General features: G+C 43.4%; 5 protein-coding genes across 10 annotated transcripts in view; 1 reads left to right on the forward strand and 4 right to left on the reverse strand.

Annotated features, from left to right (window-relative positions):
* Positions 1–57264, reverse strand: part of Dip2c (DIP2 acetate--CoA ligase C (putative)) — a 228832-nt gene extending 171568 nt beyond the window's left edge. For both annotated transcript variants that reach the window (XM_090318795.1, XM_090318794.1), the window contains exon 1: positions 57017–57264. In XM_090318795.1, coding sequence (XP_090174921.1) covers positions 57017–57101 — 85 coding nt within the window. In that variant the 5' untranslated portion in view covers positions 57102–57264. The remainder of the gene's footprint in view (positions 1–57016) is intronic.
* A 39019-nt stretch (positions 57265–96283) lies between these two features.
* On the reverse strand, positions 96284–216405 carry Larp4b (La ribonucleoprotein 4B). Of its 3 annotated transcripts, XM_090318797.1 has the most exons (20): positions 215630–216405; positions 215021–215232; positions 214507–214608; positions 135278–135397; positions 133639–133698; positions 120091–120238; positions 119809–119949; positions 115376–115457; positions 113521–113657; positions 111290–111393; positions 108730–108840; positions 107663–107716; positions 107365–107574; positions 105481–105587; positions 104869–105120; positions 102097–102142; positions 99468–99632; positions 98488–98618; positions 98289–98397; positions 96284–96987 (listed from the first exon to the last, which is right to left on the reverse strand). In XM_090318797.1, exons 3-20 carry the CDS (start codon positions 214537–214539, stop codon positions 96682–96684), a joined length of 2316 nt encoding a protein of 771 aa, XP_090174923.1. In that variant the 5' UTR covers positions 214540–214608; positions 215021–215232; positions 215630–216405; the 3' UTR covers positions 96284–96681. The 3 variants fall into 3 exon arrangements, with proteins under 3 accessions (XP_090174923.1, XP_090174924.1, XP_090174922.1); XM_090318798.1 differs by lacking the exons at positions 214507–214608; positions 215021–215232; positions 215630–216405 and adding an exon at positions 157407–157695; XM_090318796.1 differs by lacking the exons at positions 133639–133698; positions 135278–135397; positions 214507–214608; positions 215021–215232; positions 215630–216405 and adding an exon at positions 126706–129681.
* A 2953-nt stretch (positions 216406–219358) lies between these two features.
* On the forward strand, positions 219359–237935 carry Gtpbp4 (GTP binding protein 4). Of its 3 annotated transcripts, none has more exons than XM_090318799.1 (17): positions 219359–219454; positions 221577–221747; positions 222374–222477; positions 222562–222698; positions 223665–223765; positions 224194–224286; positions 224982–225173; positions 225571–225636; positions 228524–228613; positions 229895–230005; positions 230569–230643; positions 231270–231321; positions 232526–232626; positions 234551–234748; positions 235553–235618; positions 236072–236215; positions 237236–237935. In XM_090318799.1, the coding sequence occupies exons 1-17, from the start codon at positions 219407–219409 to the stop codon at positions 237386–237388; spliced, it is 1902 nt and encodes a 633-aa protein (XP_090174925.1). In that variant the 5' UTR covers positions 219359–219406; the 3' UTR covers positions 237389–237935. The 3 variants fall into 3 exon arrangements, with proteins under 3 accessions (XP_090174925.1, XP_090174926.1, XP_090174927.1); XM_090318800.1 differs by lacking the exon at positions 219359–219454 and adding an exon at positions 220017–220106; XM_090318801.1 differs by lacking the exons at positions 219359–219454; positions 221577–221747 and adding an exon at positions 221756–221773.
* Positions 237936–240765: 2830 nt separating this feature from the next.
* On the reverse strand, positions 240766–243445 carry LOC150045852 (isopentenyl-diphosphate delta-isomerase 2-like). The gene is made up of 4 exons (XM_090318699.1): positions 243304–243445; positions 242754–242846; positions 241754–241884; positions 240766–241080 (listed from the first exon to the last, which is right to left on the reverse strand). The coding sequence occupies exons 1-4, from the start codon at positions 243443–243445 to the stop codon at positions 240766–240768; spliced, it is 681 nt and encodes a 226-aa protein (XP_090174825.1).
* A 9227-nt stretch (positions 243446–252672) lies between these two features.
* On the reverse strand, positions 252673–255584 carry LOC150045853 (isopentenyl-diphosphate delta-isomerase 2-like). The gene is made up of 4 exons (XM_090318700.1): positions 255443–255584; positions 254516–254608; positions 253534–253664; positions 252673–252993 (listed from the first exon to the last, which is right to left on the reverse strand). Exons 1-4 carry the CDS (start codon positions 255582–255584, stop codon positions 252673–252675), a joined length of 687 nt encoding a protein of 228 aa, XP_090174826.1.
* Between the last annotated feature and the right edge of the window lie 22417 nt (positions 255585–278001).

Here is a 278001-nt window from a genome sequence, read left to right on the forward strand (position 1 = left end):
GAGGCATTAGCCCCCAAATAAATGCGGAACAAAAGAGGGAGCATGGCTCAAGTGGTGGAGACCAGCCTCACAGGCACGAGGTCATGGGTTCAATCTCAAGGACTGAGAAGGTATCATCATCATTATTATGCCATTGATAATTAAAATATATTCTAACGAAGTAGCCTCACCTCAATGCATAACCCTATGCACAATCAGACGACAGCAAGGCTGAGAACATAGCACAACTTAAATTTCCTGTTGCATTTTCTAAGGAAATATACAAGACATGTATGCATTAAAACCAGAAAGAAAGCAAGAGCTTTCTCTCCTGTAATCCTAGCTACTAAGGAGGCTGAGATCTGAGGATGGCAGTTCAAAACCCGCCCAGGCAGGAAAATCCATGAGACACTTATCTCCAATTAACCACCAAAAAACTGGAAGTGTTGGTATGGCTCAAAGTGGTAAAGTACTCACCTAGATCAAAAAAAAGCTCAGGAACAGTTCCCAAGGCCTGAGTTCAAACCCTACAACCCAGGGAGAAAGGAAGGAAGGAAGGAAGGAAGGAAAGGAGGGAGGGAGGGAGGGAGGGAGGGAGGGAGGGAGGGAGGGAGGGAGGGAGGGAGGGAGGGAGGGAAGGAAATATGTCATGCCTTAATAACTAATACTTTCCCCTGAACAAGAGTCCTTTCCTATCTGCCTAAGATCTACGATTTTTCTTGTGAACTGGGTGTCGGGGCTCACACCTGTGATCCCAGCCCTCAAGAGGAGGACTGTGAGTTCAAGGTCAGCCCAGGCTACGATGATACGTTTGAGGTGTATACGTGCGTGTGTGGGGGGGGGGGGTGGAGACAGGGATTCCACATGTACTGCACAACCCCAAGTGAAACTTTGCATTTTAGGCCATTCAAATGGTCTGCCATGAGCGGAGCGTGTATTTAAGGCATAAGGAGATACGCCACTTCACGCTACACCCCTGCACCACTCTCAGAAAACAGCCCACACTCTCCGCCATTCAGAGTGAAAGCTACTGCACATGGAGACTGCTTTATCTTCAAGTGAGCTCACAGTAGCCAGGACAGTTCATGCCTCCTGATATCCCAAACCTCTGTCCTCTCTGAGCCTCTGCTAGCTTGGGGCACACAGAAAGCCTTACAAGTTCTGAAGACTTTCCTCTGTAAACAGGACTAGTTCACCCAGGCCCCAGGCACTGGCCCCATGGGGCCTGTGGGCCCTGTCAGAGATAGAACACTGTAGCCACTTCTCGATTCCTATGGGCTGTAGTTTCCCTAGCAGAATACACAAGAATCAGCCTCCATCAGCTCTGTCTTCCAGAGGAAGAAATGAAAGAGAGGATCCAGGCCCGAGATACCCCAAGATTCACCAGAAAAGGAAATGGGAACCCCAGCGGCTGTGCAGGAAGCCCTGGAACTCCTCCATCTTTGGAGAAATCCAGCCATTGGACCAGTTTATAGGCAGCGGACTGACGCCTGTGTCATTTCACATGTTAATATTTGTAATTATCCATGCCAAGTGCCGGCATGTGTCTATGAAGAGTATGAACAGGCCTGTGGTTCTCGAAGGCTATTTCTGAAACGGCACAGCAGCCACACTGGAAAGCAGCAGAACGTGAGCTTGCAGCAGCCCCTGCTTCCAGACCACACAGCAAGTGGTTGGTGAAAACAGCCAGGTGCCTGGCTCCAAGAGCTCCCTGGCATAGCACACCTGTCCCGGGTCACGTCACAAAGGCCAACAGCCATCCTGGACCATCCTAGAAAAAGAACAGGACCCAGGCCAATGAGTGAGAGAGCCTCAACATGCTCTGCAAGTGAGGACGTGGAATGGGGAGCTCCGGGGTGAGGCCTGAAGGTTACCCCAGACCTCTGCTGCGGGGTTCCCCACAACCCTAGGTCCTCTTCCCCACTGCAAATTCATTCTTGATCTGGCCTCAAAGCTCCCTGGAACAAAGAAAGGTATCTTTGGCATCATTACTAGGAAATTCTAGAATAAAACCATTCACACTTTAATTGGTCCTCTCCTTAAATTAGTGGAACAGAGCCAGGGATTCTTTCTTTTTTTTTGGGGGGGGGAGTGGTAATCATTAAAATCTATCATATTGTGCAGGCTATTGAGTAATAACTGAGTTAATCTTCCCCCAAAGGGCAAAACAAAGTTTAACAGAAAAAATAAGACCTATAACCAGTGTCTTTAACTTCAACACAGTCACATTCTGTGGCAGGCACACGTAAATTACAGGTGCTCACAGTTGAGTCTTCAGTGGGCCTCCTAGAAATACTCATTGAGGATGGAGATTTGGGTGTGGCAAGCTGGGCACAAGAAAATCACTGGAAACAGCTCTCACCGCTGTAAAAATCCCAAAATCCAGAAAAGAGCTTGAGACAAGGCCTAAGTGTGTGCTGGCCTGGGCTACCGACTCCGAGTGGCATTAATGAAGCCTGGAGAGCTACGGACCTCAGGAGGGGCAGAGCAGAGCTTTGTGCACACATGGACTGGGGGGGGGGGGGGGGAGATGAACAATCTGCTTAGCCCACTGGGTCTCGGGCTGAGCTTGACTCAGTTGGGCTCCTTGGCTGGAAGGCTGTTTCCAGTGGAAGTCTAAGCACTCCGTGGATGAACTGAATTTGTTCAAGGCAAATCTGATACATGTTTTAATCATATCCATCAACAACGATCATAGTCATTAAGCTCTGGGCCTGCATCCACCAGCCAGGCATGAGCCACAGGAGCTTGCTGGGACTGTTTATAACGGTTAGTGGGTCCCCGGGGCCAGCTGGCCAGCTCTCTACTACTGCCTGGTTTCAAAGCTACCCAGTATTGATCACAATGTAAGACCGAGGAGCTGCCACTTCCACATTACATTATAGCTGGCTCAACCTCAGGGACCCTGTTGTTTGTTCCCTTATTTTCTAGGTGGAAGAGCAGAGGCTCAAAGTGTTTGTGAATAATTCTGAATCCACACTACAGGTAGCTAGGAAAGCCACAATAAAGCCCAGGACTTCTCTCAGTTCCCTTTGGAGCTGATCCAGCTGGTCTCCTGCGGATGACAGTTGAAGACCTACAGACGCCTGCCCCAGTTCCAGCTGCCTGTGGCTCGCTGCCTCACTGCTGAGCTGGGACTCCCACCTCTTAACCCGTAGGACCCCTGGCTCTCAGGCCTTCAGAGCCGGGCTGAAATCTATACCACAGGCTCTTGAATTCTCAGATCTTCAAAGGAACATGACCGATATCCTTCATGACTCCTTGCTGTCTTTATCTTACATTCTGTAAAAGCGCAAGCAAGTGGCCTATCTACTTTCCTATAGGAAAGGAGTAAAATGCTTCTCAAAGAAAATGTCACTTCAAGGGTCTCTTTTGAACTAGGACACTGTCCAGGTCTCCAGCCTGCTGGTGCCAAGTTATGGGACTTCCTGGCTTCTGAAATTGCTTGAGCCAATACCTTCTAATAATTCTCATTCTGGATTGCTTCTGTTTCTCTGAAGAACCTTGACCGCAGAAGTCTCCTTGGAAGAAGTTGCCTTTCCAAGTGGTCTTCAAGCTTCCAGACAGTCTCAGCACTGCTCTCCTGAACCCTAGTCCTCAGCACTGCACGGTCTCTGCCCCAAAGAGCCGATCTGATCCAATATGTGGAGTGCACAGCAAAGACACTGACCAGGCATTACTTAAGAGTACTGAATATTTCATTAAGCAGAGCAGCCCTGTTGCTTGCCATAAAGCTAAGAAGAGGGGAGGAGGGGAGAGGGCGAGGGTGGGAGAGATTGTGTATACTGGTCCTGGGGCTTGAGCTCAGGGCCTTGGCGCTGTGCCTGAGCTTTTGTGTTCAAGGCTAGCACATGACCACTTGAGCCCCAGCTCCACCTCCAGCATCTCAGTGGTTAGCTGGAGATAAGAATCTTATGGACTTTCCTGCCTGAGCTGACTTCCGTCTTCAATCCTCCGGTCTCAGCCTTCGGAGTAGCTTGGGTGACAGACGTGAGCTACCAATGCCCAGCTAGGAAGGTTTTTAAACATTTTTATTAACACATAGAAGGTGTTCAAGGAGATTTAACTGTGACCATTTCCATATATGCCTATAATGTTTCCTATCAAACTCACTCCCCTCATTAAACATTCCTTCCCTCTTTATTTCTTCAAGTAATTTCAAAGGGTTTCACTGATCTGTTTTCACACATGCACATGAAGTACTTGACTAGACTCTCCCTCATTCACCTTCTCCATGGGCCTTCCCTCTGCATACTGGTTTCTACTCTTACCCAAATCTGTTTTACTTGTCTGTTGTTCCTTTTTATGTACATTAATTAGACAAGAAAGTTTTGCCAAAGATCTTCTAAAACTATTTAAGTTTAAATTAGTTTCATTATTTGCTCAGAATAAACAAGCAATCATATAAATAGGCCTATTAATTATTATGTAAGTCTCTAAATGCCCTTGAACTATTTCTGTCCCTTCATATTTTCATAGCAAATAAGCCTGGGGATAGAAGAGTATAAATAATATTACTGACAACAGCTGGGACTGCATGAGCACAGAACTTATACCCATAAGGTACCAAATGACCCCAATTGTTTCTTGTCTATGTATAAAAAACATAGAAGATACTAGGAGTCTCAGCAAGAACTGTCCCCCAAAGGCCACCCCATCTTTCTGATGGGGTCACTCTGTTCTTACTCCAGTCCCATCATTACACAGGCACAGTTCAGTGACATCCCCCCATACCTTTTCTCCAGGACACACCTTAACATCTCACAGGGCTCACTCACTCAGCACAGTAAATAAATATCCAGCTCTGCTTTACCACTTGGAAAACTGCTAAAACACAGAGTCACGTCACGACTGTATAACACTCACCACCAGCATAGATTAGATCACAGAGCTGATCCAGGACCAAAGAGCCAAAGATGTCAAGAAGAATCAATTTCAAAGGTGTTATATTCATTTATTTAAAGGGGAAGGAGAAAGGGGAGATGTTATCAGAAGAGCATTATTTGGAGAGAAGTGCTAGAGCCAGCCTCTGTGCTTCCAGAAGTAGCCTGCTCATCTCTTGCGGGCATGCTTTCCTGCTTTGCAGGAGCCCTCAATAAAGCACAAGCCATTTCCTCAAGCTACAAATCAATAATCACAAAATAGACATTCCCTCAACCCAAGCCTGCAAGCATGACATACATTTCCTGTGGAACTCGGATCTTTTTAGAAATCGCACTCCAGCACCACGCAGACATAGTGTCTACAGAATACCTCCCTCTGCCCATCTCCTCCACAGCTCTGGCCATCTGAGGTTCCTTCTTCCCACACATCCTCCAGGATGAAGGCGCTCATTCCTGACGTCCAGAGCAATTACAAGCACGGAGTTTAACAGATAATTCACACTAGGGCCAGTTTTCCAAAAGAGAAGCTACTTGGAGAATAAAGCAGGAATCTTCATTAAGGGTCTAAACCATATGGTGTGAAATCTCTGAGGCTGGATGGGGAGTAGATTGTGAGGTTATCTTGAATTTCATTCGTACATGTGTGTGAATTATTCTCAACTCTCACTGGCAAAAATAAAAGCCAATGGATATGGGTCTTCCAAGAGAAGCAGGAAGAAAAAATTCACTCAAGTCTCCCTCACAGCCCATCTTGCCACTCTTTGGATGTTTCTGCGCCACAGGCTTTCCTCACACACACCAACACACCACACTCCTGGACCCGTGTGCACTCATGAAGGTCCATGCATTGCTTTGTAAACTAGGCTGTGACAACCATGCGAAACCAAAACCTCAGAACATGGGACAAAAGAGTCCCTCACACACCAAGCTGCACACACCATGGCTCGTAGTGTGTGAGCCAAGTCCAGAGAGCCAGAAACACGGCTCGGGTGGCACCAGGGCCATTTCCCTCTGTGCCCTCTGATCCTGGCAAGTGACACCTCACTGGAATGGCTAGCACTCATCAACTGCACACAGACGACGGGCTGAGGACTTCCCAGCTCAACACACGTCCTGGCAACAGCAAATGCTAAAGGCATGGGCGAAATGGCACTCACCCCAGTGCAGCGCTCCTCCAGTCACCTCTGAACTAGGTAACGTCCCTTTAACCACATATCAAATACAAACTTATTGAATTATTTTTTAAATTAGTAAAACTAAAGAGAATCCTTCACAGGACAAGATTGAAGTCTACCAGAGTCTAATCTTACCCCAAGCTTTACAATGAAAGGAAGAAATAATGACCTGCTAGCGCTCCTGCCCAGCCAGCTGGTAATTACGGGGTCAGAGACTGAAGGCAGTATAATTAATGATAATGGGCAGAGATCAGTCTGGAAGGGGCAAAAGCTTAAGACAGGATGGAAACTTTCTGATGCTGTAATTCAGATCATGGCTGGAGAGATGACAACCACAGGACTGCAGAGCACGAGTTCCACGTGAATAAAGCAAACCCACAACTACAGCCCTCTTCCGTGTCACGCGGTGCTAAGGGACACAGAAAAACACATTCACATTCACAGCGACACATTCACATTCCTCACAAGAAATTCAAACTAGAAATTAAAGGGAAGTTGTGAGAAACTTTGAAAAATGAACCTAAACATAGCTTACTGAATAGCCCAACTTAAAACTCATCTTGAAAAGGACACCAACTGAATTCCACCATTTATGTTTTTATTGTGGGCATACAGAACCACCTAGTCCTGCTTTTCCCCCTCTAAACCCATGAGTAATCTAACAAATAAATGGCTATTTTGTTTCACAGAAAAGACTACACTCTTCCTCGCCTCTGTGCTTTAGAATAAAATGGGAATTCCCCTCCAGCATTTGCCATGGTTTTTGTGAAATGGCATTTGCATGAAACAGGCAAAATGAGGTCAGAAAATACTTGGAATATGATTTAGAACCCACAGAAAACATGTTCTAATAGAAAATGGGACCGCAATGTGGACTGAGGGAATATACATGGTTTTCACCCAGGAAGAAGAAAGGGCCAAGTGAGCTTCTGGTCTCCCCCCAAATCCTCCCCAGATAGTCATTTTAACCTGTTCTCATCATTGCTTGACAGACTCTGCCTCACTGATTCAATGTGTGGCTCTCAAAATTAGGTCGAAGAGCTTACCAAACCTTGCCTTTCGAATCTTTCAAATGCGGAGTGCTCATAGAAATGGATGCCCGTTACTACTGAGTGCTCTGACCCCCAGGGTCACCCTCAGGAGATGAACTGATGACGCTCCTGTCAAGTCATATATCCTCAAGTTGTCAGTACAGGTTTTAAGTAGTGCAAAAAGGAGCGTGTAGAGGTACACGTACACATACACGCGCGCACACACACGCACACGCACACACTCAGCGGCAATGATTGTGCAGAGGTACCCACACAGGGATGATAAGTATAGGGAGGTGTGCAGACACTGCCGGAATCTTCTCTCCGAATCTCTTCTGTTTATAAAGCGGAATCAGAGACATGTCACATGAAAGTAGAAAATGAACTGGGACCGTGACCAGACCAAACCCAGACTGTCCCTGACAGAAGGGACTGAATGCTATCCATCCCATCAGGATCTACATTCACACCAAAAACCTGGGCAAATGATACCAACTTCATTCATAGCGGTGGTCACATCGGTCCCAAAAACCCCTCCCTGACGCTGGGGCTTCCGGTTGCTTTGGGCCATGTTTTCACACAGCCCGACGGAGTACAGCAGCGGAGCTGCAGACTTCCATGGCTGCCCCCTCATCACAGCAGCCCGTGTGATAATTCGTGCATGAACATTAGATGAGAAGAACATCATTCCTCCACAGCTAAGGGAAAAGTACTGCTAATGAGAGAATGGCCCGAAGTTTGGAAATGAGAAAGTAGAGGACAGTTACAATTGTATAAATGTTCTTCAAAGCTCCAGCTGCTCTTTCTACCTCCCAATGGCTTCCCCTACAACCTCTCGTGTGATCCTACAACCACCCTGTGAGGCAGGGATAGCATTATTGACTGGCGTGAAGTTGGAGCATTTGTTTCTGTTAAACGAAACTCGGCAGCAAAAGAACCCGTGTCTTTGGAGGCCAGATCAAAGCCTTGTCTAAAATACAGCTGGGTGATCAGACTGAACTAATGTGTTCAGGGCTCTGGGCCAGGTGTGCCTGTGCTGTGTGAGGTACTGCATATCAGTAGCCAGCCTCGTCAGAATTTATGGCACGTTACATATTAACATGAGAAAGTATGCACCTCTGGCAGGCCAACTCACTCTTCAAACATTCTGGTACACTGGAATAAATCTGTCACTTTAGACTACACTCTTTGCTTCCTTGTTTGGTTAAAAGAAAAGGAGACCAACAAGATGAGGGGTGAGGGTGGGGGGGAGGGAAATGGGGACCAAGACATGTGAAAGGGTATCAATGTATGTGAATTAATGCACCTTCTATCTGGCAAATATCATGTAACCCTTCTATTAATTACAATAAAAATATATGGAAAAAAAAGAAAAAGAAAAGGAGACCAGAAGACTGCTTTAGCCAGCTTACTCGGGATTTCTTTTGTTGTTGGTGGTGGTTGTGGTGGTGGTTGTGGGGTTTGAACTCTGAGCCTGGGTGCTGTCTATGAGCTCTTCAGCTCAAGACTAGTGCTCTGCCACTTGAGCCACTGCGCCACTTCTAGTTTTCTGGTGGTTAATCAGAGATAAGAGTCTCCGAACTTTTGTGCCTGGGCTGGCTTTGAACTGCGATCCTCAGCTCTCAGCCTCCAGAGTAGCTAGGATTGCAGACGTGAGCCACTGGCACCCAGCTTTACATAGGATTTCTATTACAGCACTTTACTTGCTTCATAGAAGTCATGCAAGTATGAACTACTATTATTACAACTCCAAAGACTCAGGAACTCTCTGGATAACCTGGCAAAAGCAAAATAAAGGTACAGTAAGGTTCATACTCAATAATTTCAAAATATACCCAGGCTTTAAAAACCACCATTCCCAATTCAAATGTTAAAAATGTATTTCAGAAAAATAGAAATGAGTGTTTTTCTCTTTGTAATCCTACACAGGAACTACCACTTTTAGAGCTGCCACCGTCTAGGACTCCAGATGGAAAACGTGGATAGGTTCCCTCCATTTCTATTTCGCCCCCTCCACCGCCCATGGCTTCAGGGATTTCCTCTATCGTCAATCACAGCCGAGGTGCACACGCAGTCTAGCTGTTCTCTACATGAAGCCATGTGTTAAGCAAGAGAGCAAATTGCAACTTGCTAAGGAGACTTTATAAGAAGGGATTATTATAAGGTTAGAGGGAAAGGATTGCTCTGACATAGCCCTGCAACATCTCAATGGTTTTTCTAGTATAGACAGGAAGAAATAAGCGAGTGACAAAGCGACCCACCAAATGGAGGATCAAGTGAGGTCTAGCTGACCAGCACTGTGTTCGGATGGTCTAGTGTGAGCAAGCAGTGCAGCTAATCATTTATAAGGCAGAGAGCTAGGACCACGAGCAGGCGCTGACTGGGGAAACCCATCTCCCCCAAGTCCTCTTGAAGCCATAGGGCAAAGATGCCGAAGAGTTGTGCTTTCTAGGAAGCACAGAAGGCAGAAGATAGGAGAGTTTTTTTCTTTGTGTCTTTTGTTTTGAGACCGCCTCTCCCATCAGCCAGGCTGACCTCAAACTCCATCCTCCACCCTCGACCTCCCTCGTTCTGGACTATAGGCCTACACCATCCTGCAGGGAATTCTTAGCCACCACCACCTTGCAGGATCGTGGAGCTAGAGAAAAGTTCAACTGTAGCTGATGCCAATGCCAAAACTATATAACACAAAGCTCAGAGTATCAAAGACCTTGCATACAGTTCTTGTTACAGAAATCTAACTGAGGAACTCGATCCCAACATAAAGCTGTCTACCAGAAGAATGAGTCACTTGCTCCCCTAAAAATCCTATTGCATCCCAATCAAAGCAGCACCTGAACCATGAGCACGAATTCTGTTGTCACTCCGGAGCCCTCCAGTCACCTAAAGTCGTACTGCATCACAAAAGCAAAAGTAAAAATTACATTAGGCCTCTGTGACTCAGTACTCTAAACTCAATGCAAAATTGCTTTAAAAAAATAAATAAAGGAAGTTAAGAGTGGCGGCTCACACCTGTAATCCTAGCTACTCAGGAGGCTGAGAACTGAGGCTAGAGGTTCAAAGCCAGCCTGGGCACTAAAGAATGAAGACTCTTATCTCCAATTAACCTCTAGAACATGGGAAGTGGAGCTGTGGTTCAAAGGGCAGGGTGGTAGCCTTGAGCTGAAGAACTCAGGGACAGCGCCCAGGCCCAGAGTTGAAGCCCCATGACTGACCAAAAAAAAAAAAAAAAAAGGAAACAGTGAGATGAATCTGGTAACAAAATAGGCAACCACCTCCAAATAAATGCAAGTCATAATCAAGCATTGTGTCCTTTGCTTATTGTAGGAGCTTTCTAGAATAAATAAGGCGACTTTTTTCTAGTGATGAAATCAGGAAGAAATTGGCTGAATATTGTTCCCTAGGTGCCAGGAGGTTGTTTTTTTTTGTTTGTTTGTTTGTTTGTTTGTTTGCCAGTCCTGGGCTTGAGCTCAGGGCCTGAGCACTGTCCTTGGGTTTTCTCAAGGCTAGAGCTCTACCACTTGAGCCTTAGCGCCACTTCCAGCTTTTTTTTTTTTCTATGTATGTGGTACCAAGGAATCGAACCCGGGTCTTCATGCATGCTAGGCAAGCACTTTAACCACTAGGCCAAACTCCCGGCCCGGTGCCAGGAGTTTTTCTTGTGCAAAATACCATCTATCTGGCAAATATCATGTAACCCTTCTATTAATTACAATAATAAATATATGAAAAAAAATACCATTGAGACGGAAGGAATCGATTGATCTGTACATTCATTACAATCTAGCAAACAATGCCAAAGCAGACTTTAAAATACCAACAATATATCATTACAAAAACATTCAGATCAAGCGCTGTTCTTCAAAAGAGGTATTGTCCTGAAGACTGAACTCAGGGCCTCAAGTTCTCACTGAGTATTTTCTACTCATGGCTGGTATTCTACCACTTGATCCATGCCTCCAGTTCCAGCTTTTTGTTGGTTAATTTGAGGATTTTTTAAAATCTGTCTGCCCAGGCTGGCTTCTAACTCCAATCTTCGAATCTCATCTCCATAGTATATAGGGATATAAGCATGAGCCACCAGCACCCAGCTCAAACCTATGTCTTCATAAGTAACTCCGAGAAAAGTAACTAGTCCTTTTATAGTTAAAAGAAGCAGCTATTTCCCCCCCCAAATTACTTCATTTTGTATTAAACCATTTAATCTATACTTAAAGCAGAATAACCTGCATTCACTTAACACTTAAACCTAAAAACACTGACTATGCCCCACCCCCACTGGGGAAACCCACAGAAAGAGAGATATGATCGAAGGGCAGCTCTGGGTCTAACAGGGACCAATGCTGTTTCCTGATTGCACTTTGGCCCCTTCCCCATGATCCTCAGACTGCACCGGCAGGACCCTGGTACTGTTTCCACCACAGCAGTGCCCGACCTGAGCTCCGTTTAAGTATCTAACCTTTCCCAACACACCGGCAGCGAGAAAATGGGTTGAGCCTCCCATGTGGGAGAGAAGCTCCGGGACTGCCAGAGCTTTCCTCTACCCAACCATCATCTCGCCAGAGGCTTCCGAAGCCAGTCCTCAGAGCAGAAGCTCTAAACTAGGCTCTCAGACGCGATTCCGGGGTTCTGGACTTTTCCCATCTCAGGCAAACCAGATCTATCCATCATAATCATCCTTCACAATCTTTCTCAAGGAAGCAATTTTTTTGTCCCTGTTTCCCTCCCCCACCCCCTCCTAATCGTCTTGCTCCCCACCCCCCTTTCAAGGAAGCAATTTCTAACATTTCCCCTCAAAGAAGCCTTTCGGGAACAAAGTTTTTGATAAGAAAGTTGGGCTTTCCTTTTGCTCTACTTACTCTAAACACATCTTATGCTGTGTTTCTTAAAGAGCCACTGTGGGGTTCTGGGTCCTCTCTTATGTCTCAACTGCCATCTCCCAGAATAAGCCACAGACCACTGGAAAACAAGTATCAGCTGGGTTAATATTATTATGTTCAGAGGTGAACATAAATATCTAACTTTGCACACCCTAGCACTCACAGGCCAGATGGCCCAGGCTAGCCAAAGCTTATGCTGGTATACAAACATCTATGCAAGGAGTTATATAATTTCAGAAGCTTGCAGAAACAAGTGACCTCTGCCTTCTAGACTGTGCCATTTTTATCAGTTACATACAAGCATGAACCAACTCGCCCAGCTGATTTTACAAATAGAATGACGAAGGTATCAGTTAAAAGATGAAAAATATGAAAAAGGTATGTTAGCTCAATACGTTGAGTTCAGCTGTACAAGTAAAGGAGGATGTGAGGAGAAGAAAAAATTCTCCAAGAATAGAGGTAGGGGATCTACTCATTCCTAGATACCTTTAAAAGCTTCCGGTGTGAGGTTAAAACTTCAACTTTTTATTTACAAAGAGCAGAAGTACCTGGAATATAAACTCTCCCATCTGTGTCTTCCTTTCTATATTCTCTGAAAAGACTTGAGGAAAAAAAAAACAAACAGGTTCCAAAATGTCCTCTTCATGGCTCACATGAGCACAGCGCCATTTAAAGTACATTTCTTCATCTCTATACCTCAGGAAGGGAATTCCACAGGTCCGCAGCAGAAAGCCCTATTATAATTTACATGCATAGGGCTGGGAGTGTGGCCTAGTGATAGAGTGCTTGCCTAACATGCATAAAGACCCAGGTTCAATTCTTTGGTACCACATACATAGAAAAAAAAAGCCAGAAATGGTGCTGAGGCTCAAGTGGTAGAGCTCTAGCCTTGAGAAAGCCCAAGGACAGTGCTTGGGCCCTGAGCTCAAGCCCAGGACTGGCAAAAAAAAAAAAAAAAAAAAATTACATGCATAGGCTGCCAATTGCTTTGAACACAGTCAAAACCTCCAGAAACAAAATGGATTACTCCTGTTCCACAGGGCTTAAGTAGTGTCAGTTTTTACACGAGACTCAAGACTTCGATTTTTTTTTAACAGTACTTGCTTACTTGGTTTGCTTTTTTTCTCTATTTTAAATTTTATCATTTATCTTTAGCCATCAAAAAAGGTTTCCATTTACCATGTCAGTTTACATGTACACCACATCCACCATTCTCCCCTTCCCATCCAACTGAGGCCTACCCATCCCCCTTCCAGTTTCCTAGCTCATATTGAGTATTCTAGCTGTCCACCGCTTCTCCCTCCATTCATCTGTCCTCCCTCCATTCACACCCTACCCCACTCGCACATGTTTCAGCTTTCTAGTATTCATTTTGTTTAACTAGCTGTTAAGCGTTCACAGGGTCTTACACCATGGAAATCCACCCTTCCTCTTCTTTGGTCCTCTCCAGTACACGTGGCCCTTTGTGTGTGCTTTACGTATGTTTATATTTTAGGTCTAACTTCTACACATGAAAGGAACCATGTGCCTTTTGTCTCTCTGAGCCTGACTTACATTATTCAACATAATGTTTTCCAGGCCCATCCACTTCCCTGCAAATGACATAATTTTATTCTTCCCCACAGATGAATAAAATTGCTTTTTATGTATATACATATCACATAACACATTTGCTTGATCCATTCATCTATTGTTCGTTATCTGGGTGGTTTTCCTTACTTGGTTACAGTGAACAGTGCAAAAATGAACATGGGTGTACAAGTATCTTTATTATAAACTTTCAAATAAATGCCCAAGAGTGGTATTGCTGGATCACATCGTACTTCTTATTTTTTGCATTTTTAAAATGTGTAATTGTTTTTATTGTTACCATTACGAAAGTAAGATGAAAGGTTATTTCTTTTGGACAGTGTCACCCTTCCCTCACTCTCTCCCAGGTTTCCCCTCCTGGCCCACCCATAAGATGTATAGTTCATTTTGAACAGTGTCTAGTGAGTATCACTGCTGCAATTGTTTGCCCTTTGTCCCACCATTTCTTTACCCCCCCCCCTTACCCTCCCAAAGATGTGAATGAACAAAGAAGACAAGAGCGAAAGAAAGAAAAATTAGTAACAAAGAAATTCATCTTTTGTTTCCATTTCCTGGAGTTCATTTTGAGAAACATTATTTTATATGATCAGATGCACATAACTACTCTGCCTTTGTGGATCACATGGTACTTCTATGTTTAGTCTTTCTTTGAAGAATGTCCAAACTATCTCCCATAGTGGAGATCTAAAAATACTTCTTAGCAATACAAATGGTCAGTAAATATAGGAAGGAATTCTCAATATCCCTGGCCATAAAGGAACTACAACTCAAAACACACTTCTGTTTGACTAGCCATGATCCAGAAACAACATTGAACACTGGCGAAGATGAGGGTGGGGCAGTGAATTTTTTAAGTCGGGTGAACCCTCCTTCGTGACTGCACTTGAAGTGCTCTGCTCTGTAGATGCAATGGCAATGCGGTCTGGCTGTGCAGTTTCCCCTGGTCCTGTTTTAAACAGAACATTCTACACCTGTGAAATGGCTTGCACAAGACAGGTGTATGGCCTGTAGTTTAAGATGACTCCAAGAAGTTATGTGCTGTCTCATCACTAACATTAGCTCTTGCTCTACAAGGGAAACCACTGTCAACAAGGCTAACAAGGTACGCTTAAGAGTTCACAAGCTGGGTGCCTGTGGCTCAGGACTATAATCCTAGCTATTTGCGAGGCTGGGATCAGGGAAATGTGTTTCCAGGCCAGCCTGGGCAAAAAAAAAAAATCCCCATGTCATAAGAAAAGCTAGGATTCGTGACACCCACCTGTCATCCCAGACATGGCAGAAAGTGGAAACATGAAGATCAAGGTGTAGACCAGTAGCTGAGAACATAAAATAAAGCAAAAGCAAGACTCTTTTTCAAAAATAACCAGAGAAGCCCACCACCAGGCGCAGACACCTGTAATCCTAGCTACTCAAGAGGCAGTGAGGTTTGCAGCCAGCTAGGGCAGGAAAGATGATGGGACTCTTATCTCCAATTAACTAACAAAAAGTCAGAAGTGGAGCTGTACTCAAATGGTAGAATGCTAGCCTTAAAACAAACAAACAAAACGCTCAGGGACAGCCTCCAGGCCCTGAGTTCAAGCCTCAGGACCGACACAAATAATAATCGTAATTATTAACCACAGCAAAAGGGGCTGAAAACAGCTTGAGCAGCAGAGTGCCTGCCTAGCAAGCACAAATCCCTGAGTTCCAACTCTGGCACTCTTCTCACAGCACCTCCCCCCCCAAAAAAAAATGAGATTTGTAACTTCATTCCAAAAGAATTTATAAAGACCAGGTGTGTGCCTTCTTCCCCGCTTAAAGTCGGAAGGAAGATGGTCTGAACAGATCTTCAAGTACATGCTCAAGTCTCCTCCAGTCAGAACTGGAGATAGGGACAGCCAGCACCCCAGAAACCTATCATGACACAGGCAAGTCTCAAACTCAAGAAAGTCTGATACTTTGGGAGTTATGCTCAAGATGTAACAGGGCAGGGCATTAAGCCCCCAAATAGCCTTATCTCTGGACAGGACAAGTCTTAATGAAAGTCCTAAGTACGCAACCAGTGAGAAGCCGCCTTCGCACTCAGCAAGTGAAATTCAGGATTCACTTATAGGATGCTATCTACTCTGGTGCCTAGGGAGAACAGGGAGGGGAGGGGGCTCACCTGGAAGATGCCAGTCCAAACATGATCTGAAGTTAAGGTGCAACCCCCCCCATTCCCCTCTCCCAGCACATAGAGCTCGCAATCATGGGATTCCTCCCTTCTATTGCCAGACAGGACCAGAGAAAGGACCTCTTCTCCACCTTCCCTGAGTGTCTGGACACACCTGTGCCACTCCAGTCCTGTTTACTCCTCACTCAAGAAAAGATGACCGGCCAATCAGAGGGCAGAACTTCCCTCGGCCCGCTTTCTACCCCTATCGAATGTCAATCCAGATGGATAATGTGGTGTTATTTTCTATAAATAATAAGCACATCCCGGGATGTGAGTTGAGAAGTAAATGGCTGGAATGTGTTGCCAGACAGGAGAGGAACTGCAGCAGCTGAGGGAATCTGAGACAGCTAAGGAATCCAATCTGGAGGAAATTCAAGGCACCTAAAATTGGTTGCACTGGTTTTACATTCTTGGCAAGGCTTGACCAGGCAAACAACTGCATTAGTTTCCACCCTGGATATCTCTGATTCCTTACCTCTTTTAATAATTATCACTGTTTCTAATTCATGATAATTGGGATGGGGATTTAGCAGCAGGTAATTAGAGCAATTGCACAATTTGCTACTGAATTACAATGGCACAGATTCCTAATAAGAATGGACTCCATACCAAGGAATTGTTGCTGGAAATGAAGGCCAACAGGCTTTCCCTACAGCCAGGGAACTATGTCTCCTTTCCACCACCACTCCAGCAGATTCTGGTCCGCCTTCCTGGGGGAAAGAGAGAAGATGGCACTGAATTCCTAAACACTGCTCAGTCCGGATAGCGTGGGGATCTCCAGCTTCCTGACTGTCACCCTTCCCGAATCATAACGTACCTCAGGGCCAGTCCCCACCCTCCACCTCCGGCTCAAAATGCTCACATTTCTTTACACGCGCTAAGATGACCCAGAAACGGGGTTTATCCACGACCAATGCCTGCATCTTGAGCACTACAGGAAAGCTAAGTCCCCAAACGTTCACGGAATCTGTTTCAAAACGCATCTGAATTCACCTTAGCAACAACCATGCGCTTTCTGACGTAAGAGTGATTCCGACAACCACGCTGGCACTTTCACGGGGATGGGAGTCCAAGCCGAGCCACACCTTATGCTCACAATTCACTGTCAGTAAAATGAAGGCCCTCCGTTTCCCTTCTCTGCAAAGCATGGGTGGCAGGAGCCTGAATTTCCCGGGTGACTCACTCAGATGGGAGCCTGGCCAAGGAAGAACAAATGGAGCTGTTCCATCCACGTGGCCTGGGCCCATCGCTGCACGACCAACACCACACACCCAAACTCTAACAATGCCGCCTCTGTGGCAGCAGGGACTCACCTTGTCCTGTACATGACCAAGACAAACAAGATAGAAAATGTGAGCCAAGGCCACCAAGCGCTGGGCTGAGCACCAGAGTCTATTCACAGCCAAGACCTAAGCAGCCCCTTGCAGGCTCTTCTGCCAAGGTACCCAGCCCTGGGTCAAAGCTGTCACTCAGATCTTCCTGGGTCGTAGAAAGCTCAGACAAACATAGATGCCATTAGCTACCGATGGGCACTGAGCACCTGAGATGTGGCTACTCTGACTGGAGGCTTTAAATGTTTAATTTATAAATATCTTTTCAAATGCATTTAACTATTAGAATTAAATTTAAAATAGGCTACTGGCTCCAGGGAGTTTAAGCTACCAAGAGCTTCTTCGGGTTCTTCAGATGAATTCGACATATCACAGCAAAGAAAATCACAAGAGTAGCATATGACAACTATGCAATAAGAGAAACTTGGTCTCTGGGTCAAACAGACCTGCCTTTGATCCCCAGCTCTCTCTAACAGGGTGAACTGCTTGTCATCTGATTGTGCTCTGCTCACAGATCAGTTTATGCTAATTCTGACCTAGACAGGTAGCAGGATAAAATAGGATACAACCACATCATGTGGCAACCACACCTAGCCCACAAACAAACACCTAGTCATTCATTCTCCGCAATATAAGTTTGCAACTACCTGTCCAAGGCCTCATTAAGGAGTCAATATCCATGACACCTCTTAGGCTCTTCAATGAACTGCAGACTGGAAACTGCACTGTGAACCAGGGCAGGATTGAGCCATGGATGGTCTCCATGCCAAGGCTTCTGCAAATACCCAGGTAACAAAAACAGAAAATCATGGTTCCATTTGCTTTTTGCATTCAGGAGAAATCATCTAAACAAAACACACATCATACTTCATTTCTTTCCTCTAATCACCAAGTGCCACGGGAACTACTTTTGCAAGGTCTGGAAACCGGCAGATAATCTTTTTGTGGCCAAGTTACATGAGATGAAAAAAAAAACATGTTGATGGGCCAAAGACTTAAAGAGAGTCTTCTCTGAAGAAGAAACAAAAATGGCCTATAGACACATGAAGAAATGCTCAACATCTCTGGTCATAAAAGAAATGCAAATCAAAACAACTCTAAGATTTCACCTCACTCCAGTTAGAATGGCCAGGATCAGGAAAACGAATAATAACAGATGCTGGAGGGGATGTGGCCAGGAGGGATCACTACTACACTGTTGGTGGGAGTGCAAACTTGTTCAACCGCTATGGAAAGCAGTATGGCAGTTCCTCAAAAGACTACACATAGAGCTGCCCTATGACCCAGCAATTTCACTACTTGGCATTTACCCAATCGTCCAGAAACAAGGACATACTAAATCCACTAGCACAATGATGTTCACTGCAGCACTATTTACCATAGCAAAGATATGGAACCAACCCGATGCCCCTCAGTTGAGCGGATCAACAAGATGTGGTATTTATACACAATGGAATTCTATGCTGCTGTTAATCCATGTAAATTTGCAATTCTATACAAATAAATGCAGTAAAATGTGTTTGTAGAAAAACAAAAGTATACAATTTTAAAAGATCAATTTTTTGAGAAGTAATGCACCCACTACCTGTTGAATGCAACTGTAACCCCTCTACATTACTCTGACAATAAAATACAATAAAAAATTAGAACGTTATAAACAAAAAAAACCAGGTTGATGTGCAGTTTCACATCTCAGATAAATTTAATTCAAACCTCCAGCATGGAGGAATTTTTCAAGGCATTTTTTCCATATAATTTTTATTGTAATTAATAGAAGCGTTACATTTGCCAGATGGAAGGTGCATTACTTCACATACGTTGATACCCTTTCTCATGTCTTGGTCCCCATTTCCCTCCCTTTTCAAGGCATTTCTAGTCATGTATCTGCAACTACAGAAGCCAGCAAACAATGTTTTATTATCAAACCTCAATTTTGTAGGACAAATATCCCATCAAATGTATGTGTGTTTGTGTGGGGTTAATTGGGATGTAAAACGATAGCTTTTCACAGGTTTTCTGTTGTTGTATTATTTTTTTAAGCTTTTGTTTTTTGGCACTGGGACTTGATTTATCCAATCCAACATCACCAACACAATCCTACTGAAGAGATGACGCATGCATGCTTCGTCCTCGCACAGCATACAAACCCACGTGGAAGAGAGCCATCGGAGACAAGTTCCCTGGCCTTGGTATGATCAATCTACATCTCCTGAGTCAGAGTCAACAGAAGCTGACTCATGTCAAATCACCCGAAGGGCTTTGAGGAAACGAAATGTAGCTCAGACACCCAGTGCTTCCGGTGATTTCTAAACGGATGATTTTTTGATTGCGAGTAGGGTGCACGGATTCAGCCTGGTCGTGCTTCATAACGAGGGGAAGTTTCAGGTACTGGGAAGGAAACTTCAGGTTGAATCCTTGCACATCTTAGCATCCTTTTCTTTCTGCTTTATCCTGAAGAGTGCTGAGAAACAGAGTAGCCATTCTACTTCAGCACTTGGGCTTCTCCCTCCAAACACCCCACCTCCTCAGCCACATGCTTTTGAGAAACAAGCCATTCTATTCTCTTTACTTGGGGTTCTAAAACATGTGCAATGTTTTAAACAATGTTATCAATTAAATTAGCAAGCAGCAGTTTGTAATTTGGACCACATTCTGATGCAAAATGTAAAGCTAATTTAGGCTGAAATAATAGCTCCAATTTACATTACAGACAAACCAATGAAAACTTCAACTAATCTGTAGATATTCTTGGTGGGGCCCATTTTATAAACAAACCAATTACCAAGCAATGTCTTCAGTCAAATGCAGATTCATTTGCTGTGCCAATAAAATATTGTTTCCAGTATAAATTTTTAACTCGTATGGCCTAAGGAAAAAAAGTGCTCATCAAGCCATACTTCTACCTATGTCCGTCTCGTTTCTCCCAGGTATGCACAGTGAGGGGCTTCCCAAAACTGTCCACAATCAAAACCACTGAGCAGGGTAAAGAAGAGGTATGCTGGACCCTGAACTCAGAATCATACAGCATCCTGATACCTCACAGAGCCATCCCTTCCCGGAAGCTTTACCTACCCACTTGCTCTTCCCAGACACGCTTGTTCCCCATTCACTAACACTGCTTTTTGAAGAAAGACTTGGCTCTGAGCAAACGCACACTGCAATCTAAGAAATGACTGGATCCTGTTGTGCACGCTCCCAGAGGCTATGAGATATCTGCCTCACATGCCAGGGCAGACTCAAAACACATCAATTCCAAGGCTTTCAGAGCCAATGCTTTGGTCCAAAACACTCACACTTGTTTTTGTACATAAAATGCCAAAAAAAAAAATCACAAATGAAACACACACCTTCAATGGCTCAACTGTTTATAATACATCAGATAAACTTTGCCAAACAGTACGCTTTAAGAGATGATATTCCTACATCTTCTAATAGATGACATTTCTCTTATGTGTATTGTAGGTGTTCAAATGGCTCGGTCATTACAATGTCTCTTTAAGAAGACAAAAAAGGTTTTCCTCTTGTTGTTTTGTCTTGTGTAACTAGGTAATGTAAGAAACTGAGTCCTGGGGGGGCCAGGAGTTTGGCCTAGTGGTAGAGTGCTTGTCTAGCATGCACGAAGACCCAGGTTCGATTCCTCGGTACCACATATATAGCAAAAAGCCAGAAGTGGTGCTGTGGCTCAAGTGATAGAGCCCTAGCCTTGAGAAAATCCAGAGATAGTGCTCAGGCCCTGAGCCCAAGCCCAGGACTGGCAAAAAAAAAAGAAAAAAGAAAGAAAGAAACTGAGTCCTGGTAGGCATGGAGGCTGGTAAAAGCAGAACATTGGCTGACCACCACCCAAGGACTCAAGACCGCCTCTGTGTGCCCTGCAGAGATTCAACTGCTAGAAGCCTCCACCGTTGCTGTAGCTTGAACCCAATCTCTTGACTCCCACAGGAGCACTCTGCATGGAAGGGTAACAGGGCAGCAGGAAGCCCAGAAGCAGCAGCAGGGACACAAGTGGGGCATGCAGCCACGCCTGGGAAACTCAAGGTCGGTGTACTTTTTAAGGCACATGAATGCAAAAGCCTTTCAATCCCTAGGACTGCTTCAAGTCTGAAACCTGGCTGCCTGTGCTGAGAGAAAGAGGCCACTCCATACAAGGGCAAATCTCTCATATGCTTTGTTGACATCATAATGGTTATCCCCAAAGAGTCGTGGAGCTACCTCCTGATAAGAAAATAGCTAAACGCTGATGCATTGCCTTCATTATTAAACCTTTAAAAATCCATCCATTAGGTTATTTGAGTCCAACTCTCTAGAACGGTGCCTGCTGCACAGTAGGCCGTAATTCAGTCTTGGATTGTTGGCTGGTGAGAACTGAACTCTCCAGGTGGTTGTCAGGCATCTCTATCATTTATAATCAGCTTCCTTCCTGGACCCTCAGCAACACAGCCACGAGCCCGGAGAAGCCAGGTGTCTCCTCACTGTCCTTTTAGCAAGATGCACCTGTGTGGATTCTGCATTTTTTTTTTTTTACCTCCAGTCAGCTAGCCCTATAGTCTTTAGCCTGCTCCAAAACCATTCAGAAGCCTTGACAAAACCCAATAGTTTTTTTTTTATTATATCACTGGCAAAAATAAAAATAAAAAGCCTCCAGTAAGTATTAAAGCAGTATTTCAGAATACAGAATACCAGTGTAGGTTTGGGAGAAAGATTAGATGAGTAGATGGATGCTGGGAGAAAAAAATTGCTTTTTAACTTGCTTGAAAATATGTTTAGAAATGTATGCTTTCTTAAAGTTTCCTGAAAATACTAGAGATTTTTTTTATTACGCTCATTTCCATTGACCCTGGAGTCTATGTTTTGCAATGAGAAAACAAAGCAGTACCTTAGCCCCCTCAAAGGAGGAAGGCCAGACCTGCTCTGTTTATACCCCAGCCCACAGGCCAGGGAGAGCAAAGGACACATGGATGTAAAAGGTTGGGCTGAGAACTTCAGAGCACTGACGGGGCCAAGCAAGGCCTGAGAGCTATTGATTGACTAATCAGCTCCATTTGGAAACTCAGCGTTTTTTCCACTTACCGTGAACCATGAACAAAAGTCACAATAAGCTGGTATATTAAATTTTAATATAATTGAATCCTTATGATGTACGTGTGCAGAAGAAGGCATCCCTGAGAGATGTGGAATTTGCTCCTGTTCAAACCAGGCCTTCCCTTTCTGCCAACCAGCAAGAATCCAAAAAGAGAGTGCCCGTCCCCCAGGGCGGCCTCTCACCACGTCCCTAACCGACACTGTCTCTGAAGTCAGCCATGAGTAAGGAGAATGGCCTACAGAATCACTGTGCCCCAACAGGGCCCATTTCTACACACCTTGAGTGCACAAGTACGTAGCTAAGGTAACCCCCCACCAAAAGGATTGCTGAACCATGAGCCAGTCAGACCCCTCACCCACAGTCCCCGGATGTGAGGGAGCGCTGATGAGAAAACCACAGTTTGCTAAGATGGAGATCCACCAAGGTTGCAGACGAGGAAACAACTGCATCGGGCAGGGAAGGGCCAGTTCCCAGCGGCAAACAAAGCTCTCAGCACACTCCAGCATCCTGGGACTCTCCTGGGCTGCAAGGCCTGGACAGTCGACCAGCCCACGAAACCTCAGGTCTCACACCATGGGAAGGAGGAACTCCACCACTGTCTCCCCAAGCACTTGAGATCCAGGTTCCTGATGTCAACTACAAACATAAAACTACACCGACTTCCCTCCCTCGGCTGATCTCTTGTGTGTGTGAACAATTACAAAACAGTTTGAATGCAACTGCAACAGGGGGAAAAAACAAACCCTGTTCTAGGCCCCTGGGGCTAGCCCCATGAACTGCTGGGCAAGGCAGGCCTCCCTCTGCCAGTTCCAGGCAAGTGAACATGAGGTCTCATGACAATGACTAAGAGCTAGTCACACCCTAGCCTGAGTGCAGAAGAAAACAAAAACAAACATGTAAAATTTTAAACACAACCTAAAAACGGGCAGTTGGTAGCAGCTGACTCCTAAATAAAACATTCAGAGGGCTCTCTCAGTTAGCTCCGCTCTAATAACGACGCATGCTTCTGGCTCCACCACGAAGGGCTCCACGACAAGGAGCTTTTCCAGGACTCTAGCTGCCAGCATCCAACAATATGCTCACTCTACCTGTCCTGGCAAATACCACTCAGCACAGCACCCCAGTGCTGGGTACAGAAAGTGCAGCAGAGAATAAAGATGAGGAATGGGACAAAATGACTGCCAAATCTGCAAAGGTTACTACACCGCTAAGGCCTTGTACACGTCGCTATTTTAAGAGATTTAAGTTTGTAATATTCCCAAATAAATATGGAAAGCAAATCTATTTGGTTCCTTACGAATGGAACTATTTCCTCAAATACGACACACAGACAGGGAACATAAAAGTAGACCCCCAAAAATGGCAACCCCAAATTTCAAAGAATTAGAAACTGAAGGATATTGCAAACCAATGACCTTCAGACAAGGGTCATCAAAATCTTATTTCCCAAACCGTTTGTCCAAAGAGGTTTCCACCCTGGAAAACAGAAAGGTTGCACCTGGTGACATAAATGACAGATCACTTGGTTATAATAAGTGATTCTAAAATTATTCTCCAAAAATAAAGCCAGCTCAGAAGCTATGAACAAATGGAGCAATGAATAAGAAACCGCGGTTTACAAACTGTCACCCGCATGCAACTGTCAGCCATGTCAGAATCAGGGCTACTAACTGCTCACACAGTGCAAACTGAGGGTGGCCTGGTAGAAATGCTGGGTGTGCCATCTTCCCATCGATGCAGATAAGATCCCACTTTGGGTGAAAAGAATGGGCACAGGGTCCTCACATGCAGAGACCCCCAGCATCACCAGAATGAAGGCTGAAGAGGGTCCTGTGTACCCCAAGTGCCACGTCCAGGGGTTCTGCTCGGCACGTTCCCTGCAGGATAAGACATTCCACTGGGGGAGAATACAAGATATTCTCTCTGTGTGAAGGACAAAGCTCATAGTCACATAGTGGAAAACAGGTCTACCGTTCACATGAAACTGGCTACCTAACTCAGGCCAGGCATGTTAGTAAACAAGCCGGAAGATCACCAAAATGTGACTTGGGGACTGTCTGGAAGTCAACAGGGCAGTTGGAACAGGAAAGAGTACGTGCAGGTACCTGAGGAAGCCACAGTCAAGATAGCTCGTGTGGGTCATGCAAAACTAGCACATCCACTGAAGTGCTTTTCCAGCCTCGTCTACTCCAACTAGATTTGAACTAAATCCTTGCCAATTTCTAGTGCACTAGATGGACCCTGGACAGTGAAGGAGAAGGAGTCTGGGTTTCTATCCAAGTGATTACTGAGGCTGCTGGTAAAGTGTCACCCCCAGGGGGTGGCACTCATGTCCATCGTGCCAGAAATCAAGTGCTTCCCAGCCACAAATAACAAGACTGGACCAAGCCATCTCTACACTCCCTTCCAATGCTCTCCCTCCCACTAGACCTCATCAGTAGTTCAAGAAGCAAAACATGCGGTCAGAAATGACATGTGGCTCACACCATCTTTAGAAAACTCCTGTGTTCTTGCCTGCCTTATTTTTCTCTTTTTGTTTAAATGATTAAACACGGGCAAGTTAATTGCAAGTAAAAATTTTACTGTGGCACATAATGGCTTTCTTTCTAGCATGAGATTGTTTAAATTCTTCATATACTTTTTTAAATAGTTGTAATTGCATCTCTGCTTAATCTTAAGTACTTTAACTAATGAAAGGTTAATTACATAGGCCCTCATAAATATAAAAAGTAAAATAACATATAAAATGTCATCATGAGTAATTAATTAGACCTCTCAGATCTGGTATAGACCAAGAGGCCATACTAGTGAGCACTGAACTCTCTTGTTTATGGAGGCAATCTTATTACACAGCCAAATGTATGACAGCTAACATTAGTTCCAAACAAGCATTCACACGTCTTAGAAGTCCAGGTAAAAATGCTCCGTGAGTTCCATACCTGAACATACACCCAAAAGCTGAAGCACGGTGACAAGCACACCGTGTGCGGCATCACATGTGGGCCACGTGCACCAGGTTTGATTAACATGGATGAAAATAAACATCATTAAAATGACATGCAAGACCTTTTCCCCCTGTTTTACACTGAAAGCCTTATGAACAAGGCCAGCAGGGCTTTGGGGAATACAAACGCTGTAGAAGGAAGGCCTCTTGCCCTCAAAGAACATTGAAAGGCTGTTAAAAGAAAAGAAAATGGCTGGGAGACCATGGCTCATGCCTATAATCCGGCCTATTCAGGAGGCTGAGATCTGAGGACTGCAGGCAGTTCAAAGCCAGCCCAGCAGGAAAGTGTGAGACTTTCTACAATGAAACCTCCAAAAAGCCGAAGTACAGCTATGGCTCAAGTGGTAGACCACTAACCTTAAGCAAGAAAACTCAGGGACAGGCCCTGAGTTCAAGCCTTCGGATGAGAGGGAGAGAGAAGGAGGAAGGATAGTAGTGATGGCTTAACCTCTAATCCTAGCTACTCAGGGGCTAAGATCTGAGGATCCTGATTTGAAGCCAGCCCATGAGACTCTGACCTACAATTAATGATCAAAAAGCCAAGAGTGGAGCTGTGGTTTAAGTGGTAGAGTAGCAGGCTGGAGGATATGCGGGGAAGGGAAGAAGAAGACCTGGAATCCAGGGTCCCTGGCTCTGAGAAAGATCTCTCAAAGCTAATGTCAATTCAGATCTACTGATTCAAACCAATCACAAAAATCATGGAAGTAGTACAAATAGCAATTCAGAGGCAATGAAATTAATTCAACTCACATAATGAAAGTTATTGACTTAAGTCAATAAAATTATTTAAATATCTTCTGGTTTGGTACTTCCTATGTCTTTATTTCTCGTCTTTTAGATAAAGTAACATTCTTCCTACCGAAGTACAGTCAGTATATCCTGGTGTCTTCTATTTTCCCAGGCTTTTATCAGTCCCTGGGGGCACGTACAGTTTTATAGTCATCTCTGATGTAATTAAATCTGCATAAGTCTTAAGTCACCTGCAGGGACTCAATTGTACAATGACACTGGTGGTCACATCTGACACACTGCTAACTATAAATACCAAGACTGCTTAACGGTGCCCCTTTGTGACAAGCAACAACACAGAGGAGGGCAGTTAGCATTTATCACCGCTAAGTGTCAAGGCCCTTCACACATTTTCACAAGAACGTTCTATAATGGGTGAGCACATAGAGGAAACAACGGAGACTTTTTTTTCTTTAACTATTTTCATACTGAGAGAAATCCTTACCAAGTGTTTATGCAATGAAAAACGTCTTCCCTTCCTCAAAACTCTTTAAAAACAGAAAAGGAGGGCTAGAGTTGGTGGCTCACAAATGTTACCCTCAGCCCTTTGGGATCCCAGTTCGAGACCAGTTTCAGCAAGACCGTACTGCCTGACCAAACTAGGCTTGGTGGTACAAGATTATGATACTAGCTACACAGAAAGCTAGATAGTAGGATCCAAGTCTTCCCTAGGCAAAAACAGAAGATGGTATCCAAAAACTAGAGCAAAAGAAAAATAAACACAAGGAAGCTGGTTGACAGCTTGCCTAGCAAGTGCAAAGTCCTAAGTTCACAGCCTTATTACTGTTAACAAGGAAAAAGGAAGAATACTTTCACAGACGGAGTCCAGTAATGCACTTTGACACAGTTACTATACAACTCAGCATGTTGACATTTCCAGATGATATACACATGATGTCCAGTGAAGGATCCCAACATTTCTCATGGATTCATTAATAAAATCAAAGCAGTTTTTCACTTTAGTACTTCTTTAAATGTAATTTTCCGTTAAGTAAACCACCAATGCTCAGTAACCAGTGTGCCCATAAACTTTTGAAAACAATTGAAAATATCAAATGTGATCAAAAATGATTTCTAGTTTCTGAACTAGGAGAAACTGAATGAAATCCATTTAATTAAAGAGTAATATAATAGCATTCATAAAACATCATGTAACTCTGTAAAGCAACAGAATTCACAGGCAGAAAAGGCAGGCATGGATCATAAACTACAAAGCATTGCCTTCTCTGTAATTTGCAGAGGACCAGGGTGAAATCGGATGTGGAAAGAGAGAATCTCAGCAGGGTAGGTGTGTGGCCGCTTCGTAACTAGAGGCCTTGTGGACTGCCTGGAGTGTGAATTCAGGTTCCTCTGTCAGCATCACCCTGAGCAGAGTCTCCTAGCAACTGACCTTGAAGACGGCTGGACGTGGAGGTAACTGAGGATGATAGCCATGGAATCTAATTTCAGTGAGGATCTGTTTTATAAACGACTTGTTTTTCTCTTTCCTTAGGAAACCTTTAATAAAATATTCTCAAGCACCTTGGATCTCAGTAACCTTTATGTCCTTCGCATTGCTTCCTAGTTTAGACAGACGACTCTCTCCTTGGCACCCCTTTGAAAATAAAACCTCATCCCGCTCCTCACTCAGGGGTCCAAACATGGAGCAAAAAGTGCAATGTTCAAGTAAAAGCAAATGGCTCCCCAAGAGATGTAAAAGGAAGGCGCAGAATAGCAGTGCTAAGTCTTTTCTTTCTCCTCCCTCTCTGCTGTGTGTATGCAAACACACACACACACACACACACACACACACAGCACAAAGCACAGCACACTGGACCTGGCAAGAGCAGTGACACGTAGAACTTCTTATGCAAACGAGCCCTCTCCCCCTGCACTAGCCAGGCCTCTCATGGCAGCTCATCTGCACTACCCCCTGCAGCCACCAGCCTGAGCCCCACCCTCTCACTACGATGAGCTACTGAGATCTGCACACTTGTTGGCTGACCAATTACTGCATGAGCTTTTCCAAAGCTGTCGCTTCAAAAACCAATAAGAGATCATTTGCCACATACCACCTGGTGAGAAGAGGAGCTGAGAGGAAACCGGCCATTTGGCAAATTGCTGGCAGCGCCATCTTTCACGCGGTGTCTTTGAAAGGCTGCGCATTCATCTATTAAAGGAATTTAATAGCCCCCAGGACAGAAGCCTGTGGAATAGGACAGAATTTACTCCCTCACAGCACCCAACACTGCCGTGTTTTCCCTCGCCACCCACCAATCAAGACACTTGGACATTCAGGCTTGGAAATGATGCAGGTGCATCTGGACACAGTCTAATAAAGACAGTAATCCACGGAGAGCACGCTGAGTTTTTACCAAAACACTTCAGTGCGTCTCTATACAGTTCCACTGCACCTGCAGCACGTGAGAAACCCAGCCTGAACCCGCCTTCCACTGACACGAGCTGACCCCAGGGGATTCTAACAGTCCATAGCAAGACTCAAGGGTCTTGTGCTCAGCTCTTTGATACCAGTTCCATCTGTGTTCCCATCCTGACAAGATGAACGAATTTCTGTATTTCTTTCCCACCTACATGGGACTCTGTACCAAGAACTGAATCTGTAGTAGGCAACAGAGAGAACACTGAGTTCAAGTCAACAAGATCTCCCTTGCCTGAATCTGTGCTCCAGGAGCTAGACTCCAAATGACATCTACTCTGCAGAGAGAACCCTGAGCTTGGCTCCAGAGCAGGCCCTAACATCTACACACAAATGACAGAATGTCTCATTCTGGACTCAGTCAAGACACAGGTGTGGTTGTCTCATGCCACCAGCTAGGCTGCACTTTCCCCACACACTCAAGTGAGCACACTGTATGAGCAGTTGGAAAGGATGAAAGAAACACCCCAGACTGCAACACATCACCCCTCAAGATTTGAAAAAGTAACACAATGGGCACTCTAATTTCTCCGTCTAACCTGAACAATTCTTAGCATTTAAACTTTCTTTCCCTTTCTCCAAAACCCATAGGTATATAAACATGTCCCCCCACACACACATATCTATCAAGTCTGTGGATCAGGTGAGCTGGCTTCACCTGAGTACCAACTCGAAAACATGAAACCCAAGTTGGCATAAAAACATCTCTTCCTTCTTAATCTCTGAGCTAAATCTTAAGTGCATTCTGACTTCAGAGTTAGATGGAAGTAACTCTTAAATACACACACACACACACACACACACACACACACACACACACAACCAACAGTGACTAGACATTCAAGTTTCTAAACTCACTATATGTTTGATGAATATATGAACGTTTTTAATGTATGAGAAGAGTATGCTCTACTTAGGACAATAAATTCAGCATTCCCTCTACACATGGCTTCTTCACATACAACAGAGCTGGCATCAGCGAACTCAAGAAAAGGTAATTAATTCTAATGGGCTTTAAGAAGAGCAAAATTAAAAAAAAAAAAACAACAACAACAACAAAGATCGAAAGTATACTGCCAATTCAATCACACGTGACAATTTCCCCTAAATACTTAAATTCCCCAATCATAGTACTCAAAAAACAATACAAAGAGGAATAAATATACCACTCAAAACAATATCACCTAGAATATGACACTATTTGATTGTAAATTATAAGAAAATTCCTTCCTCTGTCTCTTATGTTCCATTTTGGTAATAAATTTTACACAATAAAATCCCTGTTCCAGGTTTACAGGCATTTGAATGATTCTGCCATGTATTCTATTCACACAGGACACCAAAAGACCAGAAATCCCCAGAGTCTGCATGCTTAAAATCCCAGATGCATCTTGTCTGATAGAAAGTGGTATGTGCTGGGCCGGGAGTTTGGCCTAGTGGTTAAAGTGCTTGCCTAGCATGCACAAAGACCGGGGTTGGATTCCTTGGTACCACATACTTAGAAAAATCCGGAAGTGGTGCTGAGGCTCAAGTGGTAGAGTTCTAGCCTTGAGAAAGTCCAAGGACAGTGCTCAGGCTCTGAGCTCAAGCCCAGGACTGGAAAAAAAAAAAAGTGGTATGTGCCAACATAGCATCTCTTCATCTGCAGTCTGACTCCATCATCCCGAGACTTCTGCAAACTGGCCCGTACAGATCCAGGGAAACCAAAAGGATACAAACGTATCCCCAGTGCCTTCCTGGCTCTGGGAATGCAGCTGAAGCCCACCTGACATCATCTGGACTCCCTTCCTTGACTTCAGTTCACCATGTGTCTAGGCCACCAATTGCTTCCATGCTGAAGGTCCCAGGTCCCAGCTCATTTGCACTGTAAAAGCAAGTCCTCAAATGCAGCTAGGTGCAAGAGTCTAAAGTTCCTGAACTAGAAGTGTTTACTCCTAAGCTTGGCTCTGAGCGGGAGGAGCAGGAACTGCTTGTAAGGCAGGGTGCCCTGGGCAGCCAACACCCAGTCCACACACTGAGAGCTGTTGATTCAGGGTAGACGTTGTCTCTGCTTCAATACCAGATGCAGATGAATGGTTTTGAAAGCTACCCCATGAAGTCATCGGGGAGGAGGGAGAGGAGGCACAGCTCGGGGGCTAGAACCCTTGCCTGGCAAGCTCAGATCCCACAACTGCTGCCTGAAGAAGGAGGAGGAGGAGGATAATGTGGAGGAGGAGGAAGGGGGGAGTAAAGGGAGGAGGAGGACAGGGAGGAGGAGGGGGAACACAAGTTTATAAAACCATCTTAGATGTATAGCAAAGCCCCAATGTAAGCATGTGACTTTGTTACTAACAGTATCCCCACTGCCCTTGACAGGTCACCGCGGGCCTTCAGTCTCCTGTCTGCTTGGAATATGCACATGGGGCCTGTTTGACAGATCAATCCAGGCTATGGTAAATTTAGAGCTTGAGGAAGTCACATGTAAACGGCAGCATGGGTAGACTGTTGAGGACATCAGGGAGGAAGGCCCTGCCCACTGACACTGGACTTACACACACACACACACACACACACACACACACACACGTCCACGGCTGTCTCACGACAGGCATCCACACCTGCGCTGAGATCACACCGGGCCCTGACAGTCCTACTTGTCTAAGAAATAAGAACCATTCTGGCAGTTAGCTGCAAGCAGCGGCTGGTATTCAAGGGAGGCTAATTTAAGAAAGGAATGTCATGCAGCATATGTGACCTCCACTTCTGTGTCCACTACATGGTTCTCTGGGAGAGGAACGAGTTCTAAAACATTATTTTAAGTCAAATGTAGAAGCCCAGGGAATACCGCACCACGCCAGTCCACACTGGTTACACTGTGTCACAGCGTGAACTCAAGGGATCTTTAACCTCACTTTAAAAATCTACTTCACTACTTTAGCAAGAGAGCATCTTAGAAATGGGAAGGGGTTAGCCCTGGTCCGCTCTTAGTTAATAGATATACATTTGGCACAAGGGAAGCACAGGAAAACTGTTATAGCTTGCCAGTAAACTTCAAAAAGAAAAAGAAAGTGGGGGGGAAAGGGGCCAGGAGGTTGGTCTAGTGGTACAGTGCTTGCCTAGCATGCACGAACCCCCGGGTTCGATTCCTCGGTACCTCATAAATAGGAAAAAAAAAGAAAGCCGGAAGTGGTGCTGTGGCTCAAGTGGTAGAGCTCTAGCCTTGAGAAGACCCAAGGACAGTGCTCAAGACCCAAGTTCAAGCTTTAGAACTACCCCCAAAAAAGGGGGGGGACCACAGTGGGCATGGTGGATCAAACCTGTAATTCTAGCTACTCAGGAGGCTGAGATCTAAAGGCAGGGAAGTCTATCAGACCCTCAACTCCAATTACTTACCAAAAAAGCCACAAGTGGAACAGTGGGTCAAGTAGCCTTGAATATAAATGTTCATCCCAGTGCCAGGGCCTAAGCCTGAGAATGGGGTGAGGGGGGACGACTGGGGCTCATTGATATGTTTCATAGATCAATATGTCTCAGCTATTTTTCCCCAGGAGTTGTAAAATAACTTAAACATGACAGATTTGTTTTACTAAACCCTACTGAATGTGTTTAATTTGTGGGGGAAAATGTAAAAAGTAGAAGGAGGGAAAAGTGAGGCTCCAGAATTAGAAAGAAAGAAAGAATGGTATTAAAATGGAAGGGGTCGATGTGTGGGGGAAAGCACAAGGCAGAAGTGAGAAAACAAAGACAACCACCCTTGTCTTGATATTCTCAACATCAAATGGTTTCGGACTCTGCTTTTTCAGCAGAGGAGTAAATGATTCGTGTCCAGGCGGTGGAGGGCTTTAACGAAACGGCCTTATTTTTTTCCCATATTTTAAGGGCAAAACAATTTAAAGAAACTGGATTCTAAAGGCTTATTCGCTGTTTAAAAAGAGTAATAACAGAGAATTACACATCAATATGCCAAGCCTGCCTTGAAAAAGCCTAGAACACTTTGCCTCCCGAGTCAAAAATGGAAGCCTCGGGCACTGCTAGCAGAGTCAGCCAGTCAACTTCTAGAACAGAGAAATTAGGTTTGTAAAAGGAACTCACCATTACTGTTCTAGGAAATTAATTGTCGCCTGGTCTCTAAGAAGAATAAAACTTGCGGAAAAGCCTACAAGTCCCTAGACAATATCTATAGAAGGGACCAACTTTGAACCTTTCTAGAGGCTAGAGCCCTATGTATCTCCTATGCAGGAGCCTTTCTCCTGTGAACACCAGCACTACAGGAACCCTGAGAGGCAGCTCTCTATAAACTCCTATCATCTGGCAACCCTGATAAAAGTTCCCCCCACGTCTCCATAGTACTCACAGAAACCGAGAGAAACACTTAACCCCAATGTGATACAATAATGACCGCTATAAGACAGGATTGTACTGACAGGCTAATTAATTTTTGTTAATTAATTAATTACAGTAAAATTGAATGGAGACAAACACCAGAGGACTTCAGGCACACTAATGCAAGACTGCAGGACTGCATACATACTGGCTATAAGGCCCATCAGACCCTGTCCCACCCAAAAGTTTTTAAAAGACCAGATCATGACAAAGTTGAGTGTCACTGCTATTATGAAAATAAAGGGAGACAGAGCAACTTTAATGAAGAAAACATACTTGATTGAAAAAAAATGCTCCCTGCCCATGAAACAAAACTCATTATGGCCTCAGATTTCTCCACTACAACACTGGCTTTCAGAAGATGATGAAGCAGCACCCAAGTTATTTTGAAGGAAATGTCAGCACAGACTTAGCTGAGCTGTCTCTTTGAAAGTAGCAGAAAGACAGCCTCAGAGGCACCAAAGTTCCGTTCTTGAAAAAAAGAACAAACTCTAACCACCACAGAAATGGAAGCTAAAAAGTCAGCTGCAGAAGGCACGGAATTCAGTTGAGATCTAAAGTGTCCCCAAAGGGCCACAATAGTAAAGGCTCGATCCCAGACCCTAGCACCAGTGAGAAGGGGTAATCTTAAAGAGGCCAGACCTAGAAGGGGTCTTCAGTCCCTGTGGGCATTCCTTTCCAGGGCCAGGTGACCTCAGCCCCTCTGCTTCCTCTGAATCTGGAGCGATGGAGGGGGAAGTTACTTCACCAGGGGTGACGTAGCCATATGCGACAGGCCCCAAGAAACGGGCTCAACCAATGAGGACTGAAACAGCAAGAGTCCAGTCAATGCCACCCTCTTCTCTTTCAAGTGTGTGACAGAGACAGTGAACTGAGTGCCACTTCTGGTACCTCTTTCTTGCCCCAGTGCAGCCGTGCAGACTGTCAGAATCAGTGGACCCCACCAGGGACAGCACCAACCCTTCATGGCCACCTGTTGTCTGCTCCATTCCAACACCAGCAAGCTTTTATGTTATGCTATCTGCTATTTATAAAATTTGATAATTTAAGTACATGGAAAGACTAAGAAGTTTTACAAAAATATTAATGATCCAATGACAGGATAACTAATTTTTAAACAAAATGTGTTGCATAATGCACATACTACTTTTAACAATAAAAGTACTCTTACAGTCATCATAATGAATTAGGTATCTATCATATGGTAAGAATCTTACAATTAAAAAATGAAAAGCCAGGGCCAGAAATTTGGCCTAGTGGTAGAGTGCTTGCCTAGCATGCACAAAGACCCAAGTTCGATTACTCCATACCACATACATAGAAAAAAGCTGGAAGTGGTGCTGTGGCTCAAGTGGTAGAGCTCTAACCTTGAGAAAGCCCAAGGACAGTGCTCAGAGGTAACAGGATGGGACCTCAACAGAGAGGCTTCACAAAACTATCTGTAAGTAAAATTAAATGTTTTCAGGGAAAAAGAAATCCTTGTTATAAAAGAAACATATACCATTTTGTGGTTAGCACACAAATTAATTCTGATCACCATCAGTGAAACAACAACAAATAATGCATTAATTTATCAGAGGAAGACAGGCAACTGAAAAGCAAAATTAAGCTAAATATACAAGCAGAAGGTTACAGAACTGTGGCTTGTGTTAAACTGTCAAGCTATTTTAAATTCAAGATAAAGGTAATTATCTGTGATTGTCAAAGGCTAGGGATGACCTATACAGAAGAAAAAAGTGAGAACCCCCCCACCTTTTTTCTTTTAGCCTATTGTGGGGACTGTGTGTTGTCCCCAAGCTCTTCTGCTCAGCCTCCTGAGTAGCTAGGATTTCAGGCATGAGCCACCAGCAGCTGTCCTAGGGTTCAAACTCAGGGCCTGGGCACTGTCCTTCGGCTTTCTCAAAGCTAGTGCTCTACCAGTTGAGCCACAGTGCCACTTCCAGCTTTTTCTATGTGTGGGTTACCGAGGAATAGAACCCAGGTCTTCGTGCATGCTAGGCAAGCACTCTACCACTAGGTCAAACTTGCGGCCCCGAGAAATCGTTTAAGTTCACACTTCACATAGACCATTCAAGGCTAACATTTCCATAGCCAGACTTTTGCCTTATTCCTTAGGTTTGAAACAACACTAATGTTTCTGAAAAATGAGAGACAGATAGGTCTAGGGAAGGAAAGAGGAAACAACAGCAGAGACAACTTCTTATGGCAATTTAATACTGTCATTTAAACATGTGCACTTCAGAGTGTGCTGAATTTATTATTTGTTTTTGGATAAGTTCACATCTGACAAAAAAAAATTCTCACTGAAAAACAACACCAATTAAGTGTGTAAGACTGATTGAACTAACTTTTCTTACATTCATTTAATAGTTCTAAAAGCTTAAAGTTCTGTTATAGTATAGAAAATGGCCCCGGAAGGCCCTTTAAAGTCCTTTCCCAAAGCCATGAGCTCTGAGCCAGGAGAGTATAAGTGGGACACTTCACCTGGTCAGAGGAGGGGACGCCTGAGCAGAGGCAGTACTCAGACACAGAGCGCTGCCGTGGGAGACAGGCCAGCCCTCGGTGTGCTCAGAGCTAAGCCTCATCCGTCAACCGACTTCCCTGCATCATTTAGTTTGAATTGTTTTCTGCCATTTGTGACCAGAATCTTCGCCAGCTCACAAATGGATTCCAGATGTCCTCAGGACACACTGGCTGCAGACAGGACTCAGCTTCCACCCAGCTCAAGTGCAGTCTACCTTTACCCAGGAAAGACCATGTGTGTGCACACGCCTCTCAAATGAGATGGTGAGGTGAGCACCCCCAAGCCGACCCCAGATCCTCCCAACTCCCCTGTACCTTCCCTTCCCAAGTCCCATCCAAGGGGACCCCGAGAATGCAAAGCTGCCCACACCTGGGCCCGTGGGGATACAGCGATCTCATCTGCCCCACCCACAAACCACCCGACCCTACTGTGACCAAGAAACAAACTCCTGGGCCCAAGGCCATGGCACCTCTGCTTATGCCCGTGGCAGAGATAAGCCTATTGCCCTTGACTTCAACCACTTACTTCATGAATAAAATAGAACAAAAGTAGCACATAAGTACCCCAAGCCCTTCTCATCTCTAGCCCTGTTAAAATCTGCATCTTTCTAGATAGTTTCCACCTCAGCCCCTCACACATCCACAACTGTCCTGGTGGGGTTTTGTTGTTGTTAGTACAGTGACTCAGCCACTGCAGATGGTGCTTTTATGCCTCTCTCCTTACTTCCTTGGGCACTTTTCCAAACCAGAACAGACAGCACTGACCCTTCTTTCTTCAGTGGCTTACAGAACTACGAGCATTTCTCTAGATGAAGCAAAACCTTGATGACAAATGAGAAGGTTATTGTGCCCTGCCCTTTAGCAAAGAATGCTTTAATGCACAGCCACCAGAGCCTCGGAACTCTTGTCACCAAATCAGAGCATTCCCAGGGAACCTCTGGTCCCCAGAAGCTGAGCAGTAAACAGAAGTGGTGTGACGGGCTGGCTCCATCTTTATTACCTAGAAGAGGAAAAGGCCAGGGTGGGAAGATTCAGTAGTACATTCAAAATTATCACTGCAAAAAGAAAACCTCAAGGGAGCCAAACGTTCTGTCTGTGACTACCGGTCACTTTCCCTCACAAACGTCCTTCCCTGCTCACTGTAGCAGTTTTCATCGGTCACCCTGTCTCCACAGACAACAAAGTGAAGCCAAAAAGGAGAAAGGGTAACCTCCCCCTCGCTGATGGAGTGAACCCATCTCCCCTCCCAACCTCTGAGTCGTAAACCCGGTGGAGATGCATTTATAGACCAATAAAAACCCCAAGAGAAGCAAAGGCTTTTTCAGCTTTGCTCACAAACGTTTATGTTTTGTAGCTATGCGATGTTCTTTTTTTCCCCCTCTCTCTTCTAACACAAATTACATGCAAAAACTGCTGCCACGATCCTTTAAAACCACTCCCTTGGGAAATCATCCACTGGTGAACTGGTGTTGGCACCTCTATCCAATACTAAATATTTCCAGATTCAGTATGAGCTAGCATTCATGTCTCCTCACGTGGAAAAACCACTCATTTATGGTTAGAAGGCAACATCTGGATGTCTAGAGACCAAAATTTCCCAACCAAAATGTTCTTACTATTTGAAATGCCAACAACCACACCAGCTACTAAGCAATGTACACGACCCTGTCTTTTTAGAAAGAAATGAACAAATACATCTTTATACTTTCCTTGGTATGTGACTGCAGTTTCTCCCATTTTATGCCAGACAGCGTGGCCTGTACTGCGCTGGTCACTGGGTCAATCTGTTGACTGACAGGTCAGAGTGGGGAGCCAACAAGAAAAGGACGGAGAAGCCCACGCTGAGCATGCAGGAAGCAGGCCAATGCCAATCGGTTCCCTGCCAAATTCTGATCCACGCTGTGAACGCTGAACCCAAGGCTTCCCTGGACCTTAGTCATCTTAACAAAGGGGAAAAGCCTATCCAACGTCCTCAGGCCAGACTCTGCACGCTCCATGTTGTCTTGACAACCCAGGCTTACACAGGCCCCTCCTCCCCTTCCCCCAACATCCTAGAACTGGAGCACCTCTTCCTACAGACTAACAGACGTCATAAGGGCCAACGCCCTGGCAGAGGACTCCGAGGCTGAAATGCTCAGTAGGAAGAGAATGGGAGTCTTGGGCGTTCATGTGTGTGGAAACATAACACAATGGGCCATGTGACTGGGCGGCTGTCCACCAACCCTGATCAGAAGCCTGCCAAAAACGACGCCGATTGAGTAAACTCAGGAAACCACCAGTGTTCTAACAGCAATTAACGTCCTAAAACGCCTTAATGGTTAAAAAACTATCTGCCATGTCCCTGGCAACCAAATGATCCTCTAAAGGTTTATTAATAAACGCCATGCCATACCACATCACCGTTCCCCAGGGCTTGGTTCCCGGCCTCTGCGCGCACAGCCTGTATTTTCACAGCCTGTGAGGTGGTTCAGGGAGCACTGACTCCCTCAAAGGGACCGTTTTGGCTGCAGATCGTCCACTCTCTCGAATGTACCATTTGGGCTGCATCTACTCCAGCTTTGACAATTTGCTTTGAGAATCATACTCAGAACACCTTGAGACTTACACAAAGGCCTCTCTGCAAACCAGCTCTGCACTAGCAGAAAAACAATGGTAAAATACCTCAGTGCCATCTCGGTGAAGGTAAAGAAAACAAACTTCTGGAAGCAGAAACCATGCTCGTGATGCCAGGCTTCTCAGAAATTCCAGGCAGCCTCGCCACACCCTCTTCGGAATCCTTCCTCAGCCCAAGCCTCAGGCGCAGGCAGCGGACACCCCACACAGACAGCTGCAGAGGACAAGGAGAAAGGCATCCACAAAGTCCAGCGCACTTCCCCAAACCAAAAGGTCCATGTGTGCGTGCTGAGACCTGCTCCAGACACCACCCAGGACACAGCAGAAGAGCCACAGTTCCTGCTTGCCAGGGGTTCTAAGTCTTGCATCAAGATCTTAACCACGGAATGCAACCTCTAAACTGAAGACGCCATCACCTGCAGTGTCTCCGCACAAGGGGGCCTTTTCAGCATCAGGCAGAGCACAAGCACACCCCAGTCCTTTGGCAGCCAGCAGGCACGTCCAGTCAGCCAGAATCACTGCGGAAGGTACTCTACGGAACCAGTGTCGAGGCCAGCCAGGAGGCTGGTGGCATTTTTTTAGGTAAAGCAGATTGTAAAATCAACATGGCCAGTCTCATTTTTTCAACTTGCTAGTGTATCCATTTATTACAAATTAAAACAAGAGCCACCAGTCTCTCATTAAAACTTCCTGATTAAGCAATGTTAGGAGCATGTATGCCTTTTAGTGTGAAGAAGTCTTGCACCAGGCTGGCAGACAATGACCTGCAAAGCAAAGTGTGGTCTCCTAAGCCACCAGGACTCATAAACTGCGCACAGCAAGTCAGATAGCCCTAAAGGAACACGGAAGTGCTCTTTGACCAATTCCTGAGCTTTGAGAACTCAAAGATCTCTTCTAAAGGCCTTTCTTCTAAAAGGCCTAAAGAGAGGATGAAGCCAGAACAGGCTTAGAAGAGTCACTCTGACACTCTGAGCTGGGACACCTTTTGCTAAGCGTGTCTGGATTGCCAGACACCTACAACTCGACCTCTCCAACTGTCATGAGACCCAAGGGTGAAGGGAATCACCCCCCACCCCCACCCACCTACACACTCACTCCACCCCTCAGAAATGTCCAAGCAAGTCCAGTAAGAAGACTTCCAGCAGAGCTCAGGGAAGGGGGCGGTGGCTCTCCTGCCAGCACTCCCCTGGAGAGTCCCAGTGAGGCTGACATTTGTCTGGCGATGAGTGTGGGACTGGCAGAAGGAAGAGGATTGGGAAGAAAAGGGAGAAACACTGAGGTCCTTGCCACAGTAGGGATAGGTGGGTCACTCAGAGTACAGAATTCCCACAGGACACTGGAACCCTGAGCCCTAGCAATTTTCTGATCCTTGTTAAAAAGGAAACCTTCGCAAATGAAAGGGCTCTGACTTCACACAATTTACTGTATGCACGGCGTGCCTTTATTCAGTTCTGCAGAGAACTGATTCAAACATTAATAGGTACTGTAAAAAATATACGAAGTAACTGTTTACATAAAATACCTTACAGTATTCAATACAAAATACTACTTCACTACCAAGTCAACAGAAACCACCAAATGACCCCCAAGAAGTAAAGGGCCCTAAAAGAAATAAACCCTCCTATCTCTCTGTCCTGTCATAGTCAACAAAATAGGAAGAGCGAGTGATACTATGATACCCAGCATAAACCCTATACTACTCATAAACCCTATTCTACTCATTCTGTTCTGCATATGGCAGATACTATGATATCCAGCACAAATCCTATACCACTCATTCTATTCTGCATCTTGCACATGGCTTCAATGACTGTGGTACTACTTCAATTTCTTGACTCTACCGTGGAGCCCTGAGTAATACATTCAGTAGAATCCACGGTCTGAATGATGGGTTCTGATCCTTCCCTCAGCCTGCAGCAAGTAGCTGAGCAGTGAGCATCTGAGATGCTGCTCCTGGCCCACCAATGAGCAGTAGAGAAGACAGCGGATACGCTGCTCAACTGTGATGGCTGGTAAGCTAGCTAGATTACATGTACTTTCAGCCTAGGATGGGTTTATCAGAACATTGCCCTCTCATACAACAAGGAGCATCCGTGCAAAGCTACCTGTTCTAGTCTATATTATAATGCTCACTGTACTAGTATATAACTCTAAACTACACCATTGCATTGAGACCATTCTATATTGTGATTCTATTGCATACTGTAACTTATTCTATACTGTAAAGCACTCTGCTGTGCTAAGGCTCCACTTGACCATTCTGGCCTAGCAAATGATCAATACCACTTTCATATCTCTTTACTAAGCCCTTATCAAGCATAAACTCTGTGTTTCTTTTTTTTTTTTTTTGGTATTACTTCTTTTCATGCTGGTACCAGGGCTTGATTTCAGAGTCTCACATTCTCACTTGATGTCCTGGCTGGTGCATTACCATTTGAACCATGGTAGACGGTTACATGGTTACATGGAGACGGAGTCTTGCAGGCTTTTCTGCACAGGATGACTTTGAATCAACATGATTTTCTAGCAAAGGAAAGGAAAAGGTCTCCAGTGTGTCCCAGTACCTACAACTGACACACGCTAACCATGTGTGCTGTATGCACCGCTCAACCTCCTGAATTCAAGGAATGAGAGTAAGATCAACAGCAGTAAAGACAGAGTAGATTCCAGAACCACAGCTGACAGCAGAACACAAGTCCAACCTCACACACAAAGACACACAAAGACAGAGAGATGACACACCATAAATAGCATGGAACTTAAGATCCCATGGTAAAAATAGCAATAGGCTCTACTAATAACTACAGCTTTAAAAAGAAAAAAAAGCAGGGAGGGAGGTTTTCACATGAGCCACTTGGAAAGCAGCTGGGTCTCCCACTGGTCACTAATTGACTTTAATGCTGCAGACTTTTATGGAGAGAAAATGCATCTGAGAACAGCGGTCCCTGCCCTGGTAAAACCAACAGGAAAATGGAGGAAACAGAAATGGCGGTCTGCACTGGAAAGCAGCTTCCGTGTCAGCAAGCTACTCTGAGTCTGTGGAAATTGGAGCCAGATGTCAGTGAATACAACACTAATTATTACCCAGACCCCCTGGCAAGGATCACCATTTAACTGGGTGTGATTATGCACAGCATTTTCTCCTGTGCCTAGGGAATCCTTCCCAAAGCTCATATTTTTATGACAACATGTCTAATACTCCTGCACTCATTTAAAATACATTTAACCCCCACAATGACTACAGACACATATGTCGCTTAACTTCGGGGGTATTTAAGTAATGGCTGAAGGTTCACGACCCCTGTCCCTTCCTGAGAGGAAAAGCAGGAAGCGGGGATGCACTATCTAATAAGATATCCATCCCATGAGCACTCCACGAGCCAAACGAGCACACCCACGTGCAAATATGCTTACGCACACTGATATGCACACAGCACACACACGCGTGTGCACACATATTGCAGATATCCACATACGTATACACATGTAAACACAAATACACAAAACCATTGCACGCATACACGTGTGCGTGTGACAACGTGCAAACATTCACACATGCATGCACATTCCTGTTCAAGTGCACACAATACTCATGCCTGCACATGCATGAACACATGGATACAGTCACACTGCACACAGAAGATCACATACACAAAACGCACACACACCGGCGCACACAGGACACTCACATATATACAAACATCGTTCAAAGGAAGCCAATTATTCAATTCTACAAAAAGGAATACGTGCCGGGTGCAATGGCTCACACCTGTAAATCCTAGCTACCCAGGAGGCTGACCTCTGAGGATCAAGGTTCAAAGCCATCCTGGGAACTAAAGTCCCTTAGACTCTTATCTCCAATTAATCACCAGAAAGCCGGAAGTGATGCTGTGGCTCAAGGGGGAGGGAGGAAGCCTTGAGCTGAAGAGCTCAGGGACAGCACCCAGGCCCAGAGTTCAAGTCCCAAGACAGACAAAAAAAAAAAAAGGAATATGTACTTTGAATGTCCTTCTGGGAATTAGTGAGCCTACCCCAGCACTCCCCTCTCCCCTCTCTAGCTTAAATAAGGAAGCCTCACACATAAATACATAACCCATGAATATTTGTGTACAATCCATGCCCAAACACATGGAATATACAAAGGCCAATGTACGAAGAACCTCTGCTGTAACAGAGCTCTCCAAATTTGACCAACTCCTGCTAATTAGAGTCAGAGTCAGCAAAGACACACATTCAACCTCGGATGAATATCCTCTTTCTTCAAGTGACCACAGTGGCAACAGAACTGTAAGACAGCGCTGTTAATATGGCAGCACTCATTCACTCCAACTTCCTGGGATCTGACCCACTTCTAACATTTTTTTCTGTCTGAGTGATTTCCTTCTGACTAAAATCATGAGATAATTCCTTCCCTTCCTGCTTTTTCTTTCCATGCCCTTTTCTCGCTACCCTTTCATCATCTTGGAAACTAAATCATAGTTGTCAAAATGGAAGGCAAAGAAACAGCCTCGGGAGACAATACCACAGCAGAATGAAGCAGAGAAGAAAAAGGTTCTTTATGGAAATGTATTCTTTACAAAAGGTAAAGAAGGCTAGGCTCCCTCTCAGGGCAGAAGCTAATCAAGGGAAGAAATGGAAGGACCGAATCTTAGGAAGGAGAAGCGTAGATCTCAGGTCTCTGTGCATAAAACAAAGATTCAATGCTTTTGTTTCCCATCTCATAAAGCTGCAGGAAAGGAAAACAGAACAGAAAAAAGGAAAACAGAACAGAGTAGACTCAAGAGAAGCAGGATAACTTTTAAAATGTGGATCTGCGTTTCCAGGGTACCATGAGGACATGTTCAAGTACAAGGAAGCAAATTTGTAAGAGAGAGCTAGAAAGCTCCCATAAAGTTATTAGACTTCAGACTTGTAAGGAAAACAAATAACATCATTCTAGCAGCTTGGGTCAGGTGTTCTGACTTCAAATACTCAGAATACTAAGAATAGCCACCACGCTAGAATTCCACTACGAGGTGCTCAAAACATAACCCATGTAGTGTGACCAAGGATTCCTGTAACCTCATTTCTAGGAATCTAATTTTAAACATGTTCACAGTGAACGTATCACAAAAAACATAATGTGCCAAATGCTGTAATGCAAGTGCTAAAGAAAAAAAAAGAAAAAGAAAAGAAAAAAAAACACCTATCCAAAAATAAAAGTAACATTTCAGGCAGAAATCCCAGAATGTGAAGAACACAAGTTATACTCCTGAAGCTCTTTAAAAGCTTTATTTTTTTTTCATCTACCCTCACCACCATCTTAAAATAATGACAGGGGAACAGTCCATCCATCGATTGAATACTTCTATATTATCACCCTCGATGCCTCAGCACTCCAGCGTGGCCACTCGGGGCTTTGCCTGAGCACTCAACGAATGGACTTAGAGTCAAAGTACACAGGTCCTAGCAATTCCCTCCCTTCCAAACACTGACTGTTTTCCTTTTCTCTCCAATTTTCCATCTGAAGTATGGTGTGTGAGAATGTGGGGCTCCCCATTGGACCTCCGGGCCTCTGCACGGTACATGTAATTCGTAAGGGAGGTTGTAAGCCACCACATTCACACACGTGTGTGCGCACACACACACTTGTATTTTATATATGCAGAATGGAGTCATACCACTTAGGAAGTATACACGACACCCCGAAACCCAAAGTGTCAGTGAGTCAAGCTTACTTCCACAAGACTCATAGGGAAACACATCACACGATGATTGTTCCCAAGCTGGTGGAGGCTCCTCTGCAGCTCCAACCAACAACACGCTAAGGCTTAGTCATCCACAGAAAGCCGAAATCAAAGAACGCGATGTTCTGGAAAGCACCGAGCACACACTACTAGATTGGAGGGTGCTTCAGAACTTTCTGTGGGCTTCAGTAAGTGGATTGCTTTGTGAATCTAGAATAACAACTCATGAACAAAAACAGGAAAAATATCACATCCATTCCTGGCAACCTGGCCTGGTGATTTCTCCCTTTCCTTCAGCCTCCCTGCTCCCTGGCTTCTCTCTCCAGGCCCCTCCCCTACACCACATTGTCTTCATGTTGCTCGTCGTGAGAGAAGCAACACACTTCAATGCAGATGGATACCAGCTCCTGGCTCTGTCTCACCTCCCTTCGTGTCCAGGAGAGGACTGGCCTGAGTTAAATGTCAACAAGAAAACATGTGTTGGATACTAGTAACTAGCAAATCCCCAATCCAATCACCCGAACGTGGAACACTGGAGCTCACTTTGAAAAAGGAAAGACAAACTTGAAAGATGTAGATTTCCTTAATACAACAGAAAATAAGCACCTCGTCCTGTTCTCTGTTCTCTGAGTTCTCTCCATCGGCATTCCCTCCCTTTATGCGTTGACTTATAAAGCACACAAACACGCCTGAACTGCATGTTACTGTTATCAACTAGTGAACTTCACTCAACAACAAAACCCATCATTGGTTTTATACACTGTATAGGCGGTACTTACTGAACTGAGAAGAAGTTTTGGAAATGGGGAGTAAGTAACAAATAATTACATACTCTAACGTAAGTTTTAAGCCTGTGAATGCAGTAAGAACTTCACATAGCATGAGAAATGTTATTTTATTTTTTGGCCAGTCCTGGGCTTGGGCTCAGGGCCTGAGCACTGTCCTTGGACTTTCCCAAGGCTAGAGCTCTACCACTTGAGCCTCAGCACCACTTCTGGCTTTTTCCTATATATGTGGTACTGAGGAATCAAACTCCGGTCTTCGTGCATGCTAGGCAAGCACTCTACCACTAGGCCAAACTCCCGGCCCAAGAAATGTTATTTTAATAATTCCAAAAAACTTCATATAAAAATACTAAATAAACCACTTATGAGTTACAGATTTTCAAAAGAAAAATGATCTACATGGTTTTTCTGAAGCCTCTGGGTTTTCTACAAGCAGTTATGAAGCCAGAGTTGTCACCAGCACGTGACAAGGAGCTAAGTCTACAGACATGCCAACTTTGTCTGCCTCCCAGATGGCAAACCCTGCCTCTCAAACAACAGCCTGGGGTTCAAATATTGGGGAACCCTCAGTAGGGCTTCATATTACTCTCCTGTTTAGTAGCTTTCCAGATTAAAAAACAAAACTGAAGCAGATAAAATAAATGAAAGCAAAAGTTAATTTATTTATTTATTTGCCAGTCCCGGGGCTTAAGCTCAGGCCTGAGCACTGTCCTTGGGCTTTCTCTACCACGTGAGCCACAGCACCATTTCTGTCTTTTGCTATGTATGTGGTACTGCGGAATCTAACCTGAGTCTTCATGCATGCTAGGCAAGCACTCTACCACTAGGTCAAACTCTCAGCCCAAAAGCTTAAAAACATTTTTTTTAACTAAACAGACAGGCCTACCTGTAACGGTGTCTGATGCTCAGAAACACTCCACAAATCTGACACGGAATCATTTATCCCTGGACATAAGCTACTGTTACAAGGTAAATAATGCAGTGGGAACCATCAAACATGGACCTTCTCCTCCCTCCATGGACAAGTCTTCGCCTTAGGATCTACCCCACCACAAGTGCGGGATGCCGCCAGAGACCTGAGAAGTGGAATTGTTTCTGCCCTTCTTTCTTCCTCGTGGCTACCCTAGAGAAAGGAAGACCCAGTAGAGTACTTTATTCTGGGCAATCAGTGCAGACCAAAATCTGTATTACTTAAGTAATTCTGGAATTTAGTTTTTCTCAAACTGACCTTTACATACTCCCTTTTCTGCTGGAAATGCTAAAGAAAGAAAAAAAACTCAAAGTGCATATAATATTCATGCAAACAGAAGTCGGGATATCTGGTTCAAGGGGGCAGAGCTTTAACGTTACAGAAGAAAATACCAGCATTGTCTCGCCTTGTGCTTTTTCACTCAGATGCCCTGCTATGGAGAGTTGGTAAGACTCAGGGCTGCTAGCTACACGGAGATGCTGGGAGACTGACTCGGGGCAGGAGACTTGGCACCTGGGAGCGGGTTTTTCGGGTGATGGCAGGAAGTGGCCAAGTTTCTGTAAGACAGGTGAAAAGGTGTCCTGGAGACCTTGGCATCTCTCCAGTGGCGACGGCAGCAGAGGAAACCGCTCGCTGGGTGTGCCAGGAGAGCAGGGCGGGGTCTGTACCTGTTATCTCTAAAAGATGGCAACTAGTCCCACCTCCCAGATCCTCCCCTTGAGGGGTGGGGGCCGGGACAAGTGTACACTGTGTTCTGCTACAAGCCAGCTTCTCAGCAAGCCTGGTGGCTAATCAAGTCATGAGTCTGACAAAATTAGATACTTGGTTGTGTGCAGTAGGTGACTGGGAGGGCTTTAACCCCTCCTCACCGCAGTGAGAAGAGCCAAGCCCCATCAAGGAAACGACTAAGACCCCGGTGAGGGAGAGGTTTACAGCGGAGCTTGAAAGATGCGTCAGGGACATACCAAAGCAGCCATGCTCTGAGACAGGATGGGTCGCAGCTTACCTGCAACATCTGTACCAGAAACTCAGTGACCCCAGAGAAACACAGCGTGAGCCCGCAGGACTCTCCTCAGCTCACTCCAGGGCAGAAGCTAGAAGCTTCTCTTCTCCATGTACCACCCTCTAGTGTGCCATAGAGAGAGGGCTGCCCCTTCCACCCCTAATCTTCTAGTAACAGGAAATTAATAGCAACTTCAAGAAAAAGAGACCCTAACGTTCTGACCTGGAAAGCCAGAACTAAAATGTAAGACATGATGTGTTCTAGCTAAAAGGCAGATCCACACAAGGAAGTTTTTCTCTCATTAAAAAAAAGAAAAAAATAGCCAGTATTAGTTCCACAGGCCAGACACTTAAAGATTTAACCATTCATCAAAGCAACAGAATCTGGGCTCCAGTGGCTCACACCTATAATCCTAGTTACTCAGGAGACTGAGGTCTGAGAACTGACGTTGGAAGCTAGTCTAAGCAGAAAAGTCCCCGGGACTCCAATCTCCAATGAGCCAGCAAGAAGCTGGAAGTGGAGGTGTGGCTGAAGCAGTAGAGCGCCCGCAGAGTTCAAGCCCCTGTAGTGGTACACACACAGGACAGACAGCCCACAGACACCGTGGCTTCCGCTGCAAAACCTGGCCTTTGATCCCTCTGCAGACCTTAAAGTCCCACACCCTGCACCCCAGGATCCCAGAACCCTGCCCGCTCACCCCTCAGCCCAGCCTTGACCCAGCTGCTTCTCTGAACATCCTGCCAAGCCCATTCTTCTGACACTGAGCTCTACAGACTTACAGTAGGTCCTGCTGAATTACTTGTTATTGTTGTTGTTGTTTTCTGTCTCTCTCTGGCTCTCCTGAATTTCTCAAATGCTATGCCTCAGCTCTTTCTGGATTATAAAACAGGTTGCTCTCATGCCACGGTGTCTAATACTCAGCTTCACTCAAAAATCTACTAAGGAAATAAATGCTTCAGGAAAAGAGGTAATTTAAAAGCTCGCATATGGCAAAAGCAATCTCTAACGAAATCAATTACGATCAGACGTAATTGTACTAGGTGTAAGGTGAATGCATGCATGCATGCAAGCACACACACACACACAACTGCACCAAAGAACACATCAACATGCAAAAACATGTTCACCGAAGAGCCTACTGCATTTTATATTAAACAAATGGTAAACAACAACATAACAAATCTACCTAATCTAAATCTTTCGAGGCTATTTTTAGTGCCAAAGCAATTACCCTTCAAGCAAGTGTCTCCTGTAGGAAATGGCAGACACTGTAAGTATAAATCAGAGAATGATACAAACTGAATTTTCAGGGAATGACAAAAGTCTGAGGATAAAAACATGGGAGAAAATGACGCAACAAGGAATCTGGGGTGTGAAGTGAGGTGACAAGTGACATTGAATATGTAACTCTGGTTATCATCTCAGAAAAAACAAGCTTGGTCTCAGAGACCAGGAGCAAGAGTGTAGAACCACTTTAGGCTGTGAAAACAAACTGAAAAACAAAACTGATTCACAGTGCACTGTAATGATCAGATACAGATAATCAAATTAATATTATCCACTAAAGTCAAATTGCATCTTCCTTTAAGATTGGGTTATTATGCAAATAAGGAGAGGCTGTAGATTTAAAACACTTAAATGGGCCAATATCTTGTTTTCCTGAATTTCTGATTGCCATGGTACCAGCTGAGACAAGACCGAGTAGCTTTTTACAGCTTAGGGAACAGGTGCAGTCATAAATATGCAAAAACTATCCAGAGACAATTAATATTCCATGCTTTATGTTTAAGCTTGTCACGTGACTTACAGGATGTGGGACACATTCACACTACTTTTTACAAAGATGTCCAATGTAAACACATAGTACAAAAAAACTATCTACATTTTGCAATTTATTTGGCAAGGAAAGTCCTTAGGGGTTCCTGATATTAGACTACCCATCTTTTATTAATGATAAGCTACACATTTTCTGACTGAGGAATCAGGAAGTCACTATGGCCTAACGACTATACTCAGCCAACCCATGTGGAAGGAAAAATACACATGAACACACAGATATACACAGACAGATTCAGATAGATGAATTCCAAATTCTAATGCAAACAGAATAAGTGAGGATGAGGTAGGGTATGCGTCAGAATGAAGACGCGCATTCTAAAATCTCTCTTATGACAATCTCCCATGATGACACTCTGCCACCTCAAAGTCTTCCCCAGCCTCCACATAATCAGTTCTACCAATATTTACATGGTGCCAAGATTAAGGACTTTCATTTAGCCAGGTGTCCGTGGCTCACACTTGTAAAAATCCTCGCTACTCAGGAGGCTGAGAGCGAAGGATCACAGTTCAAAACTAGCCCAGGCAGAAAATCTGTGAGAGTCTTATCTCCAAAAAAAAATCACACAAAAGAATTAAAAAGCTAGAAGCAGAGCTGTAGCTCAAGTGGCAGAATACTGAAAAAGCTGAAAAAGCTCAGGGACAATGCCCAGGCCCTGAGTTCAAGATAAAGATTGGCAAAAATAAACTTTCATTTACATATCGTAAGTAAACAGGTTCTTTAATAATTAGATTATATTTCACAATTGCAGGTAATCACTAAATAGCTTCCTCTCAAATATCTAAAAGTAAACATCAGATAACAACGCAAGCCAGGATCCTGCCAACTTTATTAAGCAAATTATAGTTATAAAAATTAAGTATCTTTCTGACGCTACATTTTCCAAAAATATCCCTCATAGAGTACCAAAAATAGACTTGGACAATTATGCCGAGGTAGAAAAGATGTCATTTAGGATATATCAAAGTAAATATATAAAAACAAGAGAGAAAGAGAAAGAAAGAGAAACGGTTTGCTTCTTTCTTTGGATGAGCTTAATTTGTTTCACAGTGTTAGGCCTCAAGCAGGAGAAACTCAAAGCTGAGCTTGAACTTGAGGCAGCGGCAGCAGCAGGAAAAAATGAGGGCAAGCCATGCCGAGATTTCCACAGAACCCAGCCACGTGACCCTGGGCTAGACTCACTTCAGCTCTCAGAAGGTGCTATCCTGCTGTGAAACAGACCATACTCAGTTTCTAGGAGATGTGCAACGGATAAGAGGTGACAAGAAATAGTCTGGCAGGGTCCCAGATGTGGATGGGGATACCAGAGTTTGTTCACACCAATCAGAAACATCTGGTTTTAAAGGCCCAGTTAGCTAGACACATCCCCATATTCAGAGCTTCCAGGAAGCCAAAGCAGGAGAACTGACCCCAGGAATTCAAGGCCAGCTGGGACAATGAAGAGGGAACCCACCAAAGAATACTATGTCTATACAGGAAATTCTTTGTATATGTAGGAGTATTATCCAGATGTAGAAAAACAGCATCGTGAAGCCATTAAAAATGGTTTTTAAAGGGGAAGAAGTGGGCAAGGAGGCTAGGAAGAGTAACACAGATGGGTGAATTCTATCAAAGTACATGATAGGCACCCATGTAAATGTCACAATGAAACCACTTTGTATTATTAATGTATGCCAACGAAAACTTTTTTTCCTCAGAAAAGTCCTCCTTATCCATTCTCTGTTCCTTCCAGGACTCCATTCTGGGGGAGGGGAGCACTGTTCTGCCCATCAGGCATGGCCCCTATCCCTCCATGCACTGGACGTCGCTACTGGACTGAGAGGCACTTAATGCAGAGCAAAAGCACTCTGCACAAGACAACTACAAATTGATTGCCTCGGAAGTGATTGGTGGCCACTTAAAAATGATCACAATCGTTCTGGCGAGGCTGAGGGAAGCTTCAGGAGGTCATCCTTTTCCTGGAGGAACACTGAAGAGGCGATTCCTGGAACCTCATTTAAAATCGGGTTTCCCAGAAACAATAGAACCAAGAATTTACACTACCGTCTCTCCACCAAAAAGTAAGAATTGTGATCCAACTATATCACGCCCAGCCATTTGGTTCTAAAGGATGCTGTGGTACAGAAAAGTTAACCCCAATGGGTTACATTTCCCTCTATCTTCCATGAAAAACATTCAAAGGTTTCAAACACAAAAGGAAGCGTAAAGGGTACCCTATTATCTGCCCCCTGCATCACAGGCTAGATTTTAAAGGTAAACTTCTAGGGGTAGCTGGCTGAGAAAAGATATAGCACATGCTTCTCTGCATTACAGTCCCCTGGGACTGAAATGTGGGCTTTACTACACCCTGCCCCCACGACTTGGTGGTCAGTAAGAAATCCTCGCTTCTGTGATTCACCCTCTATCTAACACACAGAATGACCACAAGTCCAGACGCCCTCTTCAAGGTTAGAGCCCCTAGCTCAGTGAGGTGGTCTGTTATCTGAGTTGATGTTTCCAGAAACCAGATTACCTGTGTTTGCTTACCCCTAACCATCGCAAACCCTGCCTCTTCAGCGGCGCATCTCCTGGGAAAGTTGGTCTTTGTTTTACTCAGTGCCAGGGATTGGACTAAAAGCGATCACCATAAAAGCTGCTGAAAACCACAGACACCATGCCATCAGGTTTCTTCTCCATCTCCATCTCAAGAATGCTGTTCCTAATACACAGCAATCATCTGCTCTGTCCTTGCTGATCTACCGACCTTGAGCTTCCACGAAGGGTACCTTCTACAGCCCCACTGCTGATGCAATCAGCTCCTGGCTGAGCGCCTGCGGCCCTCAAGGACAGGGGTTCAAGTCTCCCCTGGACAACAGAAGCCGCCTGCCTGCTCCACCCAACGATACGCTCAGTGCCTGGGGCAGAGCAGAACTGCGGCTGGCTTCAGCTATATCTCCACGACATCAGTTGACGGGGTAGTCAGAACATTCTCAAAACTCAATCCAGCTTTCATGATGACAAAAGATCTTTTCAGAAAGCAGAGGATCATAAGCCTAAATAGGAAGCCTTCCGCTGTTTAAAATCAGGTTGAAACTACCTGTGTTCAGAGGAAAAGAAAAGAAGACAATGAACAAAAAGCTACCTCGAACAAACACTGATAAGGAACGACCAAGTAAACTGACTAAAAACCCATGCCAAAGTCACAGGAGGTTAAAGGACTGCAAAACATGTGTCCTGATTCAAACTAGGAGGGGTGACGTGTTCACATATAACATTCATATGTGTAGACATGTATATTCACATGTCACATGTTTATAATTTTAGAATTCTATTCCTTCTTAAACAGAGGAAGAGGTGTGATTAACTAACCATATAATTCGGTTATAAATAAAGAGCCACTGTGCCCACAGGTAAATATGAAAAAAATGCTTCTCCAAGATGTCGAGGGAATCCAGTTGGGACCTGGCCAGTGGTCTCCCATCTTTTAGGACACAGAACATTTGTTTTCCCAAGTTAATAAGAGAGGAAAGATGTTAAACCATCAGCCCATAAGAACATCAGTCCAGCGCACTACCAATCACAGAATGTCTCCAGTACCACCGGATCTTCAGGAATTCCTTTCTGAGTTTTCAGACCTACTATGCAAAGCTCTTGAGGAATGAAGTCTCTCTGTCCATAATTCCCTCAGCACAGTGTACTACCCACGATATCCGAAACAATGAAACAGAGGAAGAGGGACTTATTATCGTTTTCAGTCTTATCACGCTGCATCTTAGCATTTTTCCTCCTTCTTTAAAAAGGGTTTATTACAGCTAATTCCACAATTGGACAGTGAGGAAAAAAGAGGCTTTTGGAATGTGTGTGCAGTCAGAAGAGCTTAAGTAGTCATTCCTCTGCAGGCTGACTTGGACCGTCTTGAGCCACACCCCCTGGAATTGCTAGTTCAAGCCTCTTCTTGAAGAGTGCTACTTATTATCATCACAAACAAATGTGTGCAATTATTTCTTTGAGACAGGACAAGTTTTTGACCCTCAGCAGAAAAGGCAACAATAAAAGGTAACCTCTATGCGGGTCGTGAACACATGCACGCACACACACTCGGAAAATTAAGGCCAGCAACACTGAGTCAGAAAGGGTCAGAAAGGGAAAGTAGAACTGAGAAAAGTGAGCCAACAATAAACATCTGAAACCCTATCACACCTCCCAACAGCGCTGTCCACATTACAAAAAAATAATGAAATGTCTCATCTTCCCAGAATAAATGCCAACACGCAAGACTAAATAAAACAACTGTAACCAGGAGTTGTTGGGTTTTTTTAAATGTGCCTGAGGGATTTTGAGAACTCAAAATGATCTTAATAAAATGACTAGGATTTGAACTGGTGAGTCAGATGATATACATGACATCAAAACTAAGACTATTCAATACATTCTCTTTTCAATTCAGAAGAATGCTACACCTCATCTCATAAATCACTGCTTTAAAAAGACCAGTTCTAAAAAAAGAGACAACCCATTTGAAAAAAGCTAGGAGGAAGGAGGCAAAAAAGTGACTCATAACATCCAACAGCTTTGAGCCTCCAAACCATAACAAGAATTTAGAACTAGTGGGTCCTGTATGAAGCAAAACAGAGACATTGTCAAGCTTTAACCTCATAAAATTCAGGCCTACGTGGCATGGTTATAACACTGTAAATGTGTTACAATCATTCAGGGTGTGAGTGTGTGAGTGTGTGTGTGTGTATGTGCGTATGTGTTTAACAGACATATAGTTTCCTGGCTAAATTTGACATTTGCATTTATCAGGATTCAACCCCACTATTTCCATAACTCTGAAGAACTCTTAAATTTCAAGTCTACATATTTAAAATCCTACTTACAGCAGGCTGTCAATTCACAGATCTTTACTGTATATAGTATAGATGTCCTCTATACTTAAGTATAGACAGCAATGTTGTAAATTTATTGTGTGGAATCGTCCCTCTTCATCCACCACAATATTTATGGTTGCCCATGACAACCTGCAGATGGATTTAACAAAGTAAACAAGTGTTGACAAATGTGAGGGCCTGATTCTAATGGAGTAGCTTAATGAAGCATCCCATCGTGTTCCTGCATCTCTTAACCCTTTCCTTCCTCTTCTTCACAGTGCAATAAATGATCAGGACTGGGAGAAAAAAAAAAATCTGTCTATACACTTTTCTGGGAATGTTTCCAATGAAATAGCTTCAATTTGGGGGTGTCATGAGACACACCCGAGTCCTCGGCTGAGGCCATCAGTGGAGGACCTGAAGTGGGCACAGAGGTGCCCCACCCTGTGTGTAGCAATGGTATCTGCAAGGAAAGCCCAGGAGCTGGGAACATTGGGGACACATTGAAGTTCTAGAGCGACCCAGTGCCCAAAGACCCCGTATCTTCCAGACTCCTCAGACTTCACTCACTGGCATAGGTGTCTAAGCTGCAGGTAAGTCACTTGTCCACACAAGGGAAGAACTTTTCCTCACGCCATTTCTCCCCACTGAGAAAATGTCAAGCTGGGCTCTATGATGAAACCTAACTAAGAGCTGAAGTGACCTGGTGTGCTAACAAAGCAGTGTGGGAACCAAGCAACTCCCTTCAGAGGAAGTTAGGATGTTAGTAAGGATGTGACACACTGACAACTTAACATTCACAACAGTGACAGCAAAGGTGTGTGGATTTTAAGAGACTGCCCCCCTGCAGTTTTCATCGGCTACATCACAAGGCAGTTTCCTTGAGTTCAGTCCAACAGAATTCAACCTTACCCAGGCAGACATGGGAGCACATGGCCGCCCAGCCACTTGGAAGCTGAGGAAGAGAATTCCTTGAGTGCAGACATTTAGAAGGCAGGCTGAGCCACACATCCCTTCATCCCCGCTGAGCAGTGAAAGAGGCTCCTATGGCAGAACCTTAGAGGCCAAGGATATAAAGGCAAAGACCACAAAGCAACTGACTAGTGACAAATGCATCGTAGATTTCAACTGCTCAATTTGCTGTGTATCTTTTTTTTTAAATAAAAACTTGATTAGGCCATGCCATTTCCTCCCCAACGTGCACTGACAATATCCCCACGTAAAGTTTTTATTTTCTTTGAGACAAATCATGTTTATTCACATAGTAATAGAATTATTTTGGGCCTGTCAAAGCCAAATAAAAAGGGGGACAGGAGTGTGGCCTAGTGGCAGAGTGCTTGCCTAGCATGCATGAAGCCCTGGGGTTCGATTCCCCAGAACCACATACACAGAAAAAGCTGAAAGTAGTACTGTGGCTCAAATGGCAGAGTGCTAGCCTTGAGCAAAACGTGTCCAAGGACAGTGCCCAGGCCCTGAGTTCAAGCCCCAGGACTGACACACACACACAAAAAAAACAAAAACTTTGCACCCTTCTAAAAGTCAAGGAGGGAGGGAGGAGAAGAGGATGGTAAGCTAGGGAAGGAGGGAGAGGGAGGCCTTACCACCCAGCACCTAGCCATCCAGGCCCCCAGCTCTGGTATGACTTCCTCCCCAGCTCACATTCAGGCCCACAAATAGGGGCAGACCCACAATCCCTGGAGCCACATCAGAAAGAGTCTCCAGACATGTGCACCGTGAGGCTGTGCCATACCTGCCATGTCTCCACACAGGGCCCTCTCACATTTGGTGACATCGCTGCCCTATAATGTGGGCCAAGTCCTGCTTCCCCTGGTGCCAGGTGACTGCCAGGGGCAAGAATCAAGAAAGCAACAAATGAACAGAAAGCAAAACTCCAAGTTGTGCAGCCAGGAAGTCAATCTGTGACCCTGCAGCAAACAACCAACAACCCAACCACGTCCAGACACCACGGGCACACGGAACAGCCCGGCAGACAGCGCACACCAGGGCTGGACCAGTGTCTGGAAATCGAGGTGACCCACAGTCCGTTAAAGGTTGGCAGCCAGGTTGAGATTTGCGGAGAATAGTCCACTCTTTTTTTTTCTTTCCACCTATGCCACGTGCTCCGTATGGACTTCTTTTCTCCATCCTCTTCTGTGGAAATACCACCTCTGATTCTCTAATGTTCTCTGAGACAGTCCTAAGACAATGCTAACCAACCCATTAAACGACTCCCTCCACGTGAGTTCTGATTGAAGATAACACCTGAAGGCCGAATATCGGGAGGATTCGAATGGAAAGTCTCGCTTTCTTTGCCAGTGGGGATGTACTGGGGGAGAGGAAACGGTTTCAGTTTCTCCCCGTGGAGAGACGGTCGGGTCTCTCAGTCCCTTGAGCCTGAGGTTTCTGTTAAGCAGCACAGGACAGGATGGTTCACCTAGGCCAGCAGAGCAATTCCAGGTGGGGACAACACAGCACCATCACATCCACCCTTCCTGACGAAGCCACCACTGGTGGAGGGGGCAGAGACTGGAGAGCCACACCGCAGCCTTCCATCCGCTTCGCCCCAGCGTGGCTCCTGTGGACAGAAAGTCCTGCGTGCACACGCGGACGCGCGCGCGGACACGCGCAGGACACGGACATACGCACATACGCGGACACGCGCAGGACACGGACACGCGCGCAGGCCCGGACACCCGCAAGGACACGGACGCGCGCACAGATGCGGACACGCGCACAGATGCGGACACGCACGCCGTCGTGGGGCCACGCATTAAATCCTTAGAAATAGAAATATACGAAGTGGACGCCAGCCCCGGGGTCCGGCTGGGATTTCCCGAGCACCCGGGCCGGCCAGCGCTCCTCCCTCAGACCCGCACTCCCTGGGGCGCGCGGGGAAACTGAGGCAGGCCTGCGCTCACGCGTGCCCCCCCTCCCCCCGGGCTCGGGGTCAGCCAGGTCCCCTGCGTCCTCTTCCCCTAGGGCGGAACCCCAACTCTCCAAGTCCCATCCAGGGGCAGTCACACCATCCTTCAGCCACGGGGGTGGGGGGAGGACGGGGAGGGGGAGGAGGGTGAGGGGGCATGGAGGAGGGGGGGGGAGCCCACGTGAAGTCGCGGCAGCTCCTCTCGCTGCAAACCCTGACCGACACCTCGTCCAGCACCAGGAAAAGTTCACCGTGCTCCGGACGCCAACTCGGTCCGGGCAGCCTCGCCCCGCGCGCCCCGCGCCGGGGACTGGGGAGCCCGGCGTGCGGGCTGCGTCATCGTCATTACTATTAATTATTATTATTGTTATTGTTATTATTATCACCGGCGGCCTGGCGAGGCCCAGGTGAAAGTTATGACAGTGGAGCACATGGTGCAGGGACGCGCCGTGGCCGATCCGCCTGGGGGGGCGGGGTGGGGGGCGGGGAGGCGGGGTGCGAGGCCGGGGTCGTCCCCAGCTCGACCCCCCCCCCGCCGCGGATCCCCACGCCACGCGCGGACAATGGCGCTCGCGTGCCCACGGCGGCGCCCGGCTCCGGGCAGGTCCGATGGCAAAGAAGTCCGGTGACAAGTTCCGCGGGCAATCGGGGCGGCCGGGCAGAGCGGGGGCCGAGCTCGGGCCCCGCCGCAGCGCCGGGGCTCGCGGAGCCGGAGCCGCCGCTCGCCGGGGACAGGGATGGGGACGGGGCCGGGGCCGAGGATGGGGACGGGGACCGGGGATGGGGACGGAGCCGGGGACCGGGCATGGGGCAGGGGCCGGGGCCGGGGACCGGGGATGGGGACGGGGACGGAGACCGGGGCCGGGGACGGGGCCGGGGCCGGGGACGGGGACCGGGCCGCGCTCGCCCGCCCGGCCTCCCGCCCGGGCCCGGCCGCCACGCTCGGCCAGGCCGCCGCCCCGGGGCCGGGTCTCCGCGCCCCCGCCCACCCCGTCCCCGCCGGCCGGGCCCTCGGGTGACAGCGCGGCGCGGCGCGGGCCGGGCCCGGGGAGCGGCGCGGGGGGGCCGTTACCTTCCGACAGCTCCAGCTCCAGCTCGGCCAGGCGGGCCCTCACCTCCAGCGGCAGAGCCATGCCTTCCAGGCTGCGGTCCGCCATGCTCGCCGCGGACGCCCCCGCCCTGCCGGCCTCCTCTTTGTTCGCAGGCGGAGGTCTCGGCGGCCGCTCCCGAGCCCGGAGGACCCGCACCGAGGCGGCGGAGGCGGCGGCGGGCGCGCAGGGATTTCTCCTCCTCCTCCACCTTCTCTTCCTCCTCCTCCTCCTCCTCCACCGCCTCCTCCTCCTCCTCCTCCTCCGATCCTCCCCCTCCGCGCCTCCTCAGCGCGACCCTGCCGCGGCGGCCTCGCGCCCGCTCCGCGCGCCCCCACGCGGGCTCCGGCCGCTCTGCCGCGCTGGCCCGGCGCGGGGATCTGCGGCCGCCGCGGTCACGGCCACGGCCCCTGCTCGCTGCTCCGCGGCCGCCCTGCCCGGCGGGAGCGCCGCTGCGCGCGCACGCCACGGCCGGGGGCGCGCGGGCCGGGAAGGCGGGGGCGCGCGGGCCGGGGACGGCGGGAGCGCGCGGGCCGGGGACGGCGGGAGCGCGCGGGCCGGGGACGGCGAGGGCGCGCGAGCGGGGGCGCGCGGGGGGAGCGGCGGGGGCGCGCGGGACGGCGGGGACGCGCGGGCGGGGGCGGCGGGGCTCCAGGACCTCCTCGGCGGTGGTCAGCAGGCCGGAGAGTGCCGGGACGGGCGGGACCCCTCGCCCAGCCCCACGCCCCGGTGTCCCTCGGGTTTAGGGCCACACAAAGGGGGGAGAAAAGGGGCCAAAGATGATGACCATCATCATCGTCATCGTCTTCACCGTCCGTCCGGAGCCGGGGCTCGACCCCCGCTGACATCCCTCCCAGGGGCGGAGGCCGAGCCCGAGCTCGTCTGCGCGCGGTGATGCCCCGGAGGCCGGGCCTGGGGAGAGGGAGCCGGCGGGAGGGTCCCGGCTGCCCGAGCGCACGGCCGCCGGGGTCCCCGCCCCTCCGCCGGGACGACCGCAGATCCCCACCGCGCGCGCCCGCCGTGCCCGGCTGCGTCCCCGCAGGCCCCCGCCCGGACCAGAGCCGGCCTTGTCTGCCACTCCCCATGACCCTGGCCTGCCCGGGACCCGTCCTCCCCTCTGAGCGGGGGCCGCACCCGCGTCCACCCCCAGACCTCCCGACCCCGCGCCCGCCGACGCCTACGCCAGGCTCCAGCCCGGGATCGAACCCGGTCCCCGGCCCGGCCCCGCACCCCCGCCTTGCTGACCCCCACGGCCCGGTGAACAACTGTCCGCTGTCGCTACCGTCCCTGCCACAGGTGTCCCCGAGCCCAAAAGAACCACCCATCAGACCAGACACAGGCAAGCCGGCCTCAGGCACACCCGTCACCCGGCTAGACAGAAGGAAGGCCAGGCTTCACAGCACCCCGTCACCCACGCTGGACGGAGGGCCAGGCCTCACAGCACCCCGTCACCCACGCTGGACGGAGGGCCAGGCCTCACAGCACCCCGTCACCCACGCTGGACGGAGGGCCAGGCCTCACAGCACCCCATCATCCACACTAGACGGAGGGCCAGGCCTCACAGCACCCCGTCATCCACACTGGACGGAAGGCCCTTTGAGCCCAGAGTTTGAAGCCAGGCTGGACGATATAGGGAGACTCTGTCTCCTCATTACTCTGTGTTTCTTCGTTGACGCAGGCAGATCCCAGAACAAATGCCACTTCTCCAGTGGTCACCTCCTGATTAGAGAGACTCCCTCTCGGCTCTGGAATTACTCACTTCTCCATCTACCCGTTCTCCTGGGAGTCAGCAATTCTTCTGGAGCGTCTCACCTGGCGGCTGGTTTCCCTCACGTTCTTCCACGGGGCTGGGTGACATAATAAGCAGCATATTGTCTGTCACAGAGGTGGAGAGAAGGCCATGCCTCATCTTACCCAGGCCCACCAGTGACCAGCCTTGCAGAAGACTAGACCTGGTGAAAAACCAGGCCACACTTCCATGTGTTGCTAAGAACAGAAGCCCAGGCAGAATCTCCAGGATGGCAGGTACAAAGATGCCAAGACATGATTATTAGAATGAATGGAATGGATTCACCAGAGTTCCCGATTTCTAAAGCTCTTCCCAAAGCCCAAAAATTTCCATTAGGGTCAGAGTTAACTTTTTAAACGGTGGTCAACTGACTATAGCTATCTTTAGAAAACCATGGTGATTGTTTGGGGGGGAGGCCTACACAAATCCGGATTTACTAAAAACCAACAGTATGGTTTAATTTATCCAAGAACACAAGCTCTGCAAAATGAAGCCCAGGGGATAGCAAAGATAGATAGGAAAAAAGAAGATAGGAGAAAGAAAGGATTCCAACTACTGGAAACATACAGAAAGGGGCACTTCCATGAAGAGACACTAAAATGTACCACTGCAATGTACAAGTCCTCAAAACTATGTTTTTGAGTTCCGCAGAGAGACAGGGCCATGCACCTAATCAAAAAACAGCTAATCAACATTTTACATTTTTCTCAGCAGCACATGGAACACACTCCAAAATAGATCATATAAGAGTTCATACAGAAAAGCAGATACAAGAGGACTGATATAATCCCATGCATCCTATCAGACCACAGTGGAGTCAGACTAATTCTAAACAATGCAGTCAAAGTCAAAAAACATTCAATCACTTGGAAACTGAACAACACACTTCTGAATAATTCCTGGGTAACAGATCAGATCAGAAATGAAGTTAAAAACTTCCTTGAATGTAATGACAATCAAGAAACATCACAAAGGAACTTATGGGACACAGCAAAGGCAGTTCTAAGGGGCAAATTTAACACACTAGGAGTGCATATTAAAAAGACAGAAGAAGAGCATGTAAATAACCTAAAAAAAAAAAACTTAGAGGAGCAAGAAAAAGTTAATTCTAAAAACCAGCTAATCATAATGCCAGATACTATTCAAATGCTTGTTTCCATCCACTTGCTTTACATATCTTATTGTCTACTGATAGGCAAGTTGCCCAATTTTCTCACTTTTTTTTTCCCTGTTTCACTGAATTCCAATTCAATTCAAAGGAGTGAGAAATTGCTTACTTACTTGATTGAAACTGGGCCCTAGACTTCACAAATCTGGTTGGGGTAGAAGAGAGGAATGTGCTAAATCAGAGTGTGCTGAAGGTATCCGTGCCAGGCAGAAAGGGCTTATTTATTCATGAGATAACTAACAGGAAGGAAATCCGAAGCTCCTAGTAAATGCTCTCTCGCAGAAACGCAGCTCAGAGCTGCACGCTGACTCTGCCGTCCTGAGACTGCGTCGTTTCACTCTTACCGGGCTGAGTAGAAGTTGCTCGTGCTGGATAATTTTGTGAAGTTCTTTTGTTTCTTGTTTTCTTTTCATCTGTTTCCAACTCACCAGGAAGAGCGGTGGTAAACAACCTTCTCAGCTGCAATTTTCATACAGAAGTACACCTTGAGGGTACACTTAGGGTGTGCTCCTCTCTCTCTCTCTCTCCTTTCTTCTTTAAGCAATTGGTATGGTTTGGTTTGTAAGGCATCATGCATTGCCCAAAAGAGCTGGTCCACAGCAGTGTTGCTTCCCCTCTCTTCCTCGTGATGCGACTGCACAGTGCAGACTCGCACTGACCAGCTGCAGAATCACACTGCTCCGTCCTCCCTACCCCAGAGACTGCCCGGCTGTGCTTTCTCTCTTCTAGTTAGACCTGGAGTGTCAGCAGGGGCAGACCAGGGGCAGAAGAAAGAACTATTGGAGTTTTATGCTTGGAAAACTTCTGTAGGTTTCTGTGTATGGCTTTCGGTTCTCCCACATCACCCCACCTTGCTTCTTCTGGCGTGGGGAAGAGCCATGTCTTCGAGCTCCTGCTCTCTCTCAAGTCACAGAGCAGAAGCCCCGCCCCTTGGTCTTTCACACAAGACTGAACTCAAGAATCAGTGTCCGGGGGACCCTAACTTGTGTTACAATGTGGCCGAGTGCACAGGTGAAGTGTCTTCACCAAAAGGCCCATGTCTGGAAAAGCCCCACCGTGACGCAGGCCTGGAGGAGGCAGTGCCACAGCAGCCAGCTCCAGCCCTGCTGGGGAAGCCACCAGCTGCTGCCCACAGCCTTGTCCTCTGCCGCAGCCTGAGCTTTCTCACTGGTGACGGACACAGGACACGCACACCAATCACGGTAGAACAAAACAGAATGCAGTAAGTGCCATGTGAGCAACGTGCTCCTGAGGAGGATGGCGAGTGGGGAAGTTAATATAGAAAACCCGTTAACTCGGGAGTTCTGCTCTGATCTCTAATCAACAATTCTAACTGTGGAGAAGTTTTGTTTGACTGGAATCTAATCCTTTTCCCTCTGTGTTTTCCCTCTGATCACTGGCCTGTCACAAAACTTTACACCAAGGAGGGTAGGGGAATTAAGTATGAGGAAGAGACGGAAAGAAAGACAGAAAGATGGCTGGGGATGTGGCCTAATGGTAGAATGCTTGCATGCATGAAACCTTGTATTTGATTCCTCCGTACCGCACAAGCAGAAAAAGCCACAAGTAGCACTTTGGATCAAATGGTAGAGTGCTAGCCTTGGGGACCCTCTCTTAACTTGAATCTTAACTGTGCAAAGACTCTGTTTCCAAATAAAGTTGCTTTATGAAGTATGGCCATGGCTTCAATATAGTGTCTTCGGTGGACAGAATTAAATCCAGATGTTAGTATGGGAAAATCACAAATGTAGATAAATTCTTTGCATTCTGAACAATGAGAAATTCTGAAAGTCTAATTACTAAAGAGCAAATCAAACAGGCCAGTGCAAGCTGTGGAGAACAATAGAAGCAGTAGGAGAAATTGTTAAGATTGTATTATATTCAACCTTACAACCTTGTGACGAGCAGAAAGAAAAGAAACCAAAGCAAAAGCAACAAACAAAGGATTATGAAAGTGATTAGTTTTATTTCAAGAACCTGAGAAAGTGAGCTTGCATAAGTTAACGAATCCCCTCCTCTTCTATCATCTAACATGGTTTTATTTGAACATCCCATGGTTTAAGTCACATTAGCATATGGACATTGGCTATGCGAAATGGTACTTCTGGTTTTGCAATATTCTTGGAGATCAAAATGTTCGTTGTCAGTATAACATAACTTTTGTTGGTGAGTAGTCTTACAGTACCAGGAAAGTGGACTTTCTACTACAGGACTATAAATTGTCCTGGCCTTGGGCAGGCCTCTTCTTGAGAGTTTCTACCCCAAAAGCAGACAGAATACAAGAATCTATCTTTCTTTCTTTCTTTTTTCTTTCTTCTTTCTTCTTTCTTTCTTTCTTCCTTTTTTGCCAGTCTTGGGGCTTGAACTCGGCCTGAGTATTGTCCTTGGGCTTTCTCAAGGCTATAGCTTTACCACTTGAGCCACAGAACCACTTCTGAGGTTTTTTTTTTCTATATATGTGGTACTGAGGACTTGAACCTGGGTCTTTGTGCATGATAGGCAAGCACTCTACCACTAGGCCAAACTCCCGACCCCAGAAAACAAGAATTATTGAACACAGTCACCCAAAGAGGAAGAAAAGACATCACTTAAGTTTTGTCTTATCATTCCCTCTTTTCCTCTTTCCAGTGAAGATATTTTACTCTTTCTAGAAGAGAATGCGTGTGCATTCATGTGTGTGGATGGAGCACATACATGTTTGCATAGGAAGAAAGGCTAAAAATGTTGTGCTAACAGTGTCTCTGTGTGGTAGAGGACAAGAAGCTGGAGCTATGTCTTCTGTGAAAATGTAAGCTAATTAGAAAGTGCAATGGACATATTAACTGATGTGATTAACCTAGCAGAGAATTGTAATGGGAGCATATTGTAAGTTATAGGGGTAAATTTATTTGGTTATGAAGAAAACTAATCTAATAGGAAAAATAAGGCAATTCATTTTAGGATGAGCAAAATGAAAGAATGTACAATCCTATTATACTACTAAGCTCTGAGTATCTACTTATAATGGAATGTTGATATAGTTTGGTTTAGATCTATTACTTTATTTTTCTATTTGTTTGTTAGATTTTCCTCTCTCTTCCTCCTTTCTGGCTTCTTTTGGATTGGTTACTTCTTATGAGTATTCCAACTCAACCCACCTACTATTTCTTCTATCTGTCTTTGTGTCTTGTTGTTGCTGATGATGCATGACGAGACACTGTAAGTCACAAAGAAAAGTATTCGTGCTGGGCGCGGTAGCTCATGCCTGTAATCCTGCTCGGGAGGCTGAGAAGTGAGGATCGTGGTTTGAAGCCAGCCCTGGCAGGTAAGTCCGTAAGACTCTTATCTCCAGTGAACCTCCCGAAAATCGGAAGTGCCATTGTGGCTCCATGTGTTTGAGCACTAACCTTCAGCAAAAACGGACCCAGGCCCGGAGATCAAGCCCCACAAGTGGAAAAAGAGAAGTTAGTGAAAGGTATCAGGGCTGTGCTGGTAAATCCCCTCCTTTCCCTGAGAGTCTCAGAGCCAGATTATCCCATGACAAGGGACTGCTTGTACACAAATGAGTTGGTGCTGGTCCCTCTTTATAAAGCATGAGGATTCACTTATGGTATCTCCTCCCGATGGCTTAAAATCTCATAGAGACATTCATGCAATCATTTGGAATGTCTTCTGTCTTCATCGTTTTGATACCTTTAAGGTTATTTTGTTTTAAATATATCATATGATGTTTCCATTATCTTCAGCTGGAGGATTAATCTGACTAATCCAGTATGGTATTTGTGGGAAGCAGAAAAATACTCGTGAACATCCAACTATTTTTATGAAGATAAAGCTTTTATTAAGATAAAGCCTAAATTTAAAAAAAAAGACTTAAAGAAGCATTGAAAATGTGAAGACTGCAGATCAAGAATCATGCAGGAGATAGATGCATGCAGTGGAGAAAGTAACTACTTAGGGAAGGGTTCATGGAAGGGAGAAACTTCCAGCTGAGTCTTAAGTGATAAGAAATAGACACAATGTGGACGTTTCAAGAAGACTACTATGCAGGGGACGGGAGGGGATGGGAGGGGACGGGAGGGGACGGGAGGGACAATGGCATATTCAGGAAGGAGAGGCTGTGTGGGATGGTCACTGCACAGCTCACCAAAGCAGCTGCAGGCTCTCCAGCCATCTTACTTCACTCCCTTCCTGAGCTCTGTTCCAGTCATTTCCCTCAACCAGTCACCTGTCTAAGGCTATTGAATCTCCCTACCCCTGCTCACGAGATCCGATGCCAGGACATGGTTTTCCAGAACTCACCACAAACACTTTCAGTGAGTTTCACTCAAACTCTGGCTCCCTGGGATCTGATGCTCAAGCAAAGATGGACGCCTGGGGCCCAGCCAGTTGGCACCAATATGGTTCCGCTTCTGACAACTGATAGTGCTAACTTAAGCTCAGCTGGTGGGAGGGGAAGTTGAATCTGAAGAACAGAGACTTTGAAATGCCAAAGTCTCAGTAGGTCATTAGCGATATGGATGCATAACTCCGGACACAAGAAAATAGGAATTAAAAAAAACAAACAACTGAAGCTGGGCGTCAGTGGCTCGTGGCTGTAATCCTGACTACTTAGGAGCCTGAGAGCTGAGCTTCGAGGTTCAAAGCCAGCCTGGGAGAGACCCTTATCTCCAATGAACCACCCAAAACCAGAAGTGGCAGAACTGTGGCTCACGTGGAAGAACACAAAGAGGCTTAGTGCCCAGGCCCCGAATTCAAGCCCTACCATAGACAGAAAAAAAAAAAAAGACTGAAGAATAATTTGTAGAGAAGAGGTCATTCAAGTTCTAGAGCCCTGATGACAGGGCGCTGCTGTATATGATACAGCACAACAAGAAAAAATGACTCTTGAGTGAAAGCCTGTGAGTCCCTACACTTCATGGCTGGCCAGAAGAAGGAGTAATAAAACTCGCACAGCCAATAGCACCGGAGTCCTCAGATGTTACTTCAAAGTCCTAAAATACTCTAGATTATAAATCATACAAGTTAATAGTTTCTAAAATGCCTGATTACCATGAGAATACCTTGGGGCTCAGTAAGACTTTAGCTCAAATAGCAATTAAAATATATTATTCTCCTTACACAAATGATTTTAGAAAGGTGAAGACTATTGTTCCAGAGGTCTTCGGATCACAGTTGGTTTTTATTACAATAATAGTTCATGGAATCAGGATAATAGAAGTTGAGTCAGCATAGCCCCCGAATCGGTTTTCACTAAGTCTCTTTAGGATCTGCATAGCTTTGTTCACAGGGAAGGTGGAAGGCGTGTGCTGTGTTATGCAATCAGAAACTCTTCAACTGAAAGAACCTTCAGAGAGCTTCAGAACCAGCCAATCAATGGATTTTTTTTTTTAAGCAACCTAAGAACCATCAAGGTCAAGTGCTGTCGGTTATAACATTAAATCTGCAATATGAAATCACACCGCTTCAGCTGGAATATGTCCTCTCCATTCCAGGACCCATCTCAGGAACAGCTGTCCTTCACAGAAAAACCCAATAGCCAGAACCATCACATCACACCGTCTCTCTGCCCGACTTGACAGGAAGCCCAGAGGTAGGTAGCTTCCGGCCTGCTTGCTCAGTTTTGTCATCAGACTCCATCTTCCCACCTCACCGCCGTACTCTCCTGAATCCTTACTTCTGGTGTGCATTTGTGACCGGAGAAACAGGGAAAGTATGAAGAAGAGAAGAAACATCTTCCCACTAAGTTTTGACATTTTCTTTAAAGGAAGAAGAGGCTAGCTTGGGTGCAGGTGGCTCACACCTGTAATCCTAGCTACTCAGGAAGCTGAGATCTGAGGATCACAGTTCAAAGCCAACCCAGGCAGGAAAGTCTCTTATCTCCAACTACTCAGAAAAAGCCTGACGTGGAGCTGTGGCACTAGCCTTGAGAAAAAGAGCTCAGGGTCAACACCAAGGCCCTGAGTTCAAACCCCAGGATCAGAAAAAAAAAAATGAGAATATGAGGCTTTCTTTCAAAAACTTCTTGACCATCTATTTATGTGTGTTCACCATAGGACTATGTCTAATGTTCACGTGTAACTTTTTAGATTCTATGAAGAAGACAGGGAAGAAAAAAGTCTAAAAATACTTTTTTTTTTTTTGCCAGTCCTAGGAACTGAGCTCAGGGCCTCACCACTGTCCTTTGAGCTTTCTCAAGGCTACCACAGGGCCTCACCACTGTCCTTTGAGCTTTCTCAAGGCTACCACAGGGCACCACTTGATCCACAGCACCTCTGCTGGATTGTTCTGTGAATTTGGTACCGAGAAATCAAACCCAGGGCTTCATGCATGCTAGATAAGCACTCTACACCAGGCCATGCTCCTGGCCCTAAAAATACTTTTCTTGTACCATCTTGATGCATTGACATGTTAGGTTGAAATCCCTTCATACAACTACTTAACAGTAAGTTGAAGAAAATCAAATTAAAACAGACGAGAGTGTTTGTTGCTTTGCTTTTTTAAAAAAAATCTTTACCTTATCTGTTGTTTTTCTTACAATTTTACAACATATGTGTGCCTTTCTAGAATGTATAGTTTACCTTTGCCTGTTTCTAAGTTTTATGTAAATTGAAAAACACCATATGCATTGTTTTGGGGATCCTCTCACCTCCCCACCCCCCAACATTGTAAGATTTAGCCATGTGGCTATGTAGTATTCATCTATCTTCATAAACAAATAGAATTCCACTGGAGACATGTACCACGGCTTTATTTAGCAATTCTTTTATCAGTGAACATTTGGGTTGCTTCTGATTTGGGCCTGTTACAAATACCACCTCCACGGACTCAGGCATACTTATGGTATCTTTAGGCACGTAACTACTTAGAACTCGGAGAACCACTCAGTGAAGAGGTGTGTCATCAACTTAACTACACAGTGCTAAACTGCGAAAACAATCACTCCCGTGTAATATCTAATACAATCCCTTCGGCACTTGGTATGAACGTTTGATTGTGTCACTGGCGAGATGTAAGATAGTCACATCCTTACATGGTTCCATTTGGGGGATCGTGTGTGGTTACCTTTATTGGCCCCCAGAGCTTCTTACTTTGTCATATGCTTGCTCACGTGTTCTGGCTCATTCTCTCTTGGTCATTTGGCTTTGCCCACTGACTTGCAGAAGTCCTTCTTTAGATCCTTGGTGCTACTTCTTTTTCAAATAGCTTTTCCTACAATCATACTTATCTTCTCATTCCTGTTAGGGTGTGCTTAGGTGAATAGAGTTCTTAATTTTGATGTGTCAAATGGAGCAAATTTTGGAGGTGTGATTGTTTACAGAACTTTGTTTCAGAAATCTTTTGTCTCTCTCAAGGCTGTGGCGTAATTCTTAATAGCCCTTTCTAAAGGCATGATTCCTTTCACGTTTAGGTGTTAATGTTTCCTTCCTCTGATAATCACCGACTAAAATCTTTTCAAATGATCATTGCTTTCTGCAAGCAACAGCTGTAACATCTGGAGGTGCCCAGAATCGAGAAGGACCTGCCAGAGAAATGCCAAGTGAACATTGAGCATATGCTTTTGGGAGGAGTGTGGAGCTATAGAAGATAGTCCCTGTTTCCGGGTCTTTCACTCAAAGGTTAACTGGGGTCCACACAGCAAGCTCAGTGACAAGTGCGTAGAGAAGCTACCTGGAATAATTGATAGCCTTGGATGGCATGGCAAGCCAGAAAGGTAAAGCAAAAGCAAACAAACAACAACAAAAACCTGGTATGAAGAATGCCTGAAGAATGGAGAAAACCCTCAGCAAAAAAGCCGAGGTCTTTCGATTCTGTTACCCTTTATAGCCTCTGGCCCCCGAGCCCATATGATGCCAGCTCAATCACCCTCTAGAGTTCTAAATGGGCTGAAATTACCCCTCCACACACACACACACAAGAATCTGCCATTTGGATTGTGTGTAGCTCAGTGGTAGAGTAGAGGGCCTGATATCCACAGGCTGGCTGTGATCCACAGCACTAGAAGAAAGGAAGGAAAGCAAGCAGGCAAGCAAGCAAGCTGTAGGAATGACTTCTTTAAATCTTACTTTTAGTGGCATAGTTTCCAAGTATTTTTTTTAAAAAATAGAGATGTGCAACTACAGTGTAGTTATTCTGTATATAATAAAAAAACTCCTGTATTAATTCTAATATGTCTGTGAATCATAGTTTTACCATGTGCACAATAATCCATGAATAATAGTAACTGTGTTTTCTTTCCTTAAAGATTTTTGTAACTCTATTACTTGCTGCACTGGCTGGGGCCTCTAATACAACGCTGGGTATAGACGGTGTCCGCTGACACCCTTGTGTTTTCATATCTCAGGTACATACCTCGCCACGCACTGTGACAATGCCGTGGGTATTCTGTGGTCACCCTTTATTAGAGAGGAAGTTCCTGTGCATTCTGCTAGGTGGATCTCCTCATGGTTCTCATTGAACGTGTTAATGTGGTGGCTTACATTCATTGAATTTCCGACGCCAAGCCTTTTCTTAGAACACATCTAGCTTGATAATGATGTGCTTTTCTTTCTATTACTGACTTCCATTTGCTAATACTTTGTTTTGCATTTCTGCATTCATGAGAGAGATTAGTCTTGTAATTTTCCTCGCTTGCAATGTCATCTGGTTTTCATATCAAGGTTGTGTCATCCTCATAAACAGGTTGGGATGTTTCTTCTGTGATGACTTTTGGAGATGGCTGCTCTATGATCCGTGTTCGTTATCCCTGAAATGCTTCTCAGAGCTCGTGAGACCCCACCAAGGGAGCAGAGCCTAGCGGACAGCCACTGGCCACAGAATCTTTGAGGGGAACCCCCTCTCCTCCTCTGCTTGCCTCAGTTGTTCTCCACAGAGTTCCCAGGGTGTAGTGATTCCCTCTACTCAAGGGGCTCCTTTGGTTGGTGCAACTCTGACATTCAACCTTTCTGCTTCCATCCAGCATTTGGTCATGAATTTCCCCACTACCTAGTCAGGTCATTAATGCTTTCCCAGTACTTTTCTCTGCCCAGATATGCTCTTTTCCGCTTCATCTCAGCAGGAAGGTTTAGCTTGGTAACATTAGCGATAGGAGAAGCATCTATCCACCATCCTTGTTTCCTCAAACTCAGTCTCTGAAATCCATCTTCATCTAGTGGAGTGAGATCACCCCCTACCCAGCAGCCCCTGGTAGAGGGAGGGGCAGCTTCACAACCAACCCTCCTATTTCAGTCAGTAACCATAGTCATGAAGAAAAAACAAAGCTAAAATGCATAAATGTTAAGCCAGGTGCCAGTGGCTCACGTCTGTCATCCTAGCTACTCAAGAGGCTGAGATCTGAGGATGGCGGTTCAAACCTAGCCCTGGCACTTAAGTCCATGAGACTCTTATCTCCAATTAATCACCAGAAAACTAGAAGGAGTGCTGTGGCTCCAGGGGTAGGGCGGTAGCTTTGAGCTGAAGATTTCAGAGACAACACCCAGGCCCAGAGTTCACAGCCCCATGACTGACAAAAAAAAATGTACCAATGGTTTTTGGTGCCAATCCTGGGGCTTGAACTCTGGGCCTTGAGCTCTGCACAAGGCTAGTACTCTACCACCTGAAACACCTGGGTAAAACGTACAATTTTTGAATCCGTAAGTATTTTAGTGTTTGTACTTAATAAATGCAGAAAGCTAAAATTTTCATCTTGGACCCTAGGAAATACTTTGCAATAAATATTGCCAAGGTGTCCCTCTAAGTGTAATAAAATAGGGACCAAAAGCATGGTCGAATACATCAGAAGCAGCAAAAAACAAAAAACAAAAAACGATGCTTGCATGAATGCTTATGTGCTTTCAAGGTGGAAGGAAATTTTCAACTATGTCTAGCTTTCATTAATATCCCGGCACATCTCATCTCTTCCATGTCGGAGGGTTTCATGTCTATAATGTTTGCAAATGTTGATGATCTCTGAATGTAAAAACAATATTACAGTGATTCTAAGTCTTCATTCCATTTTTTTCTCTGTGGGAACTCCGTGTATATTGAACAACAGTAACATAATTTTTTTCCACTATAAAAGAAAGAATAGAGATTTCCCTTATTCTACATCCAAAAACACTCATTATTTATTTTAAAAAATGGAGTGAGGAACACTATTCTCTAAATACTATTCACTGGAGTTCGCATATCAAAATAACATCCTATTATGCACTGGTGAGTAGTAGATGGGCACCTTCTCTGTGTGTTACCTGTTCACAGAGAGATTATTCTGTGATTACTTGGCCAAGGTGACATTTACAAAAAGCATTAGACCATTGGCTGTGTGCCTATAAAAATAATGTAAGGAAAGAGCTGTCCGGGTAAAAGGGAATTGGTAAATATTTGGAATTTAAACATTATGGAAAAGTGTCTTCTGCTACACTTCAGGGCATCGGTTGATTATATACCCCTCCATGTATTGTGTGCGTGCGTGTGTGTGTGTGTGTGTGTGTGTGTGTGTGTGTGTGTGCGCGCGTGTGCGCGCGCGAGCACATGTGCGCGCTAGTATTAGGGCATGAATGAACTCAAGGCCTGGGACCAGTCCCTGAGCTTTCTTTTCTCAAGGCAATTCTCTCAACCTGACATTGAATGACAATCCATACAATCCAACTATCCTTAAACTTCAAATTGCTAGTGCTCTGCCACTTGAGTCATGCAGGTGTTTCGTTGGTAATATGCGTTTCATGCACTTTTCCTGCCCCAGCTGCCTTTTGAACTACAAGTCCTCAGAGCTCAGCCTCCTGACCAGGCAGGATTACCTGTGTGAGCCATCAGTCACAATTACACTCATTCGTAAGCAGAGAAACACAGGGTCTCCATCCACCCGAGGTTGAACCAGTGCTCACCAGCCAGTTCTCCCATGCTCCGTCACAAAGGCCAAGCCACAAGGCCAGTGAGGATGTGAGTCATTCTTATGTCATCAGAGACCTCACAGCAAACACCTCTCCATCCTCTAGCTGCCAAAGGTATTGGCATGCCATGTGGTAAGTACCTGGTGAAGGTAGACAAGGCACTCAAAACACAGACCTTAGATATTCTTTGCTCTTGCAGGAATCTCAAAACACCTGGACAAGAGGGAAAAACTAAATGAATCTGGTGCCTATCCTGTACATGATACAGCCCGGGTGCTGTTCCTGAGCTTTCTCACTCACGGCTGGCACTCTGCCACTCGCACAACTGCTCTAACTTCGGACTGTTTGGTGGTGCCGTTCCTGCTGGGCTGTCTGCAAGATGCAGTCATCAGATTTCTGTCTCCTCGGGAGGTGGATTACAGATGCGAGCCACCCATGCCTGGCCACGATATTTTTGTATTTTTCTAATTATATCTGGAGCGCTGGAAGTGGGAAGGGAAGGTTTCACAAATCTGCAGAGCAAAGAAGTGGTATTAGCTCTGGCACAGTGTGAGTCAGGAACACAATGACATCACCAGTCTTGGTTTATCTCCGTCTTTTCCTCTCAGTCTTCATTCACAAATCCAAAGTGAAATGGCTCTCTTTTCTTCAAGGGCTTTGCCAGAATTGTCTCACTCCATCACCCTGGCTTCACCGTGGTTGGAACCGTGAGCCGTGTCAGGCACACAGCAGAAGGAGCTCATGCACGGGACAGCCATCTCGAAATAGCAGTGCACCGACTCGGGCAGAGCTGTCCTGGGCATGGGTGGGCTCCATGAGGAAAGCCAGCCTGCCCTTGGCAAAATGTGGAAGAGGAGGTGAAGAAAACCTGTCCCTCTGCCTGACTGCCGTCACCACTGACACAAATGCTCCCTGAAAATCAGTCCCCAAAGACCCTTCGATTGAGCTTTGCTCCTACTTGTACTTACTTGAGATCACTACACATCTGGCACGTAGAGCTTTTTTCTATATATGTGGTACTGAGGAATCGAACCTGGGTCTTTGTGCATGCGAGGCAAGCACTCTACCACTAGGCCACACTCCCAGCCCGGCATATTCATTTTTTTAAACCTGTTACATTGATTAATAAACCATTTCATTTCACAATCAGCTAAAAGATAGGTGTTGATATGAAACTACAAAGAAATCAGAGGAAATTACCACACACACACGCACGCACACACACACACACACACACACACACACACACACACACACACACTCCATTTTCTCTGCAATAGTCTTCATCCTACGACCTTGCCATCCTTGCTCCTGCTGTTCTGGGTGCCTTGGGGCCAGCCCTGTGGGCCGGCCTGCAGACCCCAGGGCCTGTCTGTGTCATCGGCCGTGACACAGGGACATAAATATTCTGCTTGCAGATTCCTGCAGGAGTCTGTATTGCTCTGCTTCAGCAGCAGTGTGCCTGTCAGCAGCAGCACTATCACTCCAAAAGGAAAGTCAACTGGAGATGTACAAGATGAGACAGGACCACCTGAGCCCCTGCTCCTGCACACTCACCATGCCCAGGCACGCCCCCTGCTGGCCGCTCCTGAAATGCCAGCTGCCACACGCCTCTGAGCCTTTCCATTCCCTGACTTTGCTGTGACCTTGACTCTTGATCCAGAAGGCTGCATTGAAAACACAGACTGTGTCTGGATTTCTAGTGACACAATTTAATTCCAAATGAATCCAGAAAAGGTGATGTCGCATCTGAGAACCGTACGTCTGGGCAATGACAAACTGTCTCAGAGTCAGTCATGTGCCGTGGACACTGGCTTGTCTCCTGGGTTGAACCCCTGAGATCCTCAGTCACCAACTCTGAGACTCTACCTGTGGAGCCTGAGTTCACCCACACACTCGTCCACTGAACACGCTACAGTGCAGCTGTGGTCTGGCAGGGATGGACTTCTATCATCATCAGGAATCAGCACACAGAATCTGAACTACTTTTTTTTAAATTGTAACTAATAGAAGGGTTACATTACATTTGCCAGATAGAAGGTGCATTAATTCACATACATTGATACCCTTTCACATGTCTTGGTCCCCATTTCCCTCCCCCCCCCACGCCCACCCCTCATCTTGTTTTCCCCCCTTCCCTCTCCAACTTCAAATAACCAAATACAAATATATCGATATATCAGGTAACAAAGTGAGATACTGTAACAATATGAGATAACCAAGGGACAGCAAAAGAGATGAGAGATAACATAGTACATTAAGGAAAACGATCACTTGTTATATGGCTTTTGTTTCTATATCCTGGAGATCCTTTCATTTAGTGTCATACTATATGGCCTTATGTATCTAGGTTTTGCTCTATTGTAAATCTCTGCTAGGAGAGCCCAAGGTTTCTACTGATTATGACAAATGAGGGAAACCATTGAACCTGGAAAGCAGTATGGCAGTTCCTCAAAAGACAAAACATAGAGCTCCCCTATGACCCAGCAATTCCACTACTTGGCATTTACCCAATTGTCCAGAAACAAGGACATACTAAATCCACTAGCACAATGATGTTCATTGCAGCACTATTTACCATAGCAAAGATATGGAACCAACACAGATGCCCCTCAGTTGATGAGAGGATCAACAAGATGTGGTATTTGTACACAATGGAATTCTATGTGGCTGTCAGAAAGAATGACATCGCCCCATTTGTTAGGAAATGGAAAGACTTAGAAAAAAATCATATTAAGTGAAGTAAGCCAGACTCAAATGAACTACTTTTTTTCTCTCTCCTCCTTCCCTTCTCTTTTGGTGGTATTGGGGTGTAACTCAGGGCTCCATGCCTGCTAGTGCAGGCATCTACCACTTGGGCCACTACTCCAGCGGCCTCAGTAATCTTAACAGATGCGCCTTCTATGTCTAAGAAGCAGGTCTAAGCACGTTCATACTTCAAATATATAGAAATCACAGATAAGGTATGTTAAAACCCTGGCTGTACTTTAGAACAAGAAGGGGCTCAGCTGCAGTGTGCTTTCCCCAGCGGGATGGGAGATGGAGAGTAATTAGGACCCACCAGGAATTCTGTTCCCAGGACCACAGTGAGATGGAGCCGGGGGGGGGGGTGGCATTTGCTCTTATTCAGAACTGGGAGCAGATTGGGCGGTCCTAGCCTAGCCCCAGGGAACCGGGCAACTAGACCACAAGAGTAATGGAACCCAACAACTATCAAACATGGAAGTATGCCAACACCAACAAAGGAAATCAAGTTCTACAAGGAGAAAGGTTCTGAACCCAGGCTCCAAACCCAGAGTTGAGGTAAGAATCCAAGAGGGTAGCTTTTTTTTTTTTTATGTCATGAATAGCTAGACAAAGACAGATACAAAATGTTCTCACCTCTGCGTGGAAGGTAAAAGGCTTACATCGGAGGCATGGAGAATAGAACTGTGGCTGGAATGTGGAAAGGGCCCAAGGAAGGGTGGAGGGAGAGAGGTGAGTAACAGGTAAGCAGGTGCAGCTGGAGAGGAGAAATAGTTTCTCATGTCTGCATAAGTGTAGTTGACAGCAATTAATTGACTTTTAATATAGCTAGCAGAGACCATGTTGAATGATCTCAAGACAAAGAAATAATACATGTTAGAGGTGATATCTTGACCAGCTATCCTGCCCCATCTGAGCGCTACACACTGTACATAAGTATCGAACTCTCCTATTGCACACTTACTTTGTACAATTACCTTGTGCACATTGAAATTAAGCTCCTGCAATTACTGTGTGTCAATTAAAATTTAAAATATAACTACTATCACCAGAGGGACAAAGGTAGATACCTGACATTTTACATTCAGCTATAATACAAGTGCGACTGAAACTCATAACTCAATGAATGGCAGAAGTGGATTTCTCTCCAGGATGGAAACAAACCTAGGGCTGGAAAACTAGATCACGTCATGGACTCACGTTGAACTTATAAAGAGCCAGCGGTGTGGCTTGACTCTGGGCTGTGGCTCTGTTCTGAGCCTCTTTGTGCTCAAGGCTAGCGCTCTACCCCTTGAGCCGCAGGGCCGCTTCCAGTTTTTGAATGGTTGAGGTGAGTCTCACAGAGACCTTTTTGCCCGGGCTGGCTTTGAACCTCAATCGTCAGCTCTCAGCCTCCTGAATAGGTAGGATGACAAGATGAGCCACTGGCGCCTCGCTCAAAATGTCATTTTCAATGCTAGAAATTTCAGTTGAAGGGAAGGGAGGATGCGCTGTGGACCAGCACTTCCTGAAAATACCACTTCCAGCACAGGAACGCCAGGCCATACTTGTCTACCGTGAACAGGCCTTCCTGGGATTCTAGGGAAAGTCCTCATAAAGAGTCCCCAGTATGTGACAACTACACCACAAACGCGCTGAACGTGGCTGTGTTAACAGATTGGTTCTCAGCTGCTCAGAAAGTGGCAGTACATTTAACAGCTTATGAATGCCCGGCATCCGGATTAATGGCGTCCCTTTCCTCATTCTCACTCCTCCCTCCCAATCCGCTCCTCCCCTCATTTTTCTTCATCTTGTAGGTTATACGTTGCGTTGCATTCTCCGCTGTCCCCTTCTCCTCTTCATCCGCCCCTTTCCCCCGGCCCCACCCCACTCCCTGTGAGTGCCCACTTCCTGGTGTCTTATCTTGCTGAACTCTCCTTTTTCAAGAGTGACACAATTTGAGTTCTCCCTTGAATCTCGTTGCCACTTCTGATGGCTTTGCACACAACCAACAAAGCATCTTTCTGACCTCGCCATAGGTGGCCAGCAGTCCCAGGTTCCATGCAGTGTAAAACAAAGTCCCTGGAGCAGAAGGGGACATCTGGACATCTGGATGTTTAAGCCAACTATTGGCATGAAGATTGTAATGCTTGGGGGCTTAGGGAGGGGCTGAAGACTTAAGTCCATGCAACATAGTGTCCTCCACCGATTCTGAATACCCTGGGTATGGAATTAATCCATTCTTCCTAAGGAGCCTTCTGTAGTACAAAGAATTTTCAGGCCTACTTTCCTTTATAGAAACTTAAAAAGCATTAGTTTTTAAGAATGAAAACCAAAGTTGTCTCACACATGTAATCCCAGCCACTCAGGAAAGTCCAAGAAACTCTTACCTCCAATTAAGCACTTTGAGCTGTAGCTTAAAGTGGTAGAGCACTAGCCTTGAGCCAAAGGGCTTAGGGACAATGCCCAGGCCCTGAGTTCAAGCCCCAGGACTGGCTCCAGAGAGGGGGGGGGTGATGAGACATACACAAAAGGACGGCAAAGAAGGCTTGGCGGTACCGTGGTTCCAGTGTGTATCTGCCATGTCCCCTTTGGCAGACCTCACTGCTACTCTCCCTGTCTGATTTTCACATCAGGCTCTCCTGTGATCCCCCAAGCTGGTCCTGAGAAGCTTGGCAAATGAGCTACACACAAATCTGGATTTGGATTTTCTCCTTTTCTGAAGCTAAGTCAAGCAAAAGTCTTACGAAACATATTGCTTCCTTATTGCAAAGTAGAATAGGAGCAAGGGCTGCACGCCGGCTTCTTTCCCCCTCTCAATAGCACCAAGCAAGAAGCACATTTGGCTCTGATTTGTCAAATACCTCCATGAATGCACTGTTTAGAGGAAAAGGACTCTCCATGAAATGTCTTACAAGTTTGATGAGAAGTAGTTATGTGATTTAACTGAGTTTAAAAATGATTATTATGCCTAGTTCTTCCAATAACTTTCCATTGCAAAAAAAAAGAGAATGAAACATTTTATTGGAGTTTTTAAGGCAATCATATTTCTTTATTGGATTTATGAAACCCTCTGGCTAGCTCCTATCTCAACCTCTTTTTTTGTTGTTTTTATGAGTATGTGTCAGTTTGGAATAAAGACTGTATATGAACAAACAACTTCCCAATTCACACAGATTTAGCCAGAGCAATTCCTCCATACACTTCAGCTGGCTCTGGCTTAACATCAGTGGCACCAAGTGACTGAATAATAAAGCCTCTGACTCCATGAGTCTAAATAAATCTTTTTGTTGTTGTTAAGATTAAAAACAAATCTTTAAAAGCCTGGTGCTGGTGGCTCACGCTTATAATCCTGGCTACTCAGGAAGTCGAGAGCTGAGTAAAGTCCATGAGACTCTCATCTCCAATTAACCACTAGAAAGCCAGAAGTGGGGCTGTGGCTCCAGGGGTAGAGTGGTAGCCTTGAGCTGAAGAGCTCAGGGACGACACCCAGAGTTCAAGTCCCACAACCAACAACAACAACAAAAACCAAATCTTTAAATAATTATACAAAGGATTTGCCATTTACCAAAGCAGTTTATGAATACAGGGCATCTTGATCCCTGACTCCCTTTCAGCATTCTCACTCATCCCTCCCAACCCACCCCTTCCCTCACAACTCTTGATTGTGGAGGGTATTTAACGGAATCCTCACCCCTCCTCTCTTCTAAATAAATCTGTCCTCTCTCAAGTTGTTGTCTCGGGCTCACAGCACTGGAGTTCTGATCAGCATACACCCCAATGTCCCCTCCAAAGCCACACCCCAAGAACTGGAAGGCCTCTCCTTAGGCCCCACCTCTTCACAGTTCCTACTACCAACTCTGCCAGCACCAGGCGCTGGGGGCCATGCGTTTCACAGGGCCACCGGGGACTCAGCTCTAATCCAAAGCAAGAAGAACAAGGGAACTGGCATTGGCAGAGTGGTAGCCATAGGCTGTCATGGGCACCCCATGTGATCTTCAGGCTGCTTTAGTGACAGTACCACGTTGATTTTGTTCTTATGGCTTTAGAGCATAATTGGAAGTCTGGTATTGTGGTAACTCCGGTGCTGTTTGCTCTCATTTGTTTTCTCAAGGTTGCTCTGGCTCTGTGAGGCCTTTGAACAAATTTGTTGCAAAGGAAGAACAATGGCTGGGTGCAGCGTTGTACCCTATCCCCAGAAACACAGGAAAACATAAGTCGGAGACCAGGCTGACCCAGGTATAAATTAAGACACTACCATGAAAATAAGCAAAGCAAAAAGGGTCAGAGGCAGGGCTTAAATGGTGGAATGTCTGCTTTTCAAGCCAAAGGTGCTGAATTCAAATCCTAGTTACCACAAAAAGAGGAAGAAGAGGAAGAGGAAGAAGGAGGAAGGAGGAAGAGGAGGTAGAGGAGGAGGAGGAAAGAAAAACAATTGGAAACGAGTTAACTTCTAATTTAAGGGAAACTATTATCTTTATTTTTCAAAAGGAATATTAACATACAGACTAGTAAATATTTTATGGTTATTTTGACATTAAATTCTAGTACCGTAGGATATTATTTTATAACCTAGTTATTCCCTAGTTGTGAAATACAGTATTTTAAACTACAGTATTTTATAAACCAGTTGCATATTAACATTCAGTTCCAGAATACCATTCTGATGTATGAAATTCTACATACGTTCAGAACTGTATTTTAGGAGTTTCCCACAAAGAGGGTTAATTACATGTCTATTAGGTAGCTATTTTGGGAGAAAAAAATGGGGAGTGGGTGTATCCTTAGCAGTAGAGTAACTGCTACATTAGTTGTGGCATATTCATACATCGTAATAATGTAAGGCCATTCTTGTTATATTTATGAGGAATTATTTACATAAGAAATACTCAGATAGGAAGTGGCACTGTGGCTCAACATGGTAGTGCCCTAGCAAAAATAAGCAAATAAACAAACACATTTCCTTTAGCAGGGCAGCTGTGGCTCGTGCCTGTAACCCTAGCTATTCAGAAGGCTGAGATCTGAGGATCGCAGTTCAAAGGCAGCCCGAGCACCAAAGCTCATGAGACTTTCTTACCCCGGAAGTGGTGCTAAGGCTCAAGTGGTACAGCATTAACCATGAGCTGAAGAGCTCAGGGACAGCGCCCAGGCCCAGAGTTCAAGCCCCATGACTGATTAAAAAACAAACTGGGAAGGAACATTATGGAGGATTTTCTCACATGGTAAAGACATGGCATCTGTATTTGAGAAACAATATTCACGGGGTTGGTTACAGTGGCACATGCCTGTGATTCCAACTAGAGTGAGACAGGAGAATTAGAGTCAGAGACAGTCACCTAAAACCTCTGTGATGCCAGGTTCCCCAAAATTGTACCAAGACACACGAGTAAGCAGGGCCACCATAGGACACCAGCCATGTGGGAACAACACAAGCCCTTCAAATAGGATGTTTTCATTCACACCAGTGCTTCACAGGGTCGGCCAGGACTTCTGGAATCACCTAAGCATCTCCGGTTTCTGTTGGAGGCAGTGGCTGGACGGACCACTGGATGCATCTGCATAGCATTGAGGAAAGGCCAGCCACCCCTCCTCTCGCCGGGCTCGCTTTGCTCTGCTCAGATTAATTGCAAGTCTGCCAAATCAGGCGAGGTGAATACTGCCTCTGAACTCGTGAAGAGCAGACTTTGTAGTGGGGTCCTTCTCTCTGACAAAGTAGACTGAACTGACAGGTACATTCCTTCACTTAGCTAACCCCAGACCATATAATCCACAGAATGCGATTTCTAGAGGTTAGCAACAAACAAAACCCAGACCAACCTAAACTACACCGGGGTTCTTCCCAGCCAAGGACTGTCATTTGGAATACAGACTGCAATGACTTTGGCAGTGACTGAAGTGCACTCTTTGGCCAAGGAATGCTCATTAAATACCTGCCATATGCCAAGGGACTCAGACTGATAGTGCCAGACCCTCACAGTAGCCAGAGAAGTCATCAGAGAGCCAAGCCAGTGGAGATAGGAACAGAGAGCGCTGTAGACTCACAAGCTACAGCCAGACTGGAGACCAGCAACACAGGGCTCGTACAACACCACGATGAGCGTGTATCTTCCCTCTACGGAGGGAGGCTCACCGGCCAGGCCTCACAGGACCTTCCGAAACACACTCAGAGCTCCAGGTTCGTTCTGGAAGTCAGAGATGCTACTGGAACATTTGAGCCAGGGGTATGATGTCGTCGTCAATGCTCTAAAGAAGCCAACTTGTAAGAACACAGGCCTGAAGCTGGAGCCAGGGAGAAGGGGGTGGCGAGGGCCAGGACATGGTAAGAAGAGGCTGGACAGATGTGCAGATGGACAGAGCCCTCTTCCTGCATGCACCAAGACAGGAAGGATCTGTGGGCCTGCAGCTGGCAGGGGCATGTACACACGATGGACATTTGCACACTGGTAAGATGGGAGTTCTTCAGGACAGAGACCAGCAGCTGTCTCCAAATGCCACCAGATCACTTTGTCCTTCATAGATTAAATTCCTTCTTTTTACCCACAAGTTGCTTTTAAAAACGGAACAGGGATTGGCAGGCACCGTCTGGGTCTAAAATACCTGGGTCTTAAGGGTGGATTTAAAGAGAAATGAATGGGCTGTGCCTTAGAAATAGAACAGTAAACATCCTTGAAGTAACTGCTGGCTGCAGAAGACAAGGCCAGCTGGAAAGGAAATGGGGCCACTTAACCTAAAGAAGGCAGAGCCTGGAGCGCTTAATCATAATCGTGAAGGAGGGTGAGGCAGGGAGAAAGTGGGCGGGCCCCGAACCCGGACTGGAGACCTTGGTAAAGTGCTTTAGATGCATTGTGTAGCAACTTGTGGAGGGGCTGAGCTCTGTATTTGCAAGAATGCCCGTGTGACGCCCAGGCGACGGATTATGGATCCGACTCAGAACAGCAAGACCCCAACTTGGAATTCAGCATTCTCCTTAGACATGATGAATATGCTTAGATTTGAGGGTGTAGACCTGCTGGAATGCCTGCTGTAGGGCAAGAATGCTGGGCATTCGGAAACATCTTTTAAGATGGTATTTTTTAAATCCCCTCTATTCTGCTTTCATGCCCTGGGGTAAACCCTGGGGTGCTTGTGCAGTTCCAGGGGGAGTGGCGTTTATTAGCATGGATGCCCTTTCAGTAATGTTTCCCTGAGGCTGAAATGCAAACTGTGTCCCTGCTGGGAGGGTAGGAAGTGGACTGGTCTGGTGGTGCGCCTGGCACAGGGAAGCACCCCAGCTGCCCGCTTGTACCCGCTGGCTTTCTCAAGGCACGGAGACAGTCCGTGAAACCAGGTCAAGTAGAAAGGGCGGCAGGCTCCATTTTGCCTCTGGTTTTAATGATCATGTAATTATAGTCTCATCTTCCACACAATTCAAGTGTCTGTGGTCCATCCCATCCTGTTTCAAAGCATTTCTTCTCCAGCAAACGGCACGATTCCAAAACCCTGGAGAAAAATCCTATTTTTTTTTTTTGCACTTGACTTGTGTTTCATAAATTGTGGTAAAAGCTGGGTGTACTTACAAGCACTTTAGGAGGGTTGTGAGTGTAAGTCCAGTCACAAGGCAGTGGGAGCGAAGCAGGGAGGAAATCTTGGGGACCCCCCCCCACAAAAACGCTCTCTACATAGATTCATCTGAAAATTTAGCCAGGAAAAGCATGTTCATCTTTAGCTACCATTCATTCATTGCTGCTTCCCACCAGATGCTTGCTTTATTTATTTATTTATTTATTTATTTTGTCATTTGTGGGGTTTGAACTCTGGGCCTGGGTGCTGTCCTTGAGCTCTTCAGCTCAAAGCTACCGCTCTACCACTTGAGTCACCACTTCAGGTGACTGGCTGTGAACTGCGATCCTCAAATCTCAGCCTCCCCCCCAGGGCTTCCCACTAGATTCTGACCGCTTCGTGGTGGGGTGCATACCAGGTTTTACCAGCAGGTGTGCTGTCCAACTTTTGATAGGACTCACTTAAACACAGAAGTTGGTCTCCAGTTTTCCCCAAGTTCAGCCAACCCTGGATGCTTTCAGGATGCTACCACGCATAATTATCTACTTTTTTCTTCCCCCTACTGTCCTAGAATTTATGGCTTTGGCAAATTCCTAAATTCTAATCTGTCACCATCCTCTTCATTCTTCGCCAGCATCTATTCATCCTGCTTAGGTCACTGAGTGTATTTTATGGAACAGAGGCCAGGTGGAGGCTCTGGGCATCACACACTGCTTTATAGAGCAGACACAATACCTTGCAGATGGTTGGGTCTTGGGTTGTGCAGTCAGTCTCCCACGATGTCCTCTGCTGTACATGTTTCAGTTTCTGAAGTCCTGGCATGTCTCCCTGCCTGAAGCAGAGATTGCCAATCAATAGATGAAATGGAAATGGTGTCTCTTGGCTTCCCCGAGAGGCTGGAACCTGGGCTTCACCTTCTCCCTGTATCCCTCACAGCCCTAAGTAGCCGTTCTGTCAGGATGGAAACTTCTGGATGCTGACTGGTCTCCGACACAGCCAGGTGAGCCACATCAGCCGGCCCCGGTGAGGAGACACTGACCTGGGAAGCCAGCATGCGACCCCGCCCAGCCTCATGTCCCTGGAAAGTCAAGCAAGGCCACCTCCAGAGGCGAAAGATTTGGAGGTGCACTTCTAAATGCAGACCCTGGGTTTGCTTTTCTAAGTAAGCTTGATTTGTTTTGTTCTTCAGACTCCCCCGGGGTGTGTAGAACCCCAGTTCCTGTGCTATGAACTGCTTTGTTAGCTGGTTTCCAAGAACTGGCCTAGGACACCTATATGGTGACATGTTTTCCAAGTTGACAGCCTATGGCTTCCACTCGGCTTTTCTGCCCCTACTTTATTTGTATTCATTTATCCACTGGCTTTTGTGCCAATCCTGGGGGCTGGAGTCAGCGCTTTAGATGCTGTCCGTCCCTGAGCTTCTGTGCTCAAGGCTAGGGCTCTACCACCAGAGCTTCAGCTCCACTCGGGGTCTTTTCGGTGGTTAATTGGAGATAAGCGTCTCAGACTTTCCCTGATCCTCAGATCTCAGCCTCCTGAGTCTCGAGGACGACGGGCGTGAGCGACTGGTTCCTGGCTCCCCGTCTAATTTCCAGGCGGCCGAGGTCAACTCCACACAGGAGGCCTAAGGTCTTGCCTGGTATTTCTGAAGCCCGGAAGGCTCAGCTAGTCTCTGAGAAATCAAAGCAAGGAAATAGACTTGGCTGAGGCCGGCCCTGCTCTTCCTGGGCTGAGTCCCGATAGCCATGGCCCCAGGGGAGCCAGCTCACATCCCCTGGATTATTTATAAGTTCGGTTGAGTCCAGCCAATCTCAGCCATCAAAACTCTCCTTCAAGCCTGGCGGGCAGCCAGAGATGCACTCAGCGCCTGCCCTGTGCCCTTGCGCATGGCTGCAGCCGTGGTGGCAGGCTGTATGCTCCACTGAGCCGTGTTGCCAGGATCCACGCATGCTTTCAACTCTGGGACGCACGGGACATTCTGATGGGAAACCATGCCAAGAGTTTCCTTCTAACTTGAGGCTTTTTTTTGTTTGTTTTTTTAAATCATCCTTGCAGTAATCAGCCTTTGGCATTTTCCAAGTGTGCCACAGGTGGATGGGTGGGGCGGGTTATTTTTCAACCACTCCCTCTTCTTGCTTCCAGTACAGGGACAGGCAGGGGCGTGGGGGTGGCCTGAAGGCCTGGGGGATGGCTAAATGTGCAGACTGTCCAGGGACACTGCCCCAGGTAGGGCTTCTCCTTCCTGCCCCGCTTAATGGGGAGTTTCCTGGCCGTAGGAAGGCACTGCTGGGTAAGTCCAGCAGATCCCTTTTGGGGCAGCGAAGTGGCCCAGTGCCTGGAACACAGGGACAGGTAACCCCTCAGCTGCTTCTGACGCTTAGCTGGCTAGACCCTCTGGGGAAAGACTCCAGGGCCCACTGAGCCCCCTGGAGGAAGTAATGGAGAACTGAGGGGAGAGAAGGGAAGAGCTCTCTGTGCTGGAGTCTGGACTCTGGTCTGACAGTTTGACCCTGGGTGAGGCCTGCCAACCCTGGGTGGGGGCAGAGGATCCATCTCTGTGCACTCTGGGGTTTATCCTCTGAGAGGAGCGCACCTCCCTCTCCCAGCGCCTGTTTTAGGAGCCACTACCAACACCAGCTCTCTCGACATCAGCTGGGCCTTGGGTTGCTCCCGAGTTGGTGGTGGGAACCCCCTTCCCCCAAATCATGGCTCTTCCCTGGCAGCCCAGACACAGAGGTGCTTAGAGCGGGTCCAGGCTGCCGAGCTCCCCGGCTGTGGCCCCGGAGCTCCGAGTTGTTTTGAATGCTCAGAGCCATGGCAAACAGGACACACAACACGTGACTTGTCGCAGTGGTAGGGCTTCTGTGGTCATTTTGCTTTCTTGGGTGGCATTATGTCGTCCCTGGCCAGGTCTGGGAGAAATGCAATGGCTCCTGGCAGGGTTTGAGGGTTCCTATCTGTAGTTCCAGCAACTTGTATGTGGAGAGGGGGGCTGGAGGACCGCTTCAGTTTGTGAGATAACAGTGAGACTCATCTCACGGCCACAACAAAAACAGCTGGGGATTGTCCGGCCCCGGGGGTGGCTTTGGGGAGGACTTGCCTTTTGGTCTCGGTCAGGCGTGTGTGCGTGTGTGTGTGTGTGTGTGTGTGTGTGTGTGTGTGTGTGTCAGGAAGGTGGAGGGGATCCAGATGGGGGGTGCTCACCAACCCTAGCCAGGCAGCCAGCTCAGCAGGAACCTCACCAAGGGCTCAGGGTTCCTTCCGGCCCTTCACGTGGCCTGAGTCTATGGGAACTGTCACCACAGTGACATAGAGAAGCCCACACCCTTCCCTGCTGCAGGACACGAGGGCAGGACACGGCTCCTCCCCGGGGACCAGAGTTAGAGAATCCACTGTGGAACTGGAAAGCATGCATAGGGGCCACCAAGGTACTGGACCCTTTGAGGGGGGTGAAGCAGGCCAGACCCCACCAGGGAGGCTGACCTTCCCAGGACTTCTCAAGGTCACGGGGGTCACTGGACATGTCAGGCGAGGGGGCGGGGCAGACCTGGCTAGCTGGGTCACGCTGGAAGCCGGGGAGGGGCTGCGCTCTCCTGACCCCCAGCCTGCTGTCCTACCCAGCCCGCTCTCTCCCTGGAGACAGTCCTGGGCCTGATCCCTCAGCTTCCAGTGATGCCATGAGGGTGGGGTAGATGGCCCTTCACCACTTATGGCACAAAGCAGCCTTCGTGTGTGTGTGTGTGTGTGTGTGTGTGTGTAAGAATGTTATTGCCAATCTTTCCTCGCTCCTGTATTATTTACTCAGCTGATTAGCTCTAACGAGCACCTGGAGACTCATTGGGCAAAACACTAGCAGGATTTGTGGCGCAGTCAACAGCGGGAAAGAATCTGCTGGCACTTGAGAGAGATGCGTTCAGGTGGCCTGTCTCCAGGAACTGGGGCACACCCATGGAACCCCCAAAAGAGCTGCACTGGGGAGCCAGGGTGTTCTCTGGCTCATGCCTGCCATGGCCACAGCCCACAGAGCCCTGGGGAGGGGACAGCTGGACATGGCCCCCAGTCACCGCTCAGGGACAGATGGGGGCAGTGAGGGGCTCACGGGGTCTCGGGGACGGCCACTCTGACTGTAGCCCTGCAGATCTGTGACCCCTCTGCTCTCATCTTCATAGGTGAGGCCAGCTCATTGTTGGGGTCCCTTCCTGGCGGGCCGATGCCTGCCTCCCCTAGGAGACACAGCGTCTGCTCTCCGCCCCCTGGGGGGGTCTTTTGAGGCGTGATTTTGCTTGGGATGAAGAACTGTTCTTTGATGGGCCACAGGGCAGTGTCTGCCCATCAACCTGCAGGTTGTGTTACTGAGCAGCATCACATGTGTTCTGAGCAGCTGTGCAGGTCTGGGCTGCATCTGGAGGCGGGGCGGGTCTCGCCCCAGGGTTTGTGGAGCACTGAACTAACATGGAAGGCTTGGAGGAAAAGGCACAGGCCTGTGGCCGAGGGAAGGAAGGAAAAGGACGCCTGCTGCTGACCTGCTCAGAACACATGGAACCAGCCATGCCAGGACAAATCCAGCCTGACGCCTCAAACTGATATTGTAGCACCCAACGGCTCTGCCATGGGGCAAGTAGCTTTGGAGCCACGAAGAGCAGGCAGACCCAGAACAAGGACCGGCTGCGGGGGTGCTGGGAGGCCTGCAGGTGAGACGTCAGAACACATTAGCTCGGACGGCCCTGACACACACGGGTACCCAGATGTGAGCCAACCATAACATCAGGTGGTCATCTCGGTTTTCAATCAGCTAATCGAAATCAAGGGCGGAGGCCACGGAAATCTTAGTGCAGAGTGTCACAGGAGCACATGGGAGGGAAGTCTTACATTGTGGTGGTGGTGTGTGTGTGTGTACATGTACGTGTACGCTGGGGAAACCTATTAACCAGCAGAGACCACCACATGAAAATGCCAACCGTTTCTACAAAGATACCAATATAAATGACCTCGGGAGAAAAACTTGTACCTGTTTATACCCATATTACAAAGCGATAATAAGAGAAATACGTTGACCATAGATCTAAAAATAATGGCTAAAATGATCAAATATCTGGGAAATCTTGGGTACCTTGGGTTTGGCAAAGAGTTATCAGAATTCATTTCTTACTCTAAGAAAACTGCTACAAGCTGGGTGCCCTGGTTTGTGCCTGCCTACTCTGAGGCTCACAGTTCAAAGCTAGCCTGTGAAGAAAAGTTCTTGAGACTGAATCTCCAATGAAAAACCCAGACGTGGAGTACAGCTCATGGGAGAGCGCCAGCCTGTGTGAAAGAGCCAAGCAAGATGGTGAGACCCTGTGCTCACGCCACAGTACCTGAACAGGGAGGAAAAAAAAACAAAAAAACCTCCAAAAAACAAAACCAAAAAAGCTACAAGATGAAAGAGAAATGGGTTCAGACCGCAAATGATTGACCTGACCCATATAAGGAGCAATCTTTCCCGGGCATCATCGGAGGCAGAGAAAACGCCTCTCCTGGAATCAACTAGGGGACTGCTATGCCTCAGTCCCAAGAGCCTCAGGAAAGCCTGCACAAAAAGGTCTCTGACAGAGAAGGGGAAAAAAAAAAAAAAACAGTCCCACAGAAGACACAGAGGAGCTGCAGTGAAAACCAGCTCCAATGCCTCTGCACTGCTGTGAACAAAGGAGCCGCCAGGAGCTGCTCAGGTTGGCGGTCGGGCGCCCTCTTGTGGCCAAGGCAGCTCTGACTTATGCAACCGTGAGACTCAGAAGTCAAGGTCATTCAAGGAGGAATGGCTGGTCCCTCCCTGCAAAAGTCACGTTCAAGCCTCCTGGCAAGTGGAGGAAGACACAGGCTGTTCAAGAATAAACCTCTGAACACTGTCAAGGTCCTCCGGCTGCTGGGCAGATCAGTAGATTGACCACGTTGGCCAATGAGCCAGCCCGGTCTTGCTAGCTTGGTTCCAAGTTGGTGTGATTATAAACTGTCCTTGTTTCACATGAATTAATAGAGAATGTCTTTGATCAGTGTCGGGTGGTGTTTCAAAACAACTTATGTGAGAGACCTTTTCATGTGAAACATATGTGCCTGAGACATATATTTTACTGTTTATAATAAAAACTAATCTATACAAAACACGTCCCAGGTGTTAATTTTCATATTTTGCACAAGATTCTGTTAATGTTTGAAGTTTCACTACTCAATGCTGTTTTCTATTGAGTTTTCTGGAGCCCATATGCTTTCTGTTTCTTTCTGTTCTTATTTCCTTGACGCAAGAGACCATATAGACGTCAGTGCGAACACTACAGGCCAGTTCTTTGCATTATACTGGACTGTCCCTTGACCATATAACTTCTGAGTGCAAATCACAAGGTATTGTAGAGAATAAATCATATGTGAAAAAGTGAAAAGCAAACCAACCACCACAGTCTATAGGGAGATGCCGGAGACAAGGGCCCACAACTCTCCAGTTATTATTGTCGTTTAGTTCTGGGACACTGTCTGGCACTGTCCCTTAGCTTTTTTTTTTTTTCCTGCATCTGGAAACCACAGCACCACTTCCAGCTTTTGGTGGCTACTGGAAGGTGAGTCCCATGGATTTTCCTGCCTCAGCTGGCTTCTGACTCCAATCCTCAGATCTCAGCCTCCCCCCTGAGTATCTAGGATTACAGATGTGAGCCAGCCCTTTTCCTTAGCATTAGAAGGAATAACAGAGCTCCCAGATCTGGAGGAACTAAAATCTAGTCCATCATTAACCCTGTGCTGTCCAACATGGCAGCCGTTGGCTACTAAGGCCAGTAAAGGGCAAACTACACCAAAGATCTTTCCACACAGGAAAATTGCAGAAAAAATGAGGTAGCTGGAATTTAGGAGGCAACAACCTCTCCTTATTCACAGCAATTCTCCTTATTTGAATTCCTTTTTATTAAATACATATATTTGAATTCTTTATCAAATATATATACATAATATACTTATATTTGACAGTTGTGGCTTCCTGTGGGAATTTACACTGCAGTTGTTGCCACCTTCAGGCTTCTCTGGGCCTGTCATTGCTGGCCTTCACTAAGTCCCGGGGTCTCTGGGGTACAGGGAGAATCTTGCTCCCCCACTACTTGTGTCCTCATCGTGCAGTCTGTTACTTACGCTGGAAATGGGCTATTTTTTAAATGTAAATTGTTATTATAAAGGTGATGTTTAGAGCGGTTACAGTTAAGTAAGTCAGGTGAAGAGTGTTTCTTTTGGACAATGTCACCCCTTCCTCACTCTCAGGGTATTTATTTGTTTCATCTCTTTCCTCCTCTCCCTGTACCTTAGTGACCCCAAGTCTCTTTTCTGAGTGACTCTTCAGGGACATCTCCTCCATTCTATTTTATTTCCCAGAAGGCAACAAGAATGATCTCCTTACAACATAAATTGGCTTACTCAGCACTTATTCACAAAACATAGTTTAAAAGACCTTTTATACAATTCCTGGCACTTGGGAAATGACATTAAGCAAAAACAAAGAAGTCACGGCGTAGGGACGTGTGCATTCTGGTGGGACCCGGACTAGACAAGACACACACGGAATCTATCACACGGCAATTAACAGCGTGAGGAAAACCCAGCAGAAAAGCAACTAGTTGCAAGCAGGGCAGGCAGAAATTGGATAGGAGAAGATAGCTGAAAAAGGCAACATGGAAGCAGCACAGAGGCCGAGAAACGTCTAGAACACAGGCAGGGCACTGGTGGTTCCGACAGGGCGGGGTGGACGACAAAGGGCGTCAGATGCTGTGCAGGAGGATGGCGAGACTCACGGTTGCTCATTGCTGTGATCCTGGGCACCCGGCAGGTCACACAGGGACGTGAGATCTCCCCCTCGTGCCAGGGAGACAACAAGACTGGAGGGAGAGGATGCTCATGGCTGCCAGTCCGTGGAACTGCAGTCCAAATTAAGTGCATAGATGTGGAGACGGCAAGTCAGCTCAAGGGCTACGAATGTGATGAGACGCGGATGTGGCGGGGAGGTGGGGTTGCAATCCTTAGGTGTTCCCAGCTAAGGAGCTGGGGTGGAGAAAGCTGTCCATGCGTGGAACAGGAAAAGGCCACGTGGACAGAGAGGAGAGACATGGAAGGGACGCTCCATGTGTGAAGGACTCACAGCAGGAGGAGAAAGCTCTGCTGGGGGGCTGGACCCTCACACGCCCGCTACCTCTTCTTTCTTAACCACTCTCAGGTGCTGGGGACCTGCCTCTTCATGACACCCCTTATCTCAGGGGAGTCAGCCGCGGGGCAGAGCGCGGACAGGGCTGAAAACGTGTGGAGGGACTGGTTCCCATCTGGCCGGTCCTGGAGCTCTGCATTCCTCTTCAGAGGCAGGCCACAGCTCTTGACCTGAAAGAACTCAGGAAGGTCACGCAGTCACAGACGAGCCACCGCCCTCTGAGGCACCAGCCTGGAGCCTGCACGACTGGCCAGGGCGACAGGAGGAGAGCAAGCGGGGGCTGGCGGTGAAGCTTTGTGTGTGGACCACCGCAGGGAGACGCCGCCATCTGACTGGGTGCTGTTCTCCCCCTGGCCCCTGACACCACCCATAACCCTCGTCTTGCTCACTGGCTGCAGTGGGAAAGCCTGGCCAGGGCTCCCGAGCGAGCCTCTTCAGGAGCCTGTGCAGGGACCACCTGTCCTGGTTACGATGCCAGCTCCTGCCAGTGCGTGCCACCCACCTGCCCCTCTACAGGCAGGTGACGTGCTGCTCCCCCAAGTCAAGTGAAAACGACAGTTAAATGCATTAGATCACCCTGCCAGGTACTGCGCCAAGTACTTTACACTTCATTGACTCTACTGCATCGTGTTTGTGTTACAAACAACAAGCTTATTACGGTAGCCTAGGCCAAAAGGGGCTGCTGAAGACCCTAAAGGGGGTTCTGGCATCAGGACTGGGTTCACTCTGGGGTGACTCCGCCCTGGTGATGCAGAAGTTCTAACACCACGCCTCGATTTTAGGGCTGTGGCCCTTGGTCTCACTCCCATCTCAACCCAGATTCCACAGGGGAGAAGGGAAGACCATCGATGGTTCCCACAGGAGAAAGGTTCTTCCAGAAGCTCAAATTCTTTGCTCTGCATTTGATCACACATCCAGTGGAGGCTGGAGATCAAAATGAATGGCACGGGATTGACGCACTGCTGTAATTCCACTCGAAAAGATAAGGAGCTAGATCTAGCGTTCCAATAGCATGCTCAAGGTGCTTTGTGAGCAGTGACATGGCCCGCGCAGTGGGGTATCTGGTAAAAATTGGACAGGCAGAGAGCATAGCTCCTTCCTTTTCCACAGCAAGTTCTGGTTGAGATTAAGAATCAACAAATTATTCTGCTCAGGAAGGCAAGAGAAAGAAACAGAGAGCAAACAGAGAGCGAAAGATAGCTCCAAGGAAACTTGAAAACAACACATAGAACTAGATTACAGCTGTGAGCTGCTAAGAGGAATGATAAGTTAGAGGGATTCTTTATATCAGGGTCCAAGACAGAGATTGTTAGAACAATCCGACAAGATATAGAGATCTCTAACCTGCATGAATCTGCAAATAACAGCTTCAAAATATATCAAGCAAAAGCGACTGTAGATGGAAAGAGACTGAAAATAAAAAAGTAGACCCACCTCTCATTACGGATGGGGCCTTGTACACTCCACTTGCCAGAGAGCAAGGAGAATGGAGCAATATTTCAGGCAACTGGCTGGCCCAGCTGTCACCAAAGTGACCCTACCCCATCAAAACAAAATGTGAAACATTCAGAACACAGAGTGTTTTCTAGACACTGCAAATCACTAACAGGAATAGAACAATCTCCAAATACCTGGAATTGAGTAATATACTTCTAAAGAATCCATGAGTCAAAGTAGACATCTCAAAAGGAAAACAAACCCCAAACCATAGAACTAAGATGCAGTTTGAAGTGCCGAGAGGAAATTCATAGCACTAAAATGTTTATGTCAGAAAAAAAGTATTTTTTTTGGATCAGTCATGGGGCTTGAAATTCTGAACCTGGACCCTCGCTAGCTCAAGGCCAGCACTCTACCACTTGAGCCACAGCAAAACTTTGGGTTTTTCTAGTGGTTAATTGGAGATAGGCATTGTACAGATTTTCCTGCCCAGGCTGCATTTGAACCATGATCCTTAGATCTCAGCCTCCTGAGTAGTTAGAATTATAGGCATGAGTCACCAATGCCAGGCTTTGCTGGTTCAATAGTCATAAGTCGGGGAAAGGAAAGATCATGTTTAGTGGCTGGCAGCTGTGCTGTGACAGAGTGGTCAGGCCTCGGGCTTTGTGGGCTATTAATACTCTCTGGAGACTCCAAAGCGCCTACCCCAGCTCAGCTCAGATGCTGGAGAGCAGGCCAGACACCCATGACTGCCCTCAGGCCCAGGTGTGGGGAACGAAGTGGGGACCCCCCGCCCCCCAGATGAGCCCTGTCTCCCAGAGGCCCAGGAAGTGCTAGGCAGGCTTTCCGACCTCACTGACCCACTGCCGTCTCCCAGGGGTGTACTGCAGTCACTTCCTCTGCTGCTGTCTGGGTAGCCCCAGGGAGTGGATCTGGGAAAGGAAGCTGCTCACTTCACACACACACGGGCATGCACTCTGAGAGTGGGCCTGATAAACAGCCAAACACCCTACATTGTTTGGAGGGGCAGGGGCAGGGGGAGGAGGAAGCTGCTCCGCTCTGCAGCTTCACACTGGGTTCCTTCGCCAGGTGAAACAGTGCCTGTGACAGGACCCAGCACAGGTCAGCCAGTGATCAGGGGCTGCTGACCTGCCCCTAGTACTGTCAGGGAGACCCCAGAGCCTTCCACACTTGTCTTATCATAGCAACCACTTGAGAGCCCCTCAATCTCAGCTCAGCGCAGAGCTGGGAGAGGCGGGCCAGGAGCTGGCTCTTGGCAAACACTCTCTTCCTACGGCCATGCACAAGTGTGGGGCTCTTAGAGGCGTGGCTTAGGAAGCAGCTGACCCCTTCTGGGCCTGCCTGACCCATCCTGCCAGAAATGCCCTCCCCCCAACCCCCTTCCCAGGCCCAGGTACACAATGCCTGCACACCCGTCCAGTGAACTGGCACACTACATGGCTACCTGGGGGTCTTTGCTCATAGTGGGAAGGCCTGCACTGGGGGTGCAGGGCGAGCCCCAAGGGCCCTCAAGTCCTCAGGCCTGGTGACCAACCATGGTCTTTCCTTGGCCTCCTAAGAGGCCTCGTGGCCTGCTGCGGGCCCAGCTGCCCACTTGTGTCCCAAGCATCCGCTGTGGGACTTCCCGAAACAGCTGGACCCCAGGGCTTAGACACGGTTTCTACGTGGGAAGTCAAGGCACAACCAGCTTCCAACCTCCCTCGTGGGGAGGGATTCCAGCGTGGCGGCTGGGCTGCTGCTGCTGGCCCCACACCACGCTCAGCTTCCACAGCCAGAGATCTCCCCTGTACCTCATCGACCAGTAATCCACAGGAGCCACACCCCATGCTTTCTTTGGTTAGTCTTGGAGGCAAGCGTGCGTACGGACGCCATCCAGCTCTTCCTGACGAGACCCCTGCCTTCCTGATGTACCATTCACAATGCCAGGGCGCTGCGAAAGCGGCTGGGCTGCCCTGGATGACGTCACAACCAAAGCAGAAACCAGCACAGGAGAATGAGTCTAAGACTACCACCAAGGAGACTGAAGAACTAGTTAAGTTTGAACACTTAATAATTAACATCAATCTATCAAGTAACGTTAAATAAAAGAAGCTGAAAATGTATTTGTAAGACAGGTAATAAAAAATTAACAGCCACAAGAGATACATGAGTAAGGAAGATAACCCAGTAGGAAAATGGGAAAAGAAGATATAAAGAGGTAAATCAGTGAGTCACTGTCTTAATCGGATAGTTCTGCCCATTCGCTAACCTTCATCCTTTTGCTGGGGTAGGATAATTGAGTAATGTTCATGACCTGAGAGGCAGGATGATGGAACTGCAGAGGTGACAGAGGAAATACAGTCTTCGCCGAGGGACACTGTGTGTAGCAAACCTGGGGCTGAATGACTGACTCCCCCCAGGACTTGACGTGAGGGCTCACTCTGCCTTGCTCAGGCACACATGCACGCACACATGCATACATAAGCCGGGCTAGGAAGCATTTACAACTTAGACTGAGGCTGGGACCCATGGACTGTCCTCATGCACATCGATGGAAAGAGACCAGAATAAACCAGCAAATAAAATCATTCTTTAAAAAGATGCATTCATGAAGAAAATTTTAATTTAAAAAAAATCAAAAGAAAAATTGAACAGTGCCTAAATCTTTATTTTTCATAACCTACATTTTTTCCAAATTAGACAGTTTTACACTGAATGACACAAAAGGAAACTTAAATTACCAATAGTTTACATGTATGCTTGATTCCAGTCTTAATGAAAAGGAGAACAAAAATGAAACCCCTCAAGGAAGCTTCCACACCACAACCCACCCCATCTCGGCAGCGGTCAGTGCCCCTGGAATCCGATTGTCTGCTGCTTCCCACAGACCAGGCCACGAAGCACACAACCCACAACTAGAGCTCACGCAAGGGGTGCAAAGACAGGTCTGCAGCATCTGTCATTCGCTGTGATACACCACACCAGTTCCTACATGTAAACTGCAGCAACCTTGACAGGTACAGCAATATGAGACGTGCAAGCCACCAGTGATGCAGTGACAGGAGGGACCGACCAGGGACATCAATCAGAACACCAACTCTTAAGAGAGCAATCACTCAAAATTCATGTCTGGTGAATCAGGGCCAGATTCTTATTCCTATATTTCCAACGGATAAAGTATCATCACACAATTTTACAGGCTAAAATGTCATTCGTGACTGTGGCATCTCGGATTCTATAACCTGAGACACTAAAAGAAAATTTAAAAAGTATGAAAGCCACATGTCATTAGCTGTATATGACAGAGCAATAGTCCACATGCACCCTCACAGCTTCCTATGGTCAAAACTTCCCATTTTTTTCTGAGTGGAAAATCTCAAAGAGTATTATCATAAAGTTCATTTTCTGACATCATATAGCTATTTGGCATATCATCTATGAATTACAAAGATATCCAAGCACGATTTCAGTTCCTAGTGCCAGGCTGTGCCACTGGTAAGCAAGCACTCTACTTAAGTGTCCCACCTTGCCCGACAGCAGGGGCAGCCTGGCACGGTACCCACAGCTCTGTGTGCAGCTGCTGAGCTAACACACTGGGCTCCATCCGCAGGAGCACGAGCACGCGCACGCCCCGGGAACTCATTTCTCTTCAGCAGCCAAGGCTGAGCTCCGAGAGAGAGCACTGTAATCTGGGGGTGAGGACAGGAGGACAGCTGACATGGCCCTGGCCTCTCCTCCAGGAGGGACACCGAGGACCTACCAGGCCTTCCACAATCTATTAGTCTGGGCTCAAGAGATCAATTATTTCTGACTTTTTTTTGGTCAGTAATCTGACAACTCTAAAAAAAATAATAATTCTCATGTTTCTTTAACAGGCAATTGAAGCGTTTTAGCACTGCATGTTTCTATGTATTTAAATAATGACAATTGATACATCAGGCATGGATCCCCCTGGCAGGATAAATCACACTTAGCAATATATGATTTAATTAGATTACTTTGTACTTTCATTTGAAGGAACTGCCAGTTTCTGCTTTCCAAATTATAGTTCTAAACCATTTCCCATTAGATATGATTAGTACTTATTTACATACTTTGTAAGAGTATGGAAACATCTGAATGGTTTGAGTAAGACTTTCCATTTTCTTCTTGCAGCAAAGAGGCAGAATCAGTTCCACACACCAGTATGAGAAGAAAAAAAAAAAAAACCTCAACAAATTAAAATAATATTCAAACCACAACATTTAGTTTATCTACATCCAGCTCAACATTTATAATATATCAATAATTTTTATCAGATTTTTCTCTGTAGGGTACCTTTTTAATATGTTCTGATTATTTACAACTGTACAAGCAAAGCACACTCCCAAGTGCACATATTTAATACAGTATCGACTATTTGCATTTACAGGATCTTTCAACAATCTGAAAAAAGATCAACTGTTGAAGATCTGTCAGGTATATTACAAAACCTGCTAGTTCTTGTACTACCGTCTGCTTACTCAGAAGATTGAACGATGAGAGATCTGCACATAACTGAGTAACTCTGACCCTCTCCTGCCAACCCAGCGGCCGGTCTCCATGAGCTCTACACTGTCTTATACAAAAGTTAAGGCAAAGTCATTTTCAAGTTTAAATAAAATTCAAGTCTTTAAATATTGGATGGAAATAATTTTTTCTTCTTAAAAAAAAAAAGAACTTCAGTCTTGTTAAATAACATTTTGTGGAATAAACTGTATGGTTACATTTCGCAGGAAATATTTTAATGTTTGCTGCTTAGAATACTTAAAGAAAAATTTTAGGCATTTTAAAACAAAATAATTTAACTTTATTATAAACTTGCTAACTTTATTAGTGCATCCTTGTTCTTCAGAAGACCTCGTCCGGGAGGTCAAAAGAGCAGGAATTTTGTCCTCCACACACTTCACTCTCTCACCACTAGGCTCGCCGGTCCTTGTGCTGGGGCAGCGACACAGGACGGCGTCCACATGGAGCTGGCTGCGGTGTGGACCCTCCAAGAGCGTGTGGGGGATGTGAGAGGTGGAGCAGAGGCGGCACACAGGCCAGAGCCAGGCAGCCAGCCATGGGGACCAGACAATACCAGGGCAACCTCATGGGACAGTATCACTGGGCAGCGACATTTGAATTTCATTTGGGTTCTATTCACAATGTGCTTTGAATTTATTTTACATCGCAGCCGCTTGGAACTGGCGTGAGAAGCTGGTTACTTGCTGTGGTATAGTAGCCCTCAAAGGGCTCAGATTTTTCTAGGACTCTTTGCAGGTTCATTCTGCCCACCAGCTCAAAAAAGGAATAGAGATTCCCGGTCTCTCTCTCTCTCTCTCTTTCTGTACACCTGTTGGAGAGATTCTATGAAAACACAGCTCCCACACCAGTGCCGTGGCTCCAGGACGCTGCCAGCCCCTTTTTCTGTGAGGCCAGCACATCAGCCCTCGGCCTTTTGTTGGGACACCAACAAGATATGCACTTGCAGACCAGCCATGTAAAACAAAACAAAACCCAAAAAAAAAAAAAAAAAAAAAGTAGCATAGTTCCCTTAATTTAGAAAAACTCACTATATATAACTTGCATTCAGAGCCACATGGAGGCTTAATAAAAAGTATCAATTTGTTAGGATAAATGCATTTTTCTATCCTGAAAAAAAATCAGACTTATGCATCACCTCCAGTTAAGCACCAACCTAAAATAAGGTTTATATTAATTAAATCCTGAAAAATAGGTTTTTTTCAAGAGGGGAAAATTCCGACTCACAGAAAAAAAACTAGCTTGCAGCATCCCACAGGCCTCACAGACACTGCCGGCTCCTAACTAGCGCCTCTCGGTGTGCTGCTGGGGAGTGTCGCCCAGTGAGGGCAGCTCCTCCGGCCCTCCCTCCGGCCCTCCCTCCGGCGGGTGGGCGGGCTGGCGTCCGCTCTTCACTGAGGAGACTTGGGGGGAGTGTTCTGTTCTCTGTGGAGACGCTTCCCGACTGCTGATGCTGAAGCTGAAGCCGGGGGAGATGGCCGACGCCCGGGCTGCCTCCTCTGATCTCTGGGAGCTCCAGGAGTGGGCTTGAGGGTGGGGGGCTCCCTGGATCTCTCCACAGGCTCAGAGAGCTTCCTCTCTTCCTTCCCACAACTGACAGTGTTTGGCTTCTGTTCTTTTTGGGGTTGCAGTGGGGAGGAAGGAGGCTCTTTACTCGTTCTCTGACAAATCTCTGCATAGCTGGGCTTTCGGAGTTCCTGCAAACAGACACATGTGGTTACACTTGCAGAAGGGTGAGGATCACCCCTGAAAGGATGGCCTGCATGGGAAGTCAAGTCACCTGGAGTCAACTTCAATTGTAAGTAGAATTCCATGTCACAGCTCTTTTTTTTTTTTTTTTTTTTAGTTTTTTAAGTTATATTTATTACCTTTGAAGAAGTTGTATAAAGGGGCTACAAAAATTTAACACATCCAAAGTGTTTTCTTTCTTAACAAGCTAGGTTAAGCATACCAGTTCTATAATTCTCCCATCAGGAAACTACAGATGTGCCTCTTGGCTATGATAAGCCCAGCATGATGTCGTACATCTGTAAGCTACTAAGGAGATGAGATCAAATGACTGGATCAAAGTTCAAGATCAGCCCAGACAAAAACTCAACAAGAGCCCATCTCAACCTGAGTATGGTGGTATGTATCTGTCATCCTAGCTACCAGAGGCCACCAGGAGGTAGACCAAAGTCCAGGCAAAAAGTCAAAAGTAAAACAAACTGTATGGGCCGGACATTTGGCCTAGTGGTAGAGTGCTTGCCTAGCATGCACAAAGACCTGGGTTCGATTCCTTGGTACCACATACATAGAAAAAAAGCCAGAAGTGGTACTGAGGCTCAAGTGGTAGAGCTCTAGCCATGAGGAAGTCTAAGGAGAGTGCTTAGGTCCTGAGTTCAAAGCCCAGGACTGGCAAAAAAAAAAAAAAAAAAAAAAACCCAAAGAACAAAAAAAACCCAACCAACTAACCAACCAGATTGCAGCTATAGCATGAGTAGAGCACTGCCAAAACAATGAGGACCAACCAACAACTCACATCAGAAAAGTGATAGTGATAAAAGTTGATCTAACCTGCTTGCAGCCTTTAGGTGTTATTGGCCAATGTGAAAACATACGTGCACAAACAACTCATCAAATTAGATTTCAAGAAGAAGAAAAGCAAGAGGAAGAAGAGGAGGAGGAAGAGGAGGGAAGAGGAGGGAGAAGGAAGGAGGAGGGAGGAGGAGGAGGAGAAGGAGGAGGAGAAGGATGATGCAGGACAGTACCATGTCTTTTTCTTTTTCCTTTAAAGCCTTTTCTACTCAGGCTGGCTTTGAATTGTCATCCTCAGATCTCAGCCTTCTGAGTAGCTAGGATTACAGGCTTGAGCCACAGAGGCCAGCAGATCTCAGTTTCTTGAGAAGGTAGGATTATAGGCATAAGCCACTGCATTCAACCTAGCGTTATGTCTTTTTGCCACACAAACCCCCCGTCCCCCCAACTGTTGGAGAGGAAGGCAGGCAAGTATACGTACCGTGGCGGCTCCATTTACCTGCACTGATTTACAGGCAGTTGTAGTAAGAGTGGGAGGAAGTCTGTCCACACTGTGCGCTTCCCTTTGCTTTTCTACCACCTTGGTGTCCCTGTAAAAATACACCCAGCAGAGGAGTCTCACACATCACAGGCCTGTCCAGTAAACGTACAGCAAGCCGCAGTGGAGGAGCAATACTCACTCAGGCAGATGGGCGGGGGAGGGGGACCGCTCACATACTGCTGACACAGCGCAGGAAGCTGGCATGGAGGGCTCTCTGGGGACCCCAGCAGGAATGCTGTTTGTACTTGTACTTGCATCTGCATTGAGGCTCTGAAAATCGCCAAAGTAAACTTCATAAGATGGTAAAGAGTCTTTTGTCAGATCTTTGCTAAAGGAAGTTATAGTCTAACGAATGTGAAGTCTAAACTCTGTCTGCAGAGCCTGTGAAAGCACAGGAGTGCTCAAAGGGTCTGAGAGCACCCTACCCCAGAGTACAGAGACACGTGAAAACAAATGGCAAACTGCCAGTCTCAGAGCGAAGACACAGGAGACAATCTACTTCAGCAAAGAGCTCACTGTCCTCTGCCTTCTTGCTTTCTAGCAAATGCAGAACTAGTTGTATGTCCTGAGAGCTCTTCTGCACTTCTACTATATATGCAAGTTTGTTTTCTGAAGGAAGTATCTCTCAAACACACCGTACTCATCTGATACTTCATGATTCAACAGAGCCTGGCATATAACCCTCACTATTGGCTAGGCATGAAGTTTCAAATGCAGCTCACTTATGACTCATAACTATAACAAATCAAAAAGACATCACCATACCTAGGTCAATTTGAATGCCTGTGGTAAAAGGCCAAAACGAACGGCAGTTTTCCTGACTTTGAAACAAATCTTGGAAGGAGGTGTGTTAATGATTCCAAGTTATTAGGTAGGGAAACTACAGCTTAGAACATTGTCTGCCCATCTTACATCTTATATACACCCAGATCTTCTAACTCTAGCCAGTGACTCCCCAAGTACAATAACTACCTTCATACAAGTTCATTTTCCTTCAGCTAACATAATGATATATTTATATTGTGATTTTGAAAAGGCAACAACAAATAGTATAAGTCTGAATGTAAAAAAACTAATGCTTAGAAAATACTAGCAATACAAGAATTGTATTTATCTTACTCGTTCTTTTGATGATCCTATTATCAAACTAGATAGCCTGTTTTCAAACAAGTCCTCTGTCTTCAAATTGCCTGCAGCTCCAGGTAATGGGGGAAAGTTAGACAACCCGAGTTCGAAGCTTGGCGAAGGTGGCTTTGGTGGAGTTGGAGACTGAGTCTGGCTGCTCTAAAACAGAATGACACCCCAAAAGTCACACAAGGTGGAAAGAGAAAGACAGCACAAGTGTAAAGCAAGGAATCTTGACTCCCAATATTGGCCTGACAAATCAGGAAACAATGCATAGTAAATTCCTAGGACGTAACTAACCTTACAGGGCCAACATTTCCCAGAAATTTATGTAACAGGATACCCCGTGTGAGTAGTTTAGAAAAAACGTATCAGAACTTAAGTGAGAACAAGTTAAAGAACGAAAATAGATCCAAGCTAATAAAATAAGCAGACTATTTTGAAAAGTCTTGTCTGTTTATGTCTTTTAGGTTAATTTCAACCAGCTATGTGCCTTCAGGACTAGGTTTATACTTACTAACCACTCTGCTAGTATACACATCTTGTAATCTAGAATTATGACAGATGCTCAAAATAGTCCAGTGATGCACAGACACTGTGACCTCAAAGCAAGTTTTAGGGGTTTTAAACATGTAACATGCTCATGAGGTGAAAAGAGCATTTCAGATTAAGCCTACTATATCTTAATGTTTTAGGAACAAAAGTAGGCAACACATTGGAATTACAAAATGACAAGGCCTGAAGATGGTGTTTGATTTTTATGGCACGTTTAAGTATTTTTACAGTCAAATGTCTTTTGTATGATATGGTTATATTTGGAAATTTTTAGGTCACTCCAGAACGTCTAAGTAGTCTACAAATGCAAACACAGGAATCAGGAAGACAAAGCAAAATGAACCCAAACTGATAGAAGTTGCCTCAGGACAGGCCCAGCAGAATATCATCTACCACATGGATATGTAAATGCCAACTTTGTTGGACTAAATGGTCAGAGGGACCAGTAATTACAAGTGGAACTAATACTATGCTGCTCTGATATTAAACAGAATTTCTGAGTTGCATAATTCTAGACCTGCTAAGTCCTTAAGTGTGAAGTTCACATTGCCAACTCTGCAACATTGGTGCTGAGAAGTCCCAGCCTCTAGCCAGAACAACTTCTTTCCCCCAGAAGACACTATTTAATCAACACACATGCAGTGACAACATGAATCATCTACTTTTGGTCTGTCTTGTTTGTAAATGATAGCTGAATGCATTACTACTTGGTACATACTAGGCAGATGATAACATAGGGTGGCAAAGCCTTTGTTCATTTGTTATGGTCAGTGTGGAGTTTGAACTCAGGACCTGGACACTGTCCCTGAGCTTTTGTGCTCAAGGCTAGCACTCAACTTTGACCCCCAATGCCACTTCAAATAAAGTATTTTGAATAATTAAAAAAAAAAAGGCCAACACATTGGACAAATTTCTTCAAGAAAGCAGCTTAGTCTGCTTGCTCAGATTAATGGCTCTGATAGCCACCATTGGGCTGTTTCACAATAGTTTCAGTTACCTGCAGCCGAGAATATTAAAGCACATTCTAAATGCCACATTTGGGAAGTTTTCAGGTATGTGAGGTTCTGAGTGGTGTGGTGAAGTGCGGCACGCTGGGCTGTCCTTCGAGGACCTGAAAACCATTCCTTACACAGTGTATCCATGCCACAAATGCTACCCACCGTTATTTGCCATCTTGGCTATGTCATCAACTGTGGCATCCCAGAGCTTTGTTTAGGTAACCTTTATTTACTTTATAATGGCCCCAGGGCACAGACGTAGTTATGCTGGCAATCAAGCCAAAGAGAAACCAAAGAGCTTCCTTTGGATGAACAGGTGAAAGCTCTGATTTACATGCTGAGTTGCTTAGAATGAGTATTTTTCCCATGAAATTGCAAAGGAGAACCAAATCTGTGCTAGTTGCTGTACCACCTATGGAAGTTACCAACAGTGTGTGCTCAGAGGGTGGTGACGATGGAAAGGAGCTGCGCACTGGTTGCTCTCACTTGTATTCCTTACTACTCGAGGGCAAGTTTGGGAGGACTTCACGTTAAGGTGGCCAGGTAGGAAAGTCTGCAAGGCCCTGTTCTTTATGGAGGGAAACTGGCTGTGGAGGTGTGCACATGTGATCCCAGCAACAATGGGAAGCTGAAGTAGACAGACCGTGGGTGAGGCACATGCAGCAGGCAGAGGCCTGGTCCCAACAGTGACATCCCTCACAGTCACCCCAAGGTCTATGTCTTGAAATCTAGGGCCTAGAATTATCCAAGGATGCCGGTGTCCACGAGGAGTGACAGCATGCTTCCCCACAGGATGCTGCTGGGTTTTAAATTCTACCATAAACCCAACCACACTCAACAACTTTTCTGGACTCACACACAAGTAGTACCTGCAAAAAGTAAGCTCTTGACTCTGTTTCATGCTGTAAATATCTGTGTATAAGCTAGCTAACTATGGATATTTCTAAAATGCTCCACAAGCTTGTTTTTTAGGCTACCAATGGTCCTCCTTAATCCATTTAATTAACTCACGTTTCTTCACTATTTGTCTCAAACATGTTTATAAAAATGATGTAAGTCTATGTACTCACTGTAAACTTTTCTTCTCTTTTTTTCCGATACCCAAAGGAATTCTTCCTAGAGGTAGAAAGAAAAAGACCATTATTTTTTTTTCTAACTCAGAAAATTTAAACACAAGTTTGTGCTTATATATTCCAAGCATGTATTAATCTGGTCCTTACTCTGTAATCTTTCAAAGATTTTATATATACACACGTTCTTTTTTTTGATGGCGCCAGTCAAGGGTTTGAACTTGGGGCCTGGACACTATCCTGAGCCTTCCTGCCAAGGCTAGTTAGTGCTAACATTCGAACCACAACTCTATTTCCAATGTTTTACGTTCACTGGAGACAACAGTCTCACAGACTAGACGACAATCCTTAGTTCTCAGTTTCCTGAGTGGCTAGGATTATGGGTGTGGGCTCCTGGCACATAGCTGCTTTCAAAGATGAATTTCTATTCTACAAGTTCAATAAGGATAAGCTACACAGAAGAAGTTGAGAGTAAAGAATGTAAACTGAAGTCTATATAGAAAATGGCAGAAAATCAAATTGCGAGATTCGTTGTCACCTGACAGCCACCTGTCACCCTGAGCTATAGGGGAGGCAGAGATGGGGGAGGGTCATCCGACCAGACCAGCTTGGGCAGGAAAGTGCATGGGACGTGGGCTCCACAGAAGGAAGGGGGATATGGCGGTGCATGCCTGGGAAGACTGGCTCAAGCACATACCTGGGTGGGAACCAGCAGCCTATTCTAAAAAGCAAGGCTGGAGTCATGGCTCAGTAGTAGTGAGTCACCCTAGCAAGCATCAAGGCCATGAGTTCAAACCCCAGAACTACCAAAACAATAAAAAACTAACTCAGTAGCTACTTAGAATAGAATTACAAAGATAAGACTGACTAGTCATTCAGAATGAATGGAAACTTGTACATGTAAAATCAGACACCAGACTATATAGTTACATTATATAAAATGATAGTAAAGTTCATCAGATGGGTATTATTTCTTTGCTCATCACCAAAATGGAAAGGATTTCAATCTGTTCCCCTTCCCTCTTTCATAGTTTTACACTACTGTGACTTACACTTTATCACATAAGACTTCCCAATCCCAACAGCCGTCTATCCCTATACTTGCCTTCTTTGCCAGTGTTCAAGATTTCTATTATCCCAATCAGGCACTCTACAGTCATCAGGGATATGTTACACAGCACTGACTGCATGGGTTTATATGGTTTAGCAAGTCACATGTGAATTCAACTTGGCAACTGAGACGTATGACACAGATATTTAGGATTCCAGAACAAAGTCAGGCTGTCTCCAGTAGAAAATCTACTCTGTTCTGTAGGAAACCATCCCAGAAACAACTCCTGACTTTTGGCTGAGGCTCATTAGGGAGAAAACACTAGACTATGGGATTCTCAAGTGATCAGACTTGAGTCATCCACCATTGGTGGGCAGCAGTAACCCTGACCATGAATAAAGCCCCCACCATCCTGTAGAACAGGTCACTCAGCCCTTGATGATCAGTCTTCAGTGATCTCTGGCCACACGTATAGCCTCAGAAGAGGCCATAGATCTAGCTGGATGAGAGCCCGGAAGGAACAGGACTCCAGGTGTGGTGGTATGCGGGGGAGGAGTGTAGAACATTTGTGTTGAGGCTGCTGTTCAAGGAGGATGACTTCAAACACAGATGACACTGCTCGTGGACAGCCCTTTGTGATGGATAGCTTACTCATCACCCCTAGAGGCCTCTGATGCCAGCAGCTCTAACACTCACAGGGAACCACAAAGCCTGGATGATAGCACATCTGTTTGCAACGTGGATTATTCAATACTCTAAGCTCATTATGGAAACTTATTACTCAGAAAAGGGACTTCTTTGCTAGTCACCCATAAGCTCAGATGGAAATATACATAAGATTAATATTCTTTTTGTATCTGCAAACACCATATTTGTTCTTTGGCCAAGAATCAAGGAGTAATTTCAACTCTGAAGTCTTAATGTGTTTTATTTTCATCAGTCCTAGAGCTTGAGCTCTGGGCCTGGGCACTGTCCCTGAGTTTTGTGCTCAAGACTGGTGTTCTACCACTTGAGCCACAGCTCCACTTCCAGCTATTTTGGAGGATAACTGGATATAGGAGTCTCATGGACTTTTCTGCCTAGGCTAGCTTGACATTATGATCCTCAGATCCCAGCCTCCTGCGTAGACAGAATCAAAGTGTAAGCCATTGGTGCCTGGCTTCAAGTCTTTATATTTAAGAAATAGATTTCATAATGAAATTTTTGCCATGGATAATGATTCCTCTGATAGGTATAGGTAAGTAATTCCTAATAGGTAAGTAAACAGGGAGCCTCCTGGAAAAAGATTCAAAAACATTTGTGATTCATGAGGAGTATCAACATAAAGATGTTGAGAAGAAGTGATTATGCCACGAAAAGTAAAACCATTTCTAAATAGCAATCACTTGTAAACTTTTTGTGTTTATACCTTTGGACTCCCTGCTCTGCTGGTCCTGGAGTGTGAATTCACTGTCTTCGAGCTTCCTCAAGGCTAGATTTCTACCACTTGAGCCCCAGCACCACTTCTGACTTTTTCTGTATATGTGGTGCCAAGGAATCAAACCCAGGGCTTTATGCATGCTAGGCAAGCACTCTACCACCAGGCCACACTCCCAGCCTAGCTTTTGACTTTTTGAGGTATATTAGAAAATTAATTCTAAAATGTTTAGAGATATTTAAAAAATATTTATACTTACAGTATGTATATAGTACCTATTCAACAAAAATGATGAGCCACTTACCTTCCTCTTCCTAAACCAGGAGAGGACTCAAGACTACTTGGTTCCACACGCCCAGTTCCAACCTCTCTCTTGGCATAAGTGGAAGGGTTTTGTATTCGTGCTCTAGCTTGCCCTGCTTGCCTTGTCTGTGGATTCCGGACACCATTAATTAATCGATCTGCAGTGAAGTTAAATATGGAAGGACTTTCTAGAAGTCCCGGCCCTCTCTCCGTACTGGGAATCGTGTGGCGCAGATGAGATTTACTAGGATTCCTGTAAATAACATATAACAAAATGTTGTTTAGAGTGTACTGAAATACTTAGCCTAAAAATCTGCTCTATGTTCAATATAAAAATGTTATATTTAGAATAACAGATAAACACCATAGGAAGTCCTGTTTGTAAGATTCACTATTTTAAGTCAAGATTCAAATTAAAAGCTGGTACATAAGGTGTAAGTTGAATCTAAAGAGAATTTATTTGTTTAGGTAGGCAGTGGATATTGGTGTTTAATCTTTAAAGATTGTAGTTGTACATTCCAAATAGTAATAGTTAAGATTACACCTCTTATTACAAGTAACTAGAAAACCGCGCCACAGAGTTCTGGAGCATGTGATCCCTCTTAGCACTTGCCTGCTTCTAGGAGGGTACTGTCTGAGCGATGTCAGAGGGGATGTTGTAGGTTTGAAAGTTGGTGATGTAAACCCATTTATAAATCCAGTACTTGGAAACGGAGTTACCTACATTGATTAAGAAACAAACAGTTGAAAACACCATGAAACAGATGTCATGTTGGTCGACACTACTGCAATTTGGGGCAATCTAGATCATTTCTTCTTCTTGTCAGATAGTGTGTTCCCTCAAAATACATAAAAAGAACTGCAGCTAAGAAGAGCATCCAAAAACTATTACTATATGCATATGCTTGCTGAGCATGCACAAACACCCAACTGTGCTAAGAGCCTTTCCTCTATCATCTCAGCTAATATTTACAATAGCAATAGCTCAATGAACATATTGGAAGGGTAGCACTTTGCTCAAGATCACGCTGAGTCCTGATCAGATCACAGGTTTTGTTGAAAAGGTCCAAATGCGTAACCTAAAAGTAAGTAGCACTACCTTCACTCTGGCAATCCATAAACAATTTGTGTGTGTCTGTGTGTGTGTGTACACACGTATGCCCTGCACTGTCCCTGAGCTTCCTTTGCTCATGGCTAATGTTCTACCACTTGCGCCACAGCACCACTTCCCGCTTTTTCTGTGTATGTGGACTGAAGTGTATGCTAGGCAAGCACTAGGACCCTCAGATCTCTGCCTCCCAAGTAGCTAGGAGTACAAGGCTGAGCCACTATCAAGTTCATAGCCAGCCAAACCAGCCAAAACAGTAAGATTCTCATCTCAAAAATAAGTTAACTAACTAAAACTCACCCTATTCCCTGTCTGTCTTAGGAACTTTATCTTTTAAGGTGGTATGGGGTCAGTCAAAGCCTCAGGCTTGCTTGGTAGACTGACACAATACCACTTAAGCCTTGCCTCTGCTCCACTTTTTTCTTTCTTTTCTTTTCCCTTCCTTCCTCACCCCGCTTCCTTTTTTTGGTCAGTATGGGGCTTAAACTCTGGGCCTGGGCCCTGTCCCTGAGCTCTTCAGCTTAAGGCTACCTTCCTGCCCTTGAGCCAAGCCCCACTTCCCATTTCCTAGGGTTAATTGGAGATAAAAGTCTCTGGTCCTTTTGTGCTCCCACTGGCTTAGAACCTTGGTCCTCAGCCTCCAGGGTAACTAGTATTACAGGCGTGAGCCACTGCATCCAGCCCTAGCCTGAGATTTTTAATATGCATCTGTCTTTAGTTTTTAGTTTGTGAGACACCAGCAATTTGAGATTAAACAACACTGTTCTCAAGTTCCCATGCTTCCATATCCATTTATTTTTCTGCCAGTGAATAATGACATCTATGTGACAGGTGCCTGGCCATCTTAACCTGAGCACCCCTCAATCTTCTGTAATCTAATTCACAGCTATATCCTGAGTATGAACGCTATAAACTCTTCTCAAAGTTACTATCCCATTTTCTGCTTTTTCTTTGTCTTCTGGTGCTGAAGGACAAATCCTGAGCTTTGAGCATTAGGTAGGAATCTACCTCTGCGCTATATATCTGTGCCCCTCATTTCTGTCTTCTAACCATAAACCACCTGTGAATTCTACTTGTCTTATCTTCCTGTTATTCTAACAAAATTTACAATACCAAACAAACCTCTAGTACATCAATCTACCTTCTCAATTTCAAGGGCAATTACTCCATATATCACTTACTTTTTTAAAATGTCTACAGCTTTCTTATCCAACTAAATGTAAAATCCATACCATAAGTTGAAAACTTGTTTTACTAGAGTAACTACATAATGTATGGTTTCTCCATTAGAGTACAGTTTTAAATTTCCCAAAGGTCTAGTACAGTGTCTGCAATATAAATGTCTGTAAAGCAAATTCCCCAAACAAAACAAAATGAAAAGCAACTTACCAAGGGTGGATCAAGGTAACTATGTGTTGCTGACCACGTCTGGGGGGTTATCAGGCTGTACAGAGGAAACTGCTGCTGGGGACTGTATACTGGAGGTAAATAAAATGATGTTGTATAACGCTGCTGTGTATAAAGGTTCATGTCCAGAGGTCTAAATCCATTCTTTGGCAAAAATGTGTTTATAGCTATTGCCTTTGCTTTTATCCGTGCCTGTTTGAAAACATTTACATTACTAGTAAAATACTTAGAAACATTGGTTAGATACTGAAGAAGTTATATAACCAATGGTCTTCCTTACCTTAATTGGTTTTCCTTGAAAAGTTTTGACTTCTTCTCGCAGATATTTGTAAGCCTAAGGGAAAAACCATCCAAAATATCATTCTGTTAATCTTATGATTAAGATAAAATAATTATTTCCATAATTCAAATAAAGAACAGTGGTTCTCTTTGGGCCACAGATCCCTTAAAATAACCTCTTAAATGCCATGGATATTCTACACACCATCTCCATAACTTTATTAGTACCAATACATAATCAGGAAACCCACATACCACAGGCTAAAAATCATCATGTAGGATGAAACAATGAATACTAATGAATATTAATCCCAACATGAAACTGGAATTATGTAGTTCAGGTAACACTAGACAGGAAGGGGGAAAGATGTGGACTCAAGTACTCAAGTCACTACTTATTTGTAGCTCTATGTTCCTCCAAATTCAATTTATATGGAGCCCTCGGTGTCCACTCACGCCACTAGGCAGGTCCACAAGCAAAGCTCTTCATCCATCTCTTGTTCCTCCTGTCCTCTTCTATTCAGTCGAACCTATTCTGAGGTCTTCATTCAGCTCTTGCTGCTCCGGTCCTATTCTATTCAGTTAGAACCTCTTTTGAGGTCTTCATTCAGCTCTTGTTCCTCCTGTCCTCTTCTATTTAGTTAGAACCTCTTCTAAGGTTTTTGTGTTTTGACTTCTGATCTTTCATTTGCACCATTTAATACTTCATACTCGTCCATTTGTTTCCCCAAACAAGACACTTTCTTCAAGAGCACTGAGACAAATATCCTGCCTTGTTCTACAGCCTCAAGAAGCTTACCTCCCATACCTTGAAGGCACCTTGGAGCACAGATGACACCCTCTAAGATTATTTCCCTACTTGCAAAGTCTTTCTCTGCCAAGATATAGGCTGCTTCTCTTACAAAGTCCAAAAACTAACTATAAAAACACATCTATTTAAGTTTCTACAACTCAATTTTCTCTTATTTAGGTTCAAAGTTAACGTGATAGGCACAGTACTCAGCCTTATTCTCACAATATACTAATATCAAACCCTGTACTTCACAGGTGATGAAGGAAATAACATACCTGTTGTGCATCAGCTTCTGTTTCAAATGTAATAAACCAATTATCATTATAGGCAAATTCACAGTTTATAAATTTTGGTAAGTTATCTCCTTTAAATAGTGCTTCTACTTCCTATGGGAAAAAGACAAATAAATACAGAAATAAGAAATTCTCATCTCTGTCACTTTTTATCTTCAACGAATTAAAACACTGTAAAACATCTCTAAAACAGAGTTCAATATGCTACGGTGACTAGCCAGGGGTTTTCATGCTGTAGATCCAGCAAATTATACAGAGGCTCCTGAATCCACAGAGCCTTCAACCCTCAGGTCTTTGGCCTCCCACAGAAATAATCATCCACAATGATTAAAAAGAACAACCCCAGAGAGAAGAGGCAGGGCTTGGTTTATGTCTGCCAGAGTGAAATAATGTCCTATATTCAGAGGACATGAGATAGAATGGTTAGAAAGATACTGCCTCAACAAAGGAAAATGAACCTCAGAGGAAGGCTGCTGACTCCATCCAACAAATAGTCCTTAATGATCAAAATGGTTCCAAGAAACGCTTTTTGGAAAAGAGATCTTGTTCTTTTGCTCATGCTAGCCTTGAACTGATGTCTCGGGCTGCTGGATAACTGTGCTTCCACCCAAGTATCCTAACTACCTCTCAGAAGCAGACATGAAAAACTGCAGCAATACAAAAATACTTAGTGCTAAGTAAAGTGAGATGAGTCCTGCCTGTAGTCCTTGCCACCTGGGAGATGAAGACTGGGAGTGGCTTGAGACTAGCCTGGGCAAAAAGTTGAAAGAATCTCGTATTTCAACCACAAAAAAAGAGGATCCTGCTTCAGGCTGGTCCAGGTATAAACCTGAGACCAGAGTTGAAAAATAACCACAGCAAAATTTGCTGGGAGGGGCATGACTCAAGTGGTGTAGCACAAGACCCTGAGTTCAAACTCTAGCGCTGCCAAAAGAGAAAATAACACATTCATCCAGAAGTTGAACTAGACTAGTGCTTAAGTTAGTATTAGAACTTTAAACTCAAACAACGAACAGTTTATCTTTTTTGTCTCTGGAAGAATCCTCTTCTAAACTACTGCACAAAAATCAGGTCAAAGTCAGGCGTCGTGGCTCACGCCTGTCATCCTAGCTACTCAAGAGGCTGGGGTCTGAGGATCAAGGTTCAAAGCCAGTTCCAGCACTAAAGACCTTGAGACTCTTTAACCACTAGAAAACCGGAAGCGGTGCTGTGGCTCAAGGGGTAGGGCAGTAGCCTTGAGCTGAAGAGCTCAGGGACAGGTACCAGACCCAGATTTCAAGCCCCACAACCGACCAAAATATTAAAAAAAAAAAATTAGGTCAATATCTAAAATATTCTTTCTAATCACTGACAATTGTGTGGTTACATTCAAGAAACAGTGAAACTTTTAGAAACTTTTAGCCAGTTCCTTTATGCCCAAGTGATGGGGGCTGTTACATAGGGTCCCTAGAAATCCATTTCTCTTAATTTTCCTATTCAGATTGTTTTAGACCATTTATTCTCCTTTATATTTCAACTTCTAAGTTATCGTAAGGTTTCTCTGAACCTTTTCTCTTTAAGACTTGAGTTCAAATTTTACTATATACCTAATCTGTTAGTTTTTACAAAATTTTAAGTTATGAATATTAGTATATATGTCCAAATTATCTTGAATAAAGACATCTAAACTAGTAAGAAATTACTCATGATCTTAGTAAAAATGTAAACGAAAAAGTACAGTAATATTTAATTTCTCTACATATTACAATTAGAATTAGGATATATATCTTGTATTGAAAGTAAACTCTAGAACAAGATCATGAGTTCTTTCCCTGGGTATACATCTTTGTTGGAATCCTGACAGTTGCTACATTTCAGGCATATTTTCCTTAACAAACTTTCATACTATTCCACTGGGACAAAACAGAAATGTTAATTTCTTTTAAAGACAGACTTTCCTCTAAATGATTTCGGGTAAAATCACATCAGATGTGAAATAAAAGACTGAACAACTAAACACTGTTCTGTGAAAAACTCCAAAGCAGGAAGCTGCTGTTCCCTTCACAGTGCCCTCTTATAAATATATTTACTTAATTTTGAGATGTATTTACTTTTTGCTGGTTCTGGGGGTATGAACTCGGGGCCTGGGGTTTGTCCCTTGAGTCTCTCTGTGCTCCAGGCTAGAGCTATACCACTTGATCCACAGCGTCACTTCCACCTTTTTCTCTTTACATGACACTGAGGAATCAAAGAGGAATCAAATCCAGAGCTTCGTGCAGGCTGGAAAACGCTCTACCAGTAAGTCTCATTCCCAGCCCTTATTTTTTTTTCCTAATGAATACTTAACTTCTAAACACTAAAACATACATGCCCTCATTAGCTTTTGATGGAGAGCAGTCCTCAGAGAGAGTCATTTCCTCTTTCAAATGAATCATACTGTAATCATGTGAGGAGCAAATCCCAGGAAAACATTACCACCATCTTAAACCCTCTATAAAAACACAGACCTAACAAAATAAAAATAACCAAAAACTTTCAGGAAAATATCTAAGCACCCACTTACTTCTACAGGGGTAGACTCAGATATTTCACGCAGTATCACTATACAGCGGTTTTGATTTGGCCTTACTTTTTCCCCCTTTTCATCCACTTGGACTAAAGGTAAAGCTGTAAACAAAAATAAATTGTAAAACTCAAATGTTTCTCAGTACTTCAAGCATCAAGTATTACTAAGCATACAAAAGTCAGTATACAATAGCAAACTATCAAAACTTCTCAAACTCTAGAACAAAACCAAAAACAATCTTATGGGCTGGGAGTTTGGCCTGGTGGTAGAATGCTTGCCTAGCATGCACAAAGACCTGGGTTCGATTCCTTGGACCACATACATAGGAAAAAAACTGGAAGGGGTGCTGAGGTTCAAGTGGTAGAGTTCTAGCCTTGAGAAAGTCCAAGGACAGTGCTCAGGTCCCGAGCTCAAGCCCAGGACTGGCAAAAACAACAATAATAACAACAACAAAACAATCTTGCATGTTAATCTTTCAAAACTAAGAAATATGAAACATTTAAAAGTTACTACAAGAATTCTTACATACGCAACCCTTTGAAACAAAGGGCCTAGACAGCTCGAATACCCGTAGATTAAAACATTTATTTTACCTATTTTCCCCCATCTACAAGTCCCTAGAATAATTTTGTCTTACTATAACCTTCCTATGTTTTAGTATTTTAAGATTCACAAGAAGTTTCCATGAAACTTTTTGGATTTTTTTTTTTTTTTTTGCCAATCCTGGGCTTGGACTCAGGGCCTCAGCACTGTCCTTGGGTTCTTATTCTCAAGGCTAGAACTCTACCACTTGAGACTCAGCACCATTTCTGGCTTTTTTCTATGTATGTGGTACTGAGGAATTGAAACCAAGTCTTTGTGCATGCTAGGCAAGCACTCTACCACTAGGCCAAACTCCTGGTTCCCCATGAAACTTTTATCCTATTCTCTATAATGATACATAACTAACTCAGGAACAGGCCAGATTTCACAAGTTTTACCTGAACCTGTCTGCTAAACGTGTGTTTTGGAATGAAGCCTTCTATAATAGCAACCAAGGCTCAGCATTTTCAGCAATGTAGAGACACAAAATACCAATATCAGGAATGGAAGAGAAAGCGCTGCTGTAGGCCTTACAATATTTAAAAGCATACTAGAAAATATTATAAAAATTTCATATTAATAAATGTGATAACTTCTATGTATTAAAAATTTTGTGTGTGTGCCAGTCCTGGGGCTTGAACTTGAGACCTGGGTGCTTTCTCTGAGCTTTTTTGCTCAAGACTACCACTTGAGCCTCAGAGCTCCCCTTCCTGTATTTATCTTATTAGACTCTAAGTTGAGGAATTTGGGAGGCTAAGATCTGCAAAGTTCAAAACCAGTTTGAGCAGACAAATTCTCAAGATTCTTATCTCCAGTTAAAGACCAAAAAGCCAGAAATGGTATGGGTTTAGTGGTAGAGTGGTTAGAGTGAAAAAGCCAAGCCAGAGGTAAGGCTCTTAGTTTAAGTCCAATACATACAATAATGAAGAAAAGCTGTGAGGGGGTGGGGGAGGGAAACAGGGACAAAAACATGAGAAGGAGTATCAATGTACCAGAAGTATTCACCTAGTACCGGAAGAATGTAACTGTAACCTCTCTATACATTATCCTGACAATAAAAAAATGTTTCAAGTAAAATAGATTGTAAAAGCTAAATCTGCAAAACAAATTAAGACACAAATAAACTACAATTGTGAAATAATAAATGAAAACTGTGACATTAATTGGTAACGCTTTAAGGATTTACATTTCGTGAAATCTTTGTGGGTTTCTGATGTAACCTTTAAACATTCATTAGCTGTTAATTTCAAAGAAACAAGTTCATTCACAATAGCCTTCTAAGGAAAAATAAAAATTTGTCAACACTTAAGAAAATTGAAATTCTCTCCAGTGGTAAAGATACCAATTAAAATGTATATATTCTAATGACAAATATTAGTATTTGTCTTCATGAACATAGTAACTGTCGTTAAAATATTCCCTAAAAATAGTTCTTTATTCCTTCAATGATCTATAATGTGTCCCAAGTTTCATTACAGTTCCATTCAGTGCCCCCATTATGTGGACAGATGAGAAAGGAAGGGAAAGCCAAGGGTGGTTTGATTTGGTTGCAAGTATTATTAGATAGCTATGGCATAAAAAAGGCTCACAGGAATAGATATGCTATGAAGACCAGTTTTGTTCACTCAAATCTACTGTTTACTTACATCTTAGCACTTCAACAATCAAGTCCACATCCGTACTGAGTTTCTTGATGTGGTCAAGGTTAGCTACCGTAGTAATTGGCACGTATTGATCACTATCCATCTGTGATATAAGATACATGTCACTAGCAAGATTCTCCCTGTGGAAAGAAAACAAATGTAACTGGTAAAGTTTCTCAGGAGTTTTACAGAAGGTACAGGTATGGACTCTACAGCTTTGGAGTTAGATCTAAATCTGAGTCATAATCCCATCTCTGCTCTCTTGGTGCTTACAAAGATACTTGGAAGCCAGGTGAGGTGGCTCAAGCCTGTAATCCTAGCTACTTAGGAGGCTGAGACCTGAGGATCAAGGTTCAAAGCCAGCCAGGGCACAAAAGGACCTGAGACTCTTATCTCCAATTAACTTCTAGAAAACGGGAGTGAGGCTTGGCTCAAGGGTAGGACGGTAGCCCACCCTTGAAGACCTCAGGGACAGCGCCCAGGCCCAGAGTTTAAGCCCCATAACCCACAAAAAAAACCAAAAAAACAAAAAACAAACTTGAAAAGGCAGAGAGTAAAAGTAGAAAAGTAGATCCACACTGAACTTAATGCAATGAAAATTAATGAATAAATTCTTAGAGCAACTCTTTCTTTTAAAAAAAGTTTATAGGGCCGGGAGTTTGGCCTAGTGGTAGAGTGCTTGCCTAGCATGCACGAGGACCCGGGTTCAATTCCTCTGTACCACATACACAGAAAAAAAGCCAGAAATGGTGCTGAGGCTCAAGTGGTAGAGCTCTAGCCTTGAGAAAGTCCAAGGACAGTGCTCAGGCCCTGAGCTCAAGCCCAGGACTGGCAAAAAAAAAAAAAAAAAAAGTTTATACAGTTTACTAAAAATATACACAAGCAGAATGCCAGTGCCTCATGTCTTTAATCCTAGCTACTTAGGAGGCTGAGCTCTGTGGATCTTGGTTCTAAGCTGGCCAGGGCAGGAAAATCCATGAGAATCTGATCTCTAATTAATCACCAAACAGTTGGGAATAAAGCTGTGGCTTAAGTGGTAGAGCATTAGCTCTAAACAACCCCTCAGACCAATGCTCAATCCCTGAGTTCAAGCCCTGGACTGGCACAAAAGAAATTTACACACACACACACACACACACACTTCTTTTTAAAGTAAGGAAATCCAGATTAGGTCAACAAGAAAGATAAGGCTGGGATATAGTCAATGCACTGAGTATAAGCAATAAAGTCAGGAACACTTGGCTAGAGAAGCTGCAACCTTAAGTCTAGCTTTCTGGCAACCAGAATTAAAAATAAACTGATCAGTAACTCTACACACAAGATCCAAAAGATCACAAATGATCACTATGGTGAGCTGTTTGCTGGTATGTTGGCCATATGTAACTGCTCCTCAGGAATTCTCAGGAAAAAGACAATGAAGTACAACAGTGGGTTTCCTAGGACTCCTTCCTATAACATCCCATTGAAGGCCAATGAGAACTGCAGAATCCTGAGCGACTGATGCCTCCTTCTCAGCTAACCACTGCCTGGAATTCACACCACTCAAATAATCAACATCAAGATGAACTTCTAGATTCCTAAGAGTAACCACTGACCAGAGGATTATGATCTACTTTCCAGCATACCAAAAGGCTACTTAACATGATTAGCTTTCTGATTAATAAATACACATCAACAAAGATAACTAATAGATATACATTCCTATGAAAAAAAAACACATTTATGTGTTCCAAACATGGTTTGGAAGCGCTTTTGGAATTCAAATCCTAATATAAAATGAATAGATTGATCAATCTCATTTTTAGATAATAACCAATTCACTAATATCAGATACTAGAAAAATTACTACCAGACTTACCTAGATAAGCAGAATTCCAATGTTTTCTTAAGAACTTCTCGAGGGTCTTCTTCTTGACTTTCTGGTTGAGACTCATTTCCTCCTACATAGAGGTAAGATCAATTCAGGGAAAAATGGCTTAAATTTTAACCAAGGAAGTAATTTAACAGAGGAGTGTTACACACACACACAATTACATATGTACGCAGAGAAGAAAATATTTTACCAACTAGAAAAAAAAATGCTGAAAAATCTCCACAGAACAAAACAAGAAAAACCCTGAAAATAAAACAAAATGAATAGATCCCCTCTCTCTTCTATAAAACAAAACAGCTGACAGCTAGGCCCCAGTAGGTCAAGCCTGTAATTCTGCGACTGAGGAGGTTGAGTTCTACAGGATCATGGCTCAAAGTCAGCCCAGGCAGAGTCCACAGGACTTCCTATACAAAATAAACAGCAGGCGTGACTAAGGTGGCAGAGCATCAGCTCAACAAGCAAGACAAGAGGTACATGCCTGAATTCAAACCCAAGAATCAAAACAAAAGCAGTAGAAAACCATCTGATAAAGTTCCATTAGTGAACTTTACCAGTAACATTTTAGCATAAAATAGCTAATATAAATAGCTGAATCACTTCAAAACAGATTTGCACTGGGAGAGAACCTGGGAAGGAGTGACGCTGTCCAAAAAGAATGCACTCTTTACCTGATTCAAGTAACTATAACCTCTGTACAAAACCTTTATAATTACAATAAAAACTGCCAACCCCTCTGTACATTACCTCAATATTTTTTTAAATGACACAATTAAAAACAAAACAAAAATAATAATTTACAAACAAAAAAAAAAAAATCAGAGGTAGGAGGCCGGGAGTTTGGCCTAGTGGTAAAGTGCTGGCCTAGCATGCACGAGGACCCGGGTTTAATTCCTTGGTACCACATACATAGAAAAAAGCCAGAAGTGATGCTGAGGCTCAAGTGGTAGAGCTGTAGCCTTGAGAAAGTCCAAGGACAGTGCTCAGGCCCTGAGTTCATAGCCCAGGACTGGCCACAAAAAAAAAAAATCAGAGGTAATGTAAGCAGGTAAATACATACCAAATAAGATAATGATTCAAAAGAAGGAAAACATGAATATAGGTGAAAAATAAATGCTGTAGATCAGTTTCTACACAATAACTTTAAATTTACATTTCTAACTAGTCAAAGGGACAAGGGAGAAACTGACTGGTTACAGTACACTAATAAGTCAGAGCTTCAAATGACCCCTACCCCCCCTCAAAAAAAGATCCTGGAATAAAAAGCTCATGAAATGTCAGATGACTTAGATGCATGTAGTTACACACAGCACTAGGCCATGGGTGACAGACCTCTGACTGAAATAGTTCAGACTAAGAGAAGAGCCCCTGCTTTGCCAGCATATTACACATTGAACAAATAGGAATTTCAACAACCTGAAGTGCTAAGGAATATTTTTATATGTGCTTACATAAATTAGCCTGGAATAATCATACATGTGCCAGGCTAAGACAACAGACACTGTATTTTAAATGTCAAAGTTAAAGACAGAGTAGGGACATTAAAAACAGAACAGCATCATTCATTTCACTCTTCTTAATGAAACAGAAAAACAAAGCTGCTATACACACCAAAGAGAAAATAGTATACATAACAGCAGGAGACTTCCTTCATTTAGAGACATTCCACCCTCAATATTGAAGAGGTATTTACTAAGGATATCCTGCATTCCAGAAAATATTCAGCCTAAATAAGGCCAACCCTCCTTTCCACAGGTCAACATTCCAGTGAGAAAGGCAGGCAGTGGACAGTTGGGAAAGTCATTACACACCCCAATGTGAGACAGGAAGCAGCATGGGAACAGGACACCCAGGCTCTCATCTGAGAGGGGGAGGCATGAAAAAGATGAGAAGTAACTCTAAGTGTGCTGCAACCAAGGAGGCTGGCGTAACCAAGAAGAATGAAAGAACAGAGTAAGAATAAAATCTTGGACTAGGATATTATATTAAAGACTGAACAGGATGCCAGAAGTTTAATGAAATACAATGGGAAACCAAATCAGGGCTGCATGTAGATAACTATTACTGAACAATTTGTTGAAAAGACTATCCTTCCTGTCCTTACCTCTCTGCATGCAGATAGGCAGCCAAACAGCAGAAAGACTAGAAATAAGTTCTTATATGGCCAAATGACTTTTAACAATACCTTGCTCTAAACATAGTGGTGCATGCCTGTAATACCATCTACTTGAAAGGTAGAGTTTGAGAGGAATATAGTTCAAGGACAACCCTATCAAAAAGTTAGCAAGCTCCATCTCAATGAGTACCTAGACCTGGTGATATATTCACACGTAGTTCCAGCTATGGGAAGCATAGGTAGAAGACTGCAGGTCTTCATCAGCCCCCCACCCAGGGGGTGGTACAGTTTCATTAACATTGCATGATTTGGTTTACACATGTGTAACTTAAACAATGATTTTTAGGGATTTTAACTGAGCAAAATTTTGTCTCATTTCATGACAGCCTTATTTTTTATGTATATTGAGTATTTATTATGTGCTAGCTGAATTCATTTAAAAAGTAGAAATTTTTATCCAGCAAGATACCATCAAGCTGAGCATAGATGACTCATGCATGTAATCCTAGCTACTCAGGAGGCTGAGATCTGAGGACTGTGGTTCAAAGCCACCCCAGCCGCCAAAGTCCTTGAAACTTTTATCTTCAAGTAACCACCAGAAAACTGGGAGTGGAGTTGTAGCTCAAGTGGTAGATTGCTAGCCTTGAGCTGAAAAGCTCAGGAACAGCATCCAGGACCAGAGTTCAAGTGCCATGACTGACGGAAAAAAAAAAAAGACACTATTAGCCGGGTACTAGTAGTTGATGCCTATAATCCTAGGTCAGATCTGAGGACCATGGCCTGGTGCCAGCTTGTATCTCCAGTTAACTAGTGGTAGCTTGATTGATCACCATCCTTGAGACACAGATACCACAGTCAGCACTTGGGCCCTGAGTCCAAGGCTTGGGAGTGCCTTATCCCATGCCCCACACCCCCAAAGAAAGCAGGGCACATTTGTTTCAGAAAGAACAGACTTCAAAGAAAGGAACTTAGCTTTAATGATAAAGGAGTCAACTTTCTTTTAAGAAGACATAACAATGTGTGACCCTAACAGAAAAACTGGCACAAACCTTTTGGAACACAGAGGATCTTCCAAACTGCTTTTATACAACACTAAAACTTTCTACTAAAGACACAACTATGCACTCCATAGCTTAAGGAGTTAAACTGTCATGTCCGCATGAACTGCACACTGCTGCTTATCACAGTCATTTAAACTGCCAAAACTTGGAAGCAACCACGACATCCTACAACAGGTGAACGGATAAACTGTGGTTTGCCTAACAATGGAATGATTCACCATTTGGAAGAAATGAGTCATGAGAAGACATGGAAGAACCTTTAATGTATATTACTGGACAAAAGAAGCCAGTCATACTGTATGACTGGCAACATACTGTATGACTTCCATTCTATGTATTGTGGGAAAGAGAGAAAGGAAAAGACACAGTGGTTGTTAGGAACTGAGGAAAGGAGATAAACAGAAAAGGCACAAATGAAACTGAACTATAAGTAAGCAGTTTCTTATTACCTATAAACATTTTTTACACTGGCCCACATCCTGGCCTTTTATTTGATCTGTTTTTAGTCTTTCTTTTTGCGAAGCTATTCTTTCATTTCTGCAAAACAATACATTTTCCAAATATCTTCATGTCACTAACTGTATTGACAATAGTAGTAAAATTCAAATCCTCCTGGATTCTAAGACTGTTCAAGATGGCTTCAATGCCCTCATCACCACTATGTTCCCTCAGCCAATACAATCATTCAATCCATCCTTTCAGACTCTGGATTCCTGTTAATTCTTCAGCTTTGACTTAAAAACAACTTTTTCACCTCATGAACAATGTTCCACTTCTAACTAAATATCAACTCTGAAATTGCTCATGCTGTCCATCTCCCTGAAGGAAAACTAGGAGGAAACACATACATCCACACACCCACAAACCTACACTTAAGAAGAGAAAAGATTCATCTAGCTCTAAAAAAAGAAAATGTACAGTGGTCCATGGCGATAATCCTAGCTGGTCACAAGGCAAAGACTGGGAAGACTCTGGTTTGAGGCCAGCCTAAACCAAAACATATGCAAGACTCCCATCTCAACCAATAAGAAGTTGGGCAAAGCTTTCATCCTAGCTACATGGGAATCATAAGTAAGATTTTGGTCCAGCCTAGCCAGGAAAAAAAAAAAAAAAGCATGAAAACTGGAGACATAGTTCAAGTGGTAGAATATCTACATGACAAAGCACAAGGTCCCGAGTTGAAAATGAAAAAAAGAAAGAACCTACATGGTCTATATGAAAGTGACTTGATAACATAGCTTTACCTGTATCACTGTTTTCAGGCAGTGGTTCATAGTCTGAGTTCTCCAGAGCCAAGGCATTCACGTCTGTCTGAGTGGACTCTTGTAAGTCTGGTAATGCTGCATTCTCATGGCTTTTGTCACCATCTCCATTGGCATCCAACCCTGTAATTCCAATTTTATGCCAAGAGACAACATTAGAAGAACATAAACCTCGCACCTGAAATTATTCAATTGGCTTAATGGCATCAGGACACAAACTGGGAACAGTAACAAAGGCAGACTTGGGAGCGGGCTGCTGCTCACCTTGTTGGCTGCAGTCTGCACCATGGCTGGGGGCTTCTTCCCACGTGGCACTCACGCCAACAGCTGCATTACTCGTTCCCACGTGTAACATGTGAGTCCCCCATACTTTTGCATTAGGATTTAGCTCTGAAACCTTAGCTGTTGTAACCTGGGGGAAAATTTCGTATTTACATTACTTTCATCTAAGACCAACTTTATTAACAGAGTCAAAATGTATCTATGTTCAAAGTAACCAGACTAAAAAGCTGAGCCAATAAATTACATACCTTTGGGATGAAAAGAAGGTTAAAGAAAGTAACACAGGCTGATGCAGTCAGAACTCCCATCTAACCTTGCCCTTGTATTCTGAAATTCCTCCTAGCTTAGCACAAGGCTGTTTACATGTTACAAATGACAGACTTATCCCTACCTTCAGGGAGAGTTAATTGTCTCACTAACTGTTATACAAGGAAAGGATGTTCAGTAAGTTTAGACTATAAAAATCCTGTGCTCATTAAAGAACTGAAAATTGACCTTCCCTACGATCCCGCCATACCACTCCTGCTCAGCTATGTTCATCTCTGCACTATTCACAACAGCTAGGCGATGGAAACGATCCAGACGCCCTACTGCAGATGAATGGATACAGAAAATGTGATATATATATACGTACATGTATATGTATATGTGTATATATATATATATATATATACATACAATGGAATTTTACATAGCCAACAGACAAGGTAAAATAATGGCATTTGCTGGGAAGTGGATGAATCTAGAGCAAATCATATTGAATGAGACAAGTCAAGACCAAAAGAACAAAAGGCGCATGGTATCCTTAATATGTGGCTATTAGATCCAAACAGTACAAGAGCGAGGACTCAATATTTGTGTACCCAAGGCTATGGACATGGTAATGGAAATGTAAACACAACTACATAGACATAAAAACCTATGACTCTATAGACATGTTTTACTACATAGATTAATATGTATCTGACGTACAAACCCTCAGCCTAATTTTAATTATGTTCTAAAATCTAAGTGCCAGTGATTGTATATAGATTCCCTTCTTGAATACTTGTTTGTTAAATATGTCATTTGAAGTATGATGTAAAAATTAATGTTAATAAATTCTTCTATAAAAAAAAAAATTCTGTGCTCAAACGTTGGAGTTCTCCCTTCCATGGTTGCTCAATTCAGTCAGGTAAACGCTGCAACATTTTCATGTGATGACCACAACTTCCAACTTTCCTACTTCTTGTCATGAACCTCCTGTTTCTAAACGTGCCAGCACCCGATACTCTTATCCTGTTTGTTCTCATACTCAATACAGATATCCAGGTGGATCTTGCCTTCATTTTCTCTAGGAGCTGTGGTCTTTCCTAATGTACCCTAAAGTTCATCAATAGACAGAGCAGTGATGGCTCATACCTAGAATCCTAATACTCAGGAAATCTACGATTAAAACTCAACAATTCCAGCAGACAAATCTGTCAATATTCTTATCTCCAATTAACCATCAAAAGTTTAAAAAAAAAAAAAAAAAAGCCAGGCACAGTGGCTCACGCCTGTAACCCTAGCTACTCAGGAGGCTGAGATCTGAGGTTTGCTGTTCAAAGCACTAAAGAACATGAGACTCTTATCTCCAATTAATCACTAGAAAATGGGAAGTGGGGCTGTGGCTCAGGGGCAGGGAGGCAGCCTTAAGCTTAAGAGCTCTGGAACAGTGCCCAGGCCCAAAGTTCAAGTCCAGTGACACACCACCACCCCCCTCCAGGAAAAAAAAGGTTTTAAAAAAGTAGACATGGCCAGGAGTTTGGCCTAGTGGTAGAGTGCTTGCCTAGCATGCACAAAGACCTGGGTTTGATTCCTCGGTACCACATACATAGAAAAAAGCCGGAAATGGTGCTGTGGCTCCAGTGGTAGAGCTCTAGCCTTGAGAAAGCCCAAGGACAGTGCTCAGGCCCAGAGTTCAAGGCCCAGAACTAGCACAAAAAAAAAAAAAAAAAAAAAGTGGGCATAATGGTATGGCTCAAATGCCAGCCTTAAGTGGAAAAAGCTAAGCAAGATCATGAAGCCTTGAGTTCAAGCCTACGTACTAACACGCCCCCCCCACCTCCGCAAAAAACAAAAAAACAACAACAACAAAAAAAAAACAAGCACTGGTGCCTGAAATCCTATTGCTTAGTCGCTGATATCTGGAAAACTGTAATTTTAAGTAGGGGAGGAAAGTTTGAGAGGCTCCATCTCCAATTAACTAACAAGTCAGACTAGAAGTGTGGGTCAAGTGATTAAGAGTGCCAGCTGTGGGCAAACAAGCCCAGAGAGAGGAAATGACACTGAATCTAACCTGGACCTTGAACAAAATTTCCTCAACCACCCCCACAGCACTGAATCAATAAATAGACAATTTGCCTTTTCAAACACTGCAACTTTCACTCCATGGTGCCAGGAATTAGAACCACCTAAAGAAAAGACACAAGGCCTGGTTTCAGGTATCTCTCAGGCTAGTACCCAAGGTAGGAAACTGCACAGCCAGTACTGAGTTTTTACACTCCACAATATGTGAAAAGATCAAGAAGCAGCATTCGTGACCTATTTTAAAGGATCACAAAGTTTAGCTATTAAGAAAAACAAAATAGAATTAAATAGAATGGTCAAGATGTATTTACTTAGCAACTGACTTGTCAAATTGAAATCCCTTTGTACAACTACTTAAACAATTTAAGAAAAAACTAATCTATCTGGGTGCAATGTGGTAGCTCATGCCTGTAATCCTAACTACTCAGGAGGCTGAGATGTGAGGATCCCAGTTCAAAGCCAGGCCAGGCAGGAAAGTCCATGAGACTTTGATCTTCGATCAACCATCAAAAAGCTAGAAGTGGAACAAGCTCTACCACTCAAGTGATAGAGCAATAGACTTGAGCAAAAAAGCTCAAAGAGCACCCAGGACTTGAGTTCAAGCTCTAAGACTGGTACCCCTCATAACCTCCGCCACAAAAATAATCTTACAAAATAGAATAAATTCATAATAACTCACATAACAAAGCTGGCAATGAAAATCATAAACTAGTTCTGAAACAGAAGCTGTTGGGTAAATGACAATATGTTCATGCTTTGAAGGCAACTCTTTATTTGCTGCTCTCCTACTCACAGAGCAATCATTAAAACAGCATGCTCATGAAATCAGGTGTGTAATAAGTACCTATCTGGAGTTTAAGTACTGGTGGTAGGGCAAAGAACATAGGTTCTTTGGCTCCTTCAAGATTATAATCAAGGGGCTGAGAGTATGGCCTAGTGGTAGAGTGCTTGCCTAGCATGCATGAAGCCCTAAGTTTGATATCTTGGTACCACATACATAAAAAAGTCAGAAGTGGTACTGGGGCTTAAGGTAAGAGTGCTAGCTTTGAGGAAGCCCCAGGACAGTGCTCAGGCCCTGAGTTCAAGCCCCATGACTGGAAAAAAGAAAAGAAAAAAAAGAATACTATTTATAATCAAGAACCAATGATTCGGGCCAGGAGGATAGCCTAGTGGTAGAGTGCTTGCCTCGCATGCAGAAAGACCGATATTGGACCCATGGTTTGAGAGTATATCTGTTATTCACAAACTCTTGTATGGCATCCACATCCATTTTGTTCACCATTGTTATTAATACATATCAGAGTTCTGAACTTAGTACAGTTGTTTGGGAAATAAATCAACATTTAATGATGTTCAGGAAATTTCACTTCCCATTATCTAACAACCTTTGCAAGATTTCTGTCACAAACAAGTGGGACCTTACCCTTAAGTGTCAGAAATTTACATAGAATACATACTCTTAATAGATTTGAGGAGACTTCTAAGATCTAATGCCATGAAAAAAGTATTATACACTATACCCCCATTTCACAAGAAAACCAAGGCAGAGAAACAACAATTTGTCCACAGGGATCATAATGAGAAAACTATGTTCTTGTATGAGAAAAAAAAAATCACTGTCATCCATCAAAAATTCACCAATTTGGGGCTGCAAGTGTGGCCTACTAGTAGAGTACCTAGCATGCACCAAGCCCTGGTACCACATATACAGAAAAAGCCAGAAGTGGCACTGTGGCTCAGGTGACAGAGTGCAAACCTTGAGCGAAAAGTATCCAAGGCCAGTGCCCAAACCTGAGTTCAAGCCCCAGGACTGGCAAAAAACAAAACAAACAAAAATTCATCATTTTCTCAAAGTTTATATGAGAAATGGATTTTCATTAAATAGAAACATGAGTCGACTACCATTGCCTCTGAAATATGGTCATTACGACTCCAATCATATGGTGCCTCTGAATGTTGACCAAGAATTCTAGTTTCAGAGTAGGAGATATGGCTCAAATGGCAGAGTATCTGCCCAATAAGCACAAAACTGGACTCAATCCCCAGTAATGTACAAAACAAACAAAAACTTAAATCTAGTTGTATTTGCTTCACCTGAGAACTCTTAGTTTTCCTTTTCAAGTTTATGGGTAAACAGTCTTATTAGACTATGACATTAACCGTCATAGTCTAAAGTGATTTTAAATCAACAGCCAGTATTATTTTCAAGATTGGGATATCCCAAAGTTCTAAGGCACCACAGAAACTTCTATCTCTACATTAAAAAATAATAGTTGCTGGCTCACACCTGTAATCTTAGCTACTCAGGAGGCTGAGATCTGAGGACCATGGTTCAAAGCCAGCCCGGGCACTAACCACCCTCATGAGACTTTTATCTCCAACTAACCATTAGAAAACCGGAAATGGTGCTGTCTCGAGAGTTAGGGCAGTAGCCTTGAGCTGAAGAGCTCGGGGACAGCTCCCAGGCCCAGAGTTCAAGTCCCATGACCAACAAAAATAGTAATAATAATGTCATAAATCTGTTTTACAGCTATGAGACAAAAAGAAATTAAAGAAATTATTGAGAGGAAAGGGAGAAATGGGGGAAAGAGAATAAGTGACATAACGGGGTAAAAAATGGAGAAACAGTTGATACATAAGATTTAAGGAGTCCATAGCTACTTTTAAAACAAGTTCAACATTATTTTTGTTCTACATCTTTTTTTTTTTTAAGTTGTAAAGGTGATATACAGAGGGGTTACAATTACATAGGTCAAGTAATGAGTACACTGAGATCACAATACTGTTTGGGCATATTTCATAATTGAAAAAACTAACTTACGACAGAAAGACCGTCCAATTTCAAGCCATGTTGACAGAAAGTATTTGCACTTTACATGGATGTGTCAGGTAGTGAACAATTAGTAAATACTGTATAACTGTTCACTTACATAAAAGACACAATGTATATGTATATTATTTTTGAAGTATATTATTTTTAAAGGCTTAACATTAATTTGGGAGATTTTCTTAATCCACAACTATTTATGAAGAAAAACTAATGAACCTGAAGGAAATTTTTTCTAGTAACATTCCCAAATAACAAGAAGGAAAGAAGGGAGGGAGGGAAGGAGGGAGGGAGGCAGGCAGGAAGGCAGGCAGGCAGGCAGGCAGTCATTAGGTTGATTAGTTACTCTTTAAATTATATGATAGGATTTCTATTTGTTTATATCCACATTATACATCTTTATATTTTAGCCATATCTACCTTAATGTCACCAAAGGCTTTTCTTGCCTAACACCACAAAAGTCACTTATATAACTACTAGCTGAATAAATGAAACACTGGATTTCAAGTGCAGCCAGTCTTCTGTGTCCATGAGAACTACATCCATAGATTTAACCAAGTATGGACATCCCCTCAAAAAGTGAAGGGAAATTTTACCTGTACTAACATTTGTAAACTTTTGTTATTTTTCCTCTAAACAAATAGTACAATATTTCCCTAGCATTTTGGTTATTTTGTATTAGATATTGTCAAGCAAATTAGAGATGAGTTTCAAGTATGGCAGAGGGTAGGCCTTAGATTAAATGAAAATACTATGATATTTTACAGGCTGGACAATCAATGTAGACTTTAGCTCTGGCAGAACTCTTGAAACTATCTTCTGAGTATAATAAGGGAAAAACCTGTTTAATAAGCAAGGCTGGTTTCCCGTTGTCAAATAATGCTTTCATTTATTATGGTATTTCTAGAAAGATGTTATACTGGGACTACTATCAGTAGCAAAGCTTCTTCCAAGCCCTTGAGATGGTCAGCTGCACCTCAGGAACAAGAAAAAGCACTCGAGTGGTTCTGAGTGAAGACAGACCAAGATTTTAGAGCTGACCAAAGCAGCACATACAAAAATGAAGTTTATAGTCTGCACATACTGCCACAGAAATGACAATGAGCAGAAGTCACATTTTCACACACACTGTCAAAAACTTCATGAAACATAGATCTTGTAACAATATTCCCTCTGGAAAGGGCAACATCCATAGAGAATGATCTAATCATCACTGTGCTGGGGTTATTAACAAGTTTTAGTGCTAGAGTTCACACACACACTAGATTAAATAAAACACAGTTTATGTTCTCCAACTTGGAAATGGTTAAATTGATGCTACAGTAATTCATAGCCTTGCAATAAACAAAGTGCCAATAAAACTTCATTAAAGTAAACAATCAAAAGGTAAAACCACCATATCACAGTGCAGCAATAATCACTCATAAAACATACTTACTAACTGTCCACCTCTGCTTTGCCATCCCCAAACAATACCATCTTCTGACACTGGTAGCTGAAAAGGGTTCTGTTCCAACAAAAATGAAGTATTTTCTAAGTGTTGTGGCTTATTATATAGATCTTTACTAAGCATCTGCTCATCTTCCAACACATCTTCTGTGATTGCGTGAGTCCACAAATAGCCCACTGGATAGCTACCACATCCATTAGCCAGTCTTTCAGGAAATATCTGACTTGCTAACTCTCCTATCTGGTAATAGGAATAGTCGTTTGACAACTGAGAGAATTCCTCTGGACAACTCTGACAATCCACTTCTGAGGGCTTTTCAGATTTATTTAGGATATCTTCTGTGAGCAAAGCAACATGGTCACTATTTGATATTGTAATTTCTTTGCTCTCAACTGGGATGGCAGGAATTAACTGGGATACATCATTATCAGGAGTTGCAGTGTAACTGTCCACTTGCACTGGATCAACATCAACCAAACAATGAAACCTATTAGAAACAGTGCATAATTCTAGAACAGTCGCATCTGAATTTCTCATAAAATGCATTTCACCATTTAAAGTAGACTCTTTAACAGTGGATCTGGCATACATCTGTCCATTTGTCCCACAGGGATCTAAGTTAGAATTGATTTTATCTTTACATGTTAGGTTTGGTTCATTCAATTCCGATGCATTATTCTCACAGGTATCAGAAACCTCTTGCTTCAGTTTTGTGTTTTCACCACTATTAATACAGTTCTCTACTACTTCTGACTTTTGTACAAATGAACTTGAACTTTGGCTTAAAGGTAGTACAATACTGAGATCATTATCTTTGCATTTATTCATTTTATGTTCTTTACAATTCTTTTCTACTTTGTTAGTTTCAAAATCAGAATTTTTTGTTATACTTGAATGAATACACGTTCCCCAGTGAAAGTTTTTTTCAGAATCCGACTTGATGTTTTTAATGTCCTCTTTACTCGTAACTCTACAATTAGCTATTTGTGATTCTTTTCCAGCATTTTCCAACTTGTGGGGACCACTAAATTGGTCCTGTAACACAATGATTGGACTTTTCACACATGTTTCAACTTCTGTTTCTTCACTTGGGTCTGTTTCTCTTTTTTCTTTACAAGTACAGACAAAAACAGGAGAAGATGTAAACATATTGGGAAAAGATCTGGAATGATCATGAGACTTGTCATCTGGGGACAGTACTTGTGAAATACTAAGTTTCACAGTGTCTGCCCTCGGAACCATCCCATTAGTAGTATCCAATTCACATTCTGCACAAGCTAAATCACAAGCCTGACCCCCATCTATCCTGCTATCTACACATGGAGATTTCAACTCAACAGCCATCTTGCTACAATCTTCAGCCTCTAAAATGCTCACTCTGTCTTCATCTTGGCAAGAGGAACAATTTTCAGACTGTAGGAAGGATATTATGCCTCTGTCTGCCAGCTGGGCACTTTTGGTTTCCAGGCTGCTGTCCCCGGAGAGCTGTTGCTTTGTCAGAAATGGCCCTGAGAGGGATGTAGGATCAGGTCTGAAATGAGCATGACAACCATCTACAACGCTCTCTGAAAAGTTACATCTTTTGGGACTTAAATCAATCCTATCTAGAAAGGAAAGGATATTACCTGAGCTGTTAACATTGTGATGGAAATAATCATTGTTTGGCATTGGTTTTGTAGGGTTATTTTCTCCTTCCCTTTTAGAGTTTAAGTTTTGATTGATACCAACTGGCTCAGCTTCCGTTTCATCAGTCTCCTTAACACATGAAGTGTCATTAGGTAAACTAGTGGGTGAATCATCTATCTGACTTCCTAACCCAGAAGCATGGATTACCCTTTCTTTGGTAACAGCACACACACATTTCAGTGAGTCACTGGCTATGTTAATATTTAACTCAGGGAATAGGCCAATATTATGTAATGTACTACTTTCTGGGTAATCTTTAGGGAATTTGGTATAAGCTTTTGCCTGTAAGGACCCAGCCTGCAAGGTATCTATGGTTGTTTCACAAAATGTGTCACTGCTGATTAAAAGTTCAGAAACAGGTTCAGGTTTTTCACTAAACACTTCTGTTTCATTTGGGCCCAACATGTGTGGGGGTGACAGTTCATTCTGCGGCAGTTTTGGCGCTCCTGCTGCTGGGATGGCATGCGAGACTGAACATTCCTTCATGCAATCTACAGGACAGTCCATGTTGCAAACTTCAGAGGTAACAGCTGAATGACATGCTTCTCCTGCAGCTGCTCCACAAACAGGAGTATACAGTTCTTCCTCCATAGTCAGGCTCTCGGGATCTATAACACAAATGCTATAAAACTTGCTCTCTCCTGAATTCTTACATTGTTTGTTACCAACATAAATAGGGCTTTCCTCTTGCACCCCCCTACTGGATGCATCGAAAGGGTTATCATTTAAACTACTGGTCTGAGCATGCACCTTGCTTTCTCTCTCGGTTAAAGAGTTTTTACAAGTGGCCATGTAACAGTATAGACGGTCACTTAAAGTTTTCTCCCATTGGGCCTGGTCAGTCCATGCTGGCAAGTGTGAGAGAGGCTGGTCCTCTTCACAGTAACCCTGTCTGTCACTATTCATGACACAGACACCCTCAGAATTCTGCTCAATCACAGCAACATCTGAATTCCTGCCACTTCCATCTGTACTTCCGTATCTACTGAACAACTCAGATGTTGAAGAGGAACTAGAATTCAGTGCCTGCTTTCGTCTATAATCTTGTTTGTGCCCAGGCCTTGTAAAAATTCTAGTCCACATATTAACACCAGCAGCTGCTCTGCTGGTTCCACTTTCAGCATTGTGAAGCTCCCCACCTTCAAGGGTATCAAATAATGAAGATAAAGTTTTACTTATCTTGTTTTCCGATTCCTTCTTCTCCACAGATTTTTGTAACAGGCCCATTTTCTCATTGTCATTGTCACTAGTTAATTCTTTGCTGAAGCAACAGCCCATGTTTCAAAGTTCAAAAACTCACATTACAATGCTTGTCCTTTTCTCAGGCTCCACAAACACATCTCACACTAACTTGCTATGGTCCCCGAGGAGAGGCCAACACCCAGATAGCAAAAATAACTTCTTGCATAGCAGTCACATGCTCCTGCCACTCAAATCCAAATTCTAATGACAACAGAGCCCTGCCTGATAACTATCATACTCCTTGTGCTGAAATCCAAGTTGTACATGGAATTCAAAGGTTCAAAATAGCAATATACAGCTACATCGTACTTTTGCTGACTTTCCTAAGTATAATTTAAAAATTAGGTATTTATACTATAGATAATTTGTATCTAAATGTGTAACTAATTTTCTAGCTTCAAGAAATAATACCTCTATTAAGGAATTATTCCTAATTGTATCAAGAATGAAAATGGAATGGTGGCAGTCAGAAATACATTTTGAAGCACTTGTGCTGAAATGACAAATTATCTAGAAAATAAATGTACACAAACATAAAATTCTAAGCAACTATGTATGCTGGGGAAAGGAGTAACGGAACAAGAATATCCAATATGAGTGTAGGTAATTGCTCAAATTCATGATGGGTATAATGGAGTTCACTGCATTATTCTCTCTGCTTTGCAGATGCCTGAAAAGTACAACTAAGACAAAAGGAAGTAATAAGTGGGAAAAAAATCTACACCCACTAGTACTCATAATGGGAAGGCTCCCCAAAGCATTACATACTGCTGAATTGTTAACCTGTAAGATCAATACTGTATAAAAAAGCAGGTAAGATAAATACTGTATAAAAATGCAGGCAGATGTCAATTGCACAGAATATGTAAAGGTATTTTCCTAGAAATTCAAGCTTTCCACCTATAATAATCAATCTAAATTATTAGTTAAGTATTCAAAACTCGTAGTCAAAAGGCAAAAGGATATATTTTTGTTTGTTTCAGTGAAACAGGATCAAACAAATCTAGGGCCTGTTCACGCAAGCCAGTGCTCTGCCACTGAGCCATATCTCTAGCTAAACATTTCTTAAAATAAGATAAATAATAAACGGGAAGCATAAATTTCTCTGATATCATTACCTGTTAAGAAATCTTAAAACACATTCTGACCTAGTTCAGGTTTTACTGAGTTGTCTGCAGAAAGATCAATCAGCTTTTCAATTTAGGCTTAGAAGTTATACATTTTGGTAAGAAAAGATCTGGTATAACTCACTATCTTCCTTTCCAGAGGTAATTTAATATAAATTACTTGAAGCTTAAACATCACACTCATATTCTTCTCTTCTTTGCTCATTAATGATAAAATGCAATAATCAGAATGGAAAATGGCTTTAAGCCTAAAGTAGTTACTGTAAGGGAATCCAGCAACTTGGCTCCAAAGTATACAGCAGGGCTTAGAATCTAGGGTCCTGCAGCAGGAGCACAAAAATTTTCTGACACTAATCTTTGCTATAGATAGAATCTGTAGTCCTAACAGGTAAAGAACATTTGACTTAATAACAGGACTGCCAAATGCCAAGTTACCAGACACCATTTTTTTTCTACAGAAAAGCAGAAGTGACTCACTGTCAAAAGTAGCTGCCTCTTAAGCTCCAACACATTTAAAGACTTTTTAATCCCCTTTCTTTTCCTTTTATTTGGGGGTTGGGGGTGGGGATTGAACTCAGGGCTTTTTTACTCAAGGCTAGCATTCTACCATTTGAGCCATAGCTCTACTCCAGCTTTCTGGTGGTTAACTGAAGTTACGCGTCTCCCAGCCCCTCCCTGCCCAGACTGGCATTTGAACCACTATCCTCAGATCTAGGCTCCTGAATGGTCAAGACTCTAGAAGTGAATCACCAGTAGCCAGCCAGTCCCTTTCTTGATTGTACTATCCTTCTTCTTAGCACCAAATCAAGGTGTTAGGCAGAATGTCACTGTCTAGGCTGAATCTGGCACTCTCCTATAGCTGACCACTAAAATCTAGCTCTAGCTTACAGCATTCCCTGGAGCTGCTCTTGCTAAGGTCTCAGCTAAAGGTCAAATCAATTGTTCCCTGTTTCACTTCAGTTGGCTACATTTTTTGTCCTCCATTTTTCTCTGGTGCTTTGCCCATGTCTATCATCACTCTCCTTAAATTTTCCTTCCAATTTCTGAAATAGTGTCAAGCTCCAGAGTTTCCTCATTTTTTCCTGTCTGCAAATGCAGAGAAATTTATTTAGCACGTCAACTTTATTAGTTCAATATACCTCAAACCAAAGTCCCTTATTATGCCAAGGTTAAAAAATTAAAAAAGACACTCCTTTGCTAGGGACACACACACACAAAAGAGATTAGGTGCTGGTGGCTCATGCCTGTAATCCTAGTTACTCAGGAGACTGAGATCTGAGGATCCCAATTTGAAGTAAGCCCAGGCAGGAAAGTCCATGAGACAAATTACTCAGAAAAGGCTGAAGTGGCACTCTGCCTGAAGTGGCACAGGGCTATCCTTGAGCAAAAGAAACTCAGAGAGATCGTTCAGGCACTGAGTTCAAGCCCTAGGACCAGAACAAAAAATAAAAATAAAAAAAAGAAGATGATTTCTTCTGTGGACACAACTATTATCTCAATGTCTCCTAACTCCCTATCTATGCTTACTTTTCTTCCCCTCACCCCCCAGCGGAGTGGGGGGGGGGGGTAGAATCATGGGGCTTGAACTCTGGGCCTCGGTGCTGTCCCTGAGCTCTTCAGCTCAAGGCTACCAACCCACCCTTGAGCCAGAGTCACTTCCCACTTTCTAGAGATTAACTGGAGATAAGAGTCTCATGGCTTTGTAGTGCCTGGGCTGGCTTTGAACCTTGATCCTCAAATCTCAGCCTCCTGAGTAGCTAGGATTACAGATGTGAATCACCGTGCTCTCTATGCTTACGTCTTGTATCTAAGGTTTACATAAAATTTGGCTATACAAGTTTGCAGGTTATATTAGGACTAGTATTAATACTTGTAAATCCCATGTTCATTTGTGAACAATCTCAAAAAAAGATGTCTTACATGTTTTTATCATTTACACTCAGATTTGCTGAATGAATAAAAACTCAAACCTCACTGAGAAATATTAACTGTCTGTTGAACATAAAGCACTGAAACAGATACAAAAGTAAACAAATAACACACAAAGGGAAAGCAGAGTACAGTATAGTTCTGGTTACCCAAGGCTGTAAATGAGCAGGCAAACAATGAAAATGCTCTGAAACCAGACCACCTGTACATACCTGAAATCCAACCTATTTGGGAAGACACTAAGGTAAAATGATTCCAAGTTCAAGACTATATACATAAGACCCCATCTTATGGCTTTCTTCAGAATAATTATCTACATCAACATTAGTGATGAATGTACCACTTAGCATCAAATTTAATACTTTAAATTAGCAAAAAGTAATAAAATGATGAGACATAAGAGTTTGGATATTCTTTCATTTAAAAAATATATACTTTATTGAGAGTAGATGAAAAGAGCTAAGTGCTTGGTTCAAGTGGTAAAGTGTTATTTCAGCAAATACAAGGCTCTGAGCTCAATCCCCAGTATTCCTCTCTCCTGTCAGAAAAAGAGTAAATGAATTATTCAATCTCTTGATGAATTTCTACATAAAATGCTTATTTGGAGGCTTAGTTGATGCTTACTATAAGTTATGTAAAAGCTATAAGGTACTTCTCAAAGGTAATCAAACTGAATAAATTTAGAATACTCCAGCTCTACTTCATATATACAAATGATGAAATGCAGGATTAAATATATATGTATAAATTTGTGAACTATGTGTTTTCAAACACTCAAAGAATATAGAAAAGGATACAGTTTTGACATTTACTATACCCTGGCACAGTGATGAGCTGATCTTCTCTCCACATTTTCTAGCTTTTTCACAATAAGCATTATTATAAGTAAGGTGTTACTTGTGAATCTAAGCTATGATTCATTTGGGATGCAAATTACCTGACTCAAAGCTGGGATGGAACTTGTTTGAGAAGTGGTTTGAGATATCGGACCATTCATCTGTAAAATTAAAAACATCAAAACACTGTAACTACAATATTAGAAAACAATCTCAACCATAGTCATTAAGCAAAATAAAATTTACTAAAAAATACATTTACACAAAAAGCATGAATATATTCATGAGAATATAGAAAACTTATAATTGATAATTTTGAAATTGTGACAAAGAATTCCAGGTATTTCCATTTTCACAAAGTCATGTAGAAATTTTGAATATTATTACTTGACCAGACAAATTATATAATGAAGTTAGTAAAATTAAATATGGATAGTATGAATAAAAGCCTACTTTACTCTTCCATTATGCTTTTTTGTAACTGCATTTTCTTGATTTAAAATAGAAAGCTTTAATTAGCTAAAGCTCCTTGGAGGACTAAACACCCATAAGATCACAGCTGAAGGCCGGCTTGGGTGAAAAGTTTTGTGAGACCCCTCTCTCAACCCATCGCTGGGATGGTGGCATGGGGCTGTCCCGGGATGACCATGGCAGAAAATACTCCATAAGACTCCATCGCAACAGAAAGAAAGGGGGCATTATGTGCACACTAGCCATGCCAGCTACAAAAGGAGCCCAACAGTGGTAGATCTAGTCTAGGACAATCTAGGACAGAAAGTGAGACTAATCCAAACAATAACCAATAATACAATGTCTGAGTCAAACCCCAGTACTACTGCACATAAAGAAAACACAAAGCTTTCACCGTCTATAGAGTTATAGATACCTGTTCCCCTCCAACCTAAAGCTTGAAGTAACCTGCTCAAATATTTTTTTCAGCCCAACAAGGTTCAAAACACAGCAGCCCAAATATTACACCTTGTCATTTGAGAAAACAAATGTATCAGATCACAGAAACTGGAAGAACCTTCTTCAAAAATGGACCATAACTCTTAATTGTCTTTCTCTTAAATATGGGTTCTACTGCCCTTATTCCAGAAGGGGCCTGCTCAATCCCCAAAGGAAAGGATTGTCACATACAGATGTCAAGAAAAAGAAAATAGGCCTTACTAAGGTCTCTCGGTTTATTACTATTAGATACTGCCTCCCTCCATTTCTCTACATGTTTTTCCAAAACTATATCCTTTTTTTTTTTTTTTCCAGGGGTGAGGGTGGGAGTGGTCATGGGGACTGACTTCTGAGCCTGGGCATTGTCTCTGAGCTCTTCAGCTCAAAGAGCCACAGCGACACTTCCGGCTTTCTGGTGGCTAATTGGAGATAAAGAGTCTCATGGACTTTAGTGCACAAGCTGGCTTTGAATCCTCAGATCTCAGCCTCCTGAATAGCTAGGATTACAGGTGTAAGCCACCACACCAAGCCCATATACTTCTTGATCACAGCCTTCATTTCTGAAGGTTCCTGTGTCACTTAAAACGTCTTACTAAGTAAATGCATTCACTTTTCTCTGTGCTATGGAGATTCTAAGCCATGAACCCCACTTCAGATGGGTAAGACAACCTTATTCCTCATTAATATGTAGGATCAAAGACCCTTTAATACTTTGAAGTCCTTTTTAAATGTGCTGTACTCTGTCTGAAAGAGAAACAGGCCCCCCCGTCCCTCCCTTCTGATGACTCCTACCAGATGAGAGCTGTCTTTGCCCTCTTGGACTCGCTGCGCCTGCGGTTCAGCCACAACTTTAGTGTCCTGATCAGAAGTCATGGGCTCCGCTGGAGAAAGCTGAATGCTAACTTCAGGATACTGCAAAATAACAGAAACAGTAAATAGGTCATTTGGGGGATATAGTATACACCTGCTTCTTGAAATAATACCTAGCTCTTTAGTTAAGTTTCTTCTTCATACAACTTTGGTGGCAATGATGATGGAAAACGTAGTCCAAGTGTATTAACTCAGAAAAACCTACTACCAAGGATGGGAGGCGGTTCAAGTGGTAGAGTACTTGCCTAGCAAGCACAGGCCCCGAGTTCAAACCCTATCATCACTCATAAGTCAAAAGTGATTAACAACAACAACAATAAATCTATTCAGGTAATTTAGGGGTTAACATCCAAAATATATTAAAACCCCGAATTTCCCCCCAAAGATGTAAAAATGGAAGCACTACCTCAAACCATCACGTTATGATGATTCTGGGTTTGAACTCTTTCTCACTCACACCAGGCAGCCTCACCTCAGTCCCTTTCCTCTTCACTATTATGAGGTGGAGCTCTTGCCTTACACTCCAGCTGGCCCAGACTGTGACCCTCTAATTGATACTCTCTAAACAGCTGGAATGGCAGGGATATGTCACCATGTTCACATTTTAGGTTTGCTTGAGATGTAGTCTTTTTCACTTCTTGCCTACATTTCCTTCCAACTACAGTCCTCCCAATCTTTGCTCCACAAGTCGCTGGGTTACAGGGTGAACCACTGAACCTGGCTTAACATCACTAGTTATTAGGGAAAGACAAATCAAACCACAATAAGATACCACGAAACCAGCTCACACTTATGGAGAGTAAAGGGAAGCCTGTAAATGCTGCTGGCAAGAACCTAGTGAAAGAGTGCTTCACCAGGAAGCCCTGGGTTCCATTTATCAGTTCACATACACAGGAAAAGCCAGAAATGACCCTGTGGCTCTAGTGGTAGAGCTGCTAGCCTTGAGCAAAAGCAGCTCAGGGACAGCACCCAGATCCTGAGGTCAAGCCCCAGGACTGGCAAAAAAAAAAAAAAAGGAAGAAAGAAAGAATAAAAAATATATATAAAAAAATGTGCAACCATTTTGAAAAGCAGTAAGGTGCTTCTCAGTCGAGTGCCAAGTATAAAGAGCTCAGGGGCAGCACCAGTCCCTGAGTTCAAGTCCCAAAACCAGCACAAAAAAACAAAAACAAAATCCATATATACTTGAGAAATAAACCTAGTTATTCTGTGCCCTCGCCCACTTTCCCCCAGACGTACACGTGTATATACTGTATACACGGAAAGGCACAGCGTTGTCTAAAAATGTTAAGACCAATTAAAAAAGTCCTTTGTTCTCTTGTCTTTGAGTTCGTTCCAGTATGTGTGCACATACACATGCATATACATACGTACATGTATATGCATATACATATATATGTATTTGGGTATTACAACTTGGTGCTTTTCTCCTACAACTATCCTCTTTTGGTCTCACTGTATATGAGTGTTAAGAATCTGTATACTTCGTCATATTTTGTTGCAAATATCGGTGAACACATGTGCCATTTGTCTCTCTGATCATGGCTTACCTTGCTCAAAACACAATTTGTTCTAGTTCCATCCATTTCCCTGTGAATGTCATTATTTTATTCTTTCTACTGGCTGTGAAAAATTCCATTTTAGATAGGTACCACATTTTTTTAGATCCACTCATCTAATATGGGGCATTTGGGCCGTTTCCATATCCTGGCTATTGTGCAGCAATAAATATGGAAGTGCAGGCACCCTTGTATCCTGGTTCATGATGCTTAGTTAGGGCAGATGCCTAGGAGTGGTATGGCTGGGTTTAGGTGTTTCAGGAACCTCCAGACTTCTTTCCAGAGTGGTTGTGTTAGTTTACATTGCCATGAGCAATACAGTAAGAGAACGGAGGTTTATAGTTGTTTATTATGGTGGTTGTTCATCATGCATGTCTAGGCTTAAAAAGCATGACAAGGGTCCTGATGTGATCAATTTGTATCCTTTGTACAAAGAAAATACTTTTTGAACTCAGGGCTTTGCCTGTGCAAGGCAGGTGTACTACCTCTTGAGCCATGTCCCAAGCTTAGTTTTCCTTTAGTTATTTTTTTAGATGGAGTTTCATGTTTGTGCCCAGGCTAGCCTGGACTATGATCCTATTTACTCAACCTGTGTACTAAGGATTATAATTAAATACTGTCATGCTCAGGTTATTGGTTGAATTGAGGGGTAGATGGTTTTGCCTTTTGTCCTTAAGACTTTCTCTTCAAGATAACCAGCACAAAACAGATATGGAGGCATGGCTCAAGTGGCAGAGCATCAACCTAACAAGTTTAAAACTCTGAGTTAGGCTTGCCTAGCATGCATGAAGATCTGGGTTTGATTCCTTGGTACCACATACATAGGAAAAAAGGTGGAAGTGGTGCTGTGTCGCAAGTGGTAGAGCTCTAGGCTTGAGAAAAGTCCAAGGACAGTGCTCAGGCCCTGAGTTCAAGCCTCACAACTGGAAATAATAATAATAACAATAACAACAACAACAACAACAATAATTTAGGGCCTGGGAGTTTGGCCTAGTGGTAAGGGTGTTTGCCTAGCATGCATGAAGACACGGGTTCAATTCCTTGGTACTACATATGTAGAAAAAAGCTCAAGTGGTACTGTGGTTCAAGTGGTAGGGCTCTAGCCTTGAGAAAGCCCAAGGACAGTACTCAGGCCCTGAGCTCAAGCCCAGGACTGGCAAAATAATAATAATAATAATAATAATTTTAAAATATTCAAGCACCTACTGCTGTGAATTTATAAATGATAGATCAGATATTGAGTGAAGCAACTTTTCAGCCATATCATTAAAAGTAGAACCAGGCATATTCATCTTGAGGTAATGAAAAAGTACCACCTATGAGGTATTCTTGCCAAAAAGGAACTATATTTAATTGTGCCTCTAGGTCTGACTTGCAACTTAAAGAAAATTCTGAGGAAGTACTTGTTAAACAACAGAAAGCAAAAGCTATCAGTTAAATCCAAAATGTAGGGCAAGACAAATAACCTAATTTTTACTGCTATTAAACACAAAAGCTTTAACCAAAATAAGCTAATATAATGTGAGAACTATACTTGGATCCTTAGTCAAATAAATTAAAGTTATGACATTTTGGTCACAAAAATACTAAAGACTGGATAGATAATAAACATTACAGTTAATTTTGTTATGTTCATTCAAAGTAGTATAGTTAGTTTGTAGTTGTTTTAAAGGCATCTATAAGACATAAGCCAAAATCACTTACAAGCTGGGCACAGTGGCACGTGCTTATTACAGTTCCATCTATTTGAGAGGCTATTTAGGAGGCTCATGTGATCAAGGTCAGCCTGCAATACCCAGGGAGTCCATGATATATACTGTTGGTAGAAATGTAAATTTGTGCTTCCACATTGGAACCAGTTTGGCAGCTTCTCAAAATGTAAAGCAATATCACATGACCCAGTAATTTCACTTAGGCATATATTCAAGAAAATGGAAAACATGCATTAACATAAAACCTAGCACACATTCATAGTGTTATTCATATAACCAAAAGTGGTAAAATATTACAGCCTTCTTTTATACATGCTCCTGGCCTAATTCAACTGATTTGAAAACATTAATGAGCGAAATTATAATCAGAGGACTTGATAATTTCCAAATTAAAGTTACCATTTCTCCCAAATGGCATAAAATTACATGTTTTTCCTAGTATAAAAGGATAGTATAGGGGCCTGGAGTTTGGCCTAGTGTTAAGTGCTTGCCTAGCATGCATAAAGACTCAAGTTTGATTTTCTGTACCACATACATAGAAAAAAGAAAAAGCCAGAAGTGGGGCTATGACTCAAATGGCAGAGCTCTAACAAAAGCCTAGGAAGGGAAAAAAGTATTTGAATTTGAATTACCCAGGTGTGGTGGTCCATGCCTGTAATCCTAGCTACTCAGGAGGCTGAGATATGAGGATCTCCATTTAAAGCCAGCTGGGGCACTAAAGAAAGTGAGACTTTTGGGGGAGGGGGGTCATGGGGCTAGAACTCTCAGCTTGGGCTCTGTCCCTGGGCTCTACAGCTCAAGGCTAGTTCCTTAACACTTGAGCCACAGCGACACTTAGAATGTGAGACTTTTATCTCCAATTAATCACTAGAAAACAGAAGTGGGGCTGTGGCTCAAGGGGTATGACAGTAGCCTTTGAGTTGAAGAGCTCAGGGACAGTGCCCAGGCTGAGTTCAAGCCCCACAACTAACAACAACAAAAAAAAAAATTAGGAATATCTAAGAACATTATTGTGTGCTCCTTCCACACACATGGCTCAAATGAATCTGTAGGCTTAACAGTAGAAATACTTACAGAGCAACAGACTGCTGTTTTCAGAAAACTGCTACTCTAGTTAATGAAACATTTAAATGGACACTCAGCACTGGTATATTCCTAAGCAGATGACACCAATAAACTTCAAGATTGATTTTTTCATTTCTTTTTTATATATTTATACCTATGCTTCACGGAAAAGGCCAACAGAGGGTAAACATGTCATAGTTTGAATTAAATTCCCTCCTAGAGGAACAAAGCTACAAAAATTTACTTATTAATGAAATGTCATAGAAAGTGAATCAAGTAGTCCAGGAGTTTGGCCTAGTGGTAGAGTGCTTGCCTAGCATGAACGAAGACCCAGGTTCAATTCCTCCATACTACATACATAGAAAAAAAAAAAAAAACTGGAAGTGGTGCTGAGGCTCAAGTGGTAGAGCTCTAGCCTTGAGAAAGTCCAAGGACAGAGCTCAGATCCTGAGCTCAAGCCCAGAATTAGCAAAAAAAAAAAAAGAAGAAGAAGAAGAAGAAGAAGGTGTATCAACTAAAAATGTATGTATACACACACATAACTTAAATACAGTAGCATATACAGGTTCTCAAGTGTGAATGCACAGACACACGCACACACACACACACTCCCCTCCAGCTTTAAGGGTTTGCAACTGATTCTATGACACATATATTTCTAGACAGGATAATTTTTTGGAGATTTATTTTAGCTAGAATTTTAAGTATGTGATACCAATCATAATCGCAACAACTCTTTAACTGAAAGAAAATTACTTTATCCATTAAATCTCTGACAAGCTTAAAATCCTCACTCCCATACTTATGATCACTAAATATTAATTGAACCAAGTGCAACAGTACTATGTTTAAAATAAAAACAACCCTCTCAACTCACACATAGCTACACTAGAATTATATGACCCTGAAACAAGGCCAAAGCTGTGAGAACCACAGCTCATAAAATGCAGCCTTCTGCCCTCAGTTTGTTGCTCTGTCATACGCTGTGTTTCCTCCAATAAACAGCATCTTGTGAAATGTGTCTAACAAACTCTTCATAGTCAGAAATGGAAAAACAAAGTGTTAAAGTAGCTTTCTAAAATGCAGGCTGTTAGTTCACATAAATTCCTTGATCACAAAAGAAGCACGAGTACCTGGAAGTGCTATAATCCAAACTTACAGCCTAAGCATAATGCACGACAGTCACTTTGTTTAGCCTCCAGTGGGAGGACTGATATAAGGCCAAAAAAAACCCTTCATAGAACTTTAAAATTCTAGGATACATTCTTCTTCCGTTTTTCTGTTTCTTGGCATCTTTCTCTTTAAGAACTACTTCCTGGGGGCAAGAGTGTGGCTTAGTGGTAGAGTGCTTGCCTAGCATGCACGAAGACCCGGGTTCGATTCCTTGGTACCACATACATAGAAAAAAGGCGGAAGTGGGGCTGAGGCTCAAGTGGTAGAGCTCTAGCCTTGAGAAAGTCCAAGGACAGTGCTCAGGCCCTGAGCTCAAGCCCAAAACTGGCAATAAAATAAAAATAAAATAAAATAAATAAAAAATAAAAGAACTACTTGCTATGTGAGCGGTGTAAACTCAGATGTGCAAGGTTTGTCCTGTGTAACCCTGCAGTCAGTATGCGATGCTGGGAACTAATTAAATATGCCTGCTGTATTTAGTGCTCTCTTCTTTCTATCTCCATTATTCATGCCATTTCTTTAGCCACATGCTCCCTCTGCAGATCTGAATGGCAAACAAAATGCATAGTGTGATATTCATATGGTAAGAGGATTTTTAGTTTAAAGTCAGCTTGGACTACATGGCAACACCCTGTCTTAACCCACAAAACAAAACAGAGGGTTCAGAGAAGAAAATTATGACTCACTGTCAGCATTTCAAATATGGTACTTAATTACCTGGCAGGTAAAAGCAGAACTGCGTAACTTCATATCATTTCTAATTTTTATCCTAGGAAACTACACACATGTAGTGCTCCCTTTATAATTTATTACCTAAATTTTCACTAGGTGATTGTTATCTTGGGATTGATATCCTTTATTAGCTCTCGTATGTATATGAAAACACAAGGACAAGGTAGTAATATTAATATACACCTGGCCCATGAAGCTTGAATCAGTGCCACTAGAGACTGGCCTACCAGGGACTCAAGTGACCTCTTCAAAAGTACACCTTCAATAAAGAGACAGGCTCTTCAACTCAGTCTCACAGTGTGCACACAACTCAACTAAATTATTTTACTAAAAGAGAAATACATCTTTAGAGAAGATCAATTCACTCTGCTCAATGGGGAAGAAAGCGTGTGTTCCCCTCACTTTGTCTTCATCCAGTGAAACACTCTACTGTACTTCCTAGCTGATAAGGGCAGTTTTTCAAGTGAAAATGCTTAGGATATAAAGAGTAAGGTGCGGTGGTGGTGAGGAAACTCAGAACTCAGTATCATTCTTGTTTCTAGTACTAGAAAAGTAGAACCTAAAGTTTCCAACTTTTTTTTTCAGATTTTTTTAAATTTTTTTTCATATATTTTTATTGTAATTAATAGTTTCCAACTTTTATGAGGGCAAAATGAGTTCCAGTTTCTAGAACATACTCTTAGAACAGCACACAGATTAGTCTCTCAAAACTATACACACCAGGCTGAAAAAAATTTATATTTTCACTTCTTTATTGCAGAAAAGATCAATTTCTTAAAGCACTATAGTTGTGTAGTTCCCAATATTTAAGCTAAAAGAAAACATTTTCTTTTGCAAAAATAAATACTTCTATAGAAATTAACCAATAAATCAAAACAAGGTAAGAAAGCCTTGAATGTGTAATGTAGAGCAATGAAATACAATGGGTCATAAATTTCAAATTAATAGATGATCCTCCCCACAGGGCTATCGTACAGCCTTTAACAGTTCTCTAAAATTTTGTTATCTATGTGTGCAAATAGTGTTCCTTAAAAATCAAAAGCCACTTGGCTCTTGATGGCTCACATCTGCAATCCTAGCTACTCAGGAGGCTAAGATCTGAGGATCATGACTTGAAGCCAGCCTGGGCAGGAAAACTTGTTAGATTTATCTCCAACAAGGCACCAAAAAAAAGCCAGAAGTAGAGCTGTGGCTCAAGTGATAGAGCAAAAAAAGCTCAGGGACAGTACCCAGGCTGAGTTCAAGCTCCAAGATCAGCACAAAAGTGTGTTTGGGGGGGGGGGGCAGACATTTATCCTGGGCTGTGGATAAATGGCAGTGCTTGCCTAGGGCATGAAGCCCTGGGTTCGACTCCTCAGTACCACATAAATACTAAGACTGGGAAGAGGCTCTGTGGCTAAAGTGGTAGAGTGCTAGCCTTGGGGGGCGAGGAGGAAGGGGGAAAGTTCAGGGACAGCGCCCAGGCTGAGTTCACATGCCCAAATCCATGCATACACTCCCTACCCCTCCCGCTCACCAACTTCACTCACGCTTCACATTTAAAGTACCTTAGAAACTGACAATTCTTATCTCAAGAAAAGCCAGGAACCTGGAAATACATTTAGCTTCATTTCTGCATTCCAAGTATCAATGAAATTCTTTGGAAAACGACTCATCTCTAAACAGAATTATCCTAACTTCTTGTTTCATTGAAACGTATGTTTCCAGAAAGACCAAGCATGAGGCTTGTCTCATAATTTCAGCTAAAACCCTGCTGGTATAAACTCAGGATAAAACAAAAATAAGCATAGGTATTAAGACATTACTCTTCATCCCCCACACAAAGTGCGCGCTGGAAATTTTATGTGCTTATAAATCCTTCATATATTGGAATTTAGCACACCAAATTATCATCCTCTCAACAATGCAAATTTGTTTATATTAATGGGATGGCACGAATATGCCTTATTCTATTCAGCACTGCACTTTTAAAATGGTATCTAATGCAGCAGACTCATTAAAGTATGTATTTAATAATATTGTGTGTGGCAATAAACATGGGAAGAATTGCCTAGCAATTGAAATAGTAAAAAAGAGAACAAGATGTAATTCCATGTAAAAGCCTTACTCCAAATGATCGGTGAATGTGAAAAAAATTTAAAAAACAGAATTTGTTAGGCTGAGATTACTTGGAGTAAAACTTTCATTTTCGCTTCACTTTACATATTTTCTAGACTTTGTGCAGTTATGTACAGGTGTAGGACCACCTCTGAGACCTCATCACCAGGGTTAAATCTAGTGACCTTGGCACTGAAATTTGATACTAAAGCAATGAATTTCTAAGATTTTTTTAAGCAGCAAACCTATATACTAAATTTTTATATCAGAGGAAGGGGTCAAAAATCTTTTGAAAGTTATGAATCCGCTCTGGAAAAAATATATATACTGCCCTGTGAGGTAGCTCACACCTGTAGTCCTAGCTACTCAGAGCCTGAGAGATCAAGGTTCAAAGCCAGCCTGGGCACTAAAGACTGTGAGACTCTTATCTCCAATTAACCACTAAAAAACTGGAAGTGGTGCCGAGGCTCAAGGAGTAAGGTGATAGCCTTGAGCTGAAGAGCTCAGGGACAGCACAAAGGCCCAGAGTTAAAGCACCATGACCAACAAAAAGAAAAAAAGAATACATACATACATATATATATATATATACACACACGCTCAAAAATTAAAATATCAATATGTAAGTATAAGGATTTCTTCAGAGTCAGAAGAATCATTAAGCACATGCGCTGGGGCCTAGAGCCAGTGGCTCACACCTGGAATCCTAGCTACTTAGGAGGCTGAGATCTGAGGATCACAGCTCAAAGCCAGGATGGGCATGGAAGTCCATGGAAGCCCATGAGACTCTTACCTCGAACTAACCACCAGAAAACTGGAAGTAGCACTGTGGCTCAAGTGGTAGAGTGCTAGCCTCGAGCCAAAGAGCTCAGAGACAGAGCCCAGGAAAGAATATGAGCTAGGGACGGGGCTGGGAAAGGTAGGGAGATTGCTTAGCATACAGTAACAGATAAACAGAAAAGGCTGGAGGCAGTGCTGTGGCTCACCTGGTAGAGTATTAGCCTTGAGCAAAAATTAGTTTGGGGAGGCACCCAAGCCCTGAGTTCCAAGCCCCAGGACTGCCAAAGGTGGAGGGGTGGAGTGGGGCAGAATATAGGCTGGAAACATAGTTTCCCACATGCCAGACAGTGAGCCCAGCCATGTCTATCTTGTGTCCTCACTTCTAGTATGAGGGCCTTTTAGGATGCATAAGTAAATAGCACAATGCCTGGAACACAATACATACTTAAAAACATCTAGGCATGACTATTACTACAAGGTCTGACAGACACACCTAATGGAATTCTGAAATACTAAACTGCTCACAAAGTCAGTTAGTGAGTGTAAGCATAGAATCAAATGAAAATATTGAAATAGTAAGCATTACAATTCCACACACTCTCACGTTTCCCAAAAGACAATGCCAAAACTGTACTGAAATATATTCCTTAACATATACAGAAGAGACAGCTTTTGAAAAACGAGAGTTTCAAAATTAAAAATTCAAAAGCACACTATATATACCATATTAACAATGAAATGAGTTTCAGGGGAATTATGAGGATCCAAACTGACCACTAATCGACAGTACAAGGCTTGCCTAAGAAGTTCAAAGATGTGGAAGGATAATCAGTGCTCAGGAGTTTTGTTGTTTTAAAGCTTGGTAAAATCTAAGCATTTTTAATTGCTGATTAACAAGGTAGATGACTTTTCCTCAGTGTTGTGGCATGGGATACCACCAGCTTCACTAAACAGGCTAGAGCCGCACTTTTTTCTTTCTTTTTTTTCAGACAGGACTTCACAGTATAGGACAAGCTGGCTTCTAACTAATTTTCAATCCTCAAGCCTCTGCCTCAAATATTAGGATTACTTCTGTGTCACACCACACTTGGCTAGAGTATTTGTGTCATTTGCATCCAATGTGCTGAATAGGATGTCAACATTTTGGAAGAAGAATGTTTTATTTGCAATGAGCTTGGAGTAAGAAGCCAAAAAGAAAAGTTGCCTGTTTGTTCTCCCTGTGGTCCATAATAGAAAGTAAACATCTCCAGGTCTCGGATTTCCAAACAGCACAACCAATGTTCTGAAACATGAAAAGAAAAAAAATCTACCATTTGAATTGTCAGCGTGGGGGATACTGTAGTTAACATTCACCTCTCACTTTGTAGGAAAGCTTTGTGTTACACTGAGATCCCCGACAGAGCGACAGTTACGGTAGAGGACAGTAAATAAACGCCAGGAAGAGGGCAGGTAGCACAAGTCACTTTTCCTCTAGCATTAGCATGAACGCAAGATGCTGACACTCATCACCTGACTCTACACATGGACTTGGTGTTAGCATTGTAGATATTAAAAACTGCCTGGGTGTATTAGCAAAAAAATTACTCTTACAGTATTTCTCAAAGATGAACTGAAGCTCTAGGTTGTCTATTAAACAAAGTAAAGGTGTGAGATCACCTACTGCTGCTGCCAATAAGGTTAATAGGTTATCCAAAAATGACAACAACAACAACAACAACAACAACAAAAAACAACTCCTTGGTTTTCCTAGAGAAATGTAGTCATATACTTCATAATGACATTAAAATTAACAATGACAGCATATACAATAGTGGTTGTGTAAATTATAATGGAGCTAAAAAATTTCTATTGCCTTGGGACACTGAAGCTGTTGCAACACCATATCACAGTATTATAGCAAAATGAATTACTCAGGTTTGGAGCAATGACGGTATAAACTTAAAACCTACCACACATGACCGGGTATACAAAAGTATAACAAATACAATTATGTATGGTACCTAAGACTTGATAATGATAATAAATGACCATTATTAGTGTATTTTAATGTCATTTTATTGTTAGGCTATCCTCCTATTTTATACTTTTTAAAAGTTAACATTTTAAAACCGGATGCTAATGTTATGTCAGAAGCAGTGTCGCCCATCCATCTCATGTTGAGTGTCTAGTTCTTGACCTAACCATAGTCCATGTTTGCACTTACACACTGACGAAATACTCTAACTCAGAACTTATCCTCATCTTAACCCATGAGTGTATACTGTTTCAACTTTTTTAAAAAGCAGGGACATTAAATGTCTGAAGAACCTTCTTAGGAAACGATTAAGATGCTTACTTAAAATGTTACAGCAGATAAACTGTCCCAAGGCTTTGTTTTGCAAGGGCACTTGAGAATGTTCTGAGTGAGCACTGCATTAAGTCTAATGGGTTAGTGAACTCAGGGAGGAACCAGTTAACAAACAGACCTGGCTCTGCCACCAGATACCTAGCTATGTTCCTAATTAGGTTTATCTCTATGGACTTCAGATTTTGGTAAAATCTAAAGTCTGAAATCACAGTATTATACTGTTTTTAAGTGTGTTTCAGAAATCAGTTATTAAAATCTCAGTTGACAAAATAATGTACTCAGAACTCAAAGTCTTGGGAAATGACTGTTCTATGGTGATTTCATTCTCACCTAACACATGAATGATCAAAAACAAAGGGACTGAGACTGTGGCTTAGTGGTACAGTGTCTGCCCAGCATGCACGGAAACCTTGGGGTTCCTCAGTGCCACATAAACAGAAAAGGATGTAAGTAGCACTATAGCTCAAGTGGTAGAATGCTAGCCTTGAGCAAAAAGCAGCTCAGGGATAGTGCTCAGGGCCAGAGTTCAAACCCCAGGACTGCCCACTGCCCTCCCCCACCCCCAAAAAAAGAAGAATTAAAGCTTTCTTTTTAGTCACATAATTACAGAAAATAATACACTGATAAAAACAAATATACTTCATTCCCCTGAATTAAGCCTTAGAAAATGTCACCTATTAGCTGCACGCTGTGGCTCACCCTGAAATCCTAGCTACTCAGGAGGCTGAGATCTGAGGCTCAAGGTTCAAGGCCAGCCGAGGCACAAAAGAAAAGAACCCGAGACTCTTATCTCCAATTAACTTCTAGAAAAAGGGAAGTGGGGCTTGGCTCAAGGGTAGGGTGGTAGAAGAGTTCAGGGACAGCACCCAGGCTAAGATCAAGCCTCATGACCCACCACCAAAAAAAAAAAAAAAGAAAGTCAACTATTATCAAACATTTGGTATACAGACACACACACACACACACACACACACACACACACACACACAGAGCCCAAATTATAACCTGGGAGTTAAATAATCCAGTATTTATTTGTCCCCCTCTTAAATTATCTAGGAATACAATGTGGAAGTAGTTAATGGCAAACATCTATACAGCTTTTTTATTTTTGCCAGTTCTAGGTCTTGAACTCAGGGCCTGAGCACTGTCTTTGGGCTTTCTCCAGGCAAGCATTCTACCACTAGGCCACACTCCCAGCCCTATATAGCTTTTTTATAGTTTTAATCTCATATTAGTTCATGAAAAATTTATGCTCTCAAGAATAGATTACAACCTATAATACAAACACATTGAAAGAAACAGTTCACAAGAATATCTGTGGGCTTCACTGAAACATACTAAAACTTAAGTCATGTGAATCCCAAGGTATTCTCCAGGAAACAAATTTACTCAAAACAGGTCACTCAAAACAGGTCACAGAGAATGAAAACCAGAATGCAGAGACTAAAAATTTGACATGCCTGAATGTTTCTGCATGTTTTTCTCCTCACAATTCTATTTTCTATTTCTGATCCTTGCAGTGCTTAGTTTAACTCACCCGCACTGTTATCCCTAAAGGACAATTTCAGTACAACAGATTAAGTTTATCAATGTATACAAAATAGCTATGAAAAACTGCAAGACATTATATACACAGCAACATGCATTTCACCCTTGGTCTCCTCCATGGCTCTGCCCTCCCTTACTGGATAGTTAAGGTCTGAAGAAAAAAAATACTGCTGATTCACCAGTTACTCATTTGCACTTGCAACACGTGACCTGCTAAAGGGCAAACAGAATTAGCATTCTAGCTGATAACAAGTATCTCTCAAGGTACAGGCATTAATCAAGGTATACAGAACTTAAAAATCATGCCAGATGGTTTTGTACAAGTCTTTGGTATCACACGTCCACAAAAGCAGCTCTCAAGAAGCTCACTGAAAGACAACAGTCAGGCACTGGTGGCTTACACCTGTAATCCTAGCCATTCAAGAGGCTGAGACCTGAGGATTATGATTCAAAGCCAACCCAGGTAGGAAAGGCCACAAGACTCTTTTCTCCCATTAACCACCAGAGAAAGCTGAAAGGGGCACTGTGGCTCAAGTGGTAGAGTGCTAGCCTTGAGCAAAAAGGAACTCAGGGACAGTTCCCAGGCCCAGAGTTCAAGCCCCAGGACTGGGAGGAAAAATATTATCAATTTTATTTTCCCAAAACACAAAAGAAAATGAATGCTTGTGTCTTTCTGAAAATATAACCTTTCCCAAAGGGTCTTCAAGTGTACTTTTAAAAGTCATGTAAGTCACAGCCAATGCATGTTTAAACTCTGCTAACTGGTGTTTTCTTTGGAACAGCAATCCACTGTTAGCTGATGAAACTGAACACTGGCATGTTGCCTTGCAAACTACACTGTTCCCAAAAAGTATGAAAAGCAGAGCATTGGTAACGTATCCCTATAAACTTAACTACTCAGGAGGTTAAGATCTGAGGTTGGAGGACCAAAGCCAGCCTGGGCAGGGAAGTCTGTGAGACTCTCATCTCCAAGTAACCAACCAAAAACCAAAAAAAGCTAAGCTACAGTGAGAGGCTCTGTCCCTTAATGTTTTTATTCAAGACTAGAAGTTCACTTTTTATTTTTACTCTTATTTATTTAATTAATTTTTCCAGTCCTGGGGCTTGAACTCAGGGCCTAAGCACTGTCCTCACTATTTCTCAAGGCTAAAGCTTTACCACTCGAGCCACAACACCATTTCTGGCCTTTTTTTTCCCCCTATGTATGTGGTACCGAGGAATTGAACCCTGGTCTTCATGCATGCTAAGCAAGCACTCTGCCACTAGGGTAAACTCCCAGCCCCCACTTCTTTTTTTTTTAAAAGAATGTTTTACATGTTCAAAGAGCTGGGTGTGGTACTGTACACCTGTGATATTAGCACTCAGGAGGTGAGGTAGGAGGATTCTGAGTACAAGGCAAGTCTGGGTTACACATATAGCATGACCTTGTATCTCCTACTCCAAAGAAAAATACCACTGAAGTAACCAGTGAATTTATATCAACTTGGTCACAAGATAGTATTAGCTTGCTTTAATAAAAACTGAAATAACATTTTAAGCAACTGACAAGCTAGAGTTAAGACATTTTTTTAACTATTTTTAAGTATTTTAAAACAAGCATAATGTTCAAAACCAACAGTACAATACAAAGAGAAGGGGTGCTAAGCAAAGCTATTCTTTATTAGACTAGACTGCTCCCTTTTCAACTACAATGAGGTATAAACTTGAAGAGGGCTGTCTACCTTGCTGCCAACTAAAATGTCCATCTGTGTACACTCATTTCTACCTCCTGTACATCACTTCCCGTAAAACACGATGATCTAATCATGCAGTTCTCCCATTTAGAACCTTCCAAGCACTTCCTAGTTTTCAGGATAAAGGAGACTCTCTACACACAAAGGGACACCCTAGAAGGACATTATGCTCCCTACTTCTAGCTACTTCTAGCTACTTTCCTCTCTAATCCATGTCTATGTTAGTTTCTGAGAAGCTGAGGCTCCTTCCCACAGCAGTCACAGCCCATGTGTCTTGACGGCTACTTTCATCCCCTGGTGTCATTCTCCCTTATCCCATCCCTTCTGTTCTACGTAGATGACCTTAGAACACTTTGCCTGACTCAATGCACAGTAAGCTCCCAAAAAGAGACCTATATATTCCTTTTGTCCATCATTAATACCCTGGAGTTTACGAAACCAATTATTAAGGGGGATGGAGCAATACCTAGCTCCGTGACAGAGTGCTTGCCTAACATGTTTGAGGTTCTGGGTTCAATACCCAACAGCTTAGTGTATGTATATCACATGCCAGATTGTCCTTCAGTCTGTGTATCAGTGAATGCAACAAAATCCTCTGTACTACATAGTCAAGTAAAGAAGACAGATCATAGTAAGTACTTCATATAGCATATTAATGTCCTAAGTACTATGAAGAAAACAAAGCAGGGAGAAGGATAGATGGAGCCTGGGGCAGGAAAATAATAGTAAATATGACAACTATAAAGTGACTACCTGAAGAAACATGGAATTAAGAGCTATAAGCATCCAAATGTCAATTTATATGACTTCAATAGCTCTAGCTCTTTCTATAGTGTTTTTTAATATGTTCTTATTATTTTGCAGGGACTAGCCTAGACTGTGCTATCTTCTCATGAAGTTGGAATAACAAGCGCATATCATTATACCAAGCTTTTTATTGGCTGAGATGGGGACTTGCAAATTTTTCTTGCTCAGGTTCTCCAGATCTCAGCCTCCTATGCAGCTAGTATTTACAAGCACCAGCCACCACACCTGGACATAGGGATTTTTATGGCTATCAAAAGAAGCTTACATGTATACATCTTTTGGTGGGTGGTACTAGGGTTTCAACTCAGGGCCTCAAGCTTCACTGAACAGTGACCCCTACCACTGAATTACACTCTAGCCTCTTTTCTGCGTTTTGCTGGGGGGGAGAGACGGGGGTGTTAGGAGCTGGAGAGAGCTGCTGTTACTGGGGATTGAACAGATTGGGCACTCTCCTTTAGTACCCTGCTCCCCCCCCCCCACAAGGCTGGCTCTCTACCACATGAGCTACAGCTCCACTTCCAGCTTTTTGTTGGTTACATAGAGGTAATCACTTATTATCTTCAAACTATAATCTTCAGATCTCAGCCTACTGAGTAGCTAAAATTATAGGCAGGGGCCACTAGTACTCACTGGCTACTTTTGAGACAGTCTGATTTCCTAGATGCCATCTAGTAGATTAAATTACCAGTTCTAGGGTAACAGGTACATATCACTACCTCCATAACTAAGTTCAGAATGGGTATTAAGAACTTTTCTGGGGCCAGGAGTGTGGCCTAATGGTAGAGTGTTTGCCTAGCATGCACCAGGCCCTGGGCTCCATTTCTTGGTTCCGCATAAACGGAAAAAAGAACTTTTCTGTCTAGCTAGCCTAAAATTACAATCCACCCAGTCTGTGTGCCAGGTAGCTAGAATTACAGGGGCCAACTAAAAGGGACATATTTTTAAAAAATGATAAGTAGGGCCAGGAATTTGGCCTAGTGGTAAAAGTGCTTGCCTAGCATGCAGGAAGACCCAGGTTCGATTCTTTGGTACCGCATACATAGAAAAAAAGCTGGAAGTGGTGCTGTGACTCAAGTGGTAGAGTTCGAGCCTTGAGAAAGCCCAAGGACAGTAGTCAGGCCCTGAGTTTAGTCCCCATGACTGGTAAAAATAAAATAAAATAAAAAAATAAAACATTAAAAAAAGTAAAATCTAGAAGTCTGAAAGTTACATCACTGAATCTTAAGCACTTTATAGATGAAGCTATGAAGTCAGTTAAAACTGTAAATAGCCAGGTGAGGTGGCTAAAGCCTGTAATACTAGCTACTCAAGAGGCTAAGATCTGAGGATCAAGGTTCAAAGCCAGCATGGACACAAAAGACTTTGACCGATTAACTACCAGAAAATAGGAAGTGGGGCTGTGGCTCAGGGGGTAGGATGGTAGCCTTGAGCTGAAGAACTCAGGGACGGTGCCCAGGCCCAGAGTTCAAGTCCCATGACCCCCCCCCAAAAAAAAACATCTTTGTAAATATTAACTTTTATACACCAGAAGAAACTTCACAATTCTACTTTTCAAGTGTTTTTCACATTTGTTTATAGACACATGCAATCAGACACAATCAGCAAGCAGTTTCTCTAAAATTGAGGTGGGATGAATGTTTAGGCAAGCTTTTATGCATTGCTGTCCTTGAATACATTTTACTAAACGTGTAAAGTATATTAGTGAAGAGGTTATAACCATTAAAAAAAAGTCTTTCCCACAAGGAGCTCCCTTTAACTAATTGCATGCTAAATAAGGCCAAACATACATTTAAGGGTACTGTGGAAGCAGCATTCTTCACCCATATCACTCTTAACCTAAACTCAGAAATGAAGGCAACGGTTCCTGAAGAACTTCCAAAATAACTCCTTATAGATAGTGAAAGCGCTAAGCAAAAGTTCAAAGTGTTTAAAGGAAGGAGCATTCCATTTCAGGGTAAGGAGCTACCAGGACTGGGAGATTAGTCCTGATGATGTTTGAAAAGAGGGCCAAGCAGTCAGAAAGAATGTAATTTTTCTTTTAGTCGGTTGTAGGGCTTGAACTGTGGGCCCTGGCTCTGTTCAAGTGCTCCTGGCTCAAGGCAAGTGGTCTACCACTTTGAGCTACAGCTTTATTTCCAGTTTTTCTGGTGGTTAACCAGAGATACGAGCCTCATGGACTTTCTTGCCTGGGTTGGCTTTGAACATCATTCCTCAGATCTCGGCACAAGTCAGCACCTGGCAAGAATATCCCTTTAAATCAATCTCTGTAGTACAACTAAAACAATATGTGCAAATTAAAGAGTATTTTGAGGGCCAGAAGTCTGGCCTAGTGGTTAAAGTGCTTGCCTAGCATGCACGAAGACCCGGGTTTGATTCCTTGGTACCACATATGTAGAAAAAGCCAGAAGTGGTGCTGAGGCTCAAGTGGTAGAGCTCTAGCCTTGAGAAAGTCCAAGGACAGTGCTCAGGCCCTGAGCTCAAGCCCAGGACTGGCAAAAAAAAAAAAAAAAAGAGTATTTTGATATCAAGCCAGTAACTTATCAGTTTTAAGATGACGCTTACTTACATAGTTCAGTGAAACCTAAATTATACAACAAGTATTAAATACTCTTAAAAAGTTAAGTAGCATTGGGGCTGAAGGTTTGGCCTAGTAGTAGAGTGCTTGCCTTTGCATGCATGGAAGATCAGGGTTCAATTTCTTGGTACCACACACATAGAAAAAAGCTAGAAGTGATGGTGTGGCTCAAGTGGTAGGGCATGAGCCTTGAGAAAGCTCAAGAACAGTGCTCAGGCCCTGAGTTCAAGGCCCAGGATTGGCAAAGAAAAAAAAAAAACATTAAGAAGCATGCTTTCAAATTTGTGTGAAATAGCAAAATGTACTCTTACAACCCAGAACACACTACCTGAAGTGAAAGGGTTGAAAGAAAGAACAAGGTTGCATCACTGTAGATCCTTCTTGACTAAAACAGAGGTCATGACAGCTTCCACAGAAAAATGGCAGAGTTGATAAAAGTACCAAGACCCAAAAGGTATGGGGAGGGGGAGTAAAGGAAGTAAAGGAAGACGAAGGAAGGAAACATAGCAAACATTTTCCCTGCTCCTAAGGGAGACATTACACACGGGAAAAATAAGGCACATTGGAGAGGGAAAATTTTCCAAGTGGAATTTATCTTTCTTCTCTTTATAAGAGAACCTTTCTTCTCTTTATAAGAGAACCTAACAGCTTCCAATCTTACAATTCTATATCCTAATGAGAATTCATTTTCTGCTCTTCTGTGAATGTGTTACTAGGATTGAACTCAGGGCACACTGAGTCAGATCTCAATGTCCAGCAAATTCATTTTCAGGACAATGTCTGAGCTACAGTAACTCCAAAGATAATAACAGTTATAACAACTAAAAGTAGACATTTAAGCTGAACTCAGGTATGGCAAATATTATTACCCTCTCTGAAGGTACGGCCTAATTTGTGGTGTACTCTAAAATTAACTCCTAGAGAAAAAGGAGAATACTTTGCATGAAAAAAGTCCTTCCCCCCCCCCAAAAAAAATTAGAAGCAAATCCCGCACTGGTGTTCATTTAGAACCCTGTATTTCCCACACACAAAACATGGTTTTGTTTTTTCTTTTTCTACCACACTAGAAAAAGGATGTTTTGGCAAGAAGTACGGCCCAGTAGTACAGTGCCTGCCTCGCATGCATGCATGCTGTCCTGGATTCAATTTCTCTGTATCACAAATAAGAGAAAAGGCTGGAAGTGGTGCTGTGGCTGCAGTGGTAGAGCACTAGCTTTGAGAAAGCTCAAGTACAGTGCCCAGGCCCTGAGTTCAAGGCCCAGGACCGGAGGGGGGGAGGGGAGAAATGCTTTGATGTTAATAGTAGAAATTACAAAAGTACACTAAGGTTTTTTTTTTTTAATTTATAAACCTAGAGTCTTCCTGAAATCTGAAAGCAATCTGAATGTTTGCTTTCATAACACATATGTAGTTAAAACCTTTTCCTTTAACTGAAAGAATGGCATCTACAGTAACATGCATATAGTAACAAAGCATTTTTCCCACCCTCAACAGATCAATTCCAAGGTAACACTTTTTTAAAACTGGAAGGCCTAGGTCACAATCAAGTTCATATTCTGCGGAAAGTATGAATGCCAACATGACAGCTTTAACAGTAGTTTATTAGTCATTTCTTGTAACACCAACCTGAAGTCTTACAGTACAAACATTTAAAAACTGAATGAATAGCGGCAGCTACCTAAAGGCACCATTTATTGTAATTGCCAATGACTTGATGTCTAAAACTGCGTTTAGCATTTAAAATCGTCTTAATATTTTTTGTCATTTTGTTTTATAAAGACAAGGGGCTGTGTATGTATGTTTACATACTTACATATTAAGTCATTTTTTTTTGGTAAGTCCTGGGGCCTTGGGTTTTCTCAGAGCTAGAGCTCTACCACTTGAGCCACAATACCACTTCCGGTTATCCCCCCCCCCACCAGATGTATGTGGTACCAAGGAATCGAACTCGGGTGTTCTACCACTATGCCAAACTCCCAACCCCTAGGATTTGTTCTTATTTATGGAAAACACTTTAAAATCAGTAAGTCTGCTAAATCTTTTTTTTTTAAATCAATGCCCAAGAACTAAATAAAATTTAATTTCTCCCTGAATTTACTGTGGCTAATTTTTAGCTACTCTTCTACAGAATATATGATGAATGCCAGGGAACTTCTTTATTAATCTCTATTTTCTCTGGCTCCTACTCAACAACAGTATAACTCCTGTCTCCAAATTTTCATTCTGATCTCAGAACTGTCTTCTCTCCCAGATGTGTGATCAACAAAACATTGACAGATTATTAAAAACAGTAACTCAGTAAACTATATAATCAGTCCTACAAAGTTATTACCCGATTTGAAAGTCAAACACCAGGACGGTAATTCCTAATGACTAAGGAGCCATGCCATTTTCATTCATGGAAATAAGCCAACGTAAGTCACATTAAAATATCTCAAACTAGAGGACAAAATTTATTTCTAACCAATATAATGTATACAAATCAAATTTATGCCTGAGTAACAAACTCGGAAATACTGTGCTTTCACCAAGTATTTCACTTTAACAACTCAGGCAAACCACCGTAAGCTATTTCTTGTATAGCTTGATTACAAAACTGCCTGTCGGTATATTAAGCTAGGGAAAAAGCCACAACCATTTCAACTTCTGTAAATTACCCTGACTGTCAATTAGGGGAGCCAGCAAGGTTGGGGAAGTATGAAAATTGCATACTGTATAGACAATCTGACCGCCGAAAGAAGTGAGCATCATTCTCCCCTGCCCTGTGGTCCGTGCAAACTACAAGTTAGCACACATGCTTAGGCCCATGTTCAACAGTTCACTGACACTGCGAGCACTGTAAGAACCGTGAAAGAAAAACTCAGAGGTCAAAAATGCCTCGAACGGTTACCCTGACCGCTCAAACGGCCATCACTGCCACGACAGATGTCACACTCTAGCGTGTGTACACATATATATATATTTATTTATTTATTTATTTATTTTTTACCAAGTGGCTGCGCTGCAGTGAGGGGAAATTCTTCCCATTAGCCAATTGCGGGCAACCTCTCCACCTTCCAGGTTCCGTGGGACGGTCTCCAAGGAGGGGCTGGTAAACCACCCCAAAGCCTGCCGTCTCTCGACGCTCACGTCAGTTAAAATTCGGGCCCTCGTTCCCGAAGGGTCGGGAAGAAAACCTCCTCTCGCGGCCTCTACTCCAAGTTGCAGGGCCACAGTCCTGCGTACCGAGGACCCCGAGCGGAACCCCGGTGGGAAGAGGCGCCGGCCCCGGCCCCCGCGACCCACGCCGGGAACCCGCCCCGGCCGGGTCCACTCGAGCCGCGGGATCCCCACTTCCTGGTTCTCGGGGACCGCGATTCCCTCCCCGAGCCGGCCCGCCCGGGAGGCACCGAGGGGGCGAGGCCGGGCGCCGCACTGCGGGTCCCGGCGCCCGCCCGGCCCGCGCCCCCAGCCCAGCCCCGTCCTGGCTCCCCCCACCCCCCGCCGCCCCGCGCACCGGAACAGCCCAGGGCCCCAGGCCGCAGGGGCCGCCCTGGGCGCGCCGGACCTCGCCGGAGCGCGGCCCGGCCCCAGCCCTGCGGGGCCCCGGCCGACCCCGGCTCGCAGGGCTCCCTTCGCCGCCCGGCCTAACGCGGCCGGGCCGAGCCCCGCACCGCCTGGACCCCCCCCCCCACCGGCCGTTCAGGTCCCCCTCGGGGCCCGGCGGCGGGCGGTCCTCCCCACCCGCCGCCCGGCCGCGGCCCGCCCCGACCCCAGCCCGGCCCGGCCCTGCCCCGGTCCGCCCCGGCAGGGCCCCGACCGCCGCGGGGCCGCGTCCCTCCGGGAAGATGGCGGCCCCGTGACAGGCGGGCGCGGATGCGGGTCCGGGCTCGGGCCGGGAAGGGCGGTCGCCCCGCCGGGGGGGCCGAGGGAGGCTGGCTCACCTGTCAGCGCCGGCCGCCCCGCCCGCCCGGCCGCCCGCCCGCCCGCCCGCGGGCTCCTCGCCGCAGCCCCGGTACCCGGCGACCGCGCCACACGCGGGGACGGCCGAGGAGGGATACGGCAGGAAGAGGCGGCACGGCCGGGCCGGGCCGGGCACAGGAAGGGAGAGCGGCGGCGGGCTAGCAGCAGCGGCGGCGGATTCTTCCCCTTTCGGGCCCGAAATTGTCTCCACCTCGAGACTCGGGATCCCCAACGCTCCTTCCCGTTCGCATGAGAACACACAGCCCTCACTTCCGGGGACCTGCGGAAGTCCCGCCCAGAGCGCGTCCCCGTGCCCTCGCGCGCCCCCGCGCCCTGCCCCGGCGCACTCGCCCACCGGGCCGGCCGACCGGCCCTTGGCGCCTCGGAGCGCCTGACGTCACGGCAGCGCGGCGCCGTGATTGGATACTCGCGAAAGCCGCAGGGCTCTCCCACGTCTCGGGGCCTCTGCGCGCGCACCCTCTTCAGCCCTCGGTGACTGGCGCGTGCGCGCACGTCGCCCGTCCCGCGCCGCCGCGCGCGCCCCTCCCTGTCCCGCCCCACGCCGGCCGCCGCGGCCCACGCACGCCCCGCCCGCCCCGCCCCGCCGCCGTGGTCGCGGGGTGAGCTCCCGGGGCCCCGAGCGCGCCGCGCGGGCCTGCGGCGAGACCCTGGCCCTGCCCGGCTCTTCCCGGGCACTCGATCCCCGGCCCGGCCCGCGGCCCCTGCCCCACCTCACCCCCGCCCCGCCTGCCCTCCCGGGCGGCCCCCCGCCCGGCCCGCGCAGCCCGGGACGACCACCTCGGCGTCTCCTGGGACCACTACCCGGGCCTGCCCGGGGAGGCCCGCGCCGGAGGCCGGGGCAGGGGGTGTGGGAGGCCCGTGCGTGGAGGCCGGGGGCGGTGGGAGGCCAGGAGGGTGTGGGAGGCCCGTGCGTGGAGGCCGGGGGGGTGGGAGGCCCGTGCGTGGAGGCTGGAGGCCCGTGCTTGGAGGTTGGAGGCCGGGGGGGTGTGGGAGGGAGGCCCGTGCTTGGAGGCTGGAGGCCAGGGTGGTGTGGGAGGGAGGCCCGTGCGTGGAGGCTGGAGGCCGGGGGGTGGGAGGCCCGTGCGTGGAGGCTGGAGGCCGGGGAGTGGGAGGCCCGTGCGTGGAGGCTGGAGGCCGGGGGTGGTGTGGGAGGGAGGCCCGTGCGCGGCGGGGGAGGCCGGTTGGAGCAGGTGAAGCTGCTCTCAGTAGCTCCTGACTTGAATGAGTTCCTGAGGGGGAAGGGGACAAAGGGAAGTCGGCCGCTTCCTTCCTCAAGGCTTGACCACGGGTCCTGCCTGCCCACCCGCTCCGGCTGACGGTACCCACGACATATGGGTCACCCCAGCTTTGACCCAGGTTTCTGCATCCACGTGTAACCGTGCCGCTTGTTTGCGCTTACTCGGTATCCCAGCCCTGAGAATTCCCCTACGTGGAGTGGATCGGGTTCCCTCCTCAGTGTTCCTGCCCACGCTTTTCTTTTTCTTTTCTTTTTTTTATTGTAATTAGTAAAAGGGTTACATGATATTCACCAGATAGAAGGCGCATTACTTCACATACATTGATACCCTTTCACACGTCTTGGTCCCCATGTCCCTCCCCCACCCCACCCCCCACTCTTTTGTGATACTTTGTCACATAATAGCTGAAACTTCGCGAGTTAAATAATTACCATGTTTCTAAGAATAATTATGTAAGACAGATTTCCTCTAAAAGCATACTTCGGAAAAAATAGTATTAAAACTCTTCCCCTCCCCCTAGTAATTTTGCCTAGGGTTACTTCTGTCTGGTTATCAAGTCTGGCCATTGGCCTCAGTTCCTGTCATTCATGATGCATGCCTAAAACAAACATCTCTCCACCTTTTAGTCCCAATCTTCCTTGGCTCCCTGCTAATTTTCCGCCAAAAGTCAAGTCCCATTAGGTGTCATGGAAAGAAACTCCTTTGTCCTAGCCTGATCTCAGCCTAGTCCCCTTCCCTTCCCACTGCAGGTTTAGACGGGCTAACTCCTAACCTGTTCGTACGTGATATGTCTATCACACACACCCACAAACAGCCTGGGACGTGACTCGGTGTCTCCCAACCATGTACAAGGTCCAGTGTTCCAACCCCAGAACTCTTGACGGATAGGAGGCGTGGAAGGGGAGGCGCAGGCTTACACCTGTAATCCCAGCTACTCTGAGTCTGAGATCTGAAGATCACCTTTCAAAGCCAGTCGCTCTAGTGAACAGCCAGAAAACCGGAAGTGGGACTGTGACTCAAAGTAGCCTTGGGTAGAAAAGCTCAGTTCAAGACCTATGACCAACTTTAAAAAAAAAAAGAGAGAGGCAAGTCCTCATGAGACTTGGGATTCTGAGCACCTCAAGCCCTAAAAGGGGGGTTTCTCCTTGCCTCAAGTATCCTCCACTGACCTCTAGTCAAATCTTCCTTATTTTTTTTCAAGCTACAGGTCAAACATCAACCGTACAAGTCCTTTTCTTTCCACAATCCAGTTTCTCTCCTGGGTCTTCTTAGAATGATTTTCAGCTGACATTACTGTTGTCCCAACCAAAGGATAAATTCTCTAGGGTCAGAGATAGCAAGTAGTACCTATTGAATGAATGAATTGAATTAATGAATAAAGATAGTACTCCCTGTTTGGCCTAGTGGTAGAGTGCTTGCCTAGCATGCACGAATGCCCAGGTTCGATTCCTCGGTACCACATACATAGAAAAAAGCTGAAAGTGGTGCTGAGGCTCAAGTGGTAGAACTCTAGCCTTGAGAAGTCCAAGGACAGTGCTCAGACCCTGAGTCCAAGCCCAAGACTGGCCAAAAAAAAGAGATAGTACTCCCTTAGCAAAGGCTAAGTTTTAACTGACATCTGAGAACATTATCTTTTTTAAAAATACTCCTGGCAGAAACCTTTTTTCCTCCTTAGTATATCACTGAACATTATGTTAGCAAATTATTTAAATTCATTGTTTTAAGAGTTTATTTCTAATGATTTAAAACTATTCATTTGCCCACTAATTAAGCAAATATTCACTAAGTACTTAACGCTGCCTTAGGGATTGCTGGGTGACTCAAAAAGAAGAGCCACGTGGAAGAAAAAGCCAGCAAGTAAACAGGAATAAAGAGAGGAAAGCTGGCACCTGTGGTTCAAGCTGCTAATCCTATCTACTCAGGTGGCTGAGATCTGAGGCTAGAGGTCTGAAGCTAACCCAGGCAGGAAAAGCCCATGAGATTTTTATCTCCAATTAGCCACCTAAAACATGGAAGTGGAGCTGTACCTCAAGTGATAGAGTACCAGGCTTCAATGAAAAAGTAAGGGACAGCATCTGCTGACTTCAAGCCCCAGTACTGACACACAAAAATTTTTTTAAAAAAAATAGCCAGGTGCCAGTGGCTCACACCTGTAATCCTAGCTCCTCAGGAGGGCTGAGATCTGAGGACTGAGGTTCAAAGCCATCCCAGGCACAAAAGTCCAAGAGACTCTTATCAACATTAACAACTCAAAAACCAGAAATATTGTGGCTCAAAGTGGTATAGCACTGGCCTTGATCGAAAAAGCTTAGGGAAGGATGGCACCCAGGCTCTGAGTTCACAACTAATAATAATATAGTGAGTGTAGAACTTCCAAGGGGAGATTCTAAGCCTACTCAGGAAGGAAGCAGAAAATGATAACTAACTCATAGACAGGGCATAGGGATTACCGACAAGCCTTACACACAGAAGGAACAACTTCGGTAAATAAGATTGTGTTATGAAGAAAGAAAATGTTCTGTGGAGTATCTCCTGCGACAAAAGGGAGCAGAACAAAAACATAATAAGGAATTGGTGTCCTCAAAAATAAAATGGAAGGCTGGGAGTTTGGCCTAGTGGTAGAGTGCTTGCCTAGCATGCATGAAGACCCAGGTTCGATTCCTTAGTACCACATACATAGATAAAAGCCAGAAGTGGTGCTGTGGCTCAAGTGGTAGAGTTCTAACCTTGAGAAAGCCCAAGGATAGTGCTCAGGCCCTGAGCCCAAGCCCAGGACTGGAAAATAAGTAAATAAATAAATAAATAAAATGGAAGTACCACAATGAATAGTTACATTAGAATACTTGGAATTAAAAAGATGCATGAGCTCACACTAATACTTGGAAATATAAGTAAAAAAATAGTATATATGAGGAAGGAAAAGGGAAAGCTCTTCTGTATAGTAGACTGTTGGCTAATAAATGAAGAAATAATTTTAAAAACACTGTTGCAACTATCATAGGATTTACGCTAGTAAGACTCATAAATGCTAAAACCATTGGGTGAAAGTTTACTAAGGAACAGATTATGTCCAATATTCCTATGCTAATTAATTGCTTCTTGATTTCAAAGATAGAAATTTCAAATTTTCACAGTGGACAAGTAATCTAATGCCAGCTTGGAATCTGATGATTTGGGCAGGAAAAGAAACCTGACAAAGTGGACAGTTTTAAATCCAGCATTCATGGACTCTCAACTTCTTTTAAGAAATGAAAGGGACCAGGCCCCACTGACTCATGCTTGTAATCCTAGGTATTCAGGAGGCTGAGAGCTGAGGATCCCAGTTTGAAGCCAGCTTGGGCAGAAAAGTCTCCAGGAGACTCACTTATTTATTTACTTATTTATTGTTAGTTGTGGGACTTGAACTCTGGTCCTAGGTGTTGTCCCTGAGCTCTTGAGCTCAAGGTTACTGCCCTACCCCCTTGAGCTACAGCCCCACTTCCCATTTTTAGTGGTTAATTGGAGATAAGAGTCTCAGACTTTGTTCTTGGGCTGGCTATGAACCTTGATCCTCAGATCTCAGCCTCCTGAGTAGCTAAGATTACAGGTGTGAGCCACCTCGCCCAGCTCCCATGAGACTCTTAACTCCAATTAAAAACTGGAAGTGGGGGCCTGGAGTTTGGCCTAGTGGTTAAAGTGCTTGCGTAGCATGCATGAAGACCCGGGTTCAATTCCTTGGTACCACATACATAGAAAAAAGCCGGAAGTGGTTCTGAGGCTCAAGTGGTAGAGCTCTAGCCTTGAGAAAGTCCAAGGACAGGGCTCAGGCCCTGAGCTCAAGCCCAGGACTGGCCAAAAATAAATAAATAAAATAAAATGATTATTTATTAAAAAAAAAAAACTGGAACTAGAATTTGAGCCTCTACAATGGTGGAAGTAAGAAGTGGTTCCAGGTCCATTCTTACCTACCTGATGTATGAGAAATATAGCCAGTCATCTGTATATTTCCTCTCCTTTTGTGAATGCCATGGAGATCACTGTTTTTGTTTTTTTTGTTTCTTTTGTCAACTTTATAAACTTAGATACCATGTAACTACTACATTAAAATTGTCCATAGATCAGTTATATTACAGTCATGAGTTCCTCTAAATATACTTGAGTCACTTTGATTAAACTTGGAAAACAGGTTGAACATGGTGGTACATGCCACCATGTAGCAGACAGAAGGCAGACAAAGAAGGATCTTTGTTTTTTGATACTCACACTGTGTGTGTGTGTGTGTGTGTGTGTGTGTGTGTGTGTGTGTGTGTGTGTGTGTGAATTTTAGTTAATTAAAAGCAATTAGGGCTGGGAATGTGGCTTAGTGATAAAGTACTTGCCTAGCATGCATGAAGCCCTGGGTTTGATTCCTCAGTACTACATAAACAGAAAAAAAAAAAATGTGGTGCTCCAGCTCAAGTGCTAGAGTACTAGCCTTCAAAAAAGAAGCTCGAGGACAGCACTCGGTCTCAGAGTTCAAGCCCCGGGACTGGGGTGGGGTGGAGGAGGGGGAAAAGGGTAGTAGTTATAGTAATAGAAATGGTGCGTGTTGCAGTGGCTCACGCCTGTAATCCTAGCTACTCAGGAGGCTGAGATCTAAGGATCGAAGTTCAAAGCCAGCCCAGGCACTAAAGAACGTGAGACTCTTATCTCCAGTTAACCATTAGAAAACAGAAAATGGGGCTGTGGCTCAAAGGGTATGGTGGTACGCCCAGCCCGGAGTTCAACTGACAAAAAAAAAAAAGCATTGTACTCATAAACTGACATGTTGAATTGAAACCCCTTTTACAGTTACTTAAAGATAAATTAAGGAAACAGTGAAAATGAAACTCAAAGACTAAATAATTTACCCAAGATTTCCTTATAGGTAAACAAAAAGTCTAATGGGAGTTGGCAGCATGGTCCAGTTGATAAGAGTGCTAACCAATGAGTTGAAAACATCAGATCAGATACTGAGTTCAAGTCCTGGTGTCAGACCAAGAAAGAGAGAAAAAGAAAAAGCCATTGTAACTCCAAACTCTGTGCCTTTTGGACTGTAAGATCTTGTGTTGTGTCTTTTGCCAGCAGAATGGAAGTTCCATCCCCAGCATGGAAATTTCACATTTCACTCAGTGGAAATTTTTTTTGCTATATACCTTGCTTAACATAGCAAGGTGGAAGACAAATAGCTTTCTATATAAAGAAGTAATCAGACTAAATATATTGCTCTGTGATAGTTCGGCCAAAATGTGATATCTTAGTTCAGAGAAGAATAGCTTCAATTCCACTGGAAGATATAAATGTGTCTTGTGAGCTTGTCTCTGGTTATATAACCTTTGCTAAATGAAGATGAGTTATTTGACATCTATTGAAAGTCAGAATTACTTCAGTCTTGAGATCTTGGACCCATCACTATATCGTAATCAGGGTGCTTAAGTTCAGGCAACTGTGGCTGGCTTATCTTGATATGCATACACCACCTGTCTCCCCAATACATGATCACTTCCCAAGACAGTTCAATGCAAACCCATCAAGTTTCATTCTGGTCTTAAGCACTGCACTATTCATCATGGGATCTACAATGGAACATTTAATTTTTTAATACATAAAAGAAAACCTACATGTTAATATGGGCTGCATTTATGGATGAAACTCTTCAATTATTTAACAATTCACAAAATGTGCTTTATGGTTTTTAAAGCATTATGGATATGAAACATAGAAGAAGAACTTAGCCAGCAGTGTTGGAACTTCAAGAAATGGTAGATTTCCTTAGAGGAAAGTGTTTCCAACAGGAAAAATAGTATGAGGTTGGCCTTTCTAGGGAACAAAGAGAAAACTGGGCCCTGTGGGTCACTGCAGGCATGATGGGGCAGGCAGCCAGAGGCAGAGTGAGAGGCAGAAGGTAGGCATGGGCTGCATGGATGTTCAGCACTGGACAGAAGAAGTTCAACTAAATCCTGAAGACCATTTTGAAGATTTGGGAAATGTGAGCCTCCCTTGGAAGTTGTTTAGTGTAGGTGAGGAGGGGTGATTGACTCAAATGCTTCAGGGAAGGGACTGACAGTTGGGTGAACCATTCAGATACTATGACCTAAAGTTAGCAAAAATTCTGGCCCAGGTAAGAAGGCTGAAGGAGGAGAGGAAAGAGGAGGCAACATTCCCTTGAACTCCAATCAACCCACAAGCAAATCAGACTGCTGTATGGGAAGGAGGGTGGGCTAGAAGCTTGGAGAAATAAGGGTTGTAAAAATGGCTGGGAAGAATGCACTTGGAGCTGGCACTGGAGGCTAACTCCTGCAATTCTAGCTACTCAGGAGACTGAGATCTGAAGATTTCAATTTAAAGGCAAGCCAAGAACCAAAGAACATGAGACTGATCTCCAATCAACCACCAGAATGACTGACAAAAAAAGGTACTTAGAAGAAAGTGAATGATGATGACATCTTCTTTACTGCTTAGTCACAGATGTTAGGGACTTGGCTTACTTTGCTTCTTCTTCAAAGTCTGTATGTATTCTACTTACGGAAACTCTTTTCCTAATGTTGTCAAAAACTAATGGAACAAGAAGCTTGATATTTCCCCTCCCCTGCCATTCTTTTTTTTTTTTTTTTGGTCAGTTGTGGAGCTTGAACTCTGGGCCTGGGCACTGTCCCTGAGCTCTTCAGCTCTAGGCTACTACCTTACCCCTTGAGCCACAGCACCACTTCTGGTTTTCTGGTGGTTAATTGGAGAGAAGAGTTTCACGGTCTTTAGTGCCTGGGATGGCTTTGAACTGCAGTCCTCAGATCTCAGCCTCCTGAGTAGTTAGGATTACAGGCGTGAGCCACCGAATCTAGCAAGTCATTCTTTTTAAGTGATTGCTTTACTACTTGGTGGTATGACAATCTAGTTGCAATATCAATTCGGGTTGTGGTAATCTGGTGTCATATACAGCATGTTTAAAAAGCAAAATAATCATGCAATACTGGCTCACACATGTAAACCTAGTTACTCAGGATGCAGATATCTAAGGATCAATTAAAAAGAGGGAATGAAGGTATGGCTCAAGTGGTGGAGTGCTAGCATCAAAAAAGAATGCCAAATGAAACAAGGCCTTGAATTCCAGTACCTACACACACACACACACACACACACACACACACACACACACACACAGTAATGCTTTTTTCCTGTGATTTCAGAACACTTTTTTTTTTAATTTGCCAGTCCTGGGGCTTGAACTCAGGGCCTGGGCATTGTCCTTGAGCTTTCTTAAGGCTAGAGCTCTCCCACTTGAGACCCAGCACCATTTCCAGCTTTTCTATGTATGTGGTACCAAGGAATCGAACCCAAGTCTTCATGCATGCTAGGCAAGCACTCTACCACTAGACCAAACTCTCAGCCCCAGAATACATATTTTTGAGATAAACAAAGAAAACATTCGAACCATATCCTTTCATTGTTTGAAATTCTTCATGTTATCTATTTTGCTTTGACTTATATTCCCTATACATGGAACTATGTTACATGGTGCATTTGAAAAGATTCTCATATGTTTGTTAGCCTTTTCTAGCCATCCTCAAGCTATTTTACAAGCACCTGAGGGATACTGTTTTGAACTGGAACAATTAGTGGATGAGTATCCTAAGGAAAATATAGAATAGAGGTGGGATTGGAGGAGGATGTGGGAGGAAGGACTTCCCAGAGTGCTGGAATTTCCTAAGAGATGAGTCTTTCATTTCTCTCAACCCTGATTCCCATTTCCTTCTCTCCTTGACCAGATCCATTTCCCCAAATCCTCATTCCTATAGAATAATTCATTTTTAGCAGAGATCCTCCTTTCCAAACACCCTATTCAATATAGTCTCAGATGAAGAGAGTGACACGGATGTTGCTCCCCCGAGGCAGAGTTTCTCTAGACAGTGGGGAATCTGAATAGGAAAATCATAATAGATGGGAAGTTCTAATAACGTTAATATTTAATGGCTGTTTTAGAATCATGCTATCCTCTCTTGGGTCACTCAGTGGTAAAGTCAGCTGATGCCATAGGCCATGCCAGCAGCCTTGTGGAGAGCACTATGTGATGACAAGTTAGCCTCCTGCACACAGCCGTAGAGACCCTCTCAGAAGTGAACTCTCCAGCCCTAGCAGAGCCTGCTGCTGCACAGCCTGAGCTGACTTCTTGACTGAAGGCTCAGGAGGTGCCTAGAGTCCAGTCTACCAAGCTAAGCTGCTCCCGAATTGCTAATTCTGGTGGACCTCTGTTCATTTACATGATTTTGAGGGTTGCATTCATCCAGCCTTCTTCCTACTTTCCTTTTCATGTATCTCTTTGAGAAATACATTGATGCTTTTCCTAAGAAAGCTGGCATTTTGAATCATACAAAGTTAGGGAAATAAGCCCAGTGCTAGTGGCTCAGTCTGTAATCCTAGCTATTCGAGTGAGATCTGAATTGTGGCTGGAAGCCAACATGTGCAGGAGACTTAGATCTCCAATGAACTACTCAAAAAAGGCCAGAAATGGTGCTGTGGCTCAAGTAGTAGAGCATTAGCCTTGAGCACAGAGAGGCTCAGGAACAGCACTCAGACCCTGAGTTCAAACCCCAGGGCTGGCAAACAAACAACAACAAAAAGCTAGGGAAATAAAGTTCCCTTTAAAGTAAGCCTTCTACTTCATGGTGTTGGCAGAATGGGAGGGAGCATAAAAGCAAGGTATAGGCTTTGAGAGATTCCATTTCTGTCCTTAACTTTTGCCAAATTATGTAATCTATTTTGGCCTTGTTTCTCCTAATTGTTAAATCAAAGGACTGAATTAGAAAGTACTACTATAGCTAAACAGCAGAGACATTTATTATTATTATTATTGTTATTATTGTTATTATTATTATTATTATTGTGGTACTGAGGACGAATGCCAGTCATATACTCTACCCTGTGAGTCAAGCCCTCCACACCTTGTGTTTTGTTTTTGTGATAGGGTCTTGCTAATTTTGCCCCTGCTGGCACATGGAGTTCAAGTTTCTCCTACTTCCAACTTCCATCTTTGAAGTGGCTAGTGTTACAGATTTGTACAACCATATCTGAATACCTAATACCAAATTTTAATAAAAAACTGAAAAATTTTTGGCAAAACATTCATCAATGAGAGATTTAAGATGACCTGAAATGTAAACTTATGTAACACTGATTTCTGAAACACTTTGGTCTGCTGGTCTCCAGAAGCATCTGTAATTCAGACTGAAAAGGGAGCAAGAACCAACATTTCATCATTAAACTAGGATATCTTGCCAATTCATGTCAACAAACAGATAAAAAGTTTGTTCTGCTTCTTTCAGGCATGGGAAATTTTGGCACAGTTGCACTTGCAATACAAACAGCAGAATGTGATGGTTCTTGGGGTAATAGGCTGGGCAGTGAGTGACCCACATATTCTAACAGAGAGCTTCAAACTGTCCCAGTTAACAGGCATGTGCGGTGCAGTCCTAGGAATGAAGGAAGATGTGACTTAAGGCCCTGGAGAATATAAGGTTCTACTGTTCTGAAGGACCGTGCTTTCTTAACTGACTTGATTATAGTAGCATCTTTAAACATAAAGCTCCCTGGCTGAGCCACAGCTGCTCATGACTATAATCCAGCTACTCAGGAGGCTGAGATCTGAGACCTGAGATTCAAAGCCAGCCTGCATAGGAAAGGTCTGTAAGATCCTTATCTCCAACTAACTACCAAAAAGCTGAAAGTGGTTCAAGTGGTAGAGCATCAGTCTTGAGTGAAAACGCTAAGGGACAAAACAAAACATGCAGGGTTTTTAGAAATATAAATTTCTAGACCGCCAGCTCAAGATTTTGGATCTAATAAAAGTATTCTTTCGGCAAGGAGTTTGGCCTGGTGGTAGAGCGCTTGCCCAGCATGCACGAGGACCTAGGTTCGAGTCCTGGGTACTACATACATAGAAAAAGCCAGAGGGGCTGGGAGTTTGGCCTAGTGGTAGAGTGTTTGCCTAGCATGCACTAAGTCCCGGGCTCAATTCCTCGGTACCACATACATAGAAAAAATGGTGCTGAGGCTCAAGTGGTAGAGCTCTAGCCTTGAGAAAGTCCAAGGACAGTGCTCAGGCCCTGAGCTCAAGCCCAGGACTGGAAAAAAAACAAAAACAAAAAAAAAAAAAAGAAAGAAAGAAAAAGCCAGAAATGATGCCATGGTTCAAATGGTAGAGCTATAGCTCAAGGACAGTGCTCAGACCCTGAATTCAAGCCCTGGGACTGCCAAAAAAAAAAAGGTACTCTTTCCCATAATTTTTCCTACAAGGTATTATACAGAGTTGACTATAATCTCTTAAATGTTTAGTAGAATGCTGCAGTAAAAACTGCCCTGGCCTAAAAATCTTGCCATTAAAATTTAACTGTTTTTTATTATACATTATTCTGAATAGTTTGTACTTATTTCACTGCACAATTAGAAAAGTCACAAAAATATATGCATCAAGTAACCTGTTGTGCCCCTAGGTCAGGGGTGGTACTGTCAGGGCAGCTTGACGGTCTACAGGGCACCTGCTGTGCCCTTAGGTCAGGGGTGGTACTGTCAGGGCAGCTTGACGGTCTACAGGGCATCTGTTGCCTGTTGGGCTGTCTCCTCACTCAGGTGCTGGCTAAGCTTTGGAGTCAGGCTTCCGTTTCAGCTCTATACTACAATCGGTCCTGCCCAGAAATATGGCCTGGTTGGCTAAATTCTTACCACTTCTTTTGCCAGCCTCACCTTCATCCCTGGTCCTCATCCTTTCCTGTTCTTCCTGGAACTGCACTGTTACCACCTTCAGTTTTTGAGAGTCATCTATTGTTTGCTTTTGTTTTTGTGACCCACATTCTTTTCGTCCACTTCCAGGAAGTGAATTTCTGCTTAATTCAACTCTAAACCCTATACTTTGGACTATGGAACATCTCCAAAAATTAACCCACAACACCCGGGTTGGATTCCTCAATGCCACCTACACAGAAAAGGGCAGAAATGGTGCTATGGCTCAAGTAGTGGAGCTCCAGCCTTGAGACAGCCCAAGGACACCAGTCAGGCCCTGAGTTAAAGCCCTAAGACAGCAAGGAAGGAAGAAAGGAAGGAAGGCAGGCAGGCAGGCAGGCAGGCAGGAAGGAAGGAAGGAAGGAAGTAAGGAAGGAAGGAAGGAAGGAAGGGAAGGAAGGAAGAGAAAGTATAATCTCAGCTATGTGCAGTAAGCACCAATAGGAGAATCATTGTCCAAACTAGCCTGGGAAAAAACCAGACCCTAGTTCAAAAATAACCAGAGTGAAAAGGAGTAGAGGTTTTGCTCAAGTGATTCAGCCCCATAAACATAAAGTCCCAAGCTCAAACTGCAATATTTTAAATAAATAAATAAACTAAACAACTAACCCAGGAATATGTCCCATTTTCTTATTTCTTTCTTTTTCTTTTTTGTCTTCTTTTTTGGCAATCGTGGGGCTTGAACTCTGGGTCTTGGCGTTGTCCCCAAGCTCTTTGGCTCAAGGCTACAGCTCTACCACTTGAGCCACAGCGTCACGTTCTGTTTCTTATTTCTTACATTTAGATTTTCAGTTTCAGGACATGCATTTTATGCTCTGCACTGGCTGGAGTCACCTCCCTCCCAGGGAAGGTTGGTTCTGTTTTCCTACAGCTTTCCCACACAGCACAGTCTTACAGGCTCTTTTGTGACCTGGCCCCCTCTCAACCCTCATCCTCAGCTGCTGCCATATAGACAGCCTTTTCCTCTTGGAGGGCTTTTGTCTGCTGGTGCCTCTTACTGAAACATCCTTTTTCTTAGGTTTAGCCAGTGAGCTGTTACTGAGAAACCTCAAGGTGGAGTAGGCACAAAGGCAGAGGGCTGCTGTTAGCTCCTGGTGTCCACCTAGACATGGCAAACTGGTGGTTGGAGGCTGAGTTGTATCATAAAGTGGGAAACAGGATATAGACAAAAGAAAGGAAAGCAGAAGTGAAGCAAGCATGCTGACAATGGGATTATTTACTCAGGTGGAGAGAACTGGATGTGTGCTTTGGAGGGATGGGGGGCTGAAATTTGTATTTTGGAAATACCTTGTTTAAGATAGCCTTAAGTCACCCAAGTTTAAAAAAACAAAAGCAAAACCTTGGTGTCTTCAACACAACAGTGGTTTTGGAACCATCCCAAACTGATGTAGCTACTCAGGGGCTTATAAAGAGAAAACTAGAAAGAATGCAGCAGCAAGTCCTAAGACATACCTAGATTAATTCATTAACATTCATTAGATGTTCATCTTTGAAACTGTAATAATCAGACAAACTCTTTTTTTGGGGGGGGGCAGTTCTGGGCTTTCTCAGGTATAGCACTCCTCCACTTCAGCCACAGCACCACTTCCAGTTTTTTCTACTTAAGTGGTACCAAGGAATTGAACCTGAGTCTTCATGCATGCTAGGCAAGCACTTTACCACTGAGTGCTAAACGCTCAGCCCCAGACAAACTCTTAAGAACTGAATCATTAAAGCTGACAAAAAATGACATTTACAGAGCTGGGAACGTGGCTTAGTGGTTCAATTATGGGTTCAATTCCTCAGGTGGCACATAAACAGAAAAAGCCAGGAGTAATGCTGTGTCTCAAGTAGTAGACTGCTAGCCTTGAGTAAAAGAAACTCAAGGACAGCATCCAGGCTCTGAGTTCAAGCCCCAGGACTGGCAAAAAAAGAAAAAAGAAAGTGGCGCTACCTCCAACGTGGTCCTGCAGCTCTCCTCCCAGACAAAGCCATCCTCTCCTTTCTTGAATGGTAACCCACAAAGAGTTCCAGACTTATTAGTCTGAAAGACACATGCGATGGACCTCTCCCGCTTTACCATTGTGGTAAATATATAGGATGTGTGAAGGGAATCTGTAGTCTCAGAAAAAAAAAATATATATATATCCACCAAATACTTTCAAGTTCCTCTTCCTTTTACCACATTCCCTCTTAGCTTTATGATGCCTGGAGTGTTTCACTCACCTAGATGCACTCAGCCAAGCCTCAGGAACTATGCAAAGCAACCTAGACATTTCAAAGACAAGTGTCCAAAGAGAACTAGAGCATTTGCCCAAGTCCACTTGCATAAGAATTCTCTTTCAATTGCCCCTCTTCCTCTTCCCCGAGTCACATAACTTCTGTCTGCAAGACCCAGACTCAGGGCAGGTGACATCTATGGAATATTATATGCAGAGAGGCATGAGGTATGGGAGAAGGGTCCTGCCCAGTTAGTCTCACTGACTTGCTTCAGATACTGTCTTGGCTTCCTGCCTTGACTGTGAATTTGAAGCAGAGATTTATTCTTTCTGAACTTCAGTTTTCAGCACTGAGCAACTGAGTCAGGTTTCACTCATTAGAGAAGAACTCTTGTTTATTCATCTAGAAAGACATCATTATCGCTGTGTTGCTCTATATCCTTGATAGGAACTATGTACACAACGATATTTTTAAAAGACATAGGATTAGCCCAGAGCTGGGGATGGAAATACCATTCCTAACATTATTCCGAATACCATAGAGGGATTAACTTTGGGATAAAGACTGCTTTGTAATTTGAGGACCCCGAGCAGTGTGTCTAAGCCAATGTCTCTGAAATATCTCTGCCTTCAGAGACAGAAACTCACAGCAGAAAGCTCCCTGAGAAAGCCTCAAATCGTAATTGAGGTCCCATGTGTCTATTAATCGACTGAATTCCACACCACGAAAACAGCTCTGAGTAAGCTGAGTAAGCACGCTATCTTCTGCCTTGAGCCATTTATTCTTGGAGGGTAGTGACTAACCAGCTGCTGCAAATATTGCTACTCTAGATTTTTGTGACAGCTACCCTAGGTTTCTCCTCCTACGGGACATTTCATTTAATTATAGCATAAGAGTAAACCGTAGCATTTCAGATATTCACGCTGAGCAGATGCGTTTATATTTTTTTGCTGTCAGTGGAAACTGCTTGAAGGAAATATGTGGTGTTTGCTTACAAGATTTTGTAGCTAGAGACAAATAACACTGCTATTTAAAGGCTCTGAACTTGGCTCCTGCTGTGAGCCATCTTCTACCTTGCCATACTTACATATATACCTCTCTTTCTTGGACACAAAGGGGACTTGGCGACAACAGCAGCCTATATAAACTAAGTGTATGTAAATGCAGAGTCTCTTTTTCTTTGCACGTGTACCCGCTAGTCTTGATGTTTCTTCTAGAAATCTACCTAACAATCCTTTTCCCAGTAAGAATGAAGAATTGAATATTAAAACTTTGACTCATGCATGATTCAGAAACATTTTCTTCTTTAATACACAAAGCCCTAATGTTATCTTTGGGCTTTTGCAGCTATTTATAGTTTCAGCTTTGCCTGTGGTTGATCTGTGAGCCAAAAGGCAAGTCAGTCTCAAAACAGAGTAGAATGAAGAAAAATGAAGCAAGCAGATACTCAGAGCCACACAACCTACACCAGAATCTCTTATCAGCTACCGAGGCTGAGAAACCTCGTTTCTCATGTCTAAATATGAAGAACGAGGATAATTTAACTAGCAATGTAATGGTGCTAATTTAGAAAATAGGCAAAAACTTATAAAACAGTGTTAAACTAAAAGTATTGCACTAAGATCAGAAATATTTAATATAGTATTGAATTTGACAGCCAAAAGAAACAACTAGAACGTAAGAGTTCTAGGGATTTTTGTATGTATACGTATGAGTACTAGGCTTGAACTCGGGGCCTGGGCATTGTCCCTTCTTCATCTTTTTGCTCAAATCCAGCTGTTTACCACTTGAGCCATAGCTTCACTTCCAGCCCTTGGTGGTTTAAGAGTCTCATGGACTCCTGCCTCGGCTGGCTTTGAACTGTGACCCTCAGATCCCAGCCTCCTGAATAGCTAGGAGGTCTTGATTCCCAGCTTCTAAGGAATTTTATATATAGGCTTTTTTTTTTGGTAGTGCTAGAAATTTAAGTCAGGGTCTTAGGCATGCTGGACTTACAAGTACTCTACCACTAGAGTACTCTAGCCACACCCCAGCTCTTAAAACTTTTTAAAATTTTTTTGTCAATTGTGGCATTTGAACTCTGGTCCTGGGCACTGTCCCTGTGGCTCTTCAGCTCAAGGCTACTGCCCTACCCCTTGAGCCACAGCACCTGTTCCTGAAGTATAACTTTTAAAAGTTGGAAACTACAAAAATTTAACAGTAATATAATGAAAAGATGCAGGAGAATGATGGAAGGGATGAGATTGATGCAATGTACTCACAAATTAACTTCTGGAACTGAAACAGCTACTTAATAAAACGAATAATAAATAATGCAAAATAAGAGTAACAGACCAGATTCTAGTATATATTCTGCAGTATTGGTTTGAGGGAATTTTCTAAAATATGCAATACAAACATGCAGAGATAGGACTAGGACTTCTGCTTCACTACTGTATACTGGCGTGTTCAGCTCAATCCCCCAGAAAACACAGAGGACAAAGTTGGGTACTGGTGGCTCATATCTGTAATCCCAGCTACTCAAGAGGCTGAGCTCTGACCACCACTGTTTGAAGCCAGTCTAGGAAAGAAAGCACAGGAGGCTCTTATCTGCAATTAACTACCAACAAAAAGCTGCATGTGGAGTTGTGGCTCAACTGGTAGAGTGCCAGCCTTGAGCACAAAAGTTCAGAGACAGTGCCAAGACCCTAAACTCAATCCCCAGGATGGACATACACACAGAAACAATATTTTTCAGAAAACATGACATTCCTAAGCAAGATGCAGGAAAAGAAGGCAGTTTGCTTCAGCATTGAAGACACATGCTAATCTGGAATATAGGCTCAAGATGGAGCTGCCTTTGGCCTGGAGTGAACTGAGCAAGAGCAGAGCCACTGTCTCACAGAGCTTAGGCTTGACCTGTCAGCCCTGGGTGCCAGGAGCAAGTCAGGCCTGGGATGTCTGTAGCTGAGCTGAACACTGCACCAGCCCTGAGGCTGTATCTTTGTAGCCTCAAAACCCTGTGCCTTGCAGAACACACTGTTATTTGTTTATGCCTTCTGTGGGCTCTGAGCTACAAAAGCAGAGGCAGCACACAGCCTCTAAGCCAGAATGCCTGGCCCTATAGAAAGCTTGCCAACTTCTAGTCAGGTGAATGAAGATTACTCCTTTGTACAATTTTTGTATGGTTAGAAGGGGGTGAGTTATAATAATCCACAACTAGAGAAGAAATACATATGCAATGCAATGTGTCAGTGTAACACACTGCCTGTGGCAGGAGTCATATCTGTCCAACAGTCTCTCCCATCCCACCTACTGGTATTACAGTGTGATTTTGACACTAATAAAACATCAGGATCTACTTCTCTCCTTCTTTACCTCAAGTGGGTATCAACCATGAGGAAAGTAATCTGTAACTTCTGAACTTAGGTCCTTGAACCCAAGCCTTTCATATTATCATGACTCCTCTTCTCTTACTCCTTGCACCTAGAGGCAATACTAAGGCATAATAACCAAAAGCCAGGAGCTAAGAATGAATAGTGTATTAAGAAGTTATTTGTGGGCTAGGAGAGTGGCCCAGTGGTAGAATGCTTGTCTAGCTTGCACAAAGCCCTGGGTTCAATTCTCTTCCATATCACATACACACAAAAAAAAATCTGGAAGTGGTGCCATGGCTCAAGTGGTAGAGTGATAGCCTTAAGAAAGCCGAAGGACAGTGCCCAGGCCCTGAATTCAAGACCGGGGACTGAAAGTAATCTGAAGTATCCCTCTCCCCAATAGGCTTTTAAAATTTTTTTAAAATTTTTTTTTTGCCAGTCTTGGGCTTGAGTTCAGAGCCTGAGCACTGTCCTTGGACTTTCTCAAGGCTAGAGCACTATCACTTGAGCCTCAGTACCACTTCCAGATTTTTTCTAAGTATGTGGTACCAAGGAATCGAATCTGGGTCTTTGTGCATGCTAGGCAAGCACTCTACCACTAGGCCAATGCCCGCCCCCAACACCCACCAATAGACTTTATATGAATTATCTGCCCTGAGTTCTAGATGAATACTTCCTGGAAAGTACTCAAGGAAAACATCTAGTAAAAACAAAACAAGGGCTGGGAGTTTGGCCTAGTGGTAGAGTGCTTGCCTAGCTTGCAGGAAGACCAGGGTTCGATTCCTTGGTACCACATACTTAGAAAAAGCCAGAAGTGGTGCTGAGGCTCAAGTGGTAGAGTTCTAGCCTTGAGAAAAATCTAAGGACAGTCCTCTGGCCCTGAGCTTAAGCCCAGGACTGGTTTTTTTTTTAAAAACAAAAAACAAAAAAACTTAGCTTTGAGCAGAAAGAAGACCTTGCGAAAAGAAAATAAATATGAGCTCCTAAATATGAGCTCTTTTATCCAAATCAAATATCACCCATAAGAAAGCACCTGGGCTGGGAGAAAGCCCAGGGACAGTGCTCAGGCCCTGAGTTCAAGTCCCAGGACTAGCAAAGAGAAGGAGGAAGAAGAGGAAGAGGAGGAGGAGGAGGAAGAAAAGGAGAAGGAGGAGGAGGAGGAGGAGGAGGAGGAGGAGGAGGAGGAGGAGGAGGAGGAAGCAAGCAAGCAGCACCTGGAAGATTCTCAAACGTTTATTACCTAGGAGACTTGGGTTCTAGACATCTCAAACTTACTAATTCCTAGAACATAAAATGCAATTAAAGGAAGGTTGTCACAACTGATATAAGTATGCCAGTTAATTGAAAGAAAAAAGTACACACAGAGATAAGGACCTATGAGACTAACTTGAATCCTATAACTATTCCATTCACAAAGGGGCTTAGACTGAGGGCCTAGGCACTGTTTCTGAGCTTCCTTTTAACTCAAGGCTAGCACTCTACCAGTTGAGCCACAGCACCACTTCTGGCTTTTTGCTACATATGTGGTACCGAGGAGTGGAACCCGGGTCTTCGTGCATGCTAGGCAAGTACTCTACCACTAGGCCAAACTCCCGGCCAGGCACCCAGCTCTTAAACTCTTTTCTGAGATGCTGTTGTGCACCTGACTGATGCTACTGTCATGAGTGCACCTCCAAGTTTGGGTTAACCTACTGGGTTTGGACGAGTTTCAGCAACAACTGTGCCAGGATTCCAGCCAGTTATGAATCACCACAGGTGCCAGTCAAGCTCACAGAGGAAGGCTGGCCAGACACCTACCAAGCTTCTAGGTTATTCTTCCTTGTCCTCAGTCCCTCCAGAGATCAGGAAGGACTTCTATCATTACTTTGTGCCTTGAGATACTTCATTTTCCGTGGTATTCCTGCTAACCAAACCATGTCAATAACAGGTGGATGCTACCATATTTTGACTACTAAGACAAACAAAGAGCTGTTGACTCAAGTCATTACCTTTTCAATAACATTCTACTGCCCAAGCAACATGTGCCTTTACCCTGTTGCTGGAGACGAGCAGTTTATGTTTTTTAACTCCATGGTTTTAAAGCTTTTCCAGTCAGCCTGACTTCAAACTCTACAGCACTTAACAATCTTTTCTACTTTAAGCTGTAGTAGAAAATAACTACTCCCCTGCTAACTGGAAGAACTTGAAACTGCACTGTGAATTTTTTTTTAGAGTATAATCCTTTGAAAACCCCTCATGAGATGGAAAATATGTGAGGCTATGTGGTAGGCTGGACCTCCATTCTCCCCACTCTCTTACTCCGGCCTGACACTCACTATTCCTGGCCAGTTGGGAATTCTCTCTCTCCAGCTCCAGTCCCTGGATTATGCATCTCTCACTCTGTATACAACAGGACCTGTCAAGCAGGCCCAAGAAGGCACAAGAGCACACACACCACTCTGTGGGAGAGGAGGCTCCAGGCCAAGTTTCTACTCTACCCACCAAACTGGCACCTTCTTTGTGGAGCTGACTCATACTGCCTTTCTGCTGCTGAACGGTTAATGACCCCATGAACTCTGACAGATTAAATCAAACTACACATGCACCGACCCTTACAGCTACATGTAATGGCAGCTTGGCGTTTGACTTGCACCACAAACTATAAACTACATAGTTGTGTTAGAAGACTACTTATCGGCTCCTGTCTATGTGCCCAGAGCTACACCTACATCCCAGAGGCTCAGGGAGCAGAGAGTCTTTAACTTATAATTTCATTCAGTCTGAACTCAGCAGGTTCCAACTAGAACCTTGGTGGGGCAACTGAACTACACTCCTCCCCTGCTAGTAGAACCACAGCTCCACAGCCAGTAGAACCACAGAAACCATAAGTAAAGCTCCTGTTAGCCAACAAGGAAGTCCTCTGAGGCCGAGGAAGTGGCTGGAGGTTGGCAATGAAAAGCAGAGAAGGGCGATCAGGAAATTTTACAAGTGCTCTTCATTTGAAAGAGAAATAAGCGAGGTAATAGAATGTGGCTATGATGTAGGCATGTATAGAAAGGAGACTGAGAATCTCAAGACCCTGGCTGTCACATTTTTGGCTGGATTCATGGATGTGGTCTGTGCTGTGCTGCTTCATATTCTGTTTTGTAAAGGGAATAAGTCCCAAATTAAAATATAACTAATCCTAAAACTCCACACCTACTCTCCAGTCATAAGTAATTAATTAAATTAATTGGCAACTAATAGTCAATACTGGTCCTTCCAGTGGGTCTGGAGTACTCCTCAATACTTGTCTTCATCATTTGCTCATTTTACCCAGTCTTCTCCTGACCTATTCCAAACCTCCTGATTTCTGGTCTCATGACTAAGATATTTCCCCTACTATTTTGAACGTTCATTTGTATTGCCTTTTTCTGCCTATAAAAAGTAATATGTGCATGTCTCCTGCTATTAATATAGAAAATACAGATAAGCCCCAAGTAGTAAAAGCTTTCCATGACCCCATATCCAGGAGTTGTTTAGTTGTTGGTATAAGCCCTTCCAGGGATCCATGTGTATTTGTAAAGAGAAAGGAAAGAACCATTCGAGGCTCTGTAAAATGGCTTTCCCCTTTTTTATATAACAACTACCATTTCATGTTATGAAATACACTACAATAGTCAATAGAGTAGGCCACGGTCTGCACAAACTATAGTTCAGTAAAGCAGCTCCTTATCTCAAGACATGATGCTTCTCTGGAACATTTAGGCACTATAAATAATGATGAGTGACCTTATAAATATAGCTTTGTGCATACTCATAATTACTTACATAAGGAACATTTCTAGGAGTCAAATGACTAGGTTATATGTTATGCAGCAAATGAAATTGTTGATGCAGATCTACTCAGTATGCTTTGGGAAAGTTACACTAATTAAGACCTAACCAGTCTTGAAAGTAGCTGTTTCCTTGAACCCAACCCCCAAATATGCAGTGTGATCATGCTGTTTAATCTTTGCAAATTGAAAAGGAGGGGAAGGTATCTCACTGTTTTAATTGGCAATTTTGCCATCACTATAGTTGATGAATGTTTTTAGATGGGAATCTGGGTTATACATCTATTTTGCTCCCTTGCCTGCTGGAGTTGTATTTTTCCTTTTTATAGTGCTTTGTATATGTAAAATATTATCACTACAGAAAAAAGGATGATGGAGACAATATTAAGAACACCAGAAACAAGTGTTGTGACAGAACTGAAAAGGGATAGAGGGAATAACTTTTTTTGTGTGTGGGTCATGGGGCTTGAACTCTGGGCCTGGGCACTGTCCCTGAGCTCTTCAGCTCAAGGCTACCATCCTACCCCTGGAGCCACAGCCCCACTTCCTGTTTTCTAGTGATTAATTGGAGATAAAAGTCTCATGTGTTTTAGTACTCAGGCTGGGTTTGAACTGCGAGTCTTAGATCTCAGCCTCCTGAGTAGCTAGGATTACAGGTGCAAGGCACTGCACCAGCCCAGCCAGGGAAGAACTTTTTATGCAATTCTAAGCTTCTGGTGCCTGTGGCTAAGCTGTTGGGGAAGTTGCCTTTCCGGTTCTGAAACTTAGATAAAAGATCTAGACTGGAGATAAGTATTTTATCCATGTGCAGATGGTACCTCAAGCTACGGGTCACCAGAGAACATAATGTGAGAACAGACAGCTGAGGCCAGGACACCAGATCTGTCCACCAGAATGAAGATTTCAAGGAACAGGCTAATGGCACTGCCAGATTTCCCAAGAACTAGCACAGGCTGATGTTATAGAATGAGGGAGACGGGAGGGGGTGTGGTGGTACACATGTACAAACTCAGCACTATTGAGGCAAGAGAATCATGAGTTCAAGAGTAGCCTGGGTTACTCCTAGGAGAAGGAAGAGAAGACAGACAAAGAGGAGGCAGACAAGAGATTTTACTGAGAATTTTGTCATCTCATTTGACAACAGCATGAATGCAAGACAAATATCTAGTCATGTTAGGATTGCCAAGGATGTAGCAAGCAGGATGTCCTGGTGAATTTGTTCAATGTTGTTTCAGTGGAGTGAAAGGAATAAAATGCATAGATATATATATGTGGGGGGGGTTTAGGAAATGATCATTGAGAATTCTGTATTTGTTCCTTTTGAGAGAATGGAAGATTAAAAACAATCCCATGCTCCCTAGCATGGGAAATATTAACCAGTGGGCAATAGCCAGGTTGTCTTTTGGTTGAATGTCCTTTGATGTTGTGCAGTGGGCTGAAGAGATTGAATCATGTGGTAAAGACCACAGTGCCATCTGTGATTTGAGTATCTATCTGCCTTTTAACCTCACCATCTCTGATAGGTTTACTCAAAGTAGCTGTTTAGCTCTAGGTTTCATTCACCAGGCTGAGTTGTTAGCTTTCACTTCCCTAAATCTCTGTACCTGGGCACAGGACTTAAAAGGTGCATTTCTGAGGTATTAATGACAACACTGTCATTTTAAGTTGTGGTAGCGTCTGTATTTAGAAGAAGTAGAACAAGAGGTTTATCTCTTTGGATTTCAGCCTTTCCTCAGTTTTCTCCAGTAAATATACTAATTCTGAAGGTAAAGAAGAATTCAGCATAAACACTAAACTGAATGGTAAAGTGAAGAACAATGAAAACTCATTAAGCCCATCCTGGGGCTTAATGTCAGGGCCTAGACACTGTCCCTGAAGATTTTTTTTTTTGCTCAAGACTAGAACTCTAACATTTGAGCAACAACTTTACTCCCAGTTTTTTGGTTGTTAACCACCAGCCTCAAATTACAGGTCTGGGCCAGTAGCACCAAGCTAGAATAGTTTTTATTACACTGCCTTTGAGGAAAATCATAGAACAAAGGCTAACAAATGGAAATAAACTGAATAAATTCAAAATAGAGATAATTTGAGAAAGCAAAAAAAAGCATAAGGTACAGAATCTTTGTGAAGAAAAACTATTGAAAGAAAACTCATATTGCCCTAAGAAATACCTCAGAGGTGACAAAATGTTATCTGTCCTTAGGATCCCTATGATAAGAGAGTCTGTCAGTAGCAGGTACTTTGTAGAGACAGGCCAGCCAGCCAGTAGCATGTCTGCTCAAAGGGAGTACCATGTCAGGAGGTGCTCTAGGCAGATGTAATCATATAACCTGAGGAAGACTGACTGAGGTCCAGGGACTTAGTAAATGTTCTGGCTATTTCTGGTGACTTTATTGGCTCCTAAGCATCACATGACAGTCTTTGCATGCCTAGTTGCTAGAAAATCATAGAATGATTAGAAGACATCTGAATTTTCCAGAAGAGATTACTCATCTCCAGCCCTAACTCCTTTGAGTGTGAAAAACAAGAGACTTCATGTAAAGAAATAAGAGGTAAAATGACTAACCAACAGTCAGCAAAATTCAACCTATACTTGGTGAGGTGACTGCTAGCTTCCTGAGAGGTGGAAAGCACAACTAGAGGCCAACCTAGCATGCACACACAGACACACACACACACACACACACACACACACACACACACACACACGCATGCATGCATGCATGCATGCACGCAACTTCACCTTGGTCAATGGCTGGGCTCAGTGGTATCCAACTGTCATTATCCCAGTGACAAAGGATAGAGTAAATAGAGTGGATGGTCCTTGTCTTCCTAAACATAATATGTGATCCTGTCCCCAAAGTGACTAGTGCAAAAGAGCTGGAAGAGTAGCCTCAGAGCAGAGTGCCTACTTAGCAAGAGTGAGGCCATTAATTCAGTAGCCAATACCACTAGCTCTCTCTCCTCCACCCTACTTTCTCTCTTCCCCCCTCTTCCTTTCATTCTTCCTCCCCCCTTTCTTTTGCCTGCTCTTGCTATCTGTAGAACCAAGTGTCTGATCTGAATTATTTTTGTTCTCTGTAAAGAACTGCTTTTTAACATTTTTTTCTCACAAAGTAGGACTACTGGCAGCATGTTCTCTCAATTTGTTTATAAGAAAATGTATTCCACATTCTCAGAGGGAAATTTTGTTGGACACAGATGTCTAGATTAGTGGGGTTTTATCTTTCTACTCTTTTCATCTTTCTACTCCTGTTTTAGCATTCCTACTAGAGCTACTGTGGGGCAGACTTCTTCCCCAGACCTCTGTTCCACTCCACTGTACTCTCTGTGTTCTCCTCTCTAAATTATGCCAGTACAATAACTATTTGTGCAGATTTATATCTGTGTTGGGTATTACAAGTAAACTAGTGATGGTTTCAAGTAGTCAGGAAGATTACCCAAATTCTATGCAAATGCTATGTCATTTTATATTAGAGATGTGAGCATCCATGGATTTGGGCATTTGTAAAGATTCCTACAACCAATTCTCCCCTAAAACTGGACGACTGTTTAGATCAACCCAGCTCTGAACTGACAGTAATATGGTTAGTTTTAAAAGAAAGAACATCAGTTAACAATTATGTATTTACTTATTTTGTTCCTAGGGTAAAGCTTAAGTCCTAAAAATCTGCAGTTCAGGGCTAGGAATAGATGAAAGAACCTGAAGCCAGGATGCAAATATTGTTGGAGCAAATATTCACTTTGGGATAATGTAAAACTAGAAATTACCAATGCGTACTAGAAGTTCAGTATACAAAAAACAGAAGTCGGGGCCGGGAGTTTGGCCTAGTGGTTAAAGTGTTTGCCTAGCATGCATGAAGACCCGGGTTCAATTCCTCGGTACCACATACATAGAAAAAAAAGCCAGAAGTGGTGCTGAGGCTCAAGTGGTAGAGCTCTAGCCTTGAGAAAGTCCAAGGACAGTGCTCAGGCCCTGAGCTCAAGCCCAGGACTGGCAAAAAAAAAAAAAAAAAAAAAAAAAAACAGAAGTCAAAAGCCAAGTCAAGGTTAAAAGTCACGGGTCAATCTCAAAACACAGCATCCAAAGCCCAAGCCCAGAATGAGTTTTAGCTTCCAGGTGTCTATGAGGATTGAACTGTTGGCACCACAGTTTTTGATGAGAAGATGACAGCAGCCAGGCTGTGTTGACTGTGGCAGCCGCTGAGGCTGCAGGGGACAGAAAGACTTCATTAGGCAAAGGCTTTGCAGTAGGAGTGGTGGGTGGCTAGAGCAGGAAGTTCAGGAAAGTACAGCTCTTAAAAAGGAAGGGAAATACCACATCTTGTTGATCCACTCATCAACTGAGGAGTTGGTTCCATATCTTTGCTATGGTAAATAGTGCTGCAATTAACACTGTTGTGCTGGTGGATTTAGTATGCCCTTGTTTCTGGACAATTGGGTAAATGCCAAGAAGTGGAATTGCTGGGTCATAGGGGAGCTCTATGTTTAGTCTTTTTGAGGAACTGCCATACTGCTTTCCATAGTGGTTGAACAAGTTTGCAAGATGTGGTATTTAAACACAATAGAATTCTATGCTGCTGTCAGAAAGAATGACATCGCCCCATTTGTAAGGAAATGGAAAGACTTAGAAAAAATCATATTAAGTGAAGTAAGCCAGACTCAAAGGAACTTAGGCTCAATGGTTTCCCTCATTCGTCATAATCAGTAGAAACCTTGGGCTCTCCTAGCAGAGATTTGCCATAGAACAAAACCTAGATACATAAGGCCATGTAGGATGACGCTAAATGAAAGGACCTCCAGGATATAGAAACAAAAGCCATATAATGAGTGATTGTTGTCCTTAATGTACTATGTTATCTCTCATCTCTTTTGCTGTCCCTTGGTTATCTCATATTGTTACAGTATTTCACCTGGTTATCTGGTATACTGTATATATGCATATTTGGTTATTTGAAATTGGATAGGGAAGGGGGGAAAACAAGATGAGGGGCGGGGTTGAGGGGAGGGAAATGGGGACCAAGACATGAGAAAGGGTATCAATATTTGTAAAGTAATGCACCTTCTCTCTGGTGAATAAAATGTAACCCTTCTATTAATTACAATAAAATATATGAAAAAAAAGAAATAGGCATATCGTAGGCTGGACACTGGTGGCTCAAGCCTGAAATCCTCTCTACTCATGAGACTGACAACTGGAACCTAGGAGTTCAAGCCCTTTCAGAGTCACATTGTAAAACATCCTCAAAAAGAGAGAGAAATGCTCAGAAAAGCAAGGCTTCCACAAGGGATTTATTTATTATTTTGATTTCTCCCTCTGTTTAGAACATTGAAACAGTAGACTAAAAAAGAACTTAAGCATGATAAGTTAATTGAATACATAGTTTTTTTTTCTTTATTCTTAATTTAAAATCTCTCTAAAATAATAATAGAAGTGAATGAAATTGGGACCTAAGGGGGGAAAAAAGAGAAAAGAGAAGAAGAATGTGGCATAATGTTTGAGTACAAAGCAAATGGAGGAGGAGGTAGGATCAAGAACACTCTTCAGGCTGGGAGTTTGGCCTACTGGTAGAGTGCTTGCCTAGCATGCACGGAGGCCTGGGTTTGATTCTTCAGTACCACATACATAGAAAAAAGCGGGAAGTGGTGCTGAGGCTCAAGTGGTAGAGCTCTAGCCTTGAGAAAGTCCAAGGACAGTGCTCAGGCCCTGAGTTCAAGCCCAGGACTGGCAAAAGGAACAAAAAAAGAACACTCTTCAGACAAGGAGGCAACTGGATGTGTGGTAAGTGGCTTGTCCTGCAAATGAAAGGTGAGGCCGGCTGGGAAGCCAGCAGGCAGGCATGTGGAACCACAGAACAAATGGCAGCAGGACCCATGAAAGAACAGCCTACCAATACCACAGTCATTGGAAATCCCATGGGAAGGCCTTTCCCAACCCGTCTCACAAGAAGGGAAGTGACTCTCCAGTATCACAACTGAACACCTGAGAAAGATTGTTCTTTGGGCTGAGGTCAAAGAAGTCCTCACTGGAATGGTTGAAGGGGTGGGAAGCCCACTTGCCTTTCCACGCTCTAAGAGCACTGGCAGCTACAGGATTAGCATCTTCCAGGTGAAACATGGAACGCTTTCCTTTGAAGATTCTCTTTGGATGGAGAGGAGAGTCTAAAAGGCCTAGCAGTGAGGGGTTCCCAAGAGGGCGCTGTCAGGTGGCCAGGCAGAGCCAGCAGATAGCCCTGGCAGGCCCTGAGCTGAGGAGTAGAAGACCTGGAACCAGCCAACCCTCAAGACAGCTTCAGTGCTGAATTCAAAACTCAGAACAAGTGGAAAGAGGAAAGATATTGCAAGGAAATAGATACTAACCAAGCAGAGGAAATGGGGAAGGATAGAAAGTTAACTAACATCTCTAGAGAGGAAGGTATACAAGGTATCCGTGAAACAGTAACAGAGTAACAAAGAACATACTGAGGGCTTTAAAAGCTTTTGCCAAAAAGAAAAAAAATATCTGTGATCATATAAATACCAATCTCAACAGAAAGACTGAAAAGTACAAATTTTCAATCAACTTGAGTTGCTGTCCCTATTAAGAGGGGATTGATTGGCCGGGAGTTTGGCCTAGTGGTAGAGTGCTTGCCTAGCATGTACAAGGACCTGGGTTCAATTCCTGGGTACCACATACATAGAAAAAAGCCCCAAGTGGTACTGTGGCTCAAGCGATATAACTCTAGCTTTGAGAAAGCCCAAGAGCATTGCTCAGGCCCTGAGTTCAAGCCCCAGGACTGGTAAAAAAAAAAAAAAAAAGAGAAAAGAAAAGACATACAGTTTGGGGGCCGGGAGTTTGGCCTAGTGGTTAAAGTGTTTGCCTAGCATGCATGAAGACCTGGGTTCGATTCCTCGGTACCACATACATAGAAAAAAGCCGGAAGTGGTGCTGAGGCTCAAGTGGTAGAGCTCTAGCCTTGAGAAAACCCAAGGACAGTGCTCAGGCCCTGAGCCCAAGCCCAGGACTGGCAAAAAAAAAAAAAAAAGAAAAGACATACAGTTTGGTGTTGGCATTGAGGGTAACCAGAAGGGAATAGGGGAAGAGTTGAAATTCTGTGCTTATTGATGGCAGTTACACAACTCAAACAGGAGGTTTTGCCAGTGGTATTTCCCATAACAAATGCTTTGATGCTGGTTCAGAAGTGGCCTCTGGTCTGTGGTGAAATAATAAAGAGCAATTTCAGAGTGCTTACTAGGTACCAGGCTAACATAATATACATATCTTATAATCCCTACTGTGCCCTATAACTCAGATATCATTAGTATAGAAATATGATTCTCATCTTCTAGTTAAGAAATAGATGCAATAAAAAATCTAAGTTATTTGCCCAAAGTAGCAAAGAATGTTGATCCCAATTCTGCCTGACTTGGGGGCTCTGGGCACTTGACATGGTGCTCTGTGCCAAAGTCCTGCTGCCACACAGGTATCTGGCATTTGCTGACTTCCTCTTAGTTCTGAATCTATCTTCCTCCATCTCTTTCTATGCTACCACTTCCCCCTTTTCTCCTGTCCCCTTTGCTCTGCTGGGACTCCGGGTGAACAGGCCCACTGGGCTCTACTCCTCACTGAACAAGATCGCTCAGATACTGAGAGAAGACAGGACAACAGTCTCTTAGAATCTTCAGGGTAATTGGTTTTTGCTTCACCTGCATTTCTTTTCTGAACAGCATTTTTGTAAAATGAGTCAGATGGTGCTCTTTCAATAGCTCCCTCTGGTGAAAATACCCATTTAATAAGCTGGAATCAACTTGTTCTCCATTATGAACAGAAAGTTGAGTAATGAGGATAATAATACTCATATTTTGGCCGGGAGTTTGGCCTAGTGGTAGAGGGCTGCCTAGCATGCACGACAACCCAGGTTCAATTCCTCGGTACCACATACATAGAAAAAAGCCGGAAGTGGTGCTGAGGCTCAAGTGGTAGAGCTCTAGCCTTGAGAAAGTCCAAGGACAGTGCTCAGGCCCTGAGCTCAAGCCCAGGACTGGCAAAAATAATAATAATAATAATACTCATATTTTATATTCTTTGTACACAGGAAGGTCCATCAATTCAAATATTATGCAAATACATAGTTCTCCCAAACTAGGCATTCACCTTTATTAATTTTTAGATAATGCATTTTTAAAGTATAGAATATATAAGCTCAAATTTGTTTTCACTAGATGTATATTTTTCTATTATCTAGAGCAAGTTTTAAATGGATCATATATGATTCTGGCTTAGGACATATTCAAGAAGGCTTCTAGAAATGGAGAGAATATTGTAATCCATACCACTACAATTCATAGGGTCTGTAAGACCCTATGATCCTTATAAGGTGATAAAAAATCTTATTAAGTTGTAACCCAATCATTTCAAATTTTCAATAATCATAACAGGCTCAATTTATAGTGTACTTCGGACCTAATCAAAAGGCTTTCTAAGCAGGGAATGTTGCAGAAGAGCAAACCAAGATCAAACGTAGTTATATCACATAAAAAATTTGTATGATAATCAAGATGATTCTTAGAGATAGTTTATTAGAATTTTTTTAACTTAACAACTCTGTTAGCATAATTTTGGTATTAAATGTGCTTGACTTTTCACTAATTTCATTTGTCTTCCTCCAATTAGTGTAAATTATTAAGGTCCTACCCCATTTAAGATCCTTAACTTAGACATAGGAAGATGGTTTTAATGACCTTTCTTCTAATCAAAGTAACACAAAGATTGAAAATGGAGGCTGATTTCCTAACCAGATGTGCAAATCTGACTCACCTGAAAGTTCCGCATCTGACAATGTCACTGAATTTGTTGATCATCTCTCAAAAGGCTGAAATTACTTGGAAGCACAGAGCTCTTGGCTGAGAACACTGAGTGAAGATGGCATCTTCTTTTGGACTTGTAGCACTGGAAATGAGCTCTTTTCTCTGTCAACTGGGAACATACATTCTGGAGGAAGCTCCAGAGAGAGAGAGACTATACAGGGCTGGGAGTGTGGCCTAGTGGTAGAGTGCTTGCCTAACATGCATGAAGCTCTGGGTTCCATTCCTTGCTACTAATACACAGAAAAAGCCAGAAGTGGTGCTGTGGCTCAAGTGGCAGAATACAAGCCTTGAGGAAGACCAAGAACAGTACCCAGGCTTTGAGTTTAAGCCTCAGGGCAGGGAAAGAGAGAAAGGAGGGGGAACAGGGAGAGAGAAGGGGGGGAGAAGGAGAGGGAGAGAGAAGGAGGGAAAGCAGTTCTAATTTGGTCACAGATACCAGGATATTTCTGGGGAGAAAATTGGTAGCTTCTTAAGCTGTATTATGTATTTCTCAAAACAATGACTAGGGGCCGGGAGCATGGTAGTGTGCTTACCTAGCATGCACAAAGCCCTGGGTTCAATTCCCCCAAACCACATACACAGAAAAAAACAGAAGTGGCGCTGTGGCTCAAGTGGCAGAGCAACTAGCCTAGAGCAAAACATGTCCAAGGACAGTGCCCAAGCCCTGAGTTCAAGCCCCAGGGCTAGAAAAGCAACAACAACAACAAAAACAATGACTAGGCAGAAAGCCTCAAGATTCTCTGAGTTCTCTGTCCTGATCAGACCACATCTTGGGAATTGTGCTTAGTTCTTGGTATCATATTTTAACAGAGACTTGAACAAATAGTAAAATAGGTTGTGATGGGAATTTTAAAAATGTCCTGAAAACTATATATGTAAAGAATAACTGAAGGACGGGCTGGGAGTTAGGCCTAGTGGTTAAAAGTGCTTGCCTAGCATGCATGAAGACCCGGGTTCAATTCCTCGGTACCACATTCATAGCAAAAAGCCAGAAGTGGTGCTGAGGCTCAAGTGGTAGAACTCTAGCCTTGAGAAAGTCCAAGGACAGTCTTCAAGCCCTGAGCTCAAGCCCAGGACTGGCAAAAAAAAAAAAGAATAACTGAAGGAAATGAGAATAACTTCTGGATTGGAGGTGATTTTAAGTATTTCACAAATTTGTAGACTAAAATGAAGAAAAATTATTCCTAGCTGGATATGGTAGTATAAACCTATAACCTCAGCTCCTAAGGCAGCATGGTGAGTGAAAACTCAAGACTCTGAGTTCAAACTCCAGTACCAACACAAGTCATTTTCACTAGACAGTTACAACTTATAGTTTGTCTTCCTACATTTACCTTCTCAGTCTTCTAGCCGAACCCATTTTAAGTGAGTGTCAGATACTGAATTCTATCACTAGTGATTTTTGGGGGGGTGGGGGGAAGAGTTGACAATAAGTACTATTCCTTATTTTTAAAAAGGCTTGCAAGAAATTGAATAAATGGTTTCAAGTGATAGAGAGAAGAGTAACACTTTCACAAAGAGGAAGGAAAACATATTCTTGGAAAAACAGAATAGTAGTAGGAGACCCTGTCCTGATTCCCATTTTCTCTAGTGTGCTTGAGAAGTGGTAGGACATTGCAGATATCTGAGTAGGGTGCCAGTGGCAAGCTATTCACTGAAGTCCAAGCAGACTACAGAAGTTTAAGGAACTACGAGCACTTCAGTGTAACAGATATGGACCTATTTTAGAGGACTCAGGGACATTCCTTGAATGTTTGGCTGTGCCTAAGTGTCTGGGATCATTTCATTGCTCTGGGTAATAAGGAAGTGGTTGGGAACACGATAATGAGTTAGATTCAATACTGTCACAATCATTGCCCAAGGAGTCTCAGAGATAATTTAAAGCTATGACTATTTCTCCTCCTCCCCACCCCTGTGTGGTGTGTGTGTGTGTGTGTGTGTGTGTGTGTGTGTGCATGCTCATGCTGATCCTGGGGCTGGAACTCAGGGCCTGAGCACTATCCTTGGACTTTCTCAAGGCTTGAGCCTCAGCACCACTTTCGGCATTTTTCTATGTATGTGGAACTGAGGAATCTTTGTGCATGTGAGGCAAGCACTCTACCATTAGGCCAAACTCCCAGCCCCTCCCTCATATTTCGTGAGCAACAATTCTACTTCTAGCTTTTTTGGTGTTTAATTGGAGACAAGAGTCTCATAGATTTTCTTGCCTGGGCAGGTTTTGAACCACAATCCTCAGTTGTCAGTCTCATAAGTAGATAGGATTTCAGGCTTGAGTCACCAGTGTCTAGCCTACGATATGCCTATTTCTTTTTTTTTCATATATTTTCATTGTAATTAATAGAAGGGTTACATTATATTCACCAGATAGAAGGTGCATTACTTCACAAACATTGATACCCTTTCTCATGTCTTGGTCCCCATTTCCCTCCCCCCACCCCTCACCCCTCATCTTGTTTCCCCCCTTCCCTATCCTATTTTAAATAACCAAATACACATATATACAATAAGATATGCCTCTTTCTTACATAATACATGTGTTTATCTTAATGACACCAGTAAGGGAAAAGTTCTGAATTTTAGTTCATACAAGAAAGACATTTCTAAACACTGACCTTGCTCAGCTATGAGCATGAATTAGGAGGGTATGTTAAGGAAAAATCTTGTAAATAGGTGGTACACATTGACCACCCTTTCCGGTCTTGAAGTTCTGAGCTTTTTTGAGGCAATAGATTCACAAAAGGATTGGCAAACCAAGTAGCTAGTAAATATTTGTGTAGGAGCCTTTGAAAGCAATCACTGGGCATTCTGTCCCATAACACTTAGCTCTGAATAGCAACTGAAGTGTTTGTTTTACTCAGGCTCCTAAAATGGGCATCTGAATTCATTGTGAAAGAAGGAAAAGACAGCTGTGTCAGCTTTGATTGTACTCAAAGTTGGGAGTTTTTTTTTTCTTTGTCTTTGTCTTTCTTGGTGTCTAAGGAATGTGCTTTATTTGTGTAGTAACTACAAGTCTACATTCAACCTGAGAAGAGAAGAAATTTGAAGAACGTGCCAGAAGCATACATGGAAAGATTAAGGACAAAGTAAAGCAGGGACTGAGAAGAAGGAAGGGAAACATTGAGAATGCCACTTCTAAAACAAGCCAAGGCTTTATGTTAGGAAATGGTAGGGCTCTCTGAGTGTTGCACTTGGCCTCATTGTCCTTCTCGGCTGTGTCATATGTAATTGCCAGTATTTCCAAAAACCAATTAAAGTGGCATTAAGTACACATGTACACACACACACACACACACACACACACACACACGAACTACCCAATCAGGGTTTCATGCTCACTTCTTTTGGATGTTAGTCAAGTCCTAGCAGCCCTTTAGAAAATGGTTATTTGGGCAGAAATTGCCAGGCAGAATTTTTATCTTTATAATTATTCTTCATTTCCAAGATTTGCATTTGAAACGAATGTGAAAACATGGAAAAACCACTTTACCTTCATTCTGGCATGCTCATAAAAATTATTTTTATCACTCAAGTGATTTGTCATAAGACATATTCAATATGAAGAACAGGAGGGCAGAAGAGAAGGAAAAATTGCTCTGATTTAATGCTCTGTAGGTGAAGAACATCCCAACCATCTCAAACTGCTTGTGTTCTACAACTTAGGGACACTAGGAAGTAGAGGTGACCAAACTATTTTATAATAATAATGAGAATTTTTTTCAATTTTTAAGGCTTCCTCATTTTGGCTATACATTCCATGGTCTGAATATACTTCCACATCTACATTGCACAATCTATTGTAGATCAGGGCAGTTGCTTTTATTGGAATAAACTATACTAAATACTATAAAGAAGTTTGATGACATCAGGAATCATGCAAAAATGAGCAAACACAGAGGATGCCATTTGAAATAAACTGAAAGGCCTGATACAGGTATAGGTATGATGCCCCTAAAGGCCACAGGTCTTTGTTTTTTGCTGGTCATGGGGCTTGAACTCAGGTCTGGGCAAGTTCAGCTCAAGGCTTAGTGCCCTACCACTTTGACCCACAGTGCCACTTCTGGTTTTCTGGTGGTTACTTGGAGATAAGAGCCTCACAGACTTTCGTGCCTGGACTGTCTCTGAATGTGATCCTCAGATCTCAGCCTCCTAAGTAGTTAGGGTTACAGATGTGAGCCACTGGCACTCAGCTAAGGCCACAAGTTTTATTTCATTTTATTTGTCTTTTAGGAAGTCTTTCTGTGAACAGTCCAGGTTGGCTCTGGACTTATAATCTTCCTGCCTTATCCTTCTGAGTGCTAGAATTATAGATATGTGATACCATGCTCAACAGTCCATATATTAGTAGCTTTGTTTCCCAGTTTGTGGCACTACTGAAGTGATAGACCATTAAGAAGTAAGGTATTATTGGGAGAAGTCAGGTCATGGTGTGTGTGGGGGGGGGTGTCTTTAATGGGGATATTGAATATTCTATATCCTTCCTGTCTGTCTTTGCTACCTGGTTACCATGAAGTGAGCAATTTCCTCTGTCTGTAATTATGTTCTATCAATTACTTGCACAATCCCTATAACTATTTTCTACCTACTCTTAGACCAAAGCAATGGGGCAAACTGAGCATGGACTAAAACCTCTACAAGCACGAGCCACAGTAAATCTTTCTTCCTGAAAGCTAATCACCTCAGTCATCTTAACCAGGGTACATGGAAAGCTTAGCCAGTTAATCTGAGTTTTCTCTCCAAGACACTTCCTACTTTACCAAGGCTGGGCGAGGATGGACTCAAACCAAAAGTGACCATTTTAATTAGATGAAGAGAAAAATCTGAAATTGAAAGCTGCCAAAGTGGCTAATCCCCGTAAGACAGAGGGGGGACCCATAAGGTGGGCATTTCAAAAAGAGTGCCAAACCATGTCTCACATTCTTGGGTCTGGGGGCACACATGTGTAGCAGGAAATCTCAGCAAGCCCAGAAGAAACAACTGGAAAGTTGAATAGCTATTTTTTTCATATATTTTTATTGTAATTAATAGAAGGATTACATTATATTCACCAGATAGAAGGTGCATTACTTCACAAATATTGATACCTTTTCTCATGTCTTCGTCTCCATTTCCCTCTCCTCACCCCCACCCCTCATCTTGTTTCCCCCCTTCCTTATCTTATTTCAAATAACCAGATAAACATATATACAATATAGCTGAATAGCTATTTTAGAAACAGTTTGGAGGCCAGGAGTTTGGCCCCGTGGTAGAGTGCTTGCCTAGCATGCATGAAGACCCAGGTTCGATTCCTTGGTACTACAGATATAGAAAAACCTGGAACTGGTGCTGAGGCTCAAGTGGTTGAGCTCTAGCCTTGAAAAAGCCCAAGGACAGTGCTCAGGCCCTGAGTTCTAGCCTTAGGACTGGCAAAAAAATAAAAACAAACACAAAACAGTCTGGAGTTCAAGTTCTGTCAATTTAGAGGGGCTTGTCCAACAAAAAATAGTGATTTCAGAAAGAAGACTATGTATAGAGGACTGATCACAAGTCAAGAATAAGGATATTCTGTCTTCTTTTTTTTTTGCCAGTCCTGGGCTTGAGCTCAGAGCCTGAGCACTGTCCTTGGACTTTCTCAAGGCTAGAGCTCTACCACTTAAGCCTCAGCACCACTTCCAGCTTTTTTTTTTCTATGTATGTGGTACCAAGAATCGAACCCGGGTCTTCGTGCATGCTAGGCAAGCACTCTACCACTAGGCCAAACTCCCGGCCCCAGATATTCTGTCTTCTATGTGACAGTCAGGCAGCTGCAGCCACAGGAGGAGCCATGGGACAGGCTCCATAGTTTCTATGCAGAGATGCCGGAGATAGGAAGCATGGTATACCATGAAGGACCACAATTATGTGTGCATGAGTTTATCTTTGTTTGTGTGCTGATGATTAAACTGGGGGCGTCATATGCACAATGCATGTACTCCACCACTGAGTTAAACCTCTAGCCACCGTAATGACATTTGATGCCACGAAGATCTCACTCAGGCCAATTGTGGTAGTACATACCTGTAATCCCACTGTAAAGGAGGCAGGAATCAGGGAGGTGGAAGTTAAAGGCCAGAATGGGGGAAAAAAAATTCCTTTACTTTGGTGGCCAGACTCCACCACAGTAAAGAGGCTATAGACATGGTGGTGTATGTCTGTGGCCCCAGCTATAAAGGAGGTGTAGGTAAGCAATGTGTGGCCTGAGGCACTGGACAAAAATACAAGAACTTGCTGGAAATATAACTAAGAGATGGGACAATAGGTCACCTCATAAAGTTCTGCCTTGGAAGCATTAAGCTCTGAGATCAAACTCTAGTATTAATTCTTTTTTAAAGAATTCAGATTTCTCTGATTGTTTCCTTTCACGAAGCCTACCACATGGTACATATGGTACCCTTTACCCCTGGACATTTGCTAAGCTTTCCTGCTGTGATGCAACACTTGACCTCACGTAGACCTTGGTAGAAGGAAAGGCCTTCCATAGAGCCAAAGTCCAGGTACTTTTCCCCTTGTCCTCCACTGCCTTCGAGTTTAGACTTAGAATTTAAGAGTTGGAAATTTAAAATACAAGACTAGAGCTAGATGCCAGCTACTCATGCCTATAATCATAGCTATTCAGGAAGCTGAGATCTGAGGATCAAGGCTCTAAGCCAGATCAAGAGTATTATCCTTAATAAATAAAATAAATACAAGACCAGGAACTTCTAGAATAGGAGGATGATAGAAGCGGGCGTGTCTAGACTAGGGCTGGATAAGGTCTGTGCTCTGAGCACAGGGCATAAACATTGTCAGGTTTCTTGTTCTTGGTTAGATATCCAGCCTCCGAGTCATCAAGACAATGAATGCTCTATTCACCAAATTGCTTGTGTGCTTGCATTTGAACTCAAAGCTCCACACTTGCTCAATAAGCACTCTACCACTTGAGCCACTCCACTAGCCTCTGTTTTATATGTTGTTCATTTTTGAGGCAGACATTTACTTTATTCCCATGCTGGCTTGGACTTGTGATCCATTGTGAGCTTCCTTTTATTTCTGGAATGGTAGTTGAGTTGGAGTTTCATCAACTTTCATGCTTGGGATGGTCTTAGACCACGATCCCCCAATCTTTGCATGTCTCCTTAGTGGCTAGGATTACAGGTTTAAGGTGCCACACTCATCTGGTTTTTAATCAGTTAGAGCTGGTTCCATTGTCCAACACATAATGGAAGCACTGGAAATTTGGACAAACTCCTGATAGCAGTAGGAGAAGCTATTCTATTTCCCCACTTTTTCTTGAGCAAAGGATGGTTAGTGTGATGAATCATTTCAAATCTTTGGCTTATTTCCTGACTTTAAGGATGTGATTTTAGCCCTGATGAAAAGGTTCAGGCTCTTAAGGCTTGTCTGAGATTCTGGAGGATGGTTGGTGTCTCCTTCCTGCTCTGGTCTTTCACTGAGAGCTCAGCAGGATGAAGAGATATTTTATGGGTTCACCTGTTTACTTAGTATTTAAACTCTAGTTGGTATTTGAAGATGGGGCAGAAAGTGTACCAATATGTTTGGGTTAGATAAGCTTGTATTCATCCTGCATGACCCTCCTTTGATAAGCCAGTAATTCTCAGCAAGAGTTTCTAAAATTAACTTTTTTCCTGCCTGACAAAGATTCTGCTTGACCAAATTTAATTAAGCCTTCAAATCTTCCGTTAGGCCCATCTGTACAATTTTTTTTGTCACATCCAGTCTTAGCAAAGCACTCTGCAAAATCAGCTACATGAGGACTCTACACCCTGGATATCTGATCAAATTCCTTACCCTTTATCATCCCTAAGTGAACTGATCATTCTTGTCTGTCTACAGCAAGAATCTATGCAGCCAGAACTCCACACACTCCTGATCTCAGTAATTTTTCTTATCCATTGACCCTCACCCTGCTTTGTGGTTCTACTTGCTCATACTGCATTTGTGACTACGCCCAATTTTGCTTCCCTTCTACAAGTCCTTGTGGTCCCCATACTATCATCATGGTCCTGAATAAAGTCTGACTTACTTTGCCTGTACTTCTTCAACAACCTTTTATTCTTTCTTACTTTATCTTTGTGCTGATCTTTATTCCATTTACTTATTTCATTGTAGAATCTATTTTCTGTAACTTGCCTAATATCTTTTTAATGGTACAGGCTATACATATGTACATAAAACATTATACTACATTGATTGCATTTAGTAAGTGTTACTAGGGTCAGTTCTTCTACATTCAAGCTCTTGCTGGAGTACTTACTAAATATTACTTAATCCTTCTATGTCTTGTTTCCCTCATTTCTGAAGTGGGAGCTATAATAAGATTGTTATAAAGATTAAGTAACACAAATAGAGACTAGGGAATGGTTCAAGGTATAGAGCACTTACCTTGCAAAAGGCCAAAGCTGTAAGTTCAAGCCCCAATACCACAAAAATAATAAAGAAATAAGTAACTGAGAAAAATAGGGTTGGTATCAGATGACTGTTTTGAATGTTAAAATGAGAGGTCAGAGGTAAAGTATATATGCAGTGCCTTGTGGGATAGTCTTCAAAATGGCAGAATGAAAATATAGGCTACTGACCCAATTCAATCTGATTTTAATTTTGAATTCAGCTACTTATTAGCCAGGTAGATGGGCAAATCCCAGTCTTCTCATCTACTAAATAGGAATAAAACCTATTCCATAGGATATTGTAGACGTTCATCATACAGATATCTAAAAATATTTAACAAAGGGCTGGTCTACCTAAGGGGTTCAGTCATCTTATTTCTTCCTATTATTACAAACAATATTGACTTCATTCTTAGACCCGAACTCTGCAGGCACACCTTACAGTTGGAGATGGGAGATTACATGGGATATGCAAAGCTCATGACTGGCGGTTAAATGATTCCTGTGTTCAGAGAACCAACAGGCCACGTTTATGTCCAGGTAAGAGGCAGGAGAGAAATACTACAGAGCAATGTTGGTAAGGAAGGAACACAGAATATGAGCAGCCAGGCATTCTGTATAGAATACCTCTGGCAAGGTATGTGACCGGAGTTGAAGACAGGGCTTTCTGGAAAAACAAGCTGCTCAGCATGAGATAGGCAGCTGTTTAGTCCTGGAGAACCCACTTCCTCACAGGGGAAGCAGCCATGAGCCAGACCCCTGGGGGCAACACCAGACCAAGGCCGTCACAGGACTGTAGCCAAGCAGGCTAGGGGTGAAGCTAGATGCCAACCTTGAGCAGGAGCCAGAACATTTGGCAAGAAAAACAGCAAGAGTCTGGGCCCTGAGAGCAGAAGCTAGTGAAGCGGGAAGCAGGGGCTCAGCACTGCATGCAGGGTCCAGGAGGTTTATCCCCTCCTTCCTTCCTTCTGTTCCAATTCTCCTCCTCTCCCCTCCCCTGACACTTTGCATTCACCCTTGAGGGAACCTATCTGTTCTCCTGGCTTTAAATGTCATCAGTACGTCATTAACGCCCACACTTTATCTTCCGCTCAGACCTTTTCACTGAATCCAAGTTTTGTATTCACCTGGCTGTCACACATGCTTCTCACACTTGCCACATTCACAAGGCATCCCTTCAAGCCAGCTTATACTACTCAGTTATTTTCAGTGATTTCTTACAGAAGTCTGGGCTAACCCACAGAGCATCCTTGACTCTTCGATCCATTCTAGTCCTCAGCCAAATCTTCAATATTCAGAGTGCCATTATCTCTCCCCCACACTTGTTATCACCATCCCTCTCAGAGTCACCTAAACCACTTGAACTGTGATTCTCCAACTTAAGCTTCCTGAGCAGCTGGGATTACAGGTGTAGGCCACCACATCCAGCTTTGACCATTAATTTGCTTACGGATTTTCTCTTCACTCAAGAAATGGGAGTATGAATAAAGAATGTTGCTAGTGTATAGTACATTATTTAGTCAGAGATCATCTGTGGACATGCAACCTGTGGGATGCTGTCACTAATATGTCTAAATCGACCTCTGGTAACCTACTAGTGTGATGGATAGGTCCCTAAGAACATCCAAGTCATTGGATAGACACAATCTATGTTCAGGGTCACTCACTCATCCATATTTCTTGCAGTGATAAACTTTGGCATCTGGATTGAATCTGAATTTTGGTTCTGCTTCTAATGAACCAGGTGCTATTGGGTAGATTATGCAATTATTCTATGCTTCTAGTTTTTTTATTTGTAAATAACATATAATTTTATCTACATACATGATTTTTGTGATTGTTAAATGTTTAATCATTTAGGAAACAAAACAGTGACTGGCATACAATAATTGATTCCATTGGAACTGATTAATCCAGGATTCTGGGCCTAATAATATATAGAAGTTGGTGATCCGATAAGTGTAGTATATTAACAAAGTCAATAATCATGTCTGTCAAATGAGCAGTACTCTCAGACAAATTATCTCTAACAAAAATCTCCAAGGTGGCTGGGCCTGTAATCCTAGCTACTCAGGGGGCTGAGGATCAAGGTTCTAAGCCAGCCCAGCACAAAAGACCTGAGACTCTTACCTCTATTTAACCTCTAGAAATGGGAAGTGGGGCTTGGCTCAAGGGTAGGGCAACAGCCTTGAGCTGAAGAGCTCAAGGACAATACCCAGGACCAGGGGTAGGGTGGTAGCCCTGAGCTGAAGAGCTCAGGGACAGCGCCCAGGCCAAGTTCAAGCCCCATGACCTACCCCCCCCAAAAAAATCTTCAAGGTGGACAACACCTCCTCTCCTAGTATATGGACAGAGAGTACCTATTCTTCCTAAAAAGTCCACTAACAAGGATTTCCTCAAAGCTGCCCAAGTTGGGTATAAACCAATCAATTGTAGGATAAGACTGAATCAACCAATTGTTATTCTATTAGTAAGGGAGAAAGGATTTATTTGCTCATGGTTTCAGACCATCAGAACTGAAGGCATGAGAGAGTATCAAAGCTCCTATTATCACATAAGGCAGACAGGGAGAGAGAAAGCCTGAGCTAGAGAGAGGGCTGTCTATCTCAGTCTCCAGCCTATGGAATGGTAACATTTATATCTAGGGCATCTACTTCCTCATTAGTTAATCTTCTCCAAAAATATCCTCAGACACACTCAGAGGTATGCCCTTCTAATCTTCTAAGTGTTTCTCAATCAAATAAAGTCGACAAGATTGACCACCACATTAAATTCCTCCAGATTTAGAAAGCTTATTCTGAAGAGAACAGTAAGGGTAAAGCTGAATGATCATTTGATTAAAAATCAGTATTAGTATGGGCCATAAATGAGATACCGTCATCTGGGATTTCAGAAAACAAAAAGAAGACTGTCAGACTTCTATGATTGTGCAAGATGTGAAAAGAGGATTTTTTGCTCTAAGTAGGCTATATCCTATAAGAAAAGGAAAGAAGTAGGCCTCACACAATGGCATATGTCTGTAATCACAATAATTTGGGTGACAGAGACAGGAGAATTGAGGTTTGAGGCCAGACAAGGCAAAGGATTGTGAATATGGCTCACAAGGCAAAGTGCTTGCCTAGCAAGCAAATATAAGACTCTAATTTCAATCCCCAGCACCAAACAAAAATAAAAACCAATGAACAAAAACCACACACACTAAGGTGACTCAGAGGCAGAGGAAAAACTATAGGAGAATACAATGATCATGATCCAAGAAGAACTGTCTTAAAAGAAACCAAATCAATCCCCCCTTCCTCTTGAACTATGAACTTCCATATCTATAAGCAAATCTATTTCTACTGTTAAGCTGCCCAGTCTAGCATCCTTTGTTATGATAGCCTAAGTAGACTAGGTTTAGTAGACTGGGTTATATAGGGAAATAAATCTATGTCATGAATTGTCTGAGCAGGGCAGATGTTTAACAAGTGGTCCTAAAGATCAACATATGCTCAGAAGGTCAGGAACATGGATTAGGATTTTGTTCAGCTTGTGTCCAGTGTACAGACATACACCAAATAGAGTTGGGGAATAATTAATTTAGTTAGAAGCACTAAACAACCTGGTAAGCATTTTTCTTGGTGCTTCTTGTTCAAGTAAAGTAACAGACCTGGGGTTAAGTCTTAACACTCTTATTTGTGATCAATTTAATCAGGGGATGAGGAGCAATCACAGACCATATTTAAGGATTACTGTCCTGGGGGGGCATGATGCTAGGGGTAATATTAAGAAGTACTGCACTTAGAAAACTAAACTGGGGCCAGGAGTTTGGCCTAGTTAGTAGAGTGCTTGCCTAGCATGCACAAAGACCTGGGTTCAATTCCTCAGTACCACATACAGAAAACAAAACGGGAAGTGGTGCTGAGGCTCAAGTGGTAGAGCTCTAACCTTGAGAAAGTCCAAGGACAGTGCTCAGGCCCAGAGCTCAAGCCCAGGACTGGCAAAATAAATAAATAAATAAATAAATAAATAAATAAATAAATACAATAAAAAACTAATCGTAGGCTGGGAATGTGGCTCAGTGGTAAAGTGCTTGCCTATCAAGTGTGAAGCCTTGGGTTTGATTCCTCAGTACCACAGAAACAGAAAAGACTGGAAGTATCTCGGCAGCTAAAATGGTAGAGTACTAGCATTGAGCAAAAGAAGTTCAAGGACAGTGCCCAAGCCCTGAATTCAAGCCCAATAACTGACAAAGAAACTAAGTAAATTAAAAAAAAACCCTAGTTAGTAATAACACCTAGAAATGATCAAAGTTGGAGACTTCCAGGGATGGTAAGATAGCTCTTTGCTTCAGGAGGAGGGGAAAATAAAAGTATATAGAAATGCAAAAATAATTAAAAATTTAAAGATATATAGAATGCTTCTTTGTTCCTTAAGGTAATAATAGTAAGAGTAAGAATGACAGCAACCGGGGCTGGGAGTTTGGCCTAATGGTAGAGTGCTTGCCTAGCATGCACAAAGACCCGGGTTCAATTCCTCGGTACCACATACATAGAAAAAAGCCAGAAGTGGTGCTAAGGCTCAAGTGGTAGAGCTCTAGCCTTGAGAAAGTCCAAGGACAGTGCTCAGTCCCTGAGCTCAAGCCCAGGATTGGCACAAAAAAAAAAAAAAGAATGACAGCAACCAACATTATCACCACTCTGCCTCCTTTTCTGTGGAAAAGAGCAAATGAAGAGTATAAAACTCACTGCTTAGAAATTCTAGGAACAATATGTTAGTGTGAGTATAATGTTTGTATAAAATAATAATGTAAAATGAGTTATGCGTTAGTACTTTAAGGCATTTAATACTATAAGGTTGTGAACTAGTATCATATTTAGCCCATGTTTAGATGACACTGGATAGCCACTTAGCTAATGATTCTATACAAGTCACAGCTTTAAGCAGAGTAACTTTTAATCTGTCTCCTGGGATCAGCTATACCCAGGCTGTTCATATAGTGATTTCTTATAGTGCTGACTGAACAAAGGCAACAGCGGCTAAAGTCACTGTAATTGTTGGAGAATATCCTAAATTCCTTCCATTTTTAGAGTAGCATGAGAAAAGAATGGGGCTTTAAGAGGCTATTGCCAGATACTCCTGTTTACAGGTGAGCAATGTCTCCTTCTTCTAGAAACTGGGGCTATAAACCACTACCTAGGGAAGAGAAACTCTCCACAGATAAGGACTGTTACAGTTTGAATATGAAATGTTCCCCCACGCTCTTGTGTTGGACATCTTTATCCCTAGGAAATTATGAAAACTTTAGGTTGTCCTAGCGGGAGGAAGTAAATCACCGGAGGCATATTTCTGAAGGTTATAGCTTGTTTCTGGGCACCTCCTTTCCTCTCCTTCCTGTCATCCATAAGGTGAATGGATTACTCCTCCTACTGCCATTATGTCTGGCCCCATCACAGTTTCAGAATGAGCTAAGAGCTATGGACTAAAACTTCTAGCCCTGTGAGCTAAAATCTTTTCTCCCTTAACTTTCTCTCTAAGGTATTTTGATCAAAGGTTGAAAAATAATCCTAATCTGATATCACTAGAATTAATACCAGTGCCTAAGCAGATACGATGAACATTCAAATACATAGATTAAAAAGAGAAGCTTTATTTTAGGACTGTTCTTGTGTTTCTTATTTACTTTTACTGAAAGTGTTAACATTCTTAAATCCATTTTCTTCCTGCAACAACCTTTGTAAGTTCAATAATATCTCTGTTTCTTGAAACTGTTTGGGATAATGGTTGTTTGCCCTGGTCACAAGGGTGACATTTTCCATGACTAGAGTATGACTATTGCTCAATGATTAGGAACATGTTGACTTTGGATTACATGTTGAGAGGATCAGATACTAGTACACAGAATAAGGAAGAAGCGTTAACATAGAAGAATAGGATGGGATAACAATGTTCCAAAAGTTGGGATAAGATTCGTTTGCTTATTATAGCCCCAAAGAGGTAGCACTGTATACAAGTTCCTGTTGTTTTCTTAATAACTGTTGACTGATTAGACAGAAGGGAGAAAACAATTTTAAGGTGGTTTAGATTCAGTGACAGTATTAAATAATGGCTCATTTTCAAAATTGGTCCTAAATTCCTTAGAGCTCTTCCACAGGTAAATTCAGAAATGACTTTTACATGTTAAATGTTGATATTTTAACCATATAAAACATTTGTATATGAAGCTATACATTTGGCACAAAATAATGAGTGTTTGATCTTGTAAAGAACAAATCAAATCTATTTTAAAGGAGTACTTCTGCATAGACGTCCTACTTGCAGGGCTATCCTTCAAAGAATGAAATCTAGCTGAGGTTACAGACCATCTGATAGGTGGTGTGTGTTTATTTCATGACTAAAGTTGATTTTTTAGTCTGTAGTTATTTTGAGTTGGATTTTCATAAACATCAGATTACAAGTATACAATATCTATATAAATAATATATCATATATATGTATCAATAGGAGTTCTTAATTTTAAAATAATAACCAAATTTTCTTTTTTGATGATTTTCAAGAATAGAGGAAAAGAGAAAAGAAAGAAGGCTGATGAATGATCAGAGTGCTACAGAATTAAACACACACACACACACACACACACACACACACACACACACAGATAGCAAACTTGATTTAAAGCTGTTATACACTCCATTCACTTATCCACCCACCCATCCAGTATTTGGTGATTGTTTTTGTGACAGGAAAACTTATCAGAAAGACCTTCTTCCTTCTTCAACTCTGCCATTTTACTATTTTATAATCCTAGCACGGTGGGGTTTGCCCGGAAACTACACACTAAGCCTGGCCAATGGTTTCAGTTCCAAGTTTATAAACTGACTTGGAGATCACAATCCAGTTTACAGTCCGTAAACAATTCTAAATTTCAGTAGTTTTTAATTATTAACATTCTTTTTTTTTTTTTTTGCCAGTCCTGGGCTTGAGCTCAGGGCCTGAGCACTGTCCTTGGACTTTCTCAAGGCTAGAGCTCTACCACTTGAACCTCAGCACCACTTCTGGCTTTTTTCTATGTATGTGGTACCGAGGAATCGAACCTGGGTCTTTGTACATGCTAGGCAAGCACTTTAACCACTAGGCCAAACTCCCGGCCTTGTTAACATTCTTAATTGAATCATATTTGCTAGAAATTAAAATGACTAATCTTAATTGCATTTACAAAGTGTCTTAGTCCATGGAGGATAAAATATCCCTAAGAAGATGCACCTATCATTAGGAGGCCTTATTCTTCTTACCAGGGTAGGTATCATTATCACCTCCAACTTCATGAAGAGAAACTCATACAAGTTTCTATACTGATGGGGAGCAGTGGACGCCAACCTTTAGACTCTACAGGGTGCATGGTCAATTAAATAAATGGACAGGCAAGACAGAAAGCTCTGTGAGTTTCATTTATGTTGCAGCTTCTTGAGTAATTCCTAGGTAGAAATACTAGCAAAGAGTTATTCAGTAGGTAGAGGAACACAGGAGAAGGGAAATTCACAAAAGGTTTTCTAGTTTGTTCTTGATGTCTACAGCCCTCCATCCTGCCTTCTCTTCTCCCTCAGTGGCACCCTTTGCCTCTCCTATCCTCAAGGTTCAAGAATATCAGTGCTTTTCCTCTGAAAACATAACTGCTATAGGCCTATTAGCTGTATAATGGGAAGCACTACGTAAGTGTAAGGGAATGGGGAGGTGGGAAGTCATGCCTCAGATGTGACCCAAGAGTCTATGCTCCAGGCTCATGGTGTGATTTCTGGGTTAAAAGAGAAACCCTTCTGTGAGCCCCTCTATGTTTTGCTTACAACTTTTCATCAACTTCATGATGCCTTCTTTTGTGTATTTAGGTGTATAGATTACGCTCATGGAATATTTTTGTTTTCTCTTCAAAAAAATCAATCATTGTGCCAGGTGCAGTGGTTCACACCTATAATCTTAGCTTCTCAGGGTCTGAGATCTGAGGATCACGATTCAAAGCCAGCCCAAGCATGAAAGTCTGTGAGACTCTTATCTCCAATTAACCACCAGAAAACCAGAAGTGGCGCTGTGACTCAAGGAGAAGGGCGGTAGCTTGAACTGAAGAACTTAGGAACAAAGCCAAGGCCCAGAGTTCAAGTCCCACAACCAATAACAACAAAAAAAAAATCAATCATTGTATATGTTATTTTTATTGTAGAGTTACTAATGGATATCAGATATATAGGTATTAACAGATCTACTATATATTCATTTCCATATATAGATATCTGATATGAAAAAGTAGAGTTGAAGAGCCAGGAGCTCACACTGGTTCAAATATGATCTTGCTGGGAACATTTTAAATAGGGTAAAAAATGTTAGCAGTGACCTCACATTTAGGAACTTAGTAAATGTTGAGTTGATTTAGTTGAGCTAGCTGCCTTGTGGATTCCCAGGAACTTTTTACTGACTGACTGGATGTACCAATAACAATAGCAGGAAAGGTCGAGACACTGGCAGAGGTAGGAATTTCCGTCTTCTCCCTGGCCTCCACCCATTTCATATCATAAAAGGCATTTATGCCTTTTACAGTTTAATTTGTTTCCACTTCCTGGGAGTCACTCTGCCTAGACACTGGCAAGGTCTTCCCTTTTTTAATGTCTGCTAATAAGCACCTCCCAGAAAAGGACAAGAGCAAGATAGCAGAACAACATTCCAGGCATGGTGAGCAATAGGACAGCCCTGCAGGTGTCTAGGAGCTTCTCTGGGGACAAGAATCAGCCTGCAGTGTCACTTCCTTCCAACCATGCAACACATGCTATCCAGGGCAGCAATGTGGTGGATAACATAAGAGTAAAGGATAGTCATGGGAGCTGAGCCAGTCCACAGGACTTAGATTCTGCTCAAGACCTCTTTTGTCCTAAGAGTTCTGAGGAAGCTGTTACTTCTAAACTCTAGTTTTCTAGACAATGAGCATGTAATGAAACCACAGAAATACATGGTAAGTACAAGACAATTATTTAAAGGTTTCTTATGAGACAGATACTTCTGTCTGTCTCATAAGATTCTACACAATAAGGTTCTTCAGATGTAGAATAAGTGCTGACATACTAGACTAGCTGCCTTTCTTGGTGGCAGGAAGTACACTAGCATTTCTCAGGTGGAATGTTCTGGAACATGTTCTGGTACAATGTTACTTAAAGGCCACTCCAGAAAAGCTTGGAAGTATTGGTAACTAGTTAGGCAACTGGTAAAGTCAAGACAGATCTGTAGATCTGTGCATTCTTCTGATTCCTGGAACAATGCCCTTCCATTTTCATTCCCCTTTCCAATTTTAGGTCTAAAACAATTTGTGTGGTGTTTTGTGCCAGTCCTGGAGCTTGAATTCAAGGCCTGGGCGCTCTCCAGTTGTATTTTTTGCTCAAGGCTAGTGTCCTATCACCTAAGTCACAGCTCTACTTCTGGTATTTTGGTAGTTTAGTAGAGATAAAGAGTCTCACAGACTTTCTAGCCTGGGTTGGCTCTGAACTTTGGTCCTCTTATCTAAGTTTTCTGAGTAGCTAGGATTACAGGCATAAGCCACTGGTGCCCAACTTTAAAACAAAGTGAATAGTACACATTCCCATGGTGACAATTTTGATGTTTTTGGCAAAGAATCCACTTGGTATTGCCTTATCTACTGGAGACCAAAGCACTAAAAAAATGTTGGGAATGATTAGAACTCCACAGCTACAAAAACAATAATCAAACCTAGGAAGAATAGCCAATATGTGTTCATTTAAAAGACTGGCATATATGAAGTGGACAAAGGGGTTTCATTGTGGTTTTTCCTTTCAGGAAGTACTCATATCTCATCTATTATTCTTTCTTATCCTCCTTCCCCGCTCCCCACATTTTTTTTATGGTTTGTAATGGATTTCATTAGTGCTATTTTCATAATGGAAAAATGGCATTTTGGTCCTATCCACGTCCCATCACCTTCTTTTCATCTTCCTTTCTTGCTTATATCACCCTCTCCCAAGAGTCCCAGTCCCACATTTGTACTCATGCTACACACACACACACACACACACACACACACACACACGCGCGTGCGTGCACGCATGCACACGCACGCATGCACACACAGAAACCTAGATTCTGTATATGAAAGAAAACATGCAATCATCATGTTAAAATTGCTGCTGTCGCACACACAGCAAGTTGCACAATCATTCCAGGAAGTGTCAGTGCCTATCTCTACTTGACACCAAACTCCTTCAATTCACAAGCTTCATTTATTCACTTATCACTGTGAAGACATATGGCTTTTACAGCAAGAACTCTTGTCCTCTTGTTTTAGTTGTCAGTGAGGATGTGTAAATGCTTTTTTTTTTTTTTTTCGGGGAAGAACACATTACAGTCTGTTCTACCACAGAGAAAGTCAAGGAGAGATGGGGCTAGTGGCCAACTGTAGTATTCAATGGAGAGGAATTTATAACTACTACTTTTCTATGAATCTCCTAGATATCAATAGCCCAAATAGGATTTGCAATAAAGAAAAAAACAAAATGCCCTCAAACAATGCCTTTGCTCATTTTCCCATTATGTTCAACCCTTACGAAAACCTGTATAAATATAAACATACATGTACAAACTATATAATTGGTTATTTTTTATTTTTGTTTTATGCTTTGGCTGATCATGGGGCTCGAACTCTAGGCCCAGGCACTGACCTTGTGGTCTTCAGCAAAGCTAGTACTCTACTATTTTAAGCCACAGCACCACTTCCTGTTTTCTAGTGGTTAATAGGAGATAAGAGATTTCGTGCTTGGGCTGGCTTTGAACCATAATCCTCAAATCTCGGCCTCTTGAGTTTCCAGGCATGAGCCACCAGTGCTATAATTGGTTATTAATATTTGTCTTTTCATATCATGAATCATCTTACCTGTTTTTTAGAAAAGATAAATATAAGCTGATATTTGACTAAAGCAGTAAGTTTTAGTGTATTAATATTTTATCGCTGCTGTAACAAATTACTACAAACTGGTTTCACATTATAATATAGTTCTTTACACTAGAATTAAAACAAAGTGTTGCCAGATTTCATTTTGGAGGGTGAATGAAGAAATCCTGACTTTTCTAGCTTCTAGAGACTACCCACATTTCTTGGCTCATTGCTTTTCCCTCCATCTTCAAAGACAATACTGATAGGGTGATTCTCACATTGCATCACACTGATTGCCTTCTGTCTCCCTCTTCCCATGTACAAAGGCCTTGTGATTGTTTCACCCACATACTGTCAGCTGAGTTTGAACCATGATTCTATCTGTAGCCTTAATTTCCCTTGGTATAGTAAGAGGAGTATTTGCATTCATAGGTTCTGGGATTGAAAACATTTTCAATGTGTTTGTGTGGCCACTAGTCTGTTAACTACACTACCACTACATTTCTTACATAAACAAATAAAAACAACACAATTTTGCTTCATCTCTTGTATATTTAAACTCGACTGAATCTATTTGTTCCATATTATCATATTAAGAATTATGTCTAGGGCAGGAGAGCATGGCCTACTGGTAGAGTGTTTGCCTAGCATTACACAAAGACCCAGGTTCAGTTCCTTGGTACCATATACACAGAGACAGAGCGCTAGACTTGAGCAAAAGTGTCCAAGGACAGTGCCCAGGCCATGAGTTCAAGCCCTAGGACTGGCAAAAAAAAATATATCCAAGTTGGGTGTGGTAATGTATGCTTATTATTCCAACACTTGGAAGGGCAGAGTTGGAAGATGCCCAAGCTTGAACTAAGAAAGGGATGGAAAAAAGAAAGAAGGAGGGAGGGGGAGGGAGGGAGGGAAGGAGGAAGGGGAAAAAGAATACAGTAGTAAAATTTCCAAATACATGGTTTTCTATAAATGAAGATGTTTATTCATTGGCATTCTTAGCAGCAGCCTGCAGAATGACAGAAAGATAAATAGTTTGTCTTGGATGATAAGTCCATAGCAATAATGACAAGTTGAGGTCCAGGGGGCTTGTGGCCTGTTTTCCCCGGTATCTGAGTCCTCTACCTGTGCTCCTAGTGTGGTAGCTGCTGCTGAGCCTGAGGTAATAAAAACTGGATGATGTTTATTTGTAGTATAGTCAGTATCATGACCCCCACAGGGGACAATGGCCTGGGAGTGCTATCAATTAAGATACAATCTAGAAGTCGCTATAGAATGAGCAAAATGCAGATCATGAGACTTTTAAGTGCTTGGGTTAGGGAAAAAAAATTCTGGAAGCTACACAAGTAGAAAAAAGGGTGCTTTTTTCCCCTCCCTATAATAAGGAGTTAATAACAGGTATGTTGTAAGGCTTACTGGAAGAAGGAAAAGCCACTTTAGAACTCCCACTACTAGAAGCTACAAAGTGTGCTCTAAGCATTTGCTCAGAGACTTTTCTCCATATCACAGTAAGAGCCCTGTTAAAAGCTTCTGGTATGTGTAAAGAATAATAGATGACACTTGGAATAGTACTAGGGAATCCTGAGAATTAGAGAAAAACACAGTAAGTCAGAACTGAGCCATGATACTCCATGTCAGAACACTTTCATGCACCAGGAACTGTGCCAAGTACTTCAAATAGTTTAATTATTGTAATCCTGACAGCAAGACAGCTATTAAGAAACACAATCTAAATATGAGGAAACTGATGTTCAAAGAGGCTAAATCGCTTACCTCAGGCCACCCTGCAGCCAGGATGCCACAGGATAAGTGTGTAAAAAATTGTCCAAACTGTTTAGGAGTTTTTATACTCCAAAATGAGAGGTTTAAGGGAGTATCTGATCAAAAGGGCAGAGTCTAGGAACCTCTGAGATGGTTTGCAAAAAATGCAGAGAGAAATAAGCTTGTTTTCATTGTGATGGGACAGAGTTTATAACTAGTCAGAGCCTCAAAGGGGTCAGTGATTGAAGGGATGTAAATGGCCAAAGACCTAGGTACACTAGTGGATGCCTGAAAGTCTCAGCTACTCAAGAGGTTAAAGCAAAATAGTCCTACACTGGATGTGGTGGCTCACGCCTGTAATCCTAGCTACTCAGGAGGCTGAGATCTGGGGATCAAGGTTCAAAGCCAGCCTGGGCACAAAAGGACCTGAGACTCTTATCTCCAATTAATCTCTAGAAAACAAGAAGTGGGGCTTGGCTCAAGGGTAGGGTGGTAGCCTTGAGCTGAAGAGCTCAGAGACAGTGCCCAGGACGAGTTCAAGCCCCATGACTCCCCCCCACCCCCGAAAAAAAGGCAAGAGAGTCCTTTGAGCCCAAGAGTTTAAGATCAGTTTGAATAAGATAGGTCCCAATACAAAAGGGAAAAAAGAGAGGAAGATGGATTTAAAATCTAAATAAAGCTAAAGGATTCAAAGTCAGTCACAGTATCAGTTAGCAAATGAGGCAGGGTATTTGGCAATTTCCAAGCAATCGCAACTCTGTTTCTACATAAGCTCTTTGACTCCTATGAAGAGCATATCTCTAGAAAACAGTTACTGAAAATACCAACTATCCTGTGCCTCATTCATATCTTGGTAAATATATAATCACAAAAGTTAGAGAATCATAGGTGGGAAAAAGAATGAGTCTCTAACACTGGTCTTTGCCTTCATTTTTCTTCTCATTCCCTGAGCATTGTCTTGGGTTTAGAACACTTGACTATTCTTTCTAAGGTTCTGTTTCTGAAAGTCACTTCTCTGCTGCATTAGGTCCCCTGGAGTGATATGTCAAGCAATCCATGAAAGCTGCTTTGACAGGTTGGTGTTGTAAGCATTTCCTCACTGAGCTGGCAGTCCTTACCAACAATGCTAACAGTGAGATCCGTAGGTGAAAGTCAAAGGGCACTGTCTGATCGACTGCTTTGTTTATTCACCATGTGCTTAGGGCTAGCTGTCCCCCAGATCACAGAGGAGGTCCAGGCTTCTTCATGGACTGCTGGTAGGGTTAAATAAGCATATTGCAGTCCAGTTTGGAAGGATTTTCATGAAATAAGGCCCAGTTCTGGAGCACAGGAACCTTAACGGCCTTCATGGGCCTAGGACCAGGGCAGAGGCCTGACTTGCTTTAACAAGACTGCAGAGTACTTTTCTTGTTTTGGGCAAGTCAGGCCCCACTGCTACCTCACTAATGCATTTTTTTTCTTTAAAGACAGTTCTTCATTCATATGGTTACAGTATTTCACCTTGTTACCTGATATATTAGATATACACGTATTTGGTTATTTGAAATCAGATAGGGAAGGGGGAAAAAACAACATGAGCGGCAGGCGGAGGGTGGGAGGGAAAGGGGGACCAAGACATGAGAAAGGGTATCAATGTAAGTGAAGTAATGCACTTCTATCTGGTGAATATAATGTAACCCTTCTATTAATTACAATAAAAAATATATGTAAAAAAGACAGTTCTTCATGTTCTAAGCACAGATTTTTTTTTTTTTGCCATTCCTGGGGCTTAAACTCAGGGCCTGGGTACTGTCCTTGAGCTTTCTCTTCTCCAGGATGGTGCTCTACCACATGAACCACAGCACCACTTCCAGCTTTTTCTGTGTATGTGGTACCAAGAAATGGAACCTAGGGCTTCATGCATGCTAGGCGAGATCTCTACCTCTAGGTCACACTCCAGGCCCGAGTGTATATTTTTTTTAATTAGCCAAATTTTAAATAAAGTGGTATTGCTGCTTTCATACTATTATAGCCAAGAGTTATCAGATATGTGGACTAGATTCTACAGCTTAGTGCCCATCTATAACACAATATCTTTCATGCCAGGCACCGTTGGTCACACCCATAATCCTAGGTACTTAGGAGGTTAAGATCTGAGGACTGTGGTTCAAAGCCAGCCTGGACAGGAAAGTCTATGAAATTTTTATTTCCAATTAACCACCAGAAAACTGGAAGTGGTTTTGTGGCTCAAACAGGTAGAGCTCTAGCTTTGAGCGTAAGAGCTTAGGGACAGTTCCCAGGCCCTAAGTTTAAGTCCCAGGATCAACAACCACAGCAAAATTTCCACAATTTCAAGGAAGCTCCTACCTTGCACAGCTTCAAAGATACAATTGTCCAGGATTTGTGTGTTATTATTCACACGGTGGTATGATCTATTACTGGAAATTAGGTGGAGTTCAGTTTAAGAAAGGATGAGTATTCCAAATAGTCCTCTGGGAGCTGGAATGAACTTGGGCTTCTGGTAGCCATTGATGCTGTAATGACCTTAAAGCCTTCAAAGGAGGAACCAAACTTGACTCAAACATCAAATAAATTCCACAGATCTCAAAGAACGAATGCTTAGGATAACAAATAAATAGAAGTTAAAAAGCCAGAGAATATGGGGCAAGAGTGTGGCTCTACAAGTCTAATGAAACATAAAAGTCTGGACGAGCTGGTTTAGAATAGCAAACACCCCACTCAGTCACCAAACAGGGCAACAGAGGTTTCGTGAATGGGAATGAGCAGCCAGGTCAAGATCCCGTGAGGAATGACTCAGCACAGAACCAAGCAGCACTCCCACCAGGCACAGCCCAGGAGAGCCAATGCTCATCACAGCACTTCTGTCTGGGTTTTGTAGGATTTTATTTTTTTCTCTTACTTGCTTTCCCTGAAGGGTTTTCCTCTTCCCCCATTAACTGTTTCTACAGTAAGCTTCCTAAAATAGAACTTCCTAGGGAGCCTTATTACAGGAAAGTGTCTGTGTTTTATTCACAGATGCCGAGCTTCTATGACCTAAGCCCCATTTAACCAGTGTGTCTCAAATAGGTTGCTTCATTAGGGAGGAGAAGTGTTTGTTTCCTTATCTATAAATCATGAATGAAGCTGGACACTAATGACTCACACCTATAAGCTTAACTACTCAGGAGGCTGAGATCTGAGGACGGCGGTTCAAAGCCAGCCCAGGCAGAAAAGTCCCCATGAAACTCTTACCTCTAATTGATCACCAGAAAACTGGAAGCGGAGTTGTGGCTCAAGTGCTAGAGCACTAGCCTTGAGCAAATGAGCTCAGGAACAGAGCTCAGGCTCTGAGTTCCTCCAGGACAGACCAAAAAAAAAAAAATCAGGAATAATAAAATGTCTCTTGAAGCCTTTCTGGGAGGAATTAGAAATCATTTATGTGCTGCAAAAATGCCTGACCCACAAACTATTCCCCATAAATGGTCACTATTATTACTAATTTATTTACCTTAGAACATTGGAATGATCCCAAGACACTAGTTTGACCACTCAAAGCCATAAATCTACAACTATAATCCGGTGTTTACAAAAGTACAAAAAGCCTATGTCAACTACAAATTATCATATTAATATATGTCTTAAGGGTGGTTGTGAAGACTAAGTGAGTTAATGCACAAAAATGCTTAGAATGTAACTTGGTATGCAGCATATGTGAGCTATTACTGTTGTTGCTGTTATGCAAATGCTTAACTCTTGTAACCTGTCATTAAAGGGTTTGGGAACAGGTATGATTTGTCAGAACAACTAGTAAAATAGCTATGGGAGGTGTGGCAAGATCAGGAGTCTGGAGACTTAGGATCTCACACCATTCTCTGGCTAAGAATGTGGGCTTGGTTCTCTTTAATCCCAGTGCCAATGTCTTTCTTTAGCCACTGCTCTTAGACACAACTAATCTATACAACGGAAATTGTGAAGAATGACATTTAAACTAGAAATACACATAAATTAGTTTTACAGCTAAATTTTCTTTACAGTCAGTAGTTAGGAAAAGAGCAAGTTCATTCAATACAAGTGGACTGTAATACATTGCCAATTTAAGTACTATTTTTACTTAATTCTCCTGACTTCATTGCATTATTAGCATCTACCTGTGGTGCCCACTAGAATGAATATAGAGTGTCGGAATAATTTTGTCCTGTTTCATTTATAGATGTCTTCTAAATGCTTACAACAGTGCCTATGATACAGTTGGAATCTGACACCTATGTATTAGTTATAACATACTGAATACTCATAGGGTATACTCCTAGAATTTCATGGACCTGCTCTTTCCTTAGCAACTCGCATACAGCTCCTTGATAAAATTTCCACATACAAGGTTTTAGACTCAAGGAAATAAATGCTGTTTTCTAACATGAAATAACATGATAACTCTCAGGTATCTTCACTGAATGACAAATAATTTAAATATGCACACAGCACAGCTTGGGTGTGTTGTTAGATGTAATTGAATCAAGGGAATGTGATAAAGTACAAGACAGAAAACAAACAGAAACTCAAGAGGTGTGGCATGAGACTAGGGGAATCTAGATCTGCCGTTTAATTTTCAGACTCTGAAAAGTAAGATCTGCCATGCATGAAAGTGGCCTACTGCTGGATAGTACGTAATCAAAGGAGTCATGAGCTTTAGTTCATGGATCAATAGTAGGGTATTTGAATAACATCACAATTATTTCTTAAAGTCCTGTAATACTGGTAAATATCAATTACCCAAGAGGTATTGTTAAGCTGAAAGTGGAAACTGCACGTAAAGAAGGTCTGTCTGGAACTTTGGCCTAACTGGTGCTTTCTCTGGTTCAAAGCCACTAAGCTGACCTGAGAGCATGCTGAGAGCAAAGCTGATGTGACATAGCAAAGTATGAATCACCTGCCTCAAGGCACCACCTGCTGCCTCATCTCACAACAACAGGCAGAACCTCATAACAGTGAATGTGTTTCACATCTTCAGCAACTTCTAATGGCACTATCTGTGTTTTTAAACTTTTAACTCTTTAAAATCATTACAATCCTCCAAATCTAATATTTTATAAAGTAAATATGCTAAATATTGATTTTTTTTAAATTTACACGTATTTTTTAAATTCCTAATTTCTTTCAGGAACTCAGGTTCCACTACATATTGTTAAATGTCAGTTCTCAGGCAGATGAAATCAGATGGAACCTCGTTTTACAGGTAAATTTTCATTTTCTTTTTATTGTTATTATTTTTATTATTTGAGACAAAATCTCCCTGAGTAGCCCAGGCTACAAAGCCCAAGAACTGAGATCACAGGATGTATCTTCATGCCTTGCTCTATTTCTATTATTCTGTAAGGAAAACATAGGATATCACAAATCATAGTGTATGAAAGAGTATTAAGTACTTCTATACTAAGACCTTCAATAGCTTGGAATAGGATATAGTTTTTGATCTTTATGCAAGTAGAGAAAATTCCTTGGAAATCGTTAGAATAAAGATATGTGATTCCTGCCACCATTTTCCATGTGCACTGTGACACCTGGCATTTCTACCACGATTAGAGAATACGTGATATTGCTTTCATATGTTTAGCAAATGTTACTGCTGTTACTCCTCAAGGAATGTTTTGTTTCTTTTTGCCTGTCCCGGTGCTTGAACTAAGGGCCTGGACACTGGTGTTGTGCTTGACTTCAGAACTGTACACAGGGTGCTCAACAGCATTGTTAACTCATAAGACAACGTGAAGAAGACAGAGACCACAGATTCCAAATGCTCTAGTGCCAACTGCACCAGGAACTTACCCCGGCTTTCAGTCCATGGAGTCCTGCAGTCATTGTACCTGCTGTCACTTCAAGTAATGGCTAGAGAACCCATCCCTGACCTTAAAGAGCTGGCTGTGTCTCCTGAAAATAAGATGTGTACAGAAGAGAACACTTAGTTATTACAAAGCAGTATTTCATTTATGCTGAATGAAGTGCCAGAATGCAGTTGCTAAGAAGATCTAGTAATGACCTACTGGCAACCTGGGTCACTCCTAACAACTGGACTAGACAGCTACCTATGGCTAAGGCTTATACAAAGGCTTGTTTTAGGAAAGAAATTTGGTCACATTTTCCTGGCACAGTCTCTACTACAAGATGTACTTTTCATCAGTCAGAATTACAGCAACAAGAAATCAAAACAGAAGAGACCAACCCCACAACATAAAGGATGAAAAATAAGGTTTTGGTTCTTGATGTCTTTTTAACCATGATATGTTTTGCGGTCAGAAGCTTACAAGACTCAAGAATGTCCTTCACTCTAGTCTGAGCTTACCTCTCTGTCATAGGGCACACATGCTGAGTACCAGTAATCGGAAACTTGTGTGTCATGATACAGAACGGGTCATCTGACTTCTCTTGCAAGTGGCTTTCCTAGTTCTCCTCAAAAGGTCCTTGACACAACCATTTTACCAGAGACCAAATTCATGCCAAAACTCATTCTCATTCCTCTGAATCACACATCTATCCACAGAAGCTATTAGCAAGCTGGAAAAACACAAGCAGAAGAGAGAAGAGCAGTAATTTTCACCAACTCGCAAGTGTTACATCTCATCATTGGTGGTATATCTCTGGCGTATGATATTTGTGCACTCACAGGCATCTCTATGGCTAAGTAACTTCAAAGCAGATAGCTCCTGGTAATGTCTCATTTTCCCATCCTTTCTTTTCTAACTTCACGCTCACAAACACACAGTATTTTCTGTCTCTTCTTGTCATATGCTAGTTATTATCCCTTGAAAAGTTAGCAAATAACTTAGGCCTATATGCCCACGTATTACTAAACCAGACCTGTTTTGCCTGATGTACAGCAAGCCAGCTATTGAAATGATTTTGTCCCCCCAAAATTTTATTCATAGAGTGCCAAATCTCAAATCTATCTCACCCAAGAGAGGTGAACAGTGAGTCCAACTGAAATGATCAGTTTTCCATGTATAAATAATCTTCATGGTTCTTCATAGAATACGTTCTGAAAATGGTGGCAGTATGATGGATCTGAGAAGGGAACTTGTAGCCTCCTGACATCGAAGGGTTATCAATGGATATTTGAGAAAGCCCAAGTAAAGAGTCAGTGAGTTCATCCAAAGTGGCCTTCAGGTCTCTGAAAAAAGTAATCTGGGCAATGATTATCATCATAACCCACACATCAAGGGTGATATGTACAGCAAAGCTGTTAGTGGGCTGACATATTGCTCAACTGCATGACCCCCCAAATCAGTGGTTCTTAAAGTCAATTAAAAGCAAGTGCCTTAAAAAAAAACGTAAAGTTGGAGACTTTATTCAGTTTCCCATCAGTATCAGGAACACTTTAAAGATGTAACTTTGTTGGCATTTGTGAGAACTAAGGATCCCTCATAAGAAACCTGACATTTACATTTTGACCCAAAAAAAGTTTTGGAATAAATATTATCAACGATGGTCATTATATTAATGGCTCACTTAGTTCAGGGCTTGCCTTCATACATTTGGTTTGGTTTTGTTTTTGGTCAGCCTTGCATTTAGGGCCAGGGTACTATCCCAGAGCTCATTTACTCATTCTACCACTTTTGAGCTATATTACCACTTCCAGTTTCCTGGTGGTTAACTGGAGATGAGTCACATGTACGTTCCTACCTTACCTGGCTTTGAACTGAAATTCGCATATCTCAGCCTCCTGAGTAATCAGGTTTATAGATGTGAGCCAGCAGCACCTAGCATTTCTACCTTTTTTTTTAAAAAAATTCATATCTTTCTTAGCTGAAACAAACAATCCTTTGAGGATAGATGTAACTTCTTCCATTTTGCAAAAGAGAAACAAGCTCAAAGGAATTAAGTGATTTGATCCAGCTTGACTCTCAGCTTGGAGTTTCTGACTGTGATAATTCAGGATGTTTGAAAAACAATTGTTAGATTCTTTTTTTTATTATTTATTTTTTTGTGGGTCATGGGCTTGAACTCGGCCTGGGCATTGTCTTTGAGCTCTTCAGCTCAAGGCTGCCACCCTACCCCTGGAACCAGGTGCTATCCCTGATCTTAACTCAAGGCTACTGTCCTACCTTTGAGCCAAGCCCCACTTCCCATTTTCTAGAGGTTAGACAAGTCTCTCAGGTCTTTTTGTGCGTGGGCTGGCTTTGAACCTTGATTCTCAGATCTCAGCCTCCAGAATACCTAGGATTACAGGCATGAGCCACCGTGCCCGACCAAATATTAGCGATTCTGTAAGCAAATATGTTTGAATTCTTGGGGAAACAGTAAGAGATATGCCAATTGTTAATAAGATTTCTGACAATATTATACTTTATATCAGTGGTATTTTTTCTGTTGCCTTTTATGAATGTTCCTCTTCTAGGTGAAAAAGTAGATAGATCTCAACTGCATTACACAAACCAAAAATAGTGACTGCTGGGCCGGGAGTTTGGTCTAGTGGTAGAGTGCTTGCCTAGCATGCACGAGGACCCTGGTTCGATTCCTCAGTACCACATACATAGAAAAAAGCCAGAAATGGTGCTGAGGCACAAGTGGTAGAGTTCTAACCTTGAGAAAGTCCAAGGACAGTGCGCAGGTCCTTAGCTCAAGCCCACGACTGGCCAAAAAAAAAAAAAAGTGAACTGCTATTGACATTTTATAAAACTGCATGAGAACTCTGTATGAAACATGCTTACTGTGTATATGAGTGATTGCATTTATGAGATAATAGAAAGGACTCCAGGCCTCTGCTGGGTCTACTCTTGTCTGCCTTTTACAGCTGTGTCCTTGGAGGGCTGGATAAGAAGCCAGCCTCTAATCTTAGTACCACATCAACTTTTCTGTCTCAGCTCTGTTCTTCGAATTTAATACTTCTTTGGGTCCATCTTAGGTTCCTGATCTTAACTTTTCCCCTAGAAGCCTATCCACTCTTCTTTGTATTACCATACACTTCATGTGGTTAGCCCTAATTCTGGCTGTGCCCCCCATCCTATTGTGGAGTCTCAGTGGGAGTCAGGTGTGGCCTGCTCTATACAACCAACAATACAGGAGGTAATAGGTTTTGAGTTGAGATACATGGCATTGACATATCTGGGCTTAAAACTGGTAGTTAGAAATCTCTCAGTTGAAAGCATTAAGATTTGAAACAGGGGGCCGGGAGTTTGGCCTAGTGGTTAAAGTGCTTGCCTAGCATGCATGAAGACCCGGGTTCAATTCCTTGGTATCACATTCACAGAAAAAAGCCTGAAGTGGTGCTGAGGCTCAAGTGGTAGAGCTCTAGCCTTGAGAAAGTCCAAGGACAGTGCTCAGGCCCTGAGCCCAAGCCCTGGACTGGCAAAAAAAAAAAAAAAGATTTGAAACAGGAGATAGGGCAAGAAAAGCCTATTTCATCAGTCATTAACTTTTTGGTTGTGCAGCCACCACCATTCAGAACAAGTAAAAGTAATTTCGGAGAAGAAAATCAAAGGGTGTAGGAAACAATCTTGATGAATAGCTGCAATTTTAAAAAGGAAGTAGGGCCGGGTGGGGTGGCTCACGCCTGTAATCCTAGCTACTCAGGAAGCTGAGATCTGAGAATCTCGGTTCAAAGCCAGCCCGGGCAATAAAGTCTGTGAGACGCTTTATCTCCAGTTAATCCCTAGTAGAAGTAAGTGGGGCTGTGGCTCAGGGGTGGGGTGGTAGCCTTGAGTTCAGGGAGAGTCCAGGCCCAGAGTTCAAGCCCCATGACCCACAAAAATAAAAAAGGCCGCAGAAAATTAAATTTAGCAAAGAAAAAAAAAAAAACTCTAGACACGAAAAGGTCTGGAAAAGACATCACAGGAATAGGGAAGCCTTTGAAGGGGCTGGAAAGAGATGTCTGAGGAAAGGTCAGAGACTTTAAAGACTCGGTCTTCTACCGTACACGGAAAACGGAATGAAGAACATTTCCGTCTCGGTGTGTGTGGGGGGGGGGGGGTAGGTGGGAAATCAGGAGGCAAAGATGACAAGAAACCAGCTGGCTCCTTTAAACTGGCGGAGGGAAGGGCGCCCGGCTCTGCGACCCCCGGCCCGTCCTGCCCTGCGGGCCCCTCGGGGCCCGGGCTCGGCGACCCCCGGCCGGCCCTGCCCTGGGGGGGCCCCCGGCTCGGCGACCCCCGGCCGGCCCGGCCCTGCGGGGCCCCCGGCTCGGCGACCCCCGGCCGGCCCGGCCCTGCGGGCCCCTCGGGCCCCCGGCTCGGCGACCCCCGGCCGGCCCGGCCCTGCGGGGCCCCCGGCTCGGCGACCCCCGGCCGGCCCGGCCCTGCGGGCCCCTCGGGCCCCCGGCTCGGCGGCCCCCGGCCGGCCCGGCCCTGCGGGGCCCCCGGCTCGGGGCGCCCGTGCGAGGATGGCCGCCCTCTGCAGGCCGCGCACGCGCAGCGAAAGCCGCAGGCCGGCCAGCCTCCGCCCCGCTCTCCACCACTTCCTGTCTACCACTTCCGCGTCCCGCCGCGCCGGGGCTCCCGGGGCGCCGCCGGGGCTCTCCCCACACGACCGAGCTCAGCCGGTCTCCAGGCGGAGCCGCTCCGAGTTCACCTTCCGACCGGGCGGGGACGCTGTGGGAAAGAGACTTCCCGGAAGTGACGCGCGAGGCTCACGCCAGACTGCCGAAATCCCAGCTCACGCGCGACGCCGGAAGTCCCGCCCTCCTCCCGCAGCGGAAATCCGGTCTCCGCGGCTCCGCGTGGAGCTGGCCGGCGGCATGGCGCACTACAACTTCAAGAAGATTACGGTGGTGCCGTCCGCTAAGGTAGCGGGCTGTGAGAGGCGGGGGGCGGGACGGGGGGGTCCCCGCAGCGCACCCTGGCTCTTGGTCAGGTCGGTTGGGCAGGGAGGCGCCTTCCCGGGGCCTCCTTGCCGTTCCGCCCTCTGTCCGGGTCACACGTCGCCGGCCCCACTCTCTGAATCCCGCCACCCCACCCCACACCCGGGGGCCCCCGGGGCGTGTGTGGCCCCCGAGGAGGCTGGGGACATGCGGAGGGGGCTGGGCGGGCGGGCGGGGTCCCCCGGCGTGCGCGGAGGGCAGCCCGCGGGGGCCGGCGGGGCGGGGCAGCGGGCCGGCGTGAGCGAGGCCTCGGCCTGGGATCCCGAGTCGGCTCGTCCCCTCTGACACCGGAGTGTTCCGGGGTGGCGAGGTTCCGCGCGGCCAGGCTGACGCAGAAGGCGGTTCCCCGTGTCGCCGGCCTGCGGCGTTTGGGAGGAAGCAGGTCCTCCCCGTCTCCGTCGTAGTCCACAAACACCGTTTTATAACCCGAAGCAGAGCTCCTGGGCTCCTAGGAATGGTTGGTAGAGCTTGTGGGAATACATTTGGACCACCTCGGCTGAAGCAAGGAACAAGATGAGTTCGGTGTAGGACACGGCTGGTTGTGAAAGTTACTGAGTGACGGTTGTGTGTGTGCCAGGTAGTGTGGGTTTAAAAGTGCTTACGATGAAATGCTGCCTGCTAGAGGGATAGAAACAGGTAAAACAAACTAGAAGTGAGGAAATTGTTACACCAGGAATAGCTGTCACTACCAAGGGATTCCACATCCGTGTCTTGAACCAAACCACGAGTCAGAAGCCCTTGTGACACTTCTGTATTACGCATGTGGCAGGATTTGTGTAAGTTCTATACAAGCATTATGTCACTGAAAACTTTTTGGTACACAAGTGGAAGAGCTCTAATGTTTACTGATGGAGATAGGAACACCAGTTGTATTGCAATCACTTGTTTACTGTTTTAATGGCACTTAATCCTGTGTTCTTTGGAGAGACCGTGCCTTGTTTATTGTTTTTGTCTTCAGCACCTGAATAGTCTCATTAGTAGAAAATGGCCAGTATTGTGTTCAGTGGAAATTCTAGTGGTTCTGGGAATTGAACTCTGTGTCTAGGTGCTTTCCCTGAGCTCTTGTGCTCAGGGTCAGCATTTTATCACTTTAGCCACAGCTCCACCTATGGCTTTTGTGGTTAATTACATATGAGAGTCTTATGGACCTTTCTGCCCTGACTGGTAATTAAACCATGATCCTCAGATTTCAGCTTCCTGAGTAGGTAGAATTGATGATAGGTATGAGCCACCTGCACCTAGCCAAATTCAAGTAAGTTTAAATGATTAGGTATGTGGGGTTAAGAAAGCAAGGGATGGAGTTCTTGTTAAAAAGAAGCAGGTACCATTGGGGAATGCATGCAGAAATCTTTCAAGTCATCAGTTGCCTTATGTACTCAGAAATTTTGAATAGTGGCTTTTAATTTTATTCATCATTTCATCAAATTATTTAAACTAAGGCTATGCATTAGATTGTAGGATTGTATTTTCTGATTTATACTTGTATTGATTAGGATATTCTTAAGTATTTGGAAGTTTGTGGTAAATGTATTATTATTATTATTTTTTTTTTTTTTTGCCAGTCCTGGGCTTGGGCTCAGGGCCTGAGCACTGTCCTTCTACTTTCTCAAGGCTAGGGCTCTACCACTTGAGCCTCAGCACCACTTCTGGCTTTTTTATTTTCTATGTATGTGGTACCAAGGAATCGAACCTAGGTCTTCATGCATGCTAGGCAAGCACTCTTACCACTAGTCTAAACTCCCAGCCAGTAAATGTATTTTAACAGCCATTAGATAAGTGTTTCTTTTTCATCCCCCTCCCTCTCTCTCTCTTTTTTTTGGGGGGGGGGTTAAGTGCTGTCCCTTCAACTCTAGGCTATTGCTCTACCACTTGAGCCACAGCACTAGTTCCAGATAAGTGTATTAAAACTGAATGTTTCAGTTAGAAAAAGTAAATTTTCTAGTTTAAGGTGTGTAGTACTACTAGATATTAGTGTTTTAAGAATGTTTTAAGTAAGTGGATGGAAACTAGACATTTGAATTGTGTCATTTTTTTTTTTCTATTGCAGGACTTCATTGATCTCACATTATCAAAGACTCAACGGAAGACTCCAACAGTTATTCATAAACATTACCAAATCCATCGCATAAGACATTTTTATATGAGAAAAGTCAAATTTACTCAACAGAATTACCATGATAGACTGTCACAGATATTAACGGATTTCCCCAAATTGGATGTATGTGACTCTGAGGGACACAGATGGTTAAGTAAATATAAGTCAGTGTAAGCTCTCAAATAGGGCCAGCTTACTTGGTTAGGACTTGAAGTACATAGTTAATGTTTTTGTAGTATTGGGAATTGAACTTAGGACCTGGGGCATGTGTTGTACTGCCAAACTGTTATTTCCAGCCCTTTTTAGTTCTGGTTTTGTTCAGTGTACATGTACGCTAGTTCTAGGGCTTGAACTCAGGCTCTGAGTGATATCCCTGAGCTCTTTTTTTTTTTTTTTTCCAATTGATTCATTAAGGGCTGTGCCACTTAAACTAAAGCTCTACTTCTGGCTTTTTTGTAGTTAATTGGAGATGAGTCTCACAGACTTTCCTGCCCAGGCTGACTTCAAACCTTGATCCTCAGATCTCAGCCTCCTGAGTAGTTAGGATTATAAGCATGAGCCACTGTTGCTTGGTATGCTGCTGTTATCTTCTATTTTCCTAGAGAAGTAAATCAGCAGGATCATTGGTCAAGAGAGGACTCTGATGAAGCTGCAGGTTGAAGAGAGCATAGAAATCATTTTTTTTTTTTTTTTTTTACAAAAGTATAGGAATCTGTTGAACCAAAATGACTGCTGTTTTTTCATTATAGGACATCCATCCATTTTACGCAGATCTGATGAACATTCTCTATGATAAGGATCATTACAAGTTGGCCCTGGGACAAATAAATATCGCCAAAAATTTAGTGGACAAGTAAGGTATTTTCTTAACATAGTATCTTTTATGGTCCTATCAAAAATGAAAAAGAAGACCTAGATATTTTTAAATTTTTTTTAGTGTTGCTAAAGATTATGTGCGGCTCATGAAATATGGCGATTCTCTATACCGCTGCAAACAACTGAAGCGTGCTGCCCTGGGGCGAATGTGCACCATCATCAAGAGACAGAAACAGAGTTTGGAGTATTTGGAACAAGGTATTTGTTTTATAGTCAAGCAGACCAGATTTCTAATGTGTTTTTCTTAAGTAAATGATCCTTGTGCAGAACTTCAGGAAATATGTACTGTATGTACATATTTAGTACTGAAGAGGTAAGGCATAGAGATTAATCTTGGGAAAACATTGAGAAAAACACACACAAAAAAATGACTTGGAATTTTACCTATTGACTTTTTTTTGGTCAGTCATAGGACTTGAACTCTGGGCCTAAGCATTGTCCCTGAGCTCTCCAGCTCAAGGCCTGCTGCCCTACCCCTTGAACCACAGCTCCACTTCCAGTTTTCTGGCTGTTAATTGGAGATAAGAGTCTCAGGTCCTTTTGTGCCCTGGCTGATTTGAACCTTGTTCCTCAGACCTCAGCCTCCTGAGTAGCTAGGATTATAGGCGTGAGCTACCAATACCTGTTTTAGAGTACAATTTTTGCATTGCAGAGTTCTATGTAAATACACACCTTCTTTGATTTTGTTCAGTTTTGCCTTCCTGCTTGAGTATTTCCTAAGAGATTTCATGGTGCATGGGTACTTTACAAATGTTTGCCTGTAGATGAGCTCATTAATGAGAATGGCCCATGTTGTAGCCCCAAGGCCTAGGGTGTGTGTGTTTCAAAATACGTGATCATCCAAATAATCTCACATAACAAGAATCATCTGAGAATCTACCTTCTCAGCCTTGTGGTTGGGCCTCACCATTGACTCCTGGAATCAGAATATCTGTGGCATGCCTAAAAATATGATTGTGGTATGGCCACATTTAGGAAATTTAGCTATAAGTATTAGTCTCTGCTGTTGTTTCCTTTTTCATTCATGTATATTTTCTTCAACACTTTACCATTATAAAAAAGTGAAATGCAATTAATAGAACCATAAATCTGGAGCATAACTAAATTAGAAAACATTCAAGCAAATAGTGAATTTTAATTTTTCAATTTAAAACATTTTCCTAGTACGCCAACATTTATCTCGTTTGCCAACCATTGATCCAAATACAAGGACTCTGCTTTTGTGTGGATACCCAAATGTTGGAAAGTCCAGTTTCATCAATAAGGTAGGCCTGCATTTATTTTACACTGATTAGGTCAGAAATTCTTACTTTGAGATGTAGGGAGCACGCAGTTGTTCTCAGGAATATTTACCTTGTCTGAAGCTTGATTCAGCATGCTATAACAGAAGCCTTCCTTTCTTCTTTTGTCTCCTTCCTGTCTTCCCTGCCTTCCTACATGTATTTACCTATCTAATCATATGGTACTAAGGATTGAACCTGCAGCTAGCAAAGTGATCTACCACTGAGCTATTGCTATCTAAGGCTAGCCCTGATCTAACGGTCCTCCTGCTTCATGCTTTCCATAGTTGGGACCATAGGTGCTTATACTATCATGCTTAGCGAAAACTGGTCTTGAATATATATATATATATGTGCCAGTTTGAGAGGAAATAATACATGGCATTTTCTTCATCAAAGAATTTTGTTTCAAGGTTACAAGAGCAGATGTGGATGTCCAGCCTTACGCATTTACCACCAAATCTCTGTTTGTTGGGCACATGGATTATAAGTATCTTCGTTGGCAGGTGAGAGTTTTATGTTTAAAACTAGAACAGGTTTCTGTTTCAGGAAATGTGATAATTTCTAAAGAAGTGCAATATATGTCCACCATATAGTACTGCTTAGTAAAGTGTCAGCCATGAGCGGCATCCCCTAGGGGGAAGTCTGAGCGGGTGGGGAACATAGATTCTCTGGCATCACCAGGAATTTGAAATTTCTGTACTATATATGATAAGGAAAGTTCACCTGGGCTTTGGAGATGTCTAAGGGTAGTTCACATATATAGAAATAATAAGGAGCTGCCAGTATGGATTTTTCTCTGCTATGATTCCATTTCCTTAGCCTCTTTTCCTCTATCATTTTAGTCATTAAAGTGATGTGTACTGTCTCAAAGCATGAAACCATCTATTTTCACAATTTAATTTTATAAATAATGGAGAACATAATGCTTAAGACCCAACAGCGTTTACCAATTGTGTCAGTCACTAATGGAAAGTGGAGTTATTTTTCTCACAGTCATTGACAAACTTTTTCCCTTCCCAACTTCAGTTAGTGTGAGAAAAAAAGTTTTTTAGTACTAGTTTATTTGTCAACAAGGTCAATTCCAAAGATCGTATTTTACCTCCTGGTATTGTCAGGTGTGGTTTGCTGTAGCAGAGTGACTTGTCGGATAGGCCATGTGTGAACAAGTGCACTCTGGAGTGATGAGTCCTGTTGTTAGGTAGTAGATACCCCAGGCATTCTGGATCACCCTTTGGAGGATCGGAACACCATTGAAATGCAGGCTATCACAGCCTTGGCCCACCTCCGAGCTGCAGTGCTTTACGTGATGGACTTGTCTGAGCAGTGCGGACACGGTTTAAAGGAGCAGTTAGAACTCTTCCAGAACATCAGACCTCTCTTTATCAACAAAGTAAGTGTGGTAACTAATATTTTAGCTTACATGGTAGCTCCCTGTTACGTTGCAAGATTCTGCTATGGATGCCAGAACTAGATAGTAATGAACTTTTAGTTGAACGTGAGACTTTTGTCAGTCCTGGGCTTGGACTCAGGGCTTGAGCACTGTACTTGGACTTTCTCGAGGCTAGCACTCTACCACTTGAGCCTTAGCACCACTTCGGCTTTTTGCTATGTATGTGGTACCAAGGAATCAAACCCGGGTCTTCATGCATGCTAGGCAAGCACTCTTCCACTAGGCCAAACTCCCGGCCCTGTAGTTGATCTTTTAAATGAAGTTGCAGAAAAAAGAAGCACAGATCAGGGGAGGATAAAATACATTTCTCTGAAAATAATTTTTTTTTTCTTGTTAGCCTCTTATAGTTGTAGCAAACAAGTGTGACGTGAAGCGAATAGCTGAACTTTCTGAAGATGATCAGGTAAATTATATACGTATGTAGATTATTGTTTTATATGCATATATATTTTTAAAGTTAATAATCCTGAATTCTAACCGATGACAATGATTAGGAGTTTTGACAGTATTAGACTAGGTTGGCATCACATCCTTTTTTGGTTAATGACTGACATAAAAACCTGAAACAGGTTGCTACCCATTGTTGACTCTGGAAATGTCTGTGTTTGATGGGGTGGTATAATTAACCTTCAGAGAATAGTGATTGCTTAGGAAAGGATGCCAAGTATATGGAGTTGTGCTTTGTATCTGCGGAGATATACTGAATAATATCCTTGAATAATGTTCTCATTAGAGTAGGTATTTGTTATCCAAGTAAGTGATTTTATAGTTATATGAGTTTGGGAAAAGAATGATTGAGGATGGAATCTGAGGGTTGGTCTGTAGGTTCTTGTAAGGCTGGGCTTTCCGAAACAGGGAGCTGTAGTATCTTAACACTCTGCAAGTCATGCAGTGTTGTAATTTTTCAAACCAATTTGACTTGACCCCACAACCTGATTTAGCAGGCAGTTTTCAAGATAAATGCTTTGGTGGGCACCAGTGTCACACTGGCCCTGGACAAACATCATTTCATGATCTTTACTTGGTAACTTGTCAGAAATGTGAGTTCTTGAGCGCTGAGTCTGACCACTTACTCAGAAACCTCAGGATTTGGTGGCAGTCTGATTTTATTTTGAACAGGTCTTTCAGACCATTGATGTATACTTGAGATCTGAGAACCACTACACTGGAACAGCAAAGAGTTCAACTATATCTTCTGGAATGTTCTTCATCAATCCAAGTGAAAGTAGAAAGTCCTGAAGTGGCAGGAGACTGTTACCCTCTGCTCACTGTCTCCTTCTGTTTGAATATATAATACTTGATAAGGATTAGCATATTAAACAGTTGTACTTGGTGAGTGAGGTGGTATACACCTGTAATCTTGGCATTTGGGAAACTGAGACAGGAAGATTGTGAGAATGAATTCAATCTGGGTGAAACATTAGTAAAGCCCTATCTCAACAAACACATTAAAAAAAAAAAAAAACTTTTCTCAGAACATTGTAGCACATTCTTTTAAGTTACCAGTTACCTGAACATGGATGTTAGGAAATTGAGCTCTTACTTAATAATTTGTATTTTTAAGTAATCTCAGTTTTTCAGTCTATAAAGTATGTGAGAATTGAGAAGAGAGTGAGTAGCACCACAAGGGAGGTAGAAAACAAGTTGTGGTCAGAGGGCTCTAGCCTTGAGGTTAGACTGACTCAGGTGCCAATTTGTCCACTTACCAGCTGTGGGCACGGGTATGGGGGAGATTAGGGTAATCCTTTTGAGCCCCACTTAGTAAAAGGAAGGGACGCCTACAGCATCAGGCACTGTCCAGCCCTGTGGTAGTAAAGTGAGGTCAACTTCTTGCTCAGCTTCTCTGCCCTTACCTGTCTAGTGGAGGCAATGCCTGTGTTAACGGTTATTGAGATTTTAGGACATTTGAAAGCAAATACGTGTTGCATGCCATATTAGTATTCAGTTGACACTTCCTTTTAGAGCCTGTGCTTCATTAATAGACCATTTAACATGACCTGTTATCATTGGATGATAGCTCATGCACAAGTAGGCCCAGGGACCAGCTAACTCCTTGGTAATATGTTGCTAGATGGCATAATTGGTGCTCCGGCCCTAGTTTTCACTGAACCACTGTTTCGATTCCTGTAGTAATGGAAGTAGACCTTGTTTATGAGTAGCTTCAGTACCTATCTCTGAAGTAGGATCATATTTGTGGTTAGGTATAAAAGGGCATTAAAGAGCACACAAACCAAGTCCTTTGTTTCTCGATGTATAAGTGCTGTTTTTTTCCTAAGTGATTCTGTTGTGCTGTAGAAGGTTTGAAGTAAGAAATAGCATTGAGGGCATTTTTAGCTGTTCGTAGCTAATCCTGGTGATGTGAGGCTGAAATCCTAATGCTTAGGAGGTGGGGGCAGGGAGCTGAAGACCTCAGAGCCATCTTGTACCACAGCATGATTTGTGGGCCATGTAAGGAGGTATGGTCTCAGAAAGAGAAAAAATGACCAAGACCCTGTCTGAATTTCTGTTTTTACAAAATTAGACGGTATAAAATGCATCATAGAGGTTCCGAATTTACTTGACTGTAATCTGATTTGATACTTCCAACTAGATTTTGTCCATCATTGGACTTGAACTGGGCCTGTGCACCGTCCCTGAGCTTTTCTAAAAAGTTCAAGGCTAGTACTCTACACTAGCCTTGGAAAAGCCCAAGGACAGTGCTCAGGCCCTGAATTAAAGCCCCAGGACTGACGAAAAGAAAAGACTAGCACTCTACCACTTTGACCCACAGTGCCACTTCCAGTTTTCTGGTGGTTAATTGGAAAGGAGAGTCTCATGGACCTTCCTGCCTGGGCTGGCTTTGAACTGCAGTCCTCAGATCTCAGCCTCCTGAGTAGCTAGGATTGCTGGTGTGAGCCGCCAGTACCCGACTTGTTAATTATTTATTTTTTAATCGCAGAAAATTATAGGGAAAAATAATTTCTGATGTCTGTTCTTCAATAATTAAAAATGTCAGAGATATTCTTTTTTTTTTTTCTTTCTTTCTTTTGCCAGTTCTGGGCCTTGAACTTAGTGCCTAAGTACTGTCCTTGGGCTTTCTCAAGGCTAGCACTCTACTGGCTTTTTTTATGTATTGTGGTACCAAGGAATCAAACATGAGTCTTCATGTGTGCTAGGCAAGCACTCTTATAACTCAGCCAAACTCCTGGCCCAAACAATTCATCCTTGAAATTTCAGTTTACAGAACATTGCAGTTCCATAAGGTACTGGAAAACAGTAATTCATATTTCGTTTTTCCTTTGTATTCCCAGAAAATATTTATAGACTTGAAAGCTGAAGGATTCCCTGTGATTGAGACCAGCACCCTGACTGAGGAAGGTGTTATTCAAGTTAAGACTGAGGTCAGTCAATATTATTTAAATCAAATAGCAATCTTTTTATTGGTTTTTGTTATGGAAAAGATAATGGGGCAAATCGTTTTAATTTTAGTAGCTACTATTATTCAAAACATGTAGCCAGATAGGACTGTGTTACGCTCTAAGAAGAATCAGATACCGAGAACACTTAGGCCCTGTTCCACCCAGTGGCATTTAGAGAGAAACAGTTACTGCTTCAAAGGCTACTTCTTCCTTGTAAGTCTATGGATGCCAAAATCTGCAGGAGCTATAGTTTTTATATTAAAATGATATAATGATTTTATATATCTTTGGTGCATACATCTACCTGCTTTAAATCATATAGTAATACCTAACATGTCAATGATGTGCAGATTTTTGCTGTACTGTATTGTTGAGAAAATAACAGAAGAGTTTGTGTGGCAAGTTTTTTCTTCAAATAAATTTGATCTGTGAATGTTTATATCCATGGATGTAGCCCTTATGGATAAGGAAAGCCAATTGTACTTAGTAATTCTCACTGTAAAAACTAGACTTAAAAGACTTGTGGCTTTTCTAATTTATTTATTTTTTTATTTTATTTATTTTTGCCAGTCCTGGGACTTGAACTCAGTGCCTGGGCACTGTCCTTGGGCTTTCTCAAGGCTAGCACTCTACCACTTGAGCTACAGTACCACTTCTGGCTTTTTGTGTATGTGATAGCAAGGAATTGAACCCAAGGCTTCGTGCGTGCTAGGCATGCACTACTCTACCACTAGGCATACTCCCGGCCTCTTATGACTTCTGATACATCTATAGCAGCTATAGAAGAGTTGTGGAACCTGTTCAGAAATAGAAGGAAAGAAGTAGTCTGAAAGGCAGCAACACCTTGGAGAAGGCTGACTTCTGTTTCGCATGCTGTCTTTATTTTCTATTCCTCTATATTATTTTTACCTGAAAGCCATTAGTTGCTCCAGTTAACCATTATCTTACAGGAGTATGAGGTAAGGAAGGACAGGGAGACAACTCTCAAGTCTTCACTCTGCAAGTAGGGTCTCTAATCTTGGGCGTGAGGCCTAGCATGGGACCTGGGCACTGTAGTCCTCAGTATTTTGTCTTGGATTGGCCTTTGTCCTACAAAGAGTTGATCTTTCTTAGAGAAGTCTTGTTCAGCATGGTTACTTGTTGAGGAGAAATGCACACTTAACGTTCCAAGTTAAGCTGACCTGATTCTGCCTTGGAATGTGTGGCCGGAAGCTGGTGTAGTGTGTCTTTATGACTGTGTGCCTTGTCTTTATACTTCATTAGGCTTGTGACAGACTTTTAGCTCATCGAGTGGAAACCAAAATGAAAGGAAATAAAGTGAACGAGGTGCTGAACAGATTGCATTTAGCTCTACCAAACAAGAGAGATGATAAGGTAAGCTATCCTCTGCAGAGTAGACTTACTGCAGGCAGGTGTGGTTCATGCCAGTAATTCTAGCACTTTCTCTTGGCATCAGTGGAAAGATAATGTGATTGAGGCCAGCTGTGGAAAAGTTAATAAAACCCTTCTGAGAAAAACAACATATAAACCAGAGAGCTGGGTTACAGTGCTTGCTTCACATGCACCAGGAGAGAAGGGAAGAAAGATAAAGATCAATTCTTGTATTGCCAGTAAATGGCCCCGTAACTGTTCTTAGGATTGCAAATCTAGTTCATATGTTCACAGATGAATATTATACGCTTCAGTTTCTTAAAGTAAGATGATGTATGGATATGGTAAAGACTGAAGAAAGGAGAGGCTAGGTGAAACCTGCGTCTCCATTTACCAGTTACATTTAATTTATTTATACTGGCAATAGAGCTAGTTGGGGAGAGGAAGAGGATCGTATTTTTTTCCTGAGCTTGGATATGATTTTATTTGGACAGGATTTGTTGGTTATTTGGTTGGTTATTTTTACATTCATCACAGCATTTCACGTATTTCCTATGTCTTGGTAGGAGAGGCCTCCTTTCATCCCAGAAGGAATAGTGGCACGCAGGAAAAGAATGGAAGTTGAGCCCAAGAAGAAAAGGGTGTGTTGTTTTACCTTGCTCTGAGTTTGCTGGGGGAGGGGAGCAGTCCCCATCGACTGGGTCCTGGCACAGAAGACAAGTTGGGTGTGTTCAAGACCAGGCCCTGTATGGTTCTAGAACATAGTCTCTGACCAAAGTCTCCGGTTGCATGGTGCTTTTTAATTGATGGTAGTTTTTAATAAATAAAATATGTTACGTATGTAGCCCAAAGACAGCTTTCCTAATTGACATAGAAATAAATCCAGTAGATACTGAAAGAAATTAATAAAGGTAACTAAAAAGAAATTTATTGAGGTTATGTTTTTACATAAAGTTTTCAGTATTAGCCTAGTTATACTTAGCTAATGTCACAATCATTTTTTTATTGCTTTCATAATACTGAACATTATTGATCTAGTCTACAGATTTATAAATGTTAGACATACTAAGGGCCCTCTAGTCTTCCCTAGAACAACAGGTTTAACTCTGAACATTGATAGTAACACCATCTCTTCCCTCTGTTGGGATCTTGGTTTTTCCCTCTTCCTTTGGTGTCATTGGGTATGGGCATCTTAAGTCCTGTGTAGTGTATCTTGTCTTTTCCAGCTTTTAGATCTAATTTAAAAAAACATTTTCCCCCATTGCAGGAACGAGATCTTGAGCTGGAAATGGGAGATGACTATGTTTTAGATCTTCAAAGTAAGCACTACAAAGTTATAAGTATTGTACAAAGCCAGTTTAATCTGAACTGTTTCAGAAAGGACTTTTTTACTTTTTGTGTTTCAGTGTTTATTTTTAAAAATCATCTTTAGTTGTACAATGGGATTTTAATTCAACATGTCCGTTGTAACGCATCTTGCCTATTGCTCCACCAGTCTCATCCCTTGTGTCCCAACCCCACCTGTCTCCCTCAGATTCTGGCATATTTGTTAGGTTTTGAGTTCTTGGAGAGTATAGTTATATGTTGATTGAGCTTTGTTAAATGTCGTTCAGACCATTTTCTGTTGATTTTAATTAATCTTATTTTTTGTTGATGTGATACGAAGGATTCAAATCCAGACCTCATACATGGTTGGCAGGTACTTTACTGCTAAGCCACATTCCCAGCCCTTATTTTTTTTTGGTGGGGGGGACAGTCCTGGGGCTTGCACTCAGGGCCTGGGTACTATCTTGGACACTTTTTTTTTTTTTTTTTTGCCAGTCCTGGGACTTGAACTCAGTGCCTCAAAGCTAAGCTAGTGCTCTACCACTAGAGCACCACTTCCAGCTTTTTTTTTTCCCTATGTTTGCGGTACTGTGGAATCGAACCCCGGGTCTTTGAGCATGCTAGGCAAGCACTCTACCACTAGGCCAAACTCCTGCCCACTCACCTTTCCCCCACCCCCCTTTTTTGTTGGTTATGGGGCTGGAACTCTGGTCTGGGCACTGTCCCTGAGCTCTTCAGCTCAAGGCTACCGCCCTACTCCTAGGCCTGGGTGTTGTCCCTGAGCTCTTTCCTTCTGGGCTAGCTGGCTTTGAACAGCAGTCCTCAGATCTCAGCCTTCTGAGTAGCTAGGATTACAGGCATGAACCACTGCACCCAGCCCTTAGACACTTTTTTGTCCAAGGCTAGTGCTCTGCCACTTGAACCACAGCGTCATTTCTGGCTTTTTTGTGTCTGTGGTACTGAGGAATCAAACACAAGCCTTCCTGACTGCTGAGCACTCTACCACTAGGCCACACTCCTGGCCCCCCTCTGTTGGTTTAATATGAAGGAATTATGTTGGGCATTGAATGTTTGTGATGTTTTTACTAATAACCTTATGCAGCGTTGAGAATAATGTATATTAAGTTGTAACTCAGTTTGGGCACGTGACATTTGAGAATACTAGAAACTATCATGAACTTTTGTTTTTAACTTTAGAATACTGGGATTTAATGAATTCATCTGAGAAGTATGATAAGATACCCGAGATCTGGGAGGGACATAACGTTGCTGATTATATCGACCCTGCAATCATGAAGGTCTGTATTACTTGTAATTTATTTTTACAGCTACTAAAGATACAGGCACAGCCTTTTGCTGACTTACGTTTCCCCTTTCCATTCTTAGCCTGTACTCTTGTTCACATATGTAGTATTCTGCTAAGTGAGCCATATCTCCAGTTTCCCCGCCTCTTTTCTTTGTTTTTTTTTTTTTTTTCTTTTTCTTTTCCTTTTTTTTTTTTTTGCCAGTCCTGGGGTTTGAACTCAGGGCCTGAACACTGTCCTTGAGTTTTCCTCAAGGCTAGCACTCTGCCACATGACTCACAGCACCACTTCAGGCTTTTTCATGTACGTGGTATCAAGGAATCAAATCCGGGTCTTTGTGCATGCTGCACAAGCACTAGGCCAAACTCCCCTCCCCTCCCCACTTATTTTCAACACTAACTGAGATCTGTTCTACTCTCTGTGAGAGATCCTCTGTCACTACCCTGTCTTTCACTTGTGCCACTACCTCCTTTTCCCTACCTAGCCTTGGAGATATCTGTGGTCCTCATACTAATATGTAATACACAGCATCAGTCCCACTGGCATCGGTGCAATGGGGTAGATCCTCTCACTAGTTAGGATTCTTCTAATAAACCTTTTTTGACGTCCTGCCCAGGTTTCCTTCTGCTAGTCCAACAGGTTGGCACCACATTATTTGTTTGCCAGTTTTGGGCCTTGAACTCAGAGCGTGGGCACTATTCCTTGGCTTGGACTTTCTCAAGGCTAGAGCTCTGCCACTTGAGCCACAGCACCATCTCTGATGTTTTTTTTTTTTTCCTTCTATGTATGTGGTACCAAGGAATTGAACCCCGGTCCTCGTGCATGCTAGGCAAGCAGTCTACCACTAGGCCGAACTTACAACCTAGCACCACATTATTTTATAAAAAAATTGACACAGTTATGAAATGATCTCCAGTTTTACTGCAGCCCACTGACCCTTCCAGTCTAAGAGAAGGGAATTAATTATGGGCCAAGAATCTGCCTGTTCTTGGATCCATTCTTGACTGGAGCCTTGATCCATCACCACCATCCTTCTGCCTCATTCTCTCTTTCTCTCTATTTGCTTTTTTTTAGTATATAAGATTGTCCTCCAGGCATGGGTGATCATGTCATTTACTTTTGTTAAACTCTTCAGCTCTGCATCATGCATTTATCTCCTCTGTGTCACATCATCATATTTCCTCAGCATAAGACTCTGTGGCCTATGGGAAATAGGCCAGTTCTCTCCCAGCTTTAATTCTCAGTGGTCTCCATGCTCAGCACACGGGGCACAATCTGTCTGTTGTCCAGCATTTGTCCATATTGTTAGAATATAGTACATATGCACATACTTTAAACTTATCATTTTTGCTAGCTGTTGTTAGCTCACATTTAAAAATTCTGACTACTCAGGAAATACGAGGATCATGGTTTAAAGTTAACCCAGGCTGAAAAAATCCATGAGACCCTTATCTCCAATTAACCACTAAAATGCCAGAAGTGAAGCTGTAGATCACATGTTAGAGAACCAGGCTTGAACATAAAAGTTCAGTGACACTGCTCAGGCCCTGTGTTTAAGACCCCAAACCTGTATATACACACACAAGCATTTTTATCCTACTGACTTTGTAGCTGGTGAGATTATGTTTGGGTATTAAATAAATTGGGGCACTGTAAAAGTTATCTACTTGCAGTTTTGGGGGCACTAGGGAAGTACACATTTGTGTTCCTGAAGGATGAAGGGTTTGGCATGTATTGACATTAACAAGCTCTGTGTAGGTTAGTGTCCCTTTTGTTTACAGAGGCTCTGCTATGTTCTAAGGTGTGCTCTATTGTGTCTTCCAGGATGTAGGAGATACATCCTTTCCATAAACACACGGCCAACCTGTTTAGAAGTTGTCCTTTGTAAGTGTTTAATTATGACTCTTTTTTTAAAAAGAAACTGGAAGAGTTAGAAAAGGAAGAAGAACTGAAAACAGCTGCTGGGGAGTATGACAGTGAGTCTGAAAGTGAAGATGAGGAAATGATGGAAATTCGAGAATTGGCAAAACAAATAAGAGAAAAGAGGAAGTTGAAAATTCTCCAGTCCAAAGAAAAGAATACACAGGGGCCCAGGATGCCTCGAACTGCTAAGAAGGCAAGTTTCCTGTTGTTGTAGAGTTTAAAAACTTCCGTTTCAAAGCGTGTTCTTGTCTTAAATCATTTCTAAATATAACTTTTATCCCGTTTTTGGCTATTATAGTTTACATACTCTGTTGGTGTTTATTGACTTCCAGCTTGATTTGAACTTTCTGTCTGGAGTATTGTGGTCTTTCCTGGCGAGTTCACCTTCCAGTTCGGCACTAGTATCAGTGAATTCAATCATTTTGCACTTGTATAGCTTAAAATGACAGAAAATGTCTTGATGTCCATCTCCAAGACAAACATGATGGGAAGATTAGGTTTAAGTTTTTTGACGTTTTGAGGTAGTCCTGCTATGTGCCCAGGCTGGCCTCCAATTCTTTGAAGCCAGAGGTGGCTTTAAAGAACAAGTCATCCTCCCTCTGCCTCCCAGTACTGGGATTGTAAGCATGCTCTACAATGCCTCGTGTATTTTTTTTTTCTTTTTAATTTGTGTGAGCTTCCTTGGGGGAAATAAGTTATAGTTTACTTGAGGAAAAGGAATGGTTTTGAAGGGAGAGAAGTTTGGGAAGAGTGCTTTTGTTGTTATTATAAAGGTGTGATATAGGAGGGGCTACAGTTACTTAGGTCATGTAAGGGGTCCATTTCTGTCCCAACACTGTCACCTTCCCCTCACTCTCATTTCTATGTGACTGCTTTTTGAGAAGATGAGACAGGAAGATAGCTGGTTCCAGGACATCCCAGCCTATAGCAAGACCTTATTTCAAAGAAACAATGAAAAAGCTAAGGGTTTTTTTTGTTGTTGTTTTTTCTTTTTCAGATTCAGCAGACAGATTTGGAGAATGAGATGCGTGGACTTGGTGTTGACGTGGACAATAAAGAAGATGTAAGTGTCTGTGGGGTGGGTTCAAATATAGTCTAAAAACAAGGGGGGCATATTCTGGGAAATCTCATTGGGTAATTTTAATCATGTCTTCTCTTTATGATGCCCCCAGAGGACTTACATGTTATACTGTAGTCTTTTTTTCCTTAAGTTTATTGGTTTTTATTGCCTTTAAATGTTTTATAAAAGCATTTTAATCTAACATGTTAATATACATACAAAGCATCTTGCTTATTTTCACCCCCTTTTGTCGTTCTTTTCCCAGCTATCCCAACTCTTTTGATCTCAAATTTCTGAGTTCATTGTTTAAAATTGCATATACTTCATTATCATTCAAGTCCTTCACTGTGGAATTATTGACATTTTGAAGACATGTTTTCTTATTTTACTTGTGTTTCTCATGTCTTCTCATTTTATGTGTGTTTCTGCATTGAGCTTTCTTTTTCATACATGTAGGCCCATTATGCAGTTCAGGCAAGAAGATCTCGAAGTGTCACCAGAAAAAGAAAGCGCGAAGACTCTGTTCCACCCTCTTCTATATCCCGGAGCCGAAGTTGTTCTCGAACTCCACGTGATGTGTCTGGTCTTCGAGATGTCAAGGTTAGTCCTTATGATGTATAATACAAGCAATTATGAGTGCCCATTGCTTATTACAAACAGGCTCAGTCTGGCAGTTGTTTGTAGCTCCTGCTTATAGCAGAGGTTTGGATCTGTTCTGTCCCTCCATTTTGTGGCACCCTTCCAGGGAACAGTTAAGTGCCCTTGCACAGTGCCCTAGGTGGACCATTCTTTAGTAGTGTTATATTTTGGAAGATAAACAAACGTTAAAAATAAAATCCACAAATATAGTCTCAAGTATCACCAGTCTGAGCTTAGGCTGTGGTTGCTTTAGGGGAGGGCTAGGAAGTGGCTTCTCTCAGCACCAGAAGGCCTCAGTCACAACAACCAGCCATGAGGAACCAGCCCAAGGATACTATTTGATCAAACAGATGCTTGTCTTCACATGAGTAGGTATTTTTTCCCCTCATTTGTAGCTTGGATCATTATCGCCATTTGTGTTGTCTTTTTACAGACATGGTCTCTTGTATTGTAATATCTTTTTAAGAAATTAATTGCATTTTGAAATTTTGGACATAGGAGAAAGTGTGTATATATACATGATTGTATGAAGTAGGAAGCAGTCTCTTCCCCAGTGCCACTTCCACACTTCCATTTTCATCTGGAAATGTTTTTTTTTTGAGATGGAGTCTCAGAGTATAGTGTAGGCTGGCCTCAAACTCTCAATCCTGTAGCCTCCTGAGTACTGAGACTGCAAGTGTGACCAATAAAATTTTATTGTTGCCACTTGTCAATAAGATATGAGTAGTATTTGCTCATGAGTCTGAATTTTATTTACCTAAGGAGTTAGAACAGATAGTTCTGTAATGTAGTTTGAAATGTTCTTGTTCTTTGAGATATTGATAGATTGTATTGCATTATGGTGCACTTGAAGGAAAACTGACTTGAGACTTACTGGATCTCTTCAGAACAGACCTGATCCATTAAGACAAATAACTTCTAATTAAAATACACAGTGGAAGTGTGGTTTTCACTATTACCTTTGTGTTTTCATCTTTGTAGATGGTTAAAAAAGCCAAGACTATGATGAAGAATGCTCAGAAGAAGATGAATCGCTTGGGGAAGAAAGGAGAGGCAGATAGACACGTGTTTGATATGAAACCCAAGCACTTACTCTCAGGGAAGAGGAAAGCTGGGAAAAAGGACAGGAGATAGTGTCCTTTTGGGTTTACATGGTTTGGCTAGACTGTTGCAGTCTTTTTTACTGGTTTTGAATGATATGATTTTAAAAATTAGAATCAACCTCTATTAACTGAAATGAACCATGGAAGTAAACTAAAATGGACTTGTTGCTTTTCTGGGGGGGAAAAAAGAACCAACTTCTTTAACCCTGGATGGGTGTGGGAAATTTCTGAATATATTGCAAGTGTTTGAGAAGGCAGTGCTTCTGCACTAAATGAAGTGCTTGCTCCTTCCGGTTTGTGGAACTGTTGGGATTATCGGTGTGGCTAAGTTGCTTTTGATGGAGCAAAGGGTAGCTTTGGTTCATCGCGTATGAAACTTTTTGTGACTAAAACATCTAGGTTTGGCAGGCACAGGAAGAAGCCTGCCAGCCTCAGCTGGCATACTTGGGAGCGCATGTATATGTAAGTGTGTCAGACGCTGCTGTTAGAACACTCTCTTCAGTTATGCAATGTACCATTGTAATCTACAGTTATTTTATCCAAAATAAATCTTCGGATGAAAATAGGCTCACTTTACTTACTTCTCTTCTGATTCAGTCATCCATTGCTGTTGTCTTGACCAAATGTAAAAGGAAGAAACCATATATTGCCCGTCTAGCATGCAAGAAGCCCTGGGTTTAATTCCCCAGAACCACATACACAAAAAGAGCTAGAAGTGGCGTTGTGGCTAAAGTGGCAGGGCGTTAGCTTTGAGCAAAATGTGTCTAAGGACAGTGCCCGGGCCTGAGTTCAAGCCTCGGTATTGGAAAAGAAAAAAGAAAAAAAATATTTGGTGGTAGTGGGGGAGAGGAATAAATTTTCTTTTTTTTTTTTCCTTTTGGTTAATCCTGGGGCTTGAACTCAGGGCTTGGGCACTGTCTTTGAGCTTTCTCAAGGCTAGCACTCTGCTTCGTGAGCCACAACACCACTTCTGCCTTTTTCTGTGTTTGTGGTACCGAGGAATGGAACCCAGGTCTTCATGCATGCTAGGCAAGCACTCTACCACTGGGTCACACTCCCGGCCCCATAAATTGCCTAAATTATTACAACAATTGAATGTGACATAGACTATTGCCAAAAACTATGTATTCAATAAACATAGAATGACCTAGCCGCTTTTACACAAGCTGCCCCAGAGTAGTCTGTTTTCAGTTTATATGGATAGCATTGTAAGGTGTATGTTGTTGGGTCTGCCTGTCAGAAATGGCCCCTTCTCTTGTTTCTCTCCAGGCAACTGGCATGCGTGGTGGCAATGGGAGGCCCCCAGATCATTTTCTCATCCTCTAACTACTTCCCCCTATATAATCTCTTCTCCCTCCATAATCGGTTTTGCTCTGTCCAACTCCCATCTTGGAAGGTTGGAGATTTGGTCTCTCCCTCTCAACCCTCTTCCCTTCCTTGAACCGCTTGGAAGTTTCCTTTCAGCAGCCTTATTGTCATGACTCAGATGGGGTGAGGGTCAGTCTGCCTTCTGCCCCACTCTCCTACTTCCCCCTTGAATCCAAGGATGGAAACTCAGTGGCCTGGCATTTGGTACAGTGTTTCTATCTACGTAGTCTTCCTCTCTGTCTAGGTTAACACACACTCAAGTTTGCTCTATCAGGTTCAACCCAACACCTCACCCCCAGCAATCTGCTCCCATCAGGCCAGATCCTTCCCACCCCTGCACTGGGCTGTCCCATCCTCACAGACTCCTCCCCCCAGCTCCTTTCCTGGAATCCTTTTTTACTACCTCCCCCCACCCAGTGCTGGGCTTGAACTCGGGGCCTGAGCACTGTATTGGGCTTTAATCAAGAGTAGCGCTCTACCCCTTGAGCCACGATACCACATCTGGCTTTTTCTATGTATGTGCTACCGAAGAATTGAACCCAAACCTTCGTGCATGCTAGGCAAGCACTCTACCACTAGACCAAACTCCTGGCCACAATAATAGTAGTAATAATGTGGAGGAAAATAGTTGGTATAAACTACAAGATGAGCCAAAAAAGATGAAATGACTTGTAGATTTGTCCAGTCAATTACATCAAGACAGGGACAGGGAAAAGAACAGCTGAGGGCTGGGAGTTTGGCCTAGTGGTAGAGTGCTTGCCTAGCATGCACGAAGACCTGGGTTCGATTCCTCAGTACCACATACATAGAAAAAAGCCAGAAATGGTGCTGAGGCTTAAGTGGGAGAGCTCTTAACCTTGAGAAAAAGACCAAGGACAGTGCTTAGGTTCTGAGTCCAAGCCCAGGACTGGCCAAAAAAAAGAACAGAACTGAGTTCTAACAAAGAGAACCATTTATTGTGACTGGATTAATTCAATCATAAAACTCACATATGTGGTTAAAGTCTTTTTCATGCAAAAATAGTAGACCAGGAAATTCTCAGAGAAGCATTACACAATTTTCAATTGAAATTTTATTTAAACTAAATGAGCAAAATCCACAAGGAAAAACATTTGATAAGCATTGTAATAAGAATATTTTGCTACCATATGCTGGTAATCCTACCTACTCAGGAGGCTGAGAGCTAAGGATTGTGGTTCAAATCCAGCCCTGCACAGGAAAGTCCAAGAGTCTTGTCTCCAATTGACAACCAGGACACTGGAATTAGTGCTGTGGCTAAAAGTGGTAGTAGAGTGCTTCAGTAAAAAAGCTCAGACTAGCCAACTGCCAAGTGAATTTCATTAGTTGCAATAGTTTATAGAGAAACTAATGAATTAAAATTTCACTCTTCTAGACCTTCACCTTTAGCAATTGAGTATATGTTCCATAATGAAGATTATGAATCATAGACAATGGACATTTTAATACATGTATGCATGATAAAATATTAGGGAAAAGATTCTGTCTTGAAGAAAATTGTGTTTTTGTGTTTACCAAACCCCAAAACTTCATTTGGTGTTGTAAGTCACCACTAGCTAATATATAAAGAAACAGGAAGCAATTGTAAAGTTAATTTTAACCAATAGTTTGTTTTTGTGGAACTTATTGAACTGATTGCAAAGGACAGAGTTCCTCTCCATTTGTATATATTAGATATATATACTAGACATATTAAATGAAGTAATTCTGTAAGAAGTGGTCTGAAGGCAATAGGTAGAATCACCTGGATACTCAGTCCTGCTATGAACCTGTGTCTGCACCTGGAATGGGCAGGACATAGGGAAAGAGGAATGCACCAGCAGAAATGATTTGGGTATATTGTACAAGCAGCAGGAGAAAAAAAACAAACTGCAGGTGAAGGAAAATAAGAGTTGCAATTAGGTACGATTAAGTAGTTGAAGCTTAGCCTAGAGGAAGGGATTAAAGGGTTTCTGCGATCAGATTCTGTAACTACCCTCAAGGGAGGATTGTCTGCATAGAGACAAGTTCCTCCCCCTCACTTCACGATGCATGTATCTTGACATGATCTATGAAAGGAGACACATCAGCCAGCGAATCCCACATCTTGAACAGGAAGTCTGCCATGTCCACGAACCATGGCGTAACCTTCTCCTTCCCCTGAGCTCCCTTGGCCAGCAGCTCCTCCATCTCCTTCCGGCTCAGGTAACGGTAGTTTTTGACTTCTCTGGAATCTGGGTTCACTGTGAGGTTTTTCCGCACAAACAGAATGTAGCCGATTTCATGTTCTCCCCAGATAGGATCTGATTGAACCTTAAGGTGCTTCCGAGTTATAAAAATTATGTCCTTTATGGAAATCTGTATAGAAATAAATTCAGTGTTAACTCAGTCATAGAATATTTTGCTTACTGAAAAAACAAAGCATGGGCTAGGAGTGTGGTGTAGTGTAGAGTGCATGCTTAGCATGCATGGAACCCTAGGTTTGATTGACTCCTAGGTACCACGTGCACAGAAAAAGCCGGAAGTGGTGTTGTGGCTCAAGTGGCACAAGGACTGACAAAAAGAAATAAAAACAACTTGTAAATGGTAACCCGTGGATAAAACTACTTATTAACTGTAGGCAGTGTTCCCACTGAGTGCCACACAGTACTTAACCTTGAACAAAACACTGGGCACTTGGCATTGAAGAGGTTCACTTCTGTCTGGGATTGTTTCTTTTTTCACACACAGTGAGAATAATGAGAACACAGAGCACAGAAGACTAAACAGACACATTGGTGTTAACCAGATAGTGATGGGAAAGCGAGGCTCTGTCTCTATTTTAGTGACTTGGTTCCCAGCCTGTCCGGTGCACCAGGGGGGGAATAACAAGGTCTCCCATCTGCCACTGTCTAAGTTGTCTCGTTTGGATGAAGAGTGTGGTTCCCGTTGCCAGGTAGGGGCTAGGAGTGGGTGGCAGGTGCAGTGGACGCGTGTAAACGGGGTCTTGGCCTGTGTTTCTCCTATTTATCTCCTGGGGGCCGGGGTGTACCTGCTCTGGAGGAATCCCCAGCTCTGCCTTCAGACGTCTCAGAGCTGCCCTCCTGATCCCTAGATCATCCTTGTCCTCCAGTTCCTCAGGGTTGTAGAGTGGGTGACCAGAACAGGAATCTGAAAAATACCCTGGAAAACAAACAAACCCACACACCATGAACTGATGTCTGTTGGGAATTTTCTTCTAAGCTAAGCAATTTCCTTTCTAGCCATTGCTTAGGAGATGGAGTAGGAAATGGTAGGTGTACTTGTGATGTGTCATCCAAGCTTCAATTTATTGGCCAATACTTACTATTAGTACTATCTACACTAATATGTTATTTTTTTGAGCTGTAGTCTTTTCATTGATCCTTTTGTTGAGTTTTTTCTACAGCTTTTTATCATTTTTTTATTATTTTGTTAATTGAAAAAAGTATTTTGGTGCCCATTCTGGGGCTTAAAGTCAGGAACAGATCACTTTCCCTGAGCTTTTTTGCTCAAGGCAAGCACCCTTTCACTTGGCTCATAGCTACACTTGCTTTTTTTGCTGGTTAACTACAGAGAAAGTTTCACAGACTTTCTTACCCACATTGGCTTCAAACCTCAGAGCTTAGAGCTCAAGCTCCTGAGTACCCAGGGTTATACGCATGAGCCATGAGCACCAACTTATGCTTCTTTTTATATTTTATATTTTATTTAAATTTCTCAAGACGGTGACAGTAGAGCTCTTGCTAATGTGAAACTAAAAATCTTTTCACCTTCCCCTCTTGGGTACTGGAATTACAGCTTCACAGTATTATGCTTGGCTATTTGTGGTGTTATTAAGACAAGTAGATCCACAAAAGTCACTGATGCAATTTCAAGTGTAAAATATTGGTAACTGAATGTCTTTTCTGAATTTCAGTTGGAGTGGGAAAGTTTAGCTGAAAGAGAGCTCTGATGGGTTTAATAACTCAGTTGCATCCCAAAGCTCAGAGGACAAGTCAGTGTTCCTTTAGATTTCACCTAGGTTAACTCACCTGCATATGTGTACTTAGAATCTGATCTTTCCTGCACTAAGAGCTGGTCTTCCATGTTGAAGAGGAGCACACTGAAGCTTCGGTGCCTGAGCCCTGCAAATGGGTGCACATGAGTTCATTTAGAACAGAGGTCAGTTTGGAGTCTGCATACATGCTTTCCTTCTCCTCCCTCATTATCCTATCTAGAGCAATACTATGCAGTAACTGGCATCTTTCTGTGTCAGGTACTAATCACTTAGGAAGAGGGGGGAAAAGAAAGCCAGGGGGATGCGGGAGGAAAGAAGGAAGAAAAATAGAAGTGACTAATCCTAATCCAGACTCAGCTCTAGGATGTTGTGTGGCCCAATCCAAGAGTCCTGATGCTGCCTCTACTAGTGTTGGTATACCAGCAAGGCGATGAGTGACCCAGTGGTCCCTTACCCTAGAACTAGCTGGGGCATTGATAATACAGTAAAGTGACTCTCAGCCCCTAGGTTTCCAGCAAAGCATTTCAAAGCAGCTGCAGCAAGCGAGAGACTACATTGTTCTTAAGATCCTCTTTCTTGCTCACCCTTTGCGATGTTTTCATTCAAGTGGCAGTTCATCTTGGTCTCACATCCTATGACTCGATCGTGGTCATCAATAATGATGCACATCTCCTCCAGCCGTTTTCTCTGCAGTTCATCAAGGTGAGCTGTGCCTACTACAGCCATACCTGCAAACTCAGATCAGCTGAAGATGCACCCTCTGCTTTTCCAGTGCAAAGCAGAAAAGAAAACGGAGCCAAACTCTTCCCACATCGACAATGGAAACTGCACACATGGAGAAACACGTGAGTGTTTGTTTGAACATGATTGGATCTATCATTATAAGCCATTTAGTTTTGGTGAAAGCTTAAAGCTTGCTTTAAGTTCCTTGGTTCTTCCAGAAGCTTAGAGCATGTTTCTGACCTTTATCATCCCACGGGCGTTGGGAATTATTCTTGCCATGAAGCTAAAGAGGAGCCTTACTGTTTAAATTCATCAATGGATAAGACTGCTGTGCTGTCTGTATTTGGTTACAATTTGTTACTTTAAGTAATTGTACAAAGGAATACCCATTTAACAAAGCAGTTTGATGAATGCATTATGCATTGTGTTTTTAGTTGTTTTCTTTCATTTTGTGCTTGATTTATTTCCAACCAGGTTTCTCAGCAGTATATAGACATTAAGGAAGTAAAAGAAGAAAAAAAATTCCAGCATCCTCGAAGCAGTGTAATTCCTGGTACATATAGTGTTTATCTAAAGAAAAATAAATTGGTCATTAGATGGTATTTATCTTAAGAAAGAAAATATGAAATGAGAGAATATGAATTAGAAGGAACTGAGTACAGCGGAGACAGTAAAGATTTGAAATGCCATGTACAGAAAAGGAGTCATAATATAGAGACATGGGCTCTCACCTCTTCTGAAGATGAGAATCTTGAGCTATCTCTAAGTCCTGTAGTTGGAGTTGTACAGTTTCAGCTACACCTGGGCATATAAATGTGTGTGTGTGTGTGTGTGTGTGTACAAGGGTGGGGACATTACTAATCAATCCCATTTGTGTTGAAAGATTAATCTGCAATTGTTGTGAAATCAGTGCACACCCTTCAAATCAATGAAGACTATGCTGAAAATAATGATTTTATTGTGTGTCAGCATAAAATAATACAAACAATGATAAGTGAACCATTCAAAAATTACAACCAATGTTTTTTCAACCCAGTACAGTTACTTATGTAATGAATCTTTCAGAGCGATAAATACTACAAAACTATTCAAGAAGTTGAGTCTTACAGCACATGAAAGATGAAAATTGCACAAGCAAATTCACAGTTCAACAACTCACACTTAAAGAGGACCTTTGGTTTATGCCTATAATCCTAGCTAAAGAAACTGAGATCTGAAAGTGAAAGCCAACCTGGGAGTTAAGCCCAGGAGACTTCTCTCCAATAAGCCTCAAATACATAGAAGTGTAGCTGTGGCTCCACTGGTCAAGTGCTAGCCAAGAGGAAAAGGAGCTCAGGGACAGTGTCCAGGCCCACAGCTCAAGATCCATTAAGGGGGGGGGCAGCTCAGTGAGAAACTGAATAACAAGTAATAGGTTGAACCAAATGTTTGCTATTATACAATAAAGCTAGACATCGAGAAAAAAACTGGTGAGTTCAGTTCATGTGGAGCACAAAGGAATGGGAGGCATCTCGAGGCAGGGGGCAGGTGGGGTGGTACCAAAGCCAACATCCCCCTCTGGAAGTAGAGCGGCCAGAACCCCGTGTGTGCAGGGACCACCTCACAGTTGGCATGGGAAGCTAGTTAGTATTATCCAGGGCTTAGGAGATGAGCTGAGCAGGCAGTCAGGGTATCACCTGTGATCAGATTTCTTATCAAAGTGTGAGGCTGTTACCAAACCTGAAGCAGGAAGAAGCCAGAAGCAGAATGGGCCTTCTGCATACAGAAACAGTCCCACAATCAGTGTGTGTATTTATTATTTGCCAACGCTTGAGGCTTCAGAGCTGAGCTAAGCAAGTAGCCAATCTTTCTCATCAGAACATGAGGCTGTGATAAAACCTGAAAGAGAAAGAAGCCTGAAAGAGAAGGTGCCTGGAGTAGAGATGGAGGGGAGGCTACTCTGCCCTCTGGTCCACACCAGTGCTCTGTTCAACCTTGCAGGGGGGCTCTGAGGATCTGGCTGGCGTGAACATGGGGGTTGCCATAGTACATCCACAGGATATCACTTTCTCTCACTTCCTGGTACATGTGTCCCCTTCTCACCTGTGGCCATGTCACTTCTCCATCTGTTTACAGGTTTATGCACTATTCGTTTCATAGGATGGGACTCTTCACAGTCCAGAGGACACAGAGGAGTCTTCAGCAAGGTCTCTTCTACCCTCCTGCTTGGCTTGAGCCAAAGCGGGGGCCTTCCTGCTCCTTAATGTCACACTGGCACTTCTCCCAAGGGATTCCTTCCCTCCCTTCCAACATCCTGTTGGAATCTGCTTTGATTCCAATCATCTGGGTGGGGTAGATGGTTAAAATTTGGTCAAACTGGAATTGAGAAAACATTTTGAAAATCTATGTCGTCTAGCTTCCTCTTCCAGAGAGGCAATGGATGAGTCCTTGGTATTTTAGGGCCCAGGTAAAAGTAGAAACCAAAATTGGGATCAAAATTAGACTTGCTGTCATATGTATTTATGTAATCACCAATTAATGCAATCAAAATGCTGACAATTTATCTTCTCAATTTTGACATCTGTCCTTCAGTTCCTCATGGATTTCTCGGCCCTCTGTGGCTTTATCTATCTTTCTTTTTTATCCAATCTCAAAACAAAGATCAGGGCCGGGAGTTTAGCCTAGTGGTAGAGTGCTTGCCTAGCATGCATGAAGACCCGGGTTCAATTCCTGGGTACTACATACGTAGCAAAAAGCCAGAAGTGGTGCTAAGGCTCAAGTGGTAGAGCCCTAGCCTTGAGAAAATCCAGGGACAGTGCTCAGGCCCTGAGCCCAAGCCCAGGACCAGCAAAAATAAATAAATAATTAAATAATTAAAAACAAAAAAAAACAAAGATCAATGGAATTAAGCCGAAATCTTTTACAAAAACAATTTTGGAGCCTAGTGTTGTCACTGAGCCTGTCATCTGTCTGGTGCTGCTAACGGCAGTGATCTGTACTCTCACAGTTGTGCCATTGTGGGAGCTGTGCATCCATCTGTACCGCTGATAATCATTGTGCTTAAGATACAGGCAAGTGGGCAAAGGAAAGCTGCTTCCAAAGGAAAAGCAGAGTTCATGGTTCCTCTCCTAGAAGTCCTTGTCCAGGATTCTTCGGATCATATTTATCTTTTGAATGTATAGGTAACAGAGTATTGCCTGTCGAATGTGAAGGGGTTAAAGGGAACTTAGGTGAGGAAAATTGGTTGAGGTGGAGCTCCTGATCTGGGACTGAGAGACCAACCCCAAATGGAGTCCCTCACTCTGAAGGTCACACCATCAGGACAAGACTTAGTTACTATATCTGACCTGGTAGGCAATCTGGAGTAAGAATGATAACAGCCCAGTCCCCAAACAAGCTACTTTGCATTGCATAAAAAAGAAGTCTCAGGGCTGGGGTTTTGGCCTAGTTGTAGAGTGCTTGCCTAGCATGCAGAAGGATCTTGGTTCGTTTCCTCAATACTACATGTATAGAAAAAGGCCAGCGGTGGTGCTGTGGCTCAAGTGGCAGAACTCTAGCCTCGAGAAAGCCTAAGGACAGAGCTCAGGCCCTGAGTTCTCACACGAGGACTGGCAAAAAATTTTTAAAAAGTTCTCTGGGTACTGATGTTATAAGCAGAGTAAGTTTGATGGGTTTGTTTTGGTTCCCTGTTTGTGCCTTGCTAGCCTTGTCTGTCTACATAGTTCAGCTTATGGGAAAGCTCATTCATTTCAGTTGAAAGTGTCATCAACAAATTGGTTCCCATTTCAGATAGCATAACAGGGCCTGAGGTATGTGAACGAACACAAGAAAGCATAACCTGAACATATGACTCCCTGAAAACATCATTGAAAACAAACTACCCAAGCTCAACCTGAAATCTTAATTACTCAGGAGGCTGAGTTTTGTGGATCTTAGTTCAAATCCAGCCTAGGCAGAAAAGTCCCTAAGACTCTTACCTCCAATGAACCAGCAGAAACCTGTAGTGACATGATGGCTCAAAGTGGTAGAGTGCTAGACTTGAGCAAGAAGTAGCTCAACAACAGCACCCTGCCCCAAGGTTCAAGCCTCCTGAGTAACAACAACAACAAAAGGCAACCTGAGGGTTACCACGTTGTCTTCCTTAGGTAGCTAGGAGACCGAGAGAAAGTGAGAGACAGGAAGGCAGGCAGAGGTGGGAGGAGAGACTATTTAGGTAGGGGGAGCAGGTGGTTTCTGCTCCAGGCAAGGCATCCATGTGGGACATGTCAAGAGAACGGCTGAGGGTGACTCTAACTAACATGTACAACTAAATAAAAACGAATGTAAATCAAATCATGTGCATATCAGTCATTGTTGAGTGAAATAAATTGGCAAGTATTATAACCCGATACCAACTACAGACCCACTTGTTAAAATTTATACTGAAACAGCATATGGGGGTGGGAGGCGCGGCTCAATTGGAGGAGCACCAGAAAAAGCATTACTACCTTTCTCACTCATTGCATCTTATTAGCAGAAAGAAAATAACAGAAAAACAAATAAGGAAAATCTCCAAGGAGGATTGGTAAATTCCTTTAAATGATTTATTAATTGATTGATTGATTTTTTTTAACTCAACCCATGTTTCATCTTTAATGGTTAAATACATATAACATACAATTTTTCATGTTGACTAACCATTTTTAAGTGTACAATCAAGTGGTATTACAGTTACATTGTTATGCAATGAATCTCCACAGTTCTTTTCATCTTGCAGGAGAAAAGTTTATATCTTTAAACAGAACTCTGCCTTCCTGGTTACTCCATTTCCCTGGCAATAGTCAGTCTACTTCCTGTGTCATAGAAATAGAACCTTATTACAACCTTTGGGTTTTTTTTTTTTTTTTTTTTTTTTTTTTGCCAGTCCTGGGTTTGAGCTCAGGGCCTGAGCACTGTCCTTGGGCTTTCTTCAAGGCTAGAGCTCTACCCTGAGTCACAGCACCACTTGCAGCTTTTTTTTTTTAATGTATTTTTTATTGTAATTAATAGAAGGGTTACAAGATATTTGCCAGATAAATGGTGCATTAATTCCCACACATTGATACCCTTTCACATGTCATGGTCCCCATTTCCCTTCCCCCTCCCCCACCCTTCATCTTGTTTTCCCCTGTTCCCTATCCAATTTCAGATAACCAAATACAATTATATCCGATATATCAGATAACAAAGTGAGATAGTGTAACAATATGAGATAACCAAGGGACAGTAGATGTGATGAGAGATAACATAGTACCTTCAGAACAACAATGATTAATTATATGGCTTATGTTTACATCATATTTTAAATGACAAGTTTAACAAACAATTGTTCAAGGAGGAAATCTCTACATTCTCTGGGACTTAGTCTTTAGAACTTAATCAAAATTAGGCTAACGGTTTGTATGTCATAGAAACATATCAGTTTATGAAATAAAACATTATGATTATAGAGTCATAGGTTTTTTTGTCTATATAGTTATGTTTGTATTTCCATTACCATGTCCATAGCTTTGGGTATGCAGTTATTGAGTCCTCTCTCTTGTACACTGATTGATTGATTTTAAATTACTTTAATGTGAGATACAACAGGGTTACCTTGACATAAGTCAGGTGATAAGTTCATTTCTTTCCTTTTGCTTAAGTTCAGCTGTTTCCTCATTCTCTCTCATTGTAATGATTTATTATTAAGAGAATGAACTAATGCCTAACACAGGTTAGAATTAGTGACTACAGAAGGGAAAAGGTTTGAGCCTTGAGATAAAAATGAATTGTCAGCAGTTACAATTATTTGGAAAAGTCAGCAAATTAAAATAACACATTTCCAAACATCCTAACGATTCAGGTGCCCCCATTTTAATATGATGAAGATTGAGACTGTCATTCAGAGCATTCATAAAATGAAAATTATAATACATGTAAGCATGACAATGTTTTATTGAAAATATTCACACCATACTCTATCTTGAAGGAAATTAAACAATTTAGACTTCTTAATTTTATTCCATTTGTATAAAATAAGACTCTGTTTTGTATTGTGCATAAGTGCTCATTGTGAAAACAAAACAATAAACACTGTGAAGTTGTTTATCTCATTAACAGTCATTGTAGTCACTGTTGTGAAATTCACTAACTTTAGCACAACTGAGTTCCTCTACTATTTTATGTATTTGTTGGGAGCCAGAGTGGAATCAAACTGTCCTTTGGTTTGCATCAGATAATTGCTTTATTGCGTTGTTGTTTTTTGACCTTGTTCTGGTTAACTGATCTGAGATTTACCATATGAATGTAACCCCCAACAGCTCCCTGATCTACCATCTGGATGTAACCCCTGGCAGTTCCCTGCTTTCAAGAAAGTAGATAAGCCTTGATTTGGAAATAAACTGGGCTGCAGTCCTAAGCTCACAACCTTCTTCGGCTGCTGACCTGGGCTGTAGCCTTCCTGAACCCCATCTGTTCGTCTCTCTTCTATTTTTTCCTAGTCCCTGCCCCCTATTTCAGGAATCCTGGTTCGCTGCTGGCTGGCCCTGGCAAGTGGCGCCCAAACAGGGACCCTGAAAATCTGGGATGATGGTGGAGGACCCCCCCTGCTGTGGACTCTTAAGAGAGGATCTTAAGAGAGTGAGAGAGCGGGAGAGTGTAGAGTCAGGAGTAAAAAATTCAGACACTGTTCTTAAAGAGGAGCTGCCCAAAAATCCCTAGGGAGAGACAAGCTATGGATGTTGTGGCATTCTATGATGACTGCATTATTTATGAGAAAACTGGCATAAAACTATCCCTCAATTCTAGGGGCCACAGTTAACTTGGAAATCACATGACCCTGTATGGATGGAGCAATGGCCTATTGGTAGAAAAAAACAATGGGAGCTGTTAAAATTAGTATAGAAACAACTTCAAAATTCCCTATTTTTGTTATCAAAAGGGTCAGGAAAATACAGGTGTATGCAGCCCAACCAGGGCTCCCAAGTCTTTCATCAATTTCTAATAATTTGTATGCTATTGAGAGAAAGGGGTAAGGAGTAGTTTGTCCTGGCCACCCCCATTGCTGGGGAAGCTACTAAATATTGTATTTCCCGCTGTTTTGCTGTGATGGGGATTCCCTCACAAATTAAAACAGATAATGGCCCTGGTTATGCAGGCCGTACATTTCAATCCTTTTGCCATTCTTATAACATCACTCATATTACAGGCATTCCTTATAATCCTCAGGTCAGGGTATTGTGGAGCGAGCTAATGAATTACTAAAACATCAAATTGTTAAAATAAAGTAGGGGGAATTGTATCCTGCTACCCCTGTGAATATACTTAATCATGCTTTATTTGTTTTAAATTTTTTAAATCTGGACTTAAATAATTTATCCGCTGCTCAGCGATTCTGGGAAAAAAGAGCAGCGTGCTTTTGCCTTAGTAAAGTGGAAGGATCCCCTAACTGGTGCTTGGCACAGACCTGATCCCGTTCTAACCTGGGGTCGAGGACATGTGTTTTTTCACAGGAAGACAATGACGCCTGCTGGCTGCCTGAACGCTGTGTTCGGATTGTGGAGAGTGACAGTAGCCATCCAAGCAACGATTCACTGGGCCTATACCCCCGACCCTCCAGTGGTGCATCCTGCGACGTGGGAAGGACCTGAGTTATTCGTGCATGTCAATGGGACTGCTCCTGATCCGTTTGTTCAACACTGTCAAATGATTCCCCGGTGTGTCAATCACCAATATTACTGGGACTTCCTCACAGCTACTAGACTGGTCAGGAGCCAATTCTACCCAGTGTTTTAATCCTGGACTGTGGTGGATGAATGGCCGCCCTCAACATCAAGCACGGATGGTTGCAGCAGCCCTTGGTAATGTGACCTGGCCCAGCTCCTCCTATCAAAAGAACATTATAAGCGGTGTTTCTCCTCCTTTTGCTACTATGTATGGACCTTTTAACATATCCACTGATTCTACACAATGTAATGTAACATCCGATAATTGTTCTTTTACAAATTGTATGTATAGTGGATTAGCTACCTCTGTTATGATTGTTAAACAACCACCTTTTATTACGTTACCTATGAATACGTCTGGACCCTGGTATGAAGATTCTGGTATCTTGGTTTTACAACAATTGAAAGACCTAATGCACCCTAGGAGGTTTATTGGGTTAATAGTAGCAGGCACCATCTCTTGACACTGAGATTACACAGACAGCCAAGGAACTGTTTGAACAGTCTCAGCACTATGTTCCCTTCTTGAGTAACCTAAAAGGCTTGCTGATGACCTTTGTTGGTCCAGGAATGTTGCTTATAATAATTATTATTTGCCTGCCTTGTGTGGTAAAGATCTTGCAAAATTCATTGCTAAACCTTGCAGGACAACTCCACAGATTCAAGCTCCAGATGGATGAGATCCCCCCGGAGAGGAATCACAGTCAAAGACGGGTAAGAGGGGATGCGCTCTGACCAACCTAAGACAGGGCCTTCAGCTTGATCTGAAGAAGTTCCCCATGATGGGTAAGGCAGTTAGTGATCCACCCAACTTAAGACAGGCGGGTTCATTTCTTTTAAAATAAAGAGGGGGGGGCGGAGTGGGGGGGATATGTTGGGAGACAGAGTGGAATCAAACTGTCCTTTGATTTGCATCAGATAATTGCTTTATTGTTTTTTGGCTTTGTTCTGTTTAACTGATCTGAGATTTACCATATGAATGTAACCCCCAACAGTTCCCTGATTTACCATATGAATGTAACCCCTGGCAGTTCCCTGCTTTCAAGAAAGTAGATAAGCCTTGATTTGGAAATAAACTGGGCTGCAGTCCTAAGCTCAAAGTCTTCTTGGGCTGCTGACCTGGGCTGTAGCCTTCCCGAACCCCATCTGTTCATCTCTCTTCTATTTTTTCCTAGTCCCTGCCCCCTATTTCAGGAATCCTGGTTCGCTACCGGCTGGCCCCGGCTGTTCTGCGTGGAAAAGTGGTATCAACAGGTCCTGGGGTGACCCCGTGTCTACCCCTGGAATGGGCAGGAAATACTGGAGCAGGGAGGAAGCCACAAGCCCAAAAGGTTTAGGACAAATGGTACATGGTACAAGGCAGCAGGAGAAAAGCAATTTCAAGATGAAGGAAACTAAGCGTGCGATTAGAAGTCTAAGCTTATCCTAGAGGAAGGGATTAAAGGATTTCCACAATCACATTCTGTAACTGAGCCCTCCTGCAGCTGTTAGCCAGGCTGCTCATCAGGAGAGAGAGCCCTTTCACCTTCCTCACTTCATTTCTCCGTATATGTTATCATGATCTATGAAAGAAGACACATTAGGTAAGGCATCCCACCACTTGAACAGGAAATCTATCATTTCAAGAAACCATGGCGTAACCTTCTCCTTTCCCTGAGCTCCCTTGGCCATCAGCTCCTCCATCTCCTGGCGGCTCAGGTAGCGGTAGCTTTTGACTTCTCTTGGATCCGGGTTTAAGGTGAAGTTTTTCCTCACAAGCAGAACGTAGCCGATTTCATGTTCTCCCCAGATAGATTCGGATTGAAACTTATAGTACCCCCGGGTCATGAAAATTACGTCCTGTAGGGAAATCTGTATAGAAATAAATTCAGTGTTAACTCAGTAACAGTTGAAAAGTTTCAGATAAAATCAGTTCATTTGTTTACTCAAAAATATAAACAAATTGTAACCCTTGGTACAAGTGCTCAATTAATCAGTTGTAAACAGTGTTCCCCCTGAGTGCCACACAGTACTTAACCTTGAACAAAACACTGGGCACTTGGCATTGAAGAGGTTCACTTCTGTCTGGGATTGTTTCTTTTTTCACACACAGTGAGAATAATGAGAACACAGAGCACAGAAGACTAAACAGACACATTGGTGTTAACCAGATAGTGATGGGAAAGCGAGGCTCTGTCTCTATTTTAGTGACTTGGTTCCCAGCCTGTCCGGTGCACCGGGGTGGAATACAAGGTCTCCCATCTGCCACTATCTAAGTTGTCTCGTTTGGATGAAGAGTGTGGTTCCCGTTGCCAGGTAGGGGCTAGGAGTGGGTGGCAGGTGCAGTGGACGCGTGTAAACGGGGTCTTGGCCTGTGTTTCTCCTATTTATCTCCTGGGGGCCGGGGTGTACCTGCTCTGGAGGAATCCCCAGCTCTGCCTTCAGACGTCTCAGAGCTGCCCTCCTGATCCCTAGATCATCCTTGTCCTCCAGTTCCTCAGGGTTGTAGAGTGGGTGACCAGAACAGGAATCTGAAAGATACCCTGGAAAACAAACAAACCCACACACCATGAACTGATGTCTGTTGGGAATTTTCTTCTAAGCTAAGCAATTTCCTTTCTAGCCATTGCTTAGTAGATACAGTAGGAAATGGTAGGTGTACTTGTGATGTGTCATCCAAGCTTCAATTTATCCTCTTTTAACAAATATATTGATCAATATTTAATATTAGTGCTGTTCACACCAATTTTTTTGTGTTCTAGCCTTTTCATTGTTCCTCAGGACCTGGGCCCTCTCCTGAGTGTTTTTTTTGTGTTTTGTTTTGTTTTGCTAAACCTAGCACTCTATCACTTAGCTCATACCTTCAGTTCTGGATTTTCTTTCTTGTCTTTGGTGTTTAACTGCAGAGAAGAGTTTTATAGACTTTTTTGCTGGAGCTAGCTTTGAACCTTAGTCCTCACAACCAAGCACCAGACTTGTTGGGGTTATAGGCACAAACCATCAGCGCTTGCTGCCTCTTTCTCCTCCTCCTCCTCCTCCTCTACTTTCTCCTTCTGCTTCTCCTGTTTCTTTTTCTTATTTTTTAAAGGGTGTGTCTCACTCCAGAGCTTTTGCTCTTTGAAACTCAAAATCTTCCTACCTTAGCGTCTCAGGCACAGGAATCACAGGTTTACAGAATTATGCCAATTATTTGTTGTTTATTTATTGACAGGTGGACCTACAAAATTCACTGATCAAATTTCAGGTGTATAATACCGGTATCTTAATGTCTTCTCATTTTCAGTTGGAATTGGAATATTTAGCTGAAAGAGAGCTCTGATGGGTTTGATAACAAAATAGTACCCCAAAGTTCAGAGAAGTCACTGTTCCTATAGGTTCAGCTGAGTAAACTCACCAGGAAACATGTACTTAGAATCTGATCTTTCCTGCACCAAGAGCTGGTTTTCCATGTTGAAGAGGAGCACACTGAAGCTTCGGTGCCTGAGCCCTGCAAATGGGTGCACATGAGTCCATTTGGAATGGAGGTCAGTTTGGAGTCTTCCTCCCCTCCCTCATTATCTCATCTAGATGAATGGTGTGGCATCCCCAGTCTCTAGTGCCCTTGTGTTCTAAGTCACATACTGATCACTTAGAACCCATTATTCCTGGATGCCCAACAGCACTGGAAAGTTGGCAAGGCAATTTCCCTACATTCACTGTCAAGAAAACCAGCCAGGTTCTGATGCGCCCTACCCAGAAGGCTGAGATCTAAGGATCATGTTTCACGGCCAATCTTGGCAGGAAAGTTAATGAGACTTATCTCCAGATAACCAGAGAAAAGCCAGAAATGAAGATAAAAGTGTAGCTCAAGTGGTAGAGTGCTAGCCTTGAGCGCCAAAGCTCAGAGACAGTGTGTACTGCCTGAGTTTAAGCCCCAGGAAAGAAGGCAGGCAGGCAGGTAGGTAGGCAGGCAGGCAGAAAACTAGAGAGAGCCAAGTGATTAACTTAATCCACACTTGGTAACTCAGATCTAAGATGCTGTGTGGCCAAATCCAAGAGTCCTGATGCTGCTACAGTTACTGTTCGTATACCAGCAAGGCGATGAGTGACCCAGTGCCACACAGTGATTTTACCCGGGAACTAGCTGTGGCATTGACAATACAGTAAAGTCACTCTCATCCCCTAGGTTTCCAGCAGAGCATTTCAAGGCAGTGGCAGTAAGCTGGGGACCCAATTGTTCTCAAGTGTGTTTCCTTCCCCCTTCCCAAGCTTTGGCTGATTTGACAGTAGCTGATGATACAGAGCATAAACACAGGCCAGATTCTCCCTCCTTCCCACTCACCCTTTGACATGTTTTCCTTCAAGTGGCAGTTCATCTTGGTCTCACATCCTATGACTCGATCATGGTTGTCAATTACAATGAACATCTCCTCCAGCTGTTTTCTCTGCAGTTCATCAAGGTGAGCTGTGCCTACTACAGCCATACCTGCAAACACAGACCAGCTGAAGATGCACCCTCTGCTTTTCCAGTGCAAAGCAGAAAAGAAAACGGAGCCAAACTCTTCCCACATCGACAATGGAAACTGCACACATGGAGAAACACGTGAGTGTTTGTTTGAACATGGTTGGATCTATCATTATAAGCCATTTAGTTTTGGTGAAAGCTTAAAGCATGCTTTAAGTTCCTTGGTTCTTCCAGAAGCTTAGAGCATGTTTCTGACCTTTATCATCCCACGGGCTTTGGGAATTATTCTTGCCATGAAGCTAAAGAGGAGCCTTACTGTTTAAATTCATCAATGGATAAGACTGCTGTGCTGTCTGTATTTGGTTACAATTTGTTACTTTAAGTAATTGTACAAAGGAATACCCATTTAACAAAGCAGTTTGATGAATGCATTATGCATTGTGTTTTTAGTTGTTTTCTTTCATTTTGTGCTTGATTTATTTCCAACCAGGTTTCTCAGCAGTATATAGACATTAAAGAAATAAAAGAAAAAAATCCAGTATCCTGAAAGCAGTGTAATTCCTGGTGGAAAGTATTTACCTTAAGAAATGTGGGAAATTAGAGACTATGAATTAGAAGGAACTCAGTACAGAGGGGACAGTAAAGATTTGAAATGTCATATACAGATTGAGAGTCATAGGTCATAAACACATGGGTTCTCACCTCCTCTGAAGATGAGTCTTGTTCTGTTCTCTGAATCCTGCAGTTAGAGATGCAATGCTCAGACTCTAGCAGGGTTTATATATATGGGTAGAATGTGGGTGTAGCTACTAATCCCAGTTGTGGTGCATTTTGAGTGAAGATATGTCCATATTAGTTGTGAAATCAGTGTATACTCCTCGAATCAATGAAGGATCATGCTTAAGGGTATGTTTTTTCTGTGTCAGCATAAAATAATACAAACAAGGATAAATGAATAACTTAAAAATTATAATCAGTGTTTATTCAACCCCAGTAGAGTTGATTATGTAATGACTCTTCCAGGGCTATGATAAGTACTACAAGACTATTCAAGAAGTTGAGACTTGGGGCCAGGAGTTTGGCCTAGTGGTAGAGTACTTGCTTAGCATGCACAAAGACCTGGGTTTGATTCCTTGATACCACATACATAGAAAAAAAAAGCCAGAAGTGGTGCCGAGGCTCAAGTGGTAGAGCTCTAGCCTTAAGAAAGTCCAAGGACAGTGCTCAGGCTGGCAGAAGGAAGGAAGGAAGGAAGGAAGGAAGGAAGGAAGGAAGGAAGGAAGGAGAAGAAGAAGAAGAAGAAGAAGAAGAAGAAGAAGAAGAAGAAGAAGAAGAAGAAGAGTCTTACAGCACATGAAATTGCACAAGCAAATTCACAGAACAACAGCTCACACTTAAAGGGGACCATTGGTTTATGACTATAATCCTAGCTAAAGAAGTGTAGCTGTGGCTCCACTGGTCAAGTGCTAGCCAAGAGGAAAAGGAGCTCAGGGACAGTGTCCAGGCCCACAGCTCAAGATCCATTAAGGGGGGGGCAGCTCAGTGAGAAACTGAATAACAAGTAATAGGTTGAACCAAATGTTTGCTATTATACAATAAAGCTAGACATCGAGAAAAAAACTGGTGAGTTCAGTTCATGTGGAGCACAAAGGAATGGGAGGCATCTCGAGGCAGGGGGCAGGTGGGGTGGTACCAAAGCCAACATCCCCCTCTGGAAGTAGAGTGGCCAGAACCCCGTGTGTGCAGGGACCACCTCACAGTTGGCATGGGAAGCTAGTTAGTATTATCCAGGGCTTAGGAGATGAGCTGAGCAGGCAGTCAGGGTATCACCTGTGATCAGATTTCTTATCAAAGTGTGAGGCTGTTACCAAACCTGAAGCAGGAAGAAGCCAGAAGCAGAATGGGCCTTCTGCATACAGAAACGGTCCCACAATCAGTGTGTGTATTTATTATTTGCCAACGCTTGAGGCTTCAGAGCTGAGCTAAGCAAGTAGCCAATCTTTCTCATCAGAACATGAGGCTGTGATAAAACCTGAAAGAGAAAGAAGCCTGAAAGAGAAGGTGCCTGGAGTAGAGATGGAGGGGAGGCTACTCCTGCCCTCTGGTCCACACCAGTGCTCTGTTCAACCTTGCAGGGGGGCTCTGAGGATCTGGCTGGCCTGAACATGGGGGTTGCCATACTACATCCACAGGATATCACTTTCTCTCACTTCCTGGTACATGTGTCCCCTTCTCACCTGTGGCCATGTCACTTCTCCATCTGTTTACAGGTTTATGCACTATTCGTTTCATAGGATGGGACTCTTCACAGTCCAGAGGACACAGAGGAGTCTTCAGCAAGGTCTCTTCTACCCTCCTGCTTGGCTTGAGCCAAAGCGGGGGCCTTCCTGCTCCTTAATGTCACACTGGCACTTCTCCCAAGGGATTCCTTCCCTCCCTTCCAAAATCCTGTTGGAATCTGCTTTGATTCCAATCATCTGGGTGGGGTAGATGGTTAAAATTTGGTCAAACTGGAATTGAGAAAACATTTTGAAAATCTATGTCGTCTAGCTTCCTCTTCCAGAGAGGCAATGGATGAGTCCTTGGTATTTTAGGGCCCAGGTAAAAATGGAAACAAAAACTGGGATAAAAGTAGACTTGCAGCCCAGGAGTTTTGTCTAGTGGTAGAGTACTTGCCTAACATGCAAGCAGACCTGGGTTCTATTTTTCAGTATCACATACGTAGAAAGAAGTTGGAAGTCGTGCTGAGGCTCAAGCGGTAGAGCTCTAGCCTTGAAAAACCCCAACGACAGTGCTCAGGCCCTGAGTTCTATCCCAGGACTGGCAAAAAGAAAATTAGACTCGCTATCATATGTTTTTATGTAATCAATAATTGATGCAATCAGAATGCTGACAACTTTTCTCAATTTTGACATCTATTCTTCAGTACCTCATGGATTTTTCAACTTATCCTGAGTCCTTTCACCTTGGCTTTATTTGTCACTCTTTTTAATCCCATCTCAAAATAAAGATCAATGGAATTAAGCTGAAATCTTTTACAAAAACAATTTTGGAGCCTAGTGTTGTCGCTGAGCCTGTCATCTGTCTGGTGTTGCTAAGGGCAGCGATCTATACTCTCACAGTTGTGCCATTGTGGGAGCTGTGCATCCATCTGCACCACTGATAATCATTGTGTTTAAGATACAGGCAAGTGGGCAAAGGAAAGCTGCTTGTAAAGGAAAAGCAGAGTTCATGGTTCCTCTCCTAGAAGTCCTCGTCCAGGATTCTTTGGATCATATTTATCTTTTGAATGTATAGGTAACAGAGTATTGCCTGTCGAATGTGAAGGTGTTAAAGGAAACTTAGGTGAGGAAAATTGGTTGAGGTGGAGCTTCTGATCTGGGACTGACAGACCAACCCCAAATGGAGTCCCTCACTCTGAAGGTCACACCATCAGGACAAGACTTAGTTACTATATCTGACCTGCTAGGCAATCTGGAGTAAGAATGATAACAGCCCAGTCCCCAAACTTTACACTGCATACGAAAGAAGGCCTCCGGGTAACGATTTTTCAAGGAGAGCAACTTTGAAGTGGCAGATATACTTTGTTCCCTGTTTGTGCCTTGGTAGTCCTCGTCTGTTTGAAAGACATAGTTAGCTTATGGGGAAACTCATTCGTTTCAGTTGAAAGTGTCGTCAACGCATTGGTTCACATTTCAGGCAGCATAACAGAGTCTGAGGAAAAGTTATATGAATGGGGAAGACAAGAAAGCATATCCCAAACACATGCCGGGCTCAGGGGCTCATGCCTACAGTCCTAGCTATTCAGGAGGCTGAGTTCTGTGGATCATGGTTCACATCTTGCCCAGGTAGAAAAATCCATGAGATTCTTTCCAATTAACCACAAAGCCCATTAGATGGTGGGGCCTCAGTTTCCAGGATGCATGAAAGAGGCAGCAACTTCTTCGCAGAATAAATGGGTGAATTAGCAAGTTCAATGGAAGTCTAAGGGTCAGGTATGGCCAAACCCTTAATGCACCACATGACCTAGAGTTTGAATTTCTGAACCAATCTCAATGGTAAGAACACGTAGCAGAGCAGAGCTTTGTTGAGTTGCAAGCAGGCCGACAGGCAGACAAGCAAGCAGAGTGGAAGGGGCGCAGTCTACAGAGCATGATACCCTCAAGAAAAGACAGAGAGAGACACTCTTTTTTATTAAAGAATTTATTAACGTTGATTTTTACATCATATTTTAAAGTTTAACAAGTGTTCAGGAAGGGAATCTCTATTGACAATCACTGGGACTTAGTATTTAGAACATAATCAAAATTAGGCTAAGGGTTTGGATGTCATAGAAACATATTTATGAAATTTATGAAATAAAACATGATGTCTATAGTCATAGGTTTTTATGCCTATATAGTTATGTTTGTATTTCCATTACCATATCCATAGCTTTGGGTATGCAGTCATTGAGTCCTCTTGTAGTCTTTGGATTTAATAGACACATATTGAGGATACCATGCGCCTTTTGTTCCTTTGGTCTTGACTTGTCTCACTCAACATGACTCGCTCTAGATTCATCCACTTCCTTGCGAATGCCATTATTTTATCTTGTCTGTTGGCTATGTAGAATTCCATTGTGAATATATATAGCACATTTTCTGTATCCATTCATCTGCAGTAGGGCATCTGGATTGTTTCCATCACCTGGCTATTGTGAATAATGCAGAGATGAACATAGCTGAGCAGGTGTCCTTATAATATCCTGGGTCATGCTGTTCAGGATAGATGCCCAGAAGTGGTATGGCGGGATCGTAAGGAAGGTCAATTTTCAGTTCTTTAAGAAACCTCCACACTGCTTTCCAGAGTGGCTGAACTTGCTTACAATCCCACCAGCAGTGCAGTAGTAGGGTTCCTTTTTCTCCACAACCCTGCCAGCAACTGTCGTTGTCTGAGTTCAAAATCTTGGCCATTCTTGTTGGGGTAAGGTGGTATCTTAGGGTTGTTTTTATTTGCATTTCCTTTATGACCATAGATGATGAACATTTTCTCATATGCTTTTCTGCCATTTTAATCTCTTCTTCTGATAAGTCTCTCTTTAGTTCCCTTGCCCATTTAGTGAATAGTTTATTGGGTTTTGGAGGGATTAGTTGCTTGAGTTCCTTGTAGACACTGGATATTAAGCATTTGTCAGATGTATTATTGGTGAATATCTTCTCCCAGTTGCTTGGCTGTCTCTCTACTTTTGCGATTATGTTTTTATCTGTACAGAAAGGTTTTTTTTTTTTTTTTTTTTAGGTAGTCCTATTTATTGAATCTTTCTCCAATCTGTTGTGACCCTGGGATTCTGTTCAGGAATCTTTTGCCTGTGCCTATGAGTTCCAGTGTCGAGAGAGACACTTTTAATTGATCCAATCTGGATGTGGGGGGGGGGGAGAAAATAAGGGAGAGAGAGAAAGATAGAGAGAGAGAGAGAGAGAGAGAGAGAGAGAGAGAGAGAGAGAGAGAGAGAGAGAGAGAGAGAGAGAGAGAGAGACTGAACTATAAGACAAATTTATCTTTCTGGAGGAGATGGCTGGGAGTCAGGGGTTAAGCACTTAGAATGACAAGGGCAGGAAAAGAAAACCAGACCATGTGTGAACTCGGAACTTGTACCTTTGCTTTGGAAAACACTGTCTAAATCTCTCAATATTCTTGGGTCAAAAGAATATTTAGGTCAGTGATGGCAATTATTCAGTTGGTGCTAAGGCCAAATTTCTAAACAGTTACTTGAATTTTTTTTCAATTGTCCAATGGATTTCACACCTAGAATGGCTAACCTTTGAGACGTTCAGTTCCTCAGTGCCACATAAAAAGACAAGGCTGAGCTGGGAGTTTGGCTTAGTGGTAGAGTGCTTGCCTAGCATGCATGAAGACCCAGGTTTGATTCCTCAGTACCACATGCATAGAAAAAACCTGGAAGTGGTGCTGAGGCTCAAGTGGTAGAGCTCTAGCCTTGAGAAAGTTCAAGGACAGTGCTCAGGCCCTGACCTCAAGCCCAGGATTGGCAAAAAAGAAAAAAAAATGATTACCATAAAAAGACAAGGCTGGAAGTGGTGCTGTAGCTCAAGTGATAGAGTGCTAGCCTTGAGCTAAAGAAGCTTAGGGACAGTGCCTAGATGCTGAATTCTAGCCTCTGGCTGACAAAAGAAAAGGAAACTTACTTAGAAAAAAGAAAAAAACCTAGGATATGTGGGGCCACCATCCTATCACATCGACTGTGCCTGTCTTAGGTGTCATCTTCTCACCCATCATGGGATCACCAAGTCCTTTTACTTGGCTCTTGTCTTAGGTTGATAGGCTCACAGCTGGGACTTGCCTGTCTTTGACTACCAGCCGTCCATTTAAGCACATCAGACCTGCGGGGATGCACCTATTTCCATGGGAGCAGATGCCTGTCGCATTAGCATTCACTTTCTGCGTTGACTTTGTAGGCAGGCAATATTACAATTATAGCGCATAAAAATAAATCCAAACCGATCCATCCTGCCCGTCTTTGATCAAGTCCCAAAATAGTCTCTAGTAAGGATAGCCAATCACCTAAAGTTCAACATGTGTCTGATTAACAATAATTATTTGTGTGGCTTTTTCAACGCATTCTCTGTGGGAACCACAGTAGCCAGGGCAATACTCACGGCAGTAACGGCAGCTACAGATGTGGCAATGGCCACCACCACAGCCAGGAAAATACCAAAATCTCCTCTGTTGATAAGCGGGAAAGCATTCTCCTCCACCTGTACAGGCACTGGTATATACTGAGGGGCTCTCACTACAACAGCCACACTAAACAAGGAAACATTCCAACATTAACTAAGAGAACAACATTCACACAAGCCATAGGGAATAGCAGGGCAATGGAAGAATTAGAGGAGTCTTCCAGTCCCCCGCTTTTTGTTTTAAACTACTGTCCAAAAATGACTCTGGTCCCTTCATTTTAAGGGGGTTATGGGCGAAGATCCATTTTCTGTAATTTCTTCAAGCTGACTCAGGGACATCGTCTCTATATTTTGTCAGGGACTTTAAAAAGCTATAGTCTGTTTTCAACTATTCTGCACCCGAGCACAGGCTTTCTAAATCACTACCACTTAATTCTCTTTCTCAAGTCTGCGCTTTTCACCTGTTCTTAAACTGTTTACTCCCGTATAGACTTAGATTTACACCTGTTCAACTGTTTACTCCCATATAGACTTAGATTTACCTTTCACACACACATTCGCGGTCGTTCCGGTTTGAACCCATTCGGTTCTATTCTAAAATCGCCTCGCCCTTATCCTGCTCTGGCCAGAGACTCTGGCGAGGTTCCTCCCTACCATGCCCGAAGTGACCTGCACTTTGGAGGTGATCTGGGACATTGCCTCGCCCTCCGCAAGGTTCCTCCCTACCATGCCTGAAGTGCAGGTCACTTCGGAGCTGATCTGGGAATGATTAAAATCACTTTCACACACACATTCGCTGGTTTTTCAGTCTTTGAGTTTTCTTTGTCTTTCTCCCTGTGTCTTTCTCTTTGTCTTTGTCTTCCTCCCTGTCCTTTTCTCTTTCCCTGTGAGCAATTTCAGCCTGCATTTTTCCTTCAGGTTTCCCTGGCCTTTCAGTCCCTTTTTCTTTGCGTTATCTTATCTCTCACTTGACTCAACTCGCTGTCATGCCCCTTTCGTGCCCCATGTCATGCCCCACATTGGGTGCCAGTATGTCAGAGTCCTTCGTCCCCGGTCCCTCTCGACTAGTAGGAGGGATGGGGGAAAAACACACCCCGATGAGTCCAAGCCGTGAGAGGAGAGGGCCCACTGTCCTCCCGCACTCAGCCTTCCTTCCCCGGAGCACAAACAAAGACACCATGCAGCTTCATCAAGGCAGGAAAATCTCTCTCCCTCCAATAAAACCCCCTCCTGAGGAAGTCCCTCCAGCGAATATACCCTCACTCTAGGTCCTAACTGAGAGTGATCAACAATAACACATTTGTAACCAATGGTAATCAAGTCTTGTGCCCTGCCTCTTGTGCTTTGCCTTGTCTCAGCAGAAAGTTATTAGACATGGCGTTACTCGGCCCCCAACACGTAGGGAATCACAGACGTACTCAATGGCAGCATCTTCCAGCAATTCAGTTCCTAGTAGAAAGTATTTTCCTTAAGAAAGTTGGGAGATGATTGAATATGGGTTTGAAGGAACTGAGTACAGCAATGATTTGAAATGCTATCTACAGAGTGAGAGTTGTAGGACATAAAAACATGGCCGCTCACCTCGTTGAAGTCTTTTGCTGTCTCTGAATCCTGTAGTTGGAGATGTACATACAGCTCCAGCTCCATCTGGGCTCATGTGTGTGGGTACCAGGGTGGGTGTAGTTGGTACTCCTATTTTTGTTATTTTCTGTGAAGATGTTCCCAAATTAGTTGAGAAATCAGTCCACACCTTTTCAATACATCAAGGATATGCGGATAACTCTGATTTCTCTGTGTGTCAGCATTAAATAAGTTAAATGATGACAAGTGGGAAATTTTTAAACTAGATTCAATGTGTATCACACCCCTATAGAATTGGTTGTGTAATGAATCTTCTGGGGCTAGGATTAGTGGTATATGATTGTTGAAGAAGTGGCCATTCCTAAATCATGTACATGAGGAAAATTAACGCGCACTTCAAAGGGACTTATTTAAAGCACACCTTTGCCTTATGCCTCTAATTCCAGGTACTCAGAAAGCTGAGAGCTAGACATGAAAGTCAGGATGGGAGTCAAGTCCATGAAACTTTAATCTCTAATAAAACTCCAAAAAGGTAGAAGTTGAGGTGCTGTTCCACTAGTAGGATACTAGCCTTGAGCAAAAAGGAGCTCAGGGACAGTGCCTAGGCTCAGAGCTCGTCTCAGGACTAGCACCAAAGCAAAAACAAAGGAAAAAAATGAATGAACAAACAACTCCTGGTGAGAAAAATGAACAACACATGTTTGTGGAAATATTTGTTATTATATAGTAAAGATAAGTTGTCACAGGAATCTAAGAAAAACTGGTCAATTTAGGTTTATCTGGAACGAGAGCCGTGCAGGCAGGACGCACAGTGGTAATACCCAGAGCAATGGCCCCCTCTTGAAGTAGGGCAGACAGAACTTTGTGCATACAGAAAGCAGCAACAACTGGCGTGGGTAGGTAGCATTCGCTGAGAGCCTTCAGAGATAAGCTGAGCAGGTAGCCAGCACCCACAACAGCAGATTTCTTGGAACAGGGTGAGGCAGTCACAACATCTGAAAGAGAAAGAAGCCAGAAGCAGAAATGCCTGGGGCAGAGTTGATAGGGAGGCTGGCTATTCCACAGCTCTGGTCTTCACAAGAAAGCACTTGGTTCCTCCTTAGAGGGCATGGGGGACTTGGCTGGCCTTCTTGCCATCCACAGCAGATCCCTTCTCCCGCTTCCTCATATATGCGTCCCTTTCTCATCTGCGGCCATGTCACGTCTCCATATGTACAGAGTTTTATGGGCTATGGATTTGACAGGATATGACTCTTCACATTCCACAGGACACAGAGGAGTCTTCAGAAAAACCTTTTCTACCTCCTGCTTGGCCTGAGCTAAAGGAGAACCCTAACCCCTAGAGTCACATTGGCACTTCTCCCAGGACATTTCTTCCCTTCCCTCCAACATCCTGCTAGACTCAGCTCTTATTCTAACAGTCTGGGTGTGGTCAATCATTGAAATTTGGTCAAACTGGAACTTAAAGGACATTTTGTAAGTCTATGTGATCTGGTTTGAGATCTAGCATGATATTTTAGAGCCTAAGAAAAATGGAACAAAAACTGGGACAAAATTGGACTTATTATCCTATTTATGTAATCAGTGATTAATGTGATCGGAATGCTGCCCATTTATCTTCTCAATTTTGATATCTATTTTTCTTCAGTTCTCCATGGATTTCTCAATGAATTCTCAGTCCTCTCACTGGTTTTGCCTGTCAATCATTTTAATCTCAGTTGAAAATACAGATCAATGAAATTAAGTTGAAATCTTTGTTTTTGTTTCCTTTTGTTTTGTTTTTGCTAGTCCTGGGGCTGGCACTGTCCTTGGGTTTTCTTGAGGCTAGAGCTCTACCACTTGACCCACAGCACCACATCCAGCTTTTTCTGTGCATGTGGTACCGAGGAATTGAACCCAGGCCTTTGTGCATGCTAGGTAAGCACACTCTACCACTAGGCCAGGCTCCTGGTCCCCCTCCTTTACAAAAACAATTTTGGAGCCTAGTGTTGTCCCTGAGCCTGTCATCTGTCTGGTGCTGCTAACGGCAGCGATCTGTACTCTCACAGTTGTGCCATTGTGGGAGCTGTGCATCCATCTGCACCGCTGATAATCATTGTGCTTAAGTTACAGGCAAGTGGGCAAAGGAAAGCTGCTTCCAAAGGAAAAGCAGAGTTCATAGTTCCTCTCCTAGAAGTCCTCGTCCAGGATTCTTCGGATCATATTTATCTTTTGAATGTATAGGTAACAGAGTATTGCCTGTCGAATGTGAAGGGGTTAAAGGGAACTTAGGTGAGGAAAATTGGTTGAGGTGGAGCTCCTGATCTGGGACTGAGAGACCAACCCCGAATGGAGTCCCTCACTCTGAAGGTCACACCATCAGGACAAGACTTAGTTTTTATATCTGACCTGCTAGGCAGTCTGGAGGAAGAATGATAACAGCCCAGTCCCCAAACCAACTACTTCACATTGCATAAGAAAGAAGTCCTCTGGGTAATGATTTTTCAAGGAGAGCAACTTTGAAGTGGCAGATTTACTTTGTTCCCTGTTTGTGCCTTGGTAGTCCTTGTCTGTCTGAAGGACATAGTTAGCTTATGGGGAAACTCATTCGTTTCAGTTGAAAGTGTCGTCAACGTAGTGGTTCACATTTCAGGCAGCATAACAGAGTCTGAGGAAAAGTTATATGAATGGGGAAGACAAGAAAGCATATCCCAAACACATGCCGGGCTCAGGGGCTCATGCCTACAGTCCTAGCTATTCAGGAGGCTGAGTTCTGTGGATCATGGTTCACATCTTGCCCAGGTAGAAAAATCCATGAGATTCTTTCCAATTAACCACAAAGCCCATTAGATGGTGGGGCCTCAGTTTCCAGGACGCATGAAAGAGGCAGCAACTTCTTCGCAGAATAAATGGGTGAATTAGCAAGTTCAATGGAAGTCTGAGGGTCAGGTATGGCCAAACCCTTAATGCACCACATGACCTAGAGTTTGAATTTCTGAACCAATCTCAATGGTAAGAACACGTAGCAGAGCAGAGCTTTGTTGAGTTGCAAGCAGGCCGACATGCAGACAAGCAAGCAGAGTGGAAGGGTCGCAGTCTACAGAGCATGGTACCCTCCAAAAAACACAGAGAGAGACACTTTTTTTATTAAAGAATTTATTAACGTTGATTTTTACATCATATTTTAAAGTTTAACAAGTGTTCAGGAAGGGAATCTCTATTGACAATCACTGGGACTTAGTATTTAGAACATAATCAAAATTAGGCTAAGGGTTTGGATGTCATAGAAACATATTTATGAAATAAAACGTGATGTCTATAGTCATAGGTTTTTATGTCTATATAGTTATGTTTGTATTTCCATTACCATATCCATAGCTTTGGGTATGCAGTCATTGAGTCCTCTTGTAGTCTTTGGATTTAATAGACACATATTGAGGATACCATGCGCCTTTTGTTCCTTTGGTCTTGACTTGTCTCACTCAACATGACTCGCTCTAGATTCATCCACTTCCTTGCGAATGCCATTATTTTATCTTGTCTGTTGGCTATGTAGAATTCCATTGTGAATATATATAGCACATTTTCTGTATCCATTCATCTGCAGTAGGGCATCTGGATTGTTTCCATCACCTGGCTATTGTGAATAATGCAGAGATGAACATAGCTGAGCAGGTGTCCTTATAATATCCTGGGTCATGCTGTTCAGGATAGATGCCCAGAAGTGGTATGGCGGGATCGTAAGGAAGGTCAATTTTCAGTTCTTTAAGAAACCTCCACACTGCTTTCCAGAGTGGCTGAACTTGCTTACAATCCCACCAGCAGTGCAGTAGTAGGGTTCCTTTTTCTCCACAACCCTGCCAGCAACTGTCGTTGTCTGAGTTCAAAATCTTGGCCATTCTTGTTGGGGTAAGGTGGTATCTTAGGGTTGTTTTTATTTGCATTTCCTTTATGACCATAGATGATGAACATTTTCTCATATGCTTTTCTGCCATTTTAATCTCTTCTTCTGATAAGTCTCTCTTTAGTTCCCTTGCCCATTTAGTGAATAGTTTATTGGGTTTTGGAGGGATTAGTTGCTTGAGTTCCTTGTAGACACTGGATATTAAGCATTTGTCAGATGTATTATTGGTGAATATCTTCTCCCAGTTGCTTGGCTGTCTCTCTACTTTTGCGATTATGTTTTTATCTGTACAGAAAGGTTTTTTTTTTTTTTTTAGGTAGTCCTATTTATTGAATCTTTCTCCAATCTGTTGTGACCCTGGGATTCTGTTCAGGAATCTTTTGCCTGTGCCTATGAGTTCCAGTGTCGAGAGAGACACTTTTAATTGATCCAATCTGGATGTGGGGGGGGGGGAGAAAATAAGGGAGAGAGAGAAAGATAGAGAGAGAGAGAGAGAGAGAGAGAGAGAGAGAGAGAGACTGAACTATAAGACAAATTTATCTTTCTGGAGGAGATGGCTGGGAGTCAGGGGTTAAGCACTTAGAATGACAAGGGCAGGAAAAGAAAACCAGACCATGTGTGAACTCGGAACTTGTACCTTTGCTTTGGAAAACACTGTCTAAATCTCTCAATATTCTTGGGTCAAAAGAATATTTAGGTCAGTGATGGCAATTATTCAGTTGGTGCTAAGGCCAAATTTCTAAAGTTACTTGAATTTTTTTTCAATTGTCCAATGGATTTCACACCTAGAATGGCTAACCTTTGAGACGTTCAGTTCCTCAGTGCCACATAAAAAGACAAGGCTGAGCTGGGAGTTTGGCTTAGTGGTAGAGTGCTTGCCTAGCATGCATGAAGACCCAGGTTTGATTCCTCAGTACCACATGCATAGAAAAAACCTGGAAGTGGTGCTGAGGCTCAAGTGGTAGAGCTCTAGCCTTGAGAAAGTTCAAGGACAGTGCTCAGGCCCTGACCTCAAGCCCAGGATTGGCAAAAAAGAAAAAAAAATGATTACCATAAAAAGACAAGGCTGGAAGTGGTGCTGTAGCTCAAGTGATAGAGTGCTAGCCTTGAGCTAAAGAAGCTTAGGGACAGTGCCTAGATGCTGAATTCTAGCCTCTGGCTGACAAAAGAAAAGGAAACTTACTTAGAAAAAAGAAAAAAACCTAGGATATGTGGGGCCACCATCCTATCACATCGACTGTGCCTGTCTTAGGTGTCATCTTCTCACCCATCATGGGATCACCAAGTCCTTTTACTTGGCTCTTGTCTTAGGTTGATAGGCTCACAGCTGGGACTTGCCTGTCTTTGACTACCAGCCGTCCATTTAAGCACATCAGACCTGCGGGGATGCACCTATTTCCATGGGAGCAGATGCCTGTCGCATTAGCATTCACTTTCTGCGTTGACTTTGTAGGCAGGCAATATTACAATTATAGCGCATAAAAATAAATCCAAACCGATCCATCCTGCCCGTCTTTGATCAAGTCCCAAAATAGTCTCTAGTAAGGATAGCCAATCACCTAAAGTTCAACATGTGTCTGATTAACAATAATTATTTGTGTGGCTTTTTCAACGCATTCTCTGTGGGAACCACAGTAGCCAGGGCAATACTCGCGGCAGTAACGGCAGCTACAGATGTGGCAATGGCCACCACCACAGCCAGGAAAATACCAAAATCTCCTCTGTTGATAAGCGGGAAAGCATTCTCCTCCACCTGTACAGGCACTGGTATATACTGAGGGGCTCTCACTACAACAGCCACACTAAACAAGGAAACATTCCAACATTAACTAAGAGAACAACATTCACACAAGCCATAGGGAATAGCAGGGCAATGGAAGAATTAGAGGAGTCTTCCAGTCCCCCGCTTTTTGTTTTAAACTACTGTCCAAAAATGACTCTGGTCCCTTCATTTTAAGGGGGTTATGGGCGAAGATCCATTTTCTGTAATTTCTTCAAGCTGACTCAGGGACATCGTCTCTATATTTTGTCAGGGACTTTAAAAAGCTATAGTCTGTTTTCAACTATTCTGCACCCGAGCACAGGCTTTCTAAATCACTACCACTTAATTCTCTTTCTCAAGTCTGCGCTTTTCACCTGTTCTTAAACTGTTTACTCCCGTATAGACTTAGATTTACACCTGTTCAACTGTTTACTCCCATATAGACTTAGATTTACCTTTCACACACACATTCGCGGTCGTTCCGGTTTGAACCCATTCGGTTCTATTCTAAAATCGCCTCGCCCTTATCCTGCTCTGGCCAGAGACTCTGGCGAGGTTCCTCCCTACCATGCCCGAAGTGACCTGCACTTTGGAGGTGATCTGGGACATTGCCTCGCCCTCCGCAAGGTTCCTCCCTACCATGCCTGAAGTGCAGGTCACTTCGGAGCTGATCTGGGAATGATTAAAATCACTTTCACACACACATTCGCTGGTTTTTCAGTCTTTGAGTTTTCTTTGTCTTTCTCCCTGTGTCTTTCTCTTTGTCTTTGTCTTCCTCCCTGTCCTTTTCTCTTTCCCTGTGAGCAATTTCAGCCTGCATTTTTCCTTCAGGTTTCCCTGGCCTTTCAGTCCCTTTTTCTTTGCGTTATCTTATCTCTCACTTGACTCAACTCGCTGTCATGCCCCTTTCGTGCCCCATGTCATGCCCCACATTGGGTGCCAGTATGTCAGAGTCCTTCGTCCCCGGTCCCTCTCGACTAGTAGGAGGGATGGGGGAAAAACACACCCCGATGAGTCCAAGCCGTGAGAGGAGAGGGCCCACTGTCCTCCCGCACTCAGCCTTCCTTCCCCGGAGCACAAACAAAGACACCATGCAGCTTCATCAAGGCAGGAAAATCTCTCTCCCTCCAATAAAACCCCCTCCTGAGGAAGTCCCTCCAGCGAATATACCCTCACTCTAGGTCCTAACTGAGAGTGATCAACAATAACACATTTGTAACCAATGGTAATCAAGTCTTGTGCCCTGCCTCTTGTGCTTTGCCTTGTCTCAGCAGAAAGTTATTAGACATGGCGTTACTCGGCCCCCAACACGTAGGGAATCACAGACGTACTCAATGGCAGCATCTTCCAGCAATTCAGTTCCTAGTAGAAAGTATTTTCCTTAAGAAAGTTGGGAGATGATTGAATATGGGTTTGAAGGAACTGAGTACAGCAATGATTTGAAATGCTATCTACAGAGTGAGAGTTGTAGGACATAAAAACATGGCCGCTCACCTCGTTGAAGTCTTTTGCTGTCTCTGAATCCTGTAGTTGGAGATGTACATACAGCTCCAGCTCCATCTGGGCTCATGTGTGTGGGTACCAGGGTGGGTGTAGTTGGTACTCCTATTTTTGTTATTTTCTGTGAAGATGTTCCCAAATTAGTTGAGAAATCAGTCCACACCTTTTCAATACATCAAGGATATGCGGATAACTCTGATTTCTCTGTGTGTCAGCATTAAATAAGTTAAATGATGACAAGTGGGAAATTTTTAAACTAGATTCAATGTGTATCACACCCCTATAGAATTGGTTGTGTAATGAATCTTCTGGGGCTAGGATTAGTGGTATATGATTGTTGAAGAAGTGGCCATTCCTAAATCATGTACATGAGGAAAATTAACGCGCACTTCAAAGGGACTTATTTAAAGCACACCTTTGCCTTATGCCTCTAATTCCAGGTACTCAGAAAGCTGAGAGCTAGACATGAAAGTCAGGATGGGAGTCAAGTCCATGAAACTTTAATCTCTAATAAAACTCCAAAAAGGTAGAAGTTGAGGTGCTGTTCCACTAGTAGGATACTAGCCTTGAGCAAAAAGGAGCTCAGGGACAGTGCCTAGGCTCAGAGCTCGTCTCAGGACTAGCACCAAAGCAAAAACAAAGGAAAAAAATGAATGAACAAACAACTCCTGGTGAGAAAAATGAACAACACATGTTTGTGGAAATATTTGTTATTATATAGTAAAGATAAGTTGTCACAGGAATCTAAGAAAAACTGGTCAATTTAGGTTTATCTGGAACGAGAGCCGTGCAGGCAGGACGCACAGTGGTAATACCCAGAGCAATGGCCCCCTCTTGAAGTAGGGCAGACAGAACTTTGTGCATACAGAAAGCAGCAACAACTGGCGTGGGTAGGTAGCATTCGCTGAGAGCCTTCAGAGATAAGCTGAGCAGGTAGCCAGCACCCACAACAGCAGATTTCTTGGAACAGGGTGAGGCAGTCACAACATCTGAAAGAGAAAGAAGCCAGAAGCAGAAATGCCTGGGGCAGAGTTGATAGGGAGGCTGGCTATTCCACAGCTCTGGTCTTCACAAGAAAGCACTTGGTTCCTCCTTAGAGGGCATGGGGGACTTGGCTGGCCTTCTTGCCATCCACAGCAGATCCCTTCTCCCGCTTCCTCATATATGCGTCCCTTTCTCATCTGCGGCCATGTCACGTCTCCATATGTACAGAGTTTTATGGGCTATGGATTTGACAGGATATGACTCTTCACATTCCACAGGACACAGAGGAGTCTTCAGAAAAACCTTTTCTACCTCCTGCTTGGCCTGAGCTAAAGGAGAACCCTAACCCCTAGAGTCACATTGGCACTTCTCCCAGGACATTTCTTCCCTTCCCTCCAACATCCTGCTAGACTCAGCTCTTATTCTAACAGTCTGGGTGTGGTCAATCATTGAAATTTGGTCAAACTGGAACTTAAAGGACATTTTGTAAGTCTATGTGATCTGGTTTGAGATCTAGCATGATATTTTAGAGCCTAAGAAAAATGGAACAAAAACTGGGACAAAATTGGACTTATTATCCTATTTATGTAATCAGTGATTAATGTGATCGGAATGCTGCCCATTTATCTTCTCAATTTTGATATCTATTTTTCTTCAGTTCTCCATGGATTTCTCAATGAATTCTCAGTCCTCTCACTGGTTTTGCCTGTCAATCATTTTAATCTCAGTTGAAAATACAGATCAATGAAATTAAGTTGAAATCTTTGTTTTTGTTTCCTTTTGTTTTGTTTTTGCTAGTCCTGGGGCTGGCACTGTCCTTGGGTTTTCTTGAGGCTAGAGCTCTACCACTTGACCCACAGCACCACATCCAGCTTTTTCTGTGCATGTGGTACCGAGGAATTGAACCCAGGCCTTTGTGCATGCTAGGTAAGCACACTCTACCACTAGGCCAGGCTCCTGGTCCCCCTCCTTTACAAAAACAATTTTGGAGCCTAGTGTTGTCCCTGAGCCTGTCATCTGTCTGGTGCTGCTAACGGCAGCGATCTGTACTCTCACAGTTGTGCCATTGTGGGAGCTGTGCATCCATCTGCACCGCTGATAATCATTGTGCTTAAGTTACAGGCAAGTGGGCAAAGGAAAGCTGCTTCCAAAGGAAAAGCAGAGTTCATAGTTCCTCTCCTAGAAGTCCTCGTCCAGGATTCTTCGGATCATATTTATCTTTTGAATGTATAGGTAACAGAGTATTGCCTGTCGAATGTGAAGGGGTTAAAGGGAACTTAGGTGAGGAAAATTGGTTGAGGTGGAGCTCCTGATCTGGGACTGAGAGACCAACCCCGAATGGAGTCCCTCACTCTGAAGGTCACACCATCAGGACAAGACTTAGTTTTTATATCTGACCTGCTAGGCAGTCTGGAGGAAGAATGATAACAGCCCAGTCCCCAAACCAACTACTTCACATTGCATAAGAAAGAAGTCCTCTGGGTAATGATTTTTCAAGGAGAGCAACTTTGAAGTGGCAGATTTACTTTGTTCCCTGTTTGTGCCTTGGTAGTCCTTGTCTGTCTGAAGGACATAGTTAGCTTATGGGGAAACTCATTCGTTTCAGTTGAAAGTGTCGTCAACGTAGTGGTTCACATTTCAGGCAGCATAACAGAGTCTGAGGAAAAGTTATATGAATGGGGAAGACAAGAAAGCATATCCCAAACACATGCCGGGCTCAGGGGCTCATGCCTACAGTCCTAGCTATTCAGGAGGCTGAGTTCTGTGGATCATGGTTCACATCTTGCCCAGGTAGAAAAATCCATGAGATTCTTTCCAATTAACCACAAAGCCCATTAGATGGTGGGGCCTCAGTTTCCAGGACGCATGAAAGAGGCAGCAACTTCTTCGCAGAATAAATGGGTGAATTAGCAAGTTCAATGGAAGTCTGAGGGTCAGGTATGGCCAAACCCTTAATGCACCACATGACCTAGAGTTTGAATTTCTGAACCAATCTCAATGGTAAGAACACGTAGCAGAGCAGAGCTTTGTTGAGTTGCAAGCAGGCCGACATGCAGACAAGCAAGCAGAGTGGAAGGGTCGCAGTCTACAGAGCATGGTACCCTCCAAAAAACACAGAGAGAGACACTTTTTTTATTAAAGAATTTATTAACGTTGATTTTTACATCATATTTTAAAGTTTAACAAGTGTTCAGGAAGGGAATCTCTATTGACAATCACTGGGACTTAGTATTTAGAACATAATCAAAATTAGGCTAAGGGTTTGGATGTCATAGAAACATATTTATGAAATAAAACGTGATGTCTATAGTCATAGGTTTTTATGTCTATATAGTTATGTTTGTATTTCCATTACCATATCCATAGCTTTGGGTATGCAGTCATTGAGTCCTCTTGTAGTCTTTGGATTTAATAGACACATATTGAGGATACCATGCGCCTTTTGTTCCTTTGGTCTTGACTTGTCTCACTCAACATGACTCGCTCTAGATTCATCCACTTCCTTGCGAATGCCATTATTTTATCTTGTCTGTTGGCTATGTAGAATTCCATTGTGAATATATATAGCACATTTTCTGTATCCATTCATCTGCAGTAGGGCATCTGGATTGTTTCCATCACCTGGCTATTGTGAATAATGCAGAGATGAACATAGCTGAGCAGGTGTCCTTATAATATCCTGGGTCATGCTGTTCAGGATAGATGCCCAGAAGTGGTATGGCGGGATCGTAAGGAAGGTCAATTTTCAGTTCTTTAAGAAACCTCCACACTGCTTTCCAGAGTGGCTGAACTTGCTTACAATCCCACCAGCAGTGCAGTAGTAGGGTTCCTTTTTCTCCACAACCCTGCCAGCAACTGTCGTTGTCTGAGTTCAAAATCTTGGCCATTCTTGTTGGGGTAAGGTGGTATCTTAGGGTTGTTTTTATTTGCATTTCCTTTATGACCATAGATGATGAACATTTTCTCATATGCTTTTCTGCCATTTTAATCTCTTCTTCTGATAAGTCTCTCTTTAGTTCCCTTGCCCATTTAGTGAATAGTTTATTGGGTTTTGGAGGGATTAGTTGCTTGAGTTCCTTGTAGACACTGGATATTAAGCATTTGTCAGATGTATTATTGGTGAATATCTTCTCCCAGTTGCTTGGCTGTCTCTCTACTTTTGCGATTATGTTTTTATCTGTACAGAAAGGTTTTTTTTTTTTTTTTAGGTAGTCCTATTTATTGAATCTTTCTCCAATCTGTTGTGACCCTGGGATTCTGTTCAGGAATCTTTTGCCTGTGCCTATGAGTTCCAGTGTCGAGAGAGACACTTTTAATTGATCCAATCTGGATGTGGGGGGGGGGGGAGAAAATAAGGGAGAGAGAGAAAGATAGAGAGAGAGAGAGAGAGAGAGAGAGAGAGAGAGAGAGAGAGAGAGAGACTGAACTATAAGACAAATTTATCTTTCTGGAGGAGATGGCTGGGAGTCAGGGGTTAAGCACTTAGAATGACAAGGGCAGGAAAAGAAAACCAGACCATGTGTGAACTCGGAACTTGTACCTTTGCTTTGGAAAACACTGTCTAAATCTCTCAATATTCTTGGGTCAAAAGAATATTTAGGTCAGTGATGGCAATTATTCAGTTGGTGCTAAGGCCAAATTTCTAAAGTTACTTGAATTTTTTTTCAATTGTCCAATGGATTTCACACCTAGAATGGCTAACCTTTGAGACGTTCAGTTCCTCAGTGCCACATAAAAAGACAAGGCTGAGCTGGGAGTTTGGCTTAGTGGTAGAGTGCTTGCCTAGCATGCATGAAGACCCAGGTTTGATTCCTCAGTACCACATGCATAGAAAAAACCTGGAAGTGGTGCTGAGGCTCAAGTGGTAGAGCTCTAGCCTTGAGAAAGTTCAAGGACAGTGCTCAGGCCCTGACCTCAAGCCCAGGATTGGCAAAAAAGAAAAAAAAATGATTACCATAAAAAGACAAGGCTGGAAGTGGTGCTGTAGCTCAAGTGATAGAGTGCTAGCCTTGAGCTAAAGAAGCTTAGGGACAGTGCCTAGATGCTGAATTCTAGCCTCTGGCTGACAAAAGAAAAGGAAACTTACTTAGAAAAAAGAAAAAAACCTAGGATATGTGGGGCCACCATCCTATCACATCGACTGTGCCTGTCTTAGGTGTCATCTTCTCACCCATCATGGGATCACCAAGTCCTTTTACTTGGCTCTTGTCTTAGGTTGATAGGCTCACAGCTGGGACTTGCCTGTCTTTGACTACCAGCCGTCCATTTAAGCACATCAGACCTGCGGGGATGCACCTATTTCCATGGGAGCAGATGCCTGTCGCATTAGCATTCACTTTCTGCGTTGACTTTGTAGGCAGGCAATATTACAATTATAGCGCATAAAAATAAATCCAAACCGATCCATCCTGCCCGTCTTTGATCAAGTCCCAAAATAGTCTCTAGTAAGGATAGCCAATCACCTAAAGTTCAACATGTGTCTGATTAACAATAATTATTTGTGTGGCTTTTTCAACGCATTCTCTGTGGGAACCACAGTAGCCAGGGCAATACTCGCGGCAGTAACGGCAGCTACAGATGTGGCAATGGCCACCACCACAGCCAGGAAAATACCAAAATCTCCTCTGTTGATAAGCGGGAAAGCATTCTCCTCCACCTGTACAGGCACTGGTATATACTGAGGGGCTCTCACTACAACAGCCACACTAAACAAGGAAACATTCCAACATTAACTAAGAGAACAACATTCACACAAGCCATAGGGAATAGCAGGGCAATGGAAGAATTAGAGGAGTCTTCCAGTCCCCCGCTTTTTGTTTTAAACTACTGTCCAAAAATGACTCTGGTCCCTTCATTTTAAGGGGGTTATGGGCGAAGATCCATTTTCTGTAATTTCTTCAAGCTGACTCAGGGACATCGTCTCTATATTTTGTCAGGGACTTTAAAAAGCTATAGTCTGTTTTCAACTATTCTGCACCCGAGCACAGGCTTTCTAAATCACTACCACTTAATTCTCTTTCTCAAGTCTGCGCTTTTCACCTGTTCTTAAACTGTTTACTCCCGTATAGACTTAGATTTACACCTGTTCAACTGTTTACTCCCATATAGACTTAGATTTACCTTTCACACACACATTCGCGGTCGTTCCGGTTTGAACCCATTCGGTTCTATTCTAAAATCGCCTCGCCCTTATCCTGCTCTGGCCAGAGACTCTGGCGAGGTTCCTCCCTACCATGCCCGAAGTGACCTGCACTTTGGAGGTGATCTGGGACATTGCCTCGCCCTCCGCAAGGTTCCTCCCTACCATGCCTGAAGTGCAGGTCACTTCGGAGCTGATCTGGGAATGATTAAAATCACTTTCACACACACATTCGCTGGTTTTTCAGTCTTTGAGTTTTCTTTGTCTTTCTCCCTGTGTCTTTCTCTTTGTCTTTGTCTTCCTCCCTGTCCTTTTCTCTTTCCCTGTGAGCAATTTCAGCCTGCATTTTTCCTTCAGGTTTCCCTGGCCTTTCAGTCCCTTTTTCTTTGCGTTATCTTATCTCTCACTTGACTCAACTCGCTGTCATGCCCCTTTCGTGCCCCATGTCATGCCCCACATTGGGTGCCAGTATGTCAGAGTCCTTCGTCCCCGGTCCCTCTCGACTAGTAGGAGGGATGGGGGAAAAACACACCCCGATGAGTCCAAGCCGTGAGAGGAGAGGGCCCACTGTCCTCCCGCACTCAGCCTTCCTTCCCCATCAAGGCAGGAAAATCTCTCTCCCTCCAATAAAACCCCCTCCTGAGGAAGTCCCTCCAGCGAATATACCCTCACTCTAGGTCCTAACTGAGAGTGATCAACAATAACACATTTGTAACCAATGGTAATCAAGTCTTGTGCCCTGCCTCTTGTGCTTTGCCTTGTCTCAGCAGAAAGTTATTAGACATGGCGTTACTCGGCCCCCAACACGTAGGGAATCACAGACGTACTCAATGGCAGCATCTTCCAGCAATTCAGTTCCTAGTAGAAAGTATTTTCCTTAAGAAAGTTGGGAGATGACTGAATATGGGT

Source organism: Megascapheus bottae, chromosome 26 (genome assembly GCF_031878675.1).
Source record: "Megascapheus bottae isolate mThoBot1 chromosome 26, mThoBot2.hap1, whole genome shotgun sequence".
NCBI lineage: Eukaryota > Metazoa > Chordata > Mammalia > Rodentia > Geomyidae > Megascapheus > Megascapheus bottae.

Coding starts and splice junctions, on each gene's coding strand:
- LOC150045853 (XM_090318700.1), bottom strand. CDS start 255,584: ATGGCTGTAGTAGGCACAGCTCACCTTGATGAACTGCAGAGAAAACAG. Junction 253,665..254,515: donor TTCTAAGTACATGTTTCCTG/GTGAGTTTACTC, acceptor TTTGTTTTCCAG/GGTATCTTTCAGATTCCTGT. Junction 252,994..253,533: donor TGGGGATTCCTCCAGAGCAG/GTACACCCCGGC, acceptor ATTTCTATACAG/ATTTCCCTACAGGACGTAAT.
- Larp4b (XM_090318796.1), bottom strand. CDS start 129,681: ATGGGCTGTTGCTTCAGCAAAGAATTAACTAGTGACAATGACAATGAG. Junction 108,841..111,289: donor CTGAGTCTACCCCTGTAGAA/GTAAGTGGGTGC, acceptor TTTTTCCCATAG/GAAGTAGAAGCACTATTTAA. Junction 99,633..102,096: donor AAAGAGAAGAAAAGTTTACA/GTGAGTACATAG, acceptor ATTCTGTTTTAG/AGCAGCCAGACTCAGTCTCC.
- Gtpbp4 (XM_090318799.1), top strand. CDS start 219,407: ATGGCGCACTACAACTTCAAGAAGATTACGGTGGTGCCGTCCGCTAAG. Junction 230,006..230,568: donor CAAACAAGAGAGATGATAAG/GTAAGCTATCCT, acceptor ATGTCTTGGTAG/GAGAGGCCTCCTTTCATCCC. Junction 234,749..235,552: donor TGCCTCGAACTGCTAAGAAG/GCAAGTTTCCTG, acceptor TTTCTTTTTCAG/ATTCAGCAGACAGATTTGGA.
- LOC150045852 (XM_090318699.1), bottom strand. CDS start 243,445: ATGGCTGTAGTAGGCACAGCTCACCTTGATGAACTGCAGAGAAAACGG. Junction 241,885..242,753: donor TTCTAAGTACACATATGCAG/GTGAGTTAACCT, acceptor TTTGTTTTCCAG/GGTATTTTTCAGATTCCTGT. Junction 241,081..241,753: donor TGGGGATTCCTCCAGAGCAG/GTACACCCCGGC, acceptor ATTTCTATACAG/ATTTCCATAAAGGACATAAT.